This window comes from Schistocerca gregaria, unplaced genomic scaffold (genome assembly GCF_023897955.1).
Source record: "Schistocerca gregaria isolate iqSchGreg1 unplaced genomic scaffold, iqSchGreg1.2 ptg000583l, whole genome shotgun sequence".
Classification (NCBI taxonomy): domain Eukaryota; kingdom Metazoa; phylum Arthropoda; class Insecta; order Orthoptera; family Acrididae; genus Schistocerca; species Schistocerca gregaria.
Genome location: NW_026061973.1, coordinates 581,183 through 869,540, shown reverse-complemented (window position 1 = coordinate 869,540; position 288,358 = coordinate 581,183).

The window sequence follows — 288,358 nt, the reverse complement described above, 5'->3', positions numbered from 1 at the left end:
TAGCAAATGACGAAAACGGGGGGATTTCTCAGGTTTTCACTACATATGAACACTTTTCACATTCCCCCGTGCAACGCGGATGCTAGACCTCCCTTCATGCAAGGTCACAAGGTCCTAGCCCATGTCCAAGGCACAAAATCGTCTAAAAATTCAATAATCGATAAATAAAACTTGAATTGTACTGCTTCGTACAGGCTATCACCTCATTTTAGAAGCTTCATCTGTGTTCTATTATGTTGCTTTTAGTGTCTACGCATACCGCAGCACGCAACATAGCTTTGCACACGATAAATGTAACCGTTACAGAGAGAAGAGCGGCCAAATTGACGATCTGGCAAAAGTCGATTCGATAGCTAATGTCGAAAACGGGCAGATTTCTCACGTTTTCACTGCATATAATCACTTTTGACATTCCCCCGTGCAACGCGGCTGCTAGATCTCCCTTCAGGCAGAATCTTAAGGTCCTAGCTCATGTCCAAAGCACCAAACCCGTCTAAAAAGTCAATAATCGATAACTAAAACTTGAATTGTACTGCTTCGTACTGGCTATCACATCAACTTAGAAGCTTCTTCTGTGTTCTATTATGATGCCTTTAGTGTCTCCGCATAGCGCAGCACGCGACATAGCTTTGCACACGATAAATGTAACAGTCTCAGAGAGAAGAGCGGACAATATGACGATCTGGCATTAAGTCGATTCGATAGCAAATGACGAAAACGGGCGGATTTCTCAGGTATTCACTACATATGAACACTTTTCACATTCCCCCGTGCAACGCGGCTGCGATACCTCCATTCCTGCAAAATCTTAAAGTCCTAGCTCATGTCCACGGCACCACAGCCGTCTGACAAGTCAGTAATCGATACGTAAAACTTGAATAGTACTGCTTCGTACTGGCTATCACATCAACTTAGTTGCTTCTTTTGTATTATATTATGGTGCTTTTAGTGTTACCACATACCGCAGCACGCGACATAGCTTTGCACACGATAAATGTTACCGTTTCAGAGAAAAGGGCGGCAAATTTGACGATATGGCATTAAATCGATTCGATAGCAAATGACGAAAACGGGCGGATTTCTCAGGTGTTTAATATATATGAGCACTTTTCACATTCTGTTGTACAACGTGGTTGCTAGACCTCCCTTCATGCAAAATCTTAAGGTCCTAGCTCATGTCCAAGGCACCAAGGCCGTCTAAAAAAGGCAATAATCGATAACTAAAACTTGAATTGTACTGCTTCGTACTGGCTATCACATCAACTTAGATGCTTCTCCTATGTTCCATTATGGTGCTTTTAGTGTCTAGGCATTCCGCAGTAGGCGAGATAGCTTTGCACACGATAAATGTAACCGTTCAAGAGAGAAGAGCGGCAAATATGAAGATATGGCATTAGGTCGATTCGATAGCAAATAACGAAAACGGGCGGATTTCTCAGCTTTTACTACATACGAAACTTTTCACATCACCCCGTGCAACGTGGCTGCTAGAATTCCCTTCATGCAAAATCTTCAGGTCCTAGCTCATGTCCAATGCACCAAAGCCGTCTAAAAAGTCAATAATCGATAACTAAAACTTGAATTGTACTGCTACGTGCTGGCTTTCACATCAACTTAGAAGCTTCTTCTGTGTTCTAACACATCAACTTAGAAATTTCTTCTGTGTTCTGTTATGGTGCTTTTAGTGTCTCCTCATACCGCAGCACGCCACATAGCTTTGCACGCGATAAATGTAACCGTTTCAGAGACAAGAGCGTCCAATATGACGATCTGGCATTAAGTCGATTCGATAGCAAATAAAGAAAACGGGCGAATTTCTCAGGTTTTTCCAACATATGTATACTTTTCACATTCTCTCGTGCAACGTGGCTGCTAGACCTCCCTTCATGCAAAATCTTAAGGTCCTAGCTCATGTCCAATGCACCAAAGCCGTCTAAAAAGTCAATAATCGATAACTAAAACTTGAAATGTACGGCTAAGTACTTTCTATCACATCAACTTAGATGCTTCTTCTGTGTTCTATTATGGTGCTTTTAGTGTTCAGGCATTCCGCAGCTCGCGACATAGGTTTGCGCACGATAAATGTAACGGTTTCAGAGAGAATACAGGCCAATATGACGATCTGGCATTAAGTCGATTCGATAGCAAATGACGAAAACGGGCGGATTTCTCAGGTTTTCACTACATATGAACACTTTTCACATTCTGTCGTGCAACGTGGCTACTAGACCTCCCTTCATGCAAAATCTTAAGGTCCTAGCTCAGGTCCAATGCACCAAAGCCGTCTAAAAAGTCAATAATCGATAACTAAAACTTGAATTACACTGCTTCGTACTGGCTATCAGATCAACATAGAAGCTTCTTGTGTGTTCTATTATGTTGTTTTTAGTGTCTCCACATACCGCAGCACGCGACATAGCATTGCACACGATAAATGTAACCATTTGAGAGAGAAGAACCGTCAATATGACGATCTGGCATTAAGTCGATTCGATGGCAAATGACGAAAACGGGCAGATTTCTCAGGTTTTCACTACATATGAACACTTTCCACATTCCCCTGTGCAACGCGGCTACTATACCTACCTTGATGCAAAATCTTAAGGTACTAGCTCATGTCAAAGGCGCCAAAGCCGTCTAAAAAGTCAATAATCGATAACTAAAACTTGAAATGTACGGCTTCGTACTGGCTATCACATCAACTTAGATGCTTCTCCTATGTTCTATTATGGTTCTTTTAGTGTCTAGGCATTCCGCAGCAGGCGAGATAGCTTTGCACACGATAAATGTAACCGTTTAAGAGAGAAGAGCGGCCAATATGAAGATCTGGCATTAGGTCGATTCGACAGCAAATAACGAAAACGGGCGGATTTCTCAGGTTTTTACAACATATGAACACTTTTCACATTCTGTCGTGCAACGTGGCTACTAGACCTCCCTTCATGCAAAATCTTAAGGTCCTAGCTCAGGTCCAATGCACCAAAGCCGTCTAAAAAGTCAATAATCGATAACTAAAACTTGAATTACACTGCTTCGTACTGGCTATCAGATCAACATAGAAGCTTCTTGTGTGTTCTATTATGTTGTTTTTAGTGTCTACGCATACCGCAGCACGCGATAGGGCTTTGCACACGACAAATGTAACAGTTTCAGAGAGAAGAGCGGCCAATATGACGATCTGGCATTAAGTCGATTCGATAGCAAATGACGAAAACGGGCGGATTTCTCAGGTTTTCAATACATATGAACACTTTTCACATTCCCCCGTGCAACGCGGCTGCGAGACCTCCATTCCTGCAAAATCTTAAAGTCCTAGCTCATGTCCAGGGCACCAAAGCCGTCTGACATGTCAATAATCGGTAAGTAAAACTTGAATTGTACTGCTTCGTACTGGCTATCACATCAACTTAGTAGTTTCTTGTATGTTCTATTATGCAGTTTTTAGTGTCTCCGCATACCGCAGCTCGCGACATAGGTTTGCGCACGATAAATGTAACCGTTTCAGAGAGAATACAGGCCAATATGACGATCTGGCATTAAGTCGATTCGATAGCAAATGACGAAAACGGGCGGATTTCTCAGGTTTTCACTACATATAAACACTTTTCACATTCTCGCGTGCAACGCGGGTGTTATACCTCCCTTCATGCAGGGTCGTAAGGTCCTAGCTCATGTCCAAGGCACCAGAATCGTCTAAAAATTCAATAATCGATAACTAAAACTTGAATTATACTGCTTCGTACTTTCTATCACATCAACTTAGATGCTTCTTTTGTATTATATTATGGTGCTTTTCGTGTCTCCACATACCGCAGCACGCGACATAGCTTTGCACACTATAAATGTAACCGTTTCAGAGAGAATAGCGGCCAAGATGACTATCTGGTATTAAGTCGAATCGATAGCAAATAACGATAAAGGGCTGATTTCACAAGTTTTCACTACATATCAACACTTATCACATTCTCCCATGCAACGCGGCTGCTAGACCTCCCTTCCTGCAAAATGTTAAAGTCTTAGCTCATGTCCAAGGCACCAAAGCCGTCTATAAAGACAATAATCGATAACTAAAACTTGAATTGCACTGTCTGGTACTGGCAGTCACATCATTTTAGGAGCTTCTTCTGTGTTCTATTATTGTGCTTTTAGTGTCTAGGCATTCCGCAGCTCGCGACATAGGTTTGCACACGATAAATGTGATCATTTCAGAGAGAAGGGCGGCCAATTTGACAATATGGCATTAAGTTGATTCGATAGCAAATGACGAAAACGGGCGGATTTCTCAGGTTTTTACAACATATGAACACTTTTCACATTCTGTCGTGCAACGTGGCTGCTAGACCTCCCTTCATGCAAAATCTTAAGGTCCTAGCTCATGTCCAATGCACCAAAGCCGTCTAAAAAGTCAATAATCGATAACTAAAACTTGAATTACACTGCTTCGTACTGGCTATCAGATCAACATAGAAGCTTCTTGTGTGTTCTATTAAGCTGTTTTTAGTGTCTCCGCATACCGCAGCACGCGATATGGCTTTGCACACGACAAATGTAACAGTTTCAGAGAGAAGAGCGGCCAATATGACGATCTGGCATTAAGTCGATTCGATAGCAAATGACGAAAACGGGCGGATTTCTCAGGTTTTCAATACATATGAACACTTTTCACATTCCCCCGTGCAACGCGGCTGCGAGACCTCCATTCCTGCAAAATCTATCGAATCAACTTAATGCCAGATTGTCATATTGGCCGCTCTTTCCTCTGAAACGGTTACATTTGTCATGTGCAAAGCTATGTCGCGTGCTGCGGTATGCGGAGACACTAAAAACTGCATAATAGAACACACAAGAAACTACTAAGTTGATGTGATAGCCAGTACGAAGCAGTACAATTCAAGTTTTACTTACCGATCATTGACTTGTCAGACGGCTTTGGTGCCGTGGACATGAGCTAGGACTTTAAGATTTTACATGAAGGGAGGTCTGGCAGCCGCGTTGCACGGGGGAATGTGAAAACTCTTCATATGTAGTGAAATTGTGAGCAATCCTCGGGTTTTCGTCACTTGCTATTGAATCGACGTAATGCCAGATCGTCATATTGGCCGCTCTTCTATCAGAAACGGTTATATTTATCATGTGGAAAACCATGTCGCGTGCTGCGATATGCGGAGACACTAGTAGCACCATAAAAGAACACAGAAGAAGCTTCTAAGTTGATGTGATAAAGAGTACGAAGCAGTAAAATTCAAGTTTTAGTTATCGATTATTGACTATTTCGACGGATTTGGTGCTTTGGAGATGAGCTATGACCTTAAGATTTTGCATGAAGGGAGGTCTAGCATCCGCGTTGCAGGGGGGAATGTGAAAAGTGTTCATTTGTAGTGAAAAGCTGAGAAATCTGCACGTTTTCGTCATTTGCTATCGAATCTACTTAATGCCAGATCGTCATATTGGCGACACTTCTCTCTTTAACGGTTATATTTATCATCTGCAAAGCTATCTCGTGTGCTGCGGTACGAGGAGACAGTAAAAGCACCATAGTAAAACACATATGAAGCTTCTAAGTTGATGTAATAGCCAGTTAGAAGTAGTACAATTCAAGCTTTAGTTATCGATTATTGACTTTTTACCCTTCTTTGGCGCCTTTGATATGTGCTAGGACCTTAAGCTTTTGCATGAAGGGAGGTCTAGCAGCCGCGTTGCACCGGGGAATGTTAAAACTCTTCATATGTAGTGAAAACGTGAGGAATTCGCTCGTTTTTGTCACTTGCTATCGAATCGACGTAATGCCAGATCGTCATATTGGCCGCTCCTCTATCTGAATCGGTTACATTTACCATGTGGAAAACTATGTCGCGTGCTGCAGTATGCGGAGACACTAGTAGCACCATAATACACTCCTGGAAATTGAAATACGAACACCGTGAATTCATTGTTCCAGGAAGGGGAAACTTTATTGACACATTCCTGGGGTCGGATACATCACATGATCACACAGACAGAACCACAGGCACATAGACACAGGCAACAGAGCATGCACAATGTCGGCACTAGTACAGGGTATATCCACCTTTCGCAGCAATGCAAACTGCTATTCTCCCACGGAGACGATCGTAGAGATGCTGGATGTAGTCCTGTGGAACGGCTTGCCATGCCATTTCCACGTGGCGACTTGGACCAGCGTTCGTGCTGGACGTGCAGACCGCGTGAGACGACGCTTCATCCAGTCCCAAACATGCTCAATGGGGGACAGATCCGGAGATCTTGCTGGCCAGGGTAGTTGACTTACACCTTCTAGAGCACGTTGGGTGGCACGGGATACATGCGGACGTGCATTGTCCTGTTGGAACAACAAGTTCCCTTGCCGGTCTAGGAATGGTAGAACGATGGGTTCGATGACGGTTTGGATGTACCGTGCACTATTCAGTGTCCCCTCGACAATTTTACTACATATGAACACTTTTCACATTCTCCCGTGCAACTCGGCTGCTAGTCCTCCTTTCATGCAAAATCTTAAGTTCCTAGCTCATGTCGAAGGCAACAATGAAGGGTAAAAAATCAATAATCCATAAATAAAACTTGAATTGTACTACTTCTTACTGGCTATTACACCTTCTTAGAAGCTTCTACTATGGTGCTTTTAGTGTCTCCGCATACCGCAACACACGTCATAGCTTTGCAGACGATAAGTACAACCGTTTCAGAGAGAAGAGAGGCCAAAGTGTCGAACTGGCTTTAATTCGATTCGATAACAAATGACGAAAACGGACGGATTTCTCAGGTTTTTACTACATATGAACACTTTTCACATTCTCCCGTGCAACTCGGCTGCCAGTCCTCCTTTCATGCAGATTCTTAAGGTCCTAGCTCATGTCCAAGGCACCAAAGCCAGCTAAAAAGTCAATAATCGATACCTAAAACTTGAATTGTACTACTTCTTACTGGCTATTACATCAACATAGAAGCTTCATCTGTGTTCTACTATGGTGCTTTTAGTTCTCCACATACCGCAGCACGCGACATAGCTTTGCAGACGATAAGTACAACCGTTTCAGAGAGAAGAGAGGCCAATGTGACGATTTGGCTTTAAGTCGATTCGATAACAAATGACGAAAACGGACGGATTTCTCAGGTTTTTACTACATATGAACACTTTTCACATTCTCCCGTGCAACTCGGCTGCTAGTTCTCCTTTCATGCAGAATCTTAAGGTCCTAGCTCATGTCCAACCGCACCAAAGCCAGCTAAAAAGTCAATAATCAATACCTAAAACTTGAATTGTACTACTTCATACTGGCTATTACATTAAATTAGATGCTTCATCTGTGTTTTACTATGGTGGTTTTAGTGTCTCCGCATACCGCAGCACACGTCTTAGCTTTGCAGACGATAAGTACAACCGTTTCAGAGAGAAGAGCGGCAAGTGTGACATTCTGGTTTTAAGTCGATTCGATAACAAATGACGAAAACGGACGGATTTCTCAGGTTTTTACTACATATGAAAACTTTTCACATTCTGCCGTGCAACTCGGCTGCTAGTTCTCTTTTCATGCAGAATCTTAAGGTCCTAGCTCATGTCCAACCGCACCAAAGCCAGCTAAAAAGTCAATAATCGATACCTAATACTTGAATTGTACTACTTCTTACTGGCTATTACATCAACATAGAAGCTTCATCTGTGTACTGCTATGGTGCTTTTAGTATTTCCACATACCGCAGCACGCGACATAGCTTTGCAGACAATAAGTACAACCGTTTCAGAGAGATGAGAGGCCAATGTGACGATTTGGCTTTAAGTCGATTCGATAACAAATGACGAAAACGGACGGATTTCTCAGGTTTTTACTACATGTGAACACTTTTCACATTCTCCCGTGCAACTCGGCTTCTAGTTCTCCTTTCATGCAGAATCTTAAGGTCCTAGCTCATGTCCAAGGCACCAAAGCCAGCTAAAAAGTCAATAATCGATACCTAAAACTTGAATTGTACTACTTCTTACTGGCTATTACATCAACTTAGAACTTTCATCTGTGTTCTACTACGGTGCTTTTAGTGTCTCCGCATACCGCAGCACGCGACATAGCTTTGCAGACGATAAGTACAATCGTTTCAGAGAGAAGAGCGACCAATGTGACGATCTGGCTTTAAGTCGATTCGATAACAAATGACGAAAACGGACGGATTTCTTATTTTTTTACTACATATGAACACTTTTCACATTCTCCCGTGCAACTCGGCTGCTGGTCCTCCTTTCATGCAGATTCTTAAGGTCCTAGCTCATGTCCAAGGCACCAAAGCCAGCTAAAAAGTCCATTATCGATACCTAAAACTTGAATTGTACTACTTCTTACTAGCTATTACAATAAATTAGATGCTTCATCTGTGTTTTACTATGGTGGTTTTAGTGTCTCCGCATACCGCAGCACACGTCTTAGCTTTGCAGACGATAAGTACAACCGTTTCAGAGAGAAGAGCGGCCAGTGTGACATTCTGGCTTTAGGTCGATTCGATAACAAATGACGAAAACGGACGGATTTCTCAGGTTTTTACTACATATGAACACTTTTCACATACTCCCGTGCAACTCGGCTGCTGGTTCTCCTTTCATGCAGAATCTTAAGGTCCTAGCTCATGTCCAAGGCACCAAAGCCAGCTAAAAAGTCAATAATCGATACCTAAAACTTGAATTGTACTACTTCTTACTGGCTATTACATCAACTTAGAAGCTTCATCTGTTTTCTACTATGGTGCTTTTAGTGTCTCCGCATATTGCAGCACGCGACATAGCGATGCAGTCGATAAGTACAATCGTTTCAGAGAGAAGAGCGACCAATGTGACGATCTGGCTTTAGGTCGATTCGATAACAAATGACGATAACGTACGGATTTTTCGGGTTTTTCCTGCATATGAACACTTTTCACATTCTCCCGTGCAACTCAGCTGCTAGTCCTCTTTTCATGCAGAATCTTAAGGTCCTAGCTCATGTCCAAGGCACCAAAGCCAGCTAAGAAATTAATAATCGATACCTAAAACTTGAATTGGACTACTTCTTACTGGCTATTACATTAAATTAGATGCTTCATCTGTGTTTTACTATTGTGGTTTTAGTGTCTCCGCATACCGCAGCACATGTCATAGCTTTGCAGACGATAAGTACAACCGTTTCAGAGAGAAGAGCGGCCAATGTGACATTCTGGCTTTAAGTCGATTCGATAACAAATGACGAAAAAGGACGGATTTCTCAGGTTTTTACTACATATGAACACTTTTCACATTCTCCCGTGCAAATCAGCTGCTAGTCCTCCTTTCATGAAGAATCTTAAGGTCCTAGCTCATGTCCAAGGCACCAAAGATAGCTAAAAAGTCAATAATCGATACCTAAAACTTGAATTGTACTACTTCTTACTATCTATTACATCAACTTAGAAGCTTCATCTGTGTTCTACTATGATGCTTTTAGTGTCTCCGCATACCGCAGCACGCGACATGGCTTTGCATACGATAAGTACAATCGTTTTAGACATAAATGCGGCCAATGTGACGATCTGGCTTTAAGTCGATTCGATAACAAATGACGAAAACGGACGGATTTCTAGGTTTTTACTACATATGAACACTTTTCACATTCTCCCGTACAACTCGGCTGATAGTCCTCCTTTCATGCAGAATCTTAAGGTCCTAGCTCATGTCCAAGGCACCAAAGCCAGCTAAAAAGTCAATAACCGATACCAAAAACTTGAATTGTGCTACTTCTTACTGGCTATTACATCAACTTAGAAGCTTCATCTGTGTTCTACTATGGATCTTTTAGTGTTTCCGCATACCGCAGCACGCGACGTAGCTTTGCAGACGATAAGTACAACCGTTTCAGAGAGAAGAGCGGCCAATGTGACGATCTGGCTTTAAGTCGATTCGATAACAAATGACGAAAACGGACGGATTTCTAGGTTTTTACTACATATGAACACATTCCACATTCTTCCGTGCAACTCGGCTGCTAGTCCTCCTTTCATGCAGAATCTTAAGGTCCTAGCTCATGTCCAAGGCACCAAAGCCAGCTAAAATTCAATAATCGATACCTAAAACTTGAATTGTACTATATCTTACTGGCTATTACATCAACTTACAAGCTTCATCTTGTTTTCTACTATGGTGCTTTTAGTGTCTCCGCATACCGGAGCACGAGACATAGCTTTGCAGATGATAATTAGGACCGTTTCAGAGAGAAGAGCGGCCAATGTGAAGATCTGGCTTTAAGTCGAGTCGATAACAAATGACAAAAACGGACGGATTTCTCAGGTTTTTACTACATGTGAACACTTTTCACATTCTCCCGTGCAACTCGGCAGCTAGTCCTCCTTTCATGCAGAATCTTAAGGACCTAGCTCATGTCCAAGGAACCAAAGTCAGCTAAAAAGTCAATAATCGATACCTAAAACTTGAATTGGTCTACTTCTTACTGGCTATTACATCAACTTAGAACCTTCATCTGTGTTCTACTATGGTGATTTTAGTGTCTCCGCATACCGCAGCACGCGACATAGCTTTGCAGTCGATAAGTACAATCGTTTCAGAGAGAAGAGCGACCAATGTGGCGATCTGGCTTTAAGTCGATTCGATAACAAATGACGAAAACGGACGGATTTCTAGGTTTTTACTACATATGAACACTTTTCACATTGTCCCGTGCAACTCTGCTGCTAGTCCTCCTTTCATACAGAATCTTAAGGTCCTAGCTCATGTCCAAGGAACCAATGCCAGCTAAAAAGTCAATAATCGATACCTAAAACTTGAATTGGACTACTTCTTACTGGCTATTACATCAACTTAGAACCTTCATCTATGTTCTACTATGGTGCTTTTAGTGTCTCCGGATACCGCAGCACGCGACATAGCTTTGCAGTCGATAAGTACAATCGTTTCAGAGAGAAGAGCGACCAATGTGACGATCTGGCTTTAAGTCGATTCGGTAACAAATGACGAATACGCACGGATTTCTCAGGTTTTTACTACATATGAACACTTTTCACATTCTCCCGTGCAACTCGGCTGCTAGTCCTACTTTCATGCAGATTCTTAAGGTCCTAGCCCATGTCCAAGGCACCAAAGCCAGATAAAAGTCCATAATCGATACCTAAAACTTGAATTGTACTACTTCTTACTGGCTATTACATTAAATTAGATGCTTCATCTGTGTTTTACTATGGTGGTTTTAGTGTCTCCGCATACCGCAGCACACGTCATATCTTTGCAGACGATAAGTACAACCATTTCAGAGAGAAGAGTGGCCAATGTGACGATCTGGCCTTATGTCGATTCGATAAAAAAATGACGATAACGAACGGATTTTTCGGGTTTTTACTGCATATGAACACTTTTCACATTCTCCCGTGCAACTCGGCTGCTAGTCCTCCTTTCATGCAGAATCTTAAGGTCCTAGCTCATGTCCAACCGCACCAAAGCCAGCTAAAAGTCAATAATCGATACCTAAAACTTGAATTGTACTACTTCTTACTGGCTATTACATCAACATAGAAGCTTCATCTGTGTTCTACTATGGTGTTTTTAGTGTCTCCACATACCGCAGCACGCGACATAGCTTTGCAGACGATAAGTACAACCGTTTCTGAGACAAGAGAGGTTAATGTGACGATTTGGCTTTAAGTCGATTCGATAACAAATGACGAAAACGGACGGATATCTCAGGTTTTTACTACATATGAACACTTTTCACATTCTCCCGTGCAACTCGGCTGCTAGTTCTCCTTACATGCAGAATCTTAAGGTCCTAGCTCATGTCCAAGGCACCAAAGCCAGCTAAAAAGTCAATAATCGATACCTAAAACTTGAATTGTACTACTTCTTACTGGCTATTACATCAACTTAGAAGGTTCATCTGTGTTCTACTATGGTGCTTTAAGTGTCTCCGCATACCGCAGCACGCGACATAGCTTTGCAGACGATAAGTACAACCGTTTTAGACAGAAATGCGGCCAATGTGACGATCTGGCTTTAAGTCGATTCGATAACAAATGACGAAAACGGACGGATTTCTAGGTTTTTACTACATATGAACACTTTTCACATTCTCCCGTGCAACTCGGCAGCTAGTCCTCCTTTCATGCTGAATCTTAAGGTCCTAGCTCATGTCCAAGGAACCAAAGCCAGCTAAAAAGTCAATAATCGATACCTAAAACTTAATTGTACTACTTCTTACTGGCTATTACATTAAATTAGATGCTTCATCTGTGTTTTACTATGGTGGTTTTAGTGTCTCCGCATACCGCAGCACACGTCTTAGCTTTGCAGACGATAAGTACAACCGTTTCAGAGAGAAGAGCGGCAAGTGCGACATTCTGGTTTTAAGTCGATTCGAAAACAAATGACGAAAACGGACGGATTTCTCAGGTTTTTACTACATATGAACACTTTTCACATTCTGCCGTGCAACTCGGCTGCTAGTTCTCTTTTCATGCAGAATCTTAAGGTCCTAGCTCATGTCCAACCGAACCAAAGCCAGCTAAAAAGTCAATAATCGATACCTAATACTTGAATTGTACTACTTCTTACTGGCTATTACATCAACATAGAAGCTTCATCTGTGTACTGCTATGGTGCTTTTAGTATTTCCACATACCGCAGCACGCGACATAGCTTTGCAGACGATAAGTACAACCGTTTCAGAGAGAAGAGGGGCCAATGTGACGATTTGGCTTTAAGTCGATTCGATAACAAATGACGAAAACGGACGGATTTCTCAGGTTTTTACTACATGTGAACACTTTTCACATTCTCCCGTGCAACTCGGCTGCTAGTTCTCCTTTCATGCAGAATCTTAAGGTCCTAGCTCATGTCCAAGGCACCAAAGCCAGCTAAAAAGTCAATAATCGATACCTAAAACTTGAATTGTACTACTTCTTACTGGCTATTACATTAACTTAGAACTATCATCTGTGTTCTACTACGGTGCTTTTAGTGTCTCCGCATACCGCAGCACGCGACATAGCTTTGCAGACGGTAAGTACAATCGTTTCAGAGAGAAGAGCGACCAATGTGACGATCTGGCTTTAAGTCGATTCGATAACAAATGACGAAAACGGACGGATTTCTCATTTTTTTACTACATATGAACACTTTTCACATTCTCCCGTGCAACTCGGCTGCTGGTCCTCCTTTCATGCAGATTCTTAAGGTCCTAGCTCATGTCCAAGGCACCAAAGCCGGCTAAAAAGTCCATTATCGATACCTAAAACTTGAATTGTACTACTTCTTACTAGCTATTACAATAAATTAGATGCTTCATCTGTGTTTTACTATGGTGGTTTCAGTGTCTCCGCACACCGCAGCACACGTCTTAGCTTTGCACGCGATAAGTACAACCGTTTCAGAGAGAAGAGCGGCCAGTGTGACATTATGGCTTTAGGTCGATTCGATAACAAATGACGAAAACGGACGGATTTCTCAGGTTTTTACTACATATGAACACTTTTCACATACTCCCGTGCAACTCGGCTGCTGGTTCTCCTTTCATGCAGAATCTTAAGGTCCTAGCTCATGTCCAAGGCACCAAAGCCAGCTAAAAAGTCAATAATCGATACCTACAACTTGAATTGTACTACTTCTTACTGGCTATTACATCAACTTAGAAGCTTCATCTGTGTTCTACTATGGTGCTTTTAGTGTCTCCGCATATTGCAGCACGCGACATAGCGATGCAGTCGATAAGTACAATCGTTTCAGAGAAAGGAGCGACCAATGTGACGATCTGGCTTTAAGTCGATTCGATAACAAATGACGATTACGAACGGATTTTTCGGGTTTTTCCTGCGTATGAACACTTTTCACATTCTCCCGTGCAACTCAGCTGCTAGTCCTCCTTTCATGCAGAATCTTAAGGTCCTAGCTCATGTCCAAGGCACCAAAGCCAGCTAAGAAATTAATAATCGATACCTAAAACTTGAATTGGACTACTTCTTACTGGCTATTACATTAATTTAGATGCTTCATCTGTGTTTTACTATTGTGGTTTTAGTGTCTCCGCATACCGCAGCACACGTCATAGCTTTGCAGACGATAAGTACAACCGTTTCAGAGAGAAGAGCGGCCAATGTGACATTCTGGCTTTAAGTCGATTCGATAACAAATGACGAAAAATGACGGATTTCTCAGGTTTTTACTACATATGAACACGTCTCACATTCTCCCGTGCAACGCGGCTGCTAGTCCTCCTTTCATGCAGAATCTTAACGTCCTAGCTCATGTCCAAGGCACCAAAGCCAGCTAAAAAGTCAATAATCGATACCTAAAACTGGAATTGTACTATATCTTACTGGCTATTACATCAACTTAGAAGCTTCATCTGTGTTTTACTATGGTAGTTTTAGTGTCTCCGCATACCGCAGCACACGTCATAGCTTTGCAGACGATAAGTACAACCGTTTCAGAGAGAAGAGCGGCCAATGTGGAGATCTGGCTTTAAGCCGAGTCGATAACAAATGACGAAAACGGACGGATTTCTCAGGTTTTTACTACATATGAACACTTTTCACATTCTCCCGTGCAAATCAGCTGCTAGTCCTCCTTTCATGAAGAATCTTAAGGTCCTAGCTCATGTCCAAGGCACCAAAGATAGCTAAAAAGTCCATTATCGATACCTAAAACTTGAATTGTACTACTTCTTACTATCTATTACATCAACTTAGAAGCTTCATCTGTGTTCTACTATGATGCTTTTAGTGTCTCCGCATACCGCAGCACGCGACATAGCTTTGCATACGATAAGTACAATCGTTTTAGACATAAATGCGGCCAATGTGACGATCTGACTTTAAGTCGATTCGATAACAAATGACGAAAACGGACGGATTTCTAGGTTTTTACTACATATGAACACTTTTCACATTCTCCCGTACAACTCGGCTGCTAGTCCTCCTTTCATGCAGAATCTTAAGGTCCTAGCTCATGTCCAAGGCACCAAAGCCAGCTAAAAAGTCAATAACCGATACCTAAAACTTGAATTGTGCTACTTCTTACTGGCTATTACATCAACTTAGAAGCTTCATCTGTGTTCTACTATGGATCTTTTAGTGTTTCCGCATACCGCAGCACGCGACGTAGCTTTGCAGACGATAAGTACAACCGTTTCAGAGAGAAGAGCGGCCAATGTGACGATCTGGCTTTAAGTCGATTCGATAACAAATGACCAAAACGTACGGATTTCTAGGTTTTTACTACATATGAACACATTCCACATTCTTCCGTGCAACTCGGCTGCTAGTCCTCCTTTCATGCAGAATCTTAAGGTCCTAGCTCATGTCCAAGGCACCAAAGCCAGCTAAAAAGTCAATAATCGATACCTAAAACTTGAATTGTACTATATCTTACTGGCTATTACATCAACTTACAAGCTTCATCTTGTTTTCTACTATGGTTCTTTTAGTGTCTCCGCATACCGGAGCACGAGACATAGCTTTGCAGACGATAATTAGGACCGTTTCAGAGAGAAGAGCGGCCAATGTGGCGATCTGGCTTTAAGTCGAGTCGATAACAAATGACAAAAACGGACGGATTTCTCAGGTTTTTACTACATGTGAACACTTTTCACATTCTCCCGTGCAACTCGGCAGCTAGTCCTCCTTTTATGCAGAATCTTAAGGACCTAGCTCATGTCCAAGGAACCAAAGTCAGCAAAAAAGTCAATAATCGATACCTAAAACTTGAATTGGTCTACTTCTTACTGGCTATTACATCAACTTAGAACTTTCATCTGTGTTCTACTACAGTGCTTTTAGTGTCTCCGCATACCGCAGCACGCGACATAGCTTTGCAGACGATAAGTACAATCGTTTCAGAGAGAAGAGCGACCAATGTGACGATCTGGCTTTAAGTCGATTCGATAACAAATGACGAAAACGGACGGATTTCTCATTATTTTACTACATATGAACACTTTTCACATTCTCCCGTGCAACTCGGCTGCTGGTCCTCCTCTCATGCAGATTCTTAAGGTCCTAGCTCATGTCCAAGGCACCAAAGCCAGCTAAAAAGTCCATTATCGATACCTAAAACTTGAATTGTACTACTTCTTACTAGCTATTACAATAAATTAGATGCTTCATCTGTGCTTTACTATGGTGGTTTTAGTGTCTCCGCATACCGCAGCACACGTCTTAGCTTTGCAGACGAAAAGTACAACCGTTTCAGAGAGAAGAGCGGCCAGTGTGACATTCTGGCTTTAGGTCGATTCGATAACAAATGACGAAAACGGACGGATTTCTCAGGTTTTTACTACATATGAACACTTTTCACATACTCCCGTGCAACTCGGCTGCTGGTTCTCCTTTCATGCAGAATCTTAAGGTCCTAGCTCATGTCCAAGGCACCAAAGCCAGCTAAAATGTCAATAATCGATACCTAAAACTTGAATTGTACTACTTCTTACTGGCTATTACATCAACTTAGAAGCTTCATCTGTGTTCTACTATGGTGCTTTTAGTGTCTCCGCATATTGCAGCACGCGACATAGCGATGCAGTGGATAAGTACAATCGTTTCAGAGAAAAGAGCGACCAATGTGACGATCTGGCTTTAAGTCGATTCGATAACAAATGACGATAACGAACGGATTTTTCGGGTTTTTCCTGCATATCAACACTTTTCACATTCTCCCATGCAACTCAGCTGCTAGTCCTCCTTTCATGCAGAATCTTAAGGTCCTAGCTCATGTCCAAGGCACCAAAGCCAGCTAAGAAATTAATAATCGATACCTAAAACTTGAATTGGACTACTTCTTACTGGCTATTACATTAAATTAGATGCTTCATCTGTGTTATACTATTGTGGTTTTAGTGTCTCCGCATACCGCAGCACACGTCATAGCTTTGCTGACGATAAGTACAACCGTTTCAGAGAGAAGAGCGGCCAATGTGACATTCTGGCTTTAAGTCGATTCGATAACAAATGACGAAAAAGGACGGATTTCTCAGGTTTTTACTACATATGAACACGTCTCACATTCTCCCGTGCAACGCGGCTGCTAGTCCTCCTTTCATGCAGAATCTTAACGTCCTAGCTCATGTCCAAGGCACCAAAGCCAGCTAAAAAGTCAATAATCGATACCTAAAACTGGAATTGTACTATATCTTACTGGCTATTACATCAACTTAGAAGCTTCATCTGTGTTTTACTATGGTGGTTTTAGTGTCTCCGCATACCGCAGCACACGTCATAGCTTTGCAGACGATAAGTACAAACGTTTCAGAGAGAAGAGCGGCCAATGTGAAGATCTGGCTTTAAGTCGAGTCGATAACAAATGACGAAAACGGACGGATTTCTCAGGTTTTTACTACATATGAACACTTTTCACATTCTCCCGTGCAAATCAGCTGCTAGTCCTCCTTTCATGAAGAATCTTAAGGTCCTAGCTCATGTCCAAGGCACCAAAGATAGCTAAAAAGTCCATTATCCATACCTAAAACTTGAATTGTACTACTTCTTACTATCTATTACATCAACTTAGAAGCTTCATCTGTGTTCTACTATGATGCTTTTAGTGTCTCCGCATACCGCAGCACGCGACATAGCTTTGCATACGATAAGTACAATCGTTTTAGACATAAATGCGGCCAATGTGACGATCTGGCTTTAAGTCGATTCGATAACAAATGACGAAAACGGACGGTTTTCTAGGTTTTTACTACATATGAACACTTTTCACATTCTCCCGTACAACTCGGCTGATAGTCCTCCTTTCATGCAGAATCTTAAGGTCCTAGCTCATGTCCAAGGCACCAAAGCCAGCTAAAAAGTCAATAACCGATACCTAAAACTTGAATTGTGCTACTTCTTACTGGCTATTACATCAACTTAGAAGCTTCATCTGTGTTCTACTATGGATCTTTTAGTGTTTCCGCATACCGCAGCACGTGACGTAGCTTTGCAGACGATAAGTACAACCGTTTCAGAGAGAAGAGCGGCCAATGTGACGATCTGGCTTTAAGTCGATTCGATAACAAATGACGAAAACGGACGGATTTCTAGGTTTTTACTACATATGAACACATTCCACATTCTTCCGTGCAACTCGGCTGCTAGTCCTCCTTTCATGCAGAATCTTAAGGTCCTAGCTCATGTCCAAGGCACCAAAGCCAGCTAAAAAGTCAATAATCGATACCTAAAACTTGAATTGTACTATATCTTACTGGCTATTACATCAACTTACAAGCTTCATCTTGTTTTCTACTATGGTGCTTTTAGTGTCTCCGCATACCGGAGCACGAGACATAGCTTTGCAGACGATAATTAGGACCGTTTCAGAGAGAAGAGCGGCCAATGTGAAGATCTGGCTTTAAGTCGAGTCGATGACAAATGACAAAAACGGACGGATTTCTCAGGTTTTTACTACATGTGAACACTTTTCACATTCTCCCGTGCAACTCGGCAGCTAGTCCTCCTTTCATGCAGAATCTTAAGGACCTAGCTCATGTCCAAGGAACCAAAGTCAGCTAAAAAGTCAATAATCGATACCTAAAACTTGAATTGGACTACTTCTTACTGGCTATTACATCAACTTAGAACCTTCATCTGTGTTCTACTATGGTGCTTTTAGTGTCTCCGGATACCGCAGCACGCGACATAGCTTTGCAGTCGATAAGTACAATCGTTTCAGAGAGAAGAGCGACCAATGTGACGATCTGGCTTTAAGTCGATTCGGTAACAAATGACGAATACGCACGGATTTCTCAGGTTTTTACTACATATGAACACTTTTCACATTCTCCCGTGCAACTCGGCTGCTAGTCCTCCTTTCATGCAGATTCTTAAGGTCCTAGCTCATGTCCAAGGCACCAAAGCCAGATAAAAGTCCATAATCGATACCTAAAACTTGAATTGTACTACTTCTTACTGGCTATTACATTAAATTAGATGCTTCATCTGTGTTTTACTATGGTGGTTTTAGTGTCTCCGCATACCGCAGCACACGTCATATCTTTGCAGACGATAAGTACAACCATTTCAGAGAGAAGAGTGGCCAATGTGACGATCTGGCCTTATGTCGATTCGATAAAAAAATGACGATAACGAACGGATTTTTCGGGTTTTTACTGCATATGAACACTTTTCACATTCTCCCGTGCAACTCTGCAGCTAGGCCTCCTTTCATGCAGAATCTTAAGGTGCTAGCTCATGTCCAAGGAACCAAAGCCAGCTAAAAAGTCAATAATCGATACCTAAAACTTGAATTGGACTACTTCTTACTGGCTATTACATCAACTTAGAAGCTTCATCTGTGTTCTATTATGGTGCTTTTAGTGTCTCCACATACCGCAGCACGCTACATAGCTTTGCAGACGATAAGTACAACCGTTTCAGAGAGAAGAGCGGCCAATGTAACGATCTGGCTTTAAGTCGATTCGATAACAAATGACGAAAACGGACGGATTTCCAATGTTTTTGCTACATGTGAACACTTTTCACATTCACCCGTGCAACTCGGCTGATAGTCCTCCTTTCATGCAGAATATCAAGGTCCTAGCTCATGTCCAAGGCACACAAGCAAGCTAAAAAGTCAATTATCGATACCTAAAACTTGAGTTGTACTACTTCTTACTGGCTATTACATCAACTTAGAAGCTTCATCTGTTTTCTACTATGGTGCTTTTAGTGTCTGCGCATACCGCAGCACGCGACGTAGCTTTGCAGACGATAAGTACAACCGTTTCAGAGAGAAGAGCGGCCAATGTGACGATCTGGCTTTAAGTCGATTCGATAACAAATGACGAAAACGGAAGGATTTCTAGGTTTTTACTACATATGAACACATTCCACATTCTCCCGTGCAACTCGGCTGCTAGTCCTCCTTTCATGCAGAATTATAAGGTCCCAGCTCATGTCCAAGGCACCAAAGCCAGCTAAAAAGTCAATAATCGATACCTAAAACTTGAATTGCACTATATCTTACTGGCTATTACATCAACTTAGAAGCTTCATCTGTTTTCTACTATGGTGCTTTTAGTGTCTCCGCATACTGGAGCACGAGACATAGCTTTGCAGGCGATAATTACGACCGTTTCAGAGAGAAGAGCGGCCAATGTGACGATCTGGCTTTAAGTCGATTCGATAACAAATGACGAAAACGGACGGATTTCTCATTTTTTTACTACATATGAACACTTTTCACATTCTCCCGTGCAACTCGGCTGCTAGTCCTCCTTTCATGCAGAATCTTAAGGTCCTAGCTCATGTCCAAGGCACCAAAGCCAGATAAATGTCCATAATCGATACCTATAACTTGAATTGTACTACGTCTTACTGGCTATTACATTCAATTAGATGCTTCATCTGTGTTTTACTATGGTGGTTTTAGTGTCTCCGCATACCGCAGCACACGTCATATCTTTGCAGACGATAAGTACAACCATTTCAGAGAGAAGAGTGGCCAATGTGACGATCTCGCCTTATGTCGATTCGATAAAAAAATGACGATAACGAACGGATTTTTCGGGTTTTTACTGCATATGAACACTTTTCACATTCTCCCGTGCAACTCGGCTGCTAGTCCTCCTTTCATGCAGAATCTTAAGGTCCTAGCTCAAGTCCAAGGCACCAAAGTCAATAATCGATACCTAAAACTTGAATTGTACTACTTCTTACTGGCTATTACATCAACTTAGAAGCTTCATCTGTGTTCTACTATGGTGCTTTTAGTGTCTCCGCAAACCGCAGCACGCGACATAGCTTTGCAGACGATAAGTACAACCGTTTCAGAGAGTTGAGCGGCCAATGTTACGATCTGGCTTTAAGTCGATTCGGTAACAAATGACGAAAACGGACGGATTTCTAGGTTTTTACTACATATGAACACATTCTACATTCTCCTGTGCAACTCGGCTGCTAGTCCTCCTTTCATGCAGAATCTTAAGGTCCTAGCTCATGTCCAAGGCACCAAAGCCAGCTAAAAAGTCAATAATCGAAACCTAAAACTTGAATTGTACTATATCTTACTGGCTATTACATCAACTTAGAAGCTTCATCTGTTTTCTACTATGGTGCTTTTAGTGTCTCCGCATACCGGAGCAAGAGACATAGCTTTGCAGACGATAATTAGGACCATTTCAGAGAGAAGAGCGGCCAATGTGACGATCTGGCTTTAAGTCGATTCGATAACAAATGACGAAAACGGACGGATTTCTAGGTTTTTACTACATATGAACACATTCCACATTCTTCCGTGCAACTCGGCTGCTAGTCCTCCTTTCATGCAGAATCTTAAGGTCCTAGCTCATGTCCAAGGCACCAAAGCCAGCTAAAAAGTCAATAATCGATACCTAAAACTTGAATTGTACTATAACTTACTGGCTATTACATCAACTTACAAGCTTCATCTTGTTTTCTACTATGGTGCTTTTAGTGTCTCCGCATACCGGAGCACGAGACATAGCTTTGCAGACGATAATTAGGACCGTTTCAGAGAGAAGAGCGGCCAATGTGAAGATCTGGCTTTAAGTCGAGTCGATAACAAATGACAAAAACGGACGGATTTCTCAGGTTTTTACTACATGTGAACACTTTTCACATTCTCCCGTGCAACTCGGCAGCTAGTCCTCCTTTCATGCAGAATCTTAAGGACCTAGCTCATGTCCAAGGAACCAAAGTCAGCTAAAAAGTCAATAATCGATACCTAAAACTTGAATTGGTCTACTTCTTACTGGCTATTACATCAACTTAGAACCTTCATCTGTGTTCTACTATGGTGCTTTTAGTGTCTCCGCATACCGCAGCACGCGACATAACTTTGCAGTCGATAAGTACAATCGTTTCAGAGAGAAGAGCGACCAATGTGACGATCTGGCATTAAGTCGATTCGATAACAAATGACGAAAACGGACGTATTTCTAGGTTTTTACTACATATGAACACTTTTCACATTGTCCCGTGCAACTCTGCTGCTAGTCCTCCTTTCATGCAGAATCTTAAGGTCCTAGCTCATGTCCAAGGCACCAAAGCCAGCTAAAAAGTCAATAATCGATACCTAAAACTTGAATTGTACTACTTCTTACTGGCTATTACATCAACTTAGAAGCTTCATCTGTGTTCTACTATGGTGCTTTTAGTGTCTCCGCAAACCGCAGCACGCGACATAGCTTTGCAGACGATAAGTACAACCGTTTCAGAAAGTTGAGCGGCCAATGTGACGATCTGGCTTTAAGTCGATTCGGTAACAAATGGCGAAAACGGACGGATTTCTAGGTTTTTACTACATATGAACACATTCCACATTCTCCTGTGCAACTCGGCTGCTAGTCCTCCTTTCATGCAGAATCTTAAGGTCCTAGCTCATGTCCAAGGCACCAAAGCCAGCTAAAAAGTCAATAATCGAAACCTAAAACTTGAATTGTACTATATCTTACTGGCTATTACATCAACTTAGAAGCTTCATCTGTTTTCTACTATGGTGCTTTTAGTGTCTCCGCATACCGGAGCAAGAGACATAGCTTTGCAGACGATAATTAGGACCATTTCAGAGAGAAGAGCGGCCAATGTGACGATCTGGCTTTAAGTCGATTCGATAACAAATGACGAAAACGGACGGATTTCTCAGGTTTTTACTACATATGAACACATTCCACATTCTTCCGTGCAACTCGGCTGCTAGTCCTCCTCTCATGCAGAATCTTTAGGTCCTAGCTCATGTCCAAGGCACCAAAGCCAGCTAAAAAGTCAATAATCGATACCTAAAACTTGAATTGTACTATATCTTACTGGCTATTACATCAACTTACAAGCTTCATCTTGTTTTCTACTATGGTGCTTTTAGTGTCTCCGCATACCGGAGCACGAGACACAGCTTTGCAGACGATAATTAGGACCGTTTCAGAGAGAAGAGCGGCCAATGTGAAGATCTGGCTTTAAGTCGAGTCGATAACAAATGACAAAAACGGACGGATTTCTCAGGTTTTTACTACATGTGAACACTTTTCACATTCTCCCGTGCAACTCGGCAGCTAGTCCTCCTTTCATGCAGAATCTTAAGGACCTAGCTCATGTCCAAGGAACCAAAGTCAGCTAAAAAGTCAATAATCGATACCTAAAACTTGAATTGGTCTACTTCTTACTGGCTATTACATCAACTTAGAACCTTCATCTGTGTTCTACTATGGTGCTTTTAGTGTCTCCGCATACCGCAGCACGCGACATAGCTTTGCAGTCGATAAGTACAATCGTTTCAGAGAGAAGAGCGACCAATGTGACGATCTGGCATTAAGTCGATTCGATAACAAATGACGAAAACGGACGTATTTCTAGGTTTTTACTACATATGAACACTTTTCACATTGTCCCGTGCAACTCTGCTGCTAGTCCTCCTTTCATGCAGAATCTTAAGGTCTTAGCTCATGTCCAAGGCACCAAAGCCAGCTAAAAAGTCAATAATCGATACCTAAAACTTGAATTGGACTACTTCTTACTGGCTATTACATCAACTTAGAACCTTCATCTGTGTTCTACTAAGGTGCTTTTAGTGTCTCCAGATACCGCAGCACGCGACATAGCTTTGCAGTCGATAAGTACAATCGTTTCAGAGAGAAGAGCGACCAATGTGACGATCTGGCTTTAAGTCGATTCGGTAACAAATGACGAATACGCACGGATTTCTCAGGTTTTTACTACATATGAACACTTTTCACATTCTCCCGTGCAACTCGGCTGCTAGTCCTCCTTTCATGCAGATTCTTAAGGTCCTAGCTCATGTCCAAGGCACCAAAGCCAGATAAAAGTCCATAATCGATACCTAAAACTTGAATTGTACTACTTCTTACTGGCTATTACATTAAATTAGATGCTTCATCTGTGTTTTACTATGGTGGTTTTAGTGTCTCCGCATACCGCAGCACACGTCATATCTTTGCAGACGATAAGTACAACCATTTCAGAGAGAAGAGTGGCCAATGTGACGATCTGGCCTTATGTCGATTCGATAAAAAAATGACGATAACGAACGGATTTTTCGGGTTTTTACTGCATATGAACACTTTTCACATTCTCCCGTGCAACTCGGCTGCTAGTCCTCCTTCCATGCAGAATCTTAAGGTCCTAGCTCATGTCCAAGGCACCAAAGCCAGCTAAAAAGTCAATAACCGATACCTAAAACTTGAATTGTGCTACTTCTTACTGGCCATTACATCAACTTAGAAGCTTCATCTGTGTTCTACTATGGATCTTTTAGTGTTTCCGCATACCGCAGCACGCGACGTAGCTTTGCAGACGATAAGTACAACAGTTTCAGAGAGAAGAGCGGCCAATGTGACGATCTGGCTTTAAGTCGATTCGATAACAAATGACGAAAACGGACGGATTTCTAGGTTTTTACTACATATGAACACATTCCACATTCTTCCGTGCAACTCGGCTGCTAGTCCTCCTTTCATGCAGAATCTTAAGGTCCTAGCTCATGTCCAAGGCACCAAAGCCAGCTCAAAAGTCAATAATCGATACCTAAAACTTGAATTGTACTATATCTTACTGGCTATTACATCAACTTACAAGCTTCATCTTGTTTTCTACTATGGTGCTTTTAGTGTCTCCGCATACCGGAGCACGAGACATAGCTTTGCAGACGATAATTAGGACCGTTTCAGAGAGAAGAGCGGCCAAGTGAAGATCTGGCTTTAAGTCGAGTCGATAACAAATGACAAAAACGGACGGATTTCTCAGGTTTTTACTACATGTGAACACTTTTCACATTCTCCCGTGCAACTCGGCAGCTAGTCCTCCTTTCATGCAGAATCTTAAGGACCTAGCTCATGTCCAAGGAACCAAAGTCAGCTAAAAAGTCAATAATCGATACCTAAAACTTGAATTCGTCTACTTCTTACTGGCTATTACATCAACTTAGAACCTTCATCTGTGTTCTACTATGGTGCTTTTAGTGTCTCCGCATACCGCAGCACGCGACATAGCTTTGCAGTCGATAAGTACAATCGTTTCAGAGAGAAGAGCGACCAATGTGACGATCTGGCTTTAAGTCGATTCGATAACAAATGACGAAAACGGACGGATTTCTAGGTTTTTACTACATATGAACACTTTTCACATTGTCCCGTGCAACCCTGCTGCTAGTCCTCCTTTCATGCAGAATCTTAAGTTCCTTGCTCATGTCCAAGGCACCAAAGCCAGCTAAAAAGTCAATAATCGATACCTAAAACTTGAATTGGACTACTTCTTACTGGCTATTACATCAACTTAGAACCTTCATCTGTGTTCTACTATGGTGCTTTTAGTGTCTCCGGATACCGCAGCACGCGACATAGCTTTGCAGTCGATAAGTACAATCGTTTCAGAGAGAAGAGCGACCAATGTGACGATCTGGCTTTAAGTCGATTCGGTAACAAATGACGAATACGCACGGATTTCTCAGGTTTTTACTACATATGAACACTTTTCACATTCTCCCGTGCAACTCGGCTGCTAGTCCTCCTTTCATGCAGATTCTTAAGGTCCTAGCTCATGTCCAAGGCACCAAAGCCAGATAAAAGTCCATAATCGATACCTAAAACTTGAATTGTACTACTTCTTACCGGCTATTACATCAACTTAGAACCTTCATCTGTGTTCTACTAAGGTGCTTTTAGTGTCTCCAGATACCGCAGCACGCGACATAGCTTTGCAGTCGATAAGTACAATCGTTTCAGAGAGAAGAGCGACCAATGTGACGATCTGGCTTTAAGTCGATTCGGTAACAAATGACGAATACGCACGGATTTCTCAGGTTTTTACTACATATGAACACTTTTCACATTCTCCCGTGCAACTCGGCTGCTAGTCCTCCTTTCATGCAGATTCTTAAGGTCCTAGCTCATGTCCAAGGCACCAAAGCCAGATAAAAGTCCATAATCGATACCTAAAACTTGAATTGTACTACTTCTTACTGGCTATTACATTAAATTAGATGCTTCATCTGTGTTTTACTATGGTGGTTTTAGTGTCTCCGCATACCGCAGCACACGTCATATCTTTGCAGACGATAAGTACAACCATTTCAGAGAGAAGAGTGGCCAATGTGACGATCTGGCCTTATGTCGATTCGATAAAAAAATGACGATAACGAACGGATTTTTCGGGTTTTTACTGCATATGAACACTTTTCACATTCTCCCGTGCAACTCGGCTGCTAGTCCTCCTTTCATGCAGAATCTTAAGGTCCTAGCTCATGTCCAAGGCACCAAAGCCAGCTAAAAAGTCAATAACCGATACCTAAAACTTGAATTGTGCTACTTCTTACTGGCTATTACATCAACTTAGAAGCTTCATCTGTGTTCTACTATGGATCTTTTAGTGTTTCCGCATACCGCAGCACGCGACGTAGCTTTGCAGACGATAAGTACAACCGTTTCAGAGAGAAGAGCGGCCAATGTGACGATCTGGCTTTAAGTCGATTCGATAACAAATGACGAAAACGGACGGATTTCTAGGTTTTTACTACATATGAACACATTCCACATTCTTCCGTGCAACTCGGCTGCTAGTCCTCCTTTCATGCAGAATCTTAAGGTCCTAGCTCATGTCCAAGGCACCAAAGCCAGCTCAAAAGTCAATAATCGATACCTAAAACTTGAATTGTACTATATCTTACTGGCTATTACATCAACTTACAAGCTTCATCTTGTTTTCTACTATGGTGCTTTTAGTGTCTCCGCATACCGGAGCACGAGACATAGCTTTGCAGACGATAATTAGGACCGTTTCAGAGAGAAGAGCGGCCAAGTGAAGATCTGGCTTTAAGTCGAGTCGATAACAAATGACAAAAACGGACGGATTTCTCAGGTTTTTACTACATGTGAACACTTTTCACATTCTCCCGTGCAACTCGGCAGCTAGTCCTCCTTTCATGCAGAATCTTAAGGACCTAGCTCATGTCCAAGGAACCAAAGTCAGCTAAAAAGTCAATAATCGATACCTAAAACTTGAATTCGTCTACTTCTTACTGGCTATTACATCAACTTAGAACCTTCATCTGTGTTCTACTATGGTGCTTTTAGTGTCTCCGCATACCGCAGCACGCGACATAGCTTTGCAGTCGATAAGTACAATCGTTTCAGAGAGAAGAGCGACCAATGTGACGATCTGGCTTTAAGTCGATTCGATAACAAATGACGAAAACGGACGGATTTCTAGGTTTTTACTACATATGAACACTTTTCACATTGTCCCGTGCAACCCTGCTGCTAGTCCTCCTTTCATGCAGAATCTTAAGTTCCTAGCTCATGTCCAAGGCACCAAAGCCAGCTAAAAAGTCAATAATCGATACCTAAAACTTGAATTGGACTACTTCTTACTGGCTATTACATCAACTTAGAACCTTCATCTGTGTTCTACTATGGTGCTTTTAGTGTCTCCGGATACCGCAGCACGCGACATAGCTTTGCAGTCGATAAGTACAATCGTTTCAGAGAGAAGAGCGACCAATGTGACGATCTGGCTTTAAGTCGATTCGGTAACAAATGACGAATACGCACGGATTTCTCAGGTTTTTACTACATATGAACACTTTTCACATTCTCCCGTGCAACTCGGCTGCTAGTCCTCCTTTCATGCAGATTCTTAAGGTCCTAGCTCATGTCCAAGGCACCAAAGCCAGATAAAAGTCCATAATCGATACCTAAAACTTGAATTGTACTACTTCTTACTGGCTATTACATTAAATTAGATGCTTCATCTGTGTTTTACTATGGTGGTTTTAGTGTCTCCGCATACCGCAGCACACGTCATATCTTTGCAGACGATAAGTACAACCATTTCAGAGAGAAGAGTGGCCAATGTGACGATCTGGCCTTATGTCGATTCGATAAAAAAATGACGATAACGAACGGATTTTTCGGGTTTTTACTGCATATGAACACTTTTCACATTCTCCCGTGCAACTCGGCTGCTAGTCCTCCTTTCATGCAGAATCTTAAGGTCCTAGCTCAAGTCCAAGGCACCAAAGCCACCTAAAAAGTCAATAATCGATACCTAAAACTTGAATTGTACTACTTCTTACTGGCTATTACATCAACTTAGAAGCTTCATCTGTGTTCTACTATGGTGCTTTTAGTGTCTCCGCATAACGCAGCACGCGACATAGCTTTGCAGACGATAAGTACAACCATTTCAGAGAGTTGAGCGGCCAATGTTACGATCTGGCTTTAAGTCGATTCGGTAACAAATGACGAAAACGGACGGATTTCTAGGTTTTTACTACATATGAACACATTCCACATACTCCTGAGCAACTCGGCTGCTAGTCCTCCTTTCATGCAGAATCTTAAGGTCCTAGCTCATGTCCAAGGCACCAAAGCCAGCTAAAAAGTCAATAATCGAAACCTAAAACTTGAATTGTACTATATCTTACTGGCTATTACATCAACTTAGAAGCTTCATCTGTTTTCTACTATGGTGCTTTTAGTGTCTCCGCATACCGGAGCAAGAGACATAGCTTTGCAGACGATAATTAGGACCATTTCAGAGAGAAGAGCGGCCAATGTGATGATCTGGCTTTAAGTCGATTCGATAACAAATGACGAAAACGGACCGATTTCTCAGGTTTTAACAACATATGAACACTTTTCACATTCTCCCGTGCAACTCTGCAGCTAGGCCTCCTTTCATGCAGAATCTTAAGGTGCTAGCTCATGTCCAAGGAACCAAAGCCAGCTAAAAAGTCAATAATCGATACCTAAAACTTGAATTGGACTACTTCTTACTGGCTATTACATCAACTTAGAAGCTTCATCTGTGTTCTATTATGGTGCTTTTAGTGTCTCCACATACCGCAGCACGCTACATAGCTTTGCAGACGATAAGTACAACCGTTTCAGAGAGAAGAGCGGCCAATGTAACGATCTGGCTTTAAGTCGATTCGATAACAAATGACGAAAACGGACGGATTTCTAATGTTTTTGCTACATGTGAACACTTTTCACATTCACCCGTGCAACTCGGCTGATAGTCCTCCTTTCATGCAGAATATCAAGGTTCTAGCTCATGTCCAAGGCACACAAGTAAGCTAAAAAGTCAATAATCGATACCTAAAACTTGAGTTGTACTACTTCTTACTGGCTATTACATCAACTTAGAAGCTTCATCTGTTTTCTACTATGGTGCTTTTAGTGTCTGCGCATACCGCAGCACGCGACATAGCTTTGCAGACGATAAGTACAACCGTTTCAGAGAGAAGAGCGGCCAATGTGACGATCTGGCTTTAAGTCGATTCGATAACAAATGACGAAAACGGAAGGATTTCTAGGTTTTTACTACATATGAACACATTCCACATTCTCCCGTGCAACTCGGCTGCTAGTCCTCCTTTCATGCAGAATCTTAAGGTCCCAGCTCATGTCCAAGGCACCAAAGCCAGCTAAAAAGTCAATAATCGATACCTAAAACTTGAATTGTACTATATCTTACTGGCTATTACATCAACTTAGAAGCTTCATCTGTTTTCTACTATGGTGCTTTTAGTGTCTCCGCATACTGGAGCACGAGACATAGCTTTGCAGACGATAATTACGACCGTTTCAGAGAGAAGAGCGGCCAATGTGATGATCTGGCTTTAAGTTGAGTCGATAACAAATGATGAATACGGACGGATTTCTCAGGTTTTTACTACATATGAACACTTTTCACATTCTCCCGTGCAACTCCGGTGCTAGTTCTCCTTTCATGCAGAATCTTAAGGTCCTAGCTCATGTCCAAGGCACCAAAGCCAGCTAAAAAGTCAATAATCGATACCTAAAACTTAAATTGTACTACTTCTAATTGGCTATTACATCAACTTAGAACCTTCATCTGTGTTCTACTATGGTGCTTTTAGTGTCTCCGGATACCGCAGCACGCGACATAGCTTTGCAGTCGATAAGTACAATCGTTTCAGAGAGAAGAGCGACCAATGTGACGATCTGGCTTTAAGTCGATTCGGTAACAAATGACGAATACGCACGGATTTCTCAGGTTTTTACTACATATGAACACTTTTCACATTCTCCCGTGCAACTCGGCTGCTAGTCCTCCTTTCATGCAGATTCTTAAGGTCCTAGCTCATGTCCAAGGCACCAAAGCCAGATAAAAGTCCATAATCGATACCTAAAACTTGAATTGTACTACTTCTTACTGGCTATTACATTAAATTAGATGCTTCATCTGTGTTTTACTATGGTGGTTTTAGTGTCTCCGCATACCGCAGCACACGTCATATCTTTGCAGACGATAAGTACAACCATTTCAGAGAGAAGAGTGGCCAATGTGACGATCTGGCCTTATGTCGATTCGATAAAAAAATGACGATAACGAACGGATTTTTCGGGTTTTTACTGCATATGAACACTTTTCACATTCTCCCGTGCAACTCGGCTGCTAGTCCTCCTTTCATGCAGAATCTTATGTCCTAGCTCAAGTCCAAGGCACCAAAGCCACCTAAAAAGTCAATAATCGATACCTAAAACTTGAATTGTACTACTTCTTACTGGCTATTACATCAACTTAGAAGCTTCATCTGTGTTCTACTATGGTGCTTTTAGTGTCTCCGCATAACGCAGCACGCGACATAGCTTTGCAGACGATAAGTACAACCGTTTCAGAGAGTTGAGCGGCCAATGTTACGATCTGGCTTTAAGTCGATTCGGTAACAAATGACGAAAACGGACGGATTTCTAGGTTTTTACTACATATGAACACATTCCACATACTCCTGTGCAACTCGGCTGCTAGTCCTCCTTTCATGCAGAATCTTAAGGTCCTAGCTCATGTCCAAGGCACCAAAGCCAGCTAAAAAGTCAATAATCGAAACCTAAAACTTGAATTGTACTATATCTTACTGGCTATTACATCAACTTAGAAGCTTCATCTGTTTTCTACTATGGTGCTTTTAGTGTCTCCGCATACCGGAGCAAGAGACATAGCTTTGCAGACGATAATTAGGACCATTTCAGAGAGAAGAGCGGCCAATGTGATGATCTGGCTTTAAGTCGATTCGATAACAAATGACGAAAACGGACCGATTTCTCAGGTTTTAACAACATATGAACACTTTTCACATTCTCCCGTGCAACTCTGCAGCTAGGCCTCCTTTCATGCAGAATCTTAAGGTGCTAGCTCATGTCCAAGGAACCAAAGCCAGCTAAAAAGTCAATAATCGATACCTAAAACTTGAATTGGACTACTTCTTACTGGCTATTATATCAACTTAGAAGCTTCATCTGTGTTCTATTATGGTGCTTTTAGTGTCTCCACATACCGCAGCACGCTACATAGCTTTGCAGACGATAAGTACAACCTTTTCAGAGAGAAGAGCGGCCAATGTAACCATCTGGCTTTAAGTCGATTCGATAACAAATGACGAAAACGGACGGATTTCTAATGTTTTTGCTACATGTGAACACTTTTCACATTCACCCGTGCAACTCGGCTGATAGTCCTCCTTTCATGCAGAATATCAAGGTCCTAGCTCATGTCCAAGGCACACAAGCAAGCTAAAAAGTCAATTATCGATACCTAAAACTTGAGTTGTACTACTTCTTACTGGCTATTACATCAACTTAGAAGCTTCATCTGTTTTCTACTATGGTGCTTTTAGTGTCTGCGCATACCGCAGCACGCGACATAGCTTTGCAGACGATAAGTACAACCGTTTCAGAGAGAAGAGCGGCCAATGTGACGATCTGGCTTTAAGTCGATTCGATAACAAATGACGAAAACGGAAGGATTTCTAGGTTTTTACTACATATGAACACATTCCACATTCTCCCGTGCAACTCGGCTGCTAGTCCTCCTTTCATGCAGAATCTTAAGGTCCCAGCTCATGTCCAAGGCACCAAAGCCAGCTAAAAAGTCAATAATCGATACCTAAAACTTGAATTGTACTATATCTTACTGGCTATTACATCAACATAGAAGCTTCATCTGTTTTCTACTATGGTGCTTTTAGTGTCTCCGCATACTGGAGCACGAGACATAGCTTTGCAGACGATAATTACGACCGTTTCAGAGAGAAGAGCGGCCAATGTGATGATCTGGCTTTAAGTTGAGTCGATAACAAATGACGAATACGGACGGATTTCTCAGGTTTTTACTACATATGAACACTTTTCACATTCTCCCGTGCAACTCCGGTGCTAGTTCTCCTTTCATGCAGAATCTTAAGGTCCTAGCTCATGTCCAAGGCACCAAAGCCAGCTAAAAAGTCAATAATCGATACCTAAAACTTAAATTGTACTACTTCTAATTGGCTATTACATCAACTTAGAAGCTTCATCTGTGTTCTACTATAGTGCTTTGAGAGTCTCCGCATACCGCAGCACGCGACATTGCTTTGCAGACGATAAGTACAACCGTTTCAGAGAGAAGAGCGGCCAATGTGACGATCTGGCTTTAAGTCGATTCGGTAACAAATGACGAAAACGGACGGATTTCTAGGTTTTTACTACATATGAACACTTTTCACATTGTCCCGTGCAACCCTGCTGCTAGTCCTCCTTTCATGCAGAATCTTAAGTTCCTAGCTCATGTCCAAGGCACCAAAGCCAGCTAAAAAGTCAATAATCGATACCTAAAACTTGAATTGGACTACTTCTTACTGGCTATTACATCAACTTAGAACCTTCATCTGTGTTCTACTATGGTGCTTTTAGTGTCTCCGGATACCGCAGCACGCGACATAGCTTTGCAGTCGATAAGTACAATCGTTTCAGAGAGAAGAGCGACCAATGTGACGATCTGGCTTTAAGTCGATTCGGTAACAAATGACGAATACGCACGGATTTCTCAGGTTTTTACTACATATGAACACTTTTCACATTCTCCCGTGCAACTCGGCTGCTAGTCCTCCTTTCATGCAGATTCTTAAGGTCCTAGCTCATGTCCAAGGCACCAAAGCCAGATAAAAGTCCATAATCGATACCTAAAACTTGAATTGTACTACTTCTTACTGGCTATTACATTAAATTAGATGCTTCATCTGTGTTTTACTATGGTGGTTTTAGTGTCTCCGCATACCGCAGCACACGTCATATCTTTGCAGACGATAAGTACAACCATTTCAGAGAGAAGAGTGGCCAATGTGACGATCTGGCCTTATGTCGATTCGATAAAAAAATGACGATAACGAACGGATTTTTCGGGTTTTTACTGCATATGAACACTTTTCACATTCTCCCGTGCAACTCGGCTGCTAGTCCTCCTTTCATGCAGAATCTTAAGGTCCTAGCTCAAGTCCAAGGCACCAAAGCCACCTAAAAAGTCAATAATCGATACCTAAAACTTGAATTGTACTACTTCTTACTGGCTATTACATCAACTTAGAAGCTTCATCTGTGTTCTACTATGGTGCTTTTAGTGTCTCCGCATAACGCAGCACGCGACATAGCTTTGCAGACGATAAGTACAACCGTTTCAGAGAGTTGAGCGGCCAATGTTACGATCTGGCTTTAAGTCGATTCGGTAACAAATGACGAAAACGGACGGATTTCTAGGTTTTTACTACATATGAACACATTCCACATACTCCTGTGCAACTCGGCTGCTAGTCCTCCTTTCATGCAGAATCTTAAGGTCCTAGCTCATGTCCAAGGCACCAAAGCCAGCTAAAAAGTCAATAATCGAAACCTAAAACTTGAATTGTACTATATCTTACTGGCTATTACATCAACTTAGAAGCTTCATCTGTTTTCTACTATGGTGCTTTTAGTGTCTCCGCATACCGGAGCAAGAGACATAGCTTTGCAGACGATAATTAGGACCATTTCAGAGAGAAGAGCGGCCAATGTGATGATCTGGCTTTAAGTCGATTCGATAACAAATGACGAAAACGGACCGATTTCTCAGGTTTTAACAACATATGAACACTTTTCACATTCTCCCGTGCAACTCTGCAGCTAGGCCTCCTTTCATGCAGAATCTTAAGGTGCTAGCTCATGTCCAAGGAACCAAAGCCAGCTAAAGAGTCAATAATCGATACCTAAAACTTGAATTGGACTACTTCTTACTGGCTATTACATCAACTTAGAAGCTTCATCTGTGTTCTATTATGGTGCTTTTAGTGTCTCCACATACCGCAGCACGCTACATAGCTTTGCAGACGATAAGTACAACCGTTTCAGAGAGAAGAGCGGCCAATGTAACGATCTGGCTTTAAGTCGATTCGATAACAAATGACGAAAACGGACGGATTTCTAATGTTTTTGCTACATGTGAACATTTTTCACATTCACCCGTGCAACTCGGCTGATAGTCCTCCTTTCATGCAGAATCTTAAGGTCCTAGCTCATATCCAAGGCACCAAAGCCAGCTAAAAAGTCAATAATCGAAACCTAAAACTTGAATTGTACTATATCTTACTGGCTATTACATCAACTTAGAAGCTTCATCTGTTTTCTACTATGGTGCTTTTAGTGTCTCCGCATACCGGAGCAAGAGACATAGCTTTGCAGACGATAATTAGGACCATTTCAGAGAGAAGAGCGGCCAATGTGATGATCTGGCTTTAAGTCGATTCGATAACAAATGACGAAAACGGACCGATTTCTCAGGTTTTAACAACATATGAACACTTTTCACATTCTCCCGTGCAACCCTGCAGCTAGGCCTCCTTTCATGCAGAATCTTAAGGTGCTAGCTCATGTCCAAGGAACCAAAGCCAGCTAAAATGTCAATAATCGATACCTAAAACTTGAATTGGACTACTTCTTACTGGCTATTACATCAACTTAGAAGCTTCATCTGTGTTCTATTATATTGCTTTTAGTGTCTCCACATACCGCAGCACGCTACATAGCTTTGCAGACGATAAGTACAACCGTTTCAGAGAGAAGAGCGGCCAATGTAACGATCTGGCTTTAAGTCGATTCGATAACAAATGACGAAAACGGACGGATTTCTAATGTTTTTGCTACATGTGAACACTTTTCACATTCACCCGTGCAACTCGGCTGATAGTCCTCCTTTCATGCAGAATATCAAGGTCCTAGCTCATGTCCAAGGCACACAAGCAAGCTAAAAAGTCAATAATCGATACCTAAAACTTGAATTGTACTATATCTTACTGGCTATTACATCAACTTAGAAGCTTCATCTGTTTTCTACTATGGTGCTTTTAGTGTCTCCGCATACTGGAGCACGAGACATAGCTTTGCAGACGATAATTACGACCGTTTCAGAGAGAAGAGCGGCCAATGTGACGATCTGGCTTTAAGTCGATTCGGTAACAAATGACGAAAACGGACGAATTTCTAGGTTTTTACTACATATGAACACATTCCACATTATCCCGTGCAACTCGGCTGCTAGTCCTCCTTTCATGCAGAGTCTTAAGGTCCTAGCTCATGTCCAAGGCTCCAGAGCCAGCTATAATGTCAATAATCGATACCTGAAACTTGAATTGTACTATATATTACTGGCTATTACATCAACTTAGAAGCTTCATCTGTTTTCTACTATGGTGCTTTTAGTGTCTCCGCATTCCGGAGCACGAGACATAGCTTTGCAGACGATAATTACGACGATTTCCGAGAGAAGAGCGGCCAATGTGGAGATCTGGCTTTAAGTCGAGTCGATAACAAATGACGAAAACGGACGGATTTCTAGGTTTTTACTACATATGAACACATTCCACATTCTCCCATGCAACCCGGCTGCTAGTCCTCCTTTCATGCAGAATCTTAAGGTCCTAGCTCATGTCCAAGGAACCAAAGCCAGCTAAAAAGTCAATAATCGATACCTAAAACTTGAATTGGTCTACTTCTTACTGGCTATTACATCAACTTAGAAGCTTCATCTGTGTTGTACTATGGTGCTTTTAGTGTCTCCGCATACCGCAGCACGCGACATAGCTTTGCAGACGATAAGTACAACCGTTTCAGAGAGAAGAGCGGCCAATGTGACGATCTGGCTTTAAGTCGATTCGGTAACAAATGACGAAAACGGATGGATTTCTAGGTTTTTACTACATATGAACACATTCCACATTCTCCCATGCAACTCGGCTGCTAGTCCTCCTTTCGTGCAGAATCTTAAGGTCCTAGCTCATGTCCAAGGCACCAAAGCCAGCTAAAAAGTCAATAATCGATACCTAAAACGAATTGTACTATATCTTACTGGCTATTACATCAACTTAGAAGCTTCATCTGTTTTCTACTATGGTGCTTTTAGTGTCTCCGCATACTGGAGCACGAGACATAGCTTTGCAGACGATAATTACGACCGTTTCAGAGAGAAGAGCGGCCAATGTGATGATCTGGCTTTAAGTTGAGTCGATAACAAATGACGAAAACGGACGGATTTCTCAGGGTTTTACTACATATGAACACTTTTCACATTCTCCCGTGCAACTCCGGTGCTAGTTCTCCTTTCATGCAGAATCTTAAGGTCCTAGCTCATGTCCAAGGCACCAAAGCCAGATAAAAAGTCAATAATCACTACCTAAAACTTGAATTGTACTACTTCTTACTGGCTATTACATCAACTTAGAAGCTTCATCTGTGTTCTACTATGGTGCATTTAGTGACTCCGCATACCGCAGCACGCGACATAGCTTTGCAGACGATAAGTACAACCGTTTCAGAGAGAAGAGCGGCCAATGTGACGATCTGGCTTTAAGTCGATTCGGTAACAAATGACGAAAACGGACGGATTTCTAGGTTTTTACTACATATGAACACATTCCACATTCTCCCATGCAACTCGGCTGCTAGTCCTCCTTTCATGCAGAATCTTAAGGTCCTAGCTCATGTCCAAGGCACCAAAGCCAGCTAAAAAGTCAATAATCGATACCTAAAACTTGAATTGGTCTACTTCTTACTGGCTATTACATCAACTTAGAACCTTCATCTGTGTTCTACTATGGTGCTTTTAGTGTCTCCGGATACCGCAGCACGCGACATAGCTTTGAAGTCGATAAGTACAATCGTTTCAGAGAGAAGAGCGACCAATGTGACGATCTGGCTTTAAGTCGATTCGGTAACAAATGACGAAAACGGACGGATTTCTCAGGTTTTTACTACATATGAACACTTTCACATTCTCCCGTGCAACTCGGCTGCTAGTCCTCCTTTCATGCAGATTCTTAAGGTCCTAGCTCATGTCCAAGGCACCAAAGCCAGCTAAAAAGTCCATAATCGATACCTAAAACTTGAATTGTACTACTTCTTACTGGCTATTACATTAAATTAGATGCTTCATCTGTGTTTTACTATGGTGGTTGTAGTGTCTCCGTATACCGCAGCACACGTCATATCTTTGCAGACGATAAGTACAACCATTTCAGAGAGAAGAGCGGCCAATGTAACGATCTGGCTATAAGTCGATTCGATAACAAATGACGAAAACGGACGGATTTCTAATGTTTTTGCTACATGTGAACACTTTTCACATTCTCCCGTGCAACTCGGCTGATAGTCCTCCTTTCATGCAGAATATCAAGGTCCTAGCTCATGTCCAAGGCACAAAAGCAAGCTAAAAAGTCAATAATCGATACCTAAAACTTGAATTGTACTACTTCTTACTGGCTATTACATCAACTTAGAAGCTTCATCTGTTTTCTACTATGGTGCTTTTAGTGTCTGCGCATACCGCAGCACGCGACATCGCTTTGCAGACGATAAGTACAACCGTTTCAGAGAGAAGAGCGGCCAATGTGACGATCTGGCTTTAAGTCGATTCGATAACAAATGAAGAAAACGGAAGGATTTCTAGGTTTTTACTAGATATGAACACATTCCACATTCTCCCGTGCAACTCAGCTGCTAGTCCTCCTTTCATGCAGAATTTTAAGGTCCTAGCTCATGTCCAAGGCACCAAAGCCAGCTAAAAAGTCAATAATCGATACCTAAAACGAATTGTACTATATCTTACTGCCTATTACATCAACTTAGAACCTTCATCTGTGTTCTACTATGGTGCTTTTAGTGTCTCCGCATACCGCAGCACGCGACATAGCTTTGCAGACGATATGTACAATCGTTTCAGAGAGAAGAGCGACCAATGTGACGATCTGGCTTTAAGTCGATTCGGTAACAAATGACGAAAACGGTCGGTTTTCTAGGTTTTTACTACATATGAACACTTTTCACATTGTCCTGTGCAACTCTGCTGCTAGTCCTCCTTTCATGCAGAATCTTAAGGTCCTAGCTCATGTCCAAGGCACCAAAGCCAGCTAAAAAGTCAATAATCGATACCTAAAACTTGAATTGGACTACTTCTTACTGGCTATTACATCAACTTAGAACCTTCATCTGTGTTCTACTATGGTGCTTTTAGTGTCTCCGGATACCGCAGCACGCGACATAGCTTTGAAGTCGATAAGTACAATCGTTTCAGAGAGAAGAGCGACCAATGTGACGATCTGGCTTTAAGTCGATTCGGTAACAAATGACGAAAACGGACGGATTTCTCAGGTTTTTACTACATATGAACACTTTTCACATTCTCCCGTGCAACTCGGCTGCTAGTCCTCCTTTCATGCAGATTCTTAAGGTCCTAGCTCATGTCCAAGGCACCAAAGCCAGCTAAAAAGTCCATAATCGATACCTAAAACTTGAATTGTACTACTTCTTACTGGCTATTACATTAAATTAGATGCTTCTTCTGTGTTTTACTATGGTGGTTGTAGTGTCTCCGTATACCGCAGCACACGTCATATCTTTGCAGACGATAAGTACAACCATTTCAAAGAGAAGAGCGGCCAATGTAACGATCTGGCTATAAGTCGATTCGATAACAAATGACGAAAACGGACGGATTTCTAATGTTTTTGCTACTTGTGAACACTTTTCACATTCTCCCGTGCAACTCGGCAGAAAGTCCTCCTTTCATGCAGAATATCAAGGTCCTAGCTCATGTCCAAGGCACAAAAGCAAGCTAAAAAGTCAATAATCGATACCTAAAACTTGAGTTGTACTACTTCTTACTGGCTATTATATCAACTTAGAACCTTCATCTGTTTTCTACTATGGTGCTTTTAGTGTCTGCGCATACCGCAGCACGCGACATCGCTTTGCAGACGATAAGTACAACCGTTTCAGAGAGAAGAGCGGCCAATGTGTCGATTTGGCTTTAAGTCGATTCGATAACAAATGACGAAAACGGAAGGATTTCTAGGTTTTTACTACATATGAACACATTCCACATTCTCCCGTGCAACTCGGCTGCTAGTCCTCCTTTCATGCAGAATCTTAAGGTCCTAGCTCATGTCCAAGGCGCCAAAGCCAGCTAAAAAGCCAATAATCGATACCGAAAACTTGAATTGTACTACTTCTTACTGGCTATTACATCAACTTAGAAGCTTCATCTGTGTTCTACTATGGTGCTTTTAGTGTCTCCGCATACCGCAGCACGCGACATAGCTTTGCAGACGATAAGTACAACCGTTTCAGAGAGAAGAGCGGCCAATGTGACGATCTGGCTTTAAGTCGATTCGATAACAAATGACGTAAACGGACGGATTTTTCGGGTTTTTACTGCAAATGAACACTTTTCACACTCTCCCGTGCAACTCGGCTGCTTGTCCTCCTTTCATGCAGAATCTTAAGGTCCTAGCTCATGTCCAAGGCACCAAAGCCAGCTAAAAATTAAATAATCGATACCTAAAACTTGAATTGTACTACTTCTTACTGGCAATTACATCATCTTAGAGGCTTCATCTGTGTTCTACTATGGTGCTTTTAGTGTCTCCGCATACCGCAGCACCCAACGTAGCTTTGCAGACGATAAGTACAACCGTTTCACAGAGAAGAGCGGCCAATGTGACGATCTTTCTTTAAGTCGATTCGATAACAAATGACAAAAACGGACGGATTTCTAGGTTTTTACTACATATGAACACATTCCACATTCTTCCGTGCAACTCGGCTGCTAGACCTCCGTTCATGCAGAATCTTAAGGTCCTAGCTCATGTCCAAGGCACCAAAGCCAGCTAAAAAGTCAATAATCGAAACCTAAAACTTGAATTGTACCATATCTTACTGGCTATTACATCAACTTAGAAGCTTCATCTGTTTTCTACTATGGTGCTTTTAGTGTCTCCGCATACCGGAGCACGAGACATAGCTTTGCAGACGATAATTAGAACCGTTTCAGAGAGAAGAGCGGCCAATGTGAAGATCTGGCTTTAAGTCGAGTCGATAACAAATGACGAAAACGGACGGATTTCTCAGGTTTTTACTACATATGAACACTTTTCACATTCTCCCGTGCAACTCGGCAGCTAGTCCTCCTTTCATGCAGAATCTTAAGTTCCTAGCTCATGTCCAAGGAACCAAAGCCAGCTAAAAAGTCAATAATCGATACCTAAAACTTGAATTGGTCTACTTCTTACTGGCTATTACATCAACTTAGAACCTTCATCTGTGTTCTACTATGGTGCTTTTAGTGTCTCCGCATACCGCAGCACGCGACATAGCTTTGCAGACGATAAGTACAATCGTTTCAGAGAGAAGAGCGACCAATGTGACGATCTGGCTTTAAGTCGATTCGATAACAAATGACAAAAACGGACGGATTTCTAGGTTTTTACTACAAATGAACACATTTCACATTCTCCCGTGCAACTCGGCTGCTAGACCTAATTTCATGCAGAATCTTAAGGTCCTAGCTCATGTCCAAGGCACCAAAGCCAGCTAAAAAGTCAATAATCGATAAATAAAACTTGAATTGGACTACTTCTTACTGGCTATTACATCAACTTAGAACCTTCATCTGTGTTCTACTATGGTGCGTTTAGTGTCTCCGCATACCGCAGCACGTGACATAGCTTTGCAGACGATAAGTACAACCGTTTCAGAGAGAAAAGCGGCCAATGTGACGATTGGGCTTTAAGTCGATTCGATAACAAATGACAAAAACGGACGGATTTCTAGGTTTTTACTACAAATGAACACATTTCACATTCTCCCGTGCAACTCGGCTGCTAGTCCTCCTTTCATGCAGAATCTTAAGGTCCTAGCTCATGTCCAAGGCACCAAAGCCAGCTAAAAAGTCAATAATCGATAAATAAAACTTGAATTGGACTACTTCTTACTGGCAATTACATCAACTTAGAACCTTCATCTGTGTTCTACTATGGTGCGTTTAGTGTCTCCGCATACCGCAGCACGTGACATAGCTTTGCAGACGATAAGTACAACCGTTTCAGAGAGAAGAGCGGCCAATGTGACGATCGGGCTTTAAGTCGATTCGGTAACAAATGACGAAAACGGACGGATTTCTAGGTTTTTACTACATATGAACACCTTTCACATTCTCCCGTGCAAATCAGCTGCTAGTCCTCCTTTCATGCAGAATCATAAGGTCCTAGCTCATGTCCAAGGCACCAAAGATAGCTATAAAGTCAATAATCGATACCTAAAACTTGAATTGTACTACTTCTTACTGGCTATTACATCAACTTAGAAGCTTCATCTGTGTTCTACTAAGGTGCATTTAGTGTCTCCGCATACCGCAGCACGCGACATAGCTTTGCAGACGATAAGTACAACCGTTTCAGAGAGAAGAGCGGCCAATGTGACGATCTGGCTTTAAGTCGATTCGGTAACAAATGACGAAAACGGACGGATTTCTAGGTTTTTACTACATATGAACACATTCCACATTCTCCCATGCAACTCGGCTGCTAGTCCTCCTTTCATGCAGAATCTTAAGGTCCTAGCTCATGTCCAAGGAACCAAAGCCAGCTAAAAAGTCAATAATCGATACCTAAAACTTGAATTGGTCTACTTCTTACTGGCTATTACATCAACTTAGAACCTTCATCTGTGTTCTACTATGGTGCTTTTAGTGTCTCCGCATACCGCAGCACGCGACATAGCTTTGCAGACGATATGTACAATCGTTTCAGAGAGAAGAGCGACCAATGTGACGATCTGGCTTTAAGTCGATTCGGTAACAAATGACGAAAACGGACGGTTTTCTAGGTTTTTACTACATATGAACACTTTTCACATTGTCCCGTGCAACTCTGCTGCTAGTCCTCCTTTCATGCAGAATCTTAAGGTCCTAGCTCATGTCCAAGGCACCAAAGCCAGCTAAAAAGTCAATAATCGATACCTAAAACTTGAATTGGACTACTTCTTACTGGCTATTACATAAACTTAGAACCTTCATCTGTGTTCTACTATGGTGCTTTTAGTGTCTCCGGATACCGCAGCACGCGACATAGCTTTGAAGTCGATAAGTACAATCGTTTCAGAGAGAAGAGCGACCAATGTGACGATCTGGCTTTAAGTCGATTCGGTAACAAATGACGAAAACGGACGGATATCTCAGGTTTTTACTACATATGAACACTTTTCACATTCTCCCGTGCAACTCGGCTGCTAGTCCTCCTTTCATGCAGATTCTTAAGGTCCTAGCTCATGTCCAAGGCACCAAAGCCAGCTAAAAAGTCCATAATCGATACCTAAAACTTGAATTGTACTACTTCTTACTGGCTATTACATTAAATTAGATGCTTCATCTGTGTTTTACTATGGTGGTTGTAGTGTCTCCGTATACCGCAGCACACGTCATATCTTTGCAGACGATAAGTACAACCATTTCAGAGAGAAGAGCGGCCAATGTAACGATCTGGCTATAAGTCGATTCGATAACAAATGACGAAAACGGACGGATTTCTAATGTTTTTGCTACATGTGAACACTTTTCACATTCTCCCGTGCAACTCGGCTGATAGTCCTCCTTTCATGCAGAATATCAAGGTCCTAGCTCATGTCCAAGGCACAAAAGCAAGCTAAAAAGTCAATAATCGATACCTAAAACTTGAGTTGTACTACTTCTTACTGGCTATTATATCAACTTAGAAGCTTCATCTGTTTTCTACTATGGTGCTTTTAGTGTCTGCGCATACCGCAGCACGCGACATCGCTTTGCAGACGATAAGTACAACCGTTTCAGAGAGAAGAGCGGCCAATGTGTCGATTTGGCTTTAAGTCGATTCGATAACAAATGACGAAAACGGAAGGATTTCTAGGTTTTTACTACATATGAACACATTCCACAATCTCCCGTGCAACTCGGCTGCTAGTCCTCCTTTCATGCAGAATCTTAAGGTCCTAGCTCATGTCCAAGGCGCCAAAGCCAGCTAAAAAGCCAATAATCGATACCTAAAACTTGAATTGTACTACTTCTTACTGGCTATTACATCAACTTAGAAGCTTCATCTGTGTTCTACTATGGTGCTTTTAGTGTCTCCGCATACCGCAGCACGCGACATAGCTTTGCAGACGATAAGTACAACCGTTTCAGAGAGAAGAGCGGCCAATGTGACGATCTGGCTTTAAGTCGATTCGATAACAAATGACGTAAACGGACGGATTTTTCGGGTTTTTACTGCAAATGAACACTTTTCACACTCTCCCGTGCAACTCGGCTGCTTGTCCTCCTTTCATGCAGAATCTTAAGGTCCTAGCTCATGTCCAAGGCAGCAAAGCCAGCTAAAAAGTCAATAATCGATACCTAAAACTTGAATTGTACTACTTCTTACTGGCTATTACATCAACTTAGAAGCTTCATCTGTGTTCTACTATGGTGCATTTAGTGTCTCCGCATACCGCAGCACGCGACATAGCTTTGCAGACGATAAGTACAACCGTTTCAGAGAGAAGAGCGGCCAATGTGACGATCTGGCTTTAAGTCGATTCGGTAACAAATGACGAAAACGGACGGATTTCTAGGTTTTTACTACATATGAACACATTCCACATTCTCCCATGCAACTCGGCTGCTAGTCCTCCTTTCATGCAGAATCTTAAGGTCCTAGCTCATGTCCAAGGAACCAAAGCCAGCTAAAAAGTCAATAATCGATACCTAAAACTTGAATTGGTCTACTTCTTACTGGCTATTACATCAACTTAGAACCTTCATCTGTGTTCTACTATGGTGCTTTTAGTGTCTCCGCATACCGCAGCACGCGACATAGCTTTGCAGACGATATGTACAATCGTTTCAGAGAGAAGAGCGACCAATGTGACGATCTGGCTTTAAGTCGATTCGGTAACAAATGACGAAAACGGACGGTTTTCTAGGTTTTTACTACATATGAACACTTTTCACATTGTCCCGTGCAACTCTGCTGCTAGTCCTCCTTTCATGCAGAATCTTAAGGTCCTAGCTCATGTCCAAGGCACCAAAGCCAGCTAAAAAGTCAATAATCGATACCTAAAACTTGAATTGGACTACTTCTTACTGGCTATTACATAAACTTAGAACCTTCATCTGTGTTCTACTATGGTGCTTTTAGTGTCTCCGGATACCGCAGCACGCGACATAGCTTTGAAGTCGATAAGTACAATCGTTTCAGAGAGAAGAGCGACCAATGTGACGATCTGGCTTTAAGTCGATTCGGTAACAAATGACGAAAACGGACGGATATCTCAGGTTTTTACTACATATGAACACTTTTCACATTCTTCCGTGCAACTCGGCTGCTAGTCCTCCTTTCATGCAGATTCTTAAGGTCCTAGCTCATGTCCAAGGCACCAAAGCCAGCTAAAAAGTCCATAATCGATACCTAAAACTTGAATTGTACTACTTCTTACTGGCTATTACATTAAATTAGATGCTTCATCTGTGTTTTACTATGGTGGTTGTAGTGTCTCCGTATACCGCAGCACACGTCATATCTTTGCAGACGATAAGTACAACCATTTCAGAGAGAAGAGCGGCCAATGTAACGATCTGGCTATAAGTCGATTCGATAACAAATGACGAAAACGGACGGATTTCTAATGTTTTTGCTACATGTGAACACTTTTCACATTCTCCCGTGCAACTCGGCTGATAGTCCTCCTTTCATGCAGAATATCAAGGTCCTAGCTCATGTCCAAGGCACAAAAGCAAGCTAAAAAGTCAATAATCGATACCTAAAACTTGAGTTGTACTACTTCTTACTGGCTATTATATCAACTTAGAAGCTTCATCTGTTTTCTACTATGGTGCTTTTAGTGTCTGCGCATACCGCAGCACGCGACATCGCTTTGCAGACGATAAGTACAACCGTTTCAGAGAGAAGAGCGGCCAATGTGTCGATTTGGCTTTAAGTCGATTCGATAACAAATGACGAAAACGGAAGGATTTCTAGGTTTTTACTACATATGAACACATTCCACAATCTCCCGTGCAACTCGGCTGCTAGTCCTCCTTTCATGCAGAATCTTAAGGTCCTAGCTCATGTCCAAGGCGCCAAAGCCAGCTAAAAAGCCAATAATCGATACCTAAAACTTGAATTGTACTACTTCTTACTGGCTATTACATCAACTTAGAAGCTTCATCTGTGTTCTACTATGGTGCTTTTAGTGTCTCCGCATACCGCAGCACGCGACATAGCTTTGCAGACGATAAGTACAACCGTTTCAGAGAGAAGAGCGGCCAATGTGACGATCTGGCTTTAAGTCGATTCGATAACAAATGACGTAAACGGACGGATTTTTCGGGTTTTTACTGCAAATGAACACTTTTCACACTCTCCCGTGCAACTCGGCTGCTTGTCCTCCTTTCATGCAGAATCTTAAGGTCCTAGCTCATGTCCAAGGCAGCAAAGCCAGCTAAAAAGTCAATAATCGATACCTAAAACTTGAATTGTACTACTTCTTACTGGCTATTACATCAACTTAGAAGCTTCATCTGTGTTCTACTATGGTGCATTTAGTGTCTCCGCATACCGCAGCACGCGACATAGCTTTGCAGACGATAAGTACAACCGTTTCAGAGAGAAGAGCGGCCAATGTGACGATCTGGCTTTAAGTCGATTCGGTAACAAATGACGAAAACGGACGGATTTCTAGGTTTTTACTACATATGAACACATTCCACATTCTCCCATGCAACTCGGCTGCTAGTCCTCCTTTCATGCAGAATCTTAAGGTCCTAGCTCATGTCCAAGGAACCAAAGCCAGCTAAAAAGTCAATAATCGATACCTAAAACTTGAATTGGTCTACTTCTTACTGGCTATTACATCAACTTAGAACCTTCATCTGTGTTCTACTATGGTGCTTTTAGTGTCTCCGGATACCGCAGCACGCGACATAGCTTTGAAGTCGATAAGTACAATCGTTTCAGAGAGAAGAGCGACCAATGTGACGATCTGGCTTTAAGTCGATTCGGTAACAAATGACGAAAACGGACGGATTTCTCAGGTTTTTACTACATATGAACACTTTTCACATTCTCCCGTGCAACTCGGCTGCTAGTCCTCCTTTCATGCAGATTCTTAAGGTCCTAGCTCATGTCCAAGGCACCAAAGCCAGCTAAAAAGTCCATAATCGATACCTAAAACTTGAATTGTACTACTTCTTACTGGCTATTACATTAAATTAGATGCTTCATCTGTGTTTTACTATGGTGGTTGTAGTGTCTCCGTATACCGCAGCACACGTCATATCTTTGCAGACGATAAGTACAACCATTTCAGAGAGAAGAGCGGCCAATGTAACGATCTGGCTATAAGTCGATTCGATAACAAATGACGAAAACGGACGGATTTCTAATGTTTTTGCTACATGTGAACACTTTTCACATTCTCCCGTGCAACTCGGCTGATAGTCCTCCTTTCATGCAGAATATCAAGGTCCTAGCTCATGTCCAAGGCACAAAAGCAAGCTAAAAAGTCAATAATCGATACCTAAAACTTGAGTTGTACTACTTCTTACTGGCTATTATATCAACTTAGAACCTTCATCTGTTTTCTACTATGGTGCTTTTAGTGTCTGCGCATACCGCAGCACGCGACATCGCTTTGCAGACGATAAGTACAACCGTTTCAGAGAGAAGAGCGGCCAATGTGTCGATTTGGCTTTAAGTCGATTCGATAACAAATGACGAAAACGGACGGATTTCTAGGTTTTTACTACATATGAACACATTCCACATTCTCCCGTGCAACTCGGCTGCTAGTCCTCCTTTCATGCAGAATCTTAAGGTCCTAGCTCATGTCCAAGGCACCAAAGCCAGCTAAAAAGTCAATAATCGATAAATAAAACTTGAATTGGACTACTTCTTACTGGCAATTACATCATCTTAGAGGCTTCATCTGTGTTCTACTATGGTGCGTTTAGTGTCTCCGCATACCGCAGCACGTGACATAGCTTTGCAGACGATAAGTACAATCGTTTCAGAGAGAAGAGCGACCAATGTGACGATCTGGCTTTAAGTCGATTCGATAACAAATGACAAAAACGGACGGATTTCTAGGTTTTTACTACAAATGAACACATTTCACATTCTCCCGTGCAACTCGGAAGCTAGTCCTCCATTCATGCAGAATCTTAAGGTCCTAGCTCATGTCCAAGGCACCAAAGCCAGCTAAAAATTCAATAATCGAAACCTAAAACTTGAATTGTAGTATATCTTACTGGCTATTACATCAACTTAGAAGCTTCATCTGTTTTCTACTATGGTGCTTTTAGTGTCTCCGCATACCGGAGCACGAGACATAGCTTTGCAGACGATAATTAGAACCGTTTCAGAGAGAAGAGCGGCCAATGTGAAGATCTGGCTTTAAGTCGAGTCGATAACAAATGACGAAAACGGACGGATTTCTCAGGTTTTTACTACATATGAACACTTTTCACATTCTCCCGTGCAACTCGGCAGCTAGTCCTCCTTTCATGCAGAATCTTAAGTTCCTAGCTCATGTCCAAGGAACCAAAGCCAGCTAAAAAGTCAATAATCGATACCTAAAACTTGAATTGGTCTACTTCTTACTGGCTATTACATCAACTTAGAACCTTCATCTGTGTTCTACTATGGTGCTTTTAGTGTCTCCGCATACCGCAGCACGCGACATAGCTTTGCAGACGATAAGTACAATCGTTTCAGAGAGAAGAGCGACCAATGTGACGATCTGGCTTTAAGTCGATTCGATAACAAATGACAAAAACGGACGGATTTCTAGGTTTTTACTACAAATGAACACATTTCACATTCTCCCGTGCAACTCGGCTGCTAGTCCTCCTTTCATGCAGAATCTTAAGGTCCTAGCTCATGTCCAAGGCACCAAAGCCAGCTAAAAATTCAATAATCGATAAATAAAACTTGAATTGGACTACTTCTTACTGGCTATTACATCAACTTAGAACCTTCATCTGTGTTCTACTATGGTGCGTTTAGTGTCTCCGCATACCGCAGCACGTGACATAGCTTTGCAGACGATAAGTACAACCGTTTCAGAGAGAAGAGCGGCCAATGTGACGATCGGGCTTTAAGTCGATTCGGTAACAAATGACGAAAACGGGCGGATTTCTAGGTTTTTACTACATATGAACACCTTTCACATTCTCCCGTGCAAAATCAGCTGCTAGTCCTCCTTTCATGCAGAATCTTAAGGTCCTAGCTCATGTCCAAGGCACCAAAGATAGCTATAAAGTCAATAATCGATACCTAAAACTTGAATTGTACTACTTCTTACTGTCTATTACATCAACTTAGAAGCTTCATCTGTGTTCTACTATGATGCTTTTAGTGTCTCCGCATACCGCAGCACGCGACATAGCTTTGCAGACGATAAGTACAACCGTTTTAGACATAAATGCGGCCAATATGACGATATGGCTTTAAGTGGATTCGATAACAAATGACGAAAACGGACGGATTTCTAGGTTTTTACTACATATGAACACTTTTCACATTCTCCCGTACAACTCGGCTGATAGTCCTCCTTTCATGCAGAATCTTAAGGTCCTAGCTCATGTCCAAGGCACCAAAGCCAGCTATAAAGTCAATAATCGATACTTAAAACTTGAATTGTGCTACTTCTTACTGGCTATTACATCAACTTTCAAGCTTCATCTGTGTTCTACTATGGTGCTTTTGGTGTCTCCGCATATCGCAGCACGCGACGTAGCTTTGCAGACGATAAGTACAACCGTTTCAGAGAGAAGAGCGGCCAATGTGACGATCTGGCTTTAAGTCGATTCTATAACAAATGACGAAAACGGACGGATTTCTAGGTTTTTACTACATATGAACACATTCCACATTCTTCCGTGCAACTCGGCTGCTAGTCCTCCTTTCATGCAGAATCTTAAGGTCCTAGCTCATGTCCAAGGCACCAAAGCCAGCTAAAAAGTCAATAATCGATAAATAAAACTTGAATTGGACTACTTCTTACTGGCTATTACATCAACTTAGAACCTTCATCTGTGTTCTACTATGGTGCGTTTAGTGTCTCCGCATACCGCAGCACGTGACATAGCTTTGCAGACGATAAGTACAACCGTTTCAGAGAGAAGAGCGGCCAATGTGACGATTGGGCTTTAAGTCGATTCGATAACAAATGACAAAAACGGACGGATTTCTAGGTTTTTACTACAAATGAACACATTTCACATTCTCCCGTGCAACTCGGCTGCTAGTCCTCCTTTCATGCAGAATCTTAAGGTCCTAGCTCATGTCCAAGGCACCAAAGCCAGCTAAAAAGTCAATAATCGATAAATAAAACTTGAATTGGACTACTTCTTACTGGCAATTACATCAACTTAGAACCTTCATCTGTGTTCTACTATGGTGCGTTTAGTGTCTCCGCATACCGCAGCACGTGACATAGCTTTGCAACCGTTTCAGAGAGAAGAGCGGCCAATGTGACGATCGGGCTTTAAGTCGATTCGGTAACAAATGACGAAAACGGACGGATTTCTAGGTTTTTACTACATATGAACACCTTTCACATTCTCCCGTGCAAATCAGCTGCTAGTCCTCCTTTCATGCAGAATCTTAAGGTCCTAGCTCATGTCCAAGGCACCAAAGATAGCTATAAAGTCAATAATCGATACCTAAAACTTGAATTGTACTACTTCTTACTGGCTATTACATCAACTTAGAAGCTTCATCTGTGTTCTACTAAGGTGCATTTAGTGTCTCCGCATACCGCAGCACGCGACATAGCTTTGCAGACGATAAGTACAACCGTTTCAGAGAGAAGAGCGGCCAATGTGACGATCTGGCTTTAAGTCGATTCGGTAACAAATGACGAAAACGGACGGATTTCTAGGTTTTTACTACATATGAACACATTCCACATTCTCCCATGCAACTCGGCTGCTAGTCCTCCTTTCATGCAGAATCTTAAGGTCCTAGCTCATGTCCAAGGAACCAAAGCCAGCTAAAGAGTCAATAATCGATACCTAAAACTTGAATTGGTCTACTTCTTACTGGCTATTACATCAACTTAGAACCTTCATCTGTGTTCTACTATGGTGCTTTTAGTGTCTCCGCATACCGCAGCACGCGACATAGCTTTGCAGACGATATGTACAATCGTTTCAGAGAGAAGAGCGACCAATGTGACGATCTGGCTTTAAGTCGATTCGGTAACAAATGACGAAAACGGACGGTTTTCTAGGTTTTTACTACATATGAACACTTTTCACATTGTCCCGTGCAACTCTGCTGCTAGTCCTCCTTTCATGCAGAATCTTAAGGTCCTAGCTCATGTCCAAGGCACCAAAGCCAGCTAAAAAGTCAATAATCGATACCTAAAACTTGAATTGGACTACTTCTTACTGGCTATTACATAAACTTAGAACCTTCATCTGTGTTCTACTATGGTGCTTTTAGTGTCTCCGGATACCGCAGCACGCGACATAGCTTTGAAGTCGATAAGTACAATCGTTTCAGAGAGAAGAGCGACCAATGTGACGATCTGGCTTTAAGTCGATTCGGTAACAAATGACGAAAACGGACGGATATCTCAGGTTTTTACTACATATGAACACTTTTCACATTCTCCCGTGCAACTCGGCTGCTAGTCCTCCTTTCATGCAGATTCTTAAGGTCCTAGCTCATGTCCAAGGCACCAAAGCCAGCTAAAAAGTCCATAATCGATACCTAAAACTTGAATTGTACTACTTCTTACTGGCTATTACATTAAATTAGATGCTTCATCTGTGTTTTACTATGGTGGTTGTAGTGTCTCCGTATACCGCAGCACACGTCATATCTTTGCAGACGATAAGTACAACCATTTCAGAGAGAAGAGCGGCCAATGTAACGATCTGGCTATAAGTCGATTCGATAACAAATGACGAAAACGGACGGATTTCTAATGTTTTTGCTACATGTGAACACTTTTCACATTCTCCCGTGCAACTCGGCTGATAGTCCTCCTTTCATGCAGAATATCAAGGTCCTAGCTCATGTCCAAGGCACAAAAGCAAGCTAAAAAGTCAATAATCGATACCTAAAACTTGAGTTGTACTACTTCTTACTGGCTATTATATCAACTTAGAAGCTTCATCTGTTTTCTACTATGGTGCTTTTAGTGTCTGCGCATACCGCAGCACGCGACATCGCTTTGCAGACGATAAGTACAACCGTTTCAGAGAGAAGAGCGGCCAATGTGTCGATTTGGCTTTAAGTCGATTCGATAACAAATGACGAAAACGGAAGGATTTCTAGGTTTTTACTACATATGAACACATTCCACAATCTCCCGTGCAACTCGGCTGCTAGTCCTCCTTTCATGCAGAATCTTAAGGTCCTAGCTCATGTCCAAGGCGCCAAAGCCAGCTAAAAAGCCAATAATCGATACCTAAAACTTGAATTGTACTACTTCTTACTGGCTATTACATCAACTTAGAAGCTTCATCTGTGTTCTACTATGGTGCTTTTAGTGTCTCCGCATACCGCAGCACGCGACATAGCTTTGCAGACGATAAGTACAACCGTTTCAGAGAGAAGAGCGGCCAATGTGACGATCTGGCTTTAAGTCGATTCGATAACAAATGACGTAAACGGACGGATTTTTCGGGTTTTTACTGCAAATGAACACTTTTCACACTCTCCCGTGCAACTCGGCTGCTTGTCCTCCTTTCATGCAGAATCTTAAGGTCCTAGCTCATGTCCAAGGCAGCAAAGCCAGCTAAAAAGTCAATAATCGATACCTAAAACTTGAATTGTACTACTTCTTACTGGCTATTACATCAACTTAGAAGCTTCATCTGTGTTCTACTATGGTGCATTTAGTGTCTCCGCATACCGCAGCACGCGACATAGCTTTGCAGACGATAAGTACAACCGTTTCAGAGAGAAGAGCGGCCAATGTGACGATCTGGCTTTAAGTCGATTCGGTAACAAATGACGAAAACGGACGGATTTCTAGGTTTTTACTACATATGAACACATTCCACATTCTCCCATGCAACTCGGCTGCTAGTCCTCCTTTCATGCAGAATCTTAAGGTCCTAGCTCATGTCCAAGGAACCAAAGCCAGCTAAAAAGTCAATAATCGATACCTAAAACTTGAATTGGTCTACTTCTTACTGGCTATTACATCAACTTAGAACCTTCATCTGTGTTCTACTATGGTGCTTTTAGTGTCTCCGCATACCGCAGCACGCGACATAGCTTTGCAGACGATATGTACAATCGTTTCAGAGAGAAGAGCGACCAATGTGACGATCTGGCTTTAAGTCGATTCGGTAACAAATGACGAAAACGGACGGTTTTCTAGGTTTTTACTACATATGAACACTTTTCACATTGTCCCGTGCAACTCTGCTGCTAGTCCTCCTTTCATGCAGAATCTTAAGGTCCTAGCTCATGTCCAAGGCACCAAAGCCAGCTAAAAAGTCAATAATCGATTCCTAAAACTTGAATTGGACTACTTCTTACTGGCTATTACATAAACTTAGAACCTTCATCTGTGTTCTACTATGGTGCTTTTAGTGTCTCCGGATACCGCAGCACGCGACATAGCTTTGAAGTCGATAAGTACAATCGTTTCAGAGAGAAGAGCGACCAATGTGACGATCTGGCTTTAAGTCGATTCGGTAACAAATGACGAAAACGGACGGATTTCTCAGGTTTTTACTACATATGAACACTTTTCACATTCTCCCGTGCAACTCGGCTGCTAGTCCTCCTTTCATGCAGATTCTTAAGGTCCTAGCTCATGTCCAAGGCACCAAAGCCAGCTAAAAAGTCCATAATCGATACCTAAAACTTGAATTGTACTACTTCTTACTGGCTATTACATTAAATTAGATGCTTCATCTGTGTTTTACTATGGTGGTTGTAGTGTCTCCGTATACCGCAGCACACGTCATATCTTTGCAGACGATAAGTACAACCATTTCAGAGAGAAGAGCAGCCAATGTAACGATCTGGCTATAAGTCGATTCGATAACAAATGACGAAAACGGACGGATTTCTAATGTTTTTGCTACATGTGAACACTTTTCACATTCTCCCGTGCAACTCGGCTGATAGTCCTCCTTTCATGCAGAATATCAAGGTCCTAGCTCATGTCCAAGGCACAAAAGCAAGCTAAAAAGTCAATAATCGATACCTAAAACTTGAGTTGTACTACTTCTTACTGGCTATTATATCAACTTAGAACCTTCATCTGTTTTCTACTATGGTGCTTTTAGTGTCTGCGCATACCGCAGCACGCGACATCGCTTTGCAGACGATAAGTACAACCGTTTCAGAGAGAAGAGCGGCCAATGTGTCGATTTGGCTTTAAGTCGATTCGATAACAAATGACGAAAACGGAAGGATTTCTAGGTTTTTACTACATATGAACACATTCCACATTCTCCCATGCAACTCGGCTGCTAGTCCTCCTTTCATGCAGAATCTTAAGGTCCTAGCTCATGTCCAAGGCGCCAAAGCCAGCTAAAAAGCCAATAATCGATACCTAAAACTTGAATTGTACTACTTCTTACTGGCTATTACATCAACTTAGAAGCTTCATCTGTGTTCTACTATGGTGCTTTTAGTGTCTCCGCATACCGCAGGACGCGACATAGCTTTGCAGACGATAAGTACAACCGCCTCAGAGAGAAGAGCGGCCAATGTGACAATCTGGCTTTAAGTCGATTCGATAACAAATGACGTAAACGGACGGATTTTTCGGGTTTTTACTGCAAATGAACACTTTTCACACTCTCCCGTGCAACTCGGCTGCTTGTCCTCCTTTCATGCAGAATCTTAAGGTCCTAGCTCATGTCCAAGGCACCAAAGCCAGGTAAAAAGTCAATAATCGATACCTAAAACTTGAAGTGTACTACTTCTTACTGGCAATTACATCATCTTAGAGGCTTCATCTGTGTTCTACTATGGTGCTTTTAGTGTCTCCGCATACCGCAGCACGTGACATAGCTTTGCAGACGATAAGTACAATCGTTTCAGAGAGAAGAGCGACCAATGTGACGATCTGGCTTTAAGTCGATTCGATAACAAATGACAAAAACGGACGGATTTCTAGGTTTTTACTACAAATGAACACATTTCACATTCTCCCGTGCAACTCGGAAGCTAGTCCTCCTTTCATGCAGAATCTTAAGGTCCCAGCTCATGTCCAAGGCACCAAAGCCAGCTAAAAATTCAATAATCGAAACCTAAAACTTGAATTGTAGTATATCTTACTGGCTATTACATCAACTTAGAAGCTTCATCTGTTTTCTACTATGGTGCTTTTAGTGTCTCCGCATACCGGAGCACGAGACATAGCTTTGCAGACGATAATTAGAACCGTTTCAGAGAGAAGAGCGGCCAATGTGAAGATCTGGCTTTAAGTCGAGTCGATAACAAATGACGAAAACGGACGGATTTCTCAGGTTTTTACTACATATGAACACTTTTCACATTCTCCCGTGCAACTCGGCAGCTAGTCCTCCTTTCATGCAGAATCTTAAGTTCCTAGCTCATGTCCAAGGCACCAAAGCCAGCTAAAAAGTCAATAATCGATACCTAAAACTTGAATTGGACTACTTCTTACTGGCTATTACATAAACTTAGAACCTTCATCTGTGTTCTACTATGGTGCTTTTAGTGTCTCCGGATACCGCAGCACGCGACATAGCTTTGAAGTCGATAAGTACAATCGTTTCAGAGAGAAGAGCGACCAATGTGACGATCTGGCTTTAAGTCGATTCGGTAACAAATGACGAAAACGGACGGATATCTCAGGTTTTTACTACATATGAACACTTTTCACATTCTCCCGTGCAACTCGGCTGCTAGTCCTCCTTTCATGCAGATTCTTAAGGTCCTAGCTCATGTCCAAGGCACCAAAGCCAGCTAAAAAGTCCATAATCGATACCTAAAACTTGAATTGTACTACTTCTTACTGGCTATTACATTAAATTAGATGCTTCATCTGTGTTTTACTATGGTGGTTGTAGTGTCTCCGTATACCGCAGCACACGTCATATCTTTGCAGACGATAAGTACAACCATTTCAGAGAGAAGAGCGGCCAATGTAACGATCTGGCTATAAGTCGATTCGATAACAAATGACGAAAACGGACGGATTTCTAATGTTTTTGCTACATGTGAACACTTTTCACATTCTCCCGTGCAACTCGGCTGATAGTCCTCCTTTCATGCAGAATATCAAGGTCCTAGCTCATGTCCAAGGCACAAAAGCAAGCTAAAAAGTCAATAATCGATACCTAAAACTTGAGTTGTACTACTTCTTACTGGCTATTATATCAACTTAGAAGCTTCATCTGTTTTCTACTATGGTGCTTTTAGTGTCTGCGCATACCGCAGCACGCGACATCGCTTTGCAGACGATAAGTACAACCGTTTCAGAGAGAAGAGCGGCCAATGTGTCGATTTGGCTTTAAGTCGATTCGATAACAAATGACGAAAACGGAAGGATTTCTAGGTTTTTACTACATATGAACACATTCCACAATCTCCCGTGCAACTCGGCTGCTAGTCCTCCTTTCATGCAGAATCTTAAGGTCCTAGCTCATGTCCAAGGCGCCAAAGCCAGCTAAAAAGCCAATAATCGATACCTAAAACTTGAATTGTACTACTTCTTACTGGCTATTACATCAACTTAGAAGCTTCATCTGTGTTCTACTATGGTGCTTTTAGTGTCTCCGCATACCGCAGCACGCGACATAGCTTTGCAGACGATAAGTACAACCGTTTCAGAGAGAAGAGCGGCCAATGTGACGATCTGGCTTTAAGTCGATTCGATAACAAATGACGTAAACGGACGGATTTTTCGGGTTTTTACTGCAAATGAACACTTTTCACACTCTCCCGTGCAACTCGGCTGCTTGTCCTCCTTTCATGCAGAATCTTAAGGTCCTAGCTCATGTCCAAGGCAGCAAAGCCAGCTAAAAAGTCAATAATCGATACCTAAAACTTGAATTGTACTACTTCTTACTGGCTATTACATCAACTTAGAAGCTTCATCTGTGTTCTACTATGGTGCATTTAGTGTCTCCGCATACCGCAGCACGCGACATAGCTTTGCAGACGATAAGTACAACCGTTTCAGAGAGAAGAGCGGCCAATGTGACGATCTGGCTTTAAGTCGATTCGGTAACAAATGACGAAAACGGACGGATTTCTAGGTTTTTACTACATATGAACACATTCCACATTCTCCCATGCAACTCGGCTGCTAGTCCTCCTTTCATGCAGAATCTTAAGGTCCTAGCTCATGTCCAAGGAACCAAAGCCAGCTAAAAAGTCAATAATCGATACCTAAAACTTGAATTGGTCTACTTCTTACTGGCTATTACATCAACTTAGAACCTTCATCTGTGTTCTACTATGGTGCTTTTAGTGTCTCCGGATACCGCAGCACGCGACATAGCTTTGAAGTCGATAAGTACAATCGTTTCAGAGAGAAGAGCGACCAATGTGACGATCTGGCTTTAAGTCGATTCGGTAACAAATGACGAAAACGGACGGATTTCTCAGGTTTTTACTACATATGAACACTTTTCACATTCTCCCGTGCAACTCGGCTGCTAGTCCTCCTTTCATGCAGATTCTTAAGGTCCTAGCTCATGTCCAAGGCACCAAAGCCAGCTAAAAAGTCCATAATCGATACCTAAAACTTGAATTGTACTACTTCTTACTGGCTATTACATTAAATTAGATGCTTCATCTGTGTTTTACTATGGTGGTTGTAGTGTCTCCGTATACCGCAGCACACGTCATATCTTTGCAGACGATAAGTACAACCATTTCAGAGAGAAGAGCGGCCAATGTAACGATCTGGCTATAAGTCGATTCGATAACAAATGACGAAAACGGACGGATTTCTAATGTTTTTGCTACATGTGAACACTTTTCACATTCTCCCGTGCAACTCGGCTGATAGTCCTCCTTTCATGCAGAATATCAAGGTCCTAGCTCATGTCCAAGGCACAAAAGCAAGCTAAAAAGTCAATAATCGATACCTAAAACTTGAGTTGTACTACTTCTTACTGGCTATTATATCAACTTAGAACCTTCATCTGTTTTCTACTATGGTGCTTTTAGTGTCTGCGCATACCGCAGCACGCGACATCGCTTTGCAGACGATAAGTACAACCGTTTCAGAGAGAAGAGCGGCCAATGTGTCGATTTGGCTTTAAGTCGATTCGATAACAAATGACGAAAACGGACGGATTTCTAGGTTTTTACTACATATGAACACATTCCACATTCTCCCGTGCAACTCGGCTGCTAGTCCTCCTTTCATGCAGAATCTTAAGGTCCTAGCTCATGTCCAAGGCATCAAAGCCAGCTAAAAAGTCAATAATCGATAAATAAAACTTGAATTGGACTACTTCTTACTGGCAATTACATCATCTTAGAGGCTTCATCTGTGTTCTACTATGGTGCGTTTAGTGTCTCCGCATACCGCAGCACGTGACATAGCTTTGCAGACGATAAGTACAATCGTTTCAGAGAGAAGAGCGACCAATGTGACGATCTGGCTTTAAGTCGATTCGATAACAAATGACAAAAACGGACGGATTTCTAGGTTTTTACTACAAATGAACACATTTCACATTCTCCCGTGCAACTCGGAAGCTAGTCCTCCATTCATGCAGAATCTTAAGGTCCTAGCTCATGTCCAAGGCACCAAAGCCAGCTAAAAATTCAATAATCGAAACCTAAAACTTGAATTGTAGTATATCTTACTGGCTATTACATCAACTTAGAAGCTTCATCTGTTTTCTACTATGGTGCTTTTAGTGTCTCCGCATACCGGAGCACGAGACATAGCTTTGCAGACGATAATTAGAACCGTTTCAGAGAGAAGAGCGGCCAATGTGAAGATCTGGCTTTAAGTCGAGTCGATAACAAATGACGAAAACGGACGGATTTCTCAGGTTTTTACTACATATGAACACTTTTCACATTCTCCCGTGCAACTCGGCAGCTAGTCCTCCTTTCATGCAGAATCTTAAGTTCCTAGCTCATGTCCAAGGAACCAAAGCCAGCTAAAAAGTCAATAATCGATACCTAAAACTTGAATTGGTCTACTTCTTACTGGCTATTACATCAACTTAGAACCTTCATCTGTGTTCTACTATGGTGCTTTTAGTGTCTCCGCATACCGCAGCACGCGACATAGCTTTGCAGACGATAAGTACAATCGTTTCAGAGAGAAGAGCGACCAATGTGACGATCTGGCTTTAAGTCGATTCGATAACAAATGACAAAAACGGACGGATTTCTAGGTTTTTACTACAAATGAACACATTTCACATTCTCCCGTGCAACTCGGCTGCTAGTCCTCCTTTCATGCAGAATCTTAAGGTCCTAGCTCATGTCCAAGGCACCAAAGCCAGCTAAAAATTCAATAATCGATAAATAAAACTTGAATTGGACTACTTCTTACTGGCTATTACATCAACTTAGAACCTTCATCTGTGTTCTACTATGGTGCGTTTAGTGTCTCCGCATACCGCAGCACGTGACATAGCTTTGCAGACGATAAGTACAACCGTTTCAGAGAGAAGAGCGGCCAATGTGACGATCGGGCTTTAAGTCGATTCGGTAACAAATGACGAAAACGGGCGGATTTCTAGGTTTTTACTACATATGAACACCTTTCACATTCTCCCGTGCAAAATCAGCTGCTAGTCCTCCTTTCATGCAGAATCTTAAGGTCCTAGCTCATGTCCAAGGCACCAAAGATAGCTATAAAGTCAATAATCGATACCTAAAACTTGAATTGTACTACTTCTTACTGTCTATTACATCAACTTAGAAGCTTCATCTGTGTTCTACTATGATGCTTTTAGTGTCTCCGCATACCGCAGCACGCGACATAGCTTTGCAGACGATAAGTACAACCGTTTTAGACATAAATGCGGCCAATATGACGATATGGCTTTAAGTGGATTCGATAACAAATGACGAAAACGGACGGATTTCTAGGTTTTTACTACATATGAACACTTTTCACATTCTCCCGTACAACTCGGCTGATAGTCCTCCTTTCATGCAGAATCTTAAGGTCCTAGCTCATGTCCAAGGCACCAAAGCCAGCTATAAAAGTCAATAATCGATACTTAAAACTTGAATTGTGCTACTTCTTACTGGCTATTACATCAACTTTCAAGCTTCATCTGTGTTCTACTATGGTGCTTTTGGGTGTCTCCGCATATCGCAGCACGCGACGTAGCTTTGCAGACGATAAGTACAACCGTTTCAGAGAGAAGAGCGGCCAATGTGACGATCTGGCTTTAAGTCGATTCTATAACAAATGACGAAAACGGACGGATTTCTAGGTTTTTACTACATATGAACACATTCCACATTCTTCCGTGCAACTCGGCTGCTAGTCCTCCTTTCATGCAGAATCTTAAGGTCCTAGCTCATGTCCAAGGCACCAAAGCCAGCTAAAAAGTCAATAATCGATAAAATCTGTCTCGCGTGTGTTACTTCTTACTGGCTATTACATCAACTTAGAACCTTCATCTGTGTTCTACTATGGTGCGTTTAGTGTCTCCGCATACCGCAGCACGTGACATAGCTTTGCAGACGATAAGTACAACCGTTTCAGAGAGAAGAGCGGCCAATGTGACGATTGGGCTTTAAGTCGATTCGATAACAAATGACAAAAACGGACGGATTTCTAGGTTTTTACTACAAATGAACACATTTCACATTCTCCCGTGCAACTCGGCTGCTAGTCCTCCTTTCATGCAGAATCTTAAGGTCCTAGCTCATGTCCAAGGCACCAAAGCCAGCTAAAAAGTCAATAATCGATAAATAAAACTTGAATTGGACTACTTCCTTACTGGCACATTACATCAACTTAGAACCTTCATCTGTGTTCTACTATGGTGCGTTTAGTGTCTCCGCATACCGCAGCACGTGACATAGCTTTGCAGACGATAAGTACAACCCGTTTCAGAGAGAAGAGCGGCCAATGTGACGATCGGGCTTTAAGTCGATTCGGTAACAAATGACGAAAACGGACGGATTTCTAGGTTTTTACTACATATGAACACCTTTCACATTCTCCCGTGCAAATCAGCTGCTAGTCCTCCTTTCATGCAGAATCTTAAGGTCCTAGCTCATGTCCAAGGCACCAAAGATAGCTATAAAGTCAATAATCGATACCTAAAACTTGAATTGTACTACTTCTTACTGGCTATTACATCAACTTAGAAGCTTCATCTGTGTTCTACTAAGGTGCATTTAGTGTCTCCGCATACCGCAGCACGCGACATAGCTTTGCAGACGATAAGTACAACCGTTTCAGAGAGAAGAGCGGCCAATGTGACGATCTGGCTTTAAGTCGATTCGGTAACAAATGACGAAAACGGACGGATTTCTAGGTTTTTACTACATATGAACACATTCCACATTCTCCCATGCAACTCGGCTGCTAGTCCTCCTTTCATGCAGAATCTTAAGGTCCTAGCTCATGTCCAAGGAACCAAAGCCAGCTAAAGAGTCAATAATCGATACCTAAAACTTGAATTGGTCTACTTCTTACTGGCTATTACATCAACTTAGAACCTTCATCTGTGTTCTACTATGGTGCTTTTAGTGTCTCCGCATACCGCAGCACGCGACATAGCTTTGCAGACGATATGTACAATCGTTTCAGAGAGAAGAGCGACCAATGTGACGATCTGGCTTTAAGTCGATTCGGTAACAAATGACGAAAACGGACGGTTTTCTAGGTTTTTACTACATATGAACACTTTTCACATTGTCCCGTGCAACTCTGCTGCTAGTCCTCCTTTCATGCAGAATCTTAAGGTCCTAGCTCATGTCCAAGGCACCAAAGCCAGCTAAAAGTCAATAATCGATACCTAAAACTTGAATTGGACTACTTCTTACTGGCTATTACATAAACTTAGAACCTTCATCTGTGTTCTACTATGGTGCTTTTAGTGTCTCCGGATACCGCAGCACGCGACATAGCTTTGAAGTCGATAAGTACAATCGTTTCAGAGAGAAGAGCGACCAATGTGACGATCTGGCTTTAAGTCGATTCGGTAACAAATGACGAAAACGGACGGATATCTCAGGTTTTTACTACATATGAACACTTTTCACATTCTCCCGTGCAACTCGGCTGCTAGTCCTCCTTTCATGCAGATTCTTAAGGTCCTAGCTCATGTCCAAGGCACCAAAGCCAGCTAAAAAGTCCATAATCGATACCTAAAACTTGAATTGTACTACTTCTTACTGGCTATTACATTAAATTAGATGCTTCATCTGTGTTTTACTATGGTGGTTGTAGTGTCTCCGTATACCGCAGCACACGTCATATCTTTGCAGACGATAAGTACAACCATTTCAGAGAGAAGAGCGGCCAATGTAACGATCTGGCTATAAGTCGATTCGATAAACAAAACACGCGATCTAGTGATTTCTAATGTTTTTGCTACATGTGAACACTTTTCACATTCTCCCGTGCAACTCGGCTGATAGTCCTCCTTTCATGCAGAATATCAAGGTCCTAGCTCATGTCCAAGGCACAAAAGCAAGCTAAAAAGTCAATAATCGATACCTAAAACTTGAGTTGTACTACTTCTTACTGGCTATTATATCAACTTAGAAGCTTCATCTGTTTTCTACTATGGTGCTTTTAGTGTCTGCGCATACCGCAGCACGCGACATCGCTTTGCAGACGATAAGTACAACCGTTTCAGAGAGAAGAGCGGCCAATGTGTCGATTTGGCTTTAAGTCGATTCGATAACAAATGACGAAAACGGAAGGATTTCTAGGTTTTTACTACATATGAACACATTCCACAATCTCCCGTGCAACTCGGCTGCTAGTCCTCCTTTCATGCAGAATCTTAAGGTCCTAGCTCATGTCCAAGGCGCCAAAGCCAGCTAAAAAGCCAATAATCGATACCTAAAACTTGAATTGTACTACTTCTTACTGGCTATTACATCAACTTAGAAGCTTCATCTGTGTTCTACTATGGTGCTTTTAGTGTCTCCGCATACCGCAGCACGCGACATAGCTTTGCAGACGATAAGTACAACCGTTTCAGAGAGAAGAGCGGCCAATGTGACGATCTGGCTTTAAGTCGATTCGATAACAAATGACGTAAACGGACGGATTTTTCGGGTTTTTACTGCAAATGAACACTTTTCACACTCTCCCGTGCAACTCGGCTGCTTGTCCTCCTTTCATGCAGAATCTTAAGGTCCTAGCTCATGTCCAAGGCAGCAAAGCCAGCTAAAAAGTCAATAATCGATACCTAAAACTTGAATTGTACTACTTCTTACTGGCTATTACATCAACTTAGAAGCTTCATCTGTGTTCTACTATGGTGCATTTAGTGTCTCCGCATACCGCAGCACGCGACATAGCTTTGCAGACGATAAGTACAACCGTTTCAGAGAGAAGAGCGGCCAATGTGACGATCTGGCTTTAAGTCGATTCGGTAACAAATGACGAAAACGGACGGATTTCTAGGTTTTTACTACATATGAACACATTCCACATTCTCCCATGCAACTCGGCTGCTAGTCCTCCTTTCATGCAGAATCTTAAGGTCCTAGCTCATGTCCAAGGAACCAAAGCCAGCTAAAAAGTCAATAATCGATACCTAAAACTTGAATTGGTCTACTTCTTACTGGCTATTACATCAACTTAGAACCTTCATCTGTGTTCTACTATGGTGCTTTTAGTGTCTCCGCATACCGCAGCACGCGACATAGCTTTGCAGACGATATGTACAATCGTTTCAGAGAGAAGAGCGACCAATGTGACGATCTGGCTTTAAGTCGATTCGGTAACAAATGACGAAAACGGACGGTTTTCTAGGTTTTTACTACATATGAACACTTTTCACATTGTCCCGTGCAACTCTGCTGCTAGTCCTCCTTTCATGCAGAATCTTAAGGTCCTAGCTCATGTCCAAGGCACCAAAGCCAGCTAAAAAGTCAATAATCGATTCCTAAAACTTGAATTGGACTACTTCTTACTGGCTATTACATAAACTTAGAACCTTCATCTGTGTTCTACTATGGTGCTTTTAGTGTCTCCGGATACCGCAGCACGCGACATAGCTTTGAAGTCGATAAGTACAATCGTTTCAGAGAGAAGAGCGACCAATGTGACGATCTGGCTTTAAGTCGATTCGGTAACAAATGACGAAAACGGACGGATTTCTCAGGTTTTTACTACATATGAACACTTTTCACATTCTCCCGTGCAACTCGGCTGCTAGTCCTCCTTTCATGCAGATTCTTAAGGTCCTAGCTCATGTCCAAGGCACCAAAGCCAGCTAAAAAGTCCATAATCGATACCTAAAACTTGAATTGTACTACTTCTTACTGGCTATTACATTAAATTAGATGCTTCATCTGTGTTTTACTATGGTGGTTGTAGTGTCTCCGTATACCGCAGCACACGTCATATCTTTGCAGACGATAAGTACAACCATTTCAGAGAGAAGAGCAGCCAATGTAACGATCTGGCTATAAGTCGATTCGATAACAAATGACGAAAACGGACGGATTTCTAATGTTTTTGCTACATGTGAACACTTTTCACATTCTCCCGTGCAACTCGGCTGATAGTCCTCCTTTCATGCAGAATATCAAGGTCCTAGCTCATGTCCAAGGCACAAAAGCAAGCTAAAAAGTCAATAATCGATACCTAAAACTTGAGTTGTACTACTTCTTACTGGCTATTATATCAACTTAGAACCTTCATCTGTTTTCTACTATGGTGCTTTTAGTGTCTGCGCATACCGCAGCACGCGACATCGCTTTGCAGACGATAAGTACAACCGTTTCAGAGAGAAGAGCGGCCAATGTGTCGATTTGGCTTTAAGTCGATTCGATAACAAATGACGAAAACGGAAGGATTTCTAGGTTTTTACTACATATGAACACATTCCACATTCTCCCATGCAACTCGGCTGCTAGTCCTCCTTTCATGCAGAATCTTAAGGTCCTAGCTCATGTCCAAGGCGCCAAAGCCAGCTAAAAAGCCAATAATCGATACCTAAAACTTGAATTGTACTACTTCTTACTGGCTATTACATCAACTTAGAAGCTTCATCTGTGTTCTACTATGCTGCTTTTAGTGTCTCCGCATACCGCAGGACGCGACATAGCTTTGCAGACGATAAGTACAACCGTCTCAGAGAGAAGAGCGGCCAATGTGACAATCTGGCTTTAAGTCGATTCGATAACAAATGACGTAAACGGACGGATTTTTCGGGTTTTTACTGCAAATGAACACTTTTCACACTCTCCCGTGCAACTCGGCTGCTTGTCCTCCTTTCATGCAGAATCTTAAGGTCCTAGCTCATGTCCAAGGCACCAAAGCCAGGTAAAAAGTCAATAATCGATACCTAAAACTTGAAGTGTAGTATATCTTACTGGCTATTACATCAACTTAGAAGCTTCATCTGTTTTCTACTATGGTGCTTTTAGTGTCTCCGCATACCGGAGCACGAGACATAGCTTTGCAGACGATAATTAGAACCGTTTCAGAGAGAAGAGCGGCCAATGTGAAGATCTGGCTTTAAGTCGAGTCGATAACAAATGACGAAAACGGACGGATTTCTCAGGTTTTTACTACATATGAACACTTTTCACATTCTCCCGTGCAACTCGGCAGCTAGTCCTCCTTTCATGCAGAATCTTAAGTTCCTAGCTCATGTCCAAGGAACCAAAGCCAGCTAAAAAGTCAATAATCGATACCTAAAACTTGAATTGGTCTACTTCTTACTGGCTATTACATCAACTTAGAACCTTCATCTGTGTTCTACTATGGTGCTTTTAGTGTCTCCGCATACCGCAGCACGCGACATAGCTTTGCAGACGATAAGTACAATCGTTTCAGAGAGAAGAGCGACCAATGTGACGATCTGGCTTTAAGTCGATTCGATAACAAATGACAAAAACGGACGGATTTCTAGGTTTTTACTACAAATGAACACATTTCACATTCTCCCGTGCAACTCGGCTGCTAGTCCTCCTTTCATGCAGAATCTTAAGGTCCTAGCTCATGTCCAAGGCACCAAAGCCAGCTAAAAATTCAATAATCGATAAATAAAACTTGAATTGGACTACTTCTTACTGGCTATTACATCAACTTAGAACCTTCATCTGTGTTCTACTATGGTGCGTTTAGTGTCTCCGCATACCGCAGCACGTGACATAACTTTGCAGACGATAAGTACAACCGTTTCAGACAGAAGAGCGGCCAATGTGACGATCGGGCTTTAAGTCGATTCGGTAACAAATGACGAAAACGGGCGGATTTCTAGGTTTTTACTACATATGAACACCTTTCACATTCTCCCGTGCAAAATCAGCTGCTAGTCCTCCTTTCATGCAGAATCTTAAGGTCCTAGCTCATGTCCAAGGCACCAAAGATAGCTATAAAGTCAATAATCGATACCTAAAACTTGAATTGTACTACTTCTTACTGTCTATTACATCAACTTAGAAGCTTCATCTGTGTTCTACTATGATGCTTTTAGTGTCTCCGCATACCGCAGCACGCGACATAGCTTTGCAGACGATATGTACAACCGTTTTAGACATAAATGCGGCCAATATGACGATATGGCTTTAAGTGGATTCGATAACAAATGACGAAAACGGACGGATTTCTAGGTTTTTACTACATATGAACACTTTTCACATTCTCCCGTACAACTCGGCTGATAGTCCTCCTTTCATGCAGAATCTTAAGGTCCTAGCTCATGTCCAAGGCACCAAAGCCAGCTAAAAAGTCAATAATCGATACTTAAAACTTGAATTGTGCTACTTCTTACTGGCTATTACATCAACTTTCAAGCTTCATCTGTGTTCTACTATGGTGCTTTTGGTGTCTCCGCATATCGCAGCACGCGACGTAGCTTTGCAGACGATAAGTACAACCGTTTCAGAGAGAAGAGCGGCCAATGTGACGATCTGGCTTTAAGTCGATTCTATAACAAATGACGAAAACGGACGGATTTCTAGGTTTTTACTACATATGAACACATTCCACATTCTTCCGTGCAACTCGGCTGCTAGTCCTCCTTTCATGCAGAATCTTAAGGTCCTAGCTAATGTCCAAGGCACCAAAGCCAGCTAAAAAGTCAATAATCGATACCTAAAACTTGAATTGGACTACTTCTTACTGGCTATTACATCAACTTAGAACCTTCATCTGTGTTCTACTATGGTGCTTTTAGTGTCTCCGGATACCGCAGCACGCGACAGAGCTTTGCAGTCGATAAGTACAATCGTTTCAGAGAGAAGAGCGACCAATGTGACGATCTGGCTTTAATTCGATTCGGTAACAAATGACGAATACGGACGGATTTCTCAGGTTTTTACTACATATGAACACATTCCACATTCTCCTGTGCAACTCGGCTGCTAGTCCTCCTTTCATGCAGAATCTTAAGGTCCTAGCTCATGTCCAAGGCACCAAAGCCAGCTAAAAATCAATGATCGAAACCTAAAACTTGAATTGTACTATATCTTACTGGCTATTACATCAACTTAGAAGCTTCATCTGTTTTCTACTATGTTGATTTTAGTGTCTCCGCATACCGCAGCACGCGACATAGCTTTGCAGACGATAAGTACAACCGTGTCAGAGAGAAGAGCGGCCAATGTGACGATCTGGCTTTATGTCGATTCGGTAACAAATGACGAAAACGGACGGATTTCTAGGTTTTTACTACACATAAACACTTTTCACATTCTCCCGTGCAACTCTGCAGCTAGGCCTCCTTTCATGCAGAATCTTATGGTCCTAGCTCATGTCCAACCGCACCAAAGCCAGCTAAAAAGTCAATAATCGATACCTAATACTTGAATTGTACTACTTCTTACTGGCTATTACATCAACATAGAAGCTTTATCTGTGTACTGCTATGGTGCTTTTAGTATTTCCACATACCGCAGCACGCGACATAGCTTTGCAGACGATAAGTACAACCGTTTCAGAGAGAAGAGAGGCCAATGTGACGATTTGGCTTTAAGTCGATTCGATAACAAATGACGAAAACGGACGGATTTCTCAGGTTTTTACTACATGTGAACACTTTTCACATTCTCCCGTGCAACTCGGCTGCTAGTTCTCCTTTCATGCAGAATCTTAAGGTCCTAGCTCATGTCCAAGGCACCAAAGCCAGCTAAAAAGTCAATAATCGATACCTAAAACTTGAATTGTACTACTTCTTACTGGCTATTACATCAACTTAGAAGCTTCATCTGTTTTCTACTATGGTGCTTTTAGTGTCTGCGCATACCGCAGCACGCGACATAGCTTTGCAGACGATAAGTACAACCGTTTCAGAGAGAAGAGCGGCCAATGTGACGATCTGGCTTTAAGTCGATTCGATAACAAATGACGAAAACGGAAGGATTTCTAGGTTTTTACTACATATGAACACATTCCACATTCTCCCGTGCAACTCAGCTGCTAGTCCTCCTTTCATGCAGAATCTTAAGGTCCTAGCTCATGTCCAAGGCACCAAAGCCAGCTAAAAAGTCAATAATCGATACCTAATACGAATTGTACTATATCTTACTGGCTATTACATCAACTTAGAAGCTTCATCTGTTTTCTACTATGGTGCTTTTAGTGTCTCCGCATACTGGAGCACGAGACATAGCTTTGCAGACGATAATTACGACCGTTTCAGAGAGAAGAGCGGCCAATGTGATCATCTGGCTTTAAGTTGAGTCGATAACAAATGACGAAAACGGACGGATTTCTCAGGTTTTTACTACATATGAACACTTTTCACATTCTCCCGTGCAACTCCGGTGCTAGTTCTCCTTTCATGCAGAATCTTAAGGTCCTAGCTCATGTCCAAGGCACCAAAGCCAGATAAAAAGTCAATAATCACTACCTAAAACTTGAATTGTACTACTTCTTACTTGCTATTACATCAACTTAGAAGCTTCATCTGTGTTCTACTATGGTGCATTTAGTGTCTCCGCATACCGCAGCACGCGACATAGCTTTGCAGACGATAAGTACAACCGTTTCAGAGAGAAGAGCGGCCAATGTGACGATCTGGCTTTAAGTCGATTCGGTAACAAATGACGAAAACGGACGGAATTCTAGGTTTTTACTACATATGAACACATTCCACATTCTCCCATGCAACTCGGCTGCTAGTCCTCCTTTCATGCAGATTCTTAAGGTCCTAGCTCATGTCCAAGGCACCAAAGCCAGCTAAAAAGTCCATAATCGATACCTAAAACTTGAATTGGTCTATTTCTTACTGGCTATTACATCAACTTAGAACCTTCATCTGTGTTCTACTATGGTGCTTTTAGTGTCTCCGCATACCGCAGCACGCGACATAGCTTTGCAGACGATAAGTACAATCGTTTCAGAGAGAAGAGCGACCAATGTGACGATCTGGCTTTAAGTCAATCCGGTAACAAATGACGAAAACGGACGGTTTTCTAGGTTTTTACTACATGTGAACACTTTTCACATTGTCCCGTGCAACTCTGCTGCTAGTCCTCCTTTCATGCAGAATCTTAAGGTCCTAGCTCATGTCCAAGGCACCAAAGCCAGCTAAAAAGTCAATAATCGATACCTAAAACTTGAATTGGACTACTTCTTACTGGCTATTACATCAACTTAGAACCTTCATCTGTGTTCTACTATGGTGCTTTTAGTGTCTCCGGATACCGCAGCACGCGACATAGCTTTGAAGTCGATAAGTACAATCGTTTCAGAGAGAAGAGCGACCAATGTGACGATCTGGCTTTAAGTCGATTCGGTAACAAATGACGAAAACGGACGGATTTCTCAGGTTTTTACTACATATGAACACTTTTCACATTCTCCCTTGCAACTCGGCTGCTAGTCCTCCTTTCATGCAGATTCTTAAGGTCCTAGCTCATGTCCAAGGCACCAAAGCCAGCTAAAAAGTCCATAATCGATACCTAAAACTTGAATTGTACTACTTCTTACTGGCTATTACATTAAATTAGATGCTTCATCTGTGTTTTACTATGGTGGTTGTAGTGTCTCCGTATACCGCAGCACACGTCATATCTTTGCAGACGATAAGTACAACCATTTCAGAGAGAAGAGCGGCCAATGTAACGATCTGGCTATAAGTCGATTCGATAACAAATGACGAAAACGGACGGATTTCTAATGTTTTTGCTACATGTGAACACTTCTCACATTCTCCCGTGCAACTCGGCTGATAGTCCTCCTTTCATGTAGAATATCAAGGTCCTAGCTCATGTCCAAGGCACAAAAGCAAGCTAAAAAGTCAATAATCGATACCTAAAACTTGAGTTGTACTACTTCTTACTGGCTATTATATCAACTTAGAATCTTCATCTGTTTTCTACTATGGTGATTTTAGTGTCTGCGCATACCGCAGCACGCGACATCGCTTTGCAGACGATAAGTACAACCGTTTCAGAGAGAAGAGCGGCCAATGTGTCGATTTGGCTTTAAGTCGATTCGATAACAAATGACGAAAACGGAAGCATTTCTAGGTTTTTACTACATATGAACACATTCCACATTCTCCCGTGCAACTCGGCTGCTAGTCCTCCTTTCATGCAGAATCTTAAGGTCCTAGCTCATGTCCAAGGCGCCAAGCCAGCTAAAAAGCCAATAATCGATACCTAAAACTTGAAATGTACTACTTCTTACTGGCTATTATATCAACTTAGAAGCTTCATCTGTGTTCTACTATGGTGCTTTTAGTGTCTCCGCATACCGCAGCACGCGACATAGCTTTGCAGACGATAAGTACAACCGTTTCAGAGAGAAGAGCGGCCAATGTGACGATCTGGCTTTAAGTTGATTCGATAACAAATGACGTAAACGGACGGATTTTTCGGGTTTTTACTGCAACTGAACACTTTTCACACTCTCCCGTGCAACTCGGCTGCTAGTCCTCCTTTCATGCAGAATCTTAAGGTCCTAGCTCATGTCCAAGGCACCAAAGCCAGCTAAAAAGTCAATAATCGATACTTAAAACTTGAATTGTACTACTTCTTACTGGCAATTACATCATCTTAGAGGCTTCATCTGTGTTCTACTATGGTGCTTTTAGTGTCTCCGCATACCGCAGCACGCGACATAGCTTTGCAGACGATAAGTACAACCGTTTCAGAGAGAAGAGCGGCCAATGTGACGATCTGACTTTAAGTCGTTTCGATAACAAATGACGAAAACGGACGGATTTCTCAGGTTTTTACTACATATGAACACTTTTCACATTGTCCCGTGCAACTCTGCTGCTAGTCCTCCTTTCATGCAGAATCTTAAGGTCCTAGCTTATGTCCAAGGCACCAAAGCCAGCTAAAAAGTCAATAATCAGTACCAAAACATAGAATTGTACTACTTCTTACTTGCTATTACATCAACTTAGAAGCTTCATCTGTATTCTACTATGGTGCTTTTTGTGTCTCCGCATGCCGCAGCACGCGACATAGCTTTGCAGACGATAAGTACAACCGTTTCAGAGAGAAGAGCGGCCATTGTGACGATCTGGCTTTAAGTCGAGTCGATAACAAATGACGAAAACGGACGGATTTCTAGGTTTTTACTACATATCAACACTTTTCACATTCTCCGGTACAACTCGGCTGATAGTCCTCCTTTCATGCAGAATCTTAAGGTCCTAGCTCATGTCCAAGGCACCAAAGCCAGCTAAAAAGTCAATAATCGATACCTAAAACTTGAATTGTGCTACTTCTTACTGGCTATTACATCAACTTAGAAGCTTCATCTGTGTTCTACTATGGATCTTTTAGTGTCTCCGCATACCGCAGCACCCGACGTAGCTTTGCAGACGATAAGTACAACCGTTTCACAGAGAAGAGCGGCCAATGTGACGATCTTTCTTTAAGTCGATTCGATAACAAATGACGAAAACAGACGGATTTCTCAGGTTTTTACGACATATGAACACTTCTCACTTTCTCCCGTGCAACGCGGCTGCTAGTCCTCCTTTCATGCAGAATCTTAAGGTCCTAGCTCATGTCCAAGGCCCGAAGCCAGCTAATAAGTCAATAATCGATACCTAAAACTAGAATTGTACTATATCTTACTGGCTATTACATCAACTTAGAAGCTTCATCTGTGTTCTACTATGGTGCTTTTAGTGTCTCCGCATACCGCAGCACACGTCATATCTTTGCAGACGATAAGTACAACCATTTCAGAGAGAAGAGCGGCCAATGTGACGATCTGGCTTTAAGTCGATTCGGTAACAAATGACGAAAATTGACGGATTCCTAGGTTTTAACTACATATGAACACATTCCACATTCTCCCGTGCAACTCGGCTGCTAGTCCTCCTTTCATGCAGAATCTTAAGGACCTAGCTTATGTCCAAGGCACCAAAGCCAGCTAAAAAGTCAATAATCGAAACCTAAAACTTGAATTGTACTATATCTTACTGGCTATTACATCAACATAGAAGCTTCATCTGTTTTCTACTATGGTGCTTTTAGTGTCTCCGCATACCGGAGCACGAGACATAGCTTTGCAGACGATAATTAGGACCGTTTCAGAGAGGAGAGCGGCCAATATGACGATCTGGCTTTAAGTCGATTCGGTAACAAATGACGAAAACGGACGGATTCCTAGGTTTTAACTACATATGAACACATTCCACATTCTCCCGTGCAACTCGGCTGCTAGTCCTCCTTTCATGCAGAATCTTAAGGTCCTAGCTCATGTCCAAGGAACCAAAGCCAGCTAAAAAGTCCATAATCGATACCTTAAACTTGAATTGTACTACTTCTTACTGGCTATTACATTAAATTAGATAATTCATCTGTGTTTTACTATGGTGGTTTTAGTGTCTCCGCATACCGCAGCACACGTCATAGCTTTGAAGACGATAAGTACAAGCATTTCAGAGAGAAGAGCGGCCAATGTGACGATCTGGCTTTATGTCGATTCGATAAAAAAATGACGATAACGAACAGATTTTTCGGGTTTTTACTGTATATGAACACTTTTCACATTCTCCCGTGCAACTCAGCTGCTAGTCTTCAATTCATGCAGAATCTTAAGGTCCTAGCTCAAGTCCAAGGCACGAAAGCCACCTAAAAATCAATAATCGATACCTAAAACTTGTATTGTACTACTTCTTACTGGCTATTACATCAACTTAGAAGCTTCATCTGTGTTCTACTATGGTGCTTTTAGTGTCTCCGCATACCGCAGCACGCGACATAGCTTTGCAGACGATAAGTACAACCGTTTCAGAGAGAAGAGCGGCCAATGTGACGATCTGGCTTTAAGTCGATTCGGTAACAAATGACGAAAACGGACGGATTTCTAGGTTTTTACTACATATGAACACATTCCACATTCTCCCGTGCAACTCGGCTGCTAGACCTCCTTTCATGCAGAGTCTTAAGGTCCTAGCTCATGTCCAAGGCTCCAGAGCCAGCTATAATGTCCATAATCGATACCTGAAACTTGAATTGTACTATATATTACTGGCTATTACATCAACTTAGAAGCTTCATCTGTTTTCTACTATGGTGCTTTTAGTGTCTCCGCATTCCGGAGCACGAGACATAGCTTTGCAGACGATAATTACGACGATTTCAGAGAGAAGAGCGGCCAATGTGATGATCTGGCTTTAAGTCGAGTCGATAACAAATGACGAAAAGGGACGGATTTCTAAAGTTTTTACTACATATGAACACTTTTCACATTCTCCCGTGCAACTCGGCTGCTAGTCCTCCTTTCATGCAGAATCTTAAGGTCCTAGCTCATGTCCAAGGCACCAAAGCCCGCTAAAAAGTCAATTATCGATACCTAAAACTTGAATTGGACTACTTTTTACTGGCTATTACATCAACTTAGAACCTTCCTCTGTGTTCTACTGTGGTGCTTTTAGTGTCCCCGCATACCGCAGCACGCGACATAGCTTTGCAGACGATAAGTACAATCGTTTCAGAGAGTAGAGCGACCAATGTGACGATCTGGCTTTAAGTCGATTCGATAACAGATGACGAAAACCGACGGATTTCTCAGGTTTTTACAACATATGAACACTTTTCACATTCTCCCATGCAACTCGGCTGCTAGTATTCCTTTCATGCAGATTCTTAAGGTCCTAGCTCATGCCCAAGGCACCAAAGCCAGCTAAAAAGTCCATAATCGATACATAAAACTTGAATTGTACTACTTCTTACTTTCTATTACATTAAATTAGATGCTTCATCTGTGTTTTACTATGGTGGTTTTAGTGTCTCCGCATACCGCAGCACACGTCATAGCTTTGCAGACGATAAGTACAACGGTTCCAGAGAGAAGAGCGGCCAATGTGGCGATCTGGCTTTAAGTCGATTCGATAACAAATGACGAAAACGGACGGATTTCTAAGGTTTTTACTACATATGAACACTTTTCACATTCTCCCGTGCAACGCGGCTGCTAGTCCTCCTTTCATGCAAAATCTTAAGGTCCTAGCTCATGTCCAAGGCGCCAAAGCGAGCTAAAAAGCCAATAATCGATACCTAAAACTTGAATTGTACTACTTCTTACTAGCTATTACATCAACTTAGAAGCTTCATCTGTGTTCTACTATGGTACTTTTAGTGTCTCCGCATACCGCAGCACGCGACATAGCTTTGCAGACGATAAGTACAACCGTTTCAGAGAGAAGAGCGGCCAATGTGACGATCTGGCTTTAAGTCGATTCGATAACAAATGACGAAAACGGACGGATTTTTCGGGTTTTTACTGCATATGAAAACTTTTCACATTCTCCCGTGCAACTCGGCTGCTAGTCCTCCTTTCATGCAGAATCTTAAGATCCTAGCTCATGTCCAAGACACCAAAGCCAGCTAAAAAGTCAATAATCGATACCTAAAACTTGAATTGTACTACTTCTTACTGGCTATTACATCAACTTAGAAGCTTCATCTGTGTTCTACTACGGTGCTTTTAGTGTCTCCGCATACCGCAGCACGCGACATAGCTTTGCAGACGATAAGTACAACCGTTTCAGAGAGAAGAGCGGCAAATGTGACGATCTGGCTTTAAGTCGATTCGATAACAAATGACGAAAACGGACGGATTTCTCAGGTTTTTACTCCATGTGAACACTTATCACACTCTCCCGTGCAACTCGGCTGCTAGTCCTCCTTTCATGCAGAATCTTAAGGTCCTAGCTCATGTCCAAGGCACCAAAGCCAGCTAAAAATTCAGTAATCGATACCTAAAACTTGAATTGTACTACTTCTTACTGGCAATTACATCATCTTAGAGGCTTAATCTGTGTTCTACTATTGTCCTTTTAGTGTCTCCGCATACCGCAGCACGCGACATAGCTTTGCAGACGATAAGTACAACCGTTTCAGAGAGAAGAGCAGCCAATGTGACGATCTGGCTTTAAGTCGATTCGATAACAAATGACGAAAACGGACGGATTTCTCAGGTTTTTACTACATATGAACACTTTTCGCATTGTCCCGTGCAACTCTGCTGCTAGTCCTCCTTTCATGCAGAATCTTAAGGTCCTAGCTCATGTCCAAGGCACCAAAGCCAGCTAAAAAGTCAATAATCACTACCTAAAACTTGAATTGTACTACTTCTTACTGGCTATTACATCAACTTAGAAGCTTCATCTGTGTTCTACTATGGTGCTTTTAGTGTCTCCGCATACTGCAGCTCGCGACATAGCTTTGCAGACGATAGGGACAACTGTTTCAGAGAGAAGAGCGGCCAATGTGACGATCTGGCTTTAAGTCGATTCGATAACAAATGACGAAAACGGACGGATTTTTCGGGTTTTTACTGCATATGAACACTTTTCACATTCTCCCGTGCTACTCGGCTGCTAGTCCTCCTTTCATGCAGAATCTTAAGGTCCTAGCTCATGTCTAAGGCACCAAAGCCAGCTAAAAAGTCAATAATGGATACCTAAAACTTGAATTGGACTACTTCTTACTGGCTATTACATCAACTTAGAACCTTCATCTGTGTTCTACTATGGTGCTTTTAGTGTCTCCGCATACCGCAGCACGCGACATAGCTTTGCAGACGATAAGTACAATCGTTTCAGAGAAAAGAGCGACCAATGTGACGATCTGGTTTTAAGTAGATTCGATAACAAATGACGAAAACGGACTAATTTCTCAGGTTTTTACTACATATTAACACTTTTCACTTTCTTCCGTGCAACTCGGCAACTAGTCCTCCTTTCATGCAGAATCTTAAGGTCCTAGCTCATGTCCAAGGCACCAAAGCCAGCTAAAAAATCAATAATCGATACCTAAAACTTGAATTGTACTACTTCTAACTGGCTATTACATCAACTTAGAAGCTTCATCTGTGTTCTACTATGGTGCTTTTAGTGTCTCCGCATACCGCAGCACGCGACATAGCTTTGCAGACGATAAGTATAACCGTTTCAGAGTGAAGAGCGGCAAATGTGACGATCGGGCTTTAAGTCGATTCGATAACAAATGACGAAAACGGACGGATTTCTCAGGTTTTTACTACATGTGAACACTTTTCACACTCTCCCGTGCAACTCGGCCTCTAGTCCTCCTTTCATGCAGAATCTTAAGGTCCTAGCTCAAGTCCAAGGCACCAAAGCCAGCTAAAAAGTCAATAATCGATACCTAAAACTTGAATTGTACTACTTCTTACTGGCAATTACATCATCTTAGAGGCTTCATCTGTGTTCTACTATGGTCCTTTTAGTGTCTCCGCATACCGCAGCACGCGACATAGCTTTGCAGACGATAAGTATAACCGTTTCAGAGTGAAGAGCGGCAAATGTGACGAACTGGCTTTAAGTCGATTCGATAACAAATGACGAAAACGGACGGATTTCTAGGTTTTTACTACATATGAACACATTCCACATTCTCCCGTCCAACTCGGCTGCTAGTCCTCCTTTCGTGCAGAATCTTAAGGTCCTAGCTCATGTCCAAGGCACCAAAGCCAGCTAAAAAGTCAATAATCGATACCTAAAACTTGAATTGTACTATATCTTACTGGCTATTACATCAACTTAGAAGCTTCATCTGTGTTCTACTATGGTGCTTTTAGTGTCTCCGCATACCGGAGCACGAGACATAGCTTTGCAGACGATAATTACGACCGTTTCAGAGAGAAGAGCGGACAATGTGATGATCTGGCTTTAAGTTGAGTCGATAACAAATGACGAGAACGGACGGATTTCTCAGGTTTTTACTACATATGAACACTTTTCACATTCTCCCGTGCAAGTCGGCTGCTAGTCCTCCTTTCATGCAGATTCTTAAGGTCCTAGCTCATGCCCAAGGCACCAAAGCCAGCTAAAAAGTCCATAATCGATACATAAAACTAGAATTGTACTACTTCTTACTGTCTATTACATTAAATTATATGCTCCATCTGTGTTTTACTATGGTGGTTTTAGTGTCTCCGCATACCGCAGCACACGTCATAGCTTTGCAGACGATAAGTACAGCCACTTCAGAGAGAAGAGCGGCCAATGTGGCGATCTGCCTTTAAGTCGATTCGATAACAAATGACGAAAACGGACTGATTTCTAAGGTTTTTACTACATATGAACACTTTTCACATTCTCCCGTGCAACGCGGCTGCTAGTCCTCCTTTCATGCAGAATCTTAAGGTCCTAGCTCATGTCCAAGGCGCCAAAGCCAGCTAAAAAGCCAATAATCGATACCTAAAACTTGAATTGTACTACTTCTTACTGGCTATTACATCAACTTAGAAGCTTCATCTGTGTTCTACTATGGTGCTTTTAGTGTCTCCGCATACCGCAGCACGCGACATAGCTTTGCAGACGATAAGTACAACTGTTTCAGAGAGAAGAGCGGCCAATGTGACGATCTGGCTTTAAGTCGATTCGATAACAAATGACGAAAACGGACGGATTTTTCGGGTTTTTACTGCATATGAACACTTTTCACATTCTCCCGTGCTACTCGGCTGCTAGTCCTCCTTTCATGCAGAATCTTAAGGTCCTAGCTCATGCCCAAGGCACCAAAGCCAGCTAAAAAGTCCATAATCGATACCTAAAACTTGAATTGTACTACTTCTCACTGGCTATCACATCAACTTAGGAGCTTCATCTGTGTTCTACTATGGTGCTTTTAGTGACTCCGCATTCCGGAGCACGAGACATAGCTTTGCAGACGATAATTACGACGATTTCAGGGAGAAGAGCGGCCAATGTCATGATCTGGCTTTAAGTCGATTCGATAACAAATGACGAAAACGGACGGATTTGTCTTGTTTTTACTACATATGAACACTTTTCACATTCTCCCGTGCAAGTCGGCTGCTAGTCCTCCTTTCATGCAGATTCTTAAGGTCCTAGCTCATGCCCAAGGCACCAAAGCCAGCTAAAAAGTCCATAATCACTACCTAAAACTTGAATTGTACTACTTCTTACTGGCTATTACATCAACTTAGAAGCTTCATCTGTGTTCTACTATGGTGCTTTTAGTGTCTCCGCATACTGCAGCTCGCGACATAGCTTTGCAGACGATAGGGACAACTGTTTCAGAGAGAAGAGCGGCCAATGTGACGATCTGGCTTTAAGTCGATTCGATAACAAATGACGAAAACGGACGGATTTTTCGGGTTTTTACTGCATATGAACACTTTTCACATTCTCCCGTGCTACTCGGCTGCTAGTCCTCCTTTCATGCAGAATCTTAAGGTCCTAGCTCATGTCTAAGGCACCAAAGCCAGCTAAAAAGTCAATAATGGATACCTAAAACTTGAATTGGACTACTTCTTACTGGCTATTACATCAACTTAGAACCTTCATCTGTGTTCTACTATGGTGCTTTTAGTGTCTCCGCATACCGCAGCACGCGACATAGCTTTGCAGACGATAAGTACAATCGTTTCAGAGAAAAGAGCGACCAATGTGACGATCTGGTTTTAAGTAGATTCGATAACAAATGACGAAAACGGACTAATTTCTCAGGTTTTTACTACATATTAACACTTTTCACTTTCTTCCGTGCAACTCGGCAACTAGTCCTCCTTTCATGCAGAATCTTAAGGTCCTAGCTCATGTCCAAGGCACCAAAGCCAGCTAAAAAATCAATAATCGATACCTAAAACTTGAATTGTACTACTTCTAACTGGCTATTACATCAACTTAGAAGCTTCATCTGTGTTCTACTATGGTGCTTTTAGTGTCTCCGCATACCGCAGCACGCGACATAGCTTTGCAGACGATAAGTATAACCGTTTCAGAGTGAAGAGCGGCAAATGTGACGATCGGGCTTTAAGTCGATTCGATAACAAATGACGAAAACGGACGGATTTCTCAGGTTTTTACTACATGTGAACACTTTTCACACTCTCCCGTGCAACTCGGCCTCTAGTCCTCCTTTCATGCAGAATCTTAAGGTCCTAGCTCAAGTCCAAGGCACCAAAGCCAGCTAAAAAGTCAATAATCGATACCTAAAACTTGAATTGTACTACTTCTTACTGGCAATTACATCATCTTAGAGGCTTCATCTGTGTTCTACTATGGTCCTTTTAGTGTCTCCGCATACCGCAGCACGCGACATAGCTTTGCAGACGATAAGTATAACCGTTTCAGAGTGAAGAGCGGCAAATGTGACGAACTGGCTTTAAGTCGATTCGATAACAAATGACGAAAACGGACGGATTTCTAGGTTTTTACTACATATGAACACATTCCACATTCTCCCGTCCAACTCGGCTGCTAGTCCTCCTTTCGTGCAGAATCTTAAGGTCCTAGCTCATGTCCAAGGCACCAAAGCCAGCTAAAAAGTCAATAATCGATACCTAAAACTTGAATTGTACTATATCTTACTGGCTATTACATCAACTTAGAAGCTTCATCTGTGTTCTACTATGGTGCTTTTAGTGTCTCCGCATACCGGAGCACGAGACATAGCTTTGCAGACGATAATTACGACCGTTTCAGAGAGAAGAGCGGACAATGTGATGATCTGGCTTTAAGTTGAGTCGATAACAAATGACGAGAACGGACGGATTTCTCAGGTTTTTACTACATATGAACACTTTTCACATTCTCCCGTGCAAGTCGGCTGCTAGTCCTCCTTTCATGCAGATTCTTAAGGTCCTAGCTCATGCCCAAGGCACCAAAGCCAGCTAAAAAGTCCATAATCGATACATAAAACTAGAATTGTACTACTTCTTACTGTCTATTACATTAAATTATATGCTCCATCTGTGTTTTACTATGGTGGTTTTAGTGTCTCCGCATACCGCAGCACACGTCATAGCTTTGCAGACGATAAGTACAGCCACTTCAGAGAGAAGAGCGGCCAATGTGGCGATCTGCCTTTAAGTCGATTCGATAACAAATGACGAAAACGGACTGATTTCTAAGGTTTTTACTACATATGAACACTTTTCACATTCTCCCGTGCAACGCGGCTGCTAGTCCTCCTTTCATGCAGAATCTTAAGGTCCTAGCTCATGTCCAAGGCGCCAAAGCCAGCTAAAAAGCCAATAATCGATACCTAAAACTTGAATTGTACTACTTCTTACTGGCTATTACATCAACTTAGAAGCTTCATCTGTGTTCTACTATGGTGCTTTTAGTGTCTCCGCATACCGCAGCACGCGACATAGCTTTGCAGACGATAAGTACAACTGTTTCAGAGAGAAGAGCGGCCAATGTGACGATCTGGCTTTAAGTCGATTCGATAACAAATGACGAAAACGGACGGATTTTTCGGGTTTTTACTGCATATGAACACTTTTCACATTCTCCCGTGCTACTCGGCTGCTAGTCCTCCTTTCATGCAGAATCTTAAGGTCCTAGCTCATGCCCAAGGCACCAAAGCCAGCTAAAAAGTCCATAATCGATACCTAAAACTTGAATTGTACTACTTCTCACTGGCTATCACATCAACTTAGGAGCTTCATCTGTGTTCTACTATGGTGCTTTTAGTGACTCCGCATTCCGGAGCACGAGACATAGCTTTGCAGACGATAATTACGACGATTTCAGGGAGAAGAGCGGCCAATGTCATGATCTGGCTTTAAGTCGATTCGATAACAAATGACGAAAACGGACGGATTTGTCTTGTTTTTACTACATATGAACACTTTTCACATTCTCCCGTGCAAGTCGGCTGCTAGTCCTCCTTTCATGCAGATTCTTAAGGTCCTAGCTCATGCCCAAGGCACCAAAGCCAGCTAAAAAGTCCATAATCGATACATAAAACTAGAATTGTACTACTTCTTACTGTCTATTACATTAAATTATATGCTCCATCTGTGTGTTACTATGGTGGTTTTAGTGTCTCCGCATACCGCAGCACACGTCATAGCTTTGCAGACGATAAGTACAGCCACTTCAGAGAGAAGAGCGGCCAATGTGGCGATCTGGCTTTAAGTCGATTCGATAACAAATGACGAAAACGGACGGATTTCTAAGGTTTTTACTACATATGAACACTTTTCACATTCTCCCGTGCAACGCGGCTGCTAGTCCTCCTTTCATGCAGAATCTTAAGGTCCTAGCTCATGTCCAAGGCGCCAAAGCCAGCTAAAAAGCCAATAATCGATACCTAAAACTTGAATTGTACTACTTCTTACTGGCTATTACATCAACTTAGAAGCTTCATCTGTGTTCTACTATGGTGCTTTTAGTGTCTCCGCATACCGCAGCACGCGACATAGCTTTGCAGACGATAAGTACAACTGTTTCAGAGAGAAGAGCGGCCAATGTGACGATCTGGCTTTAAGTCGATTCGATAACAAATGACGAAAACGGACGGATTTTTCGGGTTTTTACTGCATATGAACACTTTTCACATTCTCCCGTGCTACTCGGCTGCTAGTCCTCCTTTCATGCAGAATCTTAAGGTCCTAGCTCATGTCCAAGGCACCAAAGCCAGCTAAAAAGTCAATAATCGATACCTAAAACTTGAATTGTACTACTTCTTACTGGCTATTACATCAACTTAGAAGCTTCATCTGTGTTCTACTATGGTGCTTTTAGTGTCTCCGCATACCGCAGCACGCGACATAGCTTTGCAGACGATAAGTACTACCGTTTCAGAGAGAAGAGCGGCAAATGTGACGATCTGGCTTTAAGTCGATTCGATAACAAATGACGAAAACGGACGGATTTCTCAGATTTTTACTCCATGTGAACACTTTTCACACTCTCCCGTGCAACTCGGCTGCTAGTCCTCCTTTCATGCAGAATCTTAAGGTCCTAGCTCATGTCCAAGGCACCAAAGCCAGCTAAAAAGTCAATAATCGATATCTAAAACTTGAATTGTACTACTTCTTACTGGATATTACATCAACTTAGAAGCTTCATCTGTGTTCTACTGTGGTGCATTTAGTGTCTCCGCATACCGCAGCACGCGACATAGCTTTGTAGACGATAAGTACAACCGTTCCAGAGAGAAGAGCGGCCAATGAGACGATCTGGCTTTAAGTCGATTCGATAACAAATGACGAAAACGGACGGATTTCACAGGTTTTTACTACATATGAACAATTTTCACATTCTCCCGTGCAACTCGGCTGCTAGTCCTCCTTTCATGCAGAATCTTAAGGTCCTAGCTCATGTCCAAGGCACCAAAGCCAGCTAAAAAGTCAATAATCAGTACCAAAACATAGAATTGTATTTCTTCTTACTTGCTATTACATCAACTTACAAGCTTCATCTGTGTTCTACTATGGTGCTTTTTGTGTCTCCGCATGCCGCAGCACGCGACATAGCTTTGCAGACGATAAGTACAACCGTTTCAGAGAGAAGAGCGGCCAATGTGACGATCTGGCTTGAAGTCGATTCGATAACAAATGACGAAAACGGACGGATTTCTCAGTTTTTTACTACATATGAACACTTTTCACATTGTCCCGTGCAACTCGGCTGCTAGTCCTCCTTTCATGCAGAATCTTAAGGTCCTAGCTCATGTCCAAGTCACCAAAGCCAGCTAAAATGTCAATAATCACTACCTAAAACTTGAATTGTACTACTTCTTACTGGCTATTACATCAACTTAGAAGCTTCATCTGTGTTCTACTATGGTGCATTTAGTGTCTCCGCATACCGCAGCACGCGACATAGCTTTGCAGACGATAAGTACAACCGTTCCAGAGAGAAGAGCGGCCAGTGTGACGATCAGGCTTTAAGTCGTTTCGATAGCAAATGACGAGAACGGACGGATTTCTCAGGATTTTACTACATATGAAAACTTTTCACTTTCTCCCGTGCAACTCGGCTGCTAGTCCTCCTTTCATGCAGAATCTTAAGGTCCTAGCTCATGTACAAGGCACCAAAGCCAGCTAAAAAGTCAATAATGGATACCTAAAACTTGAATTGGACTACTTCTTACTGGCTATTACATCAACTTAGAACGTTTATCTATGTTCTACTATGGTGCTTTTAGTGTCTCCGCATACCGCAGCACGCGACATAGCTTTGCAGACGATAAGTACAATCGATTCAGAGAAAAGAGCGACCAATGTGACGATCTGGTTTTAAGTCGATTCGATAACAAATGACGAAAACGGATGAATTTCTCAGGTTTTTACTACATATGAACACTTTTCACTTTCTCCCGTGCAACTCGGCTGCTAGTTCTCCTTTCATGCAGAATCTTAAGGTCCTAGCTCATGTCCAAGGCACCAAAGCCAGCTAAAAAGTCAATAATCGATACCTAAAACTTGAATTGGACTACTTCTTACTGGCTATTACATCAACTTAGAACCTTCGTCTGTGTTCTACTATGGTGCTTTTAGTGTCTCCGCATACCGCAGCATGCGACATAGCTTTGCAGACGATAAGTACAATCGTTTCAGAGAAAAGAGCGGCAAATGAGACGATCTGGCTTTAACTCGATTCGATAACAAATGACGAAAACGGACGGATTTCTCAGGTGTTTACTACATGTGAACACTTTTCACACTCTCCCGTGCAACTCGGCTGCTAGTCCTCCTTTCATGCAGAATCTTAAGGTCCTAGCTCATGTCCAAGGCACCAAAGCCAGCTAAAAAGTCAATAATCGATACCTAAAACTTGAATTGTCTAACTTCTTACTGGCAATTACTTCATCTTAGAGGCTTAATCTGTGTTCTACTATGGTCCTTTTAGTGTCTCCGCATACCGCAGCACGCGACATAGCTTTGCAGACGATAAGTACAACCGTTTCAGAGAGAAGAGCGGCCAATGTGACGATCTGGCTTTAAGTCGATTCGATAACAAATGACGAAAACGGACGGATTTCTCAGTTTTTTACTACATATGAACACTTTTCACATTGTCCCGTGCAACTCGGCTGCTAGTCCTCCTTTCATGCAGAATCTTAAGGTCCTAGCTAATGTCCAAGTCACCAAAGCCAGCTAAAAAGTCAATAATCACTACCTAAAACTTGAATTGTACTACTTCTTACTGGCTATTACGTCAACTTAGAAGCTTCATCTGTGTTCTACTATGGTGCATTTAGTGTCTCCGCATACCGCAGCACGCGACATAGCTTTGCAGACGATAAGTACAACCGTTCCAGAGAGAAGAGCGGCCAATGTGACGATCAGGCTTTAAGTCGATTCGATAACAAATGACGAAAACGGACGGATTTCTCAGGATTTTACTACATATGAAAACTTTTCACATTCTCCCGTGCAACTCGGCTGCTAGTCCTCCTTTCATGCAGAATCTTAAGGTCCTAGCTCATGTCCAAGGCACCAAAGCCAGCTAAAAAGTCAATAATGTATACCTAAAACTTGAATTGGACTACTTCTTACTGGCTATTACATCAACTTAGAACCTTTATCTATGTTCTACTATGGTGCTTTTAGTGTCTCCGCATACCGCAGCACGCGACATAGCTTTGCAGACGATAAGTACAATCGTTTCAGAGAAAAGAGCGACCAATGTGACGATCTGGTTTTAAGTCGATTCGATAACAAATGACGAAAACGGACGAATTTCTCAGGTTTTTACTACATATGAACACTTTTCACTTTCTCCCGTGCAACTCGGCTGCTAGTCCTCCTTTCATGCAGATTCTTAAGGTCCTAGCTCATGTCCAAGGCACCAAAGCCAGCTAAAAAGTCCATACTCGATACCTAAAACTTGAATTGTACTACTTCTTACTTTCTATTACATTAAATTAGATGCTTCATCTTTGTTTTACTATGGTGGCTTTAGTGTCTCCGCATACCGCAGCACACGTCATAGCTTTGCAGACGATAAGTACAGCCATTTCAGAGAGAAGTGCAGCCAATGTGACGATCTGGCTTTAAGTCGATTCGATAACAAATGACGAAAACGGACGGATTTTTCGGGTTTTTACTGCATATGAACACTTTTCACATTCTCCCGTGTAACTCGGCTGCTAGTCCTCCTTTCATGCAGAATCTTAAGGTCCTAGCTCATGTCCAAGGCACCAAAGCCAGCTAAAAAGTCAAAAATCGATATCAAAAACTTGAATTGTACTACTTCTTACTGGCTATTACATCAACTTAGAAGCTTCATCTGTGTTCTACTATGGTGCTTTTAGTGTCTCCGCATACCGCAGCACGCGACATAGCTTTGCAGACGATAAGTACAACCGTTTCTGAGTGAAGAGCGGCAAATGTGACGATCTGGCTTTAAGTCGATTCGATAACAAATGACGAAAACGGACGGATTTCTCAGGTGTTTACTACATATGAACCCTTTTCAAATTCTCCCATGCAACTCGGCTGCTAGTTCTCCTTTCATGCAGAATCTTAAGGTCCTAGCTCATGTCCAAGGCACCAAAGCCAGCTAAAAAGTCAATAATCAGTAACTAAAACTTGAATTGTACTACTTCTTACTGGCAATTACATCATCTTAGAAGCTTCATCTGCGTTCTACTATGGTCCTATTAGTGTCTCCGCATACCGCAGCACACGTCATAGCTTTGCAGACGATAAGAACAACCGTTTCAGAGAGAAGAGCGGCCAATGTGAAGATCTGGCTTTAAGTCGATTCGATAACAAATGACGATAACGGGCGTATATCTAGGTTTTTACTACATATGAATACATTCCACATTCTCCCGTGCAACTCGGCTGCTAGTTCTCCTTTCATGCAGAATGTTAAGGTCCTAGCTCATGTCCAAGGAACCAAAGTAAGCTAAAATGTCAATAATCAATACCTAAAACTTGAATTGTACTACTTCTTACTGGCTATTACATCAACTTAGAAGCTTCATCTGTGTTCTACTATGGTGCTTTTAGTGTCTCCACATACCGCAGCACGCGACTTGCTTTGCAGACGATACGTACAACCGTTTCAGAGAGAAGAGCGGCAAATGTGACGATCTGGCTTTAAGTCGATTCGATAACAAATGACAACAACGGACGGATTTCTCAGGTTTTTACTACATATAAACACTTTTCACACTCTCCCGTGCAACTCGGCTGCTAGTTCTCCTTTCATGCAGAATCTTAAGGTCCTAGCTCATGTCCAAGGCACCAAAGCCAGCTAAAAAGTCAATAATCGATACCTAAAACTTGAATTGTACTACTTCTTAGTGGCTATTACGTCAACTTAGAATCTTCATCTGTGTTCTACTGTGGTGCTTTTGGTGTCTCCGCATACCGCAGCACGCGACATAGCTCTGCAGACGATAAGTACAACCGTTTCACAGAGAAGAGCGGCCAATGTGACGATCTGGCTTTAAGTCGATTCGATAACAAATGACGAAATCGGACGGATTTCTCAGGTGTTTACTACATATGAACACTTTTCACATTCTCCCGTGCAACTCGGCTGCTAGTCCTCCTTTCATGCAGAACCTTAAGGTCCTAGCTCATTTCCAAGGCACCAAAGCCAGCTAAGAAGTCAATAATCGATACCTTAAACTTGAATTTCACTACTTCCTACTGGCTATTACATCAACTTAGAAGCTTCATCTGTGTTCTACTATGGTGCTTTTAGTGTCTCCACATACCGCAGCACGCGACATAGCTTTGCAGACGATAAGTACAACCGTTTCAGAGAGAAGAGCGGCCAATGTGACGATTTGGCTTTAAGTCGATTCTATAACAAATGTCGAAAACGGACGGATTTCTCAGGTTTTTACTACATATGAACACTTTTCACATTCTCCCGTGCAACTCGGCTGCTAGTTCTCCTTTCTTGCAGAATCTTAAGGTCCTAGCTCATGTCCAAGGCGCCAAAGCGAGCTAAAAAGCCAATAATCGATACCTAAAACTTGAATTGTACTACTTCTTACTGGCTATTACATCAGCTTAGAAGCTTCATCTGTGTTCTACTATGGTGCTTTTAGTGTCTCCGCATACCGCAGCACGCGACATAGCTTTGCAGACGATAAGTACAACCGTTTCAGAGAGAAGAGCAGCCAATGTGACGATCTGGCTTTAAGTCGATTCGATAACAAATGACGAAAACGGACGGATTTTTCGGGTTTTTAATGCATATGAACACTTTTCACATTCTCCCGTGCAACTCGGCTGCTAGTCCTCCTTTCATGCAGAATCTTAAGGTCCTAGCTCATGTCCAAGGCACCAAAGCCAGCTAAAAAGTCAAAAATCGATACCAAAAACTTGAATTGTACTACTTCTTACTGGCTATTACATCAACTTAGAAGCTTCATCTGTGTTCTGCTATGGTGCTTTTAGTGTCTCCGCATACCGCAGCACGCGACATAGCTTTGCAGACGATAAGTACAACCGTTTCTGAGTGAAGAGCGGCAAATGTGACGATCTGGCTTTAAGTCGATTCGATAACAAATGACGAAAACGGACGGATTTCTCAGGTTTTTACTACATATGAACCCTTTTCAAATTCTCCCATGCAACTCGGCTGCTAGTTCTCCTTTCATGCAGAATCTTAAGGTCCTAGCTCATGTCCAAGGCACCAAAGCCAGCTAAAAAGTCAATAATCAGTAACTAAAACTTGAATTGTACTACTTCTTACTGGCAATTACATCATCTTAGAAGCTTCATCTGCGTTCTACTATGGTCCTTTTAGTGTCTCCGCATACCGCAGCACACGTCATAGCTTTGCAGACGATAAGAACAACCGTTTCAGAGAGAAGAGCGGCCAATGTGAAGATCTGGCTTTAAGTCGATTCGATAACAAATGACGATAACGGGCGTATATCTAGGTTTTTACTACATATGAATACATTCCACATTCTCCCGTGCAACTCGGCTGCTAGTTCTCCTTTCATGCAGAATGTTAAGGTCCTAGCTCATGTCCAAGGAACCAAAGTAAGCTAAAATGTCAATAATCAATACCTAAAACTTGAATTGTACTACTTCTTACTGGCTATTACATCAACTTACAAGCTTCATCTGTGTTCTACTATGGTGCTTTTAGTGTCTCCACATACCGCAGCACGCGACTTAGCTTTGCAGACGATACGTACAACCGTTTCAGAGAGAAGAGCGGCCAATGTGACGATCTGGCTTTAAGTCGATTCGATAACAAATGACAACAACGGACGGATTTCTCAGGTTTTTACTACATATGAACACTTTTCACATTCTCCCGTGCAACTCGGCTGCTAGTCCTCCTTTCATGCTGATTCTTAAGGTCCTAGCTCATGTCCAAGGCACCAAAGCCAGCTAAAAAGTCAATAATCGATACCTAAAACTTGAATTGTAGTAATTCTTAGTGGCTATTACGTCAACTTAGAATCTTCATCTGTGTTCTACTGTGGTGCTTTTGGTGTTTCCGCATACCGCAGCACGCGACATAGCTCTGCAGACGATAAGTACAACCGTTTCACAGAGAAGAGCGGATAATGTGACGATCTGGCTTGAAGTCGATTCGATAACAAATGACGAAATCGGACGGATTTCTCAGGTGTTTACTACATATGAACACTTTTCACATTCTCCCGTGCAACTCGGCTGCTAGTCCTCCTTTCATGCAGATTCTTAAGGTCCTAGATCATGTCCAAGGCACCAAAGCCAGCTAAAAAGTCAATAATCAATACCTAAAACTTGAATTGTACTACTTCTTACTAGCTATTACATCAACTTAGAAGCTTCATCTGTGTTCTACTATGGTGCTTTTAGTGTCTCCGCATACCGCAGCACGCGACATAGCTTTCAGACGATAAGTACAATGGTTCCAGAGAGAAGAGCGGCAAATGTGACGATCTGGCTTTAAGTTGATTCGATAACAAATGACGAAAACGGACGGATTTCTCAGGTTTTTACTACATATGAACACTTTTCACATTCTCCCGTGCAACTCGGCTGCTAGTCCTCCTTTCATGCTGATTCTTAAGGTCCTAGCTCATGTCCAAGGCACCAAAGCCAGCTAAAAAGTCAATAATCGATACCTAAAACTTGAATTGTACTACTTCTTAGTGGCTATTACGTCAACTTAGAATCTTCATCTGTGTTCTACTGTGGTGCTTTTGGTGTCTCCGCATACCGCAGCACGCGACATAGCTCTGCAGACGATAAGTACAACCGTTTCACAGAGAAGAGCGGCCAATGTGACGATCTGGCTTTAAGTCGATTCGATAACAAATGACGAAATCGGACGGACTTCTCAGGTGTTTACTACATATGAACACTTTTCACATTCTCCCGTGCAACTCGGCTGCTAGTCCTCCTTTCATGCAGAACCTTAAGGTCCTAGCTCATTTCCAAGGCACCAAAGCCAGCTAAGAAGTCAATAATCGATACCTAAAACTTGAATTTCACTACTTCCTACTGGCTATTACATCAGCTTAGAAGCTTCATCTGTGTTCTACTATGGTGCTTTTAGTGTCTCCGCATACCGCAGCACGCGACATAGCTTTGCAGACGATAAGTACAACCGTTTCAGAGAGAAGAGCAGCCAATGTGACGATCTGGCTTTAAGTCGATTCGATAACAAATGACGATAACGGGCGTATATCTAGGTTTTTACTACATATGAATACATTCCACATTCTCCCGTGCAACTCGGCTGCTAGTTCTCCTTTCATGCAGAATGTTAAGGTCCTAGCTCATGTCCAAGGAACCAAAGTAAGCTAAAATGTCAATAATCAATACCTAAAACTTGAATTGTACTACTTCTTACTGGCTATTACATCAACTTAGAAGCTTCATCTGAGTTCTACTATGGTGCTTTTAGTGTCTCCACATACCGCAGCACGCGACTTAGCTTTGCAGACGATACGTACAACCGTTTCAGAGAGAAGAGCGGCAAATGTGACGATCTGGCTTTAAGTCGATTCGATAACAAATGACAACAACGGACGGATTTCTCAGGTTTTTACTACATATAAACACTTTTCACACTCTCCCGTGCAACTCGGCTGCTAGTTCTCCTTTCATGCAGAATCTTAAGGTCCTAGCTCATGTCCAAGGCACCAAAGCCAGCTAAAAAGTCAATAATCAATACCTAAAACTTGAATTGTACTACTTCTTACTGGCTATTACATCAACTTAGAAGCTTCATCTGTGTTCTACTATGGTGCTTTTAGGGTCTCCGCATACCGCAGCACGCGACATAGCTTTGCAGACGATAAGTACAACCGTTTCAGAGAGAAGAGCGGCAAATGTGACGATCTGGCTTTAAGTTGATTCGATAACAAATGACGAAAACGGACGGATTTCTCAGGTTTTTACTACATATGAACACTTTTCACATTCTCCCGTGCAACTCGGCTGCTAGTCCTCCTTTCATGCTGATTCTTAAGGTCCTAGCTCATGTCCAAGGCACCAAAGCCAGCTAAAAAGTCAATAATCGATACCTAAAACTTGAATTGTACTACTTCTTAGTGGCTATTACGTCAACTTAGAATCTTCATCTGTGTTCAACTGTGGTGCTTTTGGTGTCTCCGCATACCGCAGCACGCGACATAGCTCTGCAGACGATAAGTACAACCGTTTCACAGAGAAGAGCGGCCAATGTGACGATCTGGCTTTAAGTCGATTCGATAACAAATGACGAAATCGGACGGATTTCTCAGGTGTTTACTACATATGAACACTTTTCACATTCTCCCGTGCAACTCGGCTGCTAGTCCTCCTTTCATGCAGAACCTTAAGGTCCTAGCTCATTTCCAAGGCACCAAAGCCAGCTAAGAAGTCAATAATCGATACCTAAAACTTGAATTTCACTACTTCCTACTGGCTATTACATCAACATAGAAGCTTCATCTGTGTTCTACTATGGTGCTTTTAGTGTCTCCACATACCGCAGCACGCGACATAGCTTTGCAGACGATAAGTACAACCGTTTCAGAGAGAAGAGCGGCCAATGTGACGATTTGGCTTTAAGTCGATTCTATAACAAATGTCGAAAACGGACGGATTTCTCAGGTTTTTACTACATATGAACACTTTTCACATTCTCCCGTGCAACTCGGCTGCTAGTTCTCCTTTCTTGCAGAATCTTAAGGTCCTAGCTCATGTCCAAGGCGCCAAAGCGAGCTAAAAAGCCAATAATCGATACCTAAAACTCTAATTGTACTACTTCTTACTGGCTATTACATCAGCTTAGAAGCTTCATCTGTGTTCTACTATGGTGCTTTTAGTGTCTCCGCATACCGCAGCACGCGACATAGCTTTGCAGACGATAAGTACAACCGTTTCAGAGAGAAGAGCAGCCAATGTGACGATCTGGCTTTAAGTCGATTCGATAACAAATGACGAAAACGGACGGATTTTTCGGGTTTTTAATGCATATGGACACTTTTCACATTCTCCCGTGCAACTCGGCTGCTAGTCCTCCTTTCATGCAGAATCTTAAGGTCCTAGCTCATGTCCAAGGCACCAAAGCCAGCTAAAAAGTCAAAAATCTATACCAAAAACTTGAATTGTACTACTTCTTACTGGCTATTACATCAACTTAGAAGCTTCATCTGTGTTCTACTATGGTGCTTTTAGTGTCTCCGCATACCGCAGCACGCGACATAGCTTTGCAGACGATAAGTACAACCGTTTCTGAGTGAAGAGTGGCAAATGTGACGATCTGGCTTTAAGTCGATTCGATAACAAATGACGAAAACGGACGGATTTCTCAGGTTTTTACTACATATGAACCCTTTTCAAATTCTCCCATGCAACTCGGCTGCTAGTTCTCCTTTCATGCAGAATCTTAAGGTCCTAGCTCATGTCCAAGGCACCAAAGCCAGCTAAAAAGTCAATAATCAGTAACTAAAACTTGAATTGTACTACTTCTTACTGGCAATTACATCATCTTAGAAGCTTCATCTGCGTTCTACTATGGTCCTTTTAGTGTCTCCGCATACCGCAGCACACGTCATAGCTTTGCAGACGATAAGAACAACCGTTTCAGAGAGAAGAGCGGCCAATGTGAAGATCTGGCTTTAAGTCGATTCGATAACAAATGACGATAACGGGCGTATATCTAGGTTTTTACTACATATGAATACATTCCACATTCTCCCGTGCAACTCGGCTGCTAGTTCTCCTTTCATGCAGAATGTTAAGGTCCTAGCTCATGTCCAAGGAACCAAAGTAACCAAAAATGTCAATAATCAATACCTAAAACTTGAATTGTACTACTTCTTACTGGCTATTACATCAACTTACAAGCTTCATCTGTGTTCTACTATGGTGCTTTTAGTGTCTCCACATACCGCAGCACGCGACTTAGCTTTGCAGACGATACGTACAACCGTTTCAGAGAGAAGAGCGGCCAATGTGACGATCTGGCTTTAAGTCGATTCGATAACAAATGACAACAACGGACGGATTTCTCAGGTTTTTACTACATATAAACACTTTTCACACTCTCCCGTGCAACTCGGCTGCTAGTTCTCCTTTCATGCAGAATCATAAGGTCCTAGCTCATGTCCAAGGCACCAAAGCCAGCTAAAAAGTCAATAATCAATACCTAAAACTTGAATTGTACTACTTCTTACTGGCTATTACATCAACTTAGAAGCGTCATCTGTGTTCTGCTATGGTGCTTTTAGGGTCTCCGCATACCGCAGCACGCGACATAGCTTTGCAGACGATAAGTACAACCGTTTCAGAGAGAAGAGCGGCAAATGTGACGATCTGGCTTTAAGTTGATTCGATAAAAATGACGAAAACGGACGGATTTCTCAGGTTTTTACTACATATGAACACTTTTCACATTCTCCCGTGCAACTCGGCTGCTAGTCCTCCTTTCATGCTGATTCTTAAGGTCCTAGCTCATGTCCAAGGCACCAAAGCCAGCTAAAAAGTCAATAATCGATACCTAAAACTTGAATTGTAGTAATTCTTAGTGGCTATTACGTCAACTTAGAATCTTCATCTGTGTTCTACTGTGGTGCTTTTGGTGTTTCCGCATACCGCAGCACGCGACATAGCTCTGCAGACGATAAGTACAACCGTTTCACAGAGAAGAGCGGCCAATGAGACGATCTGGCTTGAAGTCGATTCGATAACAAATGACGAAATCGGACGGATTTCTCAGGTGTTTACTACATATGAACACTTTTCACATTCTCCCGTGCAACTCGGCTGCTAGTCCTCCTTTCATGCAGATTCTTAAGGTCCTAGATCATGTCCAAGGCACCAAAGCCAGCTAAAAAGTCAATAATCAATACCTAAAACTTGAATTGTACTACTTCTTACTAGCTATTACATCAACTTAGAAGCTTCATCTGTGTTCTACTATGGTGCTTTTAGTGTCTCCGCATACCGCAGCACGCGACATAGCTTTCAGACGATAAGTACAATGGTTCCAGAGAGAAGAGCGGCAAATGTGACGATCTGGCTTTAAGTTGATTCGATAACAAATGACGAAAACGGACGGATTTCTCAGGTTTTTACTACATATGAACACTTTTCACATTCTCCCGTGCAACTCGGCTGCTAGTCCTCCTTTCATGCAGAATGTAAAGGTCCTAGCTCATGTCCAAGGCACCAAAGCCAGCTAAAAAGTCAATAATCGATACCTAAAACTTGAATTTTACTACTTCTTACTGGCTATTACATCAACTTAGAAGTTTCATCTGTGTTCTACTATGGTGCATTTAGTGTCTCCGCATACCGCAGCACGCGACATAGCTCTGCAGACGATAAGTACAACCGTTTCACAGAGAAGAGCGGCCAATGTGACGATCTGGCTTTAAGTCGATTCGATAACAAATGACGAAATCGGACGGATTTCTCAGGTGTTTACTACATATGAACACTTTTCACATTCTCCCGTGCAACTCGGCTGCTAGTCCTCCTTTCATGCAGAATCTTAGTGTCCTAGCTCATGTCCAAGGCACCAAAGCCAGCTAAAAAGTCAAAAATCGATACCAAAAACATGAATTGTACTACTTCTTACTGGCTATTACATCAACTTAGAAGCTTCATCTGTGTTCTACTATGGTGCTTTTAGTGTCTCCGCATACCGCAGCACGCGACATAGCTTTGCAGACGATAAGTACAACCGTTTCTGAGTGAAGAGCGGCAAATGTGACGATCTGGCTTTAAGTCGATTCGATAACAAATGACGAAATCGGACGGATTTCTCAGGTTTTTACTACATATGAACCCTTTTCAAATTCTCCCATGCAACTCGGCTGCTAGTTCTCCTTTCATGCAGAATCTTAAGGTTCTAGCTCATGTCCAAGGCACCAAAGCCAGCTAAAAAGTCAATAATCGATACCTAAAACTTGAATTGTACTACTTCTTAGTGGCTATTACGTCAACTTAGAATCTTCATCTGTGTTCTACTGTGGTGCTTTTGGTGTTTCCGCATACCGCAGCACGCGACATAGCTCTGCAGACGATAAGTACAACCGTTTCACAGAGAAGAGCGGCCAATGTGACGATCTGGCTTGAAGTCGATTCGATAACAAATGACGAAATCGGACGGATTTCTCAGGTGTTTACTACATATGAACACTTTTCACATTCTCCCGTGCAACTCGGCTGCTAGTCCTCCTTTCATGCAGAACCTTAAGGTCCTAGCTCATTTCCAAGGCACCAAAGCCAGTTAAGAAGTCAATAATCGATACCTAAAACTTGAATTTCACTACTTCCTACTGGCTATTACATCAACTTAGAAGCTTCATCTGTGTTCTACTATGGTGCTTTTAGTGTCTCCACATACCGCAGCACGCGACATAGCTTTGCAGACGATAAGTACAACCGTTTCAGAGAGATGAGCGGCCAATGTGACGATTTGGCTTTAAGTCGATTCTATAACAAATGTCGAAAACGGACGGATTTCTCAGGTTTTTACTACATATGAACACTTTTCACATTCTCCCGTGCAACTCGGCGGCTAGTTCTCCTTTCTTGCAGAATCTTAAGGTCCTAGCTCATGTCCAAGGCGCCAAAGCGAGCTAAAAAGCCAATAATCGATACCTAAAACTTGAATTGTACTACTTCTTACTGGCTATTACATCAGCTTAGAAGCTTCATCTGTGTTCTACTATGGTGCTTATAGTGTCTCCGCATACCGCAGCACGCGACCTAGCTTTGCGGACGATAAGTACAACCGTTTCAGAGAGAAGAGCAGCCAATGTGACGATCTGGCTTTAAGTCGATTCGATAACAAATGACGAAAACGGACGGATTTTTCGGGTTTTTAATGCATATGAACACTTTTCACATTCTCCCGTGCAACTCGGCTGCTAGTCCTCCTTTCATGCAGAACCTTAAGGTCCTAGCTCATTTCCAAGGCACCAAAGCCAGCTAAGAAGTCAATAATCGATACCTAAAACTTGAATTTCACTACTTCCTACTGGCTATTACATCAACTTAGAAGCTTCATCTGTGTTCTACTATGGTGCTTTTAGTGTCTCCACATACCGCAGCACGCGACATAGCTTTGCAGACGATAAGTACAACCGTTTCAGAGAGAAGAGCGGCCAATGTGACGATTTGGCTTTAAGTCGATTCTATAACAAATGTCGAAAACGGACGGATTTCTCAGGTTTTTACTACATATGAACACTTTTCACATTCTCCCGTGCAACTCGGCTGCTAGTTCTCCTTTCTTGCAGAATCTTAAGGTCCTAGCTCATGTCCAAGGCGCCAAAGCGAGCTAAAAAGCCAATAATCGATACCTAAAACTTGAATTGTACTACTTCTTACTGGCTATTACATCAGCTTAGAAGCTTCATCTGTGTTCTACTATGGTGCTTTTAGTGTCTCCGCATACCGCAGCACGCGACATAGCTTTGCAGACGATAAGTACAACCGTTTCAGAGAGAAGAGCAGCCAATGTGACGATCTGGCTTTAAGTCGATTCGATAACAAATGACGAAAACGGACGGATTTTTCGGGTTTTTAATGCATATGAACACTTTTCACATTCTCCCGTGCAACTCGGCTGCTAGTCCTCCTTTCATGCAGAATCTTAAGGTCCTAGCTCATGTCCAAGGCACCAAAGCCAGCTAAAAAGTCAAAAATCTATACCAAAAACTTGAATTGTACTACTTCTTACTGGCTATTACATCAACTTAGAAGCTTCATCTGTGTTCTACTATGGTGCTTTTAGTGTCTCCGCATACCGCAGCACGCGACATAGCTTTGCAGACGATAAGTACAACCGTTTCTGAGTGAAGAGCGGCAAATGTGACGATCTGGCTTTAAGTCGATTCGATAACAAATGACGAAAACGGACGGATTTCTCAGGTTTTTACTACATATGAACCCTTTTCAAATTCTCCCATGCAACTCGGCTGCTAGTTCTCCTTTCATGCAGAATCTTAAGGTCCTAGCTCATGTCCAAGGCACCAAAGCCAGCTAAAAAGTCAATAATCAGTAACTAAAACTTGAATTGTACTACTTCTTACTGGCAATTACATCATCTTAGAAGCTTCATCTGCGTTCTACTATGGTCCTTTTAGTGTCTCCGCATACCGCAGCACACGTCATAGCTTTGCAGACGATAAGAACAACCGTTTCAGAGAGAAGAGCGGCCAATGTGACGATCTGGCTTTAAGTCGATTCGATAACAAATGACGATAACGGGCGTATATATAGGTTTTTACTACATATGAATACATTCCACATTCTCCCGTGCAACTCGGCTGCTAGTTCTCCTTTCATGCAGAATGTTAAGGTCCTAGCTCATGTCCAAGGAACCAAAGTAAGCTAAAATGTCAATAATCAATACCTAAAACTTGAATTGTACTACTTCTTACTGGCTATTACATCAACTTACAAGCTTCATCTGTGTTCTACTATGGTGCTTTTAGTGTCTCCACATACCGCAGCACGCGACTTAGCTTTGCAGACGATACGTACAACCGTTTCAGAGAGAAGAGCGGCCAATGTGACGATCTGGCTTTAAGTCGATTCGATAACAAATGACAACAACGGACGGATTTCTCAGGTTTTTACTACATATAAACACTTTTCACACTCTCCCGTGCAACTCGGCTGCTAGTTCTCCTATCATGCAGAATCTTAAGGTCCTAGCTCATGTCCAAGGCACCAAAGCCAGCTAAAAAGTCAATAATCAATACCTAAAACTTGAATTGTACTACTTCTTACTGGCTATTACATCAACTTAGAAGCTTCATCTGTGTTCTACTATGGTGCTTTTAGGGTCTCCGCATACCGCAGCACGCGACATAGCTTTGCAGACGATAAGTACAACCGTTTCAGAGAGAAGAGCGGCAAATGTGACGATCTGGCTTTAAGTTAATTCGATAAAAATGACGAAAACGGACGGATTTCTCAGGTTTTTACTACATATGAACACTTTTCACATTCTCCCGTGCAACTCGGCTGCTAGTCCTCCTTTCATGCTGATTCTTAAGGTCCTAGCTCATGTCCAAGGCACCAAAGCCAGCTAAAAAGTCAATAATCGATACCTAAAACTTGAATTGTACTACTTCTTAGTGGCTATTACGTCAACTTAGAATCTTCATCTGTGTTCTACTGTGGTGCTTTTGGTGTCTCCGCATACCGCAGCACGCGACATAGCTCTGCAGACGATAAGTACAACCGTTTCACAGAGAAGAGCGGCCAATGTGACGATCTGGCTTTAAGTCGATTCGATAACAAATGACGAAATCGGACGGATTTCTCAGGTGTTTACTACATATGAACACTTTTCACATTCTCCCGTGCAACTCGGCTGCTAGTCCTCCTTTCATGCAGAACCTTAAGGTCCTAGCTCATTTCCAAGGCACCAAAGCCAGCTAAGAAGTCAATAATCGATACCTAAAACTTGAATTTCACTACTTCCTACTGGCTATTACATCAACTTAGAAGCTTCATCTGTGTTCTACTATGGTGCTTTTAGTGTCTCCACATACCGCAGCACGCGACATAGCTTTGCAGACGATAAGTACAACCGTTTCAGAGAGAAGAGCGGCCAATGTGACGATTTGGCTTTAAGTCGATTCTATAACAAATGTCGAAAACGGACGGATTTCTCAGGTTTTTACTACATATGAACACTTTTCACATTCTCCCGTGCAACTCGGCTGCTAGTTCTCCTTTCTTGCAGAATCTTAAGGTCCTAGCTCATGTCCAAGGCGCCAAAGCGAGCTAAAAAGCCAATAATCGATACCTAAAACTTGAATTGTACTACTTCTTACTGGCTATTACATCAGCTTAGAAGCTTCATCTGTGTTCTACTATGGTGCTTTTAGTGTCTCCTCATACCGCAGCACGCGACATAGCTTTGCAGACGATAAGTACAACCGTTTCAGAGAGAAGAGCAGCCAATGTGACGATCTGGCTTTAAGTCGATTCGATAACAAATGACGAAAACGGACGGATTTTTCGGGTTTTTAATGCATATGCACACATTTCACATTCTCCCGTGCAACTCGGCTGCTAGTCCTCCTTTCATGCAGAATCTTAATGTCCTAGCTCATGTCCAAGGCACCAAAGCCAGCTAAAAAGTCAAAAATCGATACCAAAAACTTGAATTGTACTACTTCTTACTGGCTATTACATCAACTTAGAAGCTTCATCTGTGTTCTACTATGGTGCTTTTAGTGTCTCCGCATACCGCAGCACGCGACATAGCTTTGCAGACGATAAGTACAACCGTTTCTGAGTGAAGAGCGGCAAATGTGACGATCTGGCTTTAAGTCGATTCGATAACAAATGACGAAAACGGACGGATTTCTCAGGTTTTTACTACATATGAACCCTTTTCAAATTCTCCCATGCAACTCGGCTGCTAGTTCTCCTTTCATGCAGAATCGTAAGGTCCTAGCTCATGTCCAAGGCACCAAAGCCAGTTAAGAAGTCAATAATCGATACCTAAAACTTGAATTTCACTACTTCCTACTGGCTATTACATCAACTTAGAAGCTTCATCTGTGTTCTACTATGGTGCTTTTAGTGTCTCCACATACCGCAGCACGCGACATAGCTTTGCAGACGATAAGTACAACCGTTTCAGAGAGAAGAGCGGCCAATGTGACGATTTGGCTTTAAGTCGATTCTATAACAAATGTCGAAAACGGACGGATTTCTCAGGTTTTTACTACATATGAACACTTTTCACATTCTCCCGTGCAACTCGGCGGCTAGTTCTCCTTTCTTGCAGAATCTTAAGGTCCTAGCTCATGTCCAAGGCGCCAAAGCGAGCTAAAAAGCCAATAATCGATACCTAAAACTTGAATTGTACTACTTCTTACTGGCTATTACATCAGCTTAGAAGCTTCATCTGTGTTCTACTATGGTGCTTTTAGTGTCTCCGCATACCGCAGCACGCGACCTAGCTTTGCGGACGATAAGTACAACCGTTTCAGAGAGAAGTGCAGCCAATGTGACGATCTGGCTTTAAGTCGATTCGATAACAAATGACGAAAACGGACGGATTTTTCGGGTTTTTACTACATATGAACACTTTTCACATTCTCCCGTGCAACTCGGCTGCTAGTCCTCCTTTCATGCAGAATCTTAAGGTCCTAGCTCATGTCCAAGGCACCAAAGCCAGCTAAAAAGTCAAAAATCGATACCAAAAACTTGAATTGTACTACTTCTTAGTGGCTATTACGTCAACTTAGAATCTTCATCTGTGTTCTACTGTGGTGCTTTTGGTGTTTCCGCATACCGCAGCACGCGACATAGCTCTGCAGACGATAAGTACAACCGTTTCACAGAGAAGAGCGGCCAATGTGACGATCTGGCTTGAAGTCGATTCGATAACAAATGACGAAATCGGGCGGATTTCTCAGGTGTTTACTACATATGAACACTTTTCACATTCTCCCGTGCAAATCGGCTGCTAGTCCTCCTTTCATGCAGATTCTTAAGGTCCTAGATCATGTCCAAGGCACCAAAGCCAGCTAAAAAGTCAATAATCAATACCTAAAACTTGAATTGTACTACTTCTTACTAGCTATTACATCAACTTAGAAGCTTCATCTGTGTTCTACTATGGTGCTTTTAGTGTCTCCGCATACCGCAGCACGCGACATAGCTTTGCAGACGATAAGTACAATGGTTCCAGAGAGAAGAGCGGCAAATGTGACGATCTGGCTTTAAGTTGATTCGATAACAAATGACGAAAACGGACGGATTTCTCAGGTTTTTACTACATATGAACACTTTTCACATTCTCCCGTGCAACTCGGCTGCTAGTCCTCCTTTCATGCTGATTCTTAAGGTCCTAGCTCATGTCCAAGGCACCAAAGCCAGCTAAAAAGTCAATAATCGATACCTAAAACTTGAATTGTACTACTTCTTAGTGGCTATTACGTCAACTTAGAATCTTCATCTGTGTTCTACTGTGGTGCTTTTGGTGTCTCCGCATACCGCAGCACGCGACATAGCTCTGCAGACGATAAGTACAACCGTTTCACAGAGAAGAGCGGCCAATGTGACGATCTGGCTTTAAGTCGATTCGATAACAAATGACGAAATCGGACGGATTTCTCAGGTGTTTACTACATATGAACACTTTTCACATTCTCCCGTGCAACTCGGCTGCTAGTCCTCCTTTCATGCAGAACCTTAAGGTCCTAGCTCATTTCCAAGGCACCAAAGCCAGCTAAGAAGTCAATAATCGATACCTAAAACTTGAATTGTACTACTTCTTACTGGCTATTACATCAGCTTAGAAGCTTCATCTGTGTTCTACTATGGTGCTTTTAGTGTCTCCGCATACCGCAGCACGCGACATAGCTTTGCAGACGATAAGTACAATCGTTTCAGAGAGAAGAGCAGCCAATGTGACGATCTGGCTTTAAGTCGATTCGATAACAAATGACGAAAACGGACGGATTTTTCGGGTTTTTAATGCATATGAACACTTTTCACATTCTCCCGTGCAACTCGGCTGCTAGTCCTCCTTTCATGCAGAATCTTAAGGTCCTAGCTCATGTCCAAGGCACCAAAGCCAGCTAAAAAGTCAAAAATCGATACCAAAAACTTGAATTGTACTACTTCTTACTGGCTATTACATCAACTTAGAAGCTTCATCTGTGTTCTACTATGGTGCTTTTAGTGTCTCCGCATACCGCAGCACGCGACATAGCTTTGCAGACGATAAGTACAACCGTTTCTGAGTGAAGAGCGGCAAATGTGACGATCTGGCTTTAAGTCGATTCGATAACAAATGACGAAAACGGACGGATTTCTCAGGTTTTTACTACATATGAACCCTTTTCAAATTCTCCCATGCAACTCGGCTGCTAGTTCTCCTTTCATGCAGAATCTTAAGGTCCTAGCTCATGTCCAAGGCACCAAAGCCAGCTAAAAAGTCAATAATCAGTAACTAAAACTTGAATTGTACTACTTCTTACTGGCAATTACATCATCTTAGAAGCTTCATCTGCGTTCTACTATGGTCCTTTTAGTGTCTCCGCATACCGCAGCACACGTCATAGCTTTGCAGACGATAAGAACAACCGTTTCAGAGAGAAGAGCGGCCAATGTGACGATCCGGCTTTAAGTCGATTCGATAACAAATGACAACAACGGACGGATTTCTCAGGTTTTTACTACATATAAACACTTTTCACACTCTCCCGTGCAACTCGGCTGCTAGTTCTCCTTCCATGCAGAATCTTAAGGTCCTAGCTCATGTCCAAGGCACCAAAGTAAGCTAAAATGTCAATAATCAATACCTAAAACTTGAATTGTACTACTTCTTACTGGCTATTACATCAACTTAGAAGCTTCATCTGTGTTCTACTATGGTGCTTTTAGTGTCTCCACATACCGCAGCACGCGACTTAGCTTTGCAGACGATACGTACAACCGTTTCAGAGAGAAGAGCGGCCAATGTGACGATCCGGCTTTAAGTCGATTCGATAACAAATGACAACAACGGACGGATTTCTCAGGTTTTTACTACATATAAACACTTTTCACACTCTCCCGTGCAACTCGGCTGCTAGTTCTCCTTTCATGCAGAATCTTAAGGTCCTAGCTCATGTCCAAGGCACCAAAGCCAGCTAAAAAGTCAATAATCAATACCTAAAACTTGAATTGTACTACTTCTTACTGGCTATTACATCAACTTAGAAGCTTCATCTGTGTTCTACTATGGTGCTTTTAGGGTCTCCGCATACCGCAGCACGCGACATAGCTTTGCAGACGATAAGTACAACCGTTTCAGAGAGAAGAGCGGCAAATGTGACGATCTGGCTTTAAGTTGATTCGATAAAAATGACGAAAACGGACGGATTTCTCAGGTTTTTACTACATATGAACACTTTTCACATTCTCCCGTGCAACTCGGCTGCTAGTCCTCCTTTCATGCTGATTCTTAAGGTCCTAGCTCATGTCCAAGGCACTAAAGCCAGCTAAAAAGTCAATAATCGATACCTAAAACTTGAATTGTACTACTTCTTAGTGGCTATTACGTCAACTTAGAATCTTCATCTGTGTTCTACTGTGGTGCTTTTGGTGTTTCCGTATACCGCAGCACGCGACATAGCTCTGCAGACGATAAGTACAACCGTTTCACAGAGAAGAGCGGCCAATGTGACGATCTGGCTTGAAGTCGATTCGATAACGAATGACGAAATCGGACGGATTTCTCAGGTGTTTACTACATATGAACACTTTTCACATTCTCCCGCGCAACTCGGCTGCTAGTCCTCCTTTCATGCAGATTCTTAAGGTCCTAGATCATGTCCAAGGCACCAAAGCCAGCTAAAAAGTCAATAATCAATACCTAAAACTTGAATTGTACTACTTCTTACTAGCTATTACATCAACTTAGAAGCTTCATCTGTGTTCTACTATGGTGCTTTTAGTGTCTCCGCATACCGCAGCACGCGACATAGCTTTGCAGACGATAAGTACAATGGTTCCAGAGAGAAGAGCGGCCAATGTGACGATCTGGCTTTAAGTCGATTCGATAACAAATGACGAAAACGGACGGATTTCTCAGGTTTTTACTACATATGAACACTTTTCACATTCTCCCGTGCAACTCGGCTGCTAGTCCTCCTTTCATGCAGAATCTTAAGGTCCTAGCTCATGTCCAAGGCACCAAAGCTAGCTAAAAAGTCAATAACCGATACCTAAAACTTGAATTGTACTACTTCTTACTGGCTATTACATCAACTTAGAAGCTTCATCTGTGTTCTACTATGGTGCTTTTAGTGTCTCCGCATACCGCAGCACGCGACATAGCTTTGCAGACGATAAGTACAACCGTTTCAGAGAGAAGAGCGGCCAAGTACGATCTGGCTTTAAGTCGATTCGATAACAAATGACGAAAACGGACGGATTTCTCAGGTTTTTACTACATATGAACACTTTTCACATTCTCCCGTGCAACTCGGCTGCTAGTCCTCCTTTCATGCAGAACCTTAAGGTCCTAGCTCATTTCCAAGGCACCAAAGCCAGCTAAGAAGTCAATAATCGATACCTAAAACTTGAATTTCACTACATCCTACTGGCTATTACATCAACTTAGAAGCTTCATCTGTGTTCTACTATGGTGCTTTTAGTGTCTCCACATACCGCAGCACGCGACATAGCTTTGCAGACGATAAGTACAACCGTTTCAGAGAGAAGAGCGGCCAATGTGACGATTTGGCTTTAAGTCGATTCGATAACAAATGTCGAAAACGGACGGATTTCTCAGGTTTTTACTACATATGAACACTTTTCACATTCTCCCGTGCAACTCGGCTGCTAGTTCTCCTTTCTTGCAGAATCTTAAGGTCCTAGCTCATGTCCAAGGCGCCAAAGCGAGCTAAAAAGCCAATAATCGATACCTAAAACTTGAATTGTACTACTTCTTACTGGCTATTACATCAGCTTAGAAGCTTCATCTGTGTTCTACTATGGTGCTTTTAGTGTCTCCGCATACCGCAGCACGCGACATAGCTTTGCAGACGATAAGTACAACCGTTTCAGAGAGAAGAGCAGCCAATATGACGATCTGGCTTTAAGTCGATTCGATAACAAATGACGAAAACGGACGGATTTTTCGGGTTTTTACTGCATATGAACACTTTTCACATTCTCCCGTGCAACTCGGCTGCTAGTCCTCCTTTCATGCAGAATCTTAAGATCCTAGCTCATGTCCAAGGCACCAAAGCCAGCTAAAAAGTCAATAATCGATACCTAAAACTTGAATTGTACTACTTCTTACTGGCTATTACATCAACTTAGAAGCTTCATCTGTGTTCTACTATGGTGCTTTTAGGGTCTCCGCATACCGCAGCACGCGACATAGCTTTGCAGACGATAAGTACAACCGTTTCAGAGAGAAGAGCGGCCAATGTGACGATTTGGCTTTAAGTCGATTCTATAAAAAATGTCGAAAACGGACGGATTTCTCAGGTTTTTACTACATATGAACAATTTTCACATTCTCCCGTGCAACTCGGCTGCTAGTTCTCCTTTCTTGCAGAATCTTAAGGTCCTAGCTCATGTCCAAGGCGCCAAAGCGAGCTAAAAAGCCAATAATCGATACCTAAAACTTGAATTGTACTACTTCTTACTGGCTATTACATCAGCTTAGAAGCTTCATCTGTGTTCTACTATGGTGCTTTTAGTGTCTCCGCATACCGCAGCACGCGACATAGCTTTGCAGACGATAAGTACAATCGTTTCAGAGAGAAGAGCAGCCAATGTGACGATCTGGCTTTAAGTCGATTCGATAACAAATGACGAAAACGGACGGATTTTTCGGGTTTTTAATGCATATGAACACTTTTCACATTCTCCCGTGCAACTCGGCTGCTAGTCCTCCTTTCATGCAGAATCTTAAGGTCCTAGCTCATGTCCAAGGCACCAAAGCCAGCTAAAAAGTCAAAAATCGATACCAAAAACTTGAATTGTACTACTTCTTAGTGGCTATTACATCAACTTAGAAGCTTCATCTGTGTTCTACTATGGTGCTTTTAGTGTCTCCGCATACCGCAGCACGCGACATAGCTTTGCAGACGATAAGTACAACCGTTTCTGAGTGAAGACCGGCAAATGTGACGATCTGGCTTTAAGTCGATTCGATAACAAATGACGAAAACGGACGGATTTCTCAGGTTTTTACTACATATGAACCCTTTTCAAATTCTCCCATGCAACTCGGCTGCTAGTTCTCCTTTCATGCAGAATCTTAAGGTCCTAGCTCATGTCCAAGGCACCAAAGCCAGCTAAAATGTCAATAATCAGTAACTAAAACTTGAATTGTACTACTTCTTACTGGCAATTACATCATCTTAGAAGCTTCATCTGCGTTCTACTATGGTCCTTTTAGTGTCTCCGCATACCGCAGCACACGTCATAGCTTTGCAGACGATAAGAACAACCGTTTCAGAGAGAAGAGCGGCCAATGTGACGATCCGGCTTTAAGTCGATTCGATAACAAATGACAACAACGGACGGATTTCTCAGGTTTTTACTACATATAAACACTTTTCACACTCTCCCGTGCAACTCGGCTGCTAGTTCTCCTTTCATGCAGAATCTTAAGGTCCTAGCTCATGTCCAAGGCACCAAAGTAAGCTAAAATGACAATAATCAATACCTAAAACTTGAATTGTACTACTTCTTACTGGCTATTACATCAACTTAGAAGCTTCATCTGTGTTCTACTATGGTGCTTTTAGTGTCTCCACATACCGCAGCACGCGACTTAGCTTTGCAGACGATACGTACAACCGTTTCAGAGAGAAGAGCGGCCAATGTGACGATCCGGCTTTAAGTCGATTCGATTACAAATGACAACAACGGACGGATTTCTCAGGTTTTTACTACATATAAACACTTTTCACACTCTCCCGTGCAACTCGGCTGCTAGTTCTCCTTTCATGCAGAATCTTAAGGTCCTAGCTCATGTCCAAGGCACCAAAGCCAGCTAAAAAGTCAATAATCGATACCTAAAACTTGAATTGTACTACTTCTTAGTGGCTATTACGTCAACTTAGAATCTTCATCTGTGTTCTACTGTGGTGCTTTTGGTGTTTCCGTATACCGCAGCACGCGACATAGCTCTGCAGACGATAAGTACAACCGTTTCACAGAGAAGAGCGGCCAATGTGACGATCTGGCTTGAAGTCGATTCGATAACGAATGACGAAATCGGACGGATTTCTCAGGTGTTTACTACATATGAACACTTCTCACATTCTCCCGCGCAACTCGGCTGCTAGTCCTCCTTTCATGCAGATTCTTAAGGTCCTAGATCATGTCCAAGGCACCAAAGCCAGCTAAAAAGTCAATAATCAATACCTAAAACTTGAATTGTACTATTTCTTACTAGCTATTACATCAACTTAGAAGCTTCATCTGTGTTCTACTATGGTGCTTTTAGTGTCTCCGCATACCGCAGCACGCGACATAGCTTTGCAGACGATAAGTACAATGGTTCCAGAGAGAAGAGCGGCCAATGTGACGATCTGGCTCTAAGTCGATTCGATAACAAATGACGAAAACGGACGGATTTCTCAGGTTTTTACTACATATGAACACTTTTCACATTCTCCCGTGCAACTCGGCTGCTAGTCCTCCTTTCATGCAGAATCTTAAGGTCTTAGCTCATGTCCAAGGCACCAAAGCTAGCTAAAAAGTCAATAACCGATACCTAAAACTTGAATTGTACTACTTCTTACTGGCTATTACATCAACTTAGAAGCTTCATCTGTGTTCTACTATGGTGCTTTTAGTGTCTCCGCATACCGCAGCACGCGACATAGCTTTGCAGACGATAAGTACAACCGTTTCAGAGAGAAGAGCGGCCAAGTACGATCTGGCTTTAAGTCGATTCGATAACAAATGACGAAAACGGACGGATTTCTCAGGTTTTTACTACATATGAACACTTTTCACATTCTCCCGTGCAACTCGGCTGCTAGTCCTCCTTTCATGCAGAACCTTAAGGTCCTAGCTCATTTCCAAGGCACCAAAGCCAGCTAAGAAGTCAATAATCGATACCTAAAACTTGAATTTCACTACATCCTACTGGCTATTACATCAACTTAGAAGCTTCATCTGTGTTCTACTATGGTGCTTTTAGTGTCTCCACATACCGCAGCACGCGACATAGCTTTGCAGACGATAAGTACAACCGTATCAGAGAGAAGAGCGGCCAATGTGACGATTTGGCTTTAAGTCGATTCGATAACAAATGTCGAAAACGGACGGATTTCTCAGGTTTTTACTACATATGAACACTTTTCACATTCTCCCGTGCAACTCGGCTGCTAGTCCTCCTTTCATGCAGAATCTTAAGATCCTAGCTCATGTCCAAGGCACCAAAGCCAGCTAAAAAGTCAATAATCGATACCTAAAACTTGAATTGTACTACTTCTTACTGGCTATTACATCAACTTAGAAGCTTCATCTGTGTTCTACTATGGTGCTTTTAGTGTCTCCGCATACCGCAGCACGCGACATAGCTTTGCAGACGATAAGTACAACCGTTTCAGAGAGAAGAGCGGCAAATGTGACGATCTGGCTTTAAGTCGATTCGATAACAAATGACGAAAATTGACGGATTTCTCAGGTTTTTACTACATATGAACACTTATCACATTGTCCCGTGCAACTCTGCTGCTAGTCCTCCTTTCATGCAGAATCTTAAGGTCCTAGCTCATGTCCAAGGCACCAAAGCCAGCTAAAAAGTCAATAATCGATACCTAAAACTTGAATTGTACTACTTCTTAGTGGCTATTACGTCAACTTAGAATCTTCATCTGTGTTCTACTGTGGTGCTTTTGGTGTCTCCGCATACCGCAGCGCGCGACATAGCTCTGCAGACGATAAGTACAACCGTTTCACAGAGAAGAGCGGCCAATGTGACGATCTGGCTTTAAGTCGATTCGATAACAAATGACGATATCGGACGGATTTCTCAGGTGTTTACTACATATGAACACTTTTCACATTCTCCCGTGCAACTCGGCTGCTAGTCCTCCTTCCATGCAGAACCTTAAGGTCCTAGCTCATTTCCAAGGCACCAAAGCCAGCTAAGAAGTCAATAATCGATACCAAAAACTTGAATTTCACTACTTCCTACTTGCTATTACATCAACTTAGAAGCTTCATCTGTGTTCTACTATGGTGCTTTTAGTGTCTCCACATACCGCAGCACGCGACATAGCTTTGCAGACGATAAGTACAACCGTTTCAGAGAGAAGAGCGGCCAATGTGACGATTTGGCTTTAAGTCGATTCTATAACAAATGTCGAAAACGGACGGATTTCTCAGGTTTTTACTACATATGAACACTTTTCACATTCACCCGTGCAACTCGGCTGCTAGTTCTCCTTTCTTGCAGAATCTTAAGGTCCTAGCTCATGTCCAAGGTGCCAAAGCGAGCTAAAAAGCCAATAATCGATACCTAAAACTTTAATTGTACTACTTCTTACTGGCTATTACATCAGCTTAGAAGCTTCATCTGTGTTCTACTATGGTGCTTTTAGTGTCTCCGCATACCGCAGCACGCGACATAGCTTTGCAGACGATAAGTACAGCCGTTTCAGAGAGAAGAGCAGCCAATGTGACGATCTGGCTTTAAGTCGATTCGATAACAAATGACGAAAACGGACGGATTTTTCGGGTTTTTACTGCATATGAACACATTTCACATTCTCCCGTGCAACTCGGCTGCTAGTCCTCCTTTCATGCAGAATCTTAAGATCCTAGCTCATGTCCAAGGCACCAAAGCCAGCTAAAAAGTCAATAATCGATACCTAAAACTTGAATTGTACTACTTCTTACTGGCAATTACATCATCTTAGAGGCTTCATCTGTGTTCTACTATGGTCCTTTTAGTGTCTCCGCATACCGCAGCACGCGACATAGCTTTGCAGACGATAAGTACAACCGTTTCAGAGAGCGGCCAATGTGACGATCTGGCTTTAAGTCGATTCGATAACAAATGACGAAAATTGACGGATTTCTCAGGTTTTTACTACATATGAACACTTATCACATTGTCCCGTGCAACTCTGCTGCTAGTCCTCCTTTCATGCAGAATCTTAAGGTCCAAGCTCATGTCCAAGGCACCAAAGCCAGCTAAAAAGTCAATAATCGATACCTAAAACTTGAATTGTACTACTTCTTAGTGGCTATTACGTCAACTTAGAATCTTCATCTGTGTTCTACTGTGGTGCTTTTGGTGTCTCCGCATACCGCAGCACGCGACATAGCTCTGCAGACGATAAGTACAACCGTTTCACAGAGAAGAGCGGCCAATGTGACGATCTGGCTTTAAGTCGATTCGATAACAAATGACGAAATCGGACGGATTTCTCAGGTGTTTACTACATATGAACACTTTTCACATTCTCCCGTGCAACTCGGCTGCTAGTCCTCCTTTCATGCAGAACCTTAAGGTCCTAGCTCATTTCCAAGGCACCAAAGCCAGCTAAGAAGTCAATAATCGATACCTAAAACTTGAATTTCACTACTTCCTACTGGCTATTACATCAACTTAGAAGCTTCATCTGTGTTCTACTATGGTGCTTTTAGTGTCTCCACATACCGCAGCACGCGACATAGCTTTGCAGACGATAAGTACAACCGTTTCAGAGAGAAGAGCGGCCAATGTGACGATTTGGCTTTAAGTCGATTCTATAACAAATGTCGAAAACGGACGGATTTCTCAGGTTTTTACTACATATGAACACTTTTCACATTCTCCCGTGCAACTCGGCTGCTAGTTCTCCTTTCTTGCAGAATCTTAAGGTCCTAGCTCATGTCCAAGGCGCCAAAGCGAGCTAAAAAGCCAATAATCGATACCTAAAACTTGAATTGTACTACTTCTTACTGGCTATTACATCAGCTTAGAAGCTTCATCTGTGTACTACTATGGTGCTTTTAGTGTCTCCGCATACCGCAGCACGCGACATAGCTCTGCAGACGATAAGTACAACCGTTTCTGAGTGAAGAGCGGCAAATGTGACGATCTGGCTTTAAGTCGATTCGATAACAAATGACGAAAACGGACGGATTTCTCAGGTTTTTACTACATATGAACCCTTTTCAAATTCTCCCATGCAACTCGGCTGCTAGTTCTCCTTTCATGCAGAATCTTAAGGTCCTAGCTCATGTCCAAGGCACCAAAGCCAGCTAAAAAGTCAATAATCAGTAACTAAAACTTGAATTGTACTACTTCTTACTGGCAATTACATCATCTTAGAAGCTTCATCTGCGTTCTACTATGATCCTTTTAGTGTCTCCGCATACCGCAGCACACGTCATAGCTTTGCAGACGATAAGAACAACCGTTTCAGAGAGAAGAGCGGCCAATGTGAAGATCTGGCTTTAAGTCGATTCGATAACAAATGACGATAACGGGCGTATATCTAGGTTTTTACTACATATGAATACATTCCACATTCTCCCGTGCAACTCGGCTGCTAGTTCTCCTTTCATGCAGAATGTTAAGGTCCTAGCTCATGTCCCAGGAACCAAAGCCAGCTAAAAAGTCAATAATCAATACCTAAAACTTGAATTGTACTACTTCTTACTGGCTATTACATCAACTTAGAAGCTTCATCTGTGTTCTACTATGGTGCTTTTAGGGTCTCCGCATACCGCAGCACGCGACATAGCTTTGCAGACGATAAGTACAACCGTTTCAGAGAGAAGAGCGGCAAATGTGACGATCTGGCTTTAAGTTGATTCGATAACAAATGACGAAAACGGACGGATTTCTCAGGTTTTTACTACATATGAACACTTTTCACATTCTCCCGTGCAACTCGGCTGCTAGTCCTCCTTTCATGCTGATTCTTAAGGTCCTAGCTCATGTCCAAGGCACCAAAGCCAGCTAAAAAGTCAATAATCGATACCTAAAACTTGAATTGTACTACTTCTTAGTGGCCATTACGTCAACTTAGAATCTTCATCTGTGTTCTACTGTGGTGCTTTTGGTGTCTCCGCATACCGCAGCACGCGACATAGCTCTGCAGACGATAAGTACAACCGTTTCACAGAGAAGAGCGGCCAATGTGACGATCTGGCTTGAAGTCGATTCGATAACAAATGACGAAAACGGACGGATTTCTCAGGTGTTTACTACATATGAACACTTTTCACATTCTCCCGTGCAACTCGGCTGCTAGTCCTCCTTTCATGCAGATTCTTAAGGTCCTAGATCATGTCCAAGGCACCAAAGCCAGCTAAAAAGTCAATAATCAATACCTAAAACTTGAATTGTACTACTTCTTACTAGCTATTACATCAACTTAGAAGCTTCGTCTGTGTTCTACTATGGTGCTTTTAGTGTCTCCGCATACCGCAGCACGCGACATAGCTTTGCAGACGATAAGTACAATGGTTCCAGGGAGAAGAGCGGCCAATGTGACGATCTGGCTTTAAGTCGATTCGATAACAAATGACGAAAACGGACGGATTTCTCAGGTTTTTACTACATATGAACACTTTTCACATTCTCCCGTGCAACTCGGCTGCTAGTCCTCCTTTCATGCAGAACCTTAAGGTCCTAGCTCATTTCCAAGGCACCAAAGCCAGCTAAGAAGTCAATAATCGATACCTAAAACTTGAATTTCACTACATCCTACTGGCTATTACATCAACTTAGAAGCTTCATCTGTGTTCTACTATGGTGCTTTTAGTGTCTCCACATACCGCAGCACGCGACATAGCTTTGCAGACGATAAGTACAACCGTTTCAGAGAGAAGAGCGGCCAATGTGACGATTTGGCTTTAAGTCGATTCGATAACAAATGTCGAAAACGGACGGATTTCTCAGGTTTTTACTACATATGAACACTTTTCACATTCTCCCGTGCAACTCGGCTGCTAGTTCTCCTTTCTTGCAGAATCTTAAGGTCCTAGCTCATGTCCAAGGCGCCAAAGCGAGCTAAAAAGCCAATAATCGATACCTAAAACTTGAATTGTACTACTTCTTACTGGCTATTACATCAGCTCAGAAGCTTCATCTGTGTTCTACTATGGTGCTTTTAGTGTCTCCGCATACCGCAGCACGCGACATAGCTTTGCAGACGATAAGTACAACCGTTTCAGAGAGAAGAGCGGCCAATGTGACGATCTGGCTTTAAGTCGATTCGATAACAAATGACGAAAACGGACGGATTTTTCGGGTTTTTACTGCATAAGAACACTTTTCACATTCTCCCGTGCAAATCGGCTGCTAGTCCTCCTTTCATGCAGAATCTTAAGATCCTAGCTCATGTCCAAGGCACCAAAGCAAGCTAAAAAGTCAATAATCGATACCTAAAACTTGAATTGCACTACTTCTTACTGGCTATTACATCAACTTAGAAGCTTCATCTGTGTTCTACTATGGTGCTTTTAATGTCTCCGCATACCGCAGCACGCGACATAGCTTTGCAGACGATAAGTACAACCGTTTCAGAGAGAAGAGCGGCAAATGTGACGATCTGGCTTTAAGTCGATTCGACAACAAATGACGAAAACGGACGGATTTCTCAGGTTTTTACTCCATGTGAACACTTTTCACACTCTCCCGTGCAACTCGGCTGCTAGTCCTCCTTTCATGCAGAATCTTAAGGTCCTAGCTCATGTCCAAGGCACCAAAGCCAGCTAAAAATTCAATAATCGATACCTAAATCTTTAATTGTACTACTTCTTACTGGCAATTACATCATCTTAGAGGCTTCATCTGTGTTCTACTATGGTCCTTTTAGTGTCTCCGCATACCGCAGCACGCGACATAGCTTTGCAGACGATAAGTACACCCGTTTCAGAGAGCGGCCAATGTGACGATCTGGCTTTAAGTCGATTCGATAACAAATGACGAAAACGGACGGATTTCTCAGGTTTTTACTACATATGAACACTTATCACATTGTCCCGTGCAACTCTGCTGCTAGTCCTCCTTTCATGCAGAATCTTAAGGTCCTAGCTCATGTCCAAGGCACCAAAGCCAGCTAAAAAGTCAATAATCAGTACCAAAACATAGAATTGTACTACTTCTTACTTGCTATTACATCAACTTAGAAGCTTCATCTGTGTTCTACTATGGTGCTTTTTGTGTCTCCGCATGCCGCAGCTCGCGACATAGCTTTGCAGACGATAAGTACAACCGTTTCAGAGAGAAGAGCGGCCTATGTGACGATCTGGCTCTAAGTCGATTCGATAACAAATGACGAAAACGGACTAATTTCTCAGGTTTTTACTACATATGAACACTGTCCACTTTCTCCCGTGCAACTCGGCAACTAGTCCTATTTTCATGCAGAATCTTAAGGTCCTAGCTCATGTCCAAGGCACCAAAGCCAGCTAAAAAATCAATAATCGATACCTAAAACTTGAATTGTACTACTTCTAACTGGCTATTACATCAACTTAGAAGCTTCATCTGTGTTCTACTATGGTGCTTTTAGTGTCTCCGCATACCGCAGCACGCGACATAGCTTTGCAGACGATAAGTATAACAGTTTCAGAGTGAGGAGCGGCAAATGTGACGATCTGGCTTTAAGTCGATTCGATAACAAATGACGAAAACGGACGGATTTCTCAGGTTTTTACTACATGTGAACACTTTTCACACTCTCCCGTGCAACTCGGCCTCTAGTCCTCCTTTCATGCAGAATCTTAAGGTCCTAGCTCAAGTCCAAGGCACCAAAGCCAGCTAAAAAGCCAATAATCGATACCTAAAACTTGAATTGTACAACTTCTTACTGGCTATTACATCAACTTAGAAGCTTCATCTGTGTTCTACTATGGTGCTTTTAGTGTCTCCGCATACCGCAGCACGAGACATAGCTTTGCAGACGATAATTACGACCGTTTCAGAGAGAAGAGCGGACAATGTGATGATCTGGCTTTAAGTTGAGTCGATAACAAATGACGAAAACGGACGGATTTCTCAGGTTTTTACTACATATGAACACTTTGCACATTCTCCCGTGCAACTCGGGTGCTAGTTCTCCTTTCATGCAGAATCTTAAGGTCCTAGCTCATGTCCAAGGCACCAAAGCCAGCTAAAAAGTCAATAATCGATACCTAAAACTTGAATTTTACTACTTCTTACTGGTTATTACATCAACTTAGAAGCTTCATCTGTGTTCTACTATGGTGCATTTAGTCTCTCCGCATACAGCAGCACGCGACATAGCTTTGCAGACGATAAGTACAACCGTTCCAGAGAGAAGAGCGGCCAAGTGACGATCTGGCTTTAAGTCGATTCGATAACAAATGACGAAAACGGACGGATTTCTCAGGTTTTTACAACATATGAACACTTTTTACATTCTCCCGTGCAACTCGGCTGCTAGTCCTCCTTTCATGCAGATTCTTAAGGTCCTTGCTCATGTCCAAGTCACCAAAGAAGGGAAAAAAGTCAATAATCGATACCTAAAACTTGAACTGTACTATATCCTACTGGCTATTACATCAACTTAGAAGCTTCATCTGTTTTCTACTATGGTGCTTTTAGTGTCTCCGCATTCCGGAGCACGAGACATAGCTTTGCAGACGATAATTACGACGATTTCAGAGAGAAGAGCGGCCAATGTCATGATCTGGCTTTAAGTCGATTCGATAACAAATGACGAAAACGGACGGATTTCTCAGGTTTTTACTGGATATGAACACTTTTCACATTCTCCCGTGCAACTCGGCTGCTAGTCCTCCTTTCATGCAGAATCTTAAGGTCGTAGCTCATGTCCAATGCACCAAAGCCCGCTAAAAAGTCAATAATCGATACCTAAAACTTGATTTGTACTACTTCTTACTGGCTATTACATCAACTTAGAAGCTTCATCTGTGTTCTACTATGGTGCTTTTAGTGTCTCCGCATACCGCAGCACGCGACATAGCTTTGCAGACGATAAGTACAACCGTTTCAGAGAGAAGAGCGGCCAATGTGTCGATCTGGCTTTAAGTCGATTCGATTACAAATGAAGAAAACGGACGGATTTTTCGGGTTTTTACTGCATATGAACACTTTTCACACTCTCCCGTGCAACTCGGCTGCTAGTCCTCCTTTCATGCAGAATCTTAAGGTCCTAGCTCATGTCCAAGGCACCAAAGCCAGCTAAAAATTCAAAAATCGATACCTAAATCTTTAATTGTACTACTTCTTACTGGCTATTACATCAACTTAGAAGCTTCATCTGTGTTCTACTATGGTGCATTTAGTGTCTCCGCATACCGCAGCACGCGACATAGCTTTGTAGACGATAAGTACAACCGTTCCAGAGAGAAGAGCGGCCAATGTGACGATCTGGCTTTAAGTCGATTCGATAACAAATGACGAAAACGGACGGATGTCTCAGGTTTTTACTACATATGAACCCTTTTCAAATTCTCCCATGCAACTCGGCTGCTAGTTCTCCTTTCATGCAGAATCTTAAGGTCCTAGCTCATGTCCAAGGCACCAAAGCCAACTAAAAAGTCAATAATCAGTAACTAAAACTTGAATTATACTACTTCTTACTGGCTATTACATCAACTTAGAAGCTTCATCTGTTTTCTACTATGGTGCTTTTAGTGTCTCCGCATTCCGGAGCACGAGACATAGCTTTGCAGACGATAATTACGACGATTTCAGGGAGAAGAGCGGCCAATGTCATGATCTGGCTTTAAGTCGATTCGATAACAAATTACGAAAACGGACGTATTTCTCAGGTTTTTACTACATATGAACACTTTTCACATTCTCCCGTGCAACTCGGCTGCTAGTCCTCCGTTCATGCAGATTCTTAAGGTCCTAGCTCATGCCCAAGGCACCAAAGCCAGCTAAAAAGTCCATAATCGATACCTAAAACTTGAATTGTACTACATCTTACTGTATATTACATTAAATTAGATGCTTCATCTGTGTTTTACTATGGTGGTTTTAGTGTCTCCGCATACCGCAGCACACGTCTTAGCTTTGCAGACGATAAGTACAGCCATTTCAGATAGAAGAGCGGCCAATGTGGCGATCTGGTTTTAAGTCGATTCGATAACAAATGACGAAAACGGACGGATTTCTAAGGTTTTTACTACATATGAACACTTTTAACATTCTCCCGTGCAACGCGGCTGCTAGTCCTCCTTTCATGCAGAATCTTAAGGTCCTAGCTCATGTCCAAGGCGCCAAAGCCAGCTAAAAAGCCAATAATCGATACCTAAAACTTGAATTGTACTACTTCTTACTGGCTATTACATAAACTTAGAAGCTTCATCTGTGTTCTACTATAGTGCTTTTAGTGTCTCCGCATACCGCAGCACGCGACATAGCTTTGCAGACGATAAGTACAATTGTTTCAGAGAGAAGAGCGGCCAATGTGACGATCTGGCTTTAAGTCGATTCGACAACAAATGACGAAAACGGACGGATTTTTCGGGTTTTTACTGCATATGAACACTTTTCACATTCTCCCGTGCTACTCGGCTGCTAGTCCTCCTTTCATGCAGAATCTTAAGGTCCTAGCTCATGTCCAAGGCACCAAAGCCAGCTAAAAGGTCAATAATCGATACCTAAAACTTGAATTGTACTACTTCTTACTGGCTATTACATCAACTTAGAAGCTTCATCTGTGTTCTACTATGGTGCTTATAGTGTCTCCGCATACCGCAGCACGCGACATAGCTTTGCAGACGATAAGTACAACCGTTTCAGAGAGAAGAGCGGCAAATGTGACGATCTGGCTTTAAGTCGATTCGATAACAAATGACGAAAACGGACGGATATCTCAGGTTTTTACTCCATGCGAACACTTTTCACACTCTCCCGTGCAACTCGGCTGCTAGTCCTCCTTTCATGCAGAATCTTAAGGTCCTAGCTCATGTCCAAGGCACCAAAGCCAGCTAAAAAGTCAATAATCGATACCTAAAACTTGAATTGGACTACTTCTTACTGGCTATTACATCAACTTAGAACCTTCGTCTGTGTTCTACTATGGTGCTTTTAGTGTCTCCGCATACCGCAGCACGCGACATAGCTTTGCAGACGATAAGTACAATCGTTTCAGAGAAAAGTGCGGCAAATGTGACGATCTGGCTTTAAGTCGATTCGATAACAAATGACGAAAACGGACGGATTTCTCAGGTTTTTACTACATGTGAACACTTTTCACACTCTCCCGTGCAACTCGGCTGCTAGTCCTCCTTTCATGCAGAATCTTAAGGTCCTAGCTCATGTCCAAGGCACCAAAGCCAGCTAAAAAGTCAATAATCTATACCTAAAACTTGAATTGTACTACTTCTTACTGGCAATTACTTCATCTTAGAGGCTTAATCTGTGTTCTACTATGGTCCTTTTAGTGTCTCCGCATACCGCAGCACGCAACATAGCTTTGCAGACGATAAGTACAACCGTTTCAGAGAGAAGAGCGGCCAATGTGACGATCTGGCTTTAAGTCGATTCGATAACAAATGACGAAAATGGACGGATATCTCAGGTTTTTACTACAGATGAACACTTTTCACATTGTCCCGTGCAACTCTGCTGCTATTCCTCGTTTCATGCAGAATCTTAAGGTCCTAGCTCATGTCCAAGGCACCAAAGCCAGCTAAAAAGTCAATAATCAGTACCAAAACATAGAATTGTACTTCTTCTTACTTGCTATTACATCAACTTAGAAGCTTCATCTGTGTTCTACTATGGTGCTTTTTGTGTCTCCGCATGCCGCAGCACGCGACATAGCTTTGCAGACGATAAGTACAACCGTTTCAGAGAGAAGAGCGGCCAATGTGACGATCTGGCTTTAAGTCGATTCGATAACAAATGACGAAAACGGACGGATTTCTCAGGTTTTTACTACATATGAACACTTTTCACATTGTCCCGTGCAACTCGGCTGCTAGTCCTCCTTTCATGCAGAATCTTAAGGTCCTAGCTCATGTCCAAGGCACCAAAGCCAGCTAAAAAGTCAATAATCACTACCTAAAACTTGAATTGTACTACTTCTTACTGGCTATTACATCAACTTAGAAGCTTCATCTGTGTTCTACTATGGTGCATTTAGTGTCTCCGCATACAGCAGCACGCGACATAGCTTTGCAGACGATAAGTACAACCGTTCCAGAGAGAAGAGCGGCCAATGTGACGATCAGGCTTTAAGTCGATTCGATAACAAACGACGAAAACGGACGGATTTCTCAGGATTTTACTACATATGAACACTTTTCACATTCTCCCGTGCAACTCGGCTGCTAGTCCTCCTTTCATGCAGAATGTAAAGGTCCTAGCTCATGTCCAAGGCACCAAAGCCAGCTAAAAAGTCAATAATCGATACCTAAAACTTGAATTTTACTACTTCTTACTGGCTATTACATCAACTTAGAAGTTTCATCTGTGTTCTACTATGGTGCATTTAGTGTCTCCGCATACCGCAGCACGCGACATAGCTTTGTAGACGATAAGTACAACCGTTCCAGAGAGAAGAGCGGCCAATGTGACGATCTGGCTTTAAGTCGATTCGATAACAAATGACGAAAACGGACGGATTTCTCAGGTTTTTACTACATATGAACACCTTTCACATTCTCCCGTGCAACTCGGCTGCTAGTCCTCCTTTCATGCAGATTCTTAAGGTCCTTGCTCATGTCCAAGTCACCAAAGAAGGGAAAAAAGTCAATAATCGATACCTAAAACTTGAACTGTACTATATCCTACTGGCTATTACATCAACTTAGAAGCTTCATCTGTTTTCTACTATGGTGCTTTTAGTGTCTCCGCATTCCGGAGCACGAGACATAGCTTTGCAGACGATAATTACGACGATTTCAGAGAGAAGAGCGGCCAATGTCATGATCTGGCTTTAAGTCGATTCGATAACAAATGACGAAAACGGACGGATTTGTCTGGTTTTTACTACATATGAACACTTTTCACATTCTCCCGTGCAACTCGGCTGCTAGTCCTCCTTTCATGCAGAATCTTAAGGTCGTAGCTCATGTCCAAGGCACCAAAGCCAGCTAAAAAGTCAATAATCGATACCTAAAACTTGAATTGTACTACTTCTCACTGGCTATCACATCAACTTAGGAGCTTCATCTGTGTTCTACTATGGTGCTTTTAGTGACTCCGCATACCGCAGCACGCGACATAGCTTTGCAGACGATAAGTACAACCGTTTCAGAGAGAAGAGGGGCCAATGTGACGATCTGGCTTTAAGTCGATTCGATAACAAATTACGAAAACGGACGGATTTCTCAGGTTTTTACTACATATGAACACTTTTCACATTCTCCCGTGCAACTCGGCTGCTAGTCCTCCTTTCATGCAGATTCTTAAGGTCCTAGCTCATGCCCAAGGCACGAAAGCCAGCTAAAAAGTCCATAATCGATACCTAAAACTTGAATTGTACTACATCTTACTGTCTATTACATTAAATTAGATGCTTCATCTGTGTTTTACTATGGTGGTTTTAGTGTCTCCGCATACCGTAGCACACGTCATAGCTTTGCAGACGATAAGTACAGCCATTTCAGATAGAAGAGCGGCCAATGTGGCGATCTGGTTTTAAGTCGATTCGATAACAAATGACGAAAACGGACGGATTTCTAAGGTTTTTACTACATATGAACACTTTTAACATTCTCCCGTGCAACGCGGCTGCTAGTCCTCCTTTCATGCAGAATCTTAAGGTCCTAGGTCATATCCAAGGCGCCAAAGCCAGCTAAAAAGCCAATAATCGATACCTAAAACTTGAATTGTACTACTTCTTACTGGCTATTACATCTACTTAGAATCTTCATCTGTGTTCTACTATGGTGCTTTTAGTGTCTCCGCATACCGCAGCACGCGACATAGCTTTGCAGACTATAAGTACAATTGTTTCAGAGAGAAGAGCGGCCAATGTGACGATCTGGCTTTAAGTCGATTCGATAACAAATGACGAAAACGGACGGATTTTTCGGGTTTTTACTGCATATGAACACTTTTCACATTCTCCCGTGCTACTCGGCTGCTAGTCCTCCTTTCATGCAGAATCTTAAGGTCCTAGCTCATGTCCAAGGCACCAAAGCCAGCTAAAAAGTCAATAATCGATACCTAAAACTTGAATTGTACTACTTCTTACTGGCTATTACATCAACTTAGAAGCTTCATCTGTGTTCTACTATGGTGCTTTTAGTGTCTCCGCATACCGTAGCACGCGACATAGCTTTGCAGACGATAAGTACAACCGTTTCAGAGAGAAGAGCGGCAAATGTGACGATCTGGCTTTAAGTCGATTCGATAACAAATGACGAAAACGGACGGATTTCTCAGGTTTTTACTACATATGAACAATTTTCACATTCTCCCGTGCAACTCGGCTGCTAGTCCTCCTTTCATGCAGAATCTTAAGGTCCTAGCTCATGTCCAAGGCACCAAAGCCAGCTAAAAAGTCAATAATCGATACCTAAAACTTGAATTGGACTACTTCTTACTGGCTATTACATCAACTTAGAACCTTCGTCTGTGTTCTACTATGGTGCTTTTAGTGTCTCCGCATACCGCAGCACGCGACATAGCTTTGCAGACGATAAGTACAATCGTTTCAGAGAAAAGAGCGGCAAATGTGACGATCTGGCTTTAAGTCGATTCGATAACAAATGACGAAAACGGACGGATTTCTCAGGTTTTTACTACATGTGAACACTTTTCACACTCTCCCGTGCAACTCGGCTGCTAGTCCTCCTTTCATGCAGAATCTTAAGGTCCTACCTCATGTCCAAGGCACCAAAGCCAGCTAAAAGGTCAATTATCGATACCTAAAACTTGAATTGTACTACTTCTTACTGGCAATTACTTCATCTTAGAGGCTTAATCTGTGTTCTACTATGGTCCTTTTAGTGTCTCCGCATACCGCAGCACACGTCATAGCTTTGCAGACGATAAGTACAGCCATTTCAGAGAGAAGTGCGGCCAATGTGACGATCTGGCTTTAAGTCGATTCGATAACAAATGACGAAAACGGACGGATTTTTCGGGTTTTTACTGCATATGAACACTTTTCACATTCTCCCGTGTAACTCGGCTGCTAGTCCTCGTTTCATGCAGAATCTTAAGGTCCTAGCTCATGTCCAAGGCACCAAAGCCAGCTAAAAAGTCAAAAATCGATACCAAAAACTTGAATTGTACTACTTCTTACTGGCTATTACATCAACTTAGAAGCTTCATCTGTGTTCTACTATGGTGCTTTTAGTGTCTCCGCATACCGCAGCACGCGACATAGCTTTGCAGACGATAAGTACAACCGTTTCTGAGTGAAGAGCGGCTAATGTGACGATCTGGCTTTAAGTCGATTCGATAACAAATGACGAAAACGGACGGATTTCTCAGGTTTTTACTACATATGAACACTTTTTACATTGTCCCGTGCAACTCGGCTGCTAGTCCTCCTTTCATGCAGAATCTTAAGGTCCTAGCTCATGTCCAAGGCACCAAAGCCAGCTAAAAAGTCAATAATCACTACCTAAAACTTGAATTGTACTACTTCTTACTGGCTATTACATCAACTTAGAAGCTTCATCTGTGTTCTACTATGGTGCATTTAGTGTCTCCGCATACAGCAGCACGCGACATAGCTTTGCAGACGATAAGTACAACCGTTCCAGAGAGAAGAGCGGCCAATGTGACGATCAGGCTTTAAGTCGATTCGATAACAAACGACGAAAACGGACGGATTTCTCAGGATTTTACTACATATGAACACTTTTCACATTCTCCCGTGCAACTCGGCTGCTAGTCCTCCTTTCATGCAGAATCTTAAGGTCCTAGCTCATGTCCAAGGCACCAAAGCCAGCTAAAAAGTCAAAAATCGATACCTAAAACTTGAATTGTACTACATCTTACTGTCTATTACATTAAATTAGATGCTTCATCTGTGTTTTACTATGGTGGTTTTAGTGTCTCCGCATACCACAGCACACGTCATAGCTTTGCAGACGATAAGTACAGCCATTTCAGATAGAAGAGCGGCCAATGTGGCGATCTGGTTTTAAGTCGATTCGATAACAAATGACGAAAACGGACGGATTTCTAAGGTTTTTACTACATATGAACACTTTTAACATTCTCCCGTGCAACGCGGCTGCTAGTCCTCCTTTCATGCAGAATCTTAAGGTCCTAGGTCATGTCCAAGGCACCAAAGCCAGCTAAAAAGCCAATAATCGATACCTAAAACTTGAATTGTACTACTTCTTACTGGCTATTACATCTACTTAGAAGCTTCATCTGTGTTCCACTATGGTCCTTTTAGTGTCTCCGCATACCGCAGCACGCGACATAGCTTTGCAGACGATAAGTACAATCGTTTCAGAGAAAAGAGCGGCAAATGTGACGATCTGGCTTTAAGTCGATTCGATAACAAATGACGAAAACGGACGGATTTCTCAGGTTTTTACTACATGTGAACACTTTTCACACTCTCCCGTGCAACTCGGCTGCTAGTCCTCCTTTCATGCAGAATCTTAAGGTCCTACCTCATGTCCAAGGCACCAAAGCCAGCTAAAAAGTTAATAATCAATATCTAAAACTTGAATTGTACTACTTCTTACTGGCTGTTACATCAACTTAGAAGCTTCATCTGTGTTCTACTATGGTGCATTTAGTGTCTCCGCATACCGCAGCACGCGACATAGCTTTGTAGACGATAAGTACAACCGTTCCAGAGAGAAGAGCGGCCAATGTGACGATCTGGCTTTAAGTCGATTCGATAACAAATGACGAAAACGGACGGATTTCTCAGGTTTTTACTACATATGAACAATTTTCACATTCTCCCGTGCAACTCGGCTGCTAGTCCTCCTTTCATGCAGAATCTTAAGGTCCTAGCTCATGTCCAAGGCACCAAAGCCAGCTAAAAAGTCAATAATCGATACCTAAAACTTGAATTGTACTACTTCTTACTGGCTATTACATCAACTTAGAAGCTTCATCTGTGTTCTACTATGGTGCATTTAGTGTCTCCGCATACCGCAGCACGCGACATAGCTTTGTAGACGATAAGTACAACCGTTCCAGAGAGAAGAGCGGCCAATGTGACGATCAGGCTTTAAGTCGATTCGATAACAAATGACGAAAACGGACGGATTTCTCAGGTTTTTACTACATATGAACAATTTTCACATTCTCCCGTGCAACTCGGCTGCTAGTCCTCCTTTCATGCAGAATCTTAAGGTCCTAGCTCATGTCCAAGGCACCAAAGCCAGCTAAAAAGTCAATAATCGATACCTAAAACTTGAATTGGACTACTTCTTACTGGCTATTACATCAACTTAGAACCTTCGTCTGTGTTCTACTATGGTGCTTTTAGTGTCTCCGCATACCGCAGCACGCGACATAGCTTTGCAGACGATAAGTACAATCGTTTCAGAGAAAAGAGCGGCAAATGTGACGATCTGGCTTTAAGTCGATTCGATAACAAATGACGAAAACGGACGGATTTCTCAGGTTTTTACTACATGTGAACACTTTTCACACTCTCCCGTGCAACTCGGCTGCTAGTCCTCCTTTCATGCAGAATCTTAAGGTCCTACCTCATGTCCAAGGCACCAAAGCCAGCTAAAAACTTAATAATCAATATCTAAAACTTGAATTGTACTACTTCTTACTGGCTGTTACATCAACTTAGAAGCTTCATCTGTGTTCTACTATGGTGCATTTAGTGTCTCCGCATACCGCAGCACGCGACATAGCTTTGTAGACGATAAGTACAACCGTTCCAGAGAGAAGAGCGGCCAATGTGACGATCTGGCTTTAAGTCGATTCGATAACAAATGACGAAAACGGACGGATTTCTCAGGTTTTTACTACATATGAACAATTTTCACATTCTCCCGTGCAACTCGGCTGCTAGTCCTCCTTTCATGCAGAATCTTAAGGTCCTAGCTCATGTCCAAGGCACCAAAGCCAGCTAAAAAGTCAATAATCGATACCTAAAACTTGAATTGTACTACTTCTTACTGGCTATTACATCAACTTAGAAGCTTCATCTGTGTTCTACTATGGTGCATTTAGTGTCTCCGCATACCGCAGCACGCGACATAGCTTTGTAGACGATAAGTACAACCGTTCCAGAGAGAAGAGCGGCCAATGTGACGATCTGGCTTTAAGTCGATTCGATAACAAATGACGAAAACGGACGGATTTCTCAGGTTTTTACTACATATGAACAATTTTCACATTCTACCGTGCAACTCGGCTGCTAGTCCTCCTTTCATGCAGAATCTTAAGGTCCTAGCTCATGTCCAAGGCACCAAAGCCAGCTAAAAAGTCAATAATCGATACCTAAAACTTGAATTGGACTACTTCTTACTGGCTATTACATCAACTTAGAACCTTCGTCTGTGTTCTACTATGGTGCTTTTAGTGTCTCCGCATACCGCAGCACGTGACATAGCGTTGCAGACGATAAGTACAATCGTTTCAGAGAAAAGAGCGGCAAATGTGACGATCTGGCTTTAAGTCGATTCGATAACAAATGACGAAAACGGACGGATTTCTCAGGTTTTTACTACATATGAACAATTTTCACATTCTCCCGTGCAACTCGGCTGCTAGTCCTCCTTTCATGCAGAATCTTAAGGTCCTAGCTCATGTCCAAGGCACCAAAGCCAGCTAAAAAGTCAATAATCGATACCTAAAACTTGAATTGTACTACTTCTCACTGGCTATCACATCAACTTAGGAGCTTCATCTGTGTTCTACTATGGTGCTTTTAGTGACTCCGCATACCGCAGCACGCGACATAGCTTTGCAGACGATAAGTACAACCGTTTCAGAGAGAAGAGCGGCCAATGTGACGATCTGGCTTTAAGTCGATTCGATAACAAATTACGAAAACGGACGGATTTCTCAGGTTTTTACTACAAATGAACACTTTTCACATTCTCCCGTGCAACTCGGCTGCTAGTCCTACTTTCATGCAGATTCTTAAGGTCCTAGCTCATGCCCAAGGCAAAAAAGCCAGCTAAAAAGTCCATAATCGATACCTAAAACTTGAATTGTACTACATCTTACTGTCTATTACATTAAATTAGATGCTTCATCTGTGTTTTACTATGGTGGTTTTAGTGTCTCCGCATACCACAGCACACGTCATAGCTTTGCAGACGATAAGTACAGCCATTTCAGATAGAAGAGCGGCCAATGTGGCGATTTGGTTTTAAGTCGATTCGATAACAAATGACGAAAACGGACGGATTTCTAAGGTTTTTACTACATATAAACACTTTTAACATTCTCCCGTGCAACGCGGCTGCTAGTCCTCCTTTCATGCAGAATCTTAAGGTCCTAGGTCATGTCCAAGGCACCAAAGCCAGCTAAAAAGCCAATAATCGATACCTAAAACTTGAATTGTACTACTTCTTACTGGCTATTACATCTACTTAGAAGCTTCATCTGTGTTCCACTATGGTGCTTTTAGTGTCTCCGCATACCGCAGCACGCGACATAGCTTTGCAGACGATAAGTACAACCGTTTCAGAGAGAAGAGCGGCCAATGTGACGATCTGGCTTTAAGTCGATTCGATAACAAATGAAGAAAACGGATGGATTTCCAAGGTTTTTACTACATATGAACACTTTTCACATTCTCCCGTTGAACTCGGCTGCTAGTCCTCCTTTCATGAAGAATGTTAAGGTCCTAGCTCATGTCCAAGTGACCAAAGCCAGCTAAAAAGTCAATAATCGATACCTAAAACTTGAATTGTACTACTTCTTAATGGCTATTACATCAACTTAGAAGCTTCATCTGTGTTCTACTATGGTGCTTTTAGTGTCTCCGCATACCGTAGCACGCGACATAGCTTTGCAGACGATAAGTACAACCGTTTCAGAGAGAAGAGCGGCAAATGTGACGATCTGGCTTTAAGTCGATTCGATAACAAATGACGAAAACGGACGGATATCTCAGGTTTTTACTCCATGTGAACACTTTTCACACTCTCCCGTGCAACTCGGCTGCTAGTCCTCCTTTCATGCAGAATCTTAAGGTCCTAGCTCATGTCCAAGGCACCAAAGCCAGCTAAAAAGTCAATAATCGATACCTAAAACTTGAATTGTACTACTTCTTACTGGCTATTACATCAACTTAGAAGCTTCATCTGTGTTCTACTATGGTGCATTTAGTGTCTCCGCATACCGCAGCACGCGACATAGCTTTGTAGACGATAAGTACAACCGTTCCAGAGAGAAGAGCGGCCAATGTGACGATCAGGCTTTAAGTCGATTCGATAACAAATGACGAAAACGGACGGATTTCTCAGGTTTTTACTACATATGAACAATTTTCACATTCTCCCGTGCAACTCGGCTGCTAGTCCTCCTTTCATGCAGAATCTTAAGGTCCTAGCTCATGTCCAAGGCACCAAAGCCAGCTAAAAAGTCAATAATCGATACCTAAAACTTGAATTGGACTACTTCTTACTGGCTATTACATCAACTTAGAACCTTCGTCTGTGTTCTACTATGGTGCTTTTAGTGTCTCCGCATACCGCAGCACGCGACATAGCTTTGCAGACGATAAGTACAATCGTTTCAGAGAAAAGAGCGGCAAATGTGACGATCTGGCTTTAAGTCGATTCGATAACAAATGACGAAAACGGACGGATTTCTCAGGTTTTTACTACATGTGAACACTTTTCACACTCTCCCGTGCAACTCGGCTGCTAGTCCTCCTTTCATGCAGAATCTTAAGGTCCTACCTCATGTCCAAGGCACCAAAGCCAGCTAAAAAGTTAATAATCAATATCTAAAACTTGAATTGTACTACTTCTTACTGGCTGTTACATCAACTTAGAAGCTTCATCTGTGTTCTACTATGGTGCATTTAGTGTCTCCGCATACCGCAGCACGCGACATAGCTTTGTAGACGATAAGTACAACCGTTCCAGAGAGAAGAGCGGCCAATGTGACGATCTGGCTTTAAGTCGATTCGATAACAAATGACGAAAACGGACGGATTTCTCAGGTTTTTACTACATATGAACAATTTTCACATTCTCCCGTGCAACTCGGCTGCTAGTCCTCCTTTCATGCAGAATCTTAAGGTCCTAGCTCATGTCCAAGGCACCAAAGCCAGCTAAAAAGTCAATAATCGATACCTAAAACTTGAATTGTACTACTTCTTACTGGCTATTACATCAACTTAGAAGCTTCATCTGTGTTCTACTATGGTGCATTTAGTATCTCCGCATACCGCAGCACGCGACATAGCTTTGTAGACGATAAGTACAACCGTTCCAGAGAGAAGAGCGGCCAATGTGACGATCTGGCTTTAAGTCGATTCGATAACAAATGACGAAAACGGACGGATTTCTCAGGTTTTTACTACATATGAACAATTTTCACATTCTACCGTGCAACTCGGCTGCTAGTCCTCCTTTCATGCAGAATCTTAAGGTCCTAGCTCATGTCCAAGGCACCAAAGCCAGCTAAAAAGTCAATAATCGATACCTAAAACTTGAATTGGACTACTTCTTACTGGCTATTACATCAACTTAGAACCTTCGTCTGTGTTCTACTATGGTGCTTTTAGTGTCTCCGCATACCGCAGCACGTGACATAGCGTTGCAGACGATAAGTACAATCGTTTCAGAGAAAAGAGCGGCAAATGTGACGATCTGGCTTTAAGTCGATTCGATAACAAATGACGAAAACGGACGGATTTCTCAGGTTTTTACTACATATGAACAATTTTCACATTCTCCCGTGCAACTCGGCTGCTAGTCCTCCTTTCATGCAGAATCTTAAGGTCCTAGCTCATGTCCAAGGCACCAAAGCCAGCTAAAAAGTCAATAATCGATACCTAAAACTTGAATTGGACTACTTCTTACTGGCTATTACATCAACTTAGAACCTTCGTCTGTGTTCTACTATGGTGCTTTTAGTGTCTCCGCATACCGCAGCACGCGACATAGCTTTGCAGACGATAAGTACAATCGTTTCAGAGAAAAGAGCGGCAAATGTGACGATCTGGCTTTAAGTCGATTCGATAACAAATGACGAAAACGGACGGATTTCTCAGGTTTTTACTACATGTGAACACTTTTCACACTCTCCCGTGCAACTCGGCTGCTAGTCCTCCTTTCATGCAGAATCTTAAGGTCCTACCTCATGTCCAAGGCACCAAAGCCAGCTAAAAAGTCAATAATCGATACCTTAAACTTGAATTGTACTACTTCTTACTGGCAATTACTTCATCTTAGAGGCTTAATCTGTGTTCTACTATGGTCCTTTTAGTGTCTCCGCATACCGCAGCACGCGACATAGCTTTGCAGACGATAAGTACAACCGTTTCAGAGAGAAGAGCGGCCAATGTGACGATCTGGCTTTAAGTCGATTCGATAACAAATGACGAAAACGGACGAATATCTCAGGTTTTTACTACATATGAACACTTTTCACATTGTCCCGTGCAACTCTGCTGCTATTCCTCGTTTCCTGCAGAATCTTAAGGTCCTAGCTCATGTCCAAGGCACCAAAGCCAGCTAAAAAGTCAATAATCAGTACCAAAACATAGAATTGTACTTCTTCTTACTTGCTATTACATCAACTTAGAAGCTTCATCTGTGTTCTACTATGGTGCTTTTTGTGTCTCCGCATGCCGCAGCACGCGACATAGCTTTGCAGACGATAAGTACAACCGTTTCAGAGAGAAGAGCGGCCAATGTGACGATCTGGCTTTAAGTCTATTCGATAACAAATGACGAAAACGGACGGATTTCTCATGTTTTTACTACATATGAACACTTTTCACATTCTACCGTGCAACTCGGCTGCTAGTCCTCCTTTCATGCAGAATCTTAAGGTCCTAGCTCATGTCCAAGGCACCAAAGCCAGCTAAAAAGTCAATAATCACTACCTAAAACTTGAATTGTACTACTTCTTACTGGCTATTACATCAACTTAGAAGCTTCATCTGTGTTCTACTATGGTGCATTTAGTGTCTCCGCATACCGCAGCACACGTCATAGCTTTGCAGACGATAAGTACAGCCATTTCAGAGAGAAGTGCGGCCAATGTGACGATCTGGCTTTAAGTCGATTCGATAACAAATGACGAAAACGGACGGATTTTTCGGGTTTTTACTGCATATGAACACTTTTCACATTCTCCCGTGTAACTCGGCTGCTAGTCCTCGTTTCATGCAGAATCTTAAGGTCCTAGCTCATGTCCAAGGCACCAAAGCCAGCTAAAAAGTCAAAAATCGATACCAAAAACTTGAATTGTACTACTTCTTACTGGCTATTACATCAACTTAGAAGCTTCTTCTGTGTTCTGCTATGGTGCTTTTAGTGTCTCCGCATACCGCAGCACGCGACATAGCTTTGCAGACGATAAGTACAACCGTTTCTGAGTGAAGAGCGGCAAATGTGACGATCTGGCTTTAAGTCGATTCGATAACAAATGACGAAAACGGACGGATTTCTCAGGTTTTTACTACATATGAACACTTTTTACATTGTCCCGTGCAACTCGGCTGCTAGTCCTCCTTTCATGCAGAATCTTAAGGTCCTAGCTCATGTCCAAGGCACCAAAGCCAGCTAAAAAGTCAATAATCACTACCTAAAACTTGAATTGTACTACTTCTTACTGGCTATTACATCAACTTAGAAGCTTCATCTGTGTTCTACTATGGTGCATTTAGTGTCTCCGCATACAGCAGCACGCGACATAGCTTTGCAGACGATAAGTACAACCGTTCCAGAGAGAAGAGCGGCCAATGTGACGATCAGGCTTTAAGTCGATTCGATAACAAACGACGAAAACGGACGGATTTCTCAGGATTTTACTACATATGAACACTTTTCACATTCTCCCGTGCAATTCGGCTGCTAGTCCTCCTTTCATGCAGAATCTTAAGGTCCTAGCTCATGTCCAAGGCACCAAAGCCAGCTAAAAAGTCAATAATCGATACCTAAAACTTGAATTGTACTACTTCTCACTGGCTATCACATCAACTTAGGAGCTTCATCTGTGTTCTACTATGGTGCTTTTAGTGACTCCGCATACCGCAGCACGCGACATAGCTTTGCAGACGATAAGTACAATTGTTTCAGAGAGAAGAGCGGCCAATGTGACGATCTGGCTTTAAGTCGATTCGATTACAAATTACGAAAACGGACGGATTTCTCAGGTTTTTACTACATATGAACACTTTTCACATTCTCCCGTGCAACTCGGCTGCTAGTCCTACTTTCATGCAGATTCTTAAGGTCCTAGCTCATGCCCAAGGCAAAAAAGCCAGCTAAAAAGTCCATAATCGATACCTAAAACTTGAATTGTACTACATCTTACTGTCTATTACATTAAATTAGATGCTTCATCTGTGTTCTACTATGGTGCTTTTAGTGTCTCCGCATACCGCAGCACGCGACATAGCGTTGCAGACGATAAGTACAATCGTTTCAGAGAAAAGAGCGGCAAATGTGACGATCTGGCTTTAAGTCGATTCGATAACAAATGACGAAAACGGACGGATTTCTCAGGTTTTTACTACATATGAACAATTTTCACATTCTCCCGTGCAACTCGGCTGCTAGTCCTCCTTTCATGCAGAATCTTAAGGTCCTAGCTCATGTCTAAGGCACCAAAGCCAGCTAAAAAGTCAATAATCGATACCTAAAACTTGAATTGGACTACTTCTTACTGGCTATTACATCAACTTAGAATCTTCGTCTGTGTTCTACTATGGTGCTTTTAGTGTCTCCGCATACCGCAGCACGCGACATAGCTTTGCAGACGATAAGTACAATCGTTTCAGAGAAAAGAGCGGCAAATGTGACGATCTGGCTTTAAGTCGATTCGATAACAAATGACGAAAACGGACGGATTTCTCAGGTTTTTACTACATGTGAACACTTTTCACATTGTCCCGTGCAACTCTGCTGCTATTCCTCGTTTCATGCAGAATCTTAAGGTCCTAGCTCATGTCCAAGGCACCAAAGCCAGCTAAAAAGTCAATAATCAGTACCAAAACATAGAATTGTACTTCTTCTTACTTGCTATTACATCAACTTAGAAGCTTCATCTGTGTTCTACTATGGTGCTTTTTGTGTCTCCGCATGCCGCAGCACGCGACATAGCTTTGCAGACGATAAGTACAACCGTTTCAGAGAGAAGAGCGGCCAATGTGACGATCTGGCTTTAAGTCGATTCGATAATAAATGACGAAAACGGACGGATTTCTCATGTTTTTACTACATATGAACACTTTTCACATTCTACCGTGCAACTCGGCTGCTAGTCCTCCTTTCATGCAGAATCTTAAGGTCCTAGCTCATGTCCAAGGCACCAAAGCCAGCTAAAAAGTCACTAATCACTACCTAAAACTTGAATTGTACTACTTCTTACTGGCTATTACATCAACTTAGAAGCTTCATCTGTGTTCTACTATGGTGCATTTAGTGTCTCCGCATACCGCAGCACACGTCATAGCTTTGCAGACGATAAGTACAGCCATTTCAGAGAGAAGTGCGGCCAATGTGACGATCTGGCTTTAAGTCGATTCGATAACAAATGACGAAAACGGACGGATTTTTCGGGTTTTTACTGCATATGAACACTTTTCACATTCTCCCGTGTAACTCGGCTGCTAGTCCTCGTTTCATGCAGAATCTTAAGGTCCTAGCTCATGTCCAAGGCACCAAAGCCAGCTAAAAAGTCAAAAATCGATACCAAAAACTTGAATTGTACTACTTCTTACTGGCTATTACATCAACTTAGAAGCTTCATCTGTGTTCTACTATGGTGCTTTTAGTGTCTCCGCATACCGCAGCACGCGACATACCTTTGCAGACGATAAGTACAACCGTTTCTGAGTGAAGAGCGGCAAATGTGACGATCTGGCTTTAAGTCGATTCGATAACAAATGACGAAAACGGACGGATTTCTCAGGTTTTTACTACATATGAACACTTTTTACATTGTCCCGTGCAACTCGGCTGCTAGTCCTCCTTTCATGCAGAATCTTAAGGTCCTAGCTCATGTCCAAGGCACCAAAGCCAGCTAAAAAGTCAATAATCACTACCTAAAACTTGAATTGTACTACTTCTTACTGGCTATTACATCAACTTAGAAGCTTCATCTGTGTTCTACTATGGTGCATTTAGTGTCTCCGCATACAGCAGCACGCGACATAGCTTTGCAGACGATAAGTACAACCGTTCCAGAGAGAAGAGCGGCCAATGTGACGATCAGGCTTTAAGTCGATTCGATAACAAACGACGAAAACGGACGGATTTCTCAGGATTTTACTACATATGAACACTTTTCACATTCTCCCGTGCAACTCGGCTGCTAGTCCTCCTTTCATGCAGAATCTTAAGGTCCTAGCTCATGTCCAAGGCACCAAAGCCAGCTAAAAAGTCAATAATCGATACCTAAAACTTGAATTGTACTACTTCTCACTGGCTATCACATCAACTTAGGAGCTTCATCTGTGTTCTACTATGGTGCTTTTAGTGACTCCGCATACCGCAGCACGCGACATAGCTTTGCAGACGATAAGTACAACCGTTTCAGAGAGAAGAGCGGCCAATGTGACGATCTGGCTTTAAGTCGATTCGATTACAAATTACGAAAACGGACGGATTTCTCAGGTTTTTACTACATATGAACACTTTTCACATTCTCCCGTGCAACTCGGCTGCTAGTCCTACTTTCATGCAGATTCTTAAGGTCCTAGCTCATGCCCAAGGCAAAAAAGCCAGCTAAAAAGTCCATAATCGATACCTAAAACTTGAATTGTACTACATCTTACTGTCTATTACATTAAATTAGATGCTTCATCTGTGTTTTACTATGGTGGTTTTAGTGTCTCCGCATACCACAGCACACGTCATAGCTTTGCAGACGATAAGTACAGCCATTTCAGATAGAAGAGCGGCCAATGTGGCGATCTGGTTTTAAGTCGATTCGATAACAAATGACGAAAACGGACGGATTTCTAAGGTTTTTACTACATATGAACACTTTTAACATTCTCCCGTGCAACGCGGCTGCTAGTCCTCCTTTCATGCAGAATCTTAAGGTCCTAGGTCATGTCCAAGGCACCAAAGCCAGCTAAAAAGCCAATAATCGATACCTAAAACTTGAATTGTACTACTTCTTACTGGCTATTACATCTACTTAGAAGCTTCATCTGTGTTCTACTATGGTGCTTTTAGTGTCTCCGCATACCGCAGCACGCGACATAGCTTTGCAGACTATAAGTACAATTGTTTCAGAGAGAAGAGCGGCCAATGTGACGATCTGGCTTTAAGTCGATTCGATAACAAATGACGAAAACGGACGGATTTTTCGGGTTTTTACTGCATATGAACACTTTTCACATTCTCCCGTGCTACTCGGCTGCTAGTCCTCCTTTCATGCAGAATCTTAAGGTCCTAGCTCATGTCCAAGGCACCAAAGCCAGCTAAAAAGTCAATAATCGATACCTAAAACTTGAATTGTACTACTTCTTACTGGCTATTACATCAACTTAGAAGCTTCATCTGTGTTCTACTATGGTGCATTTAGTGTCTCCGCATACCGCAGCACGCGACATAGCTTTGTAGACGATAAGTACAACCGTTCCAGAGAGAAGAGCGGACAATGTGACGATCTGGCTTTAAGTCGATTCGATAACAAATGACGAAAACAGACGGATTTCTCAGGTTTTTACTACATATGAACAATTTTCACATTCTCCCGTGCAACTCGGCTGCTAGTCCTCCTTTCATGCAGAATCTTAAGGTCCTAGCTCATGTCCAAGGCACCAAAGCCAGCTAAAATGTCAATAATCGATACCTAAAACTTGAATTGGACTACTTCTTACTGGCTATTACATCAACTTAGAACCTTCGTCTGTGTTCTACTATGGTGCTTTTAGTGTCTCCGCATACCGCAGCACGCGACATAGCGTTGCAGACGATAAGTACAACCGTTTCAGAGAGATGAGCGGCCAATGTGACGATCTGGCTTTAAGTCATTTCGATAACAAATGACGAAAACGGACGGATTTCTCAGGTTTTTACTACATGTGAACACTTTTCACACTCTCCCGTGCAACTCGGCTGCTAGTCCTCCTTTCATGCAGAATCTTAAGGTCCTAGCTCATGTCCAAGGCACCAAAGCCAGCTAAAAAGTCAATAATCGATACCTAAAACTTGAATTGTACTACTTCTTACTGGCAATTACTTCATCTTAGAGGCTTAATCTGTGTTCTACTATGGTCCTTTTAGTGTCTCCGCATACCGCAGCACGCGACATAGCTTTGCAGACGATAAGTACAACCGTTTCAGAGAGAAGAGCGGCCAATGTGACGATCTGGCTTTAAGTCGATTCGATAACAAATGACGAAAACGGACGGATATCTCAGGTTTTTACTACAGATGAACACTTTTCACATTGTCCCGTGCAACTCTGCTGCTATTCCTCGTTTCATGCAGAATCTTAAGGTCCTAGCTCATGTCCAAGGCACCAAAGCCAGCTAAAAAGTCAATAATCAGTACCAAAACATAGAATTGTACTTCTTCTTACTTGCTATTACATCAACTTAGAAGCTTCATCTGTGTTCTACTATGGTCCTTTTAGTGTCTCCGCATACCGCAGCACACGTCATAGCTTTGCAGACGATAAGTACAACCGTTTCAGAGAGAAGAGCGGCCAATGTGACGATCTGGCTTTAAGTCGATTCGATAACAAATGACGAAAACGGACGGATTTCTCAGGTTTTTACTACATATGAACACATTTCACATTCTACCGTGCAACTCGGCTGCTAGTCCTCCTTTCATGCAGAATCTTAAGGTCCTAGCTCATGTCCAAGGCACCAAAGCCAGCTAAAAAGTCAATAATCACTACCTAAAACTTGAATTGTACTACGTCTTACTGGCTATTACATCAACTTAGAAGCTTCATCTGTGTTCTACTATGGTGCATTTAGTGTCTCCGCATACAGCAGCACGCGACATAGCTTTGCAGACGATAAGTACAACCGTTCCAGAGAGAAGAGCGGCCAATGTGACGATCAGGCTTTAAGTCGATTCGATAACAAATGACGAAAACGGACGGATTTCTCAGGATTTTACTACATCTGAACACTTTTCACATTCTCCCGTGCAACTCGGCTGCTAGTCCTCCTTTCATGCAGAATCTTAAGGTCCTAGCTCATGTCCAAGGCACCAAAGCCAGCTAAAAAGTCTATAATGGATACCTAAAACTTGAATTGTACTACTTCTTACTGGCTATTACATCAACTTAGAAACTTCATCTATATTCTACTATGGTGCTTTTAGTGTCCCCGCATACCGCAGCACGCGACATAGCTTTGCAGACGATAAGTACAATCGTTTAAGAGAAAAGAGCGACCAATGTGACGATCTGGTTTTAAGTCGATTCGATAACAAATGACGAAAACGGACGAATTTCTCAGGTTTGTACTACATGTGAACACTTTTCACTTTCTCCCGTGCAACTCGGCTGCTAGTCCTCCTTTCATGCAGATTCTTAAGGTCCTAGCTCATGTCCAAGGCACCAAAGCCAGCTAAAAAGTCCATACTCGATACCTAAAACTTGAATTGTACTACTTCTTACTTTCTATTACATTAAGGTAGATGCTTCATCTCTGTTTTACTATGGTGGCTTTAGTGTCTCCGCATACCGCAGCACACGTCATAGCTTTGCAGACGATAAGTACAGCCATTTCAGAGAGAAGTGCGGCCAATGTGACGATCTGGCTTTAAGTCGATTCGATAACAAATGACGAAAACGGACGGATTTTTCGGGTTTTTACTGCATATGAACACTTTTCACATTCTCCCGTGTAACTCGGCTGCTAGTCCTCCTTTCATGCAGACTCTTAAGGTCCTAGCTCATGTCCAAGGCACCAAAGCCAGCTAAAAAGTCAAAAATCGATACCAAAAACTTGAATTGTACTACTTCTTACTGGCTATTACATCAACTTAGAAGCTTCATCTGTGTTCTACTGTGGTGCTTTTAGTGTCTCCGCATACCGCAGCACGCGACATAGCTTTGCAGACGATAAGTACAACCGTTTCTGAGTGAAGAGCGGCAAATGTGACGATCTGGCTTTAAGTCGATTCGATAACAACTGACGAAAACGGACGGATTTCTCAGGTTTTTACTACATATGAACCCTTTTCAAATTCTCCCATGCAACTCGGCTGCTAGTTCTCCGTTCATGCAGAATCTTAAGGTCCTAGCTCATGTCCAAGGCACCAAAGCCAGCTAAAAAGTCAATAATCAGTAACTAAAACTTGAATTGTACTACTTCTTACTGGCAATTACATCATCTTAGAAGCTTCATCTGTGTTCCACTATGGTCCTTTTAGTGTCTCCGCATACCGCAGCACACGTCATAGCTTTGCAGACGATAAGAACAACCGTTTCACAGAGAAGAGCGGCCAATGTGAAGATCTGTCTTTAAGTCGATTCGATAACAAATGACGATAACGGGCGTATATCTAGGTTTTTACTACATATGAATACATTCCACATTCTCCCGTGCAACTCGGCTGCTAGTCCTCCTTTCATGCAGAATCTTAACCTCCTAGCTCTTGTCCAAGGCACCAAAGCCATCTAAAAAGTCAATAATCGATACCTAAAACTTGAATTGTACTACTTCTTACTGGTTTTTACATCAACTTAGAAGCTACATCTGTGTTCTACTATGGTGCTTTTAGTGTCTCCACATACCGCAGCACGCGACATAGCTTTGCAGACGATAAGTACAACCGTTTCAGAGATAAGAGCGGCCAATGTGACAATTAGGCTTTAAGTGGATTCAATAACAAATGTCGAAAACGGACGGATTTCTCAGGTTTTTACTACATATGAACACTTTTCACATTCTCCCGTGCAACTCGGCTGCTAGTTCTCCTTTCATGCAGAATGTTAAGGTCCTAGCTCATGTCCAAGGAACCAAAGTAAGCTAAAATGTCAATAATCAATACCTAAAACTTGAATTGTACTACTTCTTACTGGCTATTACATCACCTTAGAAGCTTCATCTGTGTTCTACTATGGTGCTTTTAGTGTCTCCACATACCGCAGCACGCGACATAGCTTTGCAGACTATACGTACAACCGTTTCAGAGAGTAGAGCGGCCAATGTGACGACCTGGCTTTAAGTCGATTCGATAACAAATGACAACAACGGACGGATTTCTCAGGTTTTTACTACATATAAACACTTTTCACACTCTCCCGTGCAACTCGGCTGCTAGTTCTCCTTTCATGCAGAATCTTAAGGTCCTAGCTCATGTCCAAGGCACCAAAGCCAGCTAAAAAGTCAATAATCAATACCTAAAACTTGAATTGTACTACTTCTTACTGGCTATTACATCAACTTAGAACCTTCATCTGTGTTCTACTATGGTGCTTTTAGGGTCTCCGCATACCGCAGCAAGCGACATAGCTTTGCAGACGATAAGTACAACCGTTTCAGAGAGAAGAGCGGCAAATGTGACGATCTGGCTTTAAGTTGATTCGATAACAAATGACGAAAACGGACGGATTTCTCAGGTTTTTACTACATATGAACACTTTTCACATTCTCCCGTGCAACTCGGCTGCTAGTCCTCCTTTCATGCAGATTCTTAAGGTCCTAGCTCATGTCCAAGGCACCAAAGCCAGCTAAAAAGTCAATAATCGATACCTAAAACTTGAATTGTACTACTTCTTAGTGGCTATTACGTCAACTTAGAATCTTCATCTGTGTTCTACTGTGGTGCTTTTGGTGTCTCCGCATACCGCAGCACGCGACATAGCTCTGCAGACGATAAGTACAACCGTTTCACAGAGAAGAGCGGCCAATTTGACGATCTGGCTTTAAGTCGATTCGATAACAAATGACGAAATCGGACGGATTTCTCAGGTGTTTACTACATATGAACACTTTTCACATTCTCCCGTGCAACTCGGCTGCTAGTCCTCCTTTCATGCAGATTCTTAAGGTCCTAGCTCATGTCCAAGGCACCAAAGCCAGCTAAAAAGTCAATAATCAATACCTAAAACTTGAATTGTACTACTTCTTACTAGCTATTACATCAACTTAGAAGCTTCATCTGTGTTCTACTATGGTGCTTTTAGTGTCTCCGCATACCGCAGCAAGCGACATAGCTTTGCAGACGATAAGTACAATGGTTCCAGAGAGAAGAGCGGCCAATGTGACGATCTGGCTTTAAGTCGATTCGATAACAAATGACGAAAACGGACGGATTTCTCAGGTTTTTACTACATATGAACACTTTTCACATTCTCCCGTGCAACTCGGCTGCTAGTCCTCCTTTCATGCAGAATCTTAAGGTCCTAGCTCATGTCCAAGGCACCAAAGCCAGCTAAAAAGTCAATAACCGATACCTATAACTTGAATTGTACTACTTCTTACTGGCTATTACATCAACTTAGAAGCTTCATCTGTGTTCTACTATGGTGCTTTTAGTGTCTCCGCATACCGCAGCACGCGACATAGCTTTGCAGAAGATAAGTACAACCGTTTCAGAGAGAAGAGCGGCAAAGTACGATCTGGCTTTAAGTCGATTCGATAACAAATGACGAAAACGGACGGATTTCGCAGGTTTTTACTACATATGAACACTTTTCACATTCTCCCGTGCAACTCGGCTGCTAGTTCTCCTTTCATGCAGAATCTTAAGGTCCTAGCTCATGTCCAAGGAACCAAAGCCAGCTAAAATGTCAATAATCAATACCTAAAACTTGAATTGTACTACTTCTTACTGGCTATTACATCAACTTAGACGCTTCATCTGTGTTCTACTATGGTGCTTTTAGTGTCTCCACATACCGCAGCACGCGACATAGCTTTGCAGACGATAAGTACAACCGTTACAGAGAGAAGAGCGGCCAATGTGACGATCTGGCTTTAAGTCGATTCGATAACAAATGACGAAAACGGACGGATTTCTCAGGTTTTTACTACATATAAACACTTTTCACACTCTCCCGTGCAACTCGGCTGCTAGTCCTCCTTTTATGCAGAATCTTAAGGTCCTAGCTCATGTCCAAGGCACCAAAGCCAGCTAAAAAGTCAAAAATCGATACCAAAAACTTGAATTGTACTACTTCTTACTGGCTATTACATCAACTTAGAAGCTTCATCTGTGTTCTACTATGGTGCTTTTAGTGTCTCCGCATACCGCAGCACGCGACATAGCTTTGCAGACGATAAGTACAACCGTTTCTGAGGGAAGAGCGGCAAATGTGACGATCTGGCTTTAAGTCGATTCGATAACAACTGACGAAAACGGACGGATTTCTCAGGTTTTTACTACATATGAACCCTTTTCAAATTCTCCCATGCAACTCGGCTGCTAGTTCTCCGTTCATGCAGAATCTTAAGGTCCTAGCTCATGTCCAAGGCACCAAAGTCAGCTAAAAAGTCAATAATCAGTAACTAAAACTTGAATTGTACTACTTCTTACTGGCAATTACATCATCTTAGAAGCTTCATCTGTGTTCCACTATGGTCCTTTTAGTGTCTCCGCATACCGCAGCACACGTCATAGCTTTGCAGACGATAAGAACAACCGTTTCAGAGAGAAGAGCGGCCAATGTGAAGATCTGTCTTTAAGTCGATTCGATAACAAATGACGATAACGAGCGTATATCTAGGTTTTTACTACATATGAATACATTCCACATTCTCCCGTGCAACTCGGCTGCTAGTCCTCTTTTCATGCAGAATCTTAACCTCCTAGCTCTTGTCTAAGGCACCAAAGCCATCTAAAAAGTCAATAATCGATACCTAAAACTTGAATTGTACTACTTCTTACTGGTTTTTACATCAACTTAGAAGCTACATCTGTGTTCTACTATGGTGCTTTTAGTGTCTCCACATACCGCAGCACGCGACATAGCTTTGCAGACGATAAGTACAACTGTTTCAGAGATAAGAGCGGCCAATGTGACAATTTGGCTTTAAGTCGATTCAATAACAAATGTCGAAAACGGACGGATTTCTCAGGTTTTTACTACATATGAACACTTTTCACATTCTCCCGTGCAACTCGGCTGCTAGTTCTCCTTTCATGCAGAATGTTAAGGTCCTAGCTCATGTCCAAGGAACCAAAGTAAGCTAAAATGTCAATAATCAATACCTAAAACTTGAATTGTACTACTTCTTACTGGCTATTACATCAACTTAGAAGCTTCATCTGTGTTCTACTATGGTGCTTTTAGTGTCTCCACATACCGCAGCACGCGACATAGCTTTGCAGACTATACGTACAACCGTTTCAGAGAGTAGAGCGGCCAATGTGACGGCTTGGCTTTAAGTCGATTCGATAACAAATGACAACAACGGACGGATTTCTCAGGTTTTTACTACATATAAACACTTTTCACACTCTCACGTGCAACTCGGCTGCTAGTTCTCCTTTCATGCAGAATCTTAAGGTCCTAGCTCATGTCCAAGGCACCAAAGCCAGCTAAAAAGTCAATAATCAATACCTAAAACTTGAATTGTACTACTTCTTACTGGCTATTACATCAACTTAGAACCTTCATCTGTGTTCTACTATGGTGCTTTTAGGGTCTCCGCATACCGCAGCACGCGACATAGCTTTGCAGACGATAAGTACAACCGTTTCAGAGAGAAGAGCGGCAAATGTGACGATCTGGCTTTAAGTTGATTCGATAACAAATGACGAAAACGGACGGATTTCTCAGGTTTTTACTACATATGAACACTTTTCACATTCTCCCGTGCAACTCGGCTGCTAGTCCTCCTTTCATGCAGATTCTTAAGGTCCTAGCTCATTTCCAAGGCACCAAAGCCAGCTAAGAAGTCAATAATTCATACCTAAAACTTGAATTGCACTACTTCCTACTGGCTATTACATCAACTTAGAAGCTTCATCTGTGTTCTACTATGGTGCTTTTAGTGTCTTTACATACCGCAGCACGCGACATAGCTTTGCAGACGATAAGTACAACCGTTTCAGAGAGAAGAGCGGCCAATGTCACGATTTGGCTTTAAGTCGATTCGATAACAAATGGCGAAAACGGACGGATTTCTCAGGTTTTTACTACATATGAACACTTTTCACATTCTCCCGTGCAACTCGGCTGCTAGTTCTCCTTTCATGCAGAATCTTAAGGTCCTAGCTCATGTCCAAGGAACCAAAGCCAGCTAAAATGTCAATAATCAATACCTAAAACTTGAATTGTACTACTTCTTACTGGCTATTACAACAACTTAGACGCTTCATCTGTGTTCTACTATGGTGCTTTTAGTGTCTCCACATACCGCAGCACGCGACATAGCTTTGCAGACGATAAGTACAACCGTTACAGAGAGAAGAGCGGCCAATGTGACGATCTGGCTTTAAGTCGATTCGATAACAAATGACGAAAACGGACGGATTTCTCAGGTTTTTACTACATATAAACACTTTTCACACTCTCCCGTGCAACTCGGCTTCTAGTCCTCCCTTTATGCAGAATCTTAAGGTCCTAGCTCATGTCCAAGGCACCAAAGCCAGCTAAAAAGTCAATAATCAGTACCAAAACATAGAATTGTACTTCTTCTTACTTGCTATTACATCAAATTAGAAGCTTCATATGTGTTCTACTATGGTGCTTTTTGTGTCTCCGCATGCCGCAGCACGCGACATAGCTTTGCAGACGATAAGTACAACCGTTTCAGAGAGAAGAACGGCCAATGTGACGATCTGGAATTAAGTCGATTCGATAACAAATGACGAAAACGGACGGATTTCTCAGGTTTTTACTACATATGAACCGTTTTCAAATTCTCCCATGCAACTCGGCTGTTAGTTCTCCTTTCATGCAGAATCTTAAGGTCCTAGCTCATGTCCAAGGCACCAAAGCCAGCTAAAAAGGCAATAATCGATACCTAAAACTTGAATTGTACTACTTCTTAGTGGCTATTACGTCAACTTAGAATCTTCATCTGTGTTCTACTGTGGTGCTTTTAGTGTCTCCGCATACCGCAGCACGCGACATAGCTCTGCAGATGATAAGTACAACCGTTTCAGAGAGAAGAGCGGCCAATGTGACGCTCTGGCTTCAAGACGATTCGATAAGAAATGACGAAATCGGACGGATTTCTTAGGTGTTTACTACATATGAACACTATTCACATTCTCCCGTGCAACTCGGCTGCTAGTCCTCCTTTCATGCAGATTCTTCAGGTCCTAGCTCATGTCCAAGGCACCAAAGCCAGCTAAAAAGTCAATAATCAATAGCTAAAACTTGAATTGTTCTACTTCTTACTGGCTATTACATCAACTTAGAAGCTTCATCAGTGTTCTACTATGGTGCTTTTAGTGTCTCCGCATACCGCAGCACGCGACATAGCTTTGCAGACGATAAGTACAACGGTTCCAGAGAGAAGAGCGGCCAATGTGACGATCTGGCTTTTAGTCGATTCGATAACAAATGACGAAAACGTACGGATTTCTCAGGTTTTTACTACATATGAACACTTTTCACATTCTCCCGTGCAACTTGGCTGCTAGTCCTCCTTTCATGCAGATTCTTAAGGTCCTAGCTCATGTCCAAGGCACCAAAGCCAGCTATAAAGTAAATAATCAGTACCTAAAACTTGTATTGTACTACTTCTTACTGGCTATTACATCAACTTAGAAGCTTCATCTGTGTTCTACTATGGTGCTTTTAGTGTCTCCACATACCGCAGCACGCGACATAGCTTTGCAGACGATAAGTACAACCGTTTCAGAGAGAAGAGCGGCCAATGTGACGATTTGGCTTTAAGTCGATTCGATAACAAATGTCGAAAACGGACGGATTTCTCAGGTTTTTACTACATATGAACACTTTTCACATTCTCCCGTGCAACTCGGCTGCTAGTTCTCCTTTCATGCAGAATCTTAAGGTCCTAGCTCATGTCCAAGGCACCAAAGCCAGCTACAAAGTCAATAATCAGTAACTAAAACTTGAATTGTACTACTTCTTACTGGCAATTACATCATCTTAGAAGCTTCATCTGTGTTCTACTATGGTCCTTTTAATGTCTCCGCATACCGCAGCACGCGACATAGCTTTGCAGACGATAAGTACAACCGTTTCAGAGAGAAGAGCGACCAATGTGACGATCTGGCTTTAAGTCGATTCGATAACAAATTACGAAAACGGACGGATTTCTCAGGTTTTTACTACATATGAACACTTTTCACACTGTCCCGTGCAACTCGGCTGCTAGTCCTCCTTTCATGCAGAATCTCAAGGTCCTAGCTCATGTCCAAGGCACCAAAGCCAGCTAAAAAGTCAATAAACGATACCTAAAACTTGAGTTGTACTACTTCTTACTGGCTATTACATCAACTTAGAAGCTCCATCTGTGTTTTACTATGGTGGTTTTAGTGTCTCCGCATACCGCAGCAGACGTCATAGCTTTGCAGACGATAAGTACAACCGTTTCTGAGAGAAGAGCGGCCAATGTGAAGATCTGGCTTTAAGTCGATTCGATATCAAATGACGATAACGGGCGAATATCTAGGTTTTTACTACATATGAATACATTCCACATTCTCCCGTGCAACTCGGCTGCTAGTCCTCCTTTCATGCAGAATCTTAAGGTCCTAGCTCATGTCCAAGGCACCAAAGCCAGCCAAAAAGTCAATAATCAGTACCTAAAACTTGAATTGTACTACTACTTCCTTGCTATTACATCAACTTAGAAGCTTCATCTGTGTTCTACTATTGTGCTTTTAGTGTCTCCGCATACCGCAGCACGCGACATAGCTTTGCAGACGATAAGTACAACCGTTCCAGAGAAAAGAGCGGCCAAGTGACGATCTGGCTTTAAGTCGATTCGATAACAAATGACGAAAACGGTCGGATTTCTCAGGTTTTTACTACATATGAACACTTCTCAGATTCTCCCGTGCAACTCGGCTGCTAGTCCTCCTTTCATGCAGATTCGTAAGGTCCTAGCTCATGTCCAAGGCACAAAAAGCCAGCTAAAAATTCAATAATCGGTACCTAAAACTTGAATTGTACTACTTCTTAGTGGCTATTACGTCAACTTAGAATCTTCAACTGTGTTCTACTATGGTGCTTTTAGTGTCTCCGCATACCGCAGCACGCGACATAGCTCTGCAGACGATATGTACTACCGTTTCAGAGAAAAGAGCGGCCAATGTGACGATCTGGCATTAAGTCGATTCGGTAACAAACGACGAAAACGAACGGATTTCTCAGGTTTTTACTACGTATAAACACGTTCCACACTCTCCCGTGCAACTCGGCTGCTAGTCCTCCTTTCATGCAGATTCTTAAGGTCCCAGCTCATGTCCAAGGCACCAAAGCCAGCTAAAAAGTTAATAATCAATATCTAAAACTTGAATTGTACTACTTCTTACTAGCTGTTACATCAACTTAGAAGCTTCATCTGTGTTCTACTATGGTTCTTTTAGTGTCTCCGCATACCGCAGCACGCGACATAGCTTTGCAGACGATAAGTACAACCGTTTCAGAGAGAAGAGCGGCCAATGTGACGATCAGGCTTTAAGTCGATTCGATAACAAATGACGAAAACGGACGGGTTTCTCAGGTTTTTACAACATATGAACACTTTTCACATTCTCCCGTGCAACTCGGCTGCTAGTCCTCCTTTCATGCAGAATCTTAAGGTCCTAGCTCATGTCCAAGGCACCAAAGCCAGCTAAAAAGTCAATAATCAGTACCAAAACATAGAATTGTACTTCTTCTTACTTGCTATTACATCAACTTAGAAGCTTCATCTGTGTTCTACTATGGTGCTTTTTGTGACTCCGCATGCCGCAGCACGCGACATAGCTTTGCAGACGATAAGTACAACCGTTTCAGAGAGAAGAGCGGCCTATGTGACGATCTGGCTTTAAGTCGATTCGATAACAAATGACGAAAACGGACGGATTTCTCAGGTTTTTACTACATATGAACTCTTTTCAAATTCTCCCATGCAACTCGGCTGCTAGTTCTCCTTTCATGCAGAATCTTAAGGTCCTAGCTCATGTCCAAGGCACCAAAGCCAGCTACAAAGTCAATAATCAGTAACTAAAACTTGAATTGTACTACTTCTTACTGGCAATTACATCATCTTAGAAGCTTCATCTGTGTTCTACTATGGTCCTTTTAGTATCTCCGCATACCGCAGCACGCGACATAGCTTTGCAGACGATAAGAACAACCGTTTCAGAGAGAAGAGCGGCCAATGTGAAGATCTGGCTTTAAGTCGATTCGATATCAAATGACGATAACGGGCGAATATCTAGGTTTTTACTACATATGAATACATTCCACATTCTCCCGTGCAACTCGGCTGCTAGTCCTCCTTTCATGCAGAATCTTAAGGTCCTAGCTCATGTCCAAGGCACCAAGCCAGCCAAAAAGTCAATAATCAGTACCTAAAACTTGAATTGTACTACTACTTACTTGCTATTACATCAACTTAGAAGCTTCATCTGTGTTCTACTATGGTGCTTTTAGTGTCTCCGCATACCGCAGCACGCGACATAGCTTTGCAGACGATAAGTACAACCGTTCCAGAGAAAAGAGCGGCCAAGTGACGATCTGGCTTTAAGTCGATTCGATAACAAATGACGAAAACGGTCGGATTTCTCAGGTTTTTACTACATATGAACACTTCTCAGATTCTCCCGTGCAACTCGGCTGCTAGTCCTCCTTTCATGCAGATTCGTAAGGTCCTAGCTCATGTCCAAGGCACAAAAAGCCAGCTAAAAATTCAATAATCGGTACCTAAAACTTGAATTGTACTACTTCTTAGTGGCTATTACGTCAACTTATAATCTTCATCTGTGTTCTGCTATGGTGCTTTTAGTGTCTCCGCATACCGCAGCACGCGACATAGCTCTGCAGACGATAAGTACAACCGTTTCAGAGAGAAGAGCGGCCAATGTGACGATCTGGCTTTAAGTCGATTCGATAACAAACGACGAAAACGAACGGATTTCTCAGGTTTTTACTACATATGAACACTTTTCACATTCTCCCATGCAACTCGGCTGCTAGTCCTCCTTTCATGCAGATTCTTAAGATCCTAGCTCATGTCCAAGGCTTCACAGCCAGCTAAAAAGTCAATAATCAATACCTATTACTTGAATTGTACTACTTCTTACTGGCTATTACATCAACTTAGAAGCTTCATCTGTGTTCTACTATGGTGCTTTTAGTGTCTCCGCATACCGCAGCACGCGACATAGCTTTGCAGACGATAAGTACAACCGTTTCAGAGAGAATAGCGGCAAATGTGACGATCTGGCTTTAAGTCGATTCGATAACAAATGACGAAAACGGACGGATTTCTCAGGTTTTTACTACATATGAACACTTTCCACACTCTCCCGTGCAACTCGGCTGCTAGTCCTCCTTTCATGCAGATTCTTAAGGTCCCAGCTCATGTCCAAGGCACCAAATCCAGCTAAAAAGTTAATAATCAATATCTAAAACTTGAATTGTACTACTTCTTACTGGCTGTTACATCAACTTAGAAGCTTCATCTGTGTTCTACTATGGTGCTTTTAGTGTCTCCGCATACCGCAGCACGCGACATAGCTTTGCAGACGATAAGTACAACCGTTTCAGAGAGAAGAGCGGCCAATGTGACGATCAGGCTTTAAGTCGATTCGATAACAAATGACGAAAACGGACGGATTTCTCAGGTTTTTACTACATATGAACACTTTTCACATTCTCCCGTGCAACTCGGCTGCTAGTCCTCCTTTCATGCATATTCTTAAGGTCCTAGCTCATGTCCAAGGCACCAAAGCCAGCTAAAAAGTCAATAATCAGTACCAAAACATAGAATTGTACTTCTTCTTACTTGCTATTACATCAAGTTAGAAGCTTCATCTGTGTTCTACTATGGTGCTTATTGTGACTCCGCATGTCGCAGCACGCGACATAGCTTTGCAGACGATAAGTACAACCGTTTCAGAGAGAAGAGCGGCCAATGTGACGATCTGGCTTTAAGTCGATTCGATAACAAATGACGAAAACGGACGGATTTCTCAGGTTTTTACTACATATGAACCCTTTTCAAATTCTCCCATGCAACTCGGCTGTTAGTTCTCCTTTCATGCAGAATCTTAAGGTCCTAGCTCATGTCCAAGGCACCAAAGCCAGCTACAAAGTCAATAATCAGTAACTAAAACTTGAATTGTACTACTTCTTACTGGCAATTACATCATCTTAGAAGCTTCATCTGTGTTCTACTATGGTCCTTTTAGTGTCTCCGCATACCGCAGCACGCGACATAGCTTTGCAGACGATAAGTACAACCGTTTCAGAGAGAAGAGCGACCAATGTGACGATCTGGCTTTAAGTCGATTCGATAACAAATTACGAAAACGGACGGATTTCTCAGGTTTTTATATACATATGAACACTTTTCACACTGTCCCGTGCAACTCGGCTGCTAGTCCTCCTTTCATGCAGAATCTCAAGGTCCTAGCTCATGTCCAAGGCACCAAAGCCAGCTAAAAAGTCAATAAACGATACCTAAAACTTGAGTTGTACTACTTCTTACTGGCTATTACATCAACTTAGAAGCTCCATCTGTGTTTTACTATGGTGGTTGTAGTGTCTCCGCATACCGGAGCACGAGCCATAGCTTTGCAGACGACAAGAACAACCGTTTCAGAGAGAAGAGCGGCCAATGTGAAGATCTGGATTTAAGTCGATTCGATATCAAATGACGATAACGGGCGAATATCTAGGTTTTTACTACATATGAATACATTCCACATTCTCCCGTGCAACTCGGCTGCTAGTCCTCGTTTCATGCAGAATCTTAAGGTCCTAGCTCATGTCCAAGGCACCAAGCCAGCCAAAAAGTCAATAATCAGTACCTAAAACTTGAATTGTACTACTACTTACTTGCTATTACATCAACTTAGAAGCTTCATCTGTGTTCTACTATGGTGCTTTTAGTGTCTCCGCATACCGCAGCACGCGACATAGCTTTGCAGACGATAAGTACAACCGTTCCAGAGAAAAGAGCGGCCAAGTGACGATCTGGCTTTAAGTCGATTCGATAACAAATGACGAAAACGGTCGGATTTCTCAGGTTTTTACTACATATGAACACTTCTCAGATTCTCCCGTGCAACTCGGCTGCTAGTCCTCCTTTCATGCAGATTCGTAAGGTCCTAGCTCATGTCCAAGGCACAAAAAGCCAGCTAAAAATTCAATAATCGGTACCTAAAACTTGAATTGTACTACTTCTTAGTGGCTATTACGTCAACTTAGAATCTTCATCTGTGTTCTACTATGGTGCTTTTAGTGTCTCCGCATACCGCAGCACGCGACATAGCTCTGCAGACGATAAGTACAACCGTTTCAGAGAGAAGAGCGGCCAATGTGACGATCTGGCTTTAAGTCGATTCGATAAAAAACGAAGAAAACGAACGGATTTCTCAGGTTTTTACTACATATGAACACTTTTCACATTCTCCCATGCAACTCGGCTGCTAGTCCTCCTTTCATGCAGATTCTTAAGGTCCTAGCTCATGTCCAAGGCTTCAAAGCCAGCTAAAAAGTCAATAATCAATACCTATTACTTGAATTGTACTACTTCTTACTGGCTATTACATCAACTTAGAAGCTTCATCTGTGTTCTACTATGCTGCTTTTAGTGTCTCCGCATACCGCAGCACGCGACATAGCTTTGCAGACGATAAGTACAACCGTTTCAGAGAGAATAGCGGCAAATGTGACGATCTGGCTTTAAGTCGATTCGATAACAAATGACGAAAACGGACGGATTTCTCAGGTTTTTACTACATATGAACACTTTCCACACTCTCCCGTGCAACTCGGCTGCTAGTCCTCCTTTCATGCAGATTCTTAAGGTCCCAGCTCATGTCCAAGGCACCAAAGCCAGCTAAAAAGTTAATAATCAATATCTAAAACTTGAATTGTACTACTTCTTACTGGCTGTTACATCAACTTAGAAGCTTCATCTGTGTTCTACTATGGTACTTTTAGTGTCTCCGCATACCGCAGCACGCGACATAGCTTTGCAGACGATAAGTACAACCGTTTCAGAGAGAAGAGCGGCCAATGTGACGATCAGGCTTTAAGTCGATTCGATAACAAATGACGAAAACGGACGGATTTCTCAGGTTTTTACTACATATGAACACTTTTCACATTCTCCCGCGCAACTCGGCTGCTAGTCCTCCTTTCATGCAGAATCTTAAGGTCCTAGCTCAATTCCAAGGCACCAAAGCCAGTTAAGAAGTCAATAATCGATACCTAAAACTTGAATTGCACTACTTCCTACTGGCTATTACATCAACTTAGAAGCTTCATCTGTGTTCTGCTATGGTGCTTTTAGTGTCTCCGCATAACGCATCACGCGACATAGCTTTGAGGACGATAAGTAAAACCGTTCCAGAGAAAAGAGCGGCCAAGTGACGATCTGGCTTTAAGTCGATTCGATAACAAATGACGAAAACGGACGGATTTCTCAGGTTTTTACTACATATGAACACTTTTCACATTCTCCCGTGCAACTCGGCTGCTAGTCCTCCTTTCATGCAAATCTTATGGTCCTAGCTCATGTCCAAGGCACCAAAGCCAGCTAAAAAAAAAATAATCAGTACCTAAAACTTGAATTGTACTACTTCTTACTGGCTATTACATCAACTTAGAAGCTTCATCTGTGTTCTGCTATGGTGCTTTTAGTGTCTCCGCATACCGCAGCACGCGACACAGCTTTGCAGACGATAAGTACAACCGTTTCAGAGAGAAGAGCGGGCAAGTACGAACTGGCTTTAAGTCGATTCGATAACAAATGACGAAAACGGACGGATTTCTCAGGTTTTTACTACATATGAACACTTTTCACATTCTCCCGTGCAACTCGGCTGCTAGTCCTCCTTTCATGCAGAATCTTAAGGTCCTAGCTCAATTCCAAGGCACCAAAACCAGCTAAGAAGTCAATAATCGATACCTAAAACTTGAATTGCACTACTTCCTACTGGCTATTACATCAACTTAGAAGCTTCATCTGTGTTATGCTATGGTGCTTTTAGTGTCTCCGCATTACGCAGCACGCGACATAGCTTTGAGGACGATAAGTACAACCGTTTCAGAGAGAAGAGCGGCCAATGTGACGATCTGGCTTTAAGTCGATTCGATAACAAATGACGAAAACGGACGGATTTCTCAGGTTTGTACTACATATGAACACTTTTCACTTTCTCCCGTGCAACTCGGCTGCTAGTCCTCCTTTCATGCAGAATCGTAAGGTCCTAGCTCATGTCCTAGGCACCAAATCCATCTAAGAAGTCAATAATCGATACCTAAAACTTGAATTGTACTACATCTTACTGGCTATTACATCAACTTAGAAGCTTCATCTGTGTTCCGCTATGGTGCTTTTAGTGTCTCCGCATACCGCAGCACGCGACACAGCTTTGCAGACGATATGTACAACCGTTTCAGAGAGAAGAGCGGCCAAGTACGAACTGGCTTTAAGTCGATTCGATAACAAATGACGAAAACGGACGGATTTCTCAGGTTTTTACTACATATGAACACTTTTCACATTCTACCGTGCAACTCGGCTGCTAGTCCTCCTTTCATGCAGAATCTTAACCTCCTAGCTCATGTCCAAGGCACCAAAGCCAGCTAAAAAGTAAATAATCGATACCTAAAACTTGAATTGTACTACATCTTCCTGGCTATTACATCATCTTAGAAGCTTCATCTGTATTCTACTATGGTGCCTTTAGTGTCTCCGCATACCGCAGCACGCGACATAGCTTTGCAGACGATAAGTACAACCGTTTCAGAGAGAGGAGCGGCCAATGTGACGATCTGGCTTTAAGTCGATTCGATAACAAATGACGAAAACGGACGGATTTCTCAGGTTTTTACTACATATGAACACTTTTCACATTGTCCCATGCAACTCGGCTGCTAGTCCTCCTTTCATGCAGAATCTTAAGGTTCTAGCTCATGTCCAAGGCACCAAAGCCAGCTAAAATTCAATAATCGATAAATAAAACTTGAATTGTACTACTTCTTACTGGCAATTACATCATCTTAGAGGCTTCATCTGTGTTCTGCTATGGTGCTTTTAGAGTCTCCGCATACCGCAGCACGCGACATAGCTTTGAGGACGATAAGTACAACCGTTTCAGAGAGAGGAGCGGCCAATGTTACGTTCTGGCTTTAAGTCGATTCGATAACAAACGACGAAAACGAACGGATTTCTCAGGTTTTTACTACATATGAACACTTTTCACATTCTCCCGTGCAACTCGGCTGCTAGTCCTCCTTTCATGCAGAATCTTAAGGTCCTAGCTCAATTCCAAGGCACCAAAGCCAGTTAAGAAGTCAATAATCGATACCTAAAACTTGAATTGCACTACTTCCTACTGGCTATTACATCAACTTAGAAGCTTCATCTGTGTTCTGCTATGGTGCTTTTAGTGTCTCCGCATAACGCATCACGCGACATAGCTTTGAGGACGATAAGTAAAACCGTTCCAGAGAAAAGAGCGGCCAAGTGACGATCTGGCTTTAAGTCGATTCGATAACAAATGACGAAAACGGACGGATTTCTCAGGTTTTTACTACATATGAACACTTTTCACATTCTCCCGTGCAACTCGGCTGCTAGTCCTCCTTTCATGCAAATCTTATGGTCCTAGCTCATGTCCAAGGCACCAAAGCCAGCTAAAAAAAAAATAATCAGTACCTAAAACTTGAATTGTACTACTTCTTACTGGCTATTACATCAACTTAGAAGCTTCATCTGTGTTCTGCTACGGTGCTTTTAGTGTCTCCGCATACCGCAGCACGCGACACAGCTTTGCAGACGATAAGTACAACCGTTTCAGAGAGAAGAGCGGCCAAGTACGAACTAGCTTTAAGTCGATTCGATAACAAATGACGAAAACGGACGGATTTCTCAGGTTTTTACTACATATGAACACTTTTCACATTCTCCCGTGCAACTCGGCTGCTAGTCCTCCTTTCATGCAGAATCTTAAGGTCCTAGCTCAATTCCAAGGCACCAAAACCAGCTAAGAAGTCAATAATCGATACCTAAAACTTGAATTGCACTACTTCCTACTGGCTATTACATCAACTTAGAAGCTTAATCTGTGTTATGCTATGGTGCTTTTAGTGTCTCCGCATAACGCAGCACGCGACATAGCTTTGAGGACGATAAGTACAACCGTTTCAGAGAGAAGAGCGGCCAATGTGACGATCTGGCTTTAAGTCGATTCGATAACAAATGACGAAAACGGACGGATTTCTCAGGTTTGTACTACATATGAACACTTTTCACTTTCTCCCGTGCAACTCGGCTGCTAGTCCTCCTTTCATGCAGAATCGTAAGGTCCTAGCTCATGTCCTAGGCACCAAATCCATCTAAGAAGTCAATAATCGATACCTAAAACTTGAATTGTACTACATCTTACTGGCTATTACATCAACTTAGAAGCTTCATCTGTGTTCTGCTATGGTGCTTTTAGTGTCTCCGCATACCGCAGCACGCGAAACAGCTTTGCAGACGATATGTACAACCGTTTCAGAGAGAAGAGCGGCCAAGTACGAACTGGCTTTAAGTCGATTCGATAACAAATGACGAAAACGGACGGATTTCTCAGGTTTTTACTACATATGAACACTTTTCACATTCTACCGTGCAACTCGGCTGCTAGTCCTCCTTTCATGCAGAATCTTAACCTCCTAGCTCATGTCCAAGGCACCAAAGCCAGCTAAAAAGTAAATAATCGATACCTAAAACTTGAATTGTACTACATCTTCCTGGCTATTACATCATCTTAGAAGCTTCATCTGTATTCTACTATGGTGCCTTTAGTGTCTCCGCATACCGCAGCACGCGACATAGCTTTGCAGACGATAAGTACAACCGTTTCAGAGAGAAGAGCGGCCAATGTGACGATCTGGCTTTAAGTCGATTCGATAACAAATGACGAAAACGGACGGATTTCTCAGGTTTTTACTACATATGAACACTTTTCACATTGTCCCATGCAACTCGGCTGCTAGTCCTCCTTTCATGCAGAATCTTAAGGTTCTAGCTTATGTCCAAGGCACCAAAGCCAGCTAAAATTCAATAATCGATAAATAAAACTTGAATTGTACTACTTCTTACTAGCAATTACATCATCTTAGAGGCTTCATCTGTGTTCTGCTATGGTGCTTTTAGAGTCTCCGCATACCGCAGCACGCGACATAGCTTTGAGGACGATAAGTACAACCGTTTCAGAGAGAGGAGCGGCCAATGTTACGTTCTGGCTTTAAGTCGATTCGATAACAAACGACGAAAACGAACGGATTTCTCAGGTTTTTACTACATATGAACACTTTTCACATTCTCCCATGCAACTCGGCTGCTAGTCCTCCTTTCATGCAGATTCTTAAGGTCCTAGCTCATGTCCAAGGCACCAAAGCCAGCTAAAAAGTAAATAATCTATACCTATTACTTGAATTGTACTACTTCTTACTGGCTATTACATCAACTTAGAAGCTTCATCTGTGTTCTACTATGGTGCTTTTAGTGTCTCCGCATACCGCAGCACGCGACATAGCTTTGAGGACGATAAGTACAACCGTTTCAGAGAGAATAGGGGCAAATGTGACGATCTGGCTTTAAGTCGATTCGATGACAAATGACGAAAACGGACGGATTTCTCAGGATTTTACTACATATGAACACTTTTCACATTCTCCCGTGCAACTCGGCTGCTAGTCCACCTTTCATGCAGAATCTTAAGGTCCTAGCTCATGTCCAGGTCACCAAAGCCAGCTAAAAATTCAATAATCGGTACCTAAAACTTGAATTGTACTACTTCTTAGTGGCTATTACGTCAACTTAGAATCTTCATCTGTGTTCTACTATGGTGCTTTTAGTGTCTCCGCATACCGCAGCACGCGACATAGCTCTGCAGACGATAAGTACAACCGTTTCAGAGAGAAGAGCGGCCAATGTGACGATCTGGCTTTAAGTCGATTCGATAACAAACGACGAAACCGAACGGATTTCTCAGGTTTTTACTACATATGAACACTTTTCACATTCTCCCATGCAACTCGGCTGCTAGTCCTCCTTTCATGCAGATTCTTAAGGTCCTAGCTCATGTCCAAGGCACCAAAGCCAGCTAAAAAGTAAGTAATCTATACCTATTACTTGAATTGTACTACTTCTTACTGGCTATTACATCAACTTAGAGGCTTCATCTGTGTTCTACTATGGTGCTTTTAGTGTCTCCGCATACCGCAGCACGCGACATAGCTTTGAGGACGATAAGTACAACCGTTTCAGAGAGAATAGCGGCAAATGTGACGATCTGGCTTTAAGTCGATTCGATAACAAATGACGAAAACAGACGGATTTCTCAGGTTTTTACTACATATGAACACTTTCCACACTCTCCCGTGCAACTCGGCTGCTAGTCCTCCTTTCATGCAGATTCTTAAGGTCCTAGCTCATGTCCAAGGCATCAAAGCCAGCTAAAAAGTCAATAATCGATACCTAAACTCGAATTGTACTACTTCTTAGTGGCTATTACGTCAACTTAGAATCTTCATCTGTGTTCTACTGTGGTGCTTTTAGTGTCTCCGCATACCGCAGGACGCGACATAGCTTTGCAGACGATAAGTACAACCGTTTCAGAGAGAATAGCGGCAAATGTGACGATCTGGCTTTAAGTCGATTCGATAACAAATGACGAAAACGGACGGATTTCTCAGGTTTTTACTACATATGAACACTTTCCACACTCTCCCGTGCAACTCGGCTGCTAGTCCTCCTTTCATGCAGATTCTTAAGGTCCCAGCTCATGTCCAAGGCACCAAAGCCAGCTAAAAAGTTAATAATCAATATCTAAAACTTGAATTGTACTACTTCTTACTGGCTGTTACATCAACTTAGAAGCTTCATCTGTGTTCTACTATGGTGCTTTTAGTGTCTCCGCATACCGCAGCACGCGACATAGCTTTGAGGACGATAAGTACAACCGTTTCAGAGAGAATAGCGGCAAATGTGACGATCTGGCTTTAAGTCGATTCGATAACAAATGACGAAAACAGACGGATTTCTCAGGTTTTTACTACATATGAACACTTTCCACACTCTCCCGTGCAACTCTGCTGCTAGTCCTCCTTTCATGCAGATTCTTAAGGTCCTAGCTCATGTCCAAGGCACCAAAGCCAGCTAAAAAGTCAATAATCGATACCTAAACTCGAATTGTACTACTTCTTAGTGGCTATTACGTCAACTTAGAATCTTCATCTGAGTTCTACTGTGGTGCTTTTGGTGTCTCCGCATACCGCAGCACGAGACATAGCTCTGCAGACGATAAGTACAACCGTTTCAGAGAGAAGAGCGGCCAATGTGACGATCTGGCTTTAAGTCGATTCGATAACAAATGACGAAAACGGACGGATTTCTCAGGTTTTTACTACATATGAACACTTTTCACATTCTCCCGTGCAACTCGGCTGCTAGTCCTCCTTTCATGCAGATTCTTAAGGTCCCAGCTCATGTCCAAGGCACCAAAGCCAGCTAAAAAGTTAATAATCAATATCTAAAACTTGAATTGTACTACTTCTTACTGGCTGTTACATCAACTTAGAAGCTTCATCTGTGTTCTACTATGGTGCTTTTAGTGTCTCCGCATACCGCAGCACGCGACATAGCTTTGCAGACGATAAGTACAACCGTCTCAGAGAGAAGAGCGGCCAATGTGACGATCTGGCTTTAAGTCGATTCGATAACAAATGACGAAAACGGACGGATTTCTCAGGTTTTTACTACATATGAACACTTTTCACATTCTCCCGTGCAACTCGGCTGCTAGTCCTCCTTTCATGCAGAATCTTAAGGTCCTAGCTCATGTCCAAGGCACCAAAGCCAGCTATAAAGTAAATAATCAGAACCTAAAATTTGAATTTTACTACTTCTTACTGGCTATTACATCAAATTAGAAGCTTCATCTGTGTTCTACTATGGTGCTTTTAGTGTCTCCGCGTACCACAGCACGCGACATAGCTTTGCAGACGATAAGTACAACCGTTTCAGAGAGAATAGCGGCAAATGTGACGATCTGGCTTTAAGTCGATTCGATAACAAATGACGAAAACGGACGGATTTCTCAGGTTTTTACTACATATGAACACTTTCCACACTCTCCCGTGCAACTCGGCTGCTAGTCCTCCTTTCATGCAGATTCTTAAGGTCCCAGCTCATGTCCAAGGCACCAAAGCCAGCTAAAAAGTTAATAATCAATATCTAAAACTTGAATTGTACTACTTCTTACTGGCTATTACATCATCTTAGAAGCTTCATCTGTATACTACTATTGTGCCTTTAGTGTCTCCGCATACCGCAGCACGCGACATAGCTTTGCAGACGATAAGTACAACCGTTTCAGAGAGAAGAGCGGCCAATGTGACGATCTGGCTTTATGTCGATTCGATAACAAATGACGAAAACGGACGGATTTCTCAGGTTTTTACTACATATGAACACTTTTCACATTTTCCCGTGCAACTCGGCTGCTAGTCCTCCTTTCATGCAGAATCTTAAGGTACTAGCTCATGTCCAAGGCACCAAAGCCTGCTAAAAAGTCAATAATCGATACCTAAAACTTGAATTGTACTACTTCTTACTGGCTATTACATCTTCTTAGAAGCTTCATCTTTATTCTACTACGGTGCCTTTAGTGTCTCCGCATACCGCACCACGCGACATAACTTTGCAGACGATAAGTACAACCGTTTCAGAGTGAAGAGCGGCCAATGTGACGATCTGGCTTTAAGTCGATTCGATAACAAATGACGAAAACGGACGGATTTCTCAGGTTTTTACTACATATGAACACTTTTCACATTCTCCCGTGCAACTCGGCTGCTAGTCCTCCTTTCATGCAAATCTTAAGGTCCTAGCTCATGTCCAAGGCACCAAAGCCAGCTAAAAAAAAAAATAATCAGTACCTAAAACTTGAATTGTACTACTTCTTACTGGCTATTACATCAACTTAGAAGCTTCATCTGTGTTCTACTATGGTGCATTTATTGTCTCCGCCTACCGCAGCACGCGACATAGCTTTGCAGACGATAAGTACAACCGTTTCAGAGAGAAGAGCGGCCAATGTGACGATCTGGCTTTAAGTCAATTCGATAACAAATGACGAAAACGGACGGATTTCTCAGGTTTTTACTACATATGAACACTTTTCACTTTCTCCCGTGCTACTCGGCTGCTAGTCCTCCTTTCATGCAGAATCTTAAGGTCCTAGCTCATGTCCAAGGCACCAAATCCATCTAAGAAGTCAATAATCGATACCTAAAACTTGAATTGTACTACATCTTACTGGATATTACATCAACTTAGAAGCTTCATCTGTGTTCTGCTATGGTGCTTTTAGTGTCTCCGCATACCGCAGCACGCGACACAGCTTTGCAGACGATAAGTACAACCGTTTCAGAGAGAAGAGCGGCCAAGTACGAACTGGCTTTAAGTCGATTCGATAACAAATGACGAAAACGGATCGATTTCTCAGGTTTTTACTACATATGAACACTTTTCACATTCTGCCGTGCAACTCGGCTGCTAGTCCTCCTTTCATGCAGAATCTTAAGGTCCTAGCTCATGTCCAAGGCACCAAAGCCAGCTAAAAAGTCAATAACCGATACCTAAAACTTGAATTGTACTACATCTTACTGGCTATTACATCATCTTAGAAGCTTCATCTGTATTCTACTATGGTGCCTTTAGTGTCTCCGCATACCGCAGCACGCGACATAGCTTTGCAGACGATAAGTAGAACCGTTTCAGAGAGAAGAGCGGCCAATGTGACGATCTGGCTTTAAGTCGATTCGATAACAAATGACGAAAACGGACGGATTTCTCAGGTTTTTACTACATATGAACACTTTTCACATTGTCCCATGCAACTCGGCTGCTAGTCCTCCTTTCATGCAGAATCTTAAGGTTCTAGCTCATGTCCAAGGCACCAAAGCCAGCTAAAATGCAATAATCGATAAATAAAACTTGAATTGTACTACTTCTTACTGGCAATTACATCATCTTAGAGGCTTCATCTGTGTTCTGCTATTGTGCTTTTAGAGTCTCCGCATACCGCAGCACGCGACATAGCTTTGAGGACGATAAGTACAACCGTTTCAGAGAGAGGAGCGGCCAATGTGACGTTCTGGCATTAAGTCGATTCGATGACAAATGACGAAAACGGACGGATTTCTCAGGTTTTTACTACATATGAACACTTTTCACATTCTTCCGTGCAACTCGGCTGCTAGTCCTCCTTTCATGCAGAATCTTAAGGTCCTAGCTCATGTCCAGGTCACCAAAGCCAGCTAAAAATTCAATAATCGATACCTAAAACTTGAATTGTACTACATCTTACTGGCTATTACATCATCTTAGAAGCTTCATCTGTATTCTACTATTGTGCCTTTAGTGTCTCCGCATACCGCAGCACGCGACATAGCTTTGCAGACGATAAGTACAACCGTTTCAGAGAGAAGAGCGGCCAATGTGACGATCTGGCATTAAGTCGATTCGATAACAAATGACGAAAACGGACGGATTTCTCAGGTTTTTACGACATATGAACACTTTTCACATTTTCCCGTGCAACTCGGCTGCTAGTCCTCCTTTCATGCAGAATCTTAAGGTACTAGCTCATGTCCAAGGCACCAAAGCCTGCTAAAAAGTCAATAATCGATACCTAAAACTTGAATTGTACTACTTCTTACTGGCTATTACATCATCTTAGAAGCTTCATCTGTATTCTACTACGGTGCCTTTAGTGTCTCCGCATACCGCAGCACGCGACATAGCTTTGCAGACGATAAGTACATCCGTTTCAGAGTGAAGAGCGGCCAATGTGACAATCTGGCTTTAACTCGATTCGATAACAAATTACGAAAACGGACGGATTTCTCAGGTTTTTACTACATATGAACACTTTTCACATTCTCCCGTGCAACTCGGCTGCTAGTCCTCCTTTCATGCAAATCCTAAGGTCCTAGCTCAAGTCCAAGGCACCAAAGCCAGCTAAAAAAAAAAAATAATCAGTACCTAAAACTTGAATTGTACTACTTCTTACTGGCTATTACATCAACTTAGAAGCTTCATCTGTGTTCTACTATGGTGATTTTATTGTCTCCGCCTATCGCAGCACGCGACATAGCTTTGCAGACGATAAGTACAACCGTTTCAGAGAGAAGAGCGGCCAATGTGACGATCTGGCTTTAAGTCGATTCGATAACAAATGACGAAAACGGACGGATTTCTCAGGTTTTTACTACATATGAACACTTTTCACATTGTCCCACGCAACTCGGCTGCTAGTCCTCCTTTCATGCAGAATCTTAAGGTCCTAGCTCATGTCCAAGGCACCAAAGCCAGCTAAAATGCAATAATCGATAAATAAAACTTGAATTGTACTACTTCTTACTGGCAATTACATCATCTTAGAGGCTTCATCTGTGTTCTGCTATGGTGCTTTTAGAGTCTCCGCATACCGCAGCACGCGACATAGCTTTGAGGACGATAAGTACAACCGTTTCAGAGAAAGGAGCGGCCATGTGACGTTCTGGCATTAAGTCGATTCGATGACAAATGACGAAAACGGACGGATTTCTCAGGCTTTTACTACATATGAACACTTTTCACATTCTCCCGTGCAACTCGGCTGCTAGTCCTGCTTTCATGCAGATTCTTAAGGTCCTAGCTCATGTCCAAGGCACCAAAGCCAGCTAAAAAGTCAATAATCAATACCTATTACTTGAATTGTACTACTCCTTACTGGCTATTACATCAACTTAGAAGCTTCATCTGTGTTCTACTATGGTGCTTTTAGTGTCTCCGCATACCGCAGCACGCGACATAGCTTTGCAGACGATAAGTACAACCGTTTCAGAGAGAATAGCGGCAAATGTGACGATCTGGCTTTAAGTCGATTCGATAACAAATGACGAAAACGGACGGATATCTCAGGTTTTTACTACATATGAACACTTTCCACACTCTCCCGTGCAACTCGGCTGCTAGTCCTCCTTTCATGCAGATTCTTAAGGTCCTAGCTCATGTCCATGGCACCAAAGCCAGCTAAAAAGTCAATAATCGATACCTAAACTCGAATTGTACTACTTCTTAGTGGCTATTACGTCAACTTAGAATCTTCATCTGTGTTCTACTGTGGTGCTTTTAGTGTCTCCGCATACCGCAGCACGAGACATAGCTCTGCAGACGATAAGTACAACCGTTTCAGAGAGAAGAGCGGCCAATGTGGCGATCTGGCTTTAAGTCGATTCGATAACAAATGACGAAAACGGACGGAGTTCTCAGGTTTTTACTACATATGAACACTTTTCACATTTTCCCGTGCAACTCGGCTGCTAGTCCTCCTTTCATGCAGAATCTTAAGGTCTTAGCTCATGTAAAAGGCACCAAAGCCAGCTAAAAAGTCAATAATGGATACCAAAAACTTGAATTGTACTACTTCTTACTGGCTATTACATCATCTTAGAAGCTTCATCTGTATTCTACTACGGTGCCTTTAGTGTCTCCGCATACCGCAGCACGCGACATAGCTTTGCAGACGATAAGTACAACCGTTTCAGAGAGAAGAGCGGCCAATGTGACGATCTGGCTTTAAGTCGAATCGATAACAAATGACGAAAACGGACGGATTTCTCAGGTTTTTACTACATATGAACACTTTTCACATTTTCCCGTGCAACTCGGCTGCTAGTCCTCCTTTCATGCAGAATCTTAAGGTACTAGCTCATGTCCAAGGCACAAAAGCCTGCTAAAAATTCAATAATCGATACCTAAAACTAGAATTGTACTACTTCTTACTGGCTATTACATCATCTTAGAAGCTTCATCTGTGTTCTACTATGGAGCTTTTAGTGTCTCCGCATACCGCAGCACGCGACATAGCTTTGCAGACGATAAGTACAGCCGTTTCAGAGTGAAGAGCGGCTAATGTGACGATCTGGCTTTAAGTCGATTCGATAACAAATGACGAAAACGAACGGATTTCTCCGGTTTTTACTACGTATGAACACTTTTCACATTCTCCCGTGCAACTCGGCTGCTAGTCCTCCTTTCATGCAAATCTTAAGGTCCTAGCTCATGTCCAAGGCACCAAAGCCAGCTAAAAAAAAGAAATAATCAGTACCTAAAACTTGAATTGTACTACTTCTTACTGGCTATTACATCAACTTAGAAGCTTCATCTGTGTTCTACTATGGTGATTTTATTGTCTCCGCCTACCGCAGCACGCGACATAGCTTTGCAGACGATAAGTACAACCGTTTCAGAGAGAAGAGCGGCCAATGTGACGATCTGGCTTTAAGTCGATTCGATAACAAATGACGAAAACGGACGGATTTCTCAGGTTTTTACTACATATGAACACTTTTCACTTTCTCCCGTGCAACTCGGCTGCTAGTCCTCCTTTCATGCAGAATCTTAAGGTCCTAGCTCATGTCCAAGGCACCAAATCCATCTCAGAAGTCAATAATCGATACCTAAAACTTGAATTGTACTACATCTTACTGGCTATTACATCAACTTAGAAGCTTCATCTGTGTTCTGCTATGGTGCTTTTAGTGTCTCCGCATACCGCAGCACGCGACACAGCTTTGCAGACGATAAGTACAAACGTTTCAGAGAGAAGAGCGGCCAAGTACGAACTGGCTTTAAGTCGATTCGATAACAAATGACGAAAACGGACGGATTTCTCAGGTTTTTACTACATATGAACACTTTTCACATTCTACCGTGCAACTCGGCTGCTAGTCCTCCTTTCATGCAGAATCTTAAGGTCCTAGCTCATGTCCAAGGCACCAAAGCCAGCTAAAAAGTCAATAATCGATACCTAAAACTTGAATTGTACTACATCTTACTGGCTATTACATCATCTTAGAAGCTTCATCTGTATTCTACTATGGTGCCTTTAGTGTCTCCGCATACCGCAGCACGCGACATAGCTTTGCAGACCATAAGTACAACCGTTTCAGAGAGAAGAGCGGCCAATGTGACGATCTGGCGTTAAGTCGATTCGATAACAAATGACGAAAACGGACGGATTTCTCAGGTTTTTACTACATATGAACACTTTTCACATTGTCCCATGCAACTCGGCTGCTAGTCCTCCTTTCATGCAGAATCTTAAGGCACCAAAGCCAGCTTAAATTCAATAATCGATAAATAAAACTTGAATTGTACTACTTCTTACTGGCAATTACATCATCTTAGAGGCTTCATCTGTGTTCTGCTATGGTGCTTTTAGAGTCTTCGCATACCGCAGCACGCGACATAGCTTTGAGGACGATAAGTACAACCGTTTCAGAGAGAGGAGCGGCCAATGTGACGTTCTGGCATTAAGCCGATTCGATGACAAATGACGAAAACGGACGGATTTCTCAGGTTTTTACTACATATGAACACTTTTCACATTCTCCCGTGCAACTCGGCTGCTAGTCCTCCTTTCATGCAGAATCTTAAGGTCCTAGCTCATGTCCTGGTCACCAAAGCCAGCTAAAAAGTCAATAATCGATACCTAAAACTTGAATTGTACTACTTCTTACTGGCTATTACATCAACTTAGAAGCTTCATCTGTGTTGTACTATGGTGCTTTTAGTGTCTCCGCATACCGCAGCACGCGACATAGCTTTCCAGACGATAAGTACAACCGTTTCAGAGAGAAGAGCGGCCAATGTGACGATCTGGCTTTAAGTCGATTCGATAACAAATGACGAAAACGGACGGATTTCTCAGGTTTTTACTACATATGAACACTTTCCACATTCTCCCGTGCAACTCGGCTGCTAGTCCTCCTTTTGATGCAGAATCTTAAGGTCCTAGCTCATGTCCAAGGCACGAAAGCCAGCTAAAAAGTCAATAATCGATACCAAAACTTGAATTGTACTACTTCTTACTGGCTATTATATCAACTTAGAAGCTTCATCTGTGTTCTACTATGGTGATTTTATTGTCTCCGCATACCGCAGCACGCGACATAGCTTTGCAGACGATAAGTACAGCCATTTCAGAGAGAAGTGCGGCCAATTTGACGATCTGGTCTTTAAGTCGTTTCGATAACAAATGACGAAAACGGACGGATTTCTCAGGTTTTTACTACATATGAACACTTTTCACATTCTCCCATGCAACTCGGCTGCTAGTCCTCCGTTAATGCAGAATCTTAAGGTCCTAGCTCATGTCCAAGGCACCAAAGACAGCTAAAAATTCAATAATCGATACCTAAAACTTGAATTGTACTACTTCTTACTGGCTATTACATCAACTTAGAAGCTTCATCAGTGTTCTACTATGGTGCTTTTAGTGTCTCCGCATACCGCAGCACGCGACATAGCTTTGCAGACGATAAGTACAACCGTTTCAGAGGTAAGAGCGGCCAATGTGACGATCGGGCTTTAAGTCGATTCGATAACAAATTACGAAAACGGACGGATTTCTCAGGTTTCTACTACATATGAACACATTTCACATTCTCCCGTGCAACGCGGCTGCTAGTCCTCCTTTAATGCAGAATCTTAAGGTCCTAGCTCATGTCCAACGCACCAAAGCCTGCTAAAAAGTCAATAATCGATACCTAAAACTTGAATTGTACTACTTCTTACTGGCTATTACATCTTCTTAGAAGCTTCATCTTTATTCTACTACGGTGCCTTTAGTGTCTCCGCATACCGCACCACGCGACATAACTTTGCAGACGATAAGTACAACCGTTTCAGAGTGAAGAGCGGCCAATGTGACGATCTGGCTTTAAGTCGATTCGATAACAAATGACGAAAACGGACGGATTTCTCAGGTTTTTACTACATATGAACACTTTTCACATTCTCCCGTGCAACTCGGCTGCTAGTCCTCCTTTCATGCAAATCTTAAGGTCCTAGCTCATGTCCAAGGCACCAAAGCCAGCTAAAAAAAAATAATCAGTACCTAAAACTTGAATTGTACTACTTCTTACTGGCTATTACATCAACTTAGAAGCTTCATCTGTGTTCTACTATGGTGCATTTATTGTCTCCGCCTACCGCAGCACGCGACATAGCTTTGCAGACGATAAGTACAACCGTTTCAGAGAGAAGAGCGGCCAATGTGACGATCTGGCTTTAAGTCAATTCGATAACAAATGACGAAAACGGACGGATTTCTCAGGTTTTTACTACATATGAACACTTTTCACTTTCTCCCGTGCTACTCGGCTGCTAGTCCTCCTTTCATGCAGAATCTTAAGGTCCTAGCTCATGTCCAAGGCACCAAATCCATCTAAGAAGTCAATAATCGATACCTAAAACTTGAATTGTACTACATCTTACTGGATATTACATCAACTTAGAAGCTTCATCTGTGTTCTGCTATGGTGCTTTTAGTGTCTCCGCATACCGCAGCACGCGACACAGCTTTGCAGACGATAAGTACAACCGTTTCAGAGAGAAGAGCGGCCAAGTACGAACTGGCTTTAAGTCGATTCGATAACAAATGACGAAAACGGACGGATTTCTCAGGTTTTTACTACATATGAACACTTTTCACATTCTGCCGTGCAACTCGGCTGCTAGTCCTCCTTTCATGCAGAATCTTAAGGTCCTAGCTCATGTCCAAGGCACCAAAGCCAGCTAAAAAGTCAATAACCGATACCTAAAACTTGAATTGTACTACATCTTACTGGCTATTACATCATCTTAGAAGCTTCATCTGTATTCTACTATGGTGCCTTTAGTGTCTCCGCATACCGCAGCACGCGACATAGCTTTGCAGACGATAAGTAGAACCGTTTCAGAGAGAAGAGCGGCCAATGTGACGATCTGGCTTTAAGTCGATTCGATAACAAATGACGAAAACGGACGGATTTCTCAGGTTTTTACTACATATGAACACTTTTCACATTGTCCCATGCAACTCGGCTGCTAGTCCTCCTTTCATGCAGAATCTTAAGGTTCTAGCTCATGTCCAAGGCACCAAAGCCAGCTAAAATGCAATAATCGATAAATAAAACTTGAATTGTACTACTTCTTACTGGCAATTACATCATCTTAGAGGCTTCATCTGTGTTCTGCTATTGTGCTTTTAGAGTCTCCGCATACCGCAGCACGCGACATAGCTTTGAGGACGATAAGTACAACCGTTTCAGAGAGAGGAGCGGCCAATGTGACGTTCTGGCATTAAGTCGATTCGATGACAAATGACGAAAACGGACGGATTTCTCAGGTTTTTACTACATATGAACACTTTTCACATTCTTCCGTGCAACTCGGCTGCTAGTCCTCCTTTCATGCAGAATCTTAAGGTCCTAGCTCATGTCCAGGTCACCAAAGCCAGCTAAAATTCAATAATCGATACCTAAAACTTGAATTGTACTACATCTTACTGGCTATTACATCATCTTAGAAGCTTCATCTGTATTCTACTATTGTGCCTTTAGTGTCTCCGCATACCGCAGCACGCGACATAGCTTTGCAGACGATAAGTACAACCGTTTCAGAGAGAAGAGCGGCCAATGTGACGATCTGGCATTAAGTCGATTCGATAACAAATGACGAAAACGGACGGATTTCTCAGGTTTTTACGACATATGAACACTTTTCACATTTTCCCGTGCAACTCGGCTGCTAGTCCTCCTTTCATGCAGAATCTTAAGGTACTAGCTCATGTCCAAGGCACCAAAGCCTGCTAAAAAGTCAATAATCGATACCTAAAACTTGAATTGTACTACTTCTTACTGGCTATTACATCATCTTAGAAGCTTCATCTGTATTCTACTACGGTGCCTTTAGTGTCTCCGCATACCGCAGCACGCGACATAGCTTTGCAGACGATAAGTACAACCGTTTCAGAGTGAAGAGCGGCCAATGTGACAATCTGGCTTTAACTCGATTCGATAACAAATGACGAAAACGGACGGATTTCTCAGGTTTTTACTACATATGAACACTTTTCACATTCTCCCGTGCAACTCGGCTGCTAGTCCTCCTTTCATGCAAATCCTAAGGTCCTAGCTCAAGTCCAAGGCACCAAAGCCAGCTAAAAAAAAAAAAAATAATCAGTACCTAAAACTTGAATTGTACTACTTCTTACTGGCTATTACATCAACTTAGAAGCTTCATCTGTGTTCTACTATGGTGATTTTATTGTCTCCGCCTATCGCAGCACGCGACATAGCTTTGCAGACGATAAGTACAACCGTTTCAGAGAGAAGAGCGGCCAATGTGACGATCTGGCTTTAAGTCGATTCGATAACAAATGACGAAAACGGACGGATTTCTCAGGTTTTTACTACATATGAACACTTTTCACATTCTCCCGTGCAACTCGGCTGCTAGTCCTGCTTTCATGCAGATTCTTAAGGTCCTAGCTCATGTCCAAGGCACCAAAGCCAGCTAAAAAGTCAATAATCAATACCTATTACTTGAATTGTACTACTTCTTACTGGCTATTACATCAACTTAGAAGCTTCATCTGTGTTCTACTATGGTGCTTTTAGTGTCTCCGCATAGCGCAGCACGCGACATAGCTTTGCAGACGATAAGTACAACCGTTTCAGAGAGAATAGCGGCAAATGTGACGATCTGGCTTTAAGTCGATTCGATAACAAATGACGAAAACGGACGGATTTCTCAGGTTTTTACTACATATGAACACTTTCCACACTCTCCCGTGCAACTCGGCTGCTAGTCCTCCTTTCATGCAGATTCTTAAGGTCCTAGCTCATGTCCATGGCACCAAAGCCAGCTAAAAAGTCAATAATCGATACCTAAACTCGAATTGTACTACTTCTTAGTGGCTATTACGTCAACTTAGAATCTTCATCTGTGTTCTACTGTGGTGCTTTTAGTGTCTCCGCATACCGCAGCACGAGACATAGCTCTGCAGACGATAAGTACAACCGTTTCAGAGAGAAGAGCGGCCAATGTGGCGATCTGGCTTTAAGTCGATTCGATAACAAATGACGAAAACGGACGGAGTTCTCAGGTTTTTACTACATATGAACACTTTTCACATTCTCCCGTGCAACTCGGCTGCTAGTCCTGCTTTCATGCAGATTCTTAAGGTCCTAGCTCATGTCCAAGGCACCAAAGCCAGCTAAAAAGTCAATAATCAATACCTATTACTTGAATTGTACTACTTCTTACTGGCAATTACATCATCTTAGAGGCTTCATCTGTGTTCTGCTATGGTGCTTTTAGAGTCTCCGCATACCGCAGCACGCGACATAGCTTTGAGGACGATAAGTACAACCGTTTCAGAGAGAGGAGCGGCCATGTGACGTTCTGGCATTAAGTCGATTCGATGACAAATGACGAAAACGGACGGATTTCTCAGGCTTTTACTACATATGAACACTTTTCACATTCTCCCGTGCAACTCGGCTGCTAGTCCTGCTTTCATGCAGATTCTTAAGGTCCTAGCTCATGTCCAAGGCACCAAAGCCAGCTAAAAAGTCAATAATCAATACCTATTACTTGAATTGTACTACTTCTTACTGGCTATTACATCAACTTAGAAGCTTCATCTGTGTTCTACTATGGTGCTTTTAGTGTCTCCGCATACCGCAGCACGCGACATAGCTTTGCAGACGATAAGTACAACCGTTTCAGAGAGAATAGCGGCAAATGTGACGATCTGGCTTTAAGTCGATTCGATAACAAATGACGAAAACGGACGGATTTCTCAGGTTTTTACTACATATGAACACTTTCCACACTCTCCCGTGCAACTCGGCTGCTAGTCCTCCTTTCATGCAGATTCTTAAGGTCCTAGCTCATGTCCATGGCACCAAAGCCAGCTAAAAAGTCAATAATCGATACCTAAACTCGAATTGTACTACTTCTTAGTGGCTATTACGTCAACTTAGAATCTTCATCTGTGTTCTACTGTGGTGCTTTTAGTGTCTCCGCATACCGCAGCACGAGACATAGCTCTGCAGACGATAAGTACAACCGTTTCAGAGAGAAGAGCGGCCAATGTGGCGATCTGGCTTTAAGTCGATTCGATAACAAATGACGAAAACGGACGGAGTTCTCAGGTTTTTACTACATATGAACACTTTTCACATTTTCCCGTGCAACTCGGCTGCTAGTCCTCCTTTCATGCAGAATCTTAAGGTCCTAGCTCATGTAAAAGGCACCAAAGCCAGCTAAAAAGTCAATAATGGATACCAAAAACTTGAATTGTACTACTTCTTACTGGCTATTACATCATCTTAGAAGCTTCATCTGTATTCTACTACGGTGCCTTTAGTGTCTCCGCATACCGCAGCACGCGACATAGCTTTGCAGACGATAAGTACAACCGTTTCAGAGAGAAGAGCGGCCAATGTGACGATCTGGCTTTAAGTCGAATCGATAACAAATGACGAAAACGGACGGATTTCTCAGGTTTTTACTACATATGAACACTTTTCATATTTTCCCGTGCAACTCGGCTGCTAGTCCTCCTTTCATGCAGAATCTTAAGGTACTAGCTCATGTCCAAGGCACAAAAGCCTGCTAAAAATTCAATAATCGATACCTAAAACTAGAATTGTACTACTTCTTACTGGCTATTACATCATCTTAGAAGCTTCATCTGTGTTCTACTATGGAGCTTTTAGTGTCTCCGCATACCGCAGCACGCGACATAGCTTTGCAGACGATAAGTACAGCCGTTTCAGAGTGAAGAGCGGCTAATGTGACGATCTGGCTTTAAGTCGATTCGATAACAAATGACGAAAACGAACGGATTTCTCCGGTTTTTACTACGTATGAACACTTTTCACATTCTCCCGTGCAACTCGGCTGCTAGTCCTCCTTTCATGCAAATCTTAAGGTCCTAGCTCATGTCCAAGGCACCAAAGCCAGCTAAAAAAAAGAAATAATCAGTACCTAAAACTTGAATTGTACTACTTCTTACTGGCTATTACATCAACTTAGAAGCTTCATCTGTGTTCTACTATGGTGATTTTATTGTCTCCGCCTACCGCAGCACGCGACATAGCTTTGCAGACGATAAGTACAACCGTTTCAGAGAGAAGAGCGGCCAATGTGACGATCTGGCTTTAAGTCGATTCGATAACAAATGACGAAAACGGACGGATTTCTCAGGTTTTTACTACATATGAACACTTTTCACTTTCTCCCGTGCAACTCGGCTGCTAGTCCTCCTTTCATGCAGAATCTTAAGGTCCTAGCTCATGTCCAAGGCACCAAATCCATCTCAGAAGTCAATAATCGATACCTAAAACTTGAATTGTACTACATCTTACTGGCTATTACATCAACTTAGAAGCTTCATCTGTGTTCTGCTATGGTGCTTTTAGTGTCTCCGCATACCGCAGCACGCGACACAGCTTTGCAGACGATAAGTACAAACGTTTCAGAGAGAAGAGCGGCCAAGTACGAACTGGCTTTAAGTCGATTCGATAACAAATGACGAAAACGGACGGATTTCTCAGGTTTTTACTACATATGAACACTTTTCACATTCTACCGTGCAACTCGGCTGCTAGTCCTCCTTTCATGCAGAATCTTAAGGTCCTAGCTCATGTCCAAGGCACCAAAGCCAACTAAAAAGTCAATAATCGATACCTAAAACTTGAATTGTACTACATCTTACTGGCTATTACATCATCTTAGAAGCTTCATCTGTATTCTACTATGGTGCCTTTAGTGTCTCCGCATACCGCAGCACGCGACATAGCTTTGCAGACCATAAGTACAACCGTTTCAGAGAGAAGAGCGGCCAATGTGACGATCTGGCGTTAAGTCGATTCGATAACAAATGACGAAAACGGACGGATTTCTCAGGTTTTTACTACATATGAACACTTTTCACATTGTCCCATGCAACTCGGCTGCTAGTCCTCCATTCATGCAGAATCTTAAGGCACCAAAGCCAGCTTAAATTCAATAATCGATAAATAAAACTTGAATTGTACTACTTCTTACTGGCAATTACATCATCTTAGAGGCTTCATCTGTGTTCTGCTATGGTGCTTTTAGAGTCTTCGCATACCGCAGCACGCGACATAGCTTTGAGGACGATAAGTACAACCGTTTCAGAGAGAGGAGCGGCCAATGTGACGTTCTGGCATTAAGCCGATTCGATGACAAATGACGAAAACGGACGGATTTCTCAGGTTTTTACTACATATGAACACTTTTCACATTCTCCCGTGCAACTCGGCTGCTAGTCCTCCTTTTGATGCAGAATCTTAAGGTCCTAGCTCATGTCCAAGGCACGAAAGCCAGCTAAAAAGTCAATAATCGATACCTAAAACTTGAATTGTACTACTTCTTACTGGCTATTACATCAACTTAGAAGCTTCATCAGTGTTCTACTATGGTGCTTTTAGTGTCTCCGCATACCGCAGCACGCGACATAGCTTTGCAGACGATAAGTACAACCGTTTCAGAGGTAAGAGCGGCCAATGTGACGATCGGGCTTTAAGTCGATTCGATAACAAATTACGAAAACGGACGGATTTCTCAGGTTTCTACTACATATGAACACATTTCACATTCACCCGTGCAACGCGGCTGCTAGTCCTCCTTTAATGCAGAATCTTAAGGTCCTAGCTCATGTCCAACGCACCAAAGCCAGCTAAAAAGTCAATAATCGATACCTAAAACTTGAATTGTACTACTTCTTACTTTCTATTACATCAACTTATAAGCTTCATCTGTGTTCTACTATGGCGATTTTATTGTCTCCGCATACCGCAGCACGCGACATAGCTTTGCAGACGATAAGTACAACCGGTTCAGAGAAAAGAGGGGCCAATTTGACGATCTGGCTTTAAGTCGATTCGATAACAAATTACGAAAACGGACGGATTTCTCAGGTTTTTACTACATATGAACACTTTTCACATTCTCCCGTGCAACTCGGCTGCTAGTCCTCCTTTCATGCAGAATCTTAAGGTCCTAGCTCATGTCCAAGGCACCAAAGCCAGCTAAAAAGTAAATAATCGATACCTAAAACTTGAAGTGTACTACTTCTTACTGGCTATTACATCAACTTAGAAGCTTCATCTGTGTTCTACTATGGTGCTTTTAGTGTCTCCGCATACCGCAGCACGCGACATAGCTTTGCAGACGATAAGTACAACCGTTTCAGAGAGAAGAGCGTCCAATGTGACGATCGGGCTTTAAGTCGATTCGATAACAAATGACGAAAATGGACGCATTTCTCAGGTTTCTACTACATATGAACACATTTCACATTCTCCCGTGCAACGCGGCTGCTAGTCCTCCTTTAATGCAGAATCTTAAGGTCCTAGCTCATGTCCAAGGCACCAAAGCCAGCTAAAAAGTCAGTAATCGAAACCTAAAACTTGAATTGTACTACTTCTTACTGGCTATTACATCATCTTAGAAGCTTCATCTGTGTTCTACTATGGTGATTTTATTGTCTCCGCATACCGCAGCACGCGACATAGCTTTGCAGACGATAAGTACAACCGTTTCAGAGAGAAGAGCGGCCAATGTGACGATCGGGATTTAAGTCGATTCGATAACAAATGACGAAAACGGACGTATTTCTCAGGTTTCTACTACATATGAACACATTTCACATTCTCCCGTGCAACGCGGCTGCTAGTCCTCCTTTAATGCAGAATCTTAAGGTCCTAGCTCATGTCCAGAGCACCAAAGCCAGCTAAAAAGTCAATAATCGATACCTAAAACTTGAATTGTACTACTTCTTACTGGCTATTACATCAACTTAGAAGCTTCATCTGTGTTCTAATATGGTGCTTTTAGTGTCTCCGCATACCGCAGCACGCGACATAGCTTTGAGGACGATAAGTACAACCGTTTCAGAGAAAGGAGCGGCCAATGTGACGTTCTGGCATTAAGCCGATTCGATAACAAATGACGAAAACGGACGGATTTCTCAGGTTTTTACTACATATGAACACTTTTCACATTCTCCCGTGCAACTCGGCTGCTAGTCCTCCTTTCATGCAGAATCTTAAGGTCCTAGCTCATGTCCAGATCACCAAAGCCAGCTAAAAAGTCAATAATCGATACCTAAAACTTGAATTGTACTACTTCTTACTGGCTATTACATCATATTAGGAGCTTCATCTGTGTTCTACTATGGTGCTTTTAGTGTCTCCGAATACCGCAGTACGCGACATAGCTTTGCAGACGATAAGTACAACCGTTTCAGAGAGCAGAGCGGCCAATGTGACGATTTGGCTTTAAGTCGATTCGATAACAAATGAAGAAAACGGACGGATTTCTCAGGTTTTTACTACATATGAACACTTTTCACATTCTCCCGTGCAACTCGGCTGCTAGTCCTCCTTTTGATGCAGATTCTTAAGGTCCTAGCTCATGTCCAAGGCACCAAAACCAGCTAAAAAAACAATAATCAATACCTAAAACTTGAAGTGTACTACTTCTTACTGGCTATTACATCAACTTAGAAGCTTCATCTGTGTTCTACTATGGTGCTTTTAGTGTTTCCGCACACCGCAGCACGCGACATAGCTATGCAGACGATAAGTACAATCGTTTCAGAGAGAAGAGCGGCCAATGTGACGATCGGGCTTTAAGTCGATTTGATAACAAATGACAAAAATGGACGGATTTCTCAGGTTTCTACTACATATGAACACATTTCACATTCTCCCGTGCAACGCGGCTGCTAGTCCTCCTTTAATGCAGAATCTTAAGGTCCTAGCTCATGTCCAGAGCACCAAAGCCAGCTAAAAAGTCAATAATCAATACCTAAAACTTGAATTGTACTACTTCTTACTGGCTATTACATCAACTTAGAAGCTTCATCTGTGTTCTACTATGGTGATTTTATTGTCTCCGCATACCGCAGCACGCGACATAGCTTTCCAGACGATAAGTACAACCGTTTCAGAGAGAAGAGCGGCCAATGTGACAATCTGGCTTTAAGTCGATTCGATAACAAATGACGAAAACGGACGGATTTCTCAGGTTTTTACTACATATGAACACTTTACACATTCTCCCGTGCAACTCGGCTGCTAGTCCTCCTTTTGATGCAGAATCTTAAGGTCCTAGCTCATGTCCAAGGCACCAAAGCCAGCTAAAAAGTCAATAATCGATACCTAAAACTTTAAGTGTACTACTTCTTACTGGCTATTATATCAACTTAGAAGCTTCATCTGTGTTCTACTATGGTGATTTTATTGTCTCCGCATACCGCAGCACGCGACATAGCTTTGCAGACGATAAGTACAACCGTTTCAGAGAGATGAGCGGCCACTGTGACGTTCTGGCTTTAAGTCGATTCGATAACAAATGACGAAAACGGACGGATTTCTTAGGTTTCTACTACATATGAACACATTTCACATTCTCCCGTGAAGCGCGGCTGCTAGTCCTCCTTTAATGCAGAATCTTAAGGTCCTAGCTCATGTCCAAGGCACCAAAGCCAGCAAAAAAGTCAATAATCGATACCTAAAACTTGAATTGTACTACTTCTTAATGGCTATTACATCAACTTAGAAGGTTCATTTGTGTTCTACTATGGTGCTTTTAGTGTCTCCGCATACCGCAGCACGCGACATAGCTTTGAGGACGATAAGTACAACCGTTTCAGAGAGAGGAGCGGCCAATGTGACGTTCTGGCATTAAGTCGATTCGATAACAAATGACTAAAACGGACGGATTTCTCAGGTTTTTACTACATATGAACACTTTTCACATTCTCCCGTGCAACTCGGCTGCTAGTCCTCCTTTCATGCAGAATCTTAAGGTCCTAGCTCATGTCCAGATCATAAAAGCCAGCTAAAAAGTCAACAATCGATACCTAAAACTTGAAGTGTACTACTTCTTGCTGGCTATTATATCAACTTAGAAGCTTCATCTGTGTTCTACTGTGGTGCTTTTAGTGTCTCCGCATACCGCAGCACGCGACATAGCTTTGCAGACGATAAGTACAACCGTTTCAGAGAGAAGAGCGGCCAATGTGACGATCGGTCTTTATGTCGATTCGATAACAAATGACGAAAACGGACGTATTTCTCAGGTTTCTACTACATATGAACACATTTCACATTCTCCCGTGCAACTCGGCTGCTAGTCCTCCTTTAATGCAGAATCTTAAGGTCCTAGCTCATGTCCAAGGCACCAAAGCCAGCTAAAAAGTCAATAATCTATACCTAAAACTTGAATTGTACTAGTTTTTACTGGTGGGTTACATCAACTTAGAAGCTTCATCTGTGTTCTACTATGGTGCTTTTAGTGTCTCCGGATACCGCAGCACGCGACATAGCTTTGAGGACGATAAGTACAACCGTTTCAGAGAGAGGAGCGGCCAATGTGACGTTCTGGCATTAAGTCGATTCGATAACAAATGACGAAAACGGACGGATTTCTCAGGTTTTTACTACATATGAACACTTCTCACATTCTCCCGTGCAACTCGGCTGCTAGTCCTCCTTTCATGCAGAATCTTAACATCCTAGCTCATGTCCAGATAACCAAAGCCAGCTAAAAAGTCAATAATCGATACCTAAAACTTGATTTGTACTACTTCTTACTGGCTATTACATCATCTTAGAAGCTTCATCTGTGTTCTACTATGGTACTTTTAGTGTCTCCGCCTACCGCAGCACGCGACATAGCTTTCCAGACGATAAGTACAACCGTTTCAGAGAGAAGAGCGGCCAATGTGACGATCTGGCTTTAAGTCGATTCGATAACAAATGACGAAAACGGACGGATTTCTCAGGTTTTTACTACATATGAACACTTTTCACATTCTCCCGTGCAACGCGGCTGCTAGTCCTCCTTTTGATGCAGAATCTTAAGGTCCTAGCTCATGTCCAAGGCACCAAAGCCAGCTAAAAAGTCAATAATTGATACCTAAAACTTGAATTGTACTACTTCTTAATGGCTATTACATCAACTTAGAAGCTTCATTTGTGTTCTACTATGGTGCTTTTAGTGTCTCCGCATACCGCAGCACGCGACATAGCTTTGCAGACGATAAGTACAACCGTTTCAGGGACAAAGAGGGGCCAATTTGACGATCTGGCTTTAAGTCGATTCGATAACAAATGACGAAATCGGACGGATTTCTCAGGTTTTTACTACATATGAACACTTTTCACATTCTCCCGTGCAACGCGGCTGCTAGTCCTCCTTTTGATGCAGAATCTTAAGGTCCTAGCTCATGTCCAGATCACCAAAGCCAGCTAAAAAGTCAATAATCGATACCTAAAACTTGAATTATACTACTTCTTACTGGCTATTACATCATCTTAGAAGCTTCATCTGTGTTCTACTATGGTGCTTTTAGTGTCTCCGCATACCGCAGCACGCGACATAGCTTTCCAGACGATAAGTACAACCGTTTCAGAGAGAAAAACGGCCAATGTGACGATCTGGCTTTAAGTCGATTCGATAACAAATGACGAAAACGGACGGATTTCTCAGGTTTTTACTACATATGAACACTTTTCACATTCTCCCGTGCAACTCGGCTGCTAGTCCTCCTTTTGATGCAGAATCTTAAGGTCCTAGCTCATGTCCAAGGCACCAAAGCCAGCTAAAAAGTCAATAATCGATACCTAAAACTTGAAGTGTACTACTTCTTACTGGCTATTATATCAACTTAGAAGCTTCATCTGTGTTGTACTATGGTGATTTTATTGTCTCCGCATACCGCAGCACGCGACATAGCTTTGCTGACGATAAGTACAACCGTTTCAGAGAAAGGAGGGGCCAATTGACGATCTGGATTTAAGTCGATTCGATAACAAATGACGAAAACGGACGGATTTCTCAGGTTTTTACTACATATGAACACTTTTCACATTCTCCCGTGCAGCTCGGCTGCTAGTCCTCCTTTCATGCAGAATCTTAAGGTCCTAGCTCATGTCCAAGGCACCAAAGCCAGCTAAAAAGTAAATAATCAGTACCTAAAACTTGAATTGTACTACTTCGTAATGGCTATTACATCAACTTAGAAGCTTCATCTGTGTTCTACTATGGTGCTTTTAGTGTCTCCGCATACCGCAGCATGCGACATAGTTTTGCAGACGATAAGTAGAACCGTTTCAGAGAGAAGAGCAGCCAAGTGACGATCTGGCTTTAAGTCGATTCGATAACAAATGACGAAAACGGACGGATTTCTCAGGTTTTTACTACATGTGAACACTTTTCACATTCTCCCGTGCAACTCGGCTGCTAGTCCTCCTTTCATGCAGAATCGTAAGGTCCTAGCTCATGTCCAACGCACCAAAGCCAGCTAAGAAGTCAATAATCAATACATAAAACTTGAATTGTACTACTTCTTACTGGCTATTACATCAACTTAGAAGCTTCATCTGTGTTCTACTATGGTGCTTTTACAGTCTCCGCATACCGCAGCACGCGACATAGCTTTCCAGACGATAAGTACAACTGTTTCAGAGAGAAGAGCGGCCAATGTGACGATCTGGCTTTAAGTCGATTCGATATCAAATGACGAAAACGGACGGATTTCTCAGGTTTTTACTACATATGAACACTTTTCACATTCTCCCGTGCAACTCGGCTGCTAGATCGCCTTTCATGCAGAATCTTAAGGTCCTAGCTCATGTCCAAGGCACCAAAGACAGCTAAAAAGTCAATAATCGATACCTAAAACTTGAATTGTACTACTTCTTACTGGCTATTACATCAACTTAGAAGCTTCACCAGTGTTCTACTATGGTGCTTTTAGTGTCTCCGCATACCGCAGCACGCGACATAGCTTTGCAGACGATAAGTACAACCGTTTCAGAGGGAAGAGCGGCCATTTTGACGATCGGGCTTTAAGTCGATTCGATAACAAATGACGAAAACGGACGGATTTCTCAGGTTTTTACTACATATGAACACGTTTCACATTCTCCCGTACAACTCGGCTGCTAGTCCTCCTTTCATGGAGAATCTTAAGGTCCTAGATCATGTCCAAGGCACCAAAGCCAGCTAAACAGTCAACAATCGATACCTAAAACTTGAAGTGTACTACTTCTTACTGGCTATTATATCAACTTAGAAGCTTCATTTGTGTTCTACTATGGTGATTTTATTGTCTCCGCATACCGCAGAACGCGACATAGCTTTGCAGACGATAAGTACAACCGTTTCAGAGAGAAGAGCGCCCAATGTTACGATCGGGCTTTAAGTCGATTCGATAACAAATGACGAAAACGGACGGATTTCTCAGGTTTCTACTACATATGAACACATTTCACATTCTCCCGTGCAACGCGGCTGCTAGTCCTCCTTTAATGCAGAATCTTAAGGTCCTAGCTCATGTCCAAGGCACCAAAGCCAGCTAAAAAGTCAATAATCGATACCTAAAACTTGAATTGTACTACTTCTTACTGGCTATTACATCAACTTAGAAGCTTCATCTGTGTTCTACTATGGTGCTTTTAGTGTCTCCGCATACCGCAGCACGCGACATAGCTTTGAGGACGATAAGTACAACCGTTTCAGAGAGAGGAGCTGCCAATGTGACGTTCTGGCATTAAGCCGATTCGATAACAAATGACGAAAACGGACGGATTTCTCAGGTTTTTACTACATATGGACACTTTTCACATTCTCCCGTGCAACTCGGCTGCTAGTCCTCCTTTCATGCTGAATCTTAAGGTCCTAGCTCATGTCCAGATCACCAAAGCCAGCTAAAAAGTCAATAATCGATACCTAAAACTTGAATTATACTACTTCTTACTGGCTATTACATCATCTTAGAAGCTTCATCTGTGTTCTACTATGGTGCTTTTAGTGTCTCCGCATACCGCAGCACGCGACATAGCTTTCCAGACGATAAGTACAACCGTTTCAGAGAGAAAAACGGCCAATGTGACGATCTGGCTTTAAGTCGATTCGATAACAAATGACGAAAACGGACGGATTTCTCAGGTTTTTACTACATATGAACACTTTTCACATTCTCCCGTGCAACTCGGCTGCTAGTCCTCCTTTTGATGCAGAATCTTAAGGTCCTAGCTCATGTCCAAGGCACCAAAGCCAGCTAAAAAGTCAATAATCGATACCTAAAACTTGAAGTGTACTACTTCTTACTGGCTATTATATCAACTTAGAAGCTTCATCTGTGTTGTACTATGGTGATTTTATTGTCTCCGCATACCGCAGCACGCGACATAGCTTTGCTGACGATAAGTACAACCGTTTCAGAGAAAGGAGGGGCCAATTGACGATCTGGATTTAAGTCGATTCGATAACAAATGACGAAAACGGACGGATTTCTCAGGTTTTTACTACATATGAACACTTTTCACATTCTCCCGTGCAGCTCGGCTGCTAGTCCTCCTTTCATGCAGAATCTTAAGGTCCTAGCTCATGTCCAAGGCACCAAAGCCAGCTAAAAAGTAAATAATCAGTACCTAAAACTTGAATTGTACTACTTCGTAATGGCTATTACATCAACTTAGAAGCTTCATCTGTGTTCTACTATGGTGCTTTTAGTGTCTCCGCATACCGCAGCATGCGACATAGTTTTGCAGACGATAAGTAGAACCGTTTCAGAGAGAAGAGCAGCCAAGTGACGATCTGGCTTTAAGTCGATTCGATAACAAATGACGAAAACGGACGGATTTCTCAGGTTTTTACTACATGTGAACACTTTTCACATTCTCCCGTGCAACTCGGCTGCTAGTCCTCCTTTCATGCAGAATCTTAAGGTCCTAGCTCATGTCCAACGCACCAAAGCCAGCTAAGAAGTCAATAATCAATACATAAAACTTGAATTGTACTACTTCTTACTGGCTATTACATCAACTTAGAAGCTTCATCTGTGTTCTACTATGGTGCTTTTACAGTCTCCGCATACCGCAGCACGCGACATAGCTTTCCAGACGATAAGTACAACTGTTTCAGAGAGAAGAGCGGCCAATGTGACGATCTGGCTTTAAGTCGATTCGATATCAAATGACGAAAACGGACGGATTTCTCAGGTTTTTACTACATATGAACACTTTTCACATTCTCCCGTGCAACTCGGCTGCTAGATCGCCTTTCATGCAGAATCTTAAGGTCCTAGCTCATGTCCAAGGCACCAAAGACAGCTAAAAAGTCAATAATCGATACCTAAAACTTGAATTGTACTACATCTTACTGGCTATTACATCAACTTAGAAGCTTCACCAGTGTTCTACTATGGTGCTTTTAGTGTCTCCGCATACCGCAGCACGCGACATAGCTTTGCAGACGATAAGTACAACCGTTTCAGAGGGAAGAGCGGCCATTTTGACGATCGGGCTTTAAGTCGATTCGATAACAAATGACGAAAACGGACGGATTTCTCAGGTTTTTACTACATATGAACACGTTTCACATTCTCCCGTACAACTCGGCTGCTAGTCCTCCTTTCATGGAGAATCTTAAGGTCCTAGATCATGTCCAAGGCACCAAAGACAGCTAAACAGTCAACAATCGATACCTAAAACTTGAAGTGTACTACTTCTTACTGGCTATTATATCAACTTAGAAGCTTCATTTGTGTTCTACTATGGTGATTTTATTGTCTCCGCATACCGCAGAACGCGACATAGCTTTGCAGACGATAAGTACAACCGTTTCAGAGAGAAGAGCGCCCAATGTTACGATCGGGCTTTAAGTCGATTCGATAACAAATGACGAAAACGGACGGATTTCTCAGGTTTCTACTACATATGAACACATTTCACATTCTCCCGTGCAACGCGGCTGCTAGTCCTCCTTTAATGCAGAATCTTAAGGTCCTAGCTCATGTCCAAGGCACCAAAGCCAGCTAAAAAGTCAATAATCGATACCTAAAACTTGAATTGTACTACTTCTTACTGGCTATTACATCAACTTAGAAGCTTCATCTGTGTTCTACTATGGTGCTTTTAGTGTCTCCGCATACCGCAGCACGCGACATAGCTTTGAGGACGATAAGTACAACCGTTTCAGAGAGAGGAGCTGCCAATGTGACGTTCTGGCATTAAGCCGATTCGATAACAAATGACGAAAACGGACGGATTTCTCAGGTTTTTACTACATATGGACACTTTTCACATTCTCCCGTGCAACTCGGCTGCTAGTCCTCCTTTCATGCTGAATCTTAAGGTCCTAGCTCATGTCCAGATCACCAAAGCCAGCTAAAAAGTCAATAATCGATACCTAAAACTTGAATTATACTACTTCTTACTGGCTATTACATCATCTTAGAAGCTTCATCTGTGTTCTACTATGGTGCTTTTAGTGTCTCCGCATACCGCAGCACGCGACATAGCTTTCCAGACGATAAGTACAACCGTTTCAGAGAGAAAAACGGCCAATGTGACGATCTGGCTTTAAGTCGATTCGATAACAAATGACGAAAACGGACGGATTTCTCAGGTTTTTACTACATATGAACACTTTTCACATTCTCCCGTGCAACTCGGCTGCTAGTCCTCCTTTTGATGCAGAATCTTAAGGTCCTAGCTCATGTCCAAGGCACCAAAACCAGCTAAAAAGTCAATAATCGATACCTAAAACTTGAAGTGTACTACTTCTTACTGGCTATTATATCAACTTAGAAGCTTCATCTGTGTTGTACTATGGTGATTTTATTGTCTCCGCATACCGCAGCACGCGACATAGCTTTGCAGACGATAAGTACAACCGTTTCAGAGAAAGGAGGGGCCAATTTGACGATCTGGATTTAAGTCGATTCGATAACAAATGACGAAAACGGACGGATTTCTCAGGTTTTTACTACATATGAACACTTTTCACATTCTCCCGTGCAGCTCGGCTGCTAGCCCTCCTTTCATGCAGAATCTTAAGGTCCTAGCTCATGTCCAAGGCACCAAAGCCAGCTAAAAAGTAAATAATCAGTACCTAAAACTTGAATTGTACTACTTCTTACTGGCTATTACATCAACTTAGAAGCTTCATCTGTGTTCTACTATGGTGCTTTTAGTGTCTCCGCATACCGCAGCATGCGACATAGTTTTGCAGACGATAAGTAGAACCGTTTCAGAGAGAAGAGCAGCCAAGTGACGATCTGGCTTTAAGTCGATTCGATAACAAATGACGAAAACGGACGGATTTCTCAGGTTTTTACTACATGTGAACACTTTTCACATTCTCCCGTGCATCTCGGCTTCTAGTCCTCCTTTCATGCAGAATCTTAAGGTCCTAGCTCATGTCCAACGCACCAAAGCCAGCTAAGAAGTCAATAATCAATACCTAAAACTTGAATTGTACTACTTCTTACTTGCTATTACATCAACTTAGAAGCTTCATCTGTGTTCTACTATGGTGCTTTTAGTGTCTCCGCATACCGCAGCACGCGACATAGCTTTGCAGACGATAAGTACAACCGTTTCAGAGGGAAGAGCGGCCATTTTGACGATCGGGCTTTAAGTCGATTCGATAACAAACGACGAAAACGGACGGATTTCTCAGGTTCTTACTACATATGAACACGTTTCACATTCTCCCGTACAACTCGGCTGCTAGTCCTCCTTTCATGGAAAATCTTAAGGTCCTAGATCATGTCCAAGGCACCAAAGCCAGCTAAACAGTCAATAATCGATACCTAAAACTTGAATTATACTACTTCTTACTGGCTATTACATCATCTTAGAAGCTTCATCTGTGTTCTACTATGGTGCTTTTAGTGTCTCCGCATACCGCAGCACGCGACATAGCTTTCCAGACGATAAGTACAACCGTTTCAGAGAGAAGAGCGGCCAATGTGACGATCTGGCTTTAAGTCGATTCGATAGCAAATGACGAAAACGGACGGATTTCTCAGGTTTTTACTACATATGAACACTTTTCACATTCTCCCGTGCAACTCGGCTGCTAGTCCTCCTTTCATGCAGAATCTTAAGGTCCTAGCTCATGTCCAACGCACCAAAGCCAGCTAAGAAGTCAATAATCAATACATAAAACTTGAATTGTACTACTTCTTACTGGCTATTACATCAACTTAGAAGCTTTATCTGTGTTCTACTATGGTGCTTTTACAGTCTCCGCGTACCGCAGCACGCGAAATAGCTTTGCAGACGATAAGTACAACCGTTTCAGAGAGAAGAGCGGCCAATGTTACGATCTGGCTTTAAGTCGATTCGATAACAAATGACGAAAACGGACGGATTTCTCACGTTTTTACTACATGTGAACACTTTTCACATTCTCCCGTGCAACTCGGCTGCTAGTCCTAATTTCATGCCGAATCTTAAGGTCCTAGCTCATGTCCAAGGCACCAAAGCCAGCTAAGAAGTCAACAATCAATACATAAAATTTGAATTGTACTACTTCTTACTGGCTATTACATCATCTTAGAAGCTTCATCTGTGTTCTACTATGGTGATTTTATTGTCTCCGCATACCGCAGCACGCGACATAGCTTTGCAGGCGATATATACAACCGTTTCAGAGAGAAGAGCGGCCAATGTGACGATCTGGCTTTAAGTCGATTCGATAACAAATGAAGAAAACGGACGGATTTCTCAGTTTTTTACTACATATGAACATTTTTCACATTCTCCCGTGTAACTCGGCTGCTAGTCCTCCTTTCATGCAGAAACTTAAGGTCCTAGCTCATTTCCAAGGCAGGAAAACCAGCTAAAAAGTCAATAATCAATACCTAAAAATTGAATTGTACTACTTCTTACTGGCTATTACATCAACTTAGAAGCTTCATCTGTGTTCTACTGTGGTGGTTTTAGTGTCTCCACATACCGCAGCATACGACATAGCTTTGCAGACGATAAGTACAACCGTTTCAGAGAGAAGAGCGGCCAATGTGACGATCGGGCTTTAAGTCGATTCGATAACAAATGACGAAAACGGACGGAATTCTCAGGTTTTTTCTACATATGAACACTTTTCACATTCTCCCGTGAAACGCTGCTGCTAGTCCTCCATTCATGCAGAATCTTAAGGTCCTAGCTCATGTCCAAGGCAGCAAAGCCAGCTAAAAAGTAAATAATCAGTACCTATAACTTGAATTGTACTACTTCTTACTGGCTATTACATCAACTTAGAAGCTTCATCTGTGTTCTACTATGGTGCTTTTAGTGTCTCCGCATACCGCAGCACGTGACATAGCTTTGCAGACGATAAGTACAACCGCTTCAGGGATAAGAGCGGCCAAGTGACGATCTGGCTTTAAGTCGATTCGATAACAAATGACGAAAACTGACGGATTTCTCAGGTTTTTACTACATATGAACACGTTTCACATTCTCCCGTGCAACTCGGCTGCTAGTCCTCCTTTCATGGAGAATCTTAAGGTCCTAGATCATGTCCAAGGCACCAAAGCCAGCTAAACAGTCAATAATCGATACCTAAAACTTGAATTGTACTACTTCTTACTGGCTATTACATCAACTTAGAAGCTTCATCTGTGTTCTACTATGGTGCTTTTAGAGTCTCCGCGTACCGCAGCACGCGAAATAGATTTGCAGACGATAAGTACAACCGTTTCAGAGAGGAGAGCGGCCAATGTTACGATCTGGCTTTAAGTCGATTCGATAACAAATGACGAAAACGGACGGATTTCTCAGGTTTTTACTACATATGAACACTTTTTACATTCTCCCGTGCAACTCGGCTGCTAGTCCTCCTTTCATGCAGATTCTTAAGGTCCTAGCTCATGTCCAAGGCACCAAAGCCAGCTAAAAAGTCAATAATCGATACCTAAAACTTGAATTGTACTACTTCTTACTGGCTATTACATCAACTTAGAAGCTTCATCTGTGTTCTACTGTGGTGGTTTTAGTGTCTCCGCATACCGCAGCATACTACATAACTTTGTTAACGATAAGTACAACCGTTTCAGAGAGAAGAGCGGCCAATGTGACGATCGGGCTTTAAGTCGATTCGATAACAAATGACGAAAACGAACGGATTTCTCAGGTTTCTACTACATATGAACACATTTCACATACTCCCGTGCAACGCGGCTGCTAGTCCTCCTTCTATGCAGAATCTTAAGGTCGTAGCTCATGTCCAAGGCACCAAAGCCAGCTAAAAAGTCAATAATCGATACCTAAAACTTGAATTGTACTACTTCTTACTGGCTATTACATCAACATAGAAGCTTCATCTGTGTTCTACTATGGTGCTTCTAGTGTCTCCGCACACCGCAGCACGCGACATAGCTTTGCAGACGATAAGTACAACCGTTTCAGGGATAAGAGCGGCCAAGTTACGATCGGGCTTTAAGTCGATTCGATAACAAATGACGAAAACGGACGGATTTCTCAGGTTTCTACTACATGTGAACACTTTTCACATTCTCCCGTGCAACTCGGCTGCTAGTCCTAATTTCATGAAGAATCTTAAGGTCCTAGCTCATGTCCAAGGCACCAAAGCCAGCTAAAAAGTCAATAATCGATACCTAAAACTTGAAGTGTACTACTTCTTACTTGCTATTATATCAACTTAGAAGCTTCATCTGTGTTCTACTATGGTGATTTTATTGTCTCCGCATACCGCAGCACGCGACATAGCTTTGCAGACGATAAGTACAACCGTTTCAGAGAAAAGAGAGGCCAATTTGACGATCTGGCTTTAAGTCGATTCGATAACAAATGACGAAAACGGACGGATTTCTCAGGTTTTTACTACATATGAACACTTTTCACATTCTCCCATGCAACTCGGCTGCTAGTCCTCCTTTTGATGCAGAATCTTAAGGTCCTAGCTCATGTCCAAGGCACCAAAGCCAGCTAAAAAGTCAATAATCGATACCTAAAACTTGAAGTGTACTACTTCTTACTGGCTATTATATCAACTTAGAAGCTTCATTTGTGTTCTACTATGGTGATTTTATTGTCTCCGCATACCGCAGAACGCGACATAGCTTTGCCGACGATAAGTACAACCGTTTCAGAGAGAAGAGCGGCCAATGTTACGATCGGGCTTTAAGTCGATTCGATAACAAATGACGAAAACGGACGGATTTCTCAGGTTTCTACTACATATGAACACATTTCACATTCTCCCGTGCAACGCGGCTGCTAGTCCTCCTTTAATGCAGAATCTTAAGGTCCTAGCTCATGTCCAAGGCACCAAAGCCAGCTAAAAAGTCAATAATCGATACCTAAAACTTGAATTGTACTACTTCTTACTGGCTATTACATCAACTTAGAAGCTTCATCTGTGTTCTACTATGGTGCTTTTAGTGTCTCCGCATACCGCAGCACGCGACATAGCTTTGAGGACGATAAGTACAACCGTTTCAGAGAGAGGAGCTGCCAATGTGACGTTCTGGCATTAAGCCGATTCGATAACAAATGACGAAAACGGACGGATTTCTCAGGTTTTTACAACATATGGACACTTTTCACATTCTCCCGTGCAACTCGGCTGCTAGTCCTCCTTTCATGCTGAATCTTAAGGTCCTAGATCATGTCCAGATCACCAAAGCCAGCTAAAAAGTCAATAATCGATACCTAAAACTTGAATTATACTACTTCTTACTGGCTATTACATCATCTTAGAAGCTTCATCTGTGTTCTACTATGGTACTTTTAGTGTCTCCGCATACCGCAGCACGCGACATAGCTTTCCAGACGATAAGTACAACCGTTTCAGAGAGAAGAGCGGCCAATGTGACGATCTGGCTTTAAGTCGATTCGATAACAAATGACGAAAACGGACGGATTTCTCAGGTTTTTACTACATGTGAACACTTTTCACATTCTCCCGTGCAACTCGGCTGCTAGTCCTCCTTTCATGCAGAATCTTAAGGTCCTAGCTCATGTCCAACGCACCAAAGCCAGCTAAGAAGTCAATAATCAATACATAAAACTTGAATTGTACTACTTCTTACTGGCTATTACATCAACTTAGAAGCTTCATCTGTGTTCTACTATGGTGCTTTTACAGTCTCCGCATACCGCAGCACGCGACATAGCTTTCCAGACGATAAGTACAACCGTTTCAGAGAGAAGAGCGGCCAATGTGACGATCTGGCTTTAAGTCGATTCGATATCAAATGACGAAAACGGACAGATTTCTCAGGTTTTTTCTACATATGAACACTTTTCACATTCTCCCGTGCAACTCGGCTGCTAGATCGCCTTTCATGCAGAATCTTAAGGTCCTAGCTCATGTCCAAGGCACCAAAGACAGCTAAAAAGTCAATAATCGATACCTAAAACTTGAATTGTACTACTTCTTACTGGCTATTACATCAACTTAGAAGCTTCATCAGTGTTCTACTATGGTGCTTTTAGTGTCTCCGCATACCGCAGCACGCGACATAGCTTTGCAGACGATAAGTACAACCGTTTCAGAGGGAAGAGCGGCCATTTTGACGATCGGCCTTTAAGTCGATTCGATAACAAATGACGAAAACTGACGGATTTCTCAGGTTTTTACTACATATGAACACGTTTCACATTCTCCCGTGCAACTCGGCTGCTAGTCCTCCTTTCATGGAGAATCTTAAGGTCCTAGATCATGTCCAAGGCACCAAAGCCAGCTAAACAGTCAATAATCGATACCTAAAACTTGAATTGTACTAGTTCTTACTGGCTATTACATCAACTTAGAAGCTTCATCTGTGTTCTACTATGGTGCTTTTAGAGTCTCCGCGTACCGCAGCACGCGAAATAGCTTTGCAGACGATAAGTACAACCGTTTCAGAGAGAAGAGCGGCCAATGTTACGATCTGGCTTTAAGTCGATTCGATAACAAATGACGAAAACGGACGGATTTCTCAGGTTTTTACTACATATGAACACTTTTTACATTCTCCCGTGCAACTCGGCTGCTAGTCCTCCTTTCATGCAGATTCTTAAGGTTCTAGCTTATGTCCAAGGCACCAAAGCCAGCTAAAAAGTCAATAATCGATACCTAAAACTTGAATTGTACTACTTCTTACTGGCTATTACATCAACTTAGATGCTTCATCTGTGTTCTACTGTGGGGGTTTTAGTGTCTCCGCATACCGCAGCATACGACATAGCTTTGCAAACGATAGGTACAACCGTTTCAGAGAGAAGAGCGGCCAAGGTGACGATCGGGCTTTAAGTCGATTCGATAACAAATGACGAAAACGGACGTATTTCTCAGGTTTCTACTACATGTGAACACTTTTCACATTCTCCCGTGCAACTCGGCTGCTAGTCCTAATTTCATGCAGAATCTTAAGGTCCTAGCTTATGTCCAAGGCACCAAAGCCAGCTAAGAAGTCAACAATCAATACATAAAATTTGAATTGTACTACTTCTTACTGTCTATTACATCATCTTAGAAGCTTCATCTGTGTTCTACTATGGTGATTTTATTGTCTCCGCATACCGCAGCACGCGACATAGCTTTGCAGACGATATGTACAACCGTTTCAGAGAGAAGAGCGGCCAATGTGACGATCTGGCTTTAAGTCGATTCGATTACAAATGAAGAAAACGGACGGATTTCTCAGTTTTTTACTACATATGAACATTTTTCACATTCTCCCGTGTAACTCGGCTGCTAGTCCTCCTTTCATGCAGAAACTTATGGTCCTAGCTCATGTCCAAGGCACCAAAGTAAGCTAAAAAGTAAATAATCAGTACCTAAAACTTGAATTGTACTACTTCTTACTGGCTATTACATCAACTTAGAAGCTTCATCTGTGTTCTACTATGGTGCTTTTAGTGTCTCCGCATACCGCACCACGAGACATAGCTTTGCAGACGATAAGTACAACCGTTTCAGGGATAAGATCGGCCAAGTGACGATCTGGCTTTAAGTCGATTCGATAACAAATGACGAAAACTGACGGATTTCTCAGGTTTTTACTACATATGAACAGGTTTCACATTCTCCCGTGCAACGCGGCTGCTAGTCCTCCTTCTATGCAGAATCTTAAGGTCCTAGCTCATGTCCAAGGCACCAAAGCCAGCTAAAAAGTCAATAACTGATACCTAAAACTTGAATTGTACTACTTCTTACTGGCTATTACATCAACGTAGAAGCTTCATCTGTGTTCTACTATGGTGCTTTTAGTGTCTCCGCATACCGCAGCACGCGACATAGCTTTGCAGACGATAAGTAGAACCGTTTCAGAGAGAAGAGCTGCCAAGTGACGATCTGGCTTTAAGTCTATTCGATAACAAATGACGAAAACGGACGTATTTCTCAGGTTTCTACTACATGTGAACACTTTTCACATTCTCCCGTGCAACTCGGCTGCTAGTTCTAGTTTCATGCAGAATCTTAAAGTCCTAGGTCATGTCCAAGCCACCAAAGCCGGCCAAAATGGAATAATCGATAACTAAAACTTGAATTGTACTACTTCTTACTGGCTATTACTTCAACTTAGAAGCTTCTTCTGTGTTCTACTATGGTGCTTTTAGTGTCTCCGCATACCGCAGCACGCGACATAGCTTTGCAGACGATAAGTACAACCGTTTGAGAGAGAAGAGCGGCCAATGTGACGATCTGGCTTTAAGTCTATTCGATAACAAATGACGAAAACGGACGGATTTCTCAGGTTTTTACTACATATGAACACTTTTCACATTCTCCCGTGCAACTCGGCTGCTAGTCCTCCTTTCATGCAGAATCTTAAGGTCCTAGCTCATTTCCAAGGCACCAAAACCAGCTAAAAAGTCAATAATCAATACCTAAAAATTGAATTGTACTACTTCTTACTGGCTATCACATCAACTTAGAAGCTTCATCTGTGTTCTACTGTGGTGGTTTTAGTGTCTCCACATACCGCAGCATACGACATAGCTTTGCAGACGATAAGTACAACCGTTTCAGAGAGAAGAGCGGCCAATGTGACGATCGGGCTTTAAGTCGATTCGATAACAAATGACGAAAACGGACGGAATTCTCAGGTTTTTACTACATATGAACACTTTTCACATTCTCCCGTGAAACGCTGCTGCTAGTCCTCCATTCATGCAGAATCTTAAGGTCCTAGCTCATGTCCAAGGCAGCAAAGCCAGCTAAAAAGTAAATAATCAGTACCTATAACTTGAATTGTACTACTTCTTACTGGCTATTACATCAACTTAGAAGCTTCATCTGTGTTCTACTATGGTGCTTTTAGAGTCTCCGCGTACCGCAGCACGCGAAATAGCTTTGCAGACGATAAGTACAACCGTTTCAGAGAGAAGAGCGGCCAATGTTACGATCTGGCTTTAGGTCGATTCGATAACAAATGACGAAAACGGACGGATTTCTCAAATTTTTACTACATATGAACACTTTTTACATTCTCCCGTGCAACTCGGCTGCTAGTCCTCCTTTCATGCAGATTCTTAAGGTCCTAGCTCATGTCCAAGGCACCAAAGCCAGCTAAAAAGTCAATAATCGATACCTAAAACTTGAATTGTACTACTTCTTACTGGCTATTACATCAACTTAGAAGCTTCATCTGTGTTCTACTGTGGTGGTTTTAGTGTCTCCGCATACCGCAGCATACGACATAACTTTGTAAACGATAAGTACAACCGTTTCAGAGAGAAGAGCGGCCAATGTGACGATCGGGCTTTAAGTCGATTCGATAACAAATGACGAAAACGAACGGATTTCTCAGGTTTCTACTACATATGAACACATTTCACATACTCCCGTGCAACGCGGCTGCTAGTCCTCCTTCTATGCAGAATCTTAAGGTCGTAGCTCATGTCCAAGGCACCAAAGCCAGCTAAAAAGTCAATAATCGATACCTAAAACTTGAATTGTACTACTTCTTACTGGCTATTACATCAACTTAGAAGCTTCATCTGTGTTCTACTATGGTGCTTCTAGTGTCTCCGCACACCGCAGCACGCGACATAGCTTTGCAGACGATAAGTACAACCGTTTCAGGGATAAGAGCGGCCAAGTGACGATCTGGCTTTAAGTCGATTCGATAACAAATGACGAAAACTGACGGATTTCTCAGGTTTTTACTACATATGAACACGTTTCGAATTCTCCCGTGCAACTCGGCAGCTAGTCCTCCTTTCATGGAGAATCTTAAGGTCCTAGATCATGTCCAAGGCACCAAAGCCAGCTAAACAGTCAATAATCGATACCTAAAACTTGAATTGTACTACTTCTTACTGGCTATTACATCAACTTAGAAGCTTCATCTGTGTTCTACTATGGTGCTTTTAGAGTCTCCGCGTACCGCAGCACGCGAAATAGCTTTGCAGACGATAAGTACAACCGTTTCAGAGAGAAAAGCGGCCAATGTGACGATTTGGCTTTAAGTCGATTCGATAAAAATGACGAAAACGGACGGATTTCTCAGGTTTTTACTCTATTTGAACACTTTTCACATTCTCCCGTGCAACTCGGCTGCTAGTCCTCCTTTCATGCAGAATCTTAAGGTCCTAGCTCATGTCCAAGGCACCAAAGCCAGCTAAAAAGTCAATAATCGATACCTAAAACTTGAATTGTACCACTTCTTACTGGCTATTACATCAACTTAGAAGCTTCATCTGTGTTCTACTGTGGTGGTTTTAGTGTCTCCGCATACCGCAGCATACGACATAGCTTTGCAAACGATAGGTACAACCGTTTCAGAGAGAAGAGCGGCCAATGTGACGATCGGGCTTTAAGTCGATTCGATAACAAATGACGAAAACGGACGGATTTCTCAGGTTTCTACTACATATGAACACGTTTCACATTCTCCCGTGCAACGCGGCTGCTAGTCCTCCTTCTATGCAGAATATTAAGGTCCTAGCTCATGTCCATGGCACCAAAGCCAGCTAAAAAGTCAATAACTGATACCTAAAACTTGAATTGTACTACTTCTTACTGGCTATTACATCAACGTAGAAGCTTCATCTGTGTTCTACTATGGTGCTTTTAGTGTCTCCGCATACCGCAGCACGCGACATAGCTTTGCAGACGATAAGTAGAACCGTTTCAGAGAGAAGAGCTGCCAAGTGACGATCTGGCTTTAAGTCGATTCGATAACAAATGACGAAAACGGACGGATTTCTCAGGTTTTAACTACATATGAACACTTTTCACATTCTCCCGTGCAACTCGGCTGCTAGTCCTCCTTTCATGCAGAATCTTAAGGTCCTAGCTCATTTCCAAGGCACCAAAACCAGCTAAAAAGTCAATAATCAATACCTAAAAATTGAATTGTACTACTTCTTACTGGCTATCACATCAACTTAGAAGCTTCATCTGTGTTCTACTGTGGTGGTTTTAGTATCTCCACATACCGCAGCATACGACATAGCTTTGCAGACGATAAGTCCAACCGTTTCAGAGAGAAGAGTGGCCAATGTGGCGATCGGGCTTTAAGTCGATTCGATAACAAATGACGAAAATGGACGGATTTCTCAGGTTTTTACTACATATGAACACTTTTCACATTCTCCCGTGAAACGCTGCTGCTAGTCCTCCATTCATGCAGAATCTTAAGGTCCTAGCTCATGTCCAAGGCAGCAAAGCCAGCTAAAAAGTAAATAATCAGTACCTACAACTTGAATTGTACTACTTCTTAATGGCTATTACATCAACTTAGAAGCTTCATCTGTGTTCTACTATGGTGCTTTTAGTGTCTCCGCATACCGCAGCACGTGACATAGCTTTGCAGACGATAAGTACAACCGCTTCAGGGATAAGAGCGGCCAAGTGACGATCTGGCTTTAAGTCGATTCGATAACAAATGACGAAAACTGAAGGATTTCTCAGGTTTTTAATACATATGAACACGTTTCACATTCTCCCGTGCAACTCGGCTGCTAGTCCTCCTTTCATGGAGAATCTTAAGGTCCTAGATCATGTCCAAGGCACCAAAGCCAGCTAAACAGTCAATAATCGATACCTAAAACTTGAATTGTACTACTTCTTACTGGCTATTACATCAACTTAGAAGCTTCATCTGTGTTCTACTATGGTGCTTTTAGAGTTTCCGCGTACCGCAGCACGCGAAATAGCTTTGCAGACGATAAGTACAACCGTTTCAGAGAGAAGAGCGGCCAATGTTACGATCTGCCTTTAAGTCGATTCGATAACAAATGACGAAAACGGACGGATTTCTCAGGTTTTTACTACATATGAACACTTTTTACATTCTCCCGTGCAACTCGGCTGCTAGTCCTCCTTTCATGCAGATTCTTAAGGTCCTAGCTCATGTCCAAGGCACCAAAGCCAGCTAAAAAGTCAATAATCGATACCTAAAACTTGAATTGTACTACTTCTTACTGGCTATTACATCAACTTAGAAGCTTCATCTGTGTTCTACTGTGGTGGTTTTAGTGTCTCCGCATACCGCAGCATACGACATAACTTTGTAAACGATAAGTACAACCGTTTCAGAGAGAAGAGCGGCCAATGTGACGATCGGGCTTTAAGTCGATTCGATAACAAATGACGAAAACGAACGGATTTCTCAGGTTTCTACAACATATGAACACATTTCACATACTCCCGTGCGACGCGGCTGCTAGTCCTCCTTCTATGCAGAATCTTAAGGTCGTAGCTCATGTCCAAGGCACCAAAGCCAGCTAAAAAGTCAATAATCGATACCTAAAACTTGAATTGTACTACTTCTTACTGGCTATTACATCAACTTAGAAGCTTCATCTGTGTTCTACTATGGTGCTTCTAGTGTCTCCGCACACCGCAGCACGCGACATAGCTTTGCAGACGATAAGTACAACCGTTTCAGGGATAAGAGCGGCCAAGTGACGATCTGGCTTTAAGTCGATTCGATAAAAAATGACGAAAACTGACGGATTTCTCAGGTTTTTACTACATATGAACACTTTTCACATTCTCCCGTGCAACTCGGCTGCTAGTCCTCCTTTCATGCAGAATCTTAAGGCCCTAGCTCATGTCCAAGGCACCAAAGCCAGCTAAAAAGTCAATAATCGATACCTAAAACTTGAATTGTACTATATATTACTGGCTATTACATCAACTTAGAAGCTTCATCTGTGTTCTGCTATGGTGCTTTTAGTGTCTCCGCATACCGCAGCACGCGACAAAGCTTTGAAGACGATACGTACAACCGTTTCAGAGAGAAGAGCGGCCAATGTAACGATCTGGCTTTAAGTCGATTCGATAACAAATGACGAAAACGGACGGATTTCTCAGGTTTTTACTACATATGAACACTTTTCACATTCTCCCGTGCAACTCGGCTGCTAGTCCTCCTTTCATGCAGAATCTTAAGGTCGTAGCTCATGTCCAAGGCACCAAAGAGAGCTAAAAAGTCAATAATCGATACCTAAAACTTGAATTGTACTACTTCTTACGGGCTATCACATCAACTTAGAAGCTTCATCTGTGTTCTATTGTGGTGGTTTTAGTGTCTCCACATACCGCAGCATACGACATAGCTTTGCAGACGATAAGTACAACCGTTTCAGAGAGAAGAGCGGCCAATGTGACGATCGGGCTTTAAGTCGATTCGATAACAAATGACGAAAACGGACGGATTTCTCAGGTTTTTACTACATATGAACACATTTCACATTCTCCCGTGCAACGCGGCTGCTAGTCCTCCTTTCATGCAGAATCCTAAGGTCCTAGCTCATGTCCAAGGCACCAAAGCCAGCTAAAAAGTCAATAATCGATACCTAAAACTTGAATTGTATTACTTCTTACTGGCTATTACATCAACTTAGAAGCTTCATCTGCGTTCTACTATGGTGCATTTAGTGTCTCCGCACACCGCAGCACGCGACATAGCTTTGCAGACGATATGTACAACCGTTTCAGAGAGAAGAGCGGCCAATGTGACGATCTGGCTTTAAGTCGATTCGATAACAAATGAAGAAAACGGACGGATTTCTCAGGTTTTTACTACATATGAACATTTTTCACATTCTCCCGTGTAACTCGGCTGCTAGTCCTCCTTTCATGCAGAAACCTAAGGTCCTAGCTCATGTCCAAGGCACCAAAGTAAACTAAAACGTAAATAATCAGTACCTAAAACTTGAATTGTACTACTTCTTACTGGCTATTACATCAACTTATAAGCTTCATCTGTGTTCTACTATGGTGCTTTTAGTGTCTCCGCATACCGCAGCACGAGACATAGCTTTGCAGACGATAAGTACAACCGTTTCAGAGAAAGGAGGGGCCAATTTGACGATCTGGATTTAAGTCGATTCGATAACAAATGACGAAAACGGACAGATTTCTCAGGTTTTTACTACATATGAACACTTTTCACATTCTCCCGTGCAGCTCGGCTGCTAGTCCTCCTTTCATGCAGAATCTTAAGGTCCTAGCTCATGTCCAAGGCACCAAAGCCAGCTAAAAAGTAAATAATCAGTACCTAAAACTTGAATTGTACTACTTCTTACTGGCTATTACATCAACTTAGAAGCTTCATCTGTGTTCTACTATGGTGCTTTTAGTGTCTCCGCATACCGCAGCATGCGACATAGCTTTGCAGACGATAAGTAGAACCGTTTCAGAGAGAAGAGCAGCCAAGTGACGATCTGGCTTTAAGTCGATTCGATAACAAATGACGAAAACGGACGGATTTCTCAGGTTTTTCCTACATGTGAACACTTTTCACATTCTCCCGTGCAACTCGGCTGCTAGTCCTCCTTTCATGCAGAATCTTAAGGTCCTAGCTCATGTCCAACGCACCAAAGCCAGCTAAGAAGTGAATAATCAATACCTAAAAATTGAATTGTACTACTTCTTACTGGCTATCACATCAACTTAGAAGCTTCATCTGTGTTCTACTGTGGTGGTTTTAGTGTCTCCACATACCGCAGCATACGACATAGCTTTGCAGACGATAAGTACAACCGTTTCAGAGAGAAGAGCGGCCAATGTGACGATCGGGCTTTAAGTCGATTCGATAACAAATGACGAAAACGGACGGATTTCTCAGGTTGTTACTACATATGAACACTTTTCACATTCTCCCGTGAAACGCTGCTGCTAGTCCTCCATTCATGCAGAATCTTAAGGTCCTAGCTCATGTCCAAGGCACCAAAGCCAGCTAAAAAGTAAATAATCAGTACCTATAACTTGAATTGTACTACTTCTTACTGGCTATTACATCAACTTAGAAGCTTCATCTGTGTTCTACTATGGTGCTATTAGTGTCTCCGCATACCGCAGCACGTGACATAGCTTTGCAGACGATAAGTACAACCGCTTCAGGGATAAGAGCGGCCAAGTGACGATCTGGCTTTAAGTCGATTCGATAAAAAATGACGAAAACTGACGGATTTCTCAAGTTTTTACTACATATGAACACGTTTCACATTCTCCCGTGCAACTCGGCTGCTAGTCCTCCTTTCATGGAGAATCTTAAGGTCCTAGATCATGTCCAAGGCACCAAAGCCAGCTAAACAGTCAATAATCGATACCTAAAACTTGAATTGTACTACTTCTTACTGGCTATTACATCAACTTAGAAGCTTCATCTGTGTTCTACTATGGTGCTTTTAGAGTCTCCGCGTACCGCAGCACGCGAAATAGCTTAGCAGACGATAAGTACAACCGTTTCAGAGAGAACAGCGGCCAATGTGACGATCTGGCTTTAAGTCGATTCGATAACAAATGACGAAAACGGACGGATTTCTCAGGTTTTTACTACATATGAACACTTTTCACATTCTCCCGTGCAACTCGGCTGCTAGTCCTCCTTTCATGCAGAATCTTAAGGTCGTAGCTCATGTCCAAGGCACCAAAGAGAGCTAAAAAGTCAATAATCGATACCTAAAACTTGAATTGTACTACTTCTTACTGGCTATCACATCAACTTAGAAGCTTCATCTGTGTTCTATTGTGGTGGTTTTAGTGTCTCCACATACCGCAGCATACGACATAGCTTTGCAGACGATAAGTACAACCGTTTCAGAGAGAAGAGCGGCCAATGTGACGATCGGGCTTTAAGTCGATTCGAAAACAAATGACGAAAACGGACGGATTTCTCAGGTTTTTACTACATATGAACACATTTCACATTCTGCCGTGCAACGCGGCTGCTAGTCCTCCTTTCATGCAGAATCTTAAGGTCCTAGCTCATGTCCAAGGCACCAAAGCCAGCTAAAAAGTCAATAATCGATACCTAAAACTTGAATTGTACTACTTCTTACTAGCTATTACATCAACTTAGAAGCTTCATCTGCGTTCTACTATGGTGCATTTAGTGTCTCCGCACACCGCAGCACGCGACATAGCTTTGCTGACGATATGTACAACCGTTTCAGAGAGAAGAGCGGCCAATGTGACGATCTGGCTTTAAGTCGATTCGATAACAAATGAAGAAAACGGACGGATTTCTCAGGTTTTTACTACATATGAACATTTTTCACATTCTCCCGTGTAACTCGGCTGCTAGTCCTCCTTTCATGCAGAAACTTAAGGTCCTAGCTCATGTCCAAGGCACCAAAGTAAGCTAAAATGTAAATAATCAGTACCTAAAACTTGAATTGTACTACTTCTTACTGGCTATTACATCAACTTAGAAGCTTCATCTGTGTTCTACTATGGTGCTTTTAGTGTCTCCGCATACCGCAGCACGAGACATAGCTTTGCAGACGATAAGTACAACCGTTTCAGAGAGAAGAGCGGCCAATGTGACGATCTGGCTTTAAGTCGATTCGATAACAAATGACGAAAACGGACGGATTTCTCAGGTTTTTACTACATATGAACACTTTTCACATTCTTCCCTGCAACTCGGCTGCTAGTCCTCCTTTCATGCAGATTCTTAAGGTGATAGCTCATGTCCAAGGCATCAAAGCCAGCTAAAAAGTCAATAATCGATACCTAAAACATGAATTGTACTACTTCTTACTGGCTATTACATCAAATTAGAAGCTTCATCTGTGTTCTACTGTGGTGGTTTCAGTGTCTCCGCCTAACGCAGCATACGACATAGCTTTGCAGACGATAAGTACAACCGTTTCAGAGAGAAGAGCGGCCAATGTGACGATCTGGCCACAAGTCGATTCGATAACAAATGACGAAAACGGATGGATTTCTCAGGTTTTTACTACATATGAACACTTTTCACATTCTCCCGTGCAACTCGGGTGCTAGTCCTCCTTTCATGCAGAATCTTAAGGTCCTAGCTCATGTCCAAGGCACCAAAGCCAGCTAAAATGTCAATAATCGATACCTAAAACTTGAATTGTACTACTTCTTACTGGCTAATACATCAACTTAGAAGCTTCATCTGTGTTCTGCTATGGTGCTTTTAGTGTCTCCGCATACCGCAGCACGCGCCATAGTTTTGCAGACGATAAGTACAACCGTTTCAGAGAGAAGATCGGCCAATGTGACGATCGGGCTTTAAGTCGATTCGATAACAAATGACGAAAACGGACGGATTTCTCAGGTTTCTACTACATATGAACACATTTCACATTCTCCCGTGCAACGCGGCTGCTAGTCCTCCTATCATGCAGAATCTTAAGGTCCTAGCTCATGTCCAAGGCATCAAAGCCAGCTAAAAAGTCAATAATCGATACCTAAAACATGAATTGTACTACTTCTTACTGGCTATTACATCAAATTAGAAGCTTCATCTGTGTTCTACTATGGTGATTTTATTGTCTCCGCATACCGCAGCACGAGACACAGCTTTGCAGACGATATGTACAACCGTTTCAGAGAGAAGAGCGGCCAATGTTACGATCTGGCTTTAAGTCGATTCGATAACAAATGACGAAAACGGACGGATTTCTCAGGTTTTTACTACATATGAACAATTTTTACATTCTCCCGTGCAACTCGGCTGCTAGTCCTCCTTTCATGCAGATTCTTAAGGTCCTAGCTCATGTCCAAGGCACCAAAGCCAGCTAAGAAGTCAAAAATCGATACCTAAAACTTGAATTGTACTACTTCTTACTGGCTATTACATCAACTTAGAAGCTTCATCTGTGTTCTACTGTGGTGGTTTTAGTGTCTCCGCATACCGCAGCATACGACATAGCTTTGCAAACGATAGGTACAACCGTTTCAGAGAGAAGAGCAGCCAAGTGACGATCTGGCTTTAAGTCGATTCGATAACAAATGACGAAAACGGACGGATTTCTCAGGTTTTTACTACATGTGAACACTTTTCACATTCTCCCGTGCAACTCGGATGCTAGTCCTAATTTCATGCAGAATCTTGAGGTCCTAGCTCATGTCCAAGGCACCAAAGACAGCTAAGAAGTCAATAATCAATACATAAAACTTGAATTGTACTACTTCTTACTGGCTATTACATCAACTTAGAAGCTTCATCTGTGTTCTACTATGGTGCTTTTACAGTCTCCGCATACCGCAGCACGCGACGTAGCTTTGCAGACGATAGGTAGAACCGTTTCAGAGAGAAGAGCGGCCAATGTGACGATCTGGCTTTAAGTCGATTCGATAACAAATGACGAAAACGGACGGATTTCTCAGGTTTTTACTACATATGAACACTTTTCACATTCTCCCGTGCAACTCGGGTGCTAGTCCTCCATTCATGCAGAATCTTAAGGTCCTAGCTCATGTCCAAGGCAGCAAAGCCAGCTAAAAAGTAAATAATCAGTACCTATAACTTGAATTGTACTACTTCTTATTGGCTATTACATCAACTTAGAAGCTTCATCTGTGTTCTACTATGGTGCTTTTAGTGTCTCCGCATACCGCAGCACGTGACATAGCTTTGCAGACGATAAGTACAACCGCTTCAGGGATAAGAGCGGCCAAGTGACGATCTGGCTTTAAGTCGATTCGATAACAAATGACGAAAACTGACGGATTTCTCAGGTTTTTACTACATATGAACACGTTTCACATTCTCCCGTGCAACTCGGCTGCTAGTCCTCCTTTCATGGAGAATCTTAAGGTCCTAGATCATGTCCAAGGCACCAAAGCCAGCTAAACAGTCAATAATCGATACCTAAAACTTGAATTGTACTACTTCTTACTGGCTATTACATCAACTTAGAAGCTTCATCTGTGATCTACTATGGTGCTTTTAGAGTCTCCGCGTACCGCAGCACGCGAAATAGCTTTGCAGACGATAAGTACAACCGTTTCAGAGAGAAGAGCGGCCAATGTGACGATTTGGCTTTAAGTCGATTCGATAAAAATGACGAAAACGGACGGATTTCTCAGGTTTTTACTCTATTTGAACACTTTTCACATTCTCCCGTGCAACTCGGCTGCTAGTCCTATTTTCATGCAGATTCTTAAGGTCCTAGCTCATGTCCAAGGCACCAAAGCCAGCTAAAAAGTCAATAATCAATACCTAAAACTTGAATTGTACTACTTCTTACTGGGTATTACATCAACTTAGAAGCTTCATCTGTGTTCTACTGTGGTGGTTTTAGTGTCTCCGCATACCGCAGCATACGACATAGCTTTGCAAACGATAAGTACAACCGTTTCAGAGAGAAGATCGGCCAATGTGACGATCGGGCTTTAAGTCGATACGATAACAAATGACGAAAACGAACGGATTTCTCAGGTTTCTACTACATATGAACACATTTCACATTCTCCCGTGCAACGCGGCTGCTAGTCCTCCTTCTATGCAGAATCTTAAGGTCCTAGCTCATGTCCAAGGCACCAAAGCCAGCTAAAAAGTCAATAATCGATACCTAAAACTTGAATTGTACTACTTCTTACTGGCTATTACATCAACTTAGAAGCTTCATCTGTGTTCTACTATGGTGCTTTTAGTGTCTCCGCACACCGCAGCACGCGACATAGCTTTGCAGACGATAAGTACAACCGTTTCAGAGAAAAGAGGGGCCAATGTGACGATCTGGCTTTAAGTCGATTCGATAACAAATGACGAAAACGGACGGATTTCTCAGGTTTTTACTACATATGAACACTTTTCACATTCTCCCGTGCAACTCGGCTGCTAGTCCTCCTTTCATGCAGAATCTTAAGGTCCTAGCTCATGTCCAAGGCACCAAAGCCAGCTAAAAAGTCAATAATCGATACCTAAAACTTGAATTGTACTACTTCTTACTGGCTATTACATCAACTTAGAAGCTTCATCTGTGTTCTACTGTGGTGGTTTTAGTGTCTCCGCATACCGCAGCATACGACATAGCTTTGCAAACGATAGGTACAACCGTTTCAGAGAGAAGAGCGGCCAATGTGACGATCGGGCTTTAAGTCGATTCGATAACAAATGACGAAAACGGATGGATTTCTCAGGTTTTTACTACATATGAACACTTTTCACATTCTCCCGTGCAACTCGGCTGCTAGTCCTCCTTTCATGCAAATCTTATGGTCCTAGCTCATGTCCAAGGCACCAAAGCCAGCTAAAAAGTCAATAATCGATACCTAAAACTTGAATTGTACTACTTCTTACTGGCTATTACATCAACTTAGAAGCTTCATCTGTGTTCTACTATGGTGCTTTTAGTGTCTCCGCACACCGCAGCACGCGACATAGCTTTGCAGACGATAAGTACAACCGTTTCAGAGAAAAGAGGGGCCAATGTGACGATCTGGCTTTAAGTCGATTCGATAACAAATGACGAAAACGGACGGATTTCTCAGGTTTTTACTACATATGAACACTTTTCACATTCTCCCGTGCAACTCGGCTGCTAGTCCTCCTTTCATGCAGAATCTTAAGGTCCTAGCTCATGTCCAAGGCACCAAAGCCAGCTAAAAAGTCAATAATCGATACCTAAAACTTGAATTGTACTACTTCTTACTGGCTATTACATCAACTTAGAAGCTTCATCTGTGTTCTACTGTGGTGGTTTTAGTGTCTCCGCATACCGCAGCACGCGACATAGCTTTGCAGACGATAAGTAGAACCGTTTCAGAGAGAAGAGCTGCCAAGTGACGATCTGGCTTTAAGTCGATTCGATAACAAATGACGAAAACGGACGGATTTCTCAGGTTTTTACTACATATGAACACTTTTCACATTCTCCCGTGCAACTCGGCTGCTAGTTCTAGTTTCATGCAGAATCTTAAAGTCCTAGGTCATGTCCAAGCCACCAAAGCCGGCCAAAATGGAATAATCGATAACTAAAACTTGAATTGTACTACTTCTTACTGGCTATTACTGCAACTTAGAAGCTTCTTCTGTGTTCTACTATGGTGCTTTTAGTGTCTCCGCATTCCGCAGCACGCGACATAGCTTTGCAGACGATAAGTACAACCGTTTCAGAGAGAAGAGCGGCCAATGTGACGATCTGGCTTTAAGTCTATTCGATAACAAATGACGAAAACGGACGGATTTCTCAGGTTTTTACTACATATGAACACTTTTCACATTCTCCCGTGCAACTCGGCTGCTAGTCCTCCTTTCATGCAGAATCTTAAGGTCCTAGCTCATTTCCAAGGCACCAAAACCAGCTAAAAAGTCAATAACCGATACCTAAAAATTGAATTGTACTACTTCTTACTGGCTATTACATCAAATTAGAAGCTTCATCTGTGTTCTACTGTGGTGGTTTCAGTGTCTCCGCCTAACGCAGCATACGACATAGCTTTGCAGACGATAAGTACAACCGTTTCAGAGAGAAGAGCGGCCAATGTGACGATCTGGCCATAAGTCGATTCGATAACAAATGACGAAAACGGATGGATTTCTCAGGTTTTTACTACATATGAACACTTTTCACATTCTCCCGTGCAACTCGGCTGCTAGTCCTCCTTTCATGCAAATCTTATGGTCCTAGCTCATGTCCAAGGCACCAAAGCCAGCTAAAAAGTCAATAATCGATACCTAAAACTTGAATTGTACTACTTCTTACTGGCTAATACATCAACTTAGAAGCTTCATCTGTGTTCTACTATGGTGCTTTTAGTGTCTCCGCATACCGCAGCACGCGCCATAGCTTTGCAGACGATAAGTACAACCGTTTCAGGGATAAGATCGGCCAATGTGACGATCGGGCTTTAAGTCGATTCGATAACAAATGACGAAAACGGACGGATATCTCAGGTTTCTACTACATATGAACACATTTCACATTCTCCCGTGCAACGCGGCTGCTAGTCCTCCTATCATGCAGAATCTTAAGGTCCTAGCTCATGTCCAAGGCATCAAAGCCAGCTAAAAAGTCAATAATCGATACCTAAAACATGAATTGTACTACTTCTTACTGGCTATTACATCAAATTAGAAGCTTCATCTGTGTTCTACTATGGTGCTTCTAGTGTCTCCGCATACCGCAGCACGCGACATAGCTTTGCAGACGATAAGTACAACCGTTTCAGGGATAAGAGCGGCCAAGTGACGATCTGGCTTCAAGTCGATTCGATAACAAATGACGAAAACTGACGGATTTCTCAGGTTTTTACTCTACTTGAACACTTTTCACATTCTCCCGTGCAACTCGGCTGCTAGTCCTCCTTTCATGCAGATTCTTAAGATCCTAGCTCATGTCCAAGGCACCAAAGCCAGCTAAAAAGTCAATAATCAATACCTAAAACTTGAATTGTACTACTTCTTACTGGCTATTACTTCAACTTAGAAGCTTCTTCTGTGTTCTACTATGGTGCTTTTAGTGTCTCCGCATTCCGCAGCACGCGACATAGCTTTGCAGACGATAAGTACAACCGTTTCAGAGAGAAGAGCGGCCAATGTGACGATCTGGCTTTAAGTCTATTCGATAACAAATGACGAAAACGGACGGATTTCTCAGGTTTTTACTACATATGAACACTTTTCACATTCTCCCGTGCAACTCGGCTGCTAGTCCTCCTTTCATACAGAATCTTAAGGTCCTAGCTCATTTCCAAGGCACCAAAACCAGCTAAAAAGTCAATAATCAATACCTAAAAATTGAATTGTACTACTTCTTACTGGCTATCACATCAACTTAGAAGCTTCATCTGTGTTCTACTGTGGTGGTTTTAGTGTCTCCACATACCGCAGCATACGACATAGCTTTGCAGACGATAAGTACAACCGTTTCAGAGAGAAGAGCGGCCAATGTGACGATCGGGCTTTAAGTCGATTCGATAACAAATGACGAAAACGGACGGAATTCTCAGGTTTTTACTACATATGAACACTTTTCACATTCTCCCGTGAAACGCTGCTGCTAGTCCTCCATTCATGCAGAATCTTAAGGTCCTAGCTCATGTCCAAGGCAGCAAAGCCAGCTAAAAATTAAATAATCAGTACCTATAACTTGAATTGTACTACTTCTTACTGGCTATTACATCAACTTAGAAGCTTCATCTGTGTTCTACTATGGTGCTTTTAGTGTCTCTGCATACCGCAGCACGTGACATAGCTTTGCAGACGATAAGTACAACCGCTTCAGGGATAAGAGCGGCCAAGTGACGATCTGGCTTTAAGTCGATTCGATAACAAATGACGAAAACTGACGGATTTCTCAGGTTTTTACTACATATGAACACGTTTCACATTCTCCCGTGCAACTCGGCTGCTAGTCCTCCTTTCATGGCGAATCTTAAGGTCCTAGATCATGTCCAAGGCACCAAAGCCAGCTAAACAGTCAATAATCGATACCTAAAACTTGAATTGTACTACTTCTTACTGGCTATTACATCAACTTAGAAGCTTCATCTGTGTTCTACTATGGTGCTTTTAGAGTCTCCGCGTACCGCAGCACGCGAAATAGCTTTGCAGACGATAAGTACAACCGTTTCAGAGAGAAGAGCGGCCAATGTTACGATCTGGCTTTAAGTCGATTCGATAACAAATGACGAATACGGACGGATTTCTCAGGTTTTTACTACATATGAACACTTTTTACATTCTCCCGTGCAACTCGGCTGCTAGTCCTCCTTTCATGCAGATTCTTAAGGTCCTAGCTCATGTCCAAGGCACCAAAGCCAGCTAAAAAGTCAATAATCGATACCTAAAACTTGAATTGTACTACTTCTTACTGGCTATTACAATCAACTTAGAAGCTTCATCTGTGTTCTACTGTGGTGGTTTGAGTGTCTCCGCATACCGCAGCATACGACATAACTTTGTAAACGATAAGTACAACCGTTTCAGAGAGAAGAGCGGCCAATGTGACGATCGGGCTTTAAGTCGATTCGATAACAAATGACGAAAACGAACGGATTTCTCAGGTTTCTACTACATATGAACACATTTCACATACTCCCGTGCAACGCGGCTGCTAGTCCTCCTTTAATGCAGAATCTTAAGGTCCTAGCTCATGTCCAAGGCACCAAAGCCAGCTAAAAAGTCAATAATCGATACCTAAAACTTGAATTGTACTACTTCTTACTGGCTATTACATCAACTTAGAAGCTTCATCTGTGTTCTACTATGGTGCTTCTAGTGTCTCCGCACACCGCAGCACGCGACATAGCTTTGCAGACGATAAGTACAACCGTTTCAGGGATAAGAGCGGCCAAGTGACGATCTGGCTTTAAGTCGATTCGATAACAAATGACGAAAACTGACGGATTTCTCAGGTTTTTACTACATATGAACACGTTTCACATTCTCCCGTGCAACTCGGCAGCTAGTCCTCCTTTCATGGAGAATCTTAAGGTCCTAGATCATGTCCAAGGCACCAAAGCCAGCTAAAAAGTCAATAATCGATACATAAAACTTGAATTGTACTACTTCTTACTGGCTATTACATCAACTTAGAAGCTTCATCTGTGTTCTACTATGGTGCTTTTAGAGTCTCCGCGTACCGCAGCACGCCAAATAGCTTTGCAGACGATAAGTACAACCGTTTCAGAGAGAAGAGCGGCAAATGTGACGATTTGGCTTTAAGTCGATTCGATAAAAATGACGAAAACGGACGGATTTCTCAGGTTTTTACTCTATTTGAACACTTTTCACATTCTCCCGTGCAACTCGGCTGCTAGTCCTATTTTCATGCAGATTCTTAAGGTCCTAGCTCATGTCCAAGGCACCAAAGCCAGCTAAAAAGTCAATAATCAATACCTAAAACTTGAATTGTACTACTTCTTACTGGGTATTACATCAACTTAGAAGCTTCATCTGTGTTCTACTGTGGTGGTTTTAGTGTCTCCGCATACCGCAGCATACGACATAGCTTTGCAAACGATAAGTACAACCGTTTCAGAGAAAAGAGGGGCCAATGTGACGATCTGGCTTTAAGTCGATTCGATAACAAATGACGAAAACGGACGGATTTCTCAGGTTTTTACTACATATGAACACTTTTCACATTCTCCCGTGCAACGCGGCTGCTAGTCCTCCTTCTATGCAGAATCTTAAGGTCCTAGCTCATGTCCAAGGCACCAAAGCCAGCTAAAAAGTCAATAATCGATACCTAAAACTTGAATTGTACTACTTCTTACTGGCTATTACATCAACTTAGAAGCTTCATCTGTGTTCTACTATGGTGCTTTTAGTGTCTCCGCACACCGCAGCACGCGACATAGCTTTGCAGACGATAAGTACAACCGTTTCAGAGAAAAGAGGGGCCAATGTGACGATCTGGCTTTAAGTCGATTCGATAACAAATGACGAAAACGGACGGATTTCTCAGGTTTTTACTACATATGTACACTTTTCACATTCTCCCGTGCAACTCGGCTGCTAGTCCTCCTTTCATGCAGATTCTTAAGGTCCTAGCTCATGTCCAAGGCACCAAAGCCAGCTAAAAAGTCAATAATCGATACCTAAAACTTGAATTGTACTATATATTACTGGCTATTACATCAACTTAGAAGCTTCATCTGTGTTCTGCTATGGTGCTTTTAGTGTCTCCGCATACCGCAGCACGCGACGCAGCTTTGAAGACGATACGTACAACCGTTTCAGAGAGAAGAGCGGCCAATGTAACGATCTGGCTTTAAGTCGATTCGATAACAAATGACGAAAACGGACGGATTTCTCAGGTTTTTACTACATATGAACACTTTTCACATTCTCCCGTGCAACTCGGCTGCTAGTCCTCCTTTCATGCAGAATCTTAAGGTCGTAGCTCATGTCCAAGGCACCAAAGAGAGCTAAAAAGTCAATAATCGATACCTAAAACTTGAATTGTACTACTTCTTACTGGCTATCACATCAACTTAGAAGCTTCATCTGTGTTCTATTGTGGTGGTTTTAGTGTCTCCACATACCGCAGCATACGACATAGCTTTGCAGACGATAAGTACAACCGTTTCAGAGAGAAGAGCGGCCAATGTGACGATCGGGCTTTAAGTCGATTCGATAACAAATGACGAAAACGGACGGATTTCTCAGGTTTTTACTACATATGAACACATTTCACATTCTCCCGTGCAACGCGGCTGCTAGTCCTCCTTTCATGCAGAATCTTAAGGTCCTAGCTCATGTCCAAGGCACCAAAGTAAACTAAAACGTAAATAATCAGTACCTAAAACTTGATTTGTACTACTTCTTACTGGCTATTACATCAACTTAGAAGCTTCATCTGTGTTCTACTATGGTGCTTTTAGTGTCTCCGCATACCGCAGCACGAGACATAGCTTTGCAGACGATAAGTACAACCGTTTCAGAGAAAGGAGGGGCCAATTTGTCGATCTGGATTTATGTCGATTCGATAACAAATGACGAAAACGGACAGATTTCTCAGGTTTTTACTACATATGAACACTTTTCACATTCTCCCGTGCAGCTCGGCTGCTAGTCCTCCTTTCATGCAGAATCTTAAGGTACTAGCTCATGTCCAAGGCACCAAAGCCAGCTAAAAAGTAAATAATCAGTACCTAAAACTTGAATTGTACTACTTCTTACTTGCTATTACATCAACTTAGAAGCTTCATCTGTGTTCTACTATGGTGCTATTAGTGTCTCCGCATACCGCAGCACGTGACATAGCTTTGCAGACGATAAGTACAACCGCTTCAGGGATAAGAGCGGCCAAGTGACGATCTGGCTTTAAGTCGATTCGATAACAATTGACGAAAACTGACGGATTTCTCAGGTTTTTACTACATATGAACACGTTTCACATTCTCCCGTGCAACTCGGCTGCTAGTCCTCCTTTCATGGAGAATCTTAAGGTCCTAGATCATGTCCAAGGCACCAAAGCCAGCTAAACAGTCAATAATCGATACCTAAAACTTGAATTGTACTACTTCTTACTGGCTATTACATCAACTTAGAAGCTTCATCTGTGTTCTACTATGGTGCTTTTAGAGTCTCCGCGTACCGCAGCACGCGAAATAGCTTAGCAGACGATAAGTACAACCGTTTCAGAGAGAACAGCGGCCAATGTGACGATCTGGCTTTAAGTCGATTCGATAACAAATAACGAAAACGGACGGATTTCTCAGGTTTTTACTACATATGAACACTTTTCACATTCTCCCGTGCAACTCGGCTGCTAGTCCTCCTTTCATGCAGAATCTTAAGGTCGTAGCTCATGTCCAAGGCACCAAAGAGAGCTAAAAAGTCAATAATCGATACCTAAAACTTGAATTGTACTACTTCTTACTGACTATTACATCAAATTAGAAGCTTCATCTGTGTTCTACTATGGTGCTTCTAGTGTCTCCGCATACCGCAGCACGCGACATAGCTTTGCAGACGATAAGTACAACCGTTTCAGGGATAAGAGCGGCCAAGTGACGATCTGGCTTCAAGTCGATTCGATAACAAATGACGAAAACTGACGGATTTCTCAGGTTTTTACTCTACTTGAACACTTTTCACATTCTCCCGTGCAACTCGGCTGCTAGTCCTCCTTTCATGCAGATTCTTAAGATCCTAGCTCATGTCCAAGGCACCAAAGCCAGCTAAAAAGTCAATAATCAATACCTAAAACTTGAATTGTACTACTGCTTACTGGCTATTACTTCAACTTAGAAGCTTCTTCTGTGTTCTACTATGGTGCTTTTAGTGTCTCCGCATTCCGCAGCACGCGACATAGCTTTGCAGACGATAAGTACAACCGTTTCAGAGAGAAGAGCGGCCAATGTGACGATCTGGCTTTAAGTCTATTCGATAACAAATGACGAAAACGGACGGATTTCTCAGGTTTTTACTACATATGAACACTTTTCACATTCTCCCGTGCAACTCGGCTGCTAGTCCTCCTTTCATGCAGAATCTTAAGGTCCTAGCTCATTTCCAAGGCACCAAAACCAGCTAAAAAGTCAATAATCAATACCTAAAAATTGAATTGTACTACTTCTTACTGGCTATCACATCAACTTAGAAGCTTCATCTGTGTTCTACTGTGGTGGTTTTAGTGTCTCCACATACCGCAGCATACGACATAGCTTTGCAGACGATAAGTACAACCGTTTCAGAGAGAAGAGCGGCCAATGTGACGATCGGGCTTTAAGTCGATTCGATAACAAATGACGAAAACGGACGGAATTCTCAGGTTTTTACTACATATGAACACTTTTCACATTCTCCCGTGAAACGCTGCTGCTAGTCCTCCATTCATGCAGAATCTTAAGGTCCTAGCTCATGTCCAAGGCAGCAAAGCCAGCTAAAAAGTAAATAATCAGTACCTATAACTTGAATTGTACTACTTCTTACTGGCTATTACATCAACTTAGAAGCTTCATCTGTGTTCTACTATGGTGCTTTTAGTGTCTCCGCATACCGCAGCACGTGACATAGCTTTGCAGACGATAAGTACAACCGCTTCAGGGATAAGAGCGGCCAAGTGACGATCTGGCTTTAAGTCGATTCGATAACAAATGACGAAAACTGACGGATTTCTCAGGTTTTTACTACATATGAACACGTTTCACATTCTCCCGTGCAACTCGGCTGCTAGTCCTCCTTTCATGGAGAATCTTAAGGTCCTAGATCATGTCCAAGGCACCAAAGCCAGCTAAACAGTCAATAATCGATACCTAAAACTTGAATTGTACTACTTCTTACTGGCTATTACATCAACTTAGAAGCTTCATCTGTGTTCTACTATGGTGCTTTTAGAGTCTCCGCGTACCGCAGCACGCGAAATAGCTTTGCAGACGATAAGTACAACCGTTTCAGAGAGAAGAGCGGCCAATGTTACGATCTGGCTTTAAGTCGATTCGATAACAAATGACGAATACGGACGGATTTCTCAGGTTTTTACTACATATGAACACTTTTTACATTCTCCCGTGCAACTCGGCTGCTAGTCCTCCTTTCATGCAGATTCTTAAGGTCCTAGCTCATGTCCAAGGCACCAAAGCCAGCTAAAAAGTCAATAATCGATACCTAAAACTTGAATTGTACTACTTCTTACTGGCTATTACATCAACTTATAAGCTTCATCTGTGTTCTACTGTGGTGGTTTTAGTGTCTCCGCATACCGCAGCATACGACATAACTTTGTAAACGTTAAGTACAACCGTTTCAGAGAGAAGAGCGGCCAATGTGACGATCGGGCTTTAAGTCGATTCGATAACAAATGACGAAAACGAACGGATTTCTCAGGTTTCTACTACATATGAACACATTTCACATACTCCCGTGCAACGCGGCTGCTAGTCCTCCTTTAATGCAGAATCTTAAGGTCCTAGCTCATGTCCAAGGCACCAAAGCCAGCTAAAAAGTCAATAATCGATACCTAAAACTTGAATTGTACTACTTCTTACTGGCTATTACATCAACTTAGAAGCTTCATCTGTGTTCTACTATGGTGCTTCTAGTGTCTCCGCACAGCGCAGCACGCGACATAGCTTTGCAGACGATAAGTACAACCGTTTCAGTGATAAGAGCGGCCAAGTGACGATCTGGCTGTAAGTCGATTCGATAACAAATGACGAAAACGGACGGATTTCTCAGGTTTTTACTACATATGAACACGTTTCACATTTTTCCGTGCAACTCGGCAGCTAGTCCTCCTTTCATGGAGAATCTTAAGGTCCTAGATCATGTCCAAGGCACCAAAGCCAGCTAAAAAGTCAATAATCGATACCTAAAACTTGAATTGTACTACTTCTTACTGGCTATTACATCAACTTAGAAGCTTCATCTGTGTTCTACTATGGTGCTTTTAGAGTCTCCGCGTACCGCAGCACGCCAAATAGCTTTGCAGACGATAAGTACAACCGTTTCAGAGAGAAGAGCGGCAAATGTGACGATTTGGCTTTAAGTCGATTCGATAAAAATGACGAAAACGGACGGATTTCACAGGTTTTTACTCTATTTGAACACTTTTCACATTCTCCCGTGCAACTCGGCTGCTAGTCCCATTTTCATGCAGATTCTTAAGGTCCTAGCTCATGTCCAAGGCACCAAAGCCAGCTAAAAAGTCAATAATCAATACCTAAAACTTGAATTGTACTACTTCTTACTGGGTATTACATCAACTTAGAAGCTTCATCTGTGTTCTACTGTGGTGGTTTTAGTGTCTCCGCATACCGCAGCATACGACATAGCTTTGCAAACGATAAGTACAACCGTTTCAGAGAAAAGAGGGGCCAATGTGACGATCTGGCTTTAAGTCGATTCGATAACAAATGACGAAAACGGACGGATTTCTCAGGTTTTTACTACATATGAACACTTTTCACATTCTCCCGTGCAACGCGGCTGCTAGTCCTCCTTCTATGCAGAATCTTAAGGTCCTAGCTCATGTCCAAGGCACCAAAGCCAGCTAAAAAGTCAATAATCGATACCTAAAACTTGAATTGTACTACTTCTTACTGGCTATTACATCAACTTAGAAGCTTCATCTGTGTTCTACTATGGTGCTTTTAGTGTCTCCGCACACCGCAGCACGCGACATAGCTTTGCAGACGATAAGTACAACCGTTTCAGAGAAAAGAGGGGCCAATGTGACGATCTGGCTTTAAGTCGATTCGATAACAAATGACGAAAACGGACGGATTTCTCAGGTTTTTACTACATATGAACACTTTTCACATTCTCCCGTGCAACTCGGCTGCTAGTCCTCCTTTCATGCAGAATCTTAAGGTCCTAGCTCATGTCCAAGGCACCAAAGCCAGCTAAAAAGTCAATAATCGATACCTAAAACTTGAATTGTACTATATATTACTGGCTATTACATCAACTTAGAAGCTTCATCTGTGTTCTGCTATGGTGCTTTTAGTGTCTCCGCATACCACAGCACGCGACGCAGCTTTGAAGACGATACGTACAACCGTTTCAGAGAGAAGAGCGGCCAATGTAACGATCTGGCTTTAAGTCGATTCGATAACAAATGACGAAAACGGACGGATTTCTCAGGTTTTTACTACATATGAACACTTTTCACATTCTCCCGTGCAACTCGGCTGCTAGTCCTCCTTACATGCAGAATCTTAAGGTCGTAGCTCATGTCCAAGGCACCAAAGAGAGCTAAAAAGTCAATAATCGATACCTAAAACTTGAATTGTACTACTTCTTACTGGCTATCACATCAACTTAGAAGCTTCATCTGTGTTCTATTGTGGTGGTTTTAGTGTCTCCACATACCGCAGCATACGACATAGCTTTGCAGACGATAAGTACAACCGTTTCAGAGAGAAGAGCGGCCAATGTGACGATCGGGCTTTAAGTCGATTCGATAACAAATGACGAAAACGGACGGATTTCTCTGGTTTTTACTACATATGAACACATTTCACATTCTCCCGTGCAACGCGGCTGCTAGTCCTCCTTTCATGCAGAATCTTAAGGTCCTAGCTCATGTCCAAGGCACCAAAGTAAACTAAAACGTAAATAATCAGTACCTAAAACTTGATTTGTACTACTTCTTACTGGCTATTACATCAACTTAGAAGCTTCATCTGTGTTCTACTATGGTGCTTTTAGTGTCTCCGCATACCGCAGCACGAGACATAGCTTTGCAGACGATAAGTACAACCGTTTCAGAGAAAGGAGGGGCCAATTTGTCGATCTGGATTTATGTCGATTCGATAACAAATGACGAAAACGGACAGATTTCTCAGGTTTTTACTACATATGAACACTTTTCACATTCTCCCGTGCAGCTCGGCTGCTAGTCCTCCTTTCATGCAGAATCTTAAGGTCCTAGCTCATGTCCAAGGCACCAAAGCCAGCTAAAAAGTAAATAATCAGTACCTAAAACTTGAATTGTACTACTTCTTACTGGCTATTACATCAACTTAGAAGCTTCATCTGTGTTCTACTATGCTGCTATTAGTGTCTCCGCATACCGCAGCACGTGACATAGCTTTGCAGACGATAAGTACAACCGCTTCAGGGATAAGAGCGGCCAAGTGACGATCTGGCTTTAAGTCGATTCGATAACAATTGACGAAAACTGACGGATTTCTCAGGTTTTTACTACATATGAACACGTTTCACATTCTCCCGTGCAACTCGGCTGCTAGTCCTCCTTTCATGGAGAATCTTAAGGTCCTAGATCATGTCCAAGGCACCAAAGCCAGCTAAACAGTCAATAATCGATACCTAAAACTTGAATTGTACTACTTCTTACTGGCTATTACATCAACTTAGAAGCTTCATCTGTGTTCTACTATGGTGCTTTTAGAGTCTCCGCGTACCGCAGCACGCGAAATAGCTTAGCAGACGATAAGTACAACCGTTTCAGAGAGAACAGCGGCCAATGTGACGATCTGGCTTTAAGTCGATTCGATAACAAATGACGAAAACGGACGGATTTCTCAGGTTTTTACTACATATGAACACTTTTCACATTCTCCCGTGCAACTCGGCTGCTAGTCCTCCTTTCATGCAGAATCTTAAGGTCGTAGCTCATGTCCAAGGCACCAAAGAGAGCTAAAAAGTCAATAGTCGATACCTAAAACTTGAATTGTACTACTTCTTACTGACTATCACATCAACATAGAAGCTTCATCTGTGTTCTATTGTGGTGGTTTTAGTGTCTCCACATACCGCAGCATACGACATAGCTTTGCAGACGATAAGTACAACCGTTTCAGAGAGAAGAGCGGCCAATGTGACGATCGGGCTTTAAGTCGATTCGATAACAAATGACGAAAACGGACGGATTTCTCAGGTTTTTACTACATATGAACACATTTCACATTCTCCCGTGCAACGCGGCTGCTAGTCCTCCTTTCATGCAGAATCTTAAGGTCCTAGCTCATGTCCAAGGCACCAAAGCCAGCTAAAAAGTCAATAATCGATACCTAAAACTTGAATTGTACTACTTCTTACTGGCTATTACATCAACTTAGAAGCTTCATCTGCGTTCTACTATGGTGCATTTAGTGTCTCCGCACACCGCAGCACGCGACATAGCTTTGCTGACGATATGTACAACCGTTTCAGAGAGAAGAGCGGCCAATGTGACGATCTGGCTTTAAGTCGATTCGATAACAAATGAAGAAAACGGACGGATTTCTCAGGTTTTTACTACATATGAACACTTTTCACATTCTCCCGTGCAACTCGGCTGCTAGTCCTCCTTACATGCAGAATCTTAAGGTCGTAGCTCATGTCCAAGGCACCAAAGAGAGCTAAAAAGTCAATAATCGATACCTAAAACTTGAATTGTACTACTTCTTACTGGCTATCACATCAACTTAGAAGCTTCATCTGTGTTCTATTGTGGTGGTTTTAGTGTCTCCACATACCGCAGCATACGACATAGCTTTGCAGACGATAAGTACAACCGTTACAGAGAGAAGAGCGGCCAATGTGACGATCGGGCTTTAAGTCGATTCGATAACAAATGACGAAAACGGACGGATTTCTCTGGTTTTTACTACATATGAACACATTTCACATTCTCCCGTGCAACGCGGCTGCTAGTCCTCCTTTCATGCAGAATCTTAAGGTCCTAGCTCATGTCCAAGGCACCAAAGTAAACTAAAACGTAAATAATCAGTACCTAAAACTTGATTTGTACTACTTCTTACTGGCTATTACATCAACTTAGAAGCTTCATCTGTGTTCTACTATGGTGCTTTTAGTGTCTCCGCATACCGCAGCACGAGACATAGCTTTGCAGACGATAAGTACAACCGTTTCAGAGAAAGGAGGGGCCAATTTGTCGATCTGGATTTATGTCGATTCGATAACAAATGACGAAAACGGACAGATTTCTCAGGTTTTTACTACATATGAACACTTTTCACATTCTCCCGTGCAGCTCGGCTGCTAGTCCTCCTTTCATGCAGAATCTTAAGGTCCTAGCTCATGTCCAAGGCACCAAAGCCAGCTAAAAAGTAAATAATCAGTACCTAAAACTTGAATTGTACTACTTCTTACTGGCTATTACATCAACTTAGAAGCTTCATCTGTGTTCTACTATGGTGCTATTAGTGTCTCCGCATACCGCAGCACGTGACATAGCTTTGCAGACGATAAGTACAACCGCTTCAGGGATAAGAGCGGCCAAGTGACGATCTGGCTTTAAGTCGATTCGATAACAATTGACGAAAACTGACGGATTTCTCAGGTTTTTACTACATATGAACACGTTTCACATTCTCCCGTGCAACTCGGCTGCTAGTCCTCCTTTCATGGAGAATCTTAAGGTCCTAGATAATGTCCAAGGCACCAAAGCCAGCTAAACAGTCAATAATCGATACCTAAAACTTGAATTGTACTACTTCTTACTGGCTATTACATCAACTTAGAAGCTTCATCTGTGTTCTACTATGGTGCTTTTAGAGTCTCCGCGTACCGCAGCACGCGAAATAGCTTAGCAGACGATAAGTACAACCGTTTCAGAGAGAACAGCGGCCAATGTGACGATCTGGCTTTAAGTCGATTCGATAACAAATGACGAAAACGGACGGATTTCTCAGGTTTTTACTACATATGAACACTTTTCACATTCTCCCGTGCAACTCGGCTGCTAGTCCTCCTTTCATGCAGAAACTTACGGTCCTAGCTCATGTCCAAGGCACCAAAGTAAGCTAAAACGTAAATAATCAGTACCTAAAACTTGAATTGTACTACTTCTTACTGGCTATTACATCAACTTAGAAGCTTCATCTGTGTTCTACTATGGTGCTTTTAGTGTCTCCGCATACCGCAGCATGCGACATAGCTTTGCAGACGATAAGTAGAACCGTTTCAGCGAGAAGAGCAGCCAAGTGACGATCTGGCTTTAAGTCGATTCGATAACAAATGACGAAAACGGACGGATTTTTCAGGTTTTTACTACATGTGAACACTTTTCACATTCTCCCGTGCAACTCGGCTGCTAGTCCTCCTTTCATGCAGAATCTTAAGGTCCTAGCTCATGTCCAACGCACCAAAGCCAGCTAAGAAGTCAATAATCAATACCTAAAAATTGAATTGTACTACTTCTTACTGGCTATCACATCAACTTAGAAGCTTCATCTGTGTTCTACTGTGGTGGTTTTAGTGTCTCCACATACCGCAGCATACGACATAGCTTTGCAGATGATAAGTACAACCGTTTCAGAGAGAAGAGCGGCCAATGTGACGATCGGGCTTTAAGTCGATTCGATAACAAATGACGAAAACGGACGGATTTCTCAGGTTTTTACTACATATGAACACTTTTCACATTCTCCCGTGAAACGCGGCTGCTAGTCCTCCTTTAATGCAGAATCTTAAGGTCCTAGCTCATGTCCAAGGCACCAAAGCCAGCTAAAAAGTCAATAATCGATACCTAAAACTTGAATTGTACTACTTCTTACTGGCTATTACATCAACTTAGAAGCTTCATCTGTGTTCTACTATGGTGCTTCTAGTGTCTCCGCACACCGCAGCACGCGACATAGCTTTGCAGACGATAAGTACAACCGTTTCAGTGATAAGAGCGGCCAAGTGACGATCTGGCTTTAAGTCGATTCGATAACAAATGACGAAAACTGACGGATTTCTCAGGTTTTTACTACATATGAACACGTTTCACATTCTTCCGTGCAACTCGGCAGCTAGTCCTCCTTTCATGGAGAATCTTAAGGTCCTAGATCATGTCCAAGGCACCAAAGCCAGCTAAAAAGTCAATAATCGATACCTAAAACTTGAATTGTACTACTTCTTACTGGCTATTACATCAACTTAGAAGCTTCATCTGTGTTCTACTATGGTGCTTTTAGAGTCTCCGCGTACCGCAGCACGCCAAATAGCTTTGCAGACGATAAGTACAACCGTTTCAGAGAGAAGAGCGGCAAATGTGACGATTTGGCTTTAAGTCGATTCGATAAAAATGACGAAAACGGACGGATTTCTCAGGTTTTTACTCTATTTGAACACTTTTCACATTCTCCCGTGCAACTCGGCTGCTAGTCCTATTTTCATGCAGATTCTTAAGGTCCTAGCTCATGTCCAAGGCACCAAAGCCAGCTAAAAAGTCAATAATCAATACCTAAAACTTGAATTGTACTACTTCTTACTGGGTATTACATCAACTTAGAAGCTTCATCTGTGTTCTACTGTGGTGGTTTTAGTGTCTCCGCATACCGCAGCATACGACATAGCTTTGCAAACGATAAGTACAACCGTTTCAGAGAAAAGAGGGGCCAATGTGACGATCTGGCTTTAAGTCGATTCGATAACAAATGACGAAAACGGACGGATTTCTCAGGTTTTTACTACATATGAACACTTTTCACATTCTCCAGTGCAACGCGGCTGCTAGTCCTCCTTCTATGCAGAATCTTAAGGTCCTAGCTCATGTCCAAGGCACCAAAGCCAGCTAAAAAGTCAATAATCGATACCTAAAACTTGAATTGTACTACTTCTTACTGGCTATTACATCAACTTAGAAGCTTCATCTGTGTTCTACTATGGTGCTTTTAGTGTCTCCGCACACCGCAGCACGCGACATAGCTTTGCAGACGATAAGTACAACCGTTTCAGAGAAAAGAGGGGCCAATGTGACGATCTGGCTTTAAGTCGATTCGATAACAAATGACGAAAACGGACGGATTTCTCAGGTTTTTACTACATATGAACACTTTTCACATTCTCCCGTGCAACTCGGCTGCTAGTCCTCCTTTCATGCAGAATCTTAAGGTCCTAGCTCATGTCCAAGGCACCAAAGCCAGCTAAAAAGTCAATAATCGATACCTAAAACTTGAATTGTACTATATATTACTGGCTATTACATCAACTTAGAAGCTTCATCTGTGTTCTGCTATGGTGCTTTTAGTGTCTCCGCATACCACAGCACGCGACGCAGCTTTGAAGACGATACGTACAACCGTTTCAGAGAGAAGAGCGGCCAATGTAACGATCTGGCTTTAAGTCGATTCGATAACAAATGACGAAAACGGACGGATTTCTCAGGTTTTTACTACATATGAACACTTTTCACATTCTCCCGTGCAACTCGGCTGCTAGTCCTCCTTACATGCAGAATCTTAAGGTCGTAGCTCATGTCCAAGGCACCAAAGAGAGCTAAAAAGTCAATAATCGATACCTAAAACTTGAATTGTACTACTTCTTACTGGCTATCACATCAACTTAGAAGCTTCATCTGTGTTCTATTGTGGTGGTTTTAGTGTCTCCACATACCGCAGCATACGACATAGCTTTGCAGACGATAAGTACAACCGTTTCAGAGAGAAGAGCGGCCAATGTGACGATCGGGCTTTAAGTCGATTCGATAACAAATGACGAAAACGGACGGATTTCTCTGGTTTTTACTACATATGAACACATTTCACATTCTCCCGTGCAACGCGGCTGCTAGTCCTCCTTTCATGCAGAATCTTAAGGTCCTAGCTCATGTCCAAGGCACCAAAGTAAACTAAAACGTAAATAATCAGTACCTAAAACTTGATTTGTACTACTTCTTACTGGCTATTACATCAACTTAGAAGCTTCATCTGTGTTCTACTATGGTGCTTTTAGTGTCTCCGCATACCGCAGCACGAGACATAGCTTTGCAGACGATAAGTACAACCGTTTCAGAGAAAGGAGGGGCCAATTTGTCGATCTGGATTTATGTCGATTCGATAACAAATGACGAAAACGGACAGATTTCTCAGGTTTTTACTACATATGAACACTTTTCACATTCTCCCGTGCAGCTCGGCTGCTAGTCCTCCTTTCATGCAGAATCTTAAGGTCCTAGCTCATGTCCAAGGCACCAAAGCCAGCTAAAAAGTAAATAATCAGTACCTAAAACTTGAATTGTACTACTTCTTACTGGCTATTACATCAACTTAGAAGCTTCATCTGTGTTCTACTATGGTGCTATTAGTGTCTCCGCATACCGCAGCACGTGACATAGCTTTGCAGACGATAAGTACAACCGCTTCAGGGATAAGAGCGGCCAAGTGACGATCTGGCTTTAAGTCGATTCGATAACAATTGACGAAAACTGACGGATTTCTCAGGTTTTTACTACATATGAACACGTTTCACATTCTCCCGTGCAACTCGGCTGCTAGTCCTCCTTTCATGGAGAATCTTAAGGTCCTAGATCATGTCCAAGGCACCAAAGCCAGCTAAACAGTCAATAATCGATACCTAAAACTTGAATTGTACTACTTCTTACTGGCTATTACATCAACTTAGAAGCTTCATCTGTGTTCTACTATGGTGCTTTTAGAGTCTCCGCGTACCGCAGCACGCGAAATAGCTTAGCAGACGATAAGTACAACCGTTTCAGAGAGAACAGCGGCCAATGTGACGATCTGGCTTTAAGTCGATTCGATAACAAATGACGAAAACGGACGGATTTCTCAGGTTTTTACTACATATGAACACTTTTCACATTCTCCCGTGCAACTCGGCTGCTAGTCCTCCTTTCATGCAGAATCTTAAGGTCGTAGCTCATGTCCAAGGCACCAAAGAGAGCTAAAAAGTCAATAATCGATACCTAAAACTTGAATTGTACTACTTCTTACTGACTATCACATCAACATAGAAGCTTCATCTGTGTTCTATTGTGGTGGTTTTAGTGTCTCCACATACCGCAGCATACGACATAGCTTTGCAGACGATAAGTACAACCGTTTCAGAGAGAAGAGCGGCCAATGTGACGATCGGGCTTTAAGTCGATTCGATAACAAATGACGAAAACGGACGGATTTCTCAGGTTTTTACTACATATGAACACATTTCACATTCTCCCGTGCAACGCGGCTGCTAGTCCTCCTTTCATGCAGAATCTTAAGGTCCTAGCTCATGTCCAAGGCACCAAAGCCAGCTAAAAAGTCAATAATCGATACCTAAAACTTGAATTGTACTACTTCTTACTGGCTATTACATCAACTTAGAAGCTTCATCTGCGTTCTACTATGGTGCATTTAGTGTCTCCGCACACCGCAGCACGCGACATAGCTTTGCTGACGATATGTACAACCGTTTCAGAGAGAAGAGCGGCCAATGTGACGATCTGGCTTTAAGTCGATTCGATAACAAATGAAGAAAACGGACGGATTTCTCAGGTTTTTACTACATATGAACATTTTTCACATTCTCCCTTGTAACTCGGCTGCTAGTCCTCCTTTCATGCAGAAACTTACGGTCCTAGCTCATGTCCAAGGCACCAAAGTAAGCTAAAACGTAAATAATCAGTACCTAAAACTTGAATTGTACTACTTCTTACTGGCTATTACATCAACTTAGAAGCTTCATCTGTGTTCTACTATGGTGCTTTTAGTGTCTCCGCATACCGCAGCATGCGACATAGCTTTGCAGACGATAAGTAGAACCGTTTCAGAGAGAAGAGCAGCCAAGTGACGATCTGGCTTTAAGTCGATTCGATAACAAATGACGAAAACGGACGGATTTTTCAGGTTTTTACTACATGTGAACACTTTTCACATTCTCCCGTGCAACTCGGCTGCTAGTCCTCCTTTCATGCAGAATCTTAAGGTCCTAGCTCATGTCCAACGCACCAAAGCCAGCTAAGAAGTCAATAATCAATACCTAAAAATTGAATTGTACTACTTCTTACTGGCTATCACATCAACTTAGAAGCTTCATCTGTGTTCTACTGTGGTGGTTTTAGTGTCTCCACATACCGCAGCATACGACATAGCTTTGCAGATGATAAGTACAACCGTTTCAGAGAGAAGAGCGGCCAATGTGACGATCGGGCTTTAAGTCGATTCGATAACAAATGACGAAAACGGACGGATTTCTCAGGTTTTCACTACATATGAACACTTTTCACATTCTCCCGTGAAACGCTGCTGCTAGTCCTCAATTCATGCAGAATCTTAAGGTCCTAGCTCATGTCCAAGGCACCAAAGCCAGCTAAAAAGTAAATAATCAGTACCTATAACTTGAATTGTACTACTTCTTACTGGCTATTACATCAACTTAGAAGCTTCATCTGTGTTCTACTATGGTGCTATTAGTGTCTCCGCATACCGCAGCACGTGACAAACCTTTGCAGACGATAAGTACAACCGCTTCAGGGATAAGAGCGGCCAAGTGACGATCTGGCTTTAAGTCGATTCGATAACAAATGACGAAAACTGACGGATTTCTCAGGTTTTTACTACATATGAACACTTTTCACATTCTCCCGTGCAACTCGGCTGCTAGTCCTCCTTTCATGGAGAATCTTAAGGTCCTAGCTCATGTCCAAGGCACCAAAGCCAGCTAAGAAGTCAATAATCAATACATAAAACTTGAATTGTACTACTTCTTACTGGCTATTACATCAACTTAGAAGCTTCATCTGTGTTCTACTATGGTGCTTTTACAGTCTCCGCATACCGCAGCACGCGACATAGCTTTGCAGACGATAAGTAGAACCGTTTCAGAGAGAAGAGCGGCCAATGTGACGATCTGGCTTTAAGTCGATTCGATAACAAATGACGAAAACGGACGGATTTCTCAGGTTTTAACTACATATGAACACTTTTCACATTCTCCCGTGCAACTCGGCTGCTAGTTCTAGTTTCATGCAGAATCTTAAGGTCCTAGGTCATGTCCAAGCCACCAAAGCCGGCCAAAAGGGAATAATCGATAACTAAAACTTGAATTGTACTACTTCTTACTGGCTATTACTTCAACTTAGAAGCTTCTTCTGTGTTCTACTATGGTGCTTTTAGTGTCTCCGCATACCGCAGCACGCGACATAGCTTTGCAGACGATAAGTACAACCGTTTCAGAGGGAAGAGCGGCTTTTGTGACGATCGGGCTTTAAGTCGATTCGATAACAAATGACGAAAACGGACGGATTTCTCAGGTTTTTACAACATATGAACACTTTTCACATTGTCCCGTGCAACTCGGCTGCTAGTCCTCCTTTCATGCAGAATCTTAAGGTCCTAGCTCATGTCCAAGGCACCAAAGCCAGCTAAAAAGTCAATAATCAGTACCTAAGACTTGAATTTTACTACTTCTTACTTGCTATTACATTTACTTAAAAGCTTCATCCGTGTTCTACTATGGTCCTTTTCGTGTCTCCGCATACCGCAGCACGCGACATAGCTTTGCAGACGATAAGTACAACCGTTTCAGAGAGAAGAGCGGCCAATGTGACGATCTGGCTTTAAGTCGATTCGATAACAAATGACGAAAACGGACGGATTTCTCAGGTTTTTACTACATATGAACAAATTTCACATTCTTCCCTGCAACTCGGCTGCTAGTCCTCCTTTCATGCAGATTCTTAAGGTGATAGCTCATGTCCAAGGCATCAAAGCCAGCTAAAAAGTCAATAATCGATACCTAAAACTGGAATTGTACTACTTCTTACTGGCTATTACATCAAATTAGAAGCTTCATCTGTGTTCTACTGTGGTGGTTTCAGTGTCTCCGCCTAACGCAGCATACGACATAGATTTGCAGACGATAAGTACAACCGTTTCAGAGAGAAGAGCGGCCAATGTGACGATCTGGCCATAAGTCGATTCGATAACAAATTACGAAAACGGATGGATTTCTCAGGTTTTTACTACATATGAACACTTTTCACATTCTCCCGTGCAACTCGGCTGCTAGTCCTCCTTTCACGCAGAATCTTAAGGTCCTAGCTCATGTCCAAGGCACCAAAGCCAGCTAAAAAGTCAATAATCGATACCTAAAACTCTAATTGTACTACTTCTTACTGGCTAATACATCAACTTAAAAGCTTCATCTGTGTTCTACTATGGTGCTATTAGTGTCTCCGCATACCGCAGCACGTGACATAGCTTTGCAGACGATAAGTACAACCGCTTCAGGGATAAGAGCGGCCAAGTGACGATCTGGCTTTAAGTCGATTCGATAACAATTGACGAAAACTGACGGATTTCTCAGGTTTTTACTACATATGAACACGTTTCACATTCTCCCGTGCAACTCGGCTGCTAGTCCTCCTTTCATGGAGAATCTTAAGGTCCTAGATCATGTCCAAGGCACCAAAGCCAGCTAAACAGTCAATAATCGATACCTGAAACTTGAATTGTACTACTTCTTACTGGCTATTACATCAACTTAGAAGCTTCATCTGTGTTCTACTATGGTGCTTTTAGAGTCTCCGCGTACCGCAGCACGCGAAATAGCTTAGCAGACGATAAGTACAACCGTTTCAGAGAGAACAGCGGCCAATGTGACGATCTGGCTTTGTCGATTCGATAACAAATGACGAAAACGGACGGATTTCTCAGGTTTTTACTACATATGAACACTTTTCACATTCTCCCGTGCAACTCGGCTGCTAGTCCTCCTTTCATGCAGAATCTTAAGGTCGTAGCTCATGTCCAAGGCACCAAAGAGAGCTAAAAAGTCAATAATCGATACCTAAAACTTGAATTGTACTACTTCTTACTGACTATCACATCAACATAGAAGCTTCATCTGTGTTCTATTGTGGTTGTTTTAGTGTCTCCACATACCGCAGCATACGACATAGCTTTGCAGACGATAAGTACAACCGTTTCAGAGAGAAGAGCGGCCAATGTGACGATCGGGCTTTAAGTCGATTCGATAACAAATGACGAAAACGGACGGATTTCTCAGGTTTTTACTACATATGAACACATTTCACATTCTCCCGTGCAACGCGGCTGCTAGTCCTCCTTTCATGCAGAATCTTAAGGTCCTAGCTCATGTCCAAGGCACCAAAGCCAGCTAAAAAGTCAATAATCGATACCTAAAACTTGAATTGTACTACTTCTTACTGGCTATTACATCAACTTAGAAGCTTCATCTGCGTTCTACTATGGTTCATTTAGTGTCTCCGCACACCGCAGCACGCGACATAGCTTTGCTGACGATATGTACAACCGTTTCAGAGAGAAGAGCGGCCAATGTGACGATCTGGCTTTAAGTCGATTCGATAACAAATGAAGAAAACGGACGGATTTCTCAGGTTTTTACTACATATGAACATTTTTCACATTCTCCCGTGTAACTCGGCTGCTAGTCCTCCTTTCATGCTGAAACGTACGGTCCTAGCTCATGTCCAAGGCACCAAAGTAAGCTAAAACGTAAATAATCAGTACCTAAAACTTGAATTGTACTACTTCTTACTGGCTATTACATCAACTTAGAAGCTTCATCTGTGTTCTACTATGGTGCTTTTAGTGTCTCCGCATACCGCAGCATGCGACATAGCTTTGCAGACGATAAGTAGAACCGTTTCAGAGAGAAGAGCAGCCAAGTGACGATCTGGCTTTAAGTCGATTCAATAACAAATGACGAAAACGGACGGATTTCTCAGGTTTTTACTACATGTGAACACTTTTCACATTCTCCCGTGCAACTCGGCTGCTAGCCCTCCTTTCATGCAGAATCTTAAGGTCCTAGCTCATGTCCAACGCACCAAAGCCAGCTAAGAAGTCAATAATCAATACCTAAAAATTGAATTGTACTACTTCTTACTGGCTATCACATCAACTTAGAAGCTTCATCTGTGTTCTACTGTGGTGGTTTTAGTGTCTCCACATACCGCAGCATACGACATAGCTTTGCAGATGATAAGTACAACCGTTTCAGAGAGAAGAGCAGCCAATGTGACGATCGGGCTTTAAGTCGATTCGATAACAAATGACGAGAACGGACGGATTTCTCAGGTTTTTACTACACATGAACACTTTTCACATTCTTCCGTGAAACGCTGCTGCTAGTCCTCAATTCATGCAGAATCTTAAGGTCCTAGCTCATGTCCAAGGCACCAAAGCCAGCTAAAAAGTAAATAATCAGTACCTATAACTTGAATTGTACTACTTCTTACTGGCTATTACATCAACTTAGAAGCTTCATCTGTGTTCTACTATGGTGCTATTAGTGTCTCCGCATACCGCAGCACGTGACAAACCTTTGCAGACGATAAGTACAACCGCTTCAGGGATAAGAGCGCCCAAGTGACGATCTGGCTTTAAGTCGATTCGATAACAAATGACGAAAACTGACGGATTTCTCAGGTTTTTACTACATATGAACACTTTTCACATTCTCCCGTGCAACTCGGCTGCTAGTCCTCCTTTCATGGAGAATCTTAAGGTCCTAGATCATGTCCAAGGCACCAAAGCCAGCTAAACAGTCAATAATCGATACCTAAAACTTGAATTGTACTACTTCTTACTGGCTATTACATCAACTTAGAAGCATCATCTGTGTTCTACTATGGTGCTTTTAGAGTCTCCGCGTACCGCAGCACGCGAAATAGCTTAGCAGACGATAAGTACAACCGTTTCAGAGAGAAGAGCGGCTAATGTTACGATCTGGCTTTTAGTCGATTCGATAACAAATGACGAAAACTGACGGATTTCTCAGGTTTTTACTCTATTTGAACACTATTCACATTCTCCCGTGCAACTCGGCTGCTAGTCCTCCTTTCATGCAGATTCTTAAGGTCCTAGCTCATGTCCAAGGCACCAAAGCCAGCTAAAAAGTCAATAATCGATACCTAAAACTTGAATTGTACTATATATTACTGGCTATTACATCAACTTAGAAGCTTCATCTGTGTTCTGCTATGGTGCTTTTAGTGTCTCCGCATACCGCAGCATGCGACATAGCTTTGCAGACGATAAGTTGAACCGTTTCAGAGAGAAGAGCAGCCAAGTGACGACCTGGCTTTAAGTCGATTCGATAACAAATGACGAAAACGGACGGATTTCTCAGGTTTTTACTACATGTGAACACTTTTCACATTCTCCCGTGCAACTCGGCTGCTAGTCCTAATTTCATGCAGAATCTTAAGGTCCTAGCTCATGTCCAAGGCACCAAAGCCAGCTAAGAAGTCAATAATCAATACATAAAACTTGAATTGTACTACTTCTTACTGGCTATTACATCATCTTAGAAGCTTCATCTGTGTTCTACTATGGTGATTTTATTGTCTCCGCATACCACAGCACGAGACATAGCTTTGCAGACGATATGTACAACCGTTTCAGAGCGAAGAGCGGCCAATGTTACGATCTGGCTTTAAGTCGATTCGATAACAAATGACGAAAACGGACGGATTTCTCACGTTTTTACTACATATGAACAATTTTTACATTCTCCCGTGCAACTCGGCTGCTAGTCCTCCTTTCATGCAGATTCTTAAGGTCCTAGCTCATATCCAAGGCACTAAAGCCAGCTAAAAAGTCAATAATCGATACCTAAAACTTGAATTGTACTACTTCTTACTGGCTATTACATCAACTTAGAAGCTTCATCTGTGTTCTACTGTGGTGGTTTCAGTGTCTCCGCATACCGCAGCATACGACATAGCTTTGCAAACGATAGGTACAACCGTTTCAGAGAGAAGAGCGGCCAATGTGACGATCGGGCTTTAAGTCGATTCGATAACAAATGACGAAAACGGACGGATTTCTCAGGTTTCTACTACATATGAACACGTTTCACATTCTCCCGTGCAACGCGGCTGCTAGTCCTCCTTCTATGCAGAATCTTAAGGTCCTAGCTCATGTCCAAGGTACCAAAGCCAGCTAAAAAGTCAATAACTGATACCTAAAACTTGAATTGTACTACTTCTTACTGGCTATAACATCAACTTAGAAGCTTCATCTGTGTTCTACTATGGTGCTTTTAGTGTCTCCGCATTCCGCAGCATGCGACATAGCTTTGCAGACGATAAGTAGAACCGTTTCAGAGAGAAGAGCAGCCAAGTGACGATCTGGTTTTAAGTCGATTCGATAACAAATGACGAAAACGGACGGATTTCTCAGGTTTTTACTACATGTGAACACTTTTCACATTCTCCCGTGCAACTCGGTGCTAGTCCTAATTTCATGCAGAATCTTAAGGTCCTAGCTCATGTCCAAGGCACCAAAGCCAGCTAAGAAGTCAATAATCAATACATAAAACTTGAATTGTACTACTTCTTACTGGCTATTACATCAACTTAGAAGCTTCATCAGTGTTCTACTATGGTGCTTTTACAGTCTCCGCATACCGCAGCACGCGACATAGCTTTGCAGACGATAAGTAGAACCGTTTCAGAGAGAAGAGCGGCCAATGTGACGATCTGGCTTTAAGTCGATTCGATAACAAATGACGAAAACGGACGGATTTCTCAGGTTTTAACTACATATGAACACTTTTCACATTCTCCCGTGCAACTCGGCTGCTAGTTCTAGTTTCATGCAGAATCTTAAGGTCCTAGGTCATGTCCAAGCCACCAAAGCCGGCCAAAAGGGAATAATCGATAACTAAAACTTGAATTGTACTACTTCTTACTGGCTATTACTTCAACTTAGAAGCTTCTTCTGTGTTCTACTATGGTGCTTTTAGTGTCTCCGCATACCGCAGCACGCGACATAGCTTTGCAGACGATAAGTACAACCGTTTCAGAGGGAAGAGCGGCTATTGTGACGATCGGGCTTTAAGTCGATTCGATAACAAATGACGAAAACGGACGGATTTCTCAGGTTTTTACAACATATGAACACTTTTCACATTGTCCCGTGCAACTCGGCTGCTAGTCCTCCTTTCATGCAGAATCTTAAAGTCCTAGCTCATGTCCAAGGCACCAAAGCCAGCTAAAAAGTCAATAATCAGTACCTAAGACTTGAATTTTACTACTTCTTACTTGCTATTACATTTACTTAAAAGCTTCATCCGTGTTCTACTATGGTCCTTTTCGTGTCTCCGCATACCGCAGCACGCGACATAGCTTTGCAGACGATAAGTACAACCGTTTCAGAGAGAAGAGCGGCCAATGTGACGATCTGGCTTTAAGTCTATTCGATAACAAATGACGAAAACGGACGGATTTCTCAGGTTTCTACTACATATGAATAATTTTCACATTCTCCCGTGCAACTCAGCTGCTAGTCCTCCTTTAAAGCAGAATCTTAAGGTCCTAGCTCATGTCCAAGGCACCAAAGCCAGCTAAAAAGTCAATAATCGATACCTAAAACTTGGATTTTACTACTTCTTACTGGCTATTACATCAACTTAGAGGCTTCATCTGTGTTCTACTATGGTGCTTTTAGAGTCTCCGCATACCGCAGCACGAGACATAGCTTTGAGGACGATAAGTACAACCGTTTCAGAGAGAAGAGCGGCCAAAGTGACGATCTGGCTTTAAGTCGATTCGATAACAAATGACGAAAACGGACGGATTTCTCAGGTTTTTACTACATATGAACACATTTCACATTCTTCCCTGCAACTTGGCTGCTAGTCCTCCTTTCATGCAGATTCTTAAGGTGATAGCTCATGTCCAAGGCATCAAAGCCAGCTAAAAAGTCAATAATCGATACCTAAAACATGAATTGTACTACTTCTTACTGGCTATTACATCAAATTAGAAGCTTCATCTGTGTTCTACTGTGGTGGTTTCAGTGTCTCCGCCTACCGCAGCATACGACATAGCTTTGCAGACGATAAGTACAACCGTTTCAGAGAGAAGAGCGGCCAATGTGACGATCTGGCCATAAGTCGATTCGATAACAAATTACGAAAACGGATGGATTTCTCAGGTTTTTACTACATATGAACACTTTTCACATTCTCCCGTGCAACTCGGCTGCTAGTCCTCCTTTCACGCAGAATCTTAAGGTCCTAGCTCATGTCCAAGGCACCAAAGCCAGCTAAAAAGTCAATAATCGATACCTAAAACTTGAATTGTACTATATATTACATGCTATTACATCAACTTAGAAGCTTCATCTGTGTTCTGCTATGGTGCTTTTAGTGTCTCCGCATACCGCAGCATGCGACATAGCTTTGCAGACGATAAGTAGAACCGTTTCAGAGAGATGAGCAGCCAAGTGACGATCTGGCTTTAAGTCTATTCGATAACAAATGACGAAAACGGACGGATTTCTCAGGTTTCTACTACATATGAATAATTTTCACATTCTCCCGTGCAACTCAGCTGCTAGTCCTCCTTTAAAGCAGAATCTTAAGGTCCTAGCTCATGTCCAAGACACCGAAGCCAGCTAAGAAGTCAATAATCAATACATAAAACTTGAATTGTACTACTTCTTACTGGCTATTACATCATCTTAGAAGCTTCATCTGTGTTCTACTATGGTGATTTTATTGTCTCCGCATACCGCAGCACGAGACATAGCTTTGCAGACGATAAGTACAACCGTTTCAGAGAGAAGAGCGGCAAATGTGACGATCTGGCTTTAAGTCGATTCGATAACAAATGACGAAAACGGACGGATTTCTCAGGTTTTTACTACATATGAACAATTTCTACATTCTCCCGTGCAACTCGGCTGCTAGTCCTCCTTTCATGCAGATTCTTAAGGTCCTAGCTCATGTCCAAGGCACCAAAGCCAGCTAAAAAGTCAATAATCGATACCTAAAACTTGAATTGTACTACTTCTTACTGGCTAATACATCAACTTAGAAGCTTCATCTGTGTTCTACTATGGTGCTTTTAGTGTCTCCGCATACCGCAGCATGCGACATAGCTTTGCAGACGATAAGTACAACCGTTTCAGAGAGAAGATCGGCCAATGAGACGATCGGGCTTTAAGTCGATTCGATAACAAATGACGAAAACGGACGGATTTCTCAGGTTTCTACTACATATGAACACATTTCACATTCTCCCGTGCAACGCGGCTGCTAGTCCTCCTATCATGCAGAATCTTAAGGTCCTAGCTCATGTCCAAGGCACCAAAGCCAGCTAAAAAGTCAATAATCGATACCTAAAACTTCAGTTGTACTACTTCTTACTGGCTATTACATCAACTTAGAAGCTTCATCTGTTTTATACTATGGTGCTTTTAGTGTCTGCGCATACCGCAGCACGCGACATAGCTTTGCAGACGATAAGTACAACCGTTTCAGAGAGAAGAGTGGCCAATGTGACGATCTGGCTTTAAGTCGATTCGATAACAAATGACGAAAACGGACGGATTTCTCAGGTTTTTACTACATATGAACACATTTCACATTCTCCCGTGCAACGCGGCTGCTAGTCCTCCTTTCATGCAGAATCTTAATGTCCTAGCTCATGTCCAAGGCACCAAAGCCAGCTAAAAAGTAAAAAATCAGTACCTAAAACTTGAATTGTACTACTTCTTACTGGCTATAACATCAACTTAGAAGCTTCACCTGTGTTCCACTATGGTGCTTTTAGAGTCTCCGCATACCGCAGCACGCGACATAGCTTTGCAGACGATAAGTACAACCGTTTCAGAGAGAAGAGCGGCCAATGTGACGATCTGGCTTTAAGTCGATTCGATAACAAATGACGAAAACGGACGGATTTCTCAGGTTTTTACTACATATGAACACTTTTCACATTCTTCCCTGCAACTCGGCTGCTAGTCCTCCTTTCATGCAGATTCTTAAGGTGATAGCTCATGTCCAAGGCACCAAAGCCAGCTAAAAAGTCAATAAACGATACCTAAAACTTGAATTGTACTACTTCTTACTGGCTATTACATCAACTTAGAAGCTTCATCTGTGTTCTACTATGGTACTTTTAGTGTCTCCGCATACCGCATCACGCGACATAGCTTTGCAGAGGATAAGTACAACCGTTTCAGAGAGAAGAGCGGCCAATGTGACGATCTGGCTTTAAGTCGATTCGATAACAAATGACGAAAACGGACGGATTTCTCAGGTTTTTACTACATGTGAACACTTTTCACATTCTCCCATCCAACGCGGCTGCTAGTCCTCCTTTCATGCAGAATCTTAAGGTCCTAGCTCATGTCCAAGGCACCAAAGCCAGCTAAAAAGTCAATAATCGATACCTAAAACTTTAATTGTACTACTTCTTACTGAATATTACATCATCATAGAAGCTTCATCTGTGTTCTACTATGGTGCTTTTTAGTGTCTCCGCATACCGCAGCACGCGACATAGCTTTGCAGACGATAAGTACAACCGTTTCAGAGAGAAGAGCGGCCAATGTGACGATCTGGCTTTAAGTCTATTCGATAACAAATGACGAAAACGGAATGATTTCTCAGGTTTTTACTACATATGAACACTTTTTACATTCTCCCGTGTAACTCGGCTGCTAGTCCTCCTTTCATGCAGATTCTTAAGGTCCTAGCTCAGGTCCAAGGCACCAAAGCCAGCTAAAAAGTCAATAATCGACACCTAAAACTTGAATTGCACTATATATTACTGGCTATTACATCAACTTAGAAGCTTCATCTGTGTTCTACTATGGTGCTTTTAGTGTCTCCGCATACCGCAGCACGCGACACGGCTTTGAAGACGATACGTACAACCGTTTCAGAGAGAAGAGCGGCCAATGTAACGATCTGGTTTTAAGTCGATTCGATAACAAATGACGAAAACGAACGGATTTCTCAGGTTTTTACTACATATGAACACTTTTCACATTCTCCCGTGGAACTGGGCTGCTAGTCCTCCTTTTGATGCAGAATCTTAAGGTCCTAGCTCACGTCCAAGGCACCAAAGCCAGCTACAAAATCAATAATCGATACCTAAAACTTTAATTGTACTACTTCTTACTGGCTATTACATCAACTTAGAAGCTTCATCTGTGTTCTACTATGGTGCTTTTAGTGTCTGCGCATACCGCAGCACGCGACATAGCTTTGAAGACGATACGTACAACCGTTTCAGAGAGAAGAGCGGCCAATGTGACGATCTGGCTTTAAGTCGATTCGATAACAAATGACGAAAACGTACGGATTTCTCAGGTTTCTACTACATATGAACACATTTCACATTCTCCCGTGCAACGCGGCTACTAGTCCTCCTTTCATGCAGAATCTTAAGGTCCTAGCTCATGTCCAAGGCACCAAAGCCAGCTAAAAAGTCAATAATCGATACCTAAAACTTGAATTGTACTACTTCTTACTGGCTCTTACATCAACTTAGAAGCTTCATCTGTGTTCTACTATGGTGCTTTTAGTGTCTCCGCATACCGCAGCACGCGACATAGCTTTGAAGACGATAAGTACAACCGTACGGAGAGAAGAGCGGCCAATGTGACGATCTGGCTTTAAGTCGATTCGATAACAAATGACGAAAACGGACGGATTTCTCAGGTTTTTACTACATATGAATACTTTTCACATTCTCCCGTGCAACTCAGCTGCTAGTCCTCCTTTAAAGCAGAATCTTAAGGTGATAGCTCATGTCCAAGGCATCAAAGCCAGCTAAAAAGTCAATAATCGATACCTAAAACATGAATTGTACTACTTCTTACTGGCTATTACATCAAATTAGAAGCTTCATCTGTGTTCTACTGTGGTGGTTTCAGTGTCTCCGCCTAACGCAGATTACGACATAGCTTTGCAGACGATAAGTACAACCGTTTCAGAGAGAAGAGCGGCCAATGTGACGATCTGGCCATAAGTCGATTCGATAACAAATGACGAAAACGGATGGATTTCTCAGGTTTTTACTACATATGAACACTTTTCACATTCTCCCGTGCAACTCGGCTGCTAGTCCTCCTTTCATGCAGAATCTTAAGGTCCTAGCTCATGTCCAAGGCACCAAAGCCAGCTAAAAAGTCAATAATCGATACCTAAAACTTGAATTGTACTACTTCTTACTGGCTAATACATCAACTTAGAAGCTTCATCTGTGTTCTACTATGGTGCTTTTAGTGTCTCCGCATACCGCAGCATGCGACATAGCTTTGCAGACGATAAGTACAACCGTTTCAGAGAGAAGATCGGCCAATGAGACGATCGGGCTTTAAGTCGATTCGATAACAAATGACGAAAACGGACGGATTTCTCAGGTTTCTACTACATATGAACACATTTCACATTCTCCCGTGCAACGCGGCTGCTAGTCCTCCTATCATGCAGAATCTTAAGGTCCTAGCTCATGTCCAAGGCACCAAAGCCAGCTAAAAAGTCAATAATCGATACCTAAAACTTCAGTTGTACTACTTCTTACTGGCTATTACATCAACTTAGAAGCTTCATCTGTTTTATACTATGGTGCTTTTAGTGTCTGCGCATACCGCAGCACGCGACATAGCTTTGCAGACGATAAGTACAACCGTTTCAGAGAGAAGAGTGGCCAATGTGACGATCTGGCTTTAAGTCGATTCGATAACAAATGACGAAAACTGACGGATTTCTCAGGTTTTTACTACATATGAACACATTTCACATTCTCCCGTGCAACGCGGCTGCTAGTCCTCCTTTCATGCAGAATCTTAATGTCCTAGCTCATGTCCAAGGCACCAAAGCCAGCTAAAAAGTAAAAAAATCAGTACCTAAAACTTGAATTGTACTACTTCTTACTGGCTATAACATCAACTTAGAAGCTTCATCTGTGTTCTACTATGGTGCTTTTAGAGTCTCCGCATACCGCAGCACGCGACATAGCTTTGCAGACGATAAGTACAACCGTTTCAGAGAGAAGAGCGGCCAATGTGACGATCTGGCTTTAAGTCGATTCGATAACAAATGACGAAAACGGACGGATTTCTCAGGTTTTTACTACATATGAACACTTTTCACATTCTTCCCTGCAACTCGGCTGCTAGTCCTCTTTTCATGCAGATTCTTAAGGTGATAGCTCATGTCCAAGGCACCAAAGCCAGCTAAAAAGTCAATAAACGATACCTAAAACTTGAATTGTACTACTTCTTACTGGCTATTACATCAACTTAGAAGCTTCATCTGTGTTCTACTATGGTACTTTTAGTGTCTCCGCATATCGCATCACGCGACATAGCTTTGCAGAGGATAAGTACAACCGTTTCAGAGAGAAGAGCGGCCAATGTGACGATCTGGCTTTAAGTCGATTCGATAACAAATGACGAAAACGGACGGATTTCTCAGGTTTTTACTACATGTGAACACTTTTCACATTCTCCCATCCAACGCGGCTGCTAGTCCTCCTTTCATGCAGAATCTTAAGGTCCTAGCTCATGTCCAAGGCACCAAAGCCAGCTAAAAAGTCAATAATCGATACCTAAAACTTTAATTGTACTACTTCTTACTGAATATTACATCATCATAGAAGCTTCATCTGTGTTCTACTATGGTGCTTTTTAGTGTCTCCGCATACCGCAGCACGCGACATAGCTTTGCAGACGATAAGTACAACCGTTTCAGAGAGAAGAGCGGCCAATGTGACGATCTGGCTTTAAGTCTATTCGATAACAAATGACGAAAACGGAATGATTTCTCAGGTTTTTACTACATATGAACACTTTTTACATTCTCCCGTGTAACTCGGCTGCTAGTCCTCCTTTCATGCAGATTCTTAAGGTCCTAGCTCAGGTCCAAGGCACCAAAGCCAGCTAAAAAGTCAATAATCGACACCTAAAACTTGAATTGCACTATATATTACTGGCTATTACATCAACTTAGAAGCTTCATCTGTGTTCTACTATGGTGCTTTTAGTGTCTCCGCATACCGCAGCACGCGACACGGCTTTGAAGACGATACGTACAACCGTTTCAGAGAGAAGAGCGGCCAATGTAACGATCTGGCTTTAAGTCGATTCGATAACAAATGACGAAAACGAACGGATTTCTCAGGTTTTTACTACATATGAACACTTTTCACATTCTCCCGTGGAACTGGGCTGCTAGTCCTCCTTTTGATGCAGAATCTTAAGGTCCTAGCTCACGTCCAAGGCACCAAAGCCAGCTACAAAATCAATAATCGATACCTAAAACTTTAATTGTACTACTTCTTACTGGCTATTACATCAACTTAGAAGCTTCATCTGTGTTCTACTATGGTGCTTTTAGTGTCTGCGCATACCGCAGCACGCGACATAGCTTTGAAGACGATACGTACAACCGTTTCAGAGAGAAGAGCGGCCAATGTGACGATCTGGCTTTAAGTCGATTCGATAACAAATGACGAAAACGTACGGATTTCTCAGGTTTCTACTACATATGAACACATTTCACATTCTCCCGTGCAACGCGGCTACTAGTCCTCCTTTCATGCAGAATCTTAAGGTCCTAGCTCATGTCCAAGGCACCAAAGCCAGCTAAAAAGTCAATAATCGATACCTAAAACTTGAATTGTACTACTTCTTACTGGCTCTTACATCAACTTAGAAGCTTCATCTGTGTTCTACTATGGTGCTTTTAGTGTCTCCGCATACCGCAGCACGCGACATAGCTTTGAAGACGATAAGTACAACCGTACGGAGAGAAGAGCGGCCAATGTGACGATCTGGCTTTAAGTCGATTCGATAACAAATGACGAAAACGGACGGATTTCTCAGGTTTTTACTACATATGAATACTTTTCACATTCTCCCGTGCAACTCAGCTGCTAGTCCTCCTTTAAGGCAGAATCTTAAGGTGATAGCTCATGTCCAAGGCATCAAAGCCAGCTAAAAAGTCAATAATCGATACCTAAAACATGAATTGTACTACTTCTTACTGGCTATTACATCAAATTAGAAGCTTCATCTGTGTTCTACTGTGGTGGTTTCAGTGTCTCCGCCTAACGCAGATTACGACATAGCTTTGCAGACGATAAGTACAACCGTTTCAGAGAGAAGAGCGGCCAATGTGACGATCTGGCCATAAGTCGATTCGATAACAAATGACGAAAACGGATGGATTTCTCAGGTTTTTACTACATATGAACACTTTTCACATTCTCCCGTGCAACTCGGCTGCTAGTCCTCCTTTCATGCAGAATCTTAAGGTCCTAGCTCATGTCCAAGGCACCAAAGCCAGCTAAAAAGTCAATAATCGATACCTAAAACTTGAATTGTACTACTTCTTACTGGCTAATACATCAACTTAGAAGCTTCATCTGTGTTCTACTATGGTGCTTTAAGTGTCTCCGCATACCGCAGCACGCGCCATAGCTTTGCAGACGATAAGTACAACCGTTTCAGAGAGAAGATCGGCCAATGTGACGATCGGGCTTTAAGTCGATTCGATAACAAATGACGAAAACGGACGGATTTCTCAGGTTTCTACTACATATGAACACATTTCACATTCTCCCGTGCAACGCGGCTGCTAGTCCTCCTATCATGCAGAATCTTAAGGTCCTAGCTCATGTCCAAGGCATCAAAGCCAGCTAAAAAGTCAATAATCGATACCTAAAACATGAATTGTACTACTTCTTACTGGCTATTACATCAAATTAGAAGCTTCATCTGTGTTCTACTATGGTGCTTCTAGTGTCTCCGCATACCGCAGCACGCGACATAGCTTTGCAGACGATAAGTACAACCGTTTCAGGGATAAGAGCGGCCAAGTGACGATCTGGCTTCAAGTCGATTCGATAACAAATGACGAAAACTGACGGATTTCTCAGGTTTTTACTCTATTTGAACACTTTTCACATTCTCCCGTGCAACTCGGCTGCTAGTCCTCCTTTCATGCAGATTCTTAAGGTCCTAGCTCATGTCCAAGGCACCAAAGCCAGCTAAAAAGTCAATAATCAATACCTAAAACTTGAATTGTACTACTTCTTACTGGGTATTACATCAACTTAGAAGCTTCATCTGTGTTCTACTGTGGTGGTTTTAGTGTCTCCGCATACCGCAGCATACGACATAGCTTTGCAAACGATAAGTACAACCGTTTCAGAGAGAAGAGCGGCCAATGTGACGATCGGGCTTTAAGTCGATTCGATAACAAATGACGAAAACTGACGGATTTCTCGGGTTTTTACTCTATTTGAACACTTTTCACATTCTCCCGTGCAACTCGGCTGCTAGTCCTCCTTTCACGCTGAATCTTAAGGTCCTAGCTCATGTCCAAGGCACCAAAGCCAGCTAAAAAGTCAATAATCGATACCTAAAACTTGAATTGTACTATATATTACAGGCTATTACATCAACTTAGAAGCTTCATCTGTGTTCTGCTATGGTGCTTTTAGTGTCTCCGCATACCGCAGCATGCGACATAGCTTTGCAGACGATAAGTAGAACCGTTTCAGAGAGATGAGCAGCCAAGTGACGATCTGGCTTTAAGTCGATTCGATAACAAATGACGAAAACGGACGGATTTCTCAGGTTTTTACTACATGTGAACACTTTTCACATTCTCCTGTGCAACTCGGCTGCTAGTCCTAATTTCATGCAGAATCTTAAGGTCCTAGCTCATGTCCAAGGCACCAAAGCCAGCTAAGAAGTCAATAATCAATACATAAAACTTGAATTGTACTACTTCTTACTGGCTATTACATCATCTTAGAAGCTTCATCTGTGTTCTACTATGGTGATTTTATTGTCTCCGCATACCGCAGCACGAGACATAGCTTTGCAGACGATAAGTACAACCGTTTCAGAGAGAAGAGCGGCCAATGAGACGATCGGGCTTTAAGTCGATTCGATAACAAATGACGAAAACGGACGGATTTCTCAGGTTTCTACTACATATGAACACATTTCACATTCTCCCGTGCAACGCGGCTGCTAGTCCTCCTATCATGCAGAATCTTAAGGTCCTAGCTCATGTCCAAGGCACCAAAGCCAGCTAAAACGTCAATAATCGATACCTAAAACTTCAGTTGTACTACTTCTTACTGGCTATTACATCAACTTAGAAGCTTCATCTGTTTTATACTATGGTGCTTTTAGTGTCTGCGCATACCGCAGCACGCGACATAGCTTTGCAGACGATAAGTACAACCGTTTCAGAGAGAAGAGTGGCCAATGTGACGATCTGGCTTTAAGTCGATTCGATAACAAATGACGAAAACGGACGGATTTCTCAGGTTTTTACTACATATGAACACATTTCACATTCTCCCGTGCAACGCGGCTGCTAGTCCTCCTTTCATGCAGAATCTTAATGTCCTAGCTCATGTCCAAGGCACCAAAGCCAGCTAAAAAGTAAAAAATCAGTACCTAAAACTTGAATTGTACTACTTCTTACTGGCTATAACATCAACTTAGAAGCTTCATCTGTGTTCTACTATGGTGCTTTTAGAGTCTCCGCATACCGCAGCACTCGACATAGCTTTGCAGACGATAAGTACAACCGTTTCAGAGAGAAGAGCGGCCAATGTGACGATCTGGCTTTAAGTCGATTCGATAACAAATGACGAAAACGGACGGATTTCTCAGGTTTTTACTACATATGAACACTTTTCACATTCTTCCCTGCAACTCGGCTGCTAGTCCTCCTTTCATGCAGATTCTTAAGGTGATAGCTCATGTCCAAGGCACCAAAGCCAGCTAAAAAGTCAATAAACGATACCTAAAACTTGAATTGTACTACTTCTTACTGGCTATTACATCAACTTAGAAGCTTCATCTGTGTTCTACTATGGTGCTTTTAGTGTCTCCGCATACCGCATCACGCGACATAGCTTTGCAGAGGATAAGTACAACCGTTTCAGAGAGAAGAGCGGCCAATGTGACGATCTGGCTTTAAGTCGATTCGATAACAAATGACGAAAACGGACGGATTTCTCAGGTTTTTACTACATATGAACACATTTCACATTCTCCCGTGCAACGCGGCTGCTAGTCCTCCTTTCATGCAGAATCTTAATGTCCTAGCTCATGTCCAAGGCACCAAAGCCAGCTAAAAAGTAAAAAATCAGTACCTAAAACTTGAATTGTACTACTTCTTACTGGCTATAACATCAACTTAGAAGCTTCATCTGTGTTCTACTATGGTGCTTTTAGAGTCTCCGCATACCGCAGCACGCGACATAGCTTTGCAGACGATAAGTACAACCGTTTCAGAGAGAAGAGCGGCCAATGTGACGATCTGGCTTTAAGTCGATTCGATAACAAATGACGAAAACGGACGGATTTCTCAGGTTTTTACTACATATGAACACTTTTCACATTCTTCCCTGCAACTCGGCTGCTAGTCCTCCTTTCATGCAGATTCTTAAGGTGATAGCTCATGTCCAAGGCACCAAAGCCAGCTAAAAAGTCAATAAACGATACCTAAAACTTGAATTGTACTACTTCTTACTGGCTATTACATCAACTTAGAAGCTTCATCTGTGTTCTACTATGGTGCTTTTAGTGTCTCCGCATACCGCAGCATGCGACATAGCTTTGCAGACGATAAGTACAACCGTTTCAGAGAGAAGATCGGCCAATGAGACGATCGGGCTTTAAGTCGATTCGATAACAAATGACGAAAACGGACGGATTTCTCAGGTTTCTACTACATATGAACACATTTCACATTCTCCCGTGCAACGCGGCTGCTAGTCCTCCTATCATGCAGAATCTTAAGGTCCTAGCTCATGTCCAAGGCACCAAAGCCAGCTAAAAAGTCAATAATCGATACCTAAAACTTCAGTTGTACTACTTCTTACTGGCTATTACATCAACTTAGAAGCTTCATCTGTTTTATACTATGGTGCTTTTAGTGTCTGCGCATACCGCAGCACGCGACATAGCTTTGCAGACGATAAGTACAACCGTTTCAGAGAGAAGAGTGGCCAATGTGACGATCTGGCTTTAAGTCGATTCGATAACAAATGACGAAAACGGACGGATTTCTCAGGTTTTTACTACATATGAACACATTTCACATTCTCCCGTGCAACGCGGCTGCTAGTCCTCCTTTCATGCAGAATCTTAATGTCCTAGCTCATGTCCAAGGCACCAAAGCCAGCTAAAAAGTAAAAAATCAGTACCTAAAACTTGAATTGTACTACTTCTTACTGGCTATAACATCAACTTAGAAGCTTCATCTGTGTTCTACTATGGTGCTTTTAGAGTCTCCGCATACCGCAGCACGCGACATAGCTTTGCAGACGATAAGTACAACCGTTTCAGAGAGAAGAGCGGCCAATGTGACGATCTGGCTTTAAGTCGATTCGATAACAAATGACGAAAACGGACGGATTTCTCAGGTTTTTACTACATATGAACACTTTTCACATTCTTCCCTGCAACTCGGCTGCTAGTCCTCCTTTCATGCAGATTCTTAAGGTGATAGCTCATGTCCAAGGCACCAAAGCCAGCTAAAAAGTCAATAAACGATACCTAAAACTTGAATTGTACTACTTCTTACTGGCTATTACATCAACTTAGAAGCTTCATCTGTGTTCTACTATGGTGCTTTTAGTGTCTCCGCATACCGCATCACGCGACATAGCTTTGCAGAGGATAAGTACAACCGTTTCAGAGAGAAGAGCGGCCAATGTGACGATCTGGCTTTAAGTCGATTCGATAACAAATGACGAAAACGGACGGATTTCTCAGGTTTTTACTACATGTGAACACTTTTCACATTCTCCCATCCAACGCGGCTGCTAGTCCTCCTTTCATGCAGAATCTTAAGGTCCTAGCTCATGTCCAAGGCACCAAAGCCAGCTAAAAAGTCAATAATCGATACCTAAAACTTTAATTGTACTACTTCTTACTGAATATTACATCATCATAGAAGCTTCATCTGTGTTCTACTATGGTGCTTTTTAGTGTCTCCGCATACCGCAGCACGCGACATAGCTTTGCAGACGATAAGTACAACCGTTTCAGAGAGAAGAGCGGCCAATGTGACGACCTGGCTTTAAGTCTATTCGATAACAAATGACGAAAACGGAATGATTTCTCAGGTTTTTACTACATATGAACACTTTTTACATTCTCCCGTGTAACTCGGCTGCTAGTCCTCCTTTCATGCAGATTCTTAAGGTCCTAGCTCGGGTCCAAGGCACCAAAGCCAGCTAAAAAGTCAATAATCGACACCTAAAACTTGAATTGCACTATATATTACTGGCTATTACATCAACTTAGAAGCTTCATCTGTGTTCTACTATGGTGCTTTTAGTGTCTCCGCATACCGCAGCACGCGACACAGCTTTGAAGACGATACGTACAACCGTTTCAGAGAGAAGAGCGGCCAATGTAACGATCTGGCTTTAAGTCGATTCGATAACAAATGACGAAAACGAACGGATTTCTCAGGTTTTTACTACATATGAACACTTTTCACATTCTCCCGTGGAACTGGGCTGCTAGTCCTCCTTTTGATGCAGAATCTTAAGGTCCTAGCTCACGTCCAAGGCACCAAAGCCAGCTACAAAATCAATAATCGATACCTAAAACTTTAATTGTACTACTTCTTACTGGCTATTACATCAACTTAGAAGCTTCATCTGTGTTCTACTATGGTGCTTTTAGTGTCTGCGCATACCGCAGCACGCGACATAGCTTTGAAGACGATACGTACAACCGTTTCAGAGAGAAGAGCGGCCAATGTGACGATCTGGCTTTAAGTCGATTCGATAACAAATGACGAAAACGTACGGATTTCTCAGGTTTCTACTACATATGAACACATTTCACATTCTCCCGTGCAACGCGGCTACTAGTCCTCCTTTCATGCAGAATCTTAAGGTCCTAGCTCATGTCCAAGGCACCAAAGCCAGCTAAAAAGTCAATAATCGATACCTAAAACTTGAATTGTACTACTTCTTACTGGCTCTTACATCAACTTAGAAGCTTCATCTGTGTTCTACTATGGTGCTTTTAGTGTCTCCGCATACCGCAGCACGCGACATAGCTTTGAAGACGATAAGTACAACCGTACGGAGAGAAGAGCGGCCAATGTGACGATCTGGCTTTAAGTCGATTCGATAACAAATGACGAAAACGGACGGATTTCTCAGGTTTTTACTACATATGAATACTTTTCACATTCTCCCGTGCAACTCAGCTGCTAGTCCTCCTTTAAAGCAGAATCTTAAGGTGATAGCTCATGTCCAAGGCATCAAAGCCAGCTAAAAAGTCAATAATCGATACCTAAAACATGAATTGTACTACTTCTTACTGGCTATTACATCAAATTAGAAGCTTCATCTGTGTTCTACTGTGGTGGTTTCAGTGTCTCCGCCTAACGCAGATTACGACATAGCTTTGCAGACGATAAGTACAACCGTTTCAGAGAGAAGAGCGGCCAATGTGACGATCTGGCCATAAGTCGATTCGATAACAAATGACGAAAACGGACGGATTTCTCAGGTTTCTACTACATATGAACAGGTTTCACATTCTCCCGTGCAACGCGGCTGCTAGTCCTCCTTCTATGCAGAATCTTAAGGTCCTAGCTCATGTCCAAGGCACCAAAGCCAGCTAAAAAGTCAATAACTGATACCTAAAACTTGAATTGTACTACTTCTTACTGGCTATTACATCAACTTAGAAGCTTCATCTGTGTTCTACTATGGTGCTTTTAGTGTCTCCGCATACCGCAGCATGCGACATAGCTTTGCAGACGATAAGTACAACCGTTTCAGAGAGAAGAGCAGCCAAGTGACGATCTGGCTTTAAGTCGATTCGATAACAAATGACGAAAACGGACGGATTTCTCAGGTTTTTACTACATGTGAACACTTTTCACATTCTCCCGTGCAACTCGGCTGCTAGTCCTAATTTCATGCAGAATCTTGAGGTCCTAGCTCATGTCCAAGGCACCAAAGCCAGCTAAGAAGTCAATAATCAATACATAAAACTTGAATTGTACTACTTCTTACTGGCTATTACATCAACTTAGAAGCTTCATCTGTGTTCTACTATGGTGCTTTTACAGTCTCCGCATACCGCAGCACGCGACATAGCTTTGCAGACGATAAGTAGAACCGTTTCAGAGAGAAGAGCGGCCAATGTGACGATCTGGCTTTAAGTCGATTCGATAACAAATGACGAAAACGCACGGATTTCTCAGGTTTTAACTACATATGAGCACTTTTCACATTCTCCCGTGCAACTCGGCTGCTAGATCTAGTATCATGCAGAATCTTTAGGTCCTAGTTCATGTCCAAGCCACCGAAGCCGGCCAAAAGGGAATAATCGATAACTAAAACTTGAATTGTACTACTTCTTACTGGCTATTACTTCAACTTAGAACCTTCTTCTGTGTTCTACTATGGTGCTTTTAGTGTCTCCGCATACCGCAGCACGCGACATAGCTTTGCAGACGATAAGTACAACCGTTTCAGAGGGAAGAGCGGCCATTGTGACGATCGGGCTTTAAGTCGATTCGATAACAAATGACGAAAACGGACGGATTTCTCAGGTTTTTACTACATATGAACACTTTTCACATTGTCCAGTGCAACTCGGCTGCTAGTCCTCATTTCACGCAGAATCTTAAGGTCCTAGCTCATGTCCAAGGCACCAAAGCCAGCTACAAAATCAATAATCGATACCTAAAACTTGAGTTGTACTACTTCTTACTGGCTATTACATCAACTTAGAAGCTTCATCTGTGTTCTACTATGGTGCTTTTAGTGTCTGCGCGTACCGCAGCACGCGACATAGCTTTGAAGACGATACGTACAACCGTTTCAGACAGAAGAGCGGCCAATGTGACGATCTGGCTTTAAGTCGATTCGATAACAAATGTCGAAAACGTACGGATTTCTCATGTTTTTTCTACATATGAATACTTTTCACATTCTCCCGTACAACTCAGCTGCTAGTCCTCCTTTAAAGCAGAATCTTAAGGTCCTAGCTCATGTCCAAGGCACCAAAGCCAGCTAAAAAGTCAATAATCGATACCTAAAACTTGAATTGTACTACTTCTTACTAGCTATTACATCAACTTAGAAGCTTCATCTGTGTTCTACTATGGTGCTTTTAGAGTCTCCGCATACCGCAGCACGCGACATAGCTTTCCAGACGATAAGTACAACCGTTTCAGAGAGAAGAGCGGCCAATGAGACGATCTGGCTTTAAGTCGATTCGATAACAAATGACGAAAACGGACGGATTTCTCAGGTTTTTACTACATATGAACACTTTTCACATTCTTCCCTGCAACTCGGCTGCTAGTCCTCCTTTCATGCAGATTCTTAAGGTGATAGCTCATGTCCAAGGCATCAAAGCCAGCTAAAAAGTCAATAATCGATACCTAAAACATGAATTGTACTACTTCTTACTGGCTATTACATCAAATTAGAAGCTTCATCTGTGTTCTACTGTGGTGGTTTCAGTGTCTCCGCCTACCGCAGCATACGACATAGCTTTGCAGACGATAAGTACAACCGTTTCAGAGAGAAGAGCGGCCAATGTGACGATCTGGCCATAAGTCGATTCGATAACAAATGACGAAAACGGATGGATTTCTCAGGTTTTTACTACATATGAACACTTTTCATATTCTCCCGTGCAATTCGGCTGCTAGTCCTCCTTTCATGCAGAATCTTAAGGTCCTAGCTCAGGTCCAAGGCACCAAAGCCAGCTAAAAAGTCAATAATCAATACCTAAAACTTGAATTGTACTACTTCGTACTGGCTATTACATCAACTTAGAAGCTTCATCTGTGTTCTACTGTGATGGTTTTAGTGTCTCCGCATACCGCAGCATACGACATAGCTTTGCAAACGATAAGTACAACCGTTTAAGAGAGAAGAGCGGCCAATGTGACGATCGGGCTTTAAGTCGATTCGATAACAAATGACGAAAACGAACGGATTTCTCAGGTTTCTACTACATATGAACACATTTCACATTCTCCCGTGCAACGCGGCTGCTAGTCCTCCTTCTATGCAGAATCTTAAGGTCCTAGCTCATGTCCAAGGCACCAAAGCCAGATAAAAAGTCAATAATCGATACATACAACTTGAATTGTACTACTTCTTACTGGCTATTACATCAACTTAGAAGCTTCATCTGTGTTCTACTATGGTGCTTTTTGTGTCTCCGCACACCGCAGCACGCGACATTGCTTTGCAGACGATAAGTACAACCGTTTCAGAGAAAAGAGGGGCCAATGTGACGATCTGGCTTTAAGTCGATTCGATAACAAATGACGAAAACGGACGGATTTCTCAGGTTTTTACTACATATGAACACTTTTCACATTCTCCCGTGCAACTCGGCTGCTAGTCCTCCTTTCATGCAGAATCTTAAGGTCGTAGCTCATGTCCAAGGCACCAAAGCCAGCTAAAAAGTCAATAATCGATACCTAAAACTTGAATTGTACTACTTCTTACTGGCTATTACATCAACTTAGAAGCTTCATCTGTGTTCTACTATGGTGCTTTTAGTGTCTCCGCACACCGCAGCACGCGACATAGCTTTGCAGACGATAAGTACAACCGATTCAGAGAGAAGAGCAGCCAATGTGACGATCTGGCTTTAAGTAGATTGGATAACAAATGACGAAAACGGACGGATTTCTCAGGTTTTTACTACATATGAACACTTTTCACATTCTCCCGTGCAACTCGGCTGCTAGTCCTCCTTTTGATGCAGAATCTTAAGGTCCTAGCTCATGTCCAAGGCACCAAAGCCTGCTAAAAAATCAATAATCGATAGCTAACACTTGAATTGTACTACTTCTTACTGGCTATTACATCAACTTAGAAACTTCATCTGTGTTCTACTATGGTGCTTTTAGTGTCTCCGCATACCGCAGCACGCGACATAGCTTTGAAGACGATACGTACAACCGTTTCAGAGAGAAGAGCGGCCAATGTGACGATCTGGCTTTAAGTCGATTCGATAACAAATGACGAAAACGGACGGATTTCTCAGGTTTTTACTACATATGAACACTTTTTACATTCTCCCGTGCAACTGGGCTGCTAGTCCTCCTTTTGATGCAGAATCTTAAGGTCCTAGCTCACGTCCAAGGCACCAAAGCCAGCTAAAAAATCAATAATCGATACCTAAAACTTGAATTGTACTACTTCTTACTGGCTATTACATCAACTTAGAAGCTTCATCTGTGTTCTACTATGGTGCTTTTAGTGTCTGCGCATACCGCAGCACGCGACATAGCTTTGAAGACGATACGTACAACCGTTTCAGAGAGAAGAGCGGCCAATGTGACGATCTGGCTTTAAGTCGATTCGATAACAAATGACGAAAACGTACGGATTTCTCAGGTTTCTACTACATATGAACACATTTCACATTCTCCCGTGCAACGCGGCTACTAGTCCTCCTTTCACGCAGAATCTTAAGGTCCTAGCTCATGTCCAAGGCACCAAAGCCAGCTAAAAAGTCAATAATCGATACCTAAAACTTGAAATGTACTACTTCTTACTGGCTCTTACATCAACTTAGAAGCTTCATCTGTGTTCTACTATGGTGCTTTTAGTGTCTCCGCATACCGCAGCACGCGACATAGCTTTGAAGACGATAAGTACAACCGTTACGGAGAGAAGAGCGGCCAATGTGACGATCTGGCTTTAAGTCCATTCGATAACAAATGACGAAAACGGACGGATTTCTCAGGTTTTTACTACATATGAATACTTTTCACATTCTCCCGTGCAACTCAGCTGCTAGTCCTCCTTTAAAGCAGAATCTTAAGGTCCTAGCTCATGTCCAAGGCACCAAAGCCAGCTAAAAAGTCAATAATCGATACCTAAAACTTTAATTGTACTACTTCTTACTGGCTATTACATCAACTTAGAAGCTTCATCTGTGTTCTACTATGGTACTTTTAGAGTCTCCGCATACCGCAGCACGCGACATAGCTTTGCAGACGATAAGTACAACCGTTTCAGAGAGAAGAGCGGCTAATGTGACGATCGGGCTTTAAGTCGATTCGATAACAAATGACGAAAACGGACGGATTTCTCAGGTTTCTTCTACATATGAACACATTTCACATTCTCCCGTGCAACTCGGCTGCTAGTCCTCCTTTCATGCAGAATCTTAAGGTCCTAGCTCATGCCCAAGGCACCAAAGCCAGCTAAAAAGTCAATAATCCATACCTAAAACTTGAATTGTACTACTTCTTGTTGTCTATTACATCATCTTAGAAGCTTCATCTGTGTTCTACTATTGTGATTTTAGTGTCTCCGCATACCGCAGCACGCGACATAGCTTTGCAGACGATAAGTACAACCGTTTCAGAGAGAAGAGCGGCCAATGTGACGATCGGGCTTTAAGTCGATTCGATAACAAATGACGAAAACGGACGGATTTCTCAGGTTTTTACTACATATGAACACATTTCACATTCTCCCGTGCAACGCGGTTGCTAGTCCTCCTTTCATGCAGAATCTTAAGGTCCTAGCTCATGTCCAAGGCACCAAAGCCAGCTAAAAAGTAAATAATCAGTACCTAAAACTTGAATTGTACTACTTCTTACTGGCTATTACATCAACTTAGAAGCTTCATCTGTGTTCTACTATGGTGCTTTTAGAGTCTCCGCATACCGCAGCACGCGACATAGCTTTGCAGACGATAAGTACAACCGTTTCAAAGAGAAGAGCGGCCAATGTGACGATCTGGCTTTAAGTCGATTCGATAACAAATGACGAAAACGGACGGATTTCTCAGGTTTTTACTACATATGAACACTTTTCACATTCTTCCCTGCAACTCGGCTGCTAGTCCTCCTTTCATGCAGATTCTTAAGGTCCTAGCTCATGTCCAAGGCATCAAAGCCAGCTAAAAAGTCAATAATCGATACCTAAAACTTGAATTGTACTATTTCTTACTGGCTATTACATCAAATTAGAAGCTTCATCTGTGTTCTACTGTGGTGGTTTCAGTGTCTCCGCCTACCGCAGCATACGACATAGCTTTGCAGACGATAAGTACAACCGTTTCAGAGAGAAGAGCGGCCAATGTGACGATCTGGCTTTAAGTCGATTCGATAACAAATGACGAAAACGGACGGATTTCTCAGGTTTTTACTACATATGAACACTTTTCACATTCTCCCGTGCAACTCGGCTGCTAGTCCTCCTTTCATGCAGAATCTTAAGGTCCTAGCTCATGTCCAAGGCACCAAAGCCAGCTAAAAAGACAATAATCGATACCTAAAACTTGAATTGTACTACTTCTTACTGGCTATTACATCAACTTAGAAGCTTCATCTGTGTTCTACTATGGTGCTTTTAGTGTCTCCGCATACCGCATCACGCGACATAGCTTTGCAGGCGATAAGTACAACCGTTTCAGAGAGAAGAGCGGCCAATGTGACGATCTGGCTTTAAGTCGATTCGATAACAAATGACGAAACCGGACGGATTTCTCAGGTTTTTACTACATATGAACACTTTTCACATTCTCCCATCCAACGCGGCTGCTAGTCCTCCTTTCATGCAGAATCTTAAGGTCCTAGCTCATGTCCAAGGCACCAAAGCCAGCTAAAAAGTCAATAATCGATACCTAAAACTTTAATTGTACTACTTCTTACTGGCTATTACATCATCATAGAAGCTTCATCTGTGTTCTACTATGGTGCTTTTAGTGTCTCCGCATACCGCAGCACGCGATATAGCTTTGCAGACGATAAGTACAACCGTTTCAGAGTGAAGAGCGGCCAATGTGACGATCTGGCTTTAAGTCGATTCGATAACAAATGACGAAAACGGACGGATATCTCAGGTTTTTACTACATATGAACACTTTTCACATTCTCCCGTGCAACTCGGCTAATAGTCCTCCTTTCATGCAGAATCTTAAGGTCCTAGCTCATGTCCAAGGCACCAAAGCCAGCAAAAAAGTCAATAATCAGTACCTAAAACTTGAATTGTACTACTTCTTACTGGCTATTACATCAACTTAGAAGCTTCATCTGTGTTCTACTATGGTGCTTTTAGTGTCTCCGCATACCGCAGCACGCCACATGGCTTTGCAGACGATAAGTACAGCCGTTTCAGAAAGAAGAGCGGCCAAGTGACGATCTGGCTTTAAGGCGATTCGATAACAAATGACGAAAACGGACGGATATCTCAGGTTTTTACTACATATGAACACTTTTCATATTGTCCCGTGCAACTCGGCTGCTAGTCCTCCTTTCATGCAGAATCTTAAGGTCCTAGCTCATGTCCAAGGCACCAAAGCCAGCAAAAAAGTCAATAATCGATACTTAAAACTTGAGTATTACTACTTGTTACTGGCTATTACATCAACTTAGAAGCTTCATCTGTTTTATACTATGGTCCTTTTAGTGTCTGCGCATACCGCAGCACGCGACATAGCTTTGCAGGCGATAAGTACAACCGTTTCAGAGAGAAGAGCGGCCAATGTGACGATCTGGCTTTAAGTCGATTCGATAACAAATGACGAAAACGGACGGATTTCTCAGGTTTTTTCTACATATGAACACTTTTCACATTCTCCCATCCAACGCGGCTGCTATTCCTCCTTTCATGCAGAATCTTAAGGTCCTAGCTCATGTCCAAGGCACCAAAGCCAGCTAAAAAGTCAATAATCGATACCTAAAACTTTAATTGTACTACTTCTTACTGGCTATTACATCATCATAGAAGCTTCATCTGTGTTCTACTATGGTGCCTTTAGTGTCTCCGCATACCGCAGCACGCGACATAGCTTTGCAGACGATAAGTACAACCGTTTCAGAGAGAAGAGCGGCCAATGTGACGATCTGGCTTTAAGTCGATTCGATAACAAATGACGAAAACGGACGGATATCTCAGGTTTTTACTACATATGAACACTTTTCACATTCTCCCGTGCAACTCGGCTAATAGTCCTCCTTTCATGCAGAATCTTAAGGTCCTAGCTCATGTCCAAGGCACCAAAGCCAGCTAAAAAGTCAATAATCAGTACCTAAAACTTGAATTGTACTACTTCTTACTGGCTATTACATCAACTTAGAAGCTTCATCTGTGTTCTACTATGGTGCTTTTAGTGTCTCCGCATACCTCAGCACGCCACATGGCTTTGCAGACGATAAGTACAGCCGTTTCAGAGAGAAGAGCGGCCAAGTGACGATCTGGCTTTAAGGCGATTCGATAACAAATGACGAAAACGGACGGATTTCTCAGGTTTTTACTACATATGAACACTTTTCATATTGTCCCGTGCAACTCGGCTGCTAGTCCTCCTTTCATGCAGAATCTTAAGGTCCTAGCTCATGTCCAAGGCACCAAATCCATCTAAGAAGTCAATAATCGATACCTAAAACTTGAATTGTACTACTTCTTACTGGCTATTACATCGACTTAGAAGCTTCATCTGTGTTCTACTATGGTGATTTTATTGTCTCCGCATAAAGCAGCACGCGACTTAGCTTTGCAGACGACAAGTACAAACGTTTCAGAGAGAAGAGCGGCCAATGTGACGATCGGGCTTTAAGTCGATTCGATAACAAATGACAAAAACGGACGGATTTCTCAGGTTTCTACTACATATGAACACATTTCACATTCTCCCGTGCAACGCAGCTGCTAGTCCTCCTTTCATGCAGAATCTTAAGGTCCTAGCTCATGTCCAAGGCACCAAAGCCAGCTAAAAAGTCAATAATCGATACCTAAAACTTGAGTTGTACTACTTCTTACTGGCTATTACATCAACTTAGAAGCTTCATCTGTTTTATACTATGGTGCTTTTAGTGTCTGCTCATACCGCAGCTCGCGACATAGCTTTGCAGACGATAAGTACAACCGTTTCAGAGAGAAGAGCGGCCAATGTGACGATCTGGCTTTAAGTCGATTCGATAACAAATGACGAAAACGGACGGATTTCTCAGGTTGTTACTACATATGAACACTTTTCACATTCTCCCGTGCAACTCAGCTGCTAGTCCTCATTTCATGCAGAATCTTAAGGTCCTAGCTCATGCCCAAGGCACCAAAGCCAGCTAAAAAGTAAATAATCAGTACCTAAAACATGAATTGTACTACTTCTTACTGGCTATTACATCAACTTAGAAGCTTCATCTGTGTTCTACTATGGTGCTTTTAGTGTCTCCGAATACCGCAGCACGCGACATAGCTTGCAGACGATAAGTAGAACCGTTTCAGAGAGAAGAGCGGCCAATGTGACGATCTGGCTTTAAGTCGATTCGATAACAATTGACGAAAACGGACGGATTTCTCAGGTTTTTACTACATATGAACACTTTTCACATTCTCCCGTGCAACTCGGCTGCTAGTCCTCCTTTCATGCAGAATCTTAAGGTCCTAGCTCATGTCCAAGGCACCAAAGCCAGCTAAAAAGTCAATAATCGATACCTAGAACTTGAATTGTACTACTTCTTACTGGCTATTACATCAACTTAGAAGCTTCATCTGTGTTCTACTATGGTGCTTTTAGTGTCTCCGCATACCGCAGCACGCGACATAGCTTTGAAGACGATAAGTACAACCGTTTCAGAGAGGAGAGCGGCCAATGTGACGATCTGGCTTTAAGTCGATTCGATAACAAATGACGAAAACGGACGGATTTCTCAGGTTTTTACTACATATGAACACTTTTCACATTCTCCCCTGCAACTCGGCTGGTAGTCCTCCTTTCTTGCAGAATCTTAAGGTCCTAGCTCATGTCCAAGGCAACAAAGCCAGCTAAAAAATCAATAATCGATACCTAAAACTTGAATTGTACTACTTCTTACTGGCTATTACATCAACTTAGAAGCTTCATCTGTGTTCTACTATGGTGCTTTTAGTGTCTCCGCATACCGCAGCACGCGACATAGCTTTGCAGAGGATAAGTACAACCGTTTCAGAGAGAAGAGCGGCCAATGTGACGATCGGGCTTTAAGTCGATTCGATAACAAATGACGGAAACAGACGGATTTCTCATGTTTTTACTACATATGAACACATTTCACATTCTCCCGTGCAACGCGGCTGCTAGTCCTCCTTTCATGCAGAATCTTAAGGTCCTAGCTCATTTCCAAGGCACCAAAGCCAGCTAAAAAGTCAATAATCAGTACCTAAAACTTGAATTGTACTACTTCTTACTGGCTATTACATCAACTTAGAAGCTTCGTCTGTGTTCTACTATGGTGCTTTTAGTGTCTCCGCATACCGCAGCACGCGACATAGCTTTGCAGACGATAAGTAGAACCGTTTCAGAGAGAAGAGCGGCCAAGTGACGATCTGGCTTTAAGTCGATTCGATAACAAATGACGAAAACGGACGGATTTCTCAGGTTTTTACTACATATGAACACTTTTCACATTCTCCCGTGCAACTCAAGTGCTAGTCCTCCTTTCATGCAGAATCTTAAGGTCCTAGCACATGTCCAAGGCACCAAAGCCAGCTAAGAAGTCAATAATCGATACCTAAAACTTGAATTGTACTACTTCTTACTGGCTATTACATCAACTTAGAAGCTTCATCTGTGTTCTACTATGGTGCTTTTAGTGTCTCCGCATACCGCAGCACGCGACATAGCTTTGAAGACGATAAGTACAACCGTTTCATAGAGAAGAGCGGCCAATGTGACGATCTGGCTTTAAGTCGATTCGATAACAAATGACGAAAACGGACGGATTTCTCAGGTTTTTACTACATATGAACACTTTTCACATTCTCCCGTGCAACTCGGCTGCTAGTCCTCCTTTCATGCAGAATCTTAAGGTCCTAGATCATGTTCAAGGCACCAAAGCCAGCTAAAAAGTCAATAATCGATACCTAAAACTTGAATTGTACTACTTCTTACTGGCTATGACATCAACTTAGAAGCTTCATCTGTTTTATACTATGGTCCTTTTAGTGTCTGCGCATACCGCAGCACGCGACATAGCTTTGCAGACGATAAGTACAACCGTTTCAGAGAGAAGAGCGGCCAAAGTGACGATCTGGCTTTAAGTCGATTCGATAACAAATGACGAAAACGGACGGATTTCTCAGGTTTTTACTACATATGAACACTTTTCACATTCTCCCATCCAACGCGGCTGCTAGTCCTCCTTTCATGCAGAATCTTAAGGTCCTAGCTCACGTCCAAGGCACCAAAGCCAGCTAAAAAGTCAATATTCGATACCTAAAACTTTAATTGTACTACTTCTTACTGGCAATTACATCAACTTAGAAGCTTAATCTGTGTTCTACTATGGTGCTTTTAGTGTCTTCGCATACCGCAGCACGCCACATAGCTTTGCAGACGATAAGTACAGCCGTTTCTGAGAGAAGAGCGGATAAGTGACGATCTGGCTTTAAGGCGATTCGATAACAAATGACGAAAACGGACGGATTTCTCAGGTTTTTACTACATATGAACACTTTTCATATTGTCCCGTGCAACTCGGCTGCTAGTCCTCCTTTCATGCAGAATCTTAAGGTCCTAGCTCATGTCCAAGGCACCAAATCCATCTAAGAAGTCAATAATCGATACCTAAAACTTGAATTGTACTACTTCTTACTGGCTATTACATCGACTTAGAAGCTTCATCTGTGTTCTACTATGGTGATTTTATTGTCTCCGCATAAAGCAGCACGCGACTTAGCTTTGCAGACGACAAGTACAAACGTTTCAGAGAGAAGAGCGGCCAATGTGACGATCGGGCTTTAAGTCGATTCGATAACAAATGACGAAAACGGACGGATTTCTCAGGTTTCTACTACATATGAACACATTTCACATTCTCCCGTGCAACGCGGCTGCTAGTCCTCCTTTCATGCAGAATCTTAAGGTCCTAGCTCATGTCCAAGGCACCAAAGCCAGCTAAAAAGTCAATAATCGATACCTAAAACTTGAGTTGTACTACTTCTTACTGGCTATTACATCAACTTAGAAGCTTCATCTGTTTTATACTATGGTGCTTTTAGTGTCTGCTCATACCGCAGCTCGCGACATAGCTTTGCAGACGATAAGTACAACCGTTTCAGAGAGAAGAGCGGCCAATGTGACGATCTGGCTTTAAGTCCATTCGATAACAAATGACGAAAACGGACGGATTTCTCAGGTTTCTACTACATATGAACACATTTCACATTCTCCCGTGCAACGCGGCTGCTAGACCTCCTTTCATGCAGAATCTTAAGGTCCTAGCTCATTTCCAAGGCACCAAAGCGAGCTAAAAAGTCAATAATCAGTACCTAAAACTTGAATTGTACTACTTCTTACTGGCTATTACATCAACTTAGAAGCTTCATCTGTGTTCTACTATGGAGCTTTTAGTGTCTGCGCATACCGCAGCACGCGACATAGCTTTGCAGACGATAAGTACAACCGTTTCAGAGAGAAGAGCGGCCAATGTGACGATCTGGCTTTAAGTCGATTCGATAACAAATGACGAAAACGGACGGATTTCTCAGGTTTTTACTGCATATGAACACTTTTGACATTCTCCCATCCAACGCGGCTGCTAGTCCTCCTTTCATGCAGAATCTTAAGGTCCTAGCTCACGTCCAAGGCACCAAAGCCAGCTAAAAAGTCAATATTCGATACCTAAAACTTTAATTGTACTACTTCTTACTGGCCATTACATCATCATAGAAGCTTCATCTGTGTTCTACTATGGTGCTTTTAGTGTCTCCGCATACCGCAGCACGCGACATAGCTTTGCAGACGATAAGTACAACCGTTTCAGAGAGAAGAGCGGCCAATGTGACGATCTGGCTTTAAGTCGATTCGATAACAAATGACGAAAACGGACGGATTTCTCAGGTTTTTACTACATATGAACACTTTTCACATTCTCCCGTGCAACTCGGCTGCTGGTCCTCCTTTCATGCAGAATCGTAAGGTCCTAGCTCATGTCCAAGGCACCAAAGCCAGCTAAAAAGTCAATAATCAGTACCTAAAACTTGAATTGTACTACTTCTTACTGTCAATTACATCAACTTAGAAGCTTAATCTGTGTTCTACTATGGTGCTTTTAGTGTCTTCGCATACCGCAGCACGCCACATAGCTTTGCAGACGATAAGTACAGCCGTTTCTGAGAGAAGAGCGGCCAAGTGACGATCTGGCTTTAAGGCGATTCGATAACAAATGACGAAAACGGACGGATTTCTCAGGTTTTTACTACATATGAACACTTTTCATATTGTCCCGTGCAACTCGGCTGCTAGTCCTCCTTTCATGCAGAATCTTAAGGTCCTAGCTCATGTTCAAGGCACCAAATCCATCTAAGAAGTCAATAATCGATACCTAAAACTTGAACTGTACTACTTCTTACTGGCTATTACATCGACTTAGAAGCTTCATCTGTGTTCTACTATGGTGCTTTTAGTGTCTCCGCATACCTCAGCACGCCACATGGCTTTGCAGACGATAAGTACAGCCGTTTCAGAGAGAAGAGCGGCCAAGTGACGATCTGGCTTTAAGGCGATTCGATAACAAATGACGAAAACGGACGGATTTCTCAGGTTTTTACTACATATGAACACTTTTCATATTGTCCCGTGCAACTCGGCTGCTAGTCCTCCTTTCATGCAGAATCTTAAGGTCCTAGCTCATGTCCAAGGCACCAAATCCATCTAAGAAGTCAATAATCGATACCTAAAACTTGAATTGTACTACTTCTTACTGGCTATTACATCGACTTAGAAGCTTCATCTGTGTTCTACTATGGTGATTTTATTGTCTCCGCATAAAGCAGCACGCGACTTAGCTTTGCAGACGACAAGTACAAACGTTTCAGAGAGAAGAGCGGCCAATGTGACGATCGGGCTTTAAGTCGATTCGATAACAAATGACGAAAACGGACGGATTTCTCAGGTTTCTACTACATATGAACACATTTCACATTCTCCCGTGCAACGCAGCTGCTAGTCCTCCTTTCATGCAGAATCTTAAGGTCCTAGCTCATGTCCAAGGCACCAAAGCCAGCTAAAAAGTCAATAATCGATACCTAAAACTTGAGTTGTACTACTTCTTACTGGCTATTACATCAACTTAGAAGCTTCATCTGTTTTATACTATGGTGCTTTTAGTGTCTGCTCATACCGCAGCTCGCGACATAGCTTTGCAGACGATAAGTACAACCGTTTCAGAGAGAAGAGCGGCCAATGTGACGATCTGGCTTTAAGTCGATTCGATAACAAATGACGAAAACGGACGGATTTCTCAGGTTGTTACTACATATGAACACTTTTCACATTCTCCCGTGCAACTCAGCTGCTAGTGCTCATTTCATGCAGAATCTTAAGGTCCTAGCTCATGCCCAAGGCACCAAAGCCAGCTAAAAAGTAAATAATCAGTACCTAAAACATGAATTGTACTACTTCTTACTGGCTATTACATCAACTTAGAAGCTTCATCTGTGTTCTACTATGGTGCTTTTAGTGTCTCCGAATACCGCAGCACGCGACATAGCTTGCAGACGATAAGTAGAACCGTTTCAGAGAGAAGAGCGGCCAATGTGACGATCTGGCTTTAAGTCGATTCGATAACAATTGACGAAAACGGACGGATTTCTCAGGTTTTTACTACATATGAACACTTTTCACATTCTCCCGTGCAACTCGGCTGCTAGTCCTCCTTTCATGCAGAATCTTAAGGTCCTAGCTCATGTCCAAGGCACCAAAGCCAGCTAAAAAGTCAATAATCGATACCTAGAACTTGAATTGTACTACTTCTTACTGGCTATTACATCAACTTAGAAGCTTCATCTGTGTTCTACTATGGTGCTTTTAGTGTCTCCGCATACCGCAGCACGCGACATAGCTTTGAAGACGATAAGTACAACCGTTTCAGAGAGAAGAGCGGCCAATGTGACGATCTGGCTTTAAGTCGATTCGATAACAAATGACGAAAACGGACGGATTTCTCAGGTTTTTACTACATATGAACACATTTCACATTCTCCCCTGCAACTCGGCTGGTAGTCCTCCTTTCTTGCAGAATCTTAAGGTCCTAGCTCATGTCCAAGGCAACAAAGCCAGCTAAAAAATCAATAATCGATACCTAAAACTTGAATTGTACTACTTCTTACTGGCTATTACATCAACTTAGAAGCTTCATCTGTGTTCTACTATGGTGCTTTTAGTGTCTCCGCATACCGCAGCACGCGACATAGCTTTGCAGAGGATAATTACAACCGTTTCAGAGAGAAGAGCGGCCAATGTGACGATCGGGCTTTAAGTCGATTCGATAACAAATGACGGAAACAGACGGATTTCTCATGTTTTTACTACATATGAACACATTTCACATTCTCCCGTGCAACGCGGCTGCTAGTCCTCCTTTCATGCAGAATCTTAAGGTCCTAGCTCATTTCCAAGGCACCAAAGCCAGCTAAAAAGTCAATAATCAGTACCTAAAACTTGAATTGTACTACTTCTTACTGGCTATTACATCAACTTAGAAGCTTCGTCTGTGTTCTACTATGGTGCTTTTAGTGTCTCCGCATACCGCAGCACGCGACATAGCTTTGCAGACGATAAGTAGAACCGTTTCAGAGAGAAGAGCGGCCAAGTGACGATCTGGCTTTAAGTCGATTCGATAACAAATGACGAAAACGGACGGATTTCTCAGGTTTTTACTACATATGAACACTTTTCACATTCTCCCGTGCAACTCAAGTGCTAGTCCTCCTTTCATGCAGAATCTTAAGGTCCTAGCACATGTCCAAGGCACCAAAGCCAGCTAAGAAGTCAATAATCGATACCTAAAACTTGAATTGTACTACTTCTTACTGGCTATTACATCAACTTAGAAGCTTCATCTGTGTTCTACTATGGTGCTTTTAGTGTCTCCGCATACCGCAGCACGCGACATAGCTTTGAAGACGATAAGTACAACCGTTTCATAGAGAAGAGCGGCCAATGTGACGATCTGGCTTTAAGTCGATTCGATAACAAATGACGAAAACGGACGGATTTCTCAGGTTTTTACTACATATGAACACTTTTCACATTCTCCCGTGCAACTCGGCTGCTAGTCCTCCTTTCATGCAGAATCTTAAGGTCCTAGATCATGTTCAAGGCACCAAAGCCAGCTAAAAAGTCAATAATCGATACCTAAAACTTGAATTGTACTACTTCTTACTGGCTATGACATCAACTTAGAAGCTTCATCTGTTTTATACTATGGTCCTTTTAGTGTCTGCGCATACCGCAGCACGCGACATAGCTTTGCAGACGATAAGTACAACCGTTTCAGAGAGAAGAGCGGCCAAAGTGACGATCTGGCTTTAAGTCGATTCGATAACAAATGACGAAAACGGACGGATTTCTCAGGTTTTTACTACATATGAACACTTTTCACATTCTCCCATCCAACGCGGCTGCTAGTCCTCCTTTCATGCAGAATCTTAAGGTCCTAGCTCACGTCCAAGGCACCAAAGCCAGCTAAAAAGTCAATATTCGATACCTAAAACTTTAATTGTACTACTTCTTACTGGCAATTACATCAACTTAGAAGCTTAATCTGTGTTCTACTATGGTGCTTTTAGTGTCTTCGCATACCGCAGCACGCCACATAGCTTTGCAGACGATAAGTACAGCCGTTTCTGAGAGAAGAGCGGATAAGTGACGATCTGGCTTTAAGGCGATTCGATAACAAATGACGAAAACGGACGGATTTCTCAGGTTTTTACTACATATGAACACTTTTCATATTGTCCCGTGCAACTCGGCTGCTAGTCCTCCTTTCATGCAGAATCTTAAGGTCCTAGCTCATGTCCAAGGCACCAAATCCATCTAAGAAGTCAATAATCGATACCTAAAACTTGAATTGTACTACTTCTTACTGGCTATTACATCGACTTAGAAGCTTCATCTGTGTTCTACTATGGTGATTTTATTGTCTCCGCATAAAGCAGCACGCGACTTAGCTTTGCAGACGACAAGTACAAACGTTTCAGAGAGAAGAGCGGCCAATGTGACGATCGGGCTTTAAGTCGATTCGATAACAAATGACGAAAACGGACGGATTTCTCAGGTTTCTACTACATATGAACACATTTCACATTCTCCCGTGCAACGCGGCTGCTAGTCCTCCTTTCATGCAGAATCTTAAGGTCCTAGCTCATGTCCAAGGCACCAAAGCCAGCTAAAAAGTCAATAATCGATACCTAAAACTTGAGTTGTACTACTTCTTACTGGCTATTACATCAACTTAGAAGCTTCATCTGTTTTATACTATGGTGCTTTTAGTGTCTGCTCATACCGCAGCTCGCGACATAGCTTTGCAGACGATAAGTACAACCGTTTCAGAGAGAAGAGCGGCCAATGTGACGATCTGGCTTTAAGTCCATTCGATAACAAATGACGAAAACGGACGGATTTCTCAGGTTTCTACTACATATGAACACATTTCACATTCTCCCGTGCAACGCGGCTGCTAGACCTCCTTTCATGCAGAATCTTAAGGTCCTAGCTCATTTCCAAGGCACCAAAGCCAGCTAAAAAGTCAATAATCAGTACCTAAAACTTGAATTGTACTACTTCTTACTGGCTATTACATCAACTTAGAAGCTTCTTCTGTGTTCTACTATGGTGCTTTTAGTGTCTGCGCATACCGCAGCACGCGACATAGCTTTGCAGACGATAAGTACAACCGTTTCAGAGAGAAGAGCGGCCAATGTGACGATCTGGCTTTAAGTCGATTCGATAACAAATGACGAAAACGGACGGATTTCTCAGGTTTTTACTGCATATGAACACTTTTCACATTCTCCCATCCAACGCGGCTGCTAGTCCTCCTTTCATGCAGAATCTTAAGGTCCTAGCTCACGTCCAAGGCACCAAAGCCAGCTAAAAAGTCAATATTCGATACCTAAAACTTTAATTGTACTACTTCTTACTGGCCATTACATCATCATAGAAGCTTCATCTGTGTTCTACTATGGTGCTTTTAGTGTCTCCGCATACCGCAGCACGCGACATAGCTTTGCAGACGATAAGTACAACCGTTTCAGAGAGAAGAGCGGCCAATGTGACGATCTGGCTTTAAGTCGATTCGATAACAAATGACGAAAACGGACGGATTTCTCAGGTTTTTACTACATATGAACACTTTTCACATTCTCCCGTGCAACTCGGCTGCTGGTCCTCCTTTCATGCAGAATCGTAAGGTCCTAGCTCATGTCCAAGGCACCAAAGCCAGCTAAAAAGTCAATAATCAGTACCTAAAACTTGAATTGTACTACTTCTTACTGGCAATTACATCAACTTAGAAGCTTAATCTGTGTTCTACTATGGTGCTTTTAGTGTCTTCGCATACCGCAGCACGCCACATAGCTTTGCAGACGATAAGTACAGCCGTTTCTGAGAGAAGAGCGGCCAAGTGACGATCTGGCTTTAAGGCGATTCGATAACAAATGACGAAAACGGACGGATTTCTCAGGTTTTTACTACATATGAACACTTTTCATATTGTCCCGTGCAACTCGGCTGCTAGTCCTCCTTTCATGCAGAATCTTAAGGTCCTAGCTCATGTTCAAGGCACCAAATCCATCTAAGAAGTCAATAATCGATACCTAAAACTTGAACTGTACTACTTCTTACTGGCTATTACATCGACTTAGAAGCTTCATCTGTGTTCTACTATGGTGATTTTATTGTCTCCGCATAAAGCAGCACGCGACTTAGCTTTGCAGACGACAAGTACAAACGTTTCAGAGAGAAGAGCGGCCAATGTGACGATCGGGCTTTAAGTCGATTCGATAACAAATGACGAAAACGGACGGATTTCTCAGGTTTCTACTACATATGAACACATTTCACATTCTCCCGTGCAACGCGGCTGCTAGTCCTCCTTTCATGCAGAATCTTAAGGTCCTAGCTCATGTCCAAGGCACCGAAGCCAGCTAAAAAGTCAATAATCGATACCTAAAACTTGAGTTGTACTACTTCTTACTGGCTATTACATCAACTTAGAAGCTTCATCTGTTTTATACTATGGTGCTTTTAGTGTCTGCTCATACCGCAGCTCGCGACATAGCTTTGCAGACGATAAGTACAACCGTTTCAGAGAGAAGAGCGGCCAATGTGACGATCTGGCTTTAAGTCGATTCGATAACAAATGACGAAAACGGACGGATTTCTCAGGTTTTTACTACATATGAACACTTTTCACATTCTCCCGTGCAACTCGGCTGCTAGTCCTCATTTCATGCAGAATCTTAAGGTCATAGCTCATGCCCAAGGCACCAAAGCCAGCTAAAAAGTAAATAATCAGTACCTAAAACTTGAATTGTACTACTTCTTACTGGCTATTACATCAACTTAGAAGCTTCATCTGTGTTCTACTATGGTGCTTTTAGTGTCTCCGCATACCGCAGCACGCGACATAGCTTGCAGACGATAAGTAGAACCGTTTCAGAGAGAAGAGCGGCCAATGTGACGATCTGGCTTTAAGTCGATTCGATAACAATTGACGAAAACGGACGGATTTCTCAGGTTTTTACTACATATGAACACTTTTCACATTCTCCCGTGCAACTCGGCTGCTAGTCCTCCTTTCATGCAGAATCTTAAGGTCCTAGCTCATGTCCAAGGCACCAAAGCCAGCTAAAAAGTCAATAATCGATACCTAAAACTTGAATTGTACTACTTCTTACTGGCTATTACATCAACTTAGAAGCTTCATCTGTGTTCTACTATGGTGCTTTTAGTGTCTCCGCATACCGCAGCACGCGACATAGCTTTGAAGACGATAAGTACAACCGTTTCAGAGAGAAGAGCGGCCAATGTGACGATCTGGCTTTAAGTCGATTCGATAACAAATGACGAAAACGGACGGATTTCTCAGGTTTTTACTACATATGAACACTTTTCGCATTCTCCCCTGCAACTCGGCTGGTAGTCCTCCTTTCTTGCAGAATCTTAAGGTCCTAGCTCATGTCCAAGGCAACAAAGCCAGCTAAAAAATCAATAATCGATACCTAAAACTTGAATTGTACTACTTCTTACTGGCTATTACATCAACTTAGAAGCTTCATCTGTGTTCTACTATGGTGCTTTTAGTGTCTCCGCATACCGCAGCACGCGACATAGCTTTGCAGAGGATAAGTACAACCGTTTCAGAGAGAAGAGCGGCCAATGTGACGATCGGGCTTTAAGTCGATTCGATAACAAATGACGGAAACAGACGGATTTCTCATGTTTTTACTACATATGAACACATTTCTCATTCTCCCGTGCAACGCGGCTGCTAGTCCTCCTTTCATGCAGAATCTTAAGGTCCTAGCTCATTTCCAAGGCACCAAAGCCAGCTAAAAAGTCAATAATCAGTACCTAAAACTTGAATTGTACTACTTCTTACTGGCTATTACATCAACTTAGAAGCTTCATCTGTGTTCTACTATGGTGCTTTTAGTGTCTCCGCATACCGCAGCACGCGACATAGCTTTGCAGACGATAAGTAGAACCGTTTCAGAGAGAAGAGCGGCCAAGTGACGATCTGGCTTTAAGTCGATTCGATAACAAATGACGAAAACGGACGGATTTCTCAGGTTTTTACTACATATGAACACTTTTCACATTCTCCCGTGCAACTCAAGTGCTAGTCTTCCTTTCATGCAGAATCTTAAGGTCCTAGCACATGTCCAAGGCACCAAAGCCAGCTAAGAAGTCAATAATCGATACCTAAAACTTGAATTGTACTACTTCTTACTGGCTATTACATCAACTTAGAAGCTTCATCTGTGTTCTACTATGGTGCTTTTAGTGTCTCCGCATACCGCAGCACGCGACATAGCTTTGAAGACGATAAGTACAACCGTTTCAGAGAGAAGAGCGGCCAATGTGACGATCTGGCTTTAAGTCGATTCGATAACAAATGACGAAAACGGACGGATTTCTCAGGTTTTTACTACATATGAACACTTTTCACATTCTCCCCTGCAACTCGGCTGGTAGTCCTCCTTTCTTGCAGAATCTTAAGGTCCTAGCTCATGTCCAAGGCAACAAAGCCAGCTAAAAAATCAATAATCGATACCTAAAACTTGAATTGTACTACTTCTTACTGGCTATTACATCAACTTAGAAGCTTCATCTGTGTTCTACTATGGTGCTTTTAGTGTCTCCGCATACCGCAGCACGCGACATAGCTTTGCAGAGGATAAGTACAACCGTTTCAGAGAGAAGAGCGGCCAATGTGACGATCGGGCTTTAAGTCGATTCGATAACAAATGACGGAAACAGACGGATTTCTCATGTTTTTACTACATATGAACACATTTCACATTCTCCCGTGCAACGCGGCTGCTAGTCCTCCTTTCATGCAGAATCTTAAGGTCCTAGCTCATTTCCAAGGCACCAAAGCCAGCTAAAAAGTCAATAATCAGTACCTAAAACTTGAATTGTACTACTTCTTACTGGCTATTACATCAACTTAGAAGCTTCATCTGTGTTCTACTATGGTGCTTTTAGTGTCTCCGCATACCGCAGCACGCGACATAGCTTTGCAGACGATAAGTAGAACCGTTTCAGAGAGAAGAGCGGCCAAGTGACGATCTGGCTTTAAGTCGATTCGATAACAAATGACGAAAACGGACGGATTTCTCAGGTTTTTACTACATATGAACACTTTTCACATTCTCCCGTGCAACTCAAGTGCTAGTCCTCCTTTCATGCAGAATCTTAAGGTCCTAGCACATGTCCAAGGCACCAAAGCCAGCTAAGAAGTCAATAATCGATACCTAAAACTTGAATTGTACTACTTCTTACTGGCTATTACATCAACTTAGAAGCTTCATCTGTGTTCTACTATGGTGCTTTTAGTGTCTCCGCATACCGCAGCACGCGACATAGCTTTGAAGACGATAAGTACAACCGTTTCAGAGAGAAGAGCGGCCAATGTGACGATCTGGCTTTAAGTCGATTCGATAACAAATGACGAAAACGGACGGATTTCTCAGGTTTTTACTACATATGAACACTTTTCACATTCTCCCCTGCAACTCGGCTGGTAGTCCTCCTTTCTTGCAGAATCTTAAGGTCCTAGCTCATGTCCAAGGCAACAAAGCCAGCTAAAAAATCAATAATCGATACCTAAAACTTGAATTGTACTACTTCTTACTGGCTATTACATCAACTTAGAAGCTTCATCTGTGTTCTACTATGGTGCTTTTAGTGTCTCCGCATACCGCAGCACGCGACATAGCTTTGCAGAGGATAAGTACAACCGTTTCAGAGAGAAGAGCGGCCAATGTGACGATCGGGCTTTAAGTCGATTCGATAACAAATGACGGAAACAGACGGATTTCTCATGTTTTTATTACATATGAACACATTTCACATTCTCCCGTGCAACGCGGCTGCTAGTCCTCCTTTCATGCAGAATCTTAAGGTCCTAGCTCATTTCCAAGGCACCAAAGCCAGCTAAAAAGTCAATAATCAGTACCTAAAACTTGAATTGTACTACTTCTTACTGGCTATTACATCAACTTAGAAGCTTCATCTGTGTTCTACTATGGTGCTTTTAGTGTCTCCGCATACCGCAGCACGCGACATAGCTTTGCAGACGATAAGTAGAACCGTTTCAGAGAGAAGAGCGGCCAAGTGACGATCTGGCTTTAAGTCGATTCGATAACAAATGACGAAAACGGACGGATTTCTCAGGTTTTTACTACATATGAACACTTTTCACATTCTCCCGTGCAACTCAAGTGCTAGTCCTCCTTTCATGCAGAATCTTAAGGTCCTAGCACATGTCCAAGGCACCAAAGCCAGCTAAGAAGTCAATAATCGATACCTAAAACTTGAATTGTACTACTTCTTACTGGCTATTACATCAACTTAGAAGCTTCATCTGTGTTCTACTATGGTGCTTTTAGTGTCTCCGCATACCGCAGCACGCGACATAGCTTTGCAGAGGATAAGTACAACCGTTTCAGAGAGAAGAGCGGCCAATGTGACGATCGGGCTTTAAGTCGATTCGATAACAAATGACGGAAACAGACGGATTTCTCATGTTTTTACTACATATGAACACATTTCACATTCTCCCGTGCAACGCGGCTGCTAGTCCTCCTTTCATGCAGAATCTTAAGGTCCTAGCTCATGTCCAAGGCACCAAAGCCAGCTAAAAAGTAAATAATCAGTACCTAAAACTTGAATTGTACTACTTCTTACTGGCTATTACATCAACTTAGAAGCTTCATCTGTGTTCTACTATGGTGCTTTTAGTGTCTCCGCATACCGCAGCACGCGACATAGCTTTGCAGACGATAAGTACAACCGTTTCAGAGAGAAGAGCGGCCAAGTGACGATCTGGCTTTAAGTCGATTCGATAACAAATGACGAAAACGGACGGATTTCTCAGGTTTTTACTACATATGAACACTTTTCACATTCTCCCGTGCAACTCAAGTGCTAGTCCTCCTTTCATGCAGAATCTTAAGGTCCCAGCTCATGTCCAAGGCACCAAAGCCAGCTAAGAAGTCAATAATCGATACCTAAAACTTGAATTGTACTACTTCTTACTGGCTATTACATCAACTTAGAAGCTTCACCTGTGTTCTACTATGGTGCTTTTAGTGTCTCCGCATACCGCAGCACGCGACATAGCTTTGAAGACGATAAGTAAAACCGATTCAGAGAGAAGAGCGGCCAATGTGACGATCTGGCTTTAAGGCGATTCGATAACAAATGACGAAAACGGACGGATTTCTCAGGTTTTTACTACATATGAACACTTTTCACATTCTCCCGTGCAACTCGGCTGCTAGTCCTCCTTTCATGCAGAATCTTAAGGTCCTAGCTCATGTCCAAGGCACCAAAGCCAGCTAAAAAGTCAATAATCGATACCTAAAACTTGAATTGTACTACTTCTTACTGGCTATTACATCATCTTAGAAGCTTGATCTGTGTTCTACTATGGTGCTTTTAGTGTCTCCGCATACCGCAGCACGCGACAAAGCTTTCCAGACGATAAGTACAACCGTTTCAGAGAGAAGAGCAGCCAATGTGGCGATCTAACTTTAAGTCGATTCGATAACAAATGACGAAAACGGACGGATTTCTCAGGTTTTTACTACATATGAACACTTTTCACATTCTCCTATCCAACGCGGCTGCTAGTCCTCCTTTCATGCAGAATCTTAAGGTCCTAGCTCATGTCCAAGGCACCAAAGCCAGCTAAAAAGTCAATAATCGATACCTAAAACTTGAATTGTACTACTTCTTACTGGCTATTACATCATCATAGAAGCTTCATCTGTGTTCTACTATGGTGCTTTTAGTGTCTCCGCATACCGCAGCACGCGACATAGCTTTGCAGACGATAAGTACAACCGTTTCAGAGAGAAGAGCGGCCAATGTGACGATCTTGCTTTAAGTCGATTCGATAACAAATGACGAAAACGGACGGATTTCTCAGGTTTCTACTACATATGAACACATTTCACATTCTCCCGTGCAACGAGGCTGCTAGTCCTCCTTTCATGCAGATTCTTAAGGTCTTAGCTCATGTCCAAGGCACCAAAGTCAGCTAAAAAGTCAATAATCGATACCTAAAACTTCAGTTGTACTACTTCTTACTGGCTATTACATCAACTTAGAAGCTTCATCTGTTTTATATTATGGTGCTTTTAGTGTCTGCGCATACCGCAGCACGCGACATAGCTTTGCAGACGATAAGTACAACCGTTTCAGAGAGAAGAGCGGCCAATGTGACGATCTGGCTTTAAGTCGATTCGATAACAAATGACGAAAACGGACGGATTTCTCAGGTTTTTACTACATATGAACACTTTTCACATTCTCCCGTGCAACTCGGCTGCTAGTCCTCCTTTCATGCAGAATCTTAAGGTCCTAGCTCATGTCCAAGGCACCAAAGCCAGCTAAGAAGTCAATAATCGATACCTAAAACTTGAATTGTACTACTTCTTACTGGCTATTACATCAACTTAGAAGCTTCATCTGTGTTCTACTATGGTGCTTTTAGTGTCTCCGCATACCGCAGCACACGACATAGCTTTGAAGACGATAAGTACAACCGTTTCAGAGAGAAGAGCGGCCAATGTGACGATCTGGCTTTAAGTCGATTCGATAACAAATGACGAAAACGGACGGATTTCTCAGGTTTTTACTACATATGAACACTTTTCACATTCTCCCCTGCAACTCGGCTGCTAGTCCTCCTTTCATGCAGAATCTTAAGGTCCTAGCTCATGTCCAAGGCACCAAAGCCAGCTAAAAAATCAATAATCGATACCTAAAACTTGAATTGTACTACTTCTTACTGGCTATTACATCATCATAGAAGCTTCATCTGTGTTCTACTATTGTGCTTTTAGTGTCTCCGCATACCGCAGCACGCGACATAGCTTTGCAGACGATAAGTACAACCGTTTCAGAGAGAAGAGGGGCCAATGTGACGATCTGGCTTTAAGTCGATTCGATAACAAATGACGAAAAAGGACGGATTTCTCAGGTTTTTACTACATATGAACACTTTTCACATTCTCCCGTGCAACTCGGCTGCTAGTCCTCCTTTCATGCAGAATCTTAAGGTCCTAGCTCATGCCCAAGGCACCAAAGCCAGCTAAAAAGTTAATAATCCATACCTAAAACTTGAATTTTACTACTTCTTATTGTCTATTACATCAACTTAGAAGCTTCATCTGTGTTCTCCTATGGTGATTTTAGTGTCTCCGCATACCGCAGCACGCGACATAGCTTTGCAGACGATAAGTACAACCGTTTCAGAGAGAAGAGCGGAAAATGTGACGATCGGGCTTTAAGTCGATTCGATAACAAATGACGAAAACAAACGGATTTCTCAAGTTTTTACTACATATGAACACATTTCACATTCTCCCGTGCAACGCGGCTGCTAGTCCTCCTTTCATGCAGAATCTTATGGTCCTAGCTCATGTCCAAGGCACCAAAGCCAGCTAAAAAGTCAATAATCAGTACCTAAAACTTGAATTGTACTACTTCTTACTGGCTATTACATCAACTTAGAAGCTTCATCTGTGTTCTACTATGGTGCTTTTAGTGTCTCCGCATACCGCAGCACGCGACATAGCTTTGCAGAGGATAAGTACAACCGTTTCAGAGAGAAGAGCGGCCAATGTGACGATCGGGCTTTAAGTCGATTCGATAACAAATGACGGAAACAGACGGATTTCTCATGTTTTTACTACATATGAACACATTTCACATTCTCCCGTGCAACGCGGCTGCTAGTCCTCCTTTCATGCAGAATCTTAAGGTCCTAGCTCATGTCCAAGGCACCAAAGCCAGCTAAATATTCGATAATCGATACCTAAAACTTGAATTGTACTACTTCTTACTGGCTATTACATCAACTTAGAAGCTTCATCTGTGTTCTACCATGGTGCTTTTAGTGTCTCCGCACACCGCAGTACGCGACATAGCTTTGCAGAGGATAAGTACAATCGTTTCAGAGAGAAGAGCGGCCAATGTGACGATCTGGCTTTAAGTCGATTCGATAACAAATGACGAAAACGGACGGATTTCTCAGGTTTTTACTACATTTGAATACTTTTCACATTCTCCCGTGCAACTCGGCTGCTAGTCCTCCTTTCATGCAGAATCTTAAGGTCCTAGCTCATGTCCAAGGCACCAAAGCCAGCTAAAAAGTCAATAATCGATACCTAAAACTTGAATTGTACTACTTCTTACTGGCTATTACATCATCATAGAAGCTTCATCTGTGTTCTACTATGGTGCTTTTAGTGTCTCCGCATACCGCAGCACGCGACATAGCTTTGCAGAGGATAAGTACAACCGTTTCAGAGAGAAGAGCGGCCAATGTGACGATCTGGCTTTAACACGATTCGATAACAAATGACGGAAACAGACGGATTTCTCAAGTTTTTACTACATATGAACACATTTCACATTCTCCCGTGCAACGCGGCTGCTAGTCCTCCTTTCATGCAGAATCTTAAGGTCCTAGCTCATGTCCAAGGCACCAAAGCCAGCTAAAAAGTAAATAATCAGTACCTAAAACTTGAATTGTACTACTTCTTACTGGCTATTACATCAACTTAGAAGCTTCATCTGTGTTCTACTATGGTGCTTTTAGTGTCTCCGCATACCGCAGCACGCGACATAGCTTTGCAGACGATAAGTACAACCGTTTCAGAGAGAAGAGCGGCCAAGTGACGATCTGGCTTTAAGTCGATTCGATAACAAATGACGAAAACGGACGGATTTCTCAGGTTTTTACTACATATGAACACTTTTCACATTCTCCCGTGCAACTCAAGTGCTAGTCCTCCTTTCATGCAGAATCTTAAGGTCCCAGCTCATGTCCAAGGCACCAAAGCCAGCTAAGAAGTCAATAATCGATACCTAAAACTTGAATTGTACTACTTCTTACTGGCTATTACATCAACTTAGAAGCTTCATCTGTGTTCTACTATGGTGCTTTTAGTGTCTCCGCATACCGCAGCACGCGACATAGCTTTGAAGACGATAAGTAAAACCGATTCAGAGAGAAGAGCGGCCAATGTGACGATCTGGCTTTAAGGCGATTCGATAACAAATGACGAAAACGGACGGATTTCTCAGGTTTTTACTACATATGAACACTTTTCACATTCTCCCGTGCAACTCGGCTGCTAGTCCTCCTTTCATGCAGAATCTTAAGGTCCTAGCTCATGTCCAAGGCACCAAAGCCAGCTAAAAAGTCAATAATCGATACCTAAAACTTGAATTGTACTACTTCTTACTGGCTATTACATCATCTTAGAAGCTTGATCTGTGTTCTACTATGGTGCTTTTAGTGTCTCCGCATACCGCAGCACGCGACAAAGCTTTCCAGACGATAAGTACAACCGTTTCAGAGAGAAGAGCAGCCAATGTGGCGATCTAACTTTAAGTCGATTCGATAACAAATGACGAAAACGGACGGATTTCTCAGGTTTTTACTACATATGAACACTTTTCACATTCTCCTATCCAACGCGGCTGCTAGTCCTCCTTTCATGCAGAATCTTAAGGTCCTAGCTCATGTCCAAGGCACCAAAGCCAGCTAAAAAGTCAATAATCGATACCTAAAACTTGAATTGTACTACTTCTTACTGGCTATTACATCATCATAGAAGCTTCATCTGTGTTCTACTATGGTGCTTTTAGTGTCTCCGCATACCGCAGCATGCGACATAGTTTTGCAGACGATAAGTACAACCGTTTCAGAGAGAAGAGCGGCCAATGTGACGATCTGGCTTTAAGTAGATTCGATAACAAATGACGAAAACGGACGGATTTCTCAGGTTTTCACTACATATGAACACTTCTCACATTCTCCTGTGCAACTCGGCTGCTAGTCCTCCTTTCATGCAGAATCTTAAGGTCCTAGCTCATGTCCAAAGCACCAAAGCCAGCTAAAAAGTCAATAATCAGTACCTAAAACTTGAATTGTACTACTTCTTACTTTCTATTACATCGACTTAGAAGCTTCATCTGTGTTCTACTATGGTGATTTTATTGTCTCCGCATACCGCAGCACGCGACATAGCTTTGAAGACGATAAGTACAACCGTTTCAGAGAGAAGAGCGGCCAATGTGACGATCTGGCTTTAAGTCGATTCGATAACAAATGACGAAAACGGACGGATTTCTCAGGTTTCTACTACATATGAACACATTTCACATTCTCCCGTGCAACTCGGCTGCTAGTCCTCCTTTCATGCAGAATCTTAAGGTCCTAGCTCATGTCCAAGGCACCAAATCCATCTAAGAAGTCAATAATCGATACCTAAAACTTGAATTGTACTACTTCTTACTGGCTATTACATTGACTTAGAAGCTTCATCTGTGTTCTACTATGGTGATTTTATTGTCTCCGCATACCGCAGCACGCGACATAGCTTTGCAGACGATAAGTACAACCGTTTCAGAGAGAAGAGCGGCCAATGTGACGATCTTGCTTTAAGTCGATTCGATAACAAATGACGAAAACGGACGGATTTCTCAGGTTTCTACTACATATGAACACATTTCACATTCTCCCGTGCAACGAGGCTGCTAGTCCTCCTTTCATGCAGATTCTTAAGGTCTTAGCTCATGTCCAAGGCACCAAAGCCAGCTAAAAAGTCAATAATCGATACCTAAAACTTCAGTTGTACTACCTCTTACTGGCTATTACATCAACTTAGAAGCTTCATCTGTTTTATATTATGGTGCTTTTAGTGTCTGCGCATACCGCAGCACGCGACATAGCTTTGCAGACGATAAGTACAACCGTTTCAGAGAGAAGAGCGGCCAATGTGACGATCTGGCTTTAAGTCGATTCGATAACAAATGACGAAAACGGACGGATTTCTCAGGTTTTTACTACATATGAACACTTTTCACATTCTCCCGTGCAACTCGGCTGCTAGTCCTCCTTTCATGCAGAATCTTAAGGTCCTAGCTCATGTCCAAGGCACCAAAGCCAGCTAAGAAGTCAATAATCGATACCTAAAACTTGAATTGTACTACTTCTTACTGGCTATTACATCAACTTAGAAGCTTCATCTGTGTTCTACTATGGTGCTTTTAGTGTCTCCGCATACCGCAGCACACGACATAGCTTTGAAGACGATAAGTACAACCGTTTCAGAGAGAAGAGCGGCCAATGTGACGATCTGGCTTTAAGTCGATTCGATAACAAATGACGAAAACGGACGGATTTCTCAGGTTTTTACTACATATGAACACTTTTCACATTCTCCCCTGCAACTCGGCTGCTAGTCCTCCTTTCATGCAGAATCTTAAGGTCCTAGCTCATGTCCAAGGCACCAAAGCCAGCTAAAAAATCAATAATCGATACCTAAAACTTGAATTGTACTACTTCTTACTGGCTATTACATCATCATAGAAGCTTCATCTGTGTTCTACTATTGTGCTTTTAGTGTCTCCGCATACCGCAGCACGCGACATAGCTTTGCAGACGATAAGTACAACCGTTTCAGAGAGAAGAGGGGCCAATGTGACGATCTGGCTTTAAGTCGATTCGATAACAAATGACGAAAAAGGACGGATTTCTCAGGTTTTTACTACATATGAACACTTTTCACATTCTCCCGTGCAACTCGGCTGCTAGTCCTCCTTTCATGCAGAATCTTAAGGTCCTAGCTCATGCCCAAGGCACCAAAGCCAGCTAAAAAGTTAATAATCCATACCTAAAACTTGAATTTTACTACTTCTTATTGTCAATTACATCAACTTAGAAGCTTCATCTGTGTTCTCCTATGGTGATTTTAGTGTCTCCGCATACCGCAGCACGCGACATAGCTTTGCAGACGATAAGTACAACCGTTTCAGAGAGAAGAGCGGCCAATGTGACGATCGGGCTTTACGTCGATTCGATAACAAATGACGAAAACAAACGGATTTCTCAAGTTTTTACTACATATGAACACATTTCACATTCTCCCGTGCAACGCGGCTGCTAGTCCTCCTTTCATGCAGAATCTTATGGTCCTAGCTCATGTCCAAGGCACCAAAGCCAGCTAAAAAGTCAATAATCAGTACCTAAAACTTGAATTGTACTACTTCTTACTGGCTATTACATCAACTTAGAAGCTTCATCTGTGTTCTACTATGGTGCTTTTAGTGTCTCCGCATACCGCAGCACGCGACATAGCTTTGCACACGATAAGTACAACCGTTTCAGAGGGAAGAGCGGCCAAGTGACGATCTGGCTTTAAGTCGATTCGATAACAAATGACGAAAACGGACGGATTTCTCAGGTTTTTACTACATATGAACACTTTTCACATTCTCCCGTGCAACTCGCCTGCTAGTCCTCATTTCATGCAGAATCTTAAGGTCCTAGAGCATGTCCAAGGCACCAAATCCAGCTAAGAAGTCAATAATCGATACCTAAAACTTGAATTGTACTACTTCTTACTGGCTATTACATCAACTTAGAAGCTTCATCTGTGTTCTACTATGGTGCTTTTAGTGTCTCCGCATACCGCAGCACGCGACATAGCTTTGAAGACGATAAGTACAACCGTTTCAGAGAGAAGAGCGGCCAATGTGACGATCGGGCTTTAAGTCGATTCGATAACAAATGACGAAAACGGACGGATTTCTCAGGTTTTTACTGCATATGAACACTTTTCTAATTCTCCCCTGCAACTCGGCTGCTAGTCCTCCTTTCATGCAGAATCATAAGGTCCTAGCTCATGTCCAAGGCACCAAAACCAGCTAAAAAGTCAATAATCGATCCCTAAAACTTGAATTGTACTACTTCTTACTGGCTATTACATCATCTTAGAAGCTTCATCTGTGTTCTACTATGGTGCTTTTAGTGTCTCCGCATACCGCAGCACGCGACAAAGCTTTCCAGACGATAAGTACAACCGTTTCAGAGAGAAGAGCGGCCAATGTGACGATCTGGCTTTAAGTCGATTCGATAACAAATGACGAAAACGGACGGATTTCTCAGGTTTTTACTACATATGAACGCTTTTCACATTCTCCTATCCAACGCGGGTGCTAGTCCTCCTTTCATGCAGAATCTTAAGGTCCTAGCTCATGTCCAAGGCACCAAAGCCAGCTAAAAAGTCAATAATCGATACCTAAAACTTGAATTGTACTACTTCTTACTGGCTATTACATCATCAAAGAAGCTTCATCTGTGTTCTACTATGGTGCTTTTAGTGTCTCCGCATACCGCAGCACGCGACATAGCTTTGCAGACGATAAGTACAACCGTTTCAGAGAGAAGAGCGGCCAATGTGACGATCTGGCTTTAAGTCGATTCGATAACAAATGACGAAAACGGACAGATTTCTCAGGTTTTTACTACATATGAACACTTTTCACATTCTCCCGTGCAACTCGCCTGCTAGTCCTCATTTCATGCAGAATCTTAAGGTCCTAGAGCATGTCCAAGGCACCAAATCCAGCTAAGAAGTCAATAATCGATACCTAAAACTTGAATTGTACTACTTCTTACTGGCTATTACATCAACTTAGAAGCTTCATCTGTGTTCTACTATGGTGCTTTTAGTGTCTCCGCATACCGCAGCACGCGACATAGCTTTGAAGACGATAAGTACAACCGTTTCAGAGAGAAGAGCGGCCAATGTGACGATCGGGCTTTAAGTCGATTCGATAACAAATGACGAAAACGGACGGATTTCTCAGGTTTTTACTACATATGAACACTTTTCTAATTCTCCCCTGCAACTCGGCTGCTAGTCCTCCTTTCATGCAGAATCATAAGGTCCTAGCTCATGTCCAAGGCACCAAAACCAGCTAAAAAGTCAATAATCGATCCCTAAAACTTGAATTGTACTACTTCTTACTGGCTATTACATCATCTTAGAAGCTTCATCTGTGTTCTACTATGGTGCTTTTAGTGTCTCCGCATACCGCAGCACGCGACAAAGCTTTCCAGACGATAAGTACAACCGTTTCAGAGAGAAGAGCGGCCAATGTGACGATCTGGCTTTAAGTCGATTCGATAACAAATGACGAAAACGGACGGATTTCTCAGGTTTTTACTACATATGAACGCTTTTCACATTCTCCTATCCAACGCGGGTGCTAGTCCTCCTTTCATGCAGAATCTTAAGGTCCTAGCTCATGTCCAAGGCACCAAAGCCAGCTAAAAAGTCAATAATCGATACCTAAAACTTGAATTGTACTACTTCTTACTGGCTATTACATCATCAAAGAAGCTTCATCTGTGTTCTACTATGGTGCTTTTAGTGTCTCCGCATACCGCAGCACGCGACATAGCTTTGCAGACGATAAGTACAACCGTTTCAGAGAGAAGAGCGGCCAATGTGACGATCTGGCTTTAAGTCGATTCGATAAGAAATGACGAAAACGAACGGATTTCTCAGGTTTCTACTACATATGAACACATTTCACATTCTCCCGTGCAACGCGGCTGCTAGTCCTCCTTTCATGCAGAATCTTAAGGTCCTAGCTCATGTCCAAGGCACCAAAGCCAGCTAAAAAGTCAATAATCAGTACCTAAAACTTGAATTGTACTACTTCTTACTGGCTATTACATCAACTTAGAAGCTTCATCTGTGTTCTACTATGGTGCTTTTAGTGTCTCCGCATACCGCAGCACGCGACATAGCTTTGCAGACGATAAGTACAACCGTTTCAGAGAGAAGAGCGGCCAAGTGACGATCTGGCTTTAAGTCGATTCGATAACAAATGACGAAAACGGACGGATTTCTCAGGTTTTTACTACATATGAACACTTTTCACATTCTCCCGTGCAACTCGCCTGCTAGTCCTCATTTCATGCAGAATCTTAAGGTCCTAGCTCATGTCCAAGGCACCAAAGCCAGCTAAGAAGTCAATAATCGATACCTAAAACTTGAATTGTACTACTTCTTACTGGCTATTACATCAACTTAGAAGCTTCATCTGTGTTCTACTATGGTGCTTTTAGTGTCTCCGCATACCGCAGCACGCGACATAGCTTTGAAGACGATAAGTACAACCGTTTCAGAGAGAAGAGCGGCCAATGTAACGATCGGGCTTTAAGTCGATTCGATAACAAATGACGAAAACGGACAGATTTCTCAGGTTTTTACTACATATGAACACTTTTCACATTCTCCCATGCAACTCGGCTGCTAGTCCTCCTTTCATGCAGAATCTTAAGGTCCTAGCTCATGTCCAATGCACCAAAGCCAGCTAAAAAGTCAATAATCAGTACCTAAAACTTGAATTGTACTACTTCTTACTGGCTATTACATCGACTTAGAAGCTTCATCTGTGTTCTACTATGGTGATTTTATTGTCTCCGCATACCGCAGCACGCGACATAGCTTTGCAGACGATAAGTACAACCGTTTCAGAGAGAAGAGCGGCCAATGTAACGATCGGGCTTTAAGTCGATTCGATAACAAATGACGAAAACGAACGGATTTCTCAGGTTTCTACTACATATGAACACATTTCACATTCTCCCGTGCAACGCGGCTGCTAGTCCTCCTTTCATGCAGAATCTTAAGGTCCTAGCTCATGTCCAAGGCACCAAAGCCAGCTAAAAAGTCAATAATGGATACCTAAAACTTGAATTGTACTACTTCTTACTGGCTATTACATCAACTTAGAAGCTTCATCTGTGTTCTACCATGGTTCTTTTAGTGTCTCCGCACACCGCAGTACGCGACATAGCTTTGCAGACGATAAGTACAACCGTTTAAGAGAAAAAAAAGTGGCCAATGTGACGATCTGGCTTTAAGTCGATTCGATAGCAAATGACGAAAACGGACGGATTTCTCAGGTTTCTACTACATATGAACACTTTTCACATTCTCCCGTGCAACTCGGCTGCTAGTCCTCCTTTCATGCAGAATCTTAAGGTCCTAGCTCATGTCCAAGGCACCAAAGCCAGCTAAAAAGTCAATAATCGATACCTAAAACTTGAATTGTACTATTTCTTACTGGCTATTACATCATCTTAGAAGCTTCATCTGTGTTCTACTATGGTGCTTTCAGTGTCTCCGCATACCGCAGCACGCGACAAAGCCTTCCAGACGATAAGTACAACCGTTTCAGAGAGAAGAGCAGCCAATGTGACGATCTATCTTTAAGTCGATTCGATAACAAATGACGAAACCGGACGTATTTCTCAGGATTTTACTACATATGAACACATTTCACATTCTCCCGTACAACGCGGCAGCTAGTCCTCCTTTCATGCAGAATCTTAAGGTCCTAGCTCATGTCCAAGGCACCAAATCCATCTAAGAAGTCAATAATCGATACCTAAAACTTGAATTGTACTACTTCTTACTGGCTATTACATCAACTTAGAAGCTTCATCTGTGTTCTACCATGGTGCTTTTAGTGTCTCCGCACACCGCAGTACGCGACATAGCTTTGCAGACGATAAGTACAACCGTTTCAGAGAAAAAAAAGTGGCCAATGTGACGATCTGGCTTTAAGTCGATTCGATAGCAAATGACGAAAACGGACGGATTTCTCAGGTTTCTACTACATATGAACACTTTTCACATTCTCCCGTGCAACTCGGCTGCTAGTCCTCCTTTCATGCAGAATCTTAAGGTCCTAGCTCATGTCCAAGGCACCAAAGCCAGCTAAAAAGTCAATAATCGATACCTAAAACTTGAATTGTATTACTCCTTACTGGCAATTACATCTACTTAGAAGCTTCATCTGTGTTCTACTATGGTGCTTTTAGTGTCTTCACATACCGCAGCACGCGTCATAGCTTTGCAGATGATAAGTGCAACCGTTCAGAGAGAAGAGCGGCCAATGTGACGATATGGTTTTAAGTCGATTCGATAACAAATGACGAAAACGGACGGATTTCTCAGGTTTTTACTACATATGAATACATTTCACATTCTCCCGTGCAACGCGGCTGCTAGTCCTCCTCTCATGCAGAATCTTAAGGTCCTAGCTCATGTCCAAGGCTCCAAAGCCAGCTAAAAAGTAAATAATCAGTACCTAAAACTTGAATTGTACTACTTCTTACTGGCTATTACATCAACTTAGAAGCTTCATCTGTGTTCTACTATGGTGCTTTTAGTGTCTCCGCATACCGCATCACGCGACATAGCTTTGCAGGCGATAAGGACAACCGTTTCAGAGAGAAGAACGGCCAATGTGACGATCTGGCTTTAAGTCGATTCGATAACAAATGACGAAAACGGACGGATTTCTCAGGTTTTTACTACATATGAACACTATTCACATTCTCCCATCCAACGCGGCTGCTAGTCCTCCTTTCATGCAGAATCTTAAGGTCCTAGCTCATGTCCAAGGCACCAAAGCCAGCTAAAAAGTCAATAATCGATACCTAAAACTTGAATTGTACTACTTCTTACTGGCTATTACATCATCATAGAAGCTTCATCTGTGTTCTACTATGGTGCTTTTACTGTCTCCGCATACCACAGCACGCGACATAGCTTGGCAGACGATAAGTAGAACCGTTTCAGAGAGAAGAGCGGCCAGTGTGACGGTCTGGCTTTAAGTCGATTTGATAACAAATGACGAAAACGGACGGATTTCTCAGGTTTTTAATACATATGAACAATTTTCACATTCTCCCGTGCAACTCGGCTGCTAGTCCTCATTTCATGCAGAATCTTAAGGTCCTAGCTCATGTCCAAGGCACCAAAGCCAGCTAAGAAGTCAATAATCGATACCTAAAACTTGAATTGTACTACTTCTTACTGGCTATTACATCATCATAGAAGCTTCATCTGTGTTCTACTATGGTGCTTTTGCTGTCTCCGCATACCGCAGCTCGCGACATAGCTTTGCAGACGATAAGTACAACCGTTTCAGAGAGAAGAGCGGCCAATGTGACAATTTGGCTTTAAGTCGATTCGATAACAAATGACGAAAACGGACGGAATTCTCAGGTTTTTACTACATATGAACACTTTTCACATTCTCCCGTGCAACTCGCCTGCTAGTCCTCATTTCATGCAGAATCTTAAGGTCCTAGCTCATGTCCAAGGCACCAAAGCCAGCTAAGAAGTCAATAATCGATACCTAAAACTTGAATTGTACTACTTCTTACTGGCTATTACATCAACTTAGAAGCTTCATCTGTGTTCTACTATGGTGCTTTTAGTGTCTCCGCATACCGCAGCACGCGACATAGCTTTGAAGACGATAAGTACAACCGTTTCAGAGAGAAGAGCGGCCAATGTGACGATCTGGCTTTAAGTCGATTCGATAACAAATGACGAAAACGGACGGATTTCTCAGGTTTTTACTACATATGAACACTTTTCACATTCTCCTATCCAACGCGGGTGCTAGTCCTCCTTTCATGCAGAATCTTAAGGTCCTAGCTCATGTCCAAGGCACCAAAGAAAGCTAAAAATTCAATAATCGATACCTAAAACTTGAATTGTACTACTTCTTACTGGCTATTACATCATCATAGAAGCTTCATCTGTGTTCTACTATGGTGCTTTTAGTGTCTCCCCATACCGCAGCACGCGACATAGCTTTGCAGACGATAAGTACAACCGTTTCAGAGAGAAGAGCGGCCAATGTGACGATCTGGCTTTAAGTCGATTCGATAACAAATGACGAAAACGGACAGATTTCTCAGGTTTTTACTACATATGAACACTTTTCACATTCTCCCATGCAACTTGGCTGCTAGTCCTCCTTTCATGCAGAAGCTTAAGGTCCTAGCTCATGTCCAAGGCACCAAAGCCAGCTAAAAAGTCAATAATCGATACCTAAAACTTGAATTGTACTACTTCTTACTGGCTATTACATCATCTTAGAAGATTCATCTGTGTTCTACTATGGTGCTTTCAGTGTCTCCGCATACCGCAGCACGCGACAAAGCCTTCCAGACGATAAGTACAACCGTTTCAGAGAGAAGAGCAGCCAATGTGACGCTCTGGCTTTAAGTCGATTCGATAACAAATGACGTAAACGGACGTATTTCTCAGGATTTTACTACATATGAACACATTTCACATTCTCCCGTACAACGCGGCCGCTAGTCCTCCTTTCATGCAGAATCTTAAGGTCCTAGCTCATGTCCAAGGCACCAAAGCCAGCTAAAAAGTCAATAATCGATACCTAAAACTTGAATTGTACTACCTCTTACTGGCTATTACATCAACTTAGAAGCTTCATCTGTGTTCTACTATGGTGCTTTTAGTGTCTCCGCATACCGCATCACGCGACATAGCTTTGCAGGCGATAAGTACAACCGTTTCAGAGAGAAGAGCGGTCAATGTGACGATCGGGCTTTAAGTCGATTCGATAACAAATGACGAAAACGGACGGATTTCTCAGGTTTTTACTACATATGAACACATTTCACATTCTCCCGTGCAACGCGGCTGCTAGTCCTCCTTTCATGCAGAATCTTAAGGTCCTAGCTCATGTCCAAGGCTCCAAAGCCAGCTAAAAAGTAAATAATCAGTACCTAAAACTTGAATTGTACTACTTCTTACTGGCTATTACATCAACTTAGAAGCTTCATCTGTGTTCTACTATGGTGCTTTTAGTGTCTCCGCATACCGCATCACGCGACATAGCTTTGCAGGCGATAAGGACAACCGTTTCAGAGAGAAGAACGGCCAATGTGACGATCTGGCTTTAAGTCGATTCGATAACAAATGACGAAAACGGACGGATTTCTCAGGTTTTTACTACATATGAACACTATTCACATTCTCCCATCCAACGCGGCTGCTAGTCCTCCTTTCATGCAGAATCTTAAGGTCCTACCTCATGTCCAAGGCACCAAAGCCAGCTAAAAAGTCAATAATCGATACCTAAAACTTGAATTGTACTACTTCTTGCTGGCTATTACATCAACTTAGAAGCTTCATCTGTGTTCTACCATGGTGCTTTTAGTGTCTCCGCACACCGCAGTACGCGACATAGCTTGGCAGACGATAAGTACAACCGTTTCAGAGAAAAGAGGGGCCAATGTGACGATCTGGCTTTAAGTCGATTCGATAACAAATGACGAAAACGGACGGATTTCTCAGGTTTTTACTACATATGAACACTTTTCACATTCTCCCGTGCAAACTCGGCTGCTAGTCCTCCTTTCATGCAGAATCTTAAAGTCCTAGCTCATGTCCAAGGCACCAAAGCCAGCTAAAAAGTCAATAATCGATACCTAAAACTTGAATTGTACTACTTCTTACTGGCTATTACATCATGTTAGAAGCTTCATCTGTGTTCTACTATGGTGCTTTTATAGTCTCCGCATACCGCAGCACGCGACATAGCTTTGCAGACGATAAGTACAACCGTTTCAGAGAGAAGAGCGGCCAATGTGACGATCTGGCTTTAAGTCGATTCGATAACAAATGACGAAAACGGACAGATTTCTCAGGTTTTTACTACATATGAACACTTTTCACATTCTCCCATGCAACTCGGCTGCTAGTCCTCCTTTCATGCAGAATCTTAAGTTCCTAGCTCATGTCCAAGGCACCAAAGCCAGCTAAAAAGTCAATAATCAGTACCTAAAACTTGAATTGTACTACTTCTTACTGGCTATTACATCGACTTAGAAGCTTCATCTGTGTTCTACTATGGTGATTTTATTGTCTCCGCATACCGCAGCACGCGACATAGCTTTGCAGACGATAAGTACAAACGTTTCAGAGAGAAGAGCGGCCAATGTGACGATCGGGCTTTAAGTCGATTCGATAACAAATGACGAAAACGGACGGATTTCTCAGGTTTCTACTACATATGAACACATTTCACATTCTCCCGTGCAACGCGGCTGCTAGTCCTCCTTTAATGCAGAATCTTAAGGTCCTAGCTCATGTCCAAAGCACCAAAGCCAGCTAAAAAGTCAATAATCGATACCTAAAACTTGAATTGTACTACTTCTTACTGGCTATTACATCAACTTAGAAGCTTCATCTGTGTTCTACCATGGTGCTTTTAGTGTCTCCGCACACCGCAGTACGCGACATAGCTTGGCAGACGATAAGTACAACCGTTTCAGAGAAAAGAGGGGCCAATGTGACGATCTGGCTTTAAGTCGATTCGATAACAAATGACGAAAACGGACGGATTTCTCAGGTTTTTACTACATATGAACACTTTTCACATTCTCCCGTGCAACTCGGCTGCTAGTCCTCCTTTCATGCAGAATCTTAAAGTCCTAGCTCATGTCCAAGGCACCAAAGCCAGCTAAAAAGTCAGTAATCGATACCTAAAACTTGAATTGTACTACTTCTTACTGGCTATTACATCATGTTAGAAGCTTCATCTGTGTTCTACTATGGTGCTTTTATAGTCTCCGCATACCGCAGCACGCGACATAGCTTTGCAGACGATAAGTACAACCGTTTCAGAGAGAAGAGCGGCCAGTGTGACGGTCTGGCTTTAAGTCGATTGGATAACAAATGACGAAAACGGACGGATTTCTCAGGTTTTTAATACATATGAACAATTTTCACATTCTCCCGTGCAACTCGGCTGCTAGTCCTCCTTTCATGCGGAATCTTAAGGTCCTAGCCCATGTCCAAGGCTCCAAAGCCAGCTAAAAAGTCAATAATCAGTAGCTAAAACTTGAATTGTACTACATCTTACTGGCTATTACATCAACTTAGAAGCTTCATCGGTGTTTTACTATGGTGCTTTTACTGTCTCCGCATACCGCAGCATGCGACATCGCTTTGCAGACGATAAGTACAACCGTTTCAGAGGGAAGAGTGGCCAGTGTGACGATTTGGCTTTAAGTCGATACGATAACAAATGACAAAAACGGACGGATTTCTCACGTTTTTACTACATATGTACACTTTTCACATTCTCCCGTCAAGTCGGCTGTTAGTCCTTCTTTCATGCAGAATCTTAAGGTCCTAGCTCATGTCCAAGGCACCAAAGCCAGCTAAAAAGTCAATAATCGATACCTAAAACGTGAATTATACTACTTCTTACTGGCTATTACATCAACTTAGAAGCTTCATCTGTGTTCTACTATGGTGCTTTTAGTGTCTCCGCATACCGCAGCACGCGACATAGCTTTGCAGACGATAAGTACAACCGTTTCAGAGAGAAGAGCGGCCAATGTGACGATCTGGCTTTAAGTCGATTCGATAACAAATGACGAAAACGGACAGATTTCTCAGGTTTTTACTACATATGAACACTTTTCACATTCTCCCATGCAACTCGACTGCTAGTCCTCCTTTCATGCAGAATCTTAAGTTCCTAGCTCATGTCCAAGGCACCAAAGCCAGCTAAAAAGTCAATAATCAGTACCTAAAACTTGAATTGTACTACTTCTTACTGGCTATTACATCGACTTAGAAGCTTCATCTGTGTTCTACTATGGTGATTTTATTGTCTCCGCATACCGCAGCACGCGACATAGCTTTGCAGACGATAAGTACAAACGTTTCAGAGAGAAGAGCGGCCAATGTGACGATCGGGCTTTAAGTCGATTCGATAACAAATGACGAAAACGGACGGATTTCTCAGGTTTCTACTACATATGAACACATTTCACATTCTCCCGTGCAACGCGGCTGCTAGTCCTCCTTTAATGCAGAATCTTAAGGTCCTAGCTCATGTCCAAAGCACCAAAGCCAGCTAAAAAGTCAATAATCGATACCTAAAACTTGAATTGTACTACTTCTTACTGGCTATTACATCAACTTAGAAGCTTCATCTGTGTTCTACCATGGTGCTTTTAGTGTCTCCGCACACCGCAGTACGCGACATAGCTTGGCAGACGATAAGTACAACCGTTTCAGAGAAAAGAGGGGCCAATGTGACGATCTGGCTTTAAGTCGATTCGATAACAAATGACGAAAACGGACGGATTTCTCAGGTTTTTACTACATATGAACACTTTTCACATTCTCCCGTGCAACTCGGCTGCTAGTCCTCCTTTCATGCAGAATCTTAAAGTCCTAGCCCATGTCCAAGGCTCCAAAGCCAGCTAAAAAGTCAATAATCAGTAGCTAAAACTTGAATTGTACTACATCTTACTGGCTATTACATCAACTTAGAATCTTCATCGGTGTTTTACTGTGGTGCTTTTACTGTCTCCGCATACCGCAGCATGCGACATAGCTTTGCAGACGATAAGTACAACCGTTTCAGAGAGAAGAGTGGCCAGTGTGACGATCTGGCTTTAAGTCGATACGATAACAAATGACAAAAACGTACGGATTTCTCACGTTTTTACTACATATGAACACTTTTCACATTCTCCCGTGCAACTCGGCTGTTAGTCCTCCTTTCATGCAGAATCTTAAGGTCCCAGCTCATGTCATAGGCACCAAAGCCAGCTAAAAAGTCAATAATCGATACCTAAAACGTGAATTGTACTACTTCTTACTGGCTATTACATCAACTTAGAAGCTTCATCTGTGTTCCACTATGGTGCTTTTAGTGTCTCCGCATAGCGCAGCACGCGACATAGCATTGCAGACGATAAGTATAACCGTTTCTGAGAGAAGAGCGGCCAATGTGACAATCTGGCTTTAAGTCGATTCGATAACAAATGACGAAAACGGACAGATTTCTCAGGTTTTTACTACATATGAACACTTTTCAAATTCTCCCGTGCAACTTGGCTGCTAGTCCTCCTTTCATGCAGAATATTAAGGTCCTAGCTCATGTCCAAGGCATCAAAGCCAGCTAAAAAGTCAATAATCGATAACTAAAACTTGAATTGTACTACTTCTTACTGGCTATCACATCAACTTAGAAGCTTCATCTGTGTTCCACTATGGTGATTTTAGTGTCCCCGCATGCCGCAGCACGCGACATAGCTTTGCAGACGATAAGTACAACCGTTTCAGAGAGAAGAGCGGCCAATGTGACGATCGGGCTTTAAGTCGATTCGATAACAAATGACGAAAACGAACGGATTTCTCAGGTTTTTACTACATATGAACACTTTACACATTCTCCCGTGCAACTCGTCTGCTAGTCCTCCTGCATGTAAAATCTCAAGTTCCTAGCTCATGTCCAAGGCACCAAACAAGGGTAAAAAGTCAATAACCGATTCCTAAAACTTGAATGGTACTATTTCTTACTGGCTATTACATCCTCTTAGAAGCTATATCTGTGTTCTACTATGGTGCTTTTAGTGTCTCCGAATACCGCAGTACGCGACATAGCTTTGCAGACGATAAGTACAACCGTTTCAGAGAGCAGAGCGGCCAATGTGACGATTTGGCTTTAAGTCGACTCGATAAAAATGACGAAAACTGACGGATTTCTCAGGTTTTTACTCTATTTGAACACTTTTCACATTCTCCCGTGCAACTCGGATGCTAGTCCTCCTTTCATGCAGAATCTTAAGGTAATAGCTCATGTCCAAGGCACCAAAGCCAGCTAAAAAGTCAATAATCGATACCTAAAACTTGAATTGTACTACTTCTTACTGGCTATTACATCAACTTAGAAGCTTCATCTATGTTCTACTATGGTGCTTTTAATGTCTCCGCATAGCGCAGCACGCGACATAGCATTGCAGACGATAAGTACAACCGTTTCAGAGAGAAGAGCGGCCAATGTGACAATCTGGCTTAAGGTCGATTCGATAACAAATGACGAAAACGGACGGATTTCTCAGGTTTTTACTACATATGAAAACTTTTCAAATTCTCCCGTGCAACTCGGCTGCTAGTCCTCCTTTCATGCAGAATCTTAAGGTCCTACCTCATGTCCAAGGCACCAAAGCCAGCTAAAAAGTCAATAATCAGTAACTAAAACTTGAATTGTACTACTTCTTACTTTCTATTACATCAACTTGGAAGTGTCATCTGTGTTCTACTATGGTGCTTTTAGTGTCTCCGAATACCGCAGTACGCGACATAGCTTTGCAGACGATAAGTACAACCGTTTCAGAGAGCAGAGCGGCCAATGTGACGATTTGGCTTTAAGTCGATTCGATAAAAATGACTAAAACGGACGGATTTCTCAGGTTTTTACTCTATTTGAACACTTTTCACATTCTCCCGTGCAACTCGGCTGCTAGTCCTCCTTTCATGCAGAATCTTAAGGTCCTAGCTCATGCCCAAGGCACCAAAGCCAGCTAAAAAGTCAATAATCGATACCTAAAACGTGAATTGTACTACTTCTTACTGGCTATTACATCAACTTAGAAGCTTCATCTGTGTTCTACTATGGCGCTTTTAGTTTCTCCGCATACCGCAGCACGCGACACAGCTTTGCAGACGATAAGTACAACCGTTTCAGAGAGAAGACCGGCCAATGTGACAATCAGGCTTTAAGACGATTCGATAACAAATGACGTAAACGGACGGATTTCTCAGGTTTTTACTACATATGAACACTTTTCAAATTCTCTTGTGCAACTCGGATGCTAGTCCTCCTTTCATGCAGAATCTTAAGGTCCTAGCTGATGTCCAAAGCGTCAAAGCCAGCTAAAAAGTCAATAATCGATACCTAAAACTTGAATTGTACTACTTCTTACTGGCTATTACATCAACTTAGAAGCTTCATCTGTGTTCCACTATGGTGCTTTTAGTGTCTCCGCATAGCGCAGCACGCGACATAGCATTGCAGACGATAAGTATAACCGTTTCTGAGAGAAGAGCGGCCAATGTGACAATCTGGCTTTAAGTCGATTCGATAACAAATGACGAAAACGGACGGATTTCTCAAGTTTTTACTACATATGAACACTTTTCAAATTCTCCCGTGCAACTTGGCTGCTAGTCCTCCTTTCATGCAGAATATTAAGGTCCTAGCTCATGTCCAAGGCATCAAAGCCAGCTAAAAAGTCAATAATCGATAACTAAAACTTGAATTGTACTACTTCTTACTGGCTATTACATCAACTTAGAAGCTTCATCTGTGTTCCACTATGGTGATTTTAGTGTCCCCGCATGCCGCAGCACGCGACATAGCTTTGCAGACGATAAGTACAACCGTTTCAGAGAGAAGAGCGGCCAATGTGACGATCGGGCTTTAAGTCGATTCGATAACAAATGACGAAAACTAAGGGATTTCTCAGGTTTTTACTACATATGAACACTTTACACATTCTCCCGTGCAACTCGTCTGCTAGTCCTCCTGCATGTAAAATCTTAAGTTCCTAGCTCATGTCCAAGGCACCAAACAAGGGTAAAAAGTCAATAACCGATTCCTAAAACTTGAATGGTACTATTTCTTACTGGCTATTACATCATCTTAGATGCTACATCTGTGTTCTACTATGGTGCTTTTAGTGTCTCCGAATACCGCAGTACGCGACATAGCTTTGCAGACGATAAGTACAACCGTTTCAGAGAGCAGAGCGGCCAATGTGACGATTTTGCTTTAAGTCGATTCGATAAAAATGACGAAAACGGACGGATTTCTCAGGTTTTTACTCTATTTGAACACTTTTCACATTCTCCCGTGCAACTCGGCTGCTAGTCCTCCTTTCATGCAGAATCTTAAGGTCCTAGCTCATGTCCAAGGCACCAAAGCCAGCTAAAAAGTCAATAATCGATACCTAAAACTTGAATTGTACTACTTCTTACTGGCTATTACATCAATTTAGAAGCTTCATCTATGTTCTACTATGGTGCTTTTAGTGTCTCCGCATAGCGCAGCACGCGACATAGCATTGCAGACGATAAGTACAACCGTTTCAGAGAGAAGAGCGGCCAATGTGACAATCTGGCTTAAGGTCGATTCGATAACAAATGACGAAAACGGACGGATTTCTCAGGTTTTTACTACATATGAAAACTTTTCAAATTCTCCCGTGCAACTCGGCTGCTAGTCCTCCTTTCATGCAGAATCTTAAGGTCCTAGCTCATGTCCAAGGCATCAAAGCCAGCTAAAAAGTCAATAATCGATACCTAAAACTTGAATTGTACTACTTCTTACTGGCTATTACGTCAACTTAGAAGCTTCATCTGTGTTCCACTATGGTGATTTTAGTGTCCCCGCATGCCGCAGCACGCGACATTGCTTTGCAGACGATAAGTACAACCGTTTCGGAGAGAAGAGCGGCCAATGTGACGATCTGGCTTTAAGTCCATTCGATAAAAATGACGAAAACGGACGTATTTCTCAGGTTTTTACTACATATGAACACTTTTCACATTCTCCTGGGCAACTCGGCTGCTACTCCTCCTTTCATGCAGAATCTTAAGGTCCTACCTCATGTCCAAGGCACCAAAGCCAGCTAAAAAGTCAATAATCAGTAACTAAAACTTGAATAGTACTACTTCTTACTGGCTATTACATCAACTTGGAAGTGTCATCTGTGTTCTACTATGGTGCTTTTAGTGTCTCAGCATACCGCAGCACGCGACGTAGCTCTGCAGACGATAAGTACAACCGTTTCAGAGAGAAGAGCGGCCAATGTGACGATTTGGCTTTAAGTCGATTCGATAAAAATGACGAAAACGGACGGATTTCTCAGGTTTTTACTCTATTTGAACACTTTTCACATTCTCCCGTGCAACTCGGCTGCTAGTCCTCCTTTCATGCAGAATCTTAAGGTCCTAGCTCATGTCCAAGGCACCAAAGCCAGCTAAAAAGTCAATAATCGATACCTAAAACGTGAATTGTACTACTTCTTACTGGCTATTACATCAACTTAGAAGCTTCATCTGTGTTCTACTATGGCGCATTTAGTTTCTCCGTATACCGCAGCACGCGACACAGATTTGCAGACGATAAGTACAACCGTTTCAGAGAGAAGAGCGGCCAATGTGACAATCAGGCTTTAAGACGATTCGATAACAAATGACGTAAACGGACGGATTTCTCAGGTTTTTACTACATATGAACACTTTTCAAATTCTCCCGTGCAACTCGGATGCTAGTCCTCCTTTCATGCAGAATCTTAAGGTAATAGCTCATGTCCAAGGCACCAAAGCCAACTAAGAAGTCAATAATCGATACCTAAAACTTGAATTGTACTACTTCTTACTGGCTATTACATCAACTTAGAAGCTTCATCTGTGTTCTACTATGGTGATTTTAGTGTCCCCGCATACCGCAGCACGCGACATAGCTTTGCAGACGATAAGTACAACCGTTTCAGAGAGAAGAGCGGAAAATGTGACGATCTGGCTTTAAGTCGATTCGATAACAAATGACGCAAACGGACGGATTTCTCAGGTTTTTACTACATATGAGCACTTTTCACATTCTCCTGGGCAACTCGGCTGCTAGTCCTCCTTTCATGCAGAATCTTAAGGTGCTAGCTCATGTCCAAGTCACCAAACAAGGGTAAAAAGTCAATAACCGATTCCTAAAACTTGAATTCTACTATTTCTTACTGCCTATTACATCATCTTAGAAGCTTCATCTGTGTTCTACTATGGTGCTTTTAGTGTCTCCGAATACCGCAGTACGCGACATAGCTTTGCAGACGATAAGTACAACCGTTTCAGAGAGAAGAGCGGCCAATGTGACGATTTGGCTTTAAGTCTTTTCGATTACAAATGACGAAAACGAACGGATTTCTCAGGTTTTTACTCTATATGAACACTTTTCACATTCTCCCGTGCAATTAGGCTGCTAGTCCTCCTTTCATACAGAATCTTAAGGTCCTAGCTCATGTCCAAGGCACCAAAGCCAGCTAAAAAGTCAATAATCGATACCTAAAACTTGAATTTTACTACTTCTTACTGGCTATTACACCAACTTGGAAGTATCATCTGTGTTCTACTATGGTGCTTTTAGTGTCTCTGCATACCGCAGCACGCGACATAGCTTTGCAGACGATAAGTACAACCGTTTCAGAGAGAAGAGCGGCCAATGTGACGATTTGGCTTTAAGCCGATTCGATAACAAATGACGAAAACGAACGGATTTCTCAGGTTTTTACTCTATATGAACACTTTTCACATTCTCCCGTGCAATTAGGCTGCTAGTCCTCCTTTCATGCAGAACCTTAAGGTCCTAGCTCATGTCCAAGGCACCAAAGCCAGCTAAAAAGTCAATAATCAGTACCTAAAAGTTGAATTTTACTATTTCTTACTGGCTACTACATTAACTTGGAAGTATCATCTGTGTTCTACTATGGTGCTTTTAGTGTCTCTGCATACCGCAGCACGCGACATAGCTCTGCAGACGGTAAGTACAACCGTTTCAGAGAGAAGAGCGGCCAATGTGACCATCTGGCTTTAAGTCGATTCGATAACAAATGACGAAAACGAACGGATTTCTCAGGTTTTTACTACATATGAACACTTTTCACATTCTCCCGTGCAACTCGGCTGCTAGTCCTCCTTTCATGTAGAATCTTAAGGTCCTAGCTCATGTCCAAGGCACCAAAGCCAGCTAAAAATTCAATAATCGATACCTAAAACTTGAATTGTACTACTTCTTACTGGCTATTACATCAACTTAGAAGCTTCATCTGTGATCTACTATGGTGCTTTTAGTGTCTCCGCATACCGCAGCACGCGACATAGCTTTGCAGACGATAAGTAGAACCGTTTCAGAGAGAAGAGCGGCCAAGTGACGATCTGGCTTTAAGTCGATTCGATAACAAATGACGAAAACGGACGGATTTCTCAGGTTTTTACTACATATGAACACTTTTCACATTCTCCCGTGCAACTCGGCTGCTAGTCCTCCTTTCATGCAGAATCTTAAGGGAATAGCTCATGTCCAAGGCACCAAAGCCAACTAAGAAGTCAATAATCGATACATAAAACTTGAATTGTACTACTTCTTACTGGCTATTACATCAACTTAGAAGCTTCATCTGTGTTCTAGTATGGTGATTTTAGTGTCCCCGCATACCGCAGCTCGCGACATAGCTTTGCAGACGATAAGTACAACCGTTTCAGAGAGAAGAGCGGCCAATGTGACGATTTGGCTTTAAGTCGATTCGATAACAAATGACGAAAACGGACGGAATTCTCAGGTTTTTACTACATATGAACACTTTTCACATTCTCCTGTGCAACTCGGCTGCTAGTCCTCCTTTCATGCAGAATCTTAAGGTCCTAGCTCGTGTCCAAGGCTCCAAAGCCAGCTAAAAAGTCAATAATCAGTAGTTAAACTTGAATTGTACTACATCTTACTGGCTATTTCATCAACTTAGAAGCTTCATCGGTGTTTTACTATGGTGCTTTTAGTGTCTCCGCATACCGCAGCATGCGACATAGTTTTGCAGACGAT